At 41.7% G+C, this 288,358-nt stretch overlaps 3 protein-coding genes across 4 annotated transcripts in view; 1 reads left to right on the top strand and 2 right to left on the bottom strand.

The window, feature by feature from the left end:
* Window positions 1-1,148, bottom strand: part of LOC124595402 — a 1,452-nt gene extending 304 nt beyond the window's left edge. The window contains exons 1-2 of the mRNA XM_047134131.1: window positions 892-1,148; window positions 1-773 (exon numbers count right to left, since the gene is read on the bottom strand). The exon at window positions 1-773 is cut by the window's left edge and continues 304 nt beyond it. Coding sequence (XP_046990087.1) covers window positions 309-773 — 465 coding nt within the window. The 5' untranslated portion in view covers window positions 892-1,148 and the 3' untranslated portion in view covers window positions 1-308. The remainder of the gene's footprint in view (window positions 774-891) is intronic.
* An 86,227-nt stretch (window positions 1,149-87,375) lies between these two features.
* LOC124594251 (GATA zinc finger domain-containing protein 15-like) lies at window positions 87,376-93,868 on the top strand. The gene is made up of 7 exons (XM_047132615.1): window positions 87,376-87,379; window positions 87,516-87,625; window positions 88,106-88,266; window positions 88,344-88,501; window positions 88,573-88,772; window positions 88,887-89,118; window positions 93,801-93,868. The coding sequence occupies exons 1-7, from the start codon at window positions 87,376-87,378 to the stop codon at window positions 93,866-93,868; spliced, it is 933 nt and encodes a 310-aa protein (XP_046988571.1).
* A 7,935-nt stretch (window positions 93,869-101,803) lies between these two features.
* Window positions 101,804-283,436, bottom strand: LOC124595027 (von Willebrand factor C and EGF domain-containing protein-like). 2 transcript variants are annotated; one of them, XM_047133585.1, is made up of 9 exons: window positions 283,326-283,436; window positions 216,131-216,250; window positions 198,631-198,757; window positions 181,982-182,100; window positions 163,718-163,837; window positions 156,447-156,569; window positions 156,154-156,219; window positions 145,461-145,637; window positions 101,812-102,401 (listed from the first exon to the last, which is right to left on the bottom strand). In XM_047133585.1, coding segments are annotated over exons 1-9 (891 nt in total). In that variant the 5' UTR covers window positions 283,363-283,436; the 3' UTR covers window positions 101,812-102,399. The 2 variants fall into 2 exon arrangements, with proteins under 2 accessions (XP_046989542.1, XP_046989541.1); XM_047133586.1 differs by lacking the exon at window positions 145,461-145,637 and having other exon boundaries at window positions 101,804-102,401.
* Between the last annotated feature and the right edge of the window lie 4,922 nt (window positions 283,437-288,358).

Raw genomic sequence — 288,358 nt, 5'->3', positions numbered from 1 at the left:
TACATATAAACGTTTATACTTTTTCTTGCCACATAAAATACGTGATATATAGCTGCAATATAAGGCATATTAGTTTACAATAATTTAGACACATTAATAAATACTCAGTTCATATGTGCACTTATGGGCTAATGCTATCACAATATGGTGAAACAAACTGTTCAGACAATACCGTAGAGCTTAGTACAGACACTGAACAGCCAAACATTTCACACACCATGACTTAATTATTAACGTTGTCTGACAACGTGCACAATACAAACTGCTATTACCTGATTTTCATCAGGCTAGAACACAAAACTAAGCACTTATTCAGTTACTTGCAAGTACTGAATTTTATTTGACACTGATTCTAAATCTCGTACAGAAGTAGCAAGATCTTCTTCAGACCCTGCAACTTTCAAACTTTCCAAGGAGCGAGATTTAAATAAATTACTGCTAATCGTCGCAGTACTACTAATAATTGGTGTTGTACTACGCAGAAGATCGAGGTCACTATCAGAATTTTCACTTCGTGTGCGAACTCTTTCCTCACGTCCAAAACTTGGTACTGGGTACGGTTTGTACCGAAAACTAGGTCCTTTGCGTGAACCAATTATCACACCTGTCACGTATCGGGTGTTCATATGCAGAACGTTCAGTGCTTGTCGATTCGTCGAATCACGACGCTGAGCCTTTTCCTTAGCATATTCTTTGCTACTATCTGTAACAGTGCTTAGCATTCCCAGCTCATGCAGAGCTTTATCCAAATCCGATAACATGGGCTCATCCATCTGAAATAATGAATTAACATGAAAGCGCAAAAACTGGAACTGGACATATTCTCATAGATACTAAATATGTTCTGTAGATGTGTTATTCAACACGGCAACTTTTCGTGTCATACCATACCTTTGCGAAAAACCTACAGATGTTACCAAATCGGTTATAGGAATTCAGAAACTTTTATTTTCACACGCACCACCGTATGTGAACATACTTTAAAAATGACTCATGTGATTCTGTCCGCGGAAAGCGCTAGAATATGTATTACATTTGTTGGGAGTACTATATTGTTATGCGTGACCCAAGTTGTTTGTTTTTATCTCCGTCAACCTTAAGTCAACAACACGCGACGAACGGTTCAAAAGCTATCTGTGGCCCAGTAACCAAAGATCTTCGAGTTTTCTGTCTAAAATGTTTTCCACTATGGAACCCAATGAACTTGCTACCACTGTGATGTATGATGTTACCATGGAGGTCTACCTCCATGGATGTTACCAGTTATCTATTGGCACAGAGATTCCTGTTTACATTAGCTGTTAATATTCAGAAATTAGTATTTCATTTATTTATGGCTCTGCTACCGTAAGCGCAAATTGTTTCACTTGTGACTCGGACAAAGTACCGTGATTATTTTTTGATTTCTTGAAAGATAAGCGTAATACTTTTTAAGAATAAGACCACAAAATAATCTTAATACAATTACCTTAATGATTGCTCCTCCCCTATGATTCCAACTCTTTACACACATCTTCATATTTCTATACGACAGCAAAGTGGAAACTGCTCTATCATCATAGGCTGTCGCCAGTGAGCTCACAGGCCACGCTAATGAGCGTGGGGTCTTCTCTGGGCCATCAGGAGCAATTATGTAGACTGAAACCCTTCCGTAAAGTAAATTTGTTGACTAGTTTCTGGAACCTAATATGTTTCTATACTGATCAAGCATTCCTGCACATTATAATTCAGGGCATCTTTATAACTTCACCCTGTCCTACCTGCGCTTGTTGTATATCCTTACTACACAATCTTCTTGGGGAGACAACAGTGTCCTTACTGAAGTTGTGTTTGGTTATTGTCGCCTCGATGCTAGTAATGCGTTACAAACATTTCACTGCCTCTCTATAGTCAATTCATCTTTTCTGGCAGGCACATTTCCAGATTGTTGAAAAATTGCTAAAGTGGTCGCTATTCATAACAAAGGAAATAAATCAAAAAAAGAAATCTATACACCAATTGCCTTACTATCAGGCTCTTGTAAAATCATAGAAAAAGTAGCGTATAATAGGTAAATGAAATTTCTAGAAAAAAAATAAAATTCTCTCTGATAATCAGAATGGATTTAGGAAAAATAAATCAACAGTTAGTGCCATCTTCGATTTTGTGCACAATGCTCTGCAAACAGTGGACAAAAAACAAAGTGCCACTGGCATTTTTAGACTTAAGTAAAGCGTTTGACATACTGGACCACAACATGTTGTTGAACAAGCTCCAAGTGTATGGCATTAGAAGCACTGCACTAAAATGGTTCGAATCCTGCATGACAAACAGGAAAGAAAATACGAATAAAACAAGAACAAAATGAAAATACCAGGATATGTTTCGCAGATGCAGAAATTCTAAGAAAAGAAGTACACCAGGGATCATTCTTGGGCCAATCTTGCTTCTACTGTATATAAAAGATTTAGACCTAAACATTGAGTCACAAGCAAAAACTTTTTTTGCAAATGACACAAGCATTCTTGTTTCAGGAAACACCTCAAGTAAGCTACAAGAGCTAAATAAATCTACAGCACGGTTAAGGTGAATAAACTAAGGGGAATAAACTAAACACAAGAAAACAACATTCCTAAATTTTCCTTTACAAGATGATGCATGCTACACCAGTGTGAGTATAAACTCCAACAAAATTTCATCTCCTCTTGAAACAAATTTTTTAGTCATAAAGCACCAAAATAACTTAAAAGGGCACACACATATAAACAAACCGAATTAAATACTAGATAAGATATGTTATAGTCTACGATTACTCTCTGTTAAAGCAGCTTTTAGGATTGTCTGAATTGCCTACTTTGCTCAGTTCCATAGCGTCCTACTGCACAGAATTATATTCTGGAGAAATGCGCAACCTAGTTCACTTATTTTTCTACCACAGAGAAGAGCTGTAAGAGCAATGCAACATGCTTGACAATCAAATTCTAACAAATTCTGTTTCAAAAGTCGTCAATCCTCCCACTTCCCTGTATGTACATAGTAGAAATTTGTAACTATGTTAGAAAGAATTTAAATGACATAAACTAAAATTTTAATATCCATGAGCATGATACAACACAAAAGGAAAAGCTTCATATCGAGGCATTATGGACATATCCTACAAAACGTCCACAATGGACAGTAGCATACAAATTTACAACAGTCTTCCACATAAGGTAAAAATCATGTCATTATTCACACTCTTTCGTAAAACCCTAAGGACATTCTTATTAGATAATTGTTTCTACTCAGTAGCAGAATTTTTAGAACATTTGAAATACAAGAGACTCGAAACAAGACAGCACAGCTACTGCAAGTAGAGGAAGATCTTTTGTGGATAGTGTTAAAATTCATATATCTACTGAAATAATACTGTATTTGCACTGTTTTGTTTACAGCTCTGTTTGTTGTTGTTCAGTGACCCACAATTTGGAAAGATAAATAAATAAAAAAAGCGTCGTTGGTATCGTTGAAGAAGGTAGTGTTGTTACATTGATATTGTTATTTTATTATAAGAATTCTCCTCAAACAGCGCTGACCGTATTTCTTCATGAAAAATAGTGCCTTCTGCCGCTGTTTGCCCATTAAAGTAGCAACACAAGGAAGTACAATAGATAACGAAATTTTATTTAATGTGCATATGCAGTAAAGCAGGAAGAATAAGTGATTAAATTTGTGGGTGATTTTGGTGTATTCTGGGTGTGAAATTTATCATAGAGAATTGCCACCTCTAGCAGCAAAAATGGCTCTAAACTGGCTGGACAAATAGTCGAACTGAGCGAATCAGCCTCAGTCGTTAGATCTCGGAAAGCTTGAGGCAGCAATCAATGACCTTTAGTAGCGTCCTATGTCAAGTAGCTCCTAGACGGTCAGTAACACTGACAATATCTTCTGGATGCGCAGTAATATTAACCATATAGAAGTGAGATTGAGGGGATACCCAGTAATATTGAGAACATCAAAGAATTGGAAATATATTGCACTGCCTGGAAAATTGTGCCATTTGTGTACAGTATTGACGATATCCTTGACAGGTCTCTCGTTTGATATGCGTAGCCTACACACTACATTTGCATACAACACATCTTCCAAATGACGAAAACCCAATTTCGGAAACAGTTTTTGGCTGTTGTGTTCAAATGTCCTGAATCAGATTTGCTAACTCAGTTAAATATGAAAAACAGCTTTTCCAGTTCCTGATTTAGTCAGCCCAATCGCTATTTCTCAAGTATTAGAAGTAGACAGTTTCATGCTTTGTCTAATATTCCTGCTTCTCCTTCACTCTACAGTAAGTCACCCCCCCCCCCCCAATAGTAGTCGAATATAGACCATTTCACACTGGTTGTCACATCACATCACATCCCATCCCATAAAAACATTCTACAATTCATTTCAAATGGCAGTATCCATATTGGACATCCAGTTTCATTACGGGAGCATTGTATATCCTATGCGGCTAATTATCGAATTTTGTGACCGGCCATCTTGGAAACTTTTTAAGACACCAACTTACAATTATCCACAATTACAGAACGCCCCTTTCAAGATACACTGAACTAGAATTATAACTAAAATTGTACTGTGGGACTTATCTTTTTTTCAAACACTTATTTTTTGACAGAATTTTGTAAATAAATGAACATAAAACAAAACAAATCAGGATATTTTAGTTATTCTAGTTCTATATGTCTTGAATCTCACACTTGGCACGCTGTGAATATTTCGTGTCTCTACCATCAGTACTTTTTTAGAAAATGGATCATTTATTGTAAAAAAAATGTAGTTCAGATATATTGAGGTTTAAAATTTTTTATTACGAATTCTTATACAGACTTACATTTCAGCACCTTTTTTGCACTAGAATTGCCCTGGCCTGTAGTCTGTGTCTTCTTCAGTGTCACAACAGCCCAGTGGTGAGCAGTTAACTCTGCTTCACGTACATGAAGCTCATTGAGTTCTCGCAGACCTTTAGTTGTGTCCTGTCCAAATCTTACTCATAACTTCTCCAGAACCTTAAGTCTTTCATAGTTCCCACCATTAAAATTTATTACAGCACCAGACACTCCTAACTTTAGAGTTATAAGGCCAACAAACACATTTTAGGCAGACAGCACCACACAACAGTATTTAAGGACTGATTCACATTCTGGGTCTTTGCATGTAAACACTGCTTCAGTACCTCAGGATTTTCCAAATCTCTGTAAATAGGTTTGATTGCATCCATTACTGCCAAAGGAAGAGAATGATTATGTGTAAATTCACGCAGGGTGCCAGAAAATTCAGCTTGCCTATATTTACACCAAATGTTTGGTCGAGGTGGATACAAAGCATGACATGGCTTTTCATCAGTTGATATGCAATGATGGAAAGTGCTCCACACACCTCCTTTCATCTTCTCTAAATTGTCACAGTTGTCTATAATGGCCTTCCCATAATATTCCTGTGATTCATCAATTCCTTTTTCTGTTAGTCTTCCAGCACATTTTATTGTCTTGCCATCAGACAGTTTTGTGTTAACCAGCTTGGTTTTTAGGTTATGCAGACGTGTTCCCATCCCTTTCGTGACACGTCATACACACTCAAGATTTGGAAAGGAACATCATATGGCTTACTGTTTTGTATTGCACTAGGGGACATGGTCACATCAGAAACATTATCGTTGTTTCCTTCACTACTAGCACTCATGTTTTCAAGTACTTCAAAAGGAAATGCAGGTCTCATATATCTATTACCCGCAAATTTGCGTTTCTTGAAGTTACTTTTACGCTTAGTCATTTTATTTACGTATAAAAAAGCAATAGATGTTAGTTTACTACTAAAGTAGCCGATAATCACACTACTTTCAACGGAAACTAGTATCAGAAACAAAGGATTGATTTGTTTATTCGTAATGCCAACGTCTGAGACGTAGCAGTAGGCACAAAACAAAGCAATTCACAGCCTTCCAGACTGTGTAGTTCCTAAGATATGACTGCTCAACGGTGTCAGTATATGCATAGCTGCGAAATTTGAGTTACACGTCAACATTCAAAATATATTATTTGAAGGTCCCACAATTGTCTGATTTTAATTTGTTGTATATCAAAATGTTCAGGAAAGTCGAAAGTACATAATTACATAATGAACCAAAAAATTTAGAATGTGGAATAGTAAATTTAGATACTTCTGATCGTATGAGAACTCATTCGATATTTGATTAAAAAATAAAGTTATAAAGTTTGTTTTTGATTCATATGGGGGCAATATCCCAAAATAATTAGTTAACTATTTGGGAAAGACTAATTTATACTACAATATCGAGAGAATTCAAAACCTTGATGATGTAGTTTGTGGAATTTCGTAAATGAACATTTTTGGGAATCAACACATTGACGATTTGGAAAAAGTAAAATGTTTTCAATCATTAGCACCTATAGATTTTCTATCAAAATTCAAAAATTTTCGATCTTCATTATACACACAGATAAATGGTTTTTTAGACAAGTTCAGAAAAGAATTAATTTTTGAACCAACTAAAAATTATACTGTTTTTAAGGCAGAAGAGTTTCGAATGCAAATGTTCCAGTTGATGCAAAAAATCAAATTACCTAAATTATTTACTGGTTGAATTACGAAACTTGTTACAAAAACTAAATATACAAATACTTTAACACACTTGAATATTTATGGTAGCAAAGCGAATTCAACTAATTAGTTTTCAACAAAAGGAAATGGGTAAAGTTTCTAAGATTACTTCTTAAAAACTGATATTACTCCACACTTAAACGATTTGAGTAATCTTAAAGAAAAAGAATATGATAAACAGATAATTGCATTTTCTTTCTGACTGGAGGTGAACAAAAGTTGCACAATTCCAACGAATATGATTTTATTCTTAAAAAATGATCTTGTTGTTGATCAGAACATAAACAGTGATTTAACATTTAATGATTTTGATATTTCAGTGAGTGTTGAAGACAGACTTTATAAAATAACTCCTAATATTTGATCAATCAAATTAGTTAGCAAATCAAATGTTCTAAATGTTACATTTATGGATTCAGTAAAAACTGCTCCGGTTGATGTAAAGATAATTGTGTTTTGTGAAATAATTTAACTGTATTTTGCTGTGGATAAATGAGGCACAATAACCAGATTTACTGTTTAAAGTGCAAAGACTTTATTGGATTACTTCTTCCTCATAGATTAACAATTAAAAATCGGAAAGAATGAATTGTGGTAATTTGTTTAATTTGAAAAACTAAAAAAAATTAAATTTATTAAAATAATTTTGTAGGTGAAAGCTTAAATATTCGTGAACAAATTATTAATGCTCTACATAAACCAGTTAGAAAGAATTAGAATAGACAAAATGCAATTTCCTCTGGAAAGTCGAAAGAAATTGCTAAGATAAAGAAGGATATAAATTCTTATTATCTGTTATAGATATTTTTTTCAAAATTTGCATGGGCGATCGCAGTAAAAGATAAAACAGGTGATAATATTGTGGTTCTTTTGCAAAATATTTGAGTCAAGAAAACCAAGAAATTTACAAAGAAATAATGGTAAGGAATTTTATATAGAGGATTTTGAAAAATTACTGAAAAAATTAACATTAGTTACTATTCAACTTTTAGTGAATTAAAAACAACTATTGTTGAAAGATTCAGTAGAACATTGAAAGTAAAAAAGTGGATGTTTCAAAATTAGTTAACGATTGTCATAGTAGATAAAATTCAACTATAAAAATGGTCCCAAAAGACGTAAATAAAGAAACTTAAAAAATCTTTTTGATAACTGTTTACATTACACACACACACACATACACACACACACACACACACACACACACACACACACACACACACATTTTCAGTGTGAACTGTCGTCAATAATTTACAACTTATTCATGAAACATACAAATATGAATAAATAATATTCAAACACGGTGACCATTTGGTAAAACAAAATACCACTCAGAATAGAAAGCACAGAAAAGACTGACACGCTTTCAAAGAATTAAAAGGTAACTTAGTCTCAGCCAACTATTACGTGTAAAAAAAAATTACGAGCTAGTTCTTTTAGGACACTTCTTTGCCATACAAAAATGTCATTAATTAAGATACAACTTTAACCACCAATATGACATTTTTCGTAATTTTGTTACAACATATTTTACGAGTACTGACAGTTTTCGAAAGATCCTCAATGTTTTGGAGTTGTGAGTAGTTTATATTCATTGGACATAAGATAAATGAGCTACTGCTTTAATTCATTTGTGAGAATGGCTACCCATCCTTAGATATCACAGACAAAACTACTGAAACTAGTTTTCAGAATTGCTAAAAATAAGCTTCTTTGTTGATACAACTTACTGAAATCTGTTGAATATATATATATGTGTGTGTGTGTGTGTGTGTGTGTGTGTGTGTGTTATTGGATTCAATGCTGGCTGGCATCACCTTACTTTTGCTTATAAATCAGTGAGCCATCTCACTTCAGGGTTGATAAATGAGTATTAGGATAAATAGCACAAACTTTACAGTGAGTTTCAGAGTTAATTCTTGCCATAACTTTAATTTCTCCCTTATCCAGAGCACAGTAGGTTACGTGTAACACTCATCTCACAAAACTTCCTGCAAATGTGAGGACTTTTTGACAGTATATGTAATATCGGCAATCGATGTGGCAGGTGCAATATTCATTATGGCAATTGTAGCTACTTTGTATCATAACTTGCAATTTGCCATTAGAAGGCAATGCCTCAGACACAGCACCCTTCTTATCAAATGTCAGGTAAAGTGTATCAAAGATATAAGCCTTCGAAAGATACGATTGTCGGGACGTAATTTTGTTTAGTCGCCGGGAACAAAATCGCTACCCTTAGATAGCTCAAACCCCTGTGAACCTGCAGTTAGTTCATTCTGATCGTTGTTTGTGACAACATGCTTTGTACCTTGTACAACAATAAAATATATTTGTATGGAAACGCACGACCTGTTAGTTGTTATGTAACTACTATTCCGAGTACCAAACATTCTACACTATGCCAATCCAGACATGAGACAAATGCAATAGTGTGATGGTAAAGTCGTGTTTTATGGAGTCGAGGATGCAGACTTCCATCCTCCTACATGCCTTTTTTTCCTATCAACATAGTGATGTTAACACATTCTGATAATTTCATATGAATGTGATACAAGTATGTTCTGCAATATTTGATATTATTTACGATTTCTGTGTGATAGGAGAACGAAGTATGAAATACATATATTGTTGTTTATTTCCAAAAATGTGATTATGCAGGAACCTAAGAGAACAGCTTTAATTACTGCGGCTGAAACGTTCGTATTCTTCTCCGTCGCAAATATTTCGCTGTTATTTCGTGGGTAAGACTCATCTCACAAGACTTGCAGCGAAGTAATGGCACTTGCAGTTGATATATTTCTGCCGCTAAAAAGGCTTTACATGGGCGTATTTACGTGCTTCAATTGAGTTCAATGTGCGACAATGACCATTCACACGAGCGAGAAAATTTACAGTCCAAGTAAGTCAAGTTTTCTTTTTCAGTATGGTGCCAACTGAATTAATAAATGTGGGCATTCGAGTGGTGTTTTAATAGCAATATTCGAAAGTTACGGAACGCCTGAACAGGGAAAAGAGCAGACTCAGATGTTGGGTTCAGAAGTGCATTACAAGGAGAAATGAGTTTGGAGCGTGTAAAACGCTAATTAGGGATTTAGAAAATGAGGATGAAGCTTCCTTCAAAAACAATTGTCAAGTGAACAAATGTAGGCACATCTCTTCACAGAAAAGGTTCTCTAATGCAGTGTGTATTCCAACTCATCTGAAGTTGCCATATTCTTCAAAAACCGATAAGTAATAGAAAACCACGGTAATGTCTACCCACAAATTGCGCTTGCTGAAGAACCACTCCTCACCGAGATCTAAATCATGTTCTCTCTCTCATTTATAGATTTTGTAAACTTTGGATTTTGATGTATACTCCATTTTCATCAGTATATGGTACATTTTCCCTTATTTCATACACAGTGTCTTTCATTGCATCTTCTTTGATTTTCCGGTCTTTGTAAGTACCATGATTAATGTTCTAAAAACATGGATGTACTTCATAGAGTTCCAGAAATCGCACAGTATAATGTCACAGCCACTTTTTTGGTCACTCTCGTTATATTTCAGACCTCAGAAACACCATCTTTCAAAGACGATGAATATGTATTGGGGGCAAGCCAATATGCACAAGTAAAGGTCAATTGACATTGGCCATAATGTCATGCCACATCCCATCCTGTCCCATCAAAACATTCTGCAATGTATTTCAAATGGTGGCATCCACACTGGCTGTCCCCTCACTGTGAATGTTTCTCAGTTGACCGCGTGACTCCCCAAGCCCATTTCCTCCTGATACACAGCCATGCTCAAATCTCCACATTCCGGTTTGTGATCGTTTTAGTGTTTGATTTCAGTTGCTTATTGTTCGTTATTTGTTATAAATTGTTTTGTTTCGTTATTTCTTTTCTTAATATTTGTAATAACTGATGATAAATTAGTTGAAGCACTGAGGCAGTAATCTTAATTGTATGACATTACTGTAATGAATTATTTGCCCTCTACTACACTTATAAAGTGGGTTCTCATACATATTGGTACTGTATTTGTATTTTACAATGAAATGAATTGCAGTGTGGCTGCAACTTGAATTGAAACAAGTACTATGGGTACAATCAGAGTGATTAGTATGTGGAATTTATTTGTATTTTATCAGGGATTTTTGGTGCTCCATTAAGAAGTGGACGGAAACCTTCAGATACTAAAGCAGTGGACTATGCTTTTTTGTGAAGTATAAATCAAGTAACATATTGGTGTTGTCTGTTTAAATATGTGTTTGTGGCAGACTTATTTATCGTTAAGCAGTTCCCTGAATTGTGCATGAAACAGTTTTGCAAGCATAAGTGATCAATATTTATGTGATTTCATTAGCTAACACCAGCACAAACGAGGTACTTGAACTATTAGAAACCAAATATAACTTGTGAAGAAAACCTATAAATATTGAAAGGAAAGGTATTGAGGGAGATACAACTACTGTACAAAAATTTGCATTGGACTAGCAACTAAACTTGAACAAACCAGTTTTTCATAGGATGTGATGGCAGGTGGTAACACTGTGCTTCTTTTAGTAGATCTGGGTGCAGTTTGACACAACAAATGAAGAAAACTGGTGCTTCAACCTTCTAAAATATAAAATGCAGATTCCTCTTTCTCAAGCTCCTTGTAGAGTGTGTGAAATTCCCCTTCGGTACCATGTAATGACATTTTTGCACATCTGCCTTTCTTCTCCAACATACAAGTTATCCCAGCAAACCATTTGAGTCGAATAAATGTCATTTTCTTACAAATGTGGGCTCGAGCATCCATGTACATGGTAACCGATCCCATTGTGTTGAGTATCATTTTGCGAAGATCACAATTCCCGCAAAAAAAAAAAAAAAAAAAAAAAAAAAAAAACATTTGAGGACAGCCATGCAAGTTGATATCACGCATCTTTAATTGACCTGATGTGCTGTGATGTCACGGACAGTGTGATTACATGTGTTGGTGCCATGACATGATGGTACCATGAGGCCAGTGTGAACTGGCCTTAAGTAGATCCAGCTGCAACTTGCATTTCTATGTGCGCCAGTTTTGGGTGTTTACACAGGCATCTTTCTGTGCATAACTCAATATGCGCCAACGATACATGCCTCTGTAAACCCCATTTAACATCTTATCCATGGGAGAGAGAACTGCATTGAATGCCGTCAATAGTTGATAGAACTTCCTACGATTGTCGATACTGTATAAAACACCAAAATGACGTCACATTTGCAGGAAGTATCGTGAAATATGTTTCCCTGAGTGCTACACAGGCCAAGGTGTTGAGGCTTGTTGCGTGGAAAATAACTTCAAAACAAAACGAAAGATCATTATTTTTAGAGTGCATCAAAATCTATAAATAATTGCCAGTATGGTGGGATGTTACAACAGATTAGTATAAAAACAGAAGTATGAATGACAATGAATTGTGTGATTGGTTGTTCAGATAGTGTAAGGAACAACTGTTAAGGAAGATGTTTTTAAAAAAATCAGTTAAGGCAAAGTTGTGAATTACAGTATTTGTAAACATTTATCTCCATGTACACATTGCTATCTGAATATAATACGTTAGTACAAGCATTACTGGATGAAACATTTCCATAACTAAGTCTCAAAATTTCACGTCTGCGAAAGAAATGCCAGGAGCAAGGCATGGTAGCATAATAGATAAGCGCTGCCTTAGCATTACTGCAACTCTCATAGTATTATTTTGTTTTTCGATGACAAGGACATGGGTGTCTGCAGAAATTTATGTTTGAGTGGGTGGGGCCACCAGGTCCCTATGTATGGGGAGAACCATTTCCAGCAATGTATTAAATGTTGGATCATCAGCACACAAGACACTGTCATAATATTTGTTATTTATTTGTTCAACCTCAAATCTCTCAACAAGTTTTTGTGAGTCATCTTTGAATCCATCTTTCTTTCTGATTGCTGCAAAGAGCAACTGTCACAGTGTCTTTGTAGTCCAGCACTGCAAACCACTCTACTATTACTCAATAGTATTGAGCTGCTGTGGATAATATCATCAATATTTCAGAATATTGTTGTGGGATATTTTTGAGCATCTAGGGGTCACTTTAAAAACACGACAATACTCCTGGGGTACTACTATATGAGGTAGTCATTATTGTTTGCTGTGTTACTGAGTTGCACTTCACTCTGTTTTGTATAGTTCCCTTTCCTTTTTACCTCATAATAAGAGTACATAATTGTTACAGTAGAGGATCTTGATTAAACATGTGAATACACAAGACGATTTTAGTTTCATATACTACTATGGACAATATTTAAGTTATCTTTTCCTCCGTACATGACTTCTGCTTTCATGAAAACATGGAGTGCATGTTAAGCCATTCCACATGACGCTGACTAAAAGGACCTGCACACTTATGTGCTAATGTGCTAATAGTAAACTGCAGGAGCGTCTATAGAAAGGTCCCAGAACTGCTCTCATTAATAAACGGTCACAACGCCCATATAGTACTAGGGACAGAAAGTTGGCTGAAACCATACGTAAACAGTAATGAAATCCTAAACTCAGATTGGAGTGTATACCGCAGAGACAGACTGGACAGTGAAGGGGGAGGCGTGTTTATAGCGATAAGAAGTGCAATAGTATCGAAGGAAATTGACGGAGATCCGAAATGTGAAATAATTTGGATGAAGGTCACTGTTAAAGCAGGCTCAGACATGGTAACTGGATGTCTCTATAGGCCCCCTGGCTCAGCAGCTGTTGTGGCTGAACACCTGCAGGATAATTTGGAAAATATTTCGAGTAGATTTCCCCACCATGTTATAGTTTTGGGTGGAGATTTGAATTTGCCGGATATAGACTGGGAGACTCAAACGTTCATAATGGGTGGCAGGGACAAAGAACCCAGTGAAATTTTTTTAAGTGCTTTATCTGAGAACTACCTTGAGCAGTTAAACAGAGAACCGACTCGTGGCGATAACATATTAGACCTTCTGGTGACAAACAGACCCGAACTATTTGAAACAGTTAACGCAGAACAGGGAATCAGCGATCATAAAGCGGTTACTGCATCGATGATTTCAGCCGTAAATAGAAATATTAAAAAAGGTAGGATGATTTTTCCGTTTAGCAAAAGTGACAAAAAGCAGATTTCAGAGTACTTGACGGCTCAACACAAAAGTTTTGTCTCAAGTATAGATAGTGTTGAGGATCAGTGGACAAAGTTCAAATCCATTGTACAATATGCTTTAGATGAGTATGTGCCAAGCAAGATCGTAAAAGAGCCACCGTGGTACAACAACCGAGTTAGAAAACTGCTACGGAAGCAAAGGGAACTTCACAGCAAACATAAACATAGCCAAAGCCTTGCAGACAAACAAAAATTACACGAAGCGAAATGTAGTGTGAGGAGGGCTATACGAGAGGCGTTCTATGTACTGACTTGGCAAAAAATCCTAAGCAATTTTGGTCTTATGTCAAAGCGGTAGGTGGATCAAAACAAAATGTCCAGACACTCTGTGACCAAAATGGTACTGAAACAGAGGATGACAGATTAAAGGCCGAAATACTAAATGTCTTCTTCCCAAGCTGTTTCACAGAGGAAGACTGCACTGTAGTTCCTTCTCTAGATTGTCGCACAGATGACAAAATGGTAAATATGGAAATAGACGACAGAGGGATAGAGAAACAATTAAAATCGCTCAAAAGAGGAAAGGCCGCTGGACCTGATGGGATACCAGTTCGATTTTACACAGAGTACGCGAAGGAGCTTGCCCGCCTTCTTGCAGCGGTGTACAGTAGGTCTCTAGAAGAGAAGGATTGGAAAAAGGCACAGATCATCCCCGTTTACAAAAAAGAAGGGACGTCGAACAGATGTGCAGAACTATAGACCTATATCTCTAACGTCGATCAGTTGTAGAATTTTGGAACACGTGTTATGTTCGAGTATAATGACTTTTCTGGAGACTAGAAATCTACTCTGTAGGGATCAGCATGGGTTTCGAAAAAGACGGTCGTGTGAAACCCAGCTCGCACTATTCGTCCACGAGAGTCAGAGGGCCATAGACGCGGGTTCACAGGTAGATGCCATGTTTCTTGACTTCCGCAAGGCGTTTGATACAGTTCCCCACAGTCGTTTAATGAACAAAGCAAGAGCATATGGACTATCAGACCAATTGTGTGACTGGATTGAAGAGTTCCTAGATAACAGAACACAGCATGTCGTTCTCAATGGAGAGAAGTCTTCCAAAGTAAGAGTGATTTCAGGTGTGCCGCAGGGGTGTGTCATAGGACTGTTACTATTCACAATATACATAAATGACCTTGTGGATGACATTGGAAGTTCACTGAGGCTTTTTGCAGATAATGCTGTGGTGTATCGAGAGGTTGTAACAATGGAAAATTGTACTGAAATGCAGGAGGATCTGCAGCGAATAGATGCATGGTGCAGGGAATGGCGATTGAATCTCAATGTAGACAAGTGTAATGTGCTGCGAATACATAGATAGATAGATCCCTTATCAATTAGCTACAAAATAGCAGGTCAGCAACTGGAAGCAGTTAATTCCATAAATTATCTGGGAGTACGCATTAGGAGTGATTTAAAATCGAATGATCATATAAAGTTGATCGTCGGTAAAGCAGATGCCAGACTGAGATTCATTGGAAGAATCCTAAGGAAATGCAATCCGAAAACAAAGGAAGTAGGTTACAGTACGCTTGTTCGCCCACTGCTTGAATACTGCTCCGCAGTGTGGGATCCCTACCAGATAGGGTTGATAGAAGAGATAGAGAAGATCCAACGGAGAGCAGCACGCTTCGTTACAGGATCATTTAGTAATCGCGAAAGCGTTACGGAGATGATAGATAAACTCCAGTGGAAGACTCTGCAGGAGAGACGCTCAGTAGCTCGGTATGGGCTTTTGTTAAAGTTTCGAGAACATACCTTCACCGAGGAGTCAAGCAGTATATTGCTCCCTCCTACGTATATCTCGTGAAGAGACCGTGAGGATAAAATCAGAGAGATTAGAGTCCACACAGAAGCATACCGACAATCCTTCTTTCCACAAACAATACGAGACTGGAATGGAAGGGAGAACCCATAGAGGTACTCAGGGTACCCTCCGCCACACACCGTCAGGTGGCTTGCGGAGGATGGATGTAGATGTAGATTCAAATGCTATTGACAATAATAGTCTCTCAAACCTTCAATTTATTATTGTCATTGGCAACGTGATTTTAAAAGGTTAAGTCGTCGAACACTTTAAGGAGTGCATGTATTTTCAATTATATCAACTGTAACAACAGAAAACAACGAAAAAGAAAAAGAATCGTTAGAAAATGGCTGAAAAAGAGGAGCGATATCCCACATGTTAATTTAGTAAGTGAAATCAGAATCAAGTACCCAGAAGATTTCATAAAATATTTATAGAGCAGGCCAGGATAATACAACAAATTACTCGTATTAATATCGATAGGTCAAGCATCTTGCCCTTGGGTGTGAAAAACTGCCCCTAAAGGCAGAAGAAACAGCAATGATCAATGGCAAGATGATGCAGAAGGCATTGGAAACCACTGCATTAAAGACACAATGTGTCTCCACAGGACATGAGGACTGTAATTTTTTTAAAAAAAGTGTCATGATGATCTCTTCATTGGGGAAAGATTCTGGTTGTCCCCATTCAGAACTCTGAGAAGTGCTGAAGCTCAATCTAGATACGATGGAGGTCTGTGAAGTGAAACAGAAGGAAGACAAGGATTTCTGGTCAGATGAGTATAGGGTAACTTCAGTAGTAGCAGAAAATGGTATAATGGGAGTGGGATTCGTTATGAGTGGGAAGGTATGGCAGAGAGTGAGTTACTGTGAATAGTTCAGTGATAGGGTTGTTCTCATCAGAATCGAAAGCAAACCAACACTGACAACAATAGTTCAGGTATACATACCGATGTTGCAAGCTGAAGATGAAGGGAGTGAGAAAATATGTGAGGGTACTGAATGGGTAATTTAGTACATAAAGGGAGATGAAAATCTAATACTGATGGAGTATTGGAATTCAGTTTTAGGAGAGGGAGTAGAACACAGAGTATTACAAGAGAATATGGGCTTGGTAGTAGAAATGAGAGAGGAGAAAGACTAATTGAGTACTGCAATAAATATCAATTACTAATAGTGAATACTCTTTTCAAGAATCACAAGAGGATGAGGTACTCCTGGAAATGGCTGGAGATACAGAAAATTTAAATTAAATTTTGTCACGGTCAGGCAGAGAATCTGAAATCAGATACTGGATTGTAATTCATACCCAGAAGCAGATATAGACTCTGACCACAATTTAGTCATGATGAAGAATAGGCTGTAGTTTGAAAGATTAGTCAGGAAGAATCAGTACAAGAAGAATATGGATGCAGAAGCACTAAGAAATTAAGAGATAGTTTGTAGCACTGTAAGGCAATAGACAGTGTGATAATGAGTAGATCAGTAGGCAGTACGGTTGAAGAGGAATGAGTGCTACTAAAAATGGCAATCATAGAAGTTGGAGAGAAAACCATAGGTACAAGGAAGACAACTGTGAATAAACCTTGGATAACAGATGAAATACTTCAGCAGACCGATGAAGGAAAGGACGACACAAATGTCCAGGGAAATACAGGAGTATAGAAATACAAATAACTTAGGAACGAAATAAATAGGAAGTGCGGGAAACCCAAGACAAAATGGCTACCTGAAAAATGAGAAATAGTTGTTGGAAGGACGGAATCAGCATATAGGAAAGTAAAAACAACCTTCAGTGAAAGTAAAAGCAAGAGCAGTAACATTAAGAGTTCAATGGGAACTCCACCATTAAATGCAGTGGAGAGAGTGGACAGCTGAATAGAATACACTGAATGCCTCTGTGAGGGGGACGACTTGTTTGATGATGTGATAGAAGAAGAAACAGGAGTCGGCAGGGAAGAGGTAGGGGATCAGTATTAGAATCATAATCTAATAGAGCTTTGGAAGGCTTAAGATGAAATAAGACAGAAGGAATAAATAACACTCCATTGGAATTTCTAAAATTAATGGAGGAAGTGGCAACAAAGTGACTATTCACGTTGGTCTGTAAAGTGTATGAGACAGGCGATATACCATCAGACTTTTGGAAGAACATCCTCAACACAATTCTGAAGATAGCAAGAGCCGCTAAGAGCGAGAATTATAGCTCAATAGCTCATGCTTCCAAATTGCTGACAAGTATATTATACAGAAAAATGGAAAAGAAAATTGAGAATGTGGTAGAGGGCGATCAGTTTGCCTTTAGGAAAGATAAAGGCACTAGGGAGGCAGTTTTGACATTGCAGTTAATAATGGTAGCAAGACCCAAGGAAAATCGAATCATATTCATGGGATTTGTAGAGTTACAAAAAGTGTTTGACAATGTAAAGTGGTGCAAGGTGCTTCAAAATCTGACAAAAATAGGGGTAATCTGAAGGGAAAGGCAGGTAATATACGATATGTATAAGAAGCAAGAGGGCACAATGAGAGTGGAAGACGAAGTTCGAAGTGCTCAGATTAAAAAGAATGTAAGACAGGGATGTAGTCTCTCACCCTACTGAACAATCGGTATATGGAAGAAGCAATGAGGGAAATAAAAGAAAATGTCAACAGTAGATTTAAAGTTCAGGGTGTGAGGATACCAATGATAAGATCTGCTGATGACATTGCTATCCTCAGTGAAACTAAAGAAGAACTGCAGGATGTGTTTTTGGTGCCTCTGGCGTAAAGCGCGATATCTTTGGACTCAATCATCTTTGATTTCTCTTTGTCTGTGTTCTCTCAGAGCGCTACTTTTGCACTGCCATCTTGTATTCGCTTGCTTCTGTGTGCTAAATAAATGTATATTCGACGTCTAAGGTGTGTTATTACCGCCCTACGACACATAATAGCCACATGTTAAATGGAATGAATATGGACTGAGAGTAAATCGAAGAAAGACCAAGTGGTGAGAAGTAGTGAGAAGTAGCAGAAATGAGAACAGAGAGAAACTTAAAATTACATTTGCGAATCATGAAGTAGATTCAGCTAAGGAATTCTGCTACCTAGGCAGGAAAATGACCCATGACAGACAGAGCAAAGAGGACATAAAAAGCGGACTAGCCCGAACGAAAAAGGCTTTCCTGGCCAAGAGAAGTAGCAGAAATGAGAACAGAGAGAAACTTAAAATTACATTTGGGAATCATGAAGTAGATTAAGTTAAGGAATTCTGCTACCTAGGCAGGAAAATGACCCATGACAGACAGAGCAAAGAGGACATAAAAAGCAGACTAGCCCTTATGAAAAAGGCTTTCCTGGCCAAGAGAAGTATGCTGTTATCAAATATAGGTCTTAAGTTGAGGAAGAGACTTATGCAAATGTTCGTCTGGGGCACAATATTGTATGGCAATGAATCATGAACTGTGGGAAAACCAGAACAGAAGAGAATCAAAGCACTGGAGATGTGGTGCAATGAAAGAAAGTTGAAAATTAGGTGGGTGATAAGGTAAGGAATGAGGAGGTTCTCTGTAAAATCGGTGAGGAAAGGAACATATGGAAAAGTCTGACAAAAAGGGACAGGCTGACAGGACATCTGTTAAGGCATCAGGGGATAACTTCCGTTGTATTAGAGGGAGTTGTAGAGTATAAAAACTGCACAGAAAGATAGAGACTGGAATACATCCAGCAAATTATCAAGGACGTAGGATGCTGCTTTGAGATGGATAGGTTGGGACAGGGTAGGAATTCGTTGCAGGATGCAACAATCCAGTCAGAAGACTGATGACTCAAAAAAAAGTAATAAGACAGATAATAAAGTAAGTTAATGAAGGATGAATCTTTGTCAATGACAGATTAGGAGTAACTTCACTCCTGGTGACAGGCATGTCATTCGTATGCTTGATGTTTGGTTTTGTAATATCAACAGACAAAACTGAAACCTGCCAGGCAAATATATCTGCCTGCCAAGGACACACTCAGGTAATTAACATAAAACATTTTTTTACGTATTGTCATAATCTGGTGAACTTGCTGCGTATTTTGCAGACCTCTTACTAAGGTTCGTTCTGTGTATCTGACGTCACAAAACACAGTCAGCCAAGGAACAGAGAACGACGTTGTCAGCGCTCGACTGCAGTGCAGAGCACGGACGAGTGTCTTCAGTTTTAGAAACGTTCAGTCATAAATAAAGTAATTGAACAAAATCATTGTCTTGATAGAAAGTTTGGAAAAAGCATTCTTTATACCAATTGCTTCATATTCTATTAATTGATTAAACCAAACAAGCAATTAGCCTCCTAATTCAGGTGATAGCAAGGAAAGGTGTTTGTATCATTTTCACTAACCGCTTTTTCGCAATAAAGAAGAGCGGTAATTGTTTATTTCTTTCGACGAAACGAGAGTAATGCATAGTCATACCAACAGTGTTTGTCGGTATTTTGCTGGAATTTTATTGAATGACGAGCTGCCTTAGTGTAATGGTTTAAGCGACTGGCTGCTAAGCGAAAGGATCTGAGTTTAAACCTTGTTCCGTGCATAATATTTTCTTTATTTAAAAACAATATCGAAGTGTCTTACTTCATGAATTGTATTCGTTTGAATGTAATTTTTTGAAATTTCTAGTGGCAACTAAAATCGACCATACGGAAAGTATACGCTATGGAATTTTACCTCTGCAAACTCTTCAAAATTTCGTGCAATGGTTTAATACATCTAATGCTGCACAATAACTGCGTTGAACCTCGAAACAAAATTAAGTCATTTATGGGGGGAAGGTATCAGTCAAGAAGATGTGTAAAAATCAAATTTTTAGGCCAAATAGTTTTTGTGAAATCGAATGATAAAGTGTGTCAAAGCAGTCGAAACACCATGTGTCTGTACAAGCGAGCAGTGCAGTGATGACAAAATCGCGCACAGCGCGGAATGCGGGGAGCACGTCTCTGTAGCAGCGAAAGGGTTAATGCGGCCGTGGTGGCTTTACTTCATAAACTGCGCGCTCCCCCCCAAACGTAAGTTTGCGAACTACATTATGGCACTGCTTCTCTTGGTGCGTACAACTGGCAACACAGCAATCTCCCGAGTCTGGGCGGGCATGCGCGAACCGCCAAGATAAAGGAATTGAACTATAGCCATTGCGCATAGAAGATCTATTTTTCGAAGTGGAAGCGTTTTTCCAAACTGCACTGTAAGCCACCAACCTATACTATATATTCAAGTTAATAAAGTAAGCAGTGTCACAGACAATAATCTGTTGACCATTTTAAACTGGAACATACAATGACTACCCTTTCATAGGTGTATTAAAATTGTTTTGTGTTATTATTACTTGAAAAACTGAATATAAGGAATGGCATATACGAAGCCAATTTGAAAACATGAACACTAATGCTGTGTGACTGGTTCATGAAGCTTTGTCAACATCTGGATGGTGAACATTGTCAAACTGGCAACACTTGACATCACATGTTCAGTACCTACGTCTATGTAAAAACTCTGCAAGAGGAGGAGGGTACTTCTGGTAACACTACGTTCCTGTGGTAAGAATTATTGTTGGTAAGCCTCTGTATTAGCTCCATTCTCTCGAATTTTCTCGTTGTAGTCATTTTTCGAGACATATGCGGACTAATATGTTGTCAGACTCTAACCAGAAAGAATCCTCTCAAAGTTTCAGTAGTAAACCTCTGTGTCATGCACAGTGCTCTCCTGTAGCGTCTGCCACTGGAGATTGTTGGACGTCCCTACAATGGTCTCGCGCCGAGAAACCGATCCTTTGACGAAAAGTGCTGCTCTTTCTTGGCTCTTCTCTAGCACTTCTATTAGTCCTACCTGGTACGGGTCCCAGACTGACGAACAGTATGCAAGAATCGATCGAACAAACGACTTGTAAGCCACTTCTTTAGTTGATGAATTACATTTTCTTAAGATCCTTCCTAAGAATCTCATTCTGACATCTGCTTTCCCTACAATTTGTTTTATGTCATCATTTCCTTTAAGGTAGCTCTGGATTATACTCTTAGATATTTTATGGCAGTTACTGTTGCCAGCAATTTGTCATCACTAATGTAGTTGTACATTACTTTTTGTTTCCTATGTATGCACATGTATTGACAATACTGAGAATATTTTGAGGGCCATCGATATTGCTCATCAGTATTCCTAGTATTGACAATGCGTCAATATACGGCCTCATACAGCCAATATATTGACGATTTGATAGTATTATTGAACATATGAGGACCCCTTATGGGGAAGTAGCTAAGCCAAGTGGCGTCCTATGAACTAATTTGTTTGACGTCGTGACATCACCAGTTACAGTTATATTGTTGGTGGAGTTATGGTGTCACATCTTTCGTCCAAGCAGTGCACTCACTTTGCTAACATTCCTCTTCTCCGAGTTTCAGTAAATGGCGCTAACTTATGCTACTTGATCAGAACAAAATTGTAAGAAAATGATCAATAGTAAATGAATGTTTAAAATACTTTCAGGGCTGGCCAATCACACTGTAAGTGCATGAAGAAATTGGCATTCGTTGCACACAGGAGATACTGGACATCTGAATACAGTGATAGATGTGGAATATTTACATAAATAAAAATAAATTTTTTAACATATCACGTTTTTAGTTCAGACTAGAAGGTGTAAAATAATTTTTCCTCGCACTATAGATATTCCTAAATGCATACGCGTAGTCTTCAAAACTTGGGACTATAAATGTTTAATAGCTATGAAAATAGTTGTAAGATTCACAATGAAAAACGAGGGGCACATGCAATGCATAACTACTCAGTGAACTACTCTTACATCAGTTATGTGCTGGGTGCACAATGAGCTTTTTATTTGATGTAAGTATAATCACAATCACAAATTTTCAGGACTACCTGTATGGGGATAGTAGAAATAATTTTATACTTTTTGCTCCAGTTTAAAAATGTGGTATGTTAAAAATATATTTTTAATTTAATAATTATTTTCTGCTTTTTAGTCTTCTGTATGTGAAATTTTTCAGTGGATTTTGGATATTTTGATGAGACTGTAAGATAAACACTTTAAATTTCTGGTTTATTTCAGTGTTATTCACCTAAGAGTACCCGAAATAGAATAGCGTTCAACCTGGCTACTAATGGTAAATCAGAAACTTTAATTGTTATTTTCTTGAAAAAATTAAATAAAGATGAAAGAAAAATTAATTTTGTATTAATTTTTATAATATTTTTATTTTAATACCCCCTTTATACCTGCAGATTCGCTGTTGTAGGTATGTATCACTTATATTGTACACATAAGCTCCCACTCTCTCTGTCTATTTCCTCCTCCCAGACTCTTTGTCCATCCCTTTCTCTTGGTCCACCACGTTCTCCATCCTATTGATGTGCATCTCCCACTTCTCTCTGCTACATCTCCTCCTTCCACCTCTATCTAGCTCTTCATCCCCCTTCTCTCTGTTCATTTCTTCCCCTCTCTCTTTGCCCATCTCATCTTCTCCTTCCACTTCTGTCAGCTGTCCATCTACGCCTCGCCCTTTTTCTGTCCATGCCATCTTCCTCTCTCTCATTATCCTTCTACTCCTCCCCCTTCTCCCTGTTTAGCCATACATATCTACATGTATTCCCCCTGAAACTTTCTGATACTACCTGCACAACATGCTGGTTGTGCAGGGCAGCCTAGATTCATGTATTACTAAATTTTATAATTCCCACCCCTACAGAAAAGAGTGACAAGAAAGCGAATTGATAGTGCATGATCATTCAGTTCTGAGCCATTTCGAGTCTCTAACTCATTGGGAAGTTAGCTTAAAATCAGCTTCAGAATTGGTAGTCAACAGACAGACAGACAAGAAAGTGACTAAATAAGAATGTGGAAAAATTCCACCTGCCTCAGAGTTCAGTCTGCAACATTCTTCATTTACACAATGTCATTTTGAAGACCCCTAGACAGTCAATGTTATTGTGCAGTATTTCCGGATGTGGAATGATACTGAAACTGTAGGGGTAATATCGACTACATCAAAAACTTTTGAAATATTGTGCCATCTGTTGACAGTATTGACAATATCTTTGTCAGCCTCTCACGTACAACAGACTATGGATATCTCTGTATTCACTGTTCGACATCTACATCTCACATCTACATCTATACTCTACAGACCACTGTGAAGTGCATGGCAGAAGGTATGTGATATTGTTCCAGTTATTAGTGTTGATTGCCTTGAACCAAAGCTTTCAGTATGTCATGTGAGAAAAGTGCGGGTTGGGTTTCACATGATTGATGTTTACGAAATCCCTGCTGTTTGGGTTTAAGGAAGTCATTGTGTTCTAGATACTACATTATGTTTGAGCTCAGAATATGTTCTAAGATTCTACTTTAGAATCTTGGACAGTAGTTTTGTTAACCACTGCTACTACCCTTCTTGTAGACAGATGTGACCTGTGCCCTTTTCCAACAACTGAGCATGGTTTTTTCTTCAAAGGATCTGCCATAGTTAGAAGCGGGGCTAACTCTGCGAGCAGTTCAGTATAAAATCTGACAGGGATTCCATTGAACCCTGGAGCTTTGTTCAATTTTAACAGTTCAGCTTCTCTCAACACCACTGACACAAACACTTATTTCATTCGTCTTTTCAGTGGTATAATGATTAAATTAGGGAAATTCTCATTTTTTTGTAAAGGAACATTTGAAAACGAAATTAAGCATTTCGGTTGTTGCTTTGCTACTCTCAATTTCAGTTCCTGCCTCATTCACTAGGGACTTGTGACTTACTTTGATGCCACTAACAGCCTGTACATATGACCAGAATTTCTTCGGACTCTGTGGAAGGTAACTTGGCAATATTCTGCTATGGTGTGACTGAAGTGACTGTGCTAATGAGCCACACAAAAACACTTTGTGGGCTGCATGTGGCCTACGGCCTGCCTTTTGGCCGTCCCAGATCTGTGGGTGCTTTCGGCTTAATTTTTTCCTGGGAGTGACTAATAAGAACCACTGCATAAGTAAAAGTGTGACTTGTGGTGTAAAGTCATGATAAAGGAACATCCAAAGCAACAAAGACTATGGTACAAAAATTGATGGCCAAACACTCACAGACGACACAGCGACTGAAATGAAAGACAGTAAAGCAAAATCTGAAACATTGAACTCGGTTTTCACATGTTCATTTATAAATGAAAATTCAGGGGTGTTGCCCCAGTTTAGTTCACACACCACTGCAAAGGGGGTGATACAGATATTAGTGAGAGTGGTATTAAGAAACAGCTGAAATTGTTAAACCAAACAAGGCTCCAAAGACCGATGTAGTCCCAGTCATATTTTATATTGAATTTGCGCCTGAGGTAGCCCATTGTTTAACTGTAATGCGCCGCTGATTCCTGAAACAAAAAACTATGGCAGGGGTTGGAATAAATCACGGGTCACTTCCACCTACAAGAAGGGTAACAGAAGTGATCTTCAAAATTACCATCCAATATCCTTAGCATAGATTTGTTTTAAAATCTTAGAACATAATCTTAGCCCAAACGTAAGGAATATGTCGAACAGAATGACCTCCTCCATGCCAACCAGCACGCATTCCGAAATCATTGTTCATTTGAGAAACAGCGCACATGACATCCTGAAAGCCATGTATCAAGATAGTTAAGGAGATGCAGTATTTCTTGATTTACGAGAAACATTTGACTCACCACCACATCTACACTTACTATCAATAAAATAGTCGTGTGGTACCAACCAATATTTGTGATTGAGTTGATGATTTTTTAGTAGGGAGGACAACTTGCAGGGAGAGTCATTTACAGAAGTAGATGCAATTTAGAGACTGCCCCAGGGAAGTGTGTTGAGACTGTTGCTGTTCATGCTGCATACTAATGACCTTGCAGGCAATGTTAATAGTAATGTCAAGCTTTTTGCAAATGATGCACTTATCTATAGTGAAGTAATGTCTGAGAAATGCTACACAAATATTCTGCCAGAACTTGATAAGATTTCAAAGTGGTGCAGGCATTGACAGTTTGCTGCAAATGTTCAAAAACGTAAAATTGTGCATTTCAAAAAATAGAAAAACTTAGTACCCTATTAAAATGTAACCAGCTGTAGTGACTACACTTCTGTTAGTTAATTTTCTGATTGTAGAAGAGATGTTGAGGTGTCTAACACAGTTTTATTATAATTCCTCCACTTAAAATATCTTCAAAATTCAATTTACACAATGACAGGCACTTTGAGTTTTGTTCACCAATGAATAATGTAGCTGAAACACAGAAAACAATTTTTATATATGTTTGTTGCAACAGAACAATGATAAAACTAATATTGGTTTAGTGCTCACAAAACCATTTTAAGACTGAGTGCTGCAGCTACAGCCAACGGTTCTTTTATAACAGACAACAATTACATGAGCGCTTTATGCATTGTTTAAACTGAACATAATTGAATCTACAATTGAATTTATATGTTTTCATAAAAGTTGTGGATTTAGCTTTAAAAATCATGGCTACATCTTCCATATAAATATTATGTTGAAATATTTCGGTTTTCATAATCAAATTTCATGAAGTATATACCAATAACTTGGCTTTAATTATTACTTTTGATTGCTTTATAATTGTAGCATAACGTTTGGTCCTAATATGAATGTGGTGGCTTTAGAATGGTCTCTATAGTTGTTACTATTACTGTCTTATGTATTAATTCTACAGAGGATGCTGCCGGTCACTGTTTACATTTGGTTTAACATATATTTTATTTAGAGTACAATCTTCCATAAATTGATTGGAAATAAATACTATTGAGTTAATTTAAACGTAAGTCAACTAGTTTTCATAGATATAGTAAAACAGCAATGTTAAATTTAAACTTCTGCAAGTATATAACTTCATGTAAACTTCTCATGATAGTGTCACAATCTCCAACATGTGTGGAAATGTACTCTGCATTTTATACTGTCCTATTCTGCTATATTACTTAACCCCCATCCAAATATCAAAAGAAGAGTTATGTCATGGCATACATGCAACAGGATAAGAAGTTTGTTATACAAAGTGACTTAGTGTCTGTATTTGCTTGCAAAGTAGTGAGATATTCTGATGTATTGTTTACATTACAGAGACATTTTATACAGAGTACTACTTTAACATACATAAATTACTGCACAGGTTATGAACATATATTTTTCTGTTATAAGTATCTTTTGAACGTCCATCCTCCATTCCATGAACTCAAAAGCACAACCAGAACTCTTATTTGAAGTATCACCATTCAGTGTTGCACTTCGCCTAAACTTCATTTGGATGTTTTGTTTTCAGATGTGTTGTTTCCATTCAGTTGTTTCGTTTCTAACAGTTCAGTCAGAGCACTGCTATGGAGAAACATACTGGTACACAATTCTAAATGATCTAAATGCACAGTTTAGCTATACAGATCATAATAGTACACAATTAAAAAATAATGGCACAGGTAATTATACTATAGAATAGTGCTAATGTATGATTAAATCATTCACTTTTCAAACAGTAAGGCGTATTCATATACATAGGTTCTTAGTAACTAGAGTGTGTTTTTCTAACACTGGGAATGCATGAAGTGTACAATGGAGCCAAGGTTTACTTGATAAAATGCCTATTAAACTTATTATTAATTAGAATGGTTTTAATTGTTTTGTTAATTCATCAAGCACCATTCACAATATTGCAGTATATGCATCAGATGGAATATAATTTAGTTAATTTTTTTCAAATCATGTTACATACATACTTTGTAATGGTCAGTGTCTTTGCTGCCTACCAACTCATATGCAATGCAAAAGCCTGATGTGGGAGTCCAGTGGCTGAGCAACAATAATCGCCCAGTTGGTAGAAAAATTCACTTTTATTTGACACTGGAGGGTGACTGATCGCTTGCCTACTTCCTCCTTCCCTTACACCACCCTCCCCTATGAAAATGAGATACTAGTTGGTTTATCAGTACAATTCTCTGCCCAATAACTTCTAATATTGTTTTAATTCATTCGCTTTAGATGCTAAGTCATGTATTCTGTAACTGGTGGTACTGTGTTGGAGCTTGGGAGGTGTGGCGGACCATGGGCACTTTAGTACAAAGAAACTAAAGGTGATCAAACACATCAAAATGATTGCCAAAGTTGTAGTTAGTCTAACTGAAACTTTTAAAGTAACAGTATGCTGATTAGCTTGTTGATGCTTCTCAATACTATTGAAAGCATACATTAAATTCCAGTCATTACCACTAGTACCTATAGCTTGAACTATTTGGTTATATAGTTTGTCTGTTCCACTTAAATTAAAGTTGAATGAATTTATTGCCTGGAATAAGTAAGTATAATTGTGGAATACCATATAAAAAGGAGTTAGGGATAACTTCCCTTCAGCATTCAAGATGCCTTGGCATATTTGGGGCACGTGGAAAAGTCGCTTGACAGTTCACAGTTTTCTGTATCTACCAGAAGACCAATAAATTGTATCTTCTGGATAAAAGGGGAGTGAGACTTGTTACACCTGAAGGTCAGATCAATTGTTGAGTTGAAGGAGTAGATGATACCATCTGCAAAACGTTGTAGGATGGGTTGATTGAGTGTTTTCAGGTTCCTGGGACAGTAGTTCTAGGGTTGAACATTCATGAACAGATCTCTCTCACCTGTACACATGGCGGTCGCAAAATACGATATTCAAAGGACAAACAAGTTTCTTTGTTTGCTCACATTCGAATAAAATGGCTTGTGATAAAGTTAAGAAATGTCATTGGTCCTGACTGACTAAAAAGTACTTCTGCAGGTGGTAATGAATATTGGTATGGAGGGGTGCTCACAATACTGGGTAGGTGTAGACATGGTAAAGTTCAAAATGATGTTTTGAGTCAGCTAAGGGAACAATTACAATTTGGGCTAACTCATTGTCCATCATGACGGCATATCAGTCAATTTTTTAGGAGGAATACAAATTTCGCGTATTGACAGGGAGGATCATGCTTGTAGCATTAGTTAGATGCCTGTCCATAGCTATTAACAATGCCAAGAAATCTTTAGGATGCAGCTAATGATTAGCTGCGATAGTCTCAGTGGTGTGCCTCAGATTAAAAGCATCCAGTCGTGTATTTGAAGAGCTATCAGTAATTCTTAAGACCGAAGTATTTAGTTCTACATGGCAGCTCTAGATATTGATTTCTTTTTGGAGCTCCTTTTGGATTCCTGTAGTCTCACTGTAAAAACCTCTGAAATGAGCTGTGAACTGCTTAGCAACTTTACCAGTAAAGAAGTTATTATTAATAAATAACTGTTGCACATTGTATAATGCAAACTTTCAACGAGCTCCACAGTATTAGAATGTACTTCTTCCCCTATCTGCTCTAGCTTTTTACTCTCAAATCAAGTCCTTGTTAGTTAATGATCAAAAGAACGTTGTATGTATAGTGCTCCCACATTTGAACAAGATTATTGTGGGGTAAAAGATCTAAACAGTAATCAATTTCTCTTCTTTATACTGTAAAGGCTACCTTAAGTTTTAGCCATAACCCAATTACAGTGCAATGCCATTTCTGGATCCCATTTCATATGGTTGACTGGAATGCCTCAGTAAGACTCATAAGTTCATGTATGTTCTGAAATTGCTCTTCTACCCTACTTAGGTTATACCTCAAAATAAGCTTAACATTATCACTATCTACTACTATATTTATTTGTGGCTCAAAAAGAACACCATGATTATGTGGGAGGATTCTAACAGATGAAAACATTAAAAACAAGTGATTAAATCGAAAACAAAAATCGGTATCCTTAAACATAACATATTGACGTCCAATAGCTAGTTTTCTGCAATAAGGACAATGTTAACGACTCAGTTGTTTGTCACAACAAATAACACACATTCATTTCTGTACATCTCCTCTTAGACAATCACACACTACTGTAAGCAATGAATACCCAGTTAGCACACACTTAGCATTGCCTCGGACATAGTACATATCGTGATGAGGAGGAACTTGGCATTGCATGTGGGCTCATTCGGAAACAACTTTACTTGTCAACGTCGACCTGTGCATCTCGGCTCCTATGGCACACCTGTTGGTTACTATTGAGGGTGTCCTTCTGGTGTCTCAGCTGCTTCTGGTGTTTGCCTTGGTGTCGTTCTTCCAGTTCATCAGCTGGTTTCGGGGCTGCGCTGCTCAGGCACAGCCTTAGATGGCTTACATGCCCTATGATAGAATGAAATGGCAATTGGGTTTTTAATGTGACCAGGGAAATGCTTTCAAAGACTTTTTATGGTCCTTTCCAAAGCAGTTTGAACTTCTTAATGTGGCCCTTCTTCAGCACAGGATTACTAAAATACACTAAGTCTCTAACACAATACTTTGGTACGACAGCTCCATGATAATATTGAGTTGCCTGCTGGAGAAAGCACTGAAAACTATTACTTGGTTTACTGCTATTTAGTTCATTTACTGATTTCCCTAAGACATTAATAAGTTCACTTGTCATTGTCTCTATTTTACCAAGCAAGATTTTATTCTGATTACTGTAATCATTACTTAGTTTGTAATTTTTTTCGTCAAAAACTTCATGGCATGATCAAATAAATTTTTGTAATCATTGCATGAAAATTGATTAGCTCCTTCATTTTCATTTTGCATGTTGAATAGTTTCAACTAATGCACCAATAACAGTATGACCTAACCATATTTTTTGCTATTGCACAGGAAAAATGTAATTATTACACTACTTATCTTTTTCTGTTGCCCATGATCCCCACATAACCAATTTCCATACATTTAGTTCATCACATTCCTTGTCTATTTGTGCGTTCATTTTTGGTCAATAATGCTGTTGACACTGTCCATATCCATGATTCCGAATTTCGTTTGAAATTTTGTGTTTATTATTAATAGAAACCCGAAGCTCAGAAATTAGTTGGCATGTCTGTCCTCCCTTTTCAGCATATCCCATCTCCAAACCCCAAATTAAAATATAAACAGCTTTAGGGGGCACATTTCAGTTACTTAACTTGCTGACTGTCAAAGAGATGTTGTTGTGTGAAATTCAGTTTTAATATAGTTCTTACATTTGAAATATCGTCTGGGTTTAGTTTCACACATTTACAGGCACATTGCGGTCTATTCACTGACAAACAATGCAACTGAAACACAGAAAATACTTTTATGATATGATTATTGCACCACAATAGCGACAAAATTGACATAGGTTTGGTTCTCACAAAACTAATGCAAGACTACAAACCATGACTACAACTGCCAGTCCTTTTAGAACAGATAGCAATTACATGACCTCTTTACATATTATTTAAACTGAACATTGCATTTACAATTGCAATTTTGTATTTTTCATAAAACTGATTATTGATTTTATTTTACAAATCATGAATACAACTTTCATAAAATTAGTATGCTGAAATATTTTGGTTTTCATAACGAAACTTCATGAAGTATACATCGATAATATTATTATTTCTGTTAATTATTTTACAATTACAGTACAATTTTGGTCCTAATACGAGTGCAGCATCTTTACAATGGGCTCTATCGTTATTACTATTACTCTTTTGTATATTAATTCCACAGAGCATGACTTCAGCCTGTATTTAGTTTTAGTTTATACTACATTCGTTCAAAAAGCTGTTCAGAACTGGATACTATTTGATTAATTTCATCATAAGACAACTAGTGTTCAAAGGTACAGTAAGCTAGTAGTTTAAACTTCTGACATAAATAATTTTGGATAAACATCAGTTGATAGTATCACAGTCTGTGGTGTGTATGGAATTGTACACTACATTGTATACTGTTCTCATATTCTGCCACACTACACTATGGCTACAGTATCTATGAGTCACTGATTTAATTGGTCAATCATAGAAACAAATGGATGTAACACTTTGGAGAAATATGAAGTGGAATGGTCATGTAGGCTTGGTCATAGGTAAAGCAGGCTAGAATTCTAAGGAAAAGTAATCAGTTTAAAAAGAGATTGCTTACAAATCACTTGTGTGACCCATGCTAGAATACTGCTCAAGTGTGTGGGACCCATTCCAAATGTGACTGACAGGGGATATGATATGTTTAGAGAGAAAGACAACAAAAATGGTCACAGATTTGTCTGACCTGTTGGAGAGTGTCACAGAGATGCTGAAGAAACTGGACTGGGAGTCACTTGAAGTTAGACACAAACTATATTAAGAAATACTTCTTAAAAAGTCTTAAGAATCAAATTAAATAGATGACTTTAAGTTTATATTGCAACCTCCTACATATTGCTCCTGTAGGGGTTGTCAGAAAAAGGTTAGATTAATTGAAGCATGCACAGAGGCTTCTAAAAACTTAGTCTTTCTGCAATCTGCATACGTGGATGGCATGGGGCAATGTCCTAATAACTATTACAATCGAAAGTACACTCTGCCATGCATTTCACAGTGATTTTCAGACTGTCGGTGAACAAGAAGATGTAGAATGTGTGCCAGATATGTCATTCATAAAGTGGATTGTCGCAAAAAGTGTTTCCACAGGATTATGGCGCTCAAGCAGAATGAACTCACAATAAAATGGAAGAAATGTCAGAACTATCAGAACGACAGATGAAAGCTGTGTAGCTGGCTACCTTGAAAATACATCTCAGGAATAGTTCAAAAGCGTTTCTTCATATTTTTAATCAACAAGTACAAAGGTATGTGCAGCATAGAAACAACTTGCTTCTACTTTCCATTCTTAATACAAAATGAAACATCTGTTTCTGTGGTTGTGTCTTTCATGTGACCTTTGTGATATAAAACAAAATAAATAGTTTTGATTTACAATATTGTCACTTAGAGAGGCAAGTGTCAAAATCAAACTTGTAGAATGGAAATATGAATACTGATAATTACTGAAGTAAATAATCACTTCAAAAACACAATGAATTCAACTTTAGAGCATCAGGCCATGGTCTAAGGCATAATTCTCTGACTAATGTTTCATCTTCCAATGTTGGAGACTTCATCAGAGGGTTAAAAGACTCAGAAATCAGTTCCAGACTCGAACAAGTTACGCAACCTGAATTGCTTATATCTATCCATGGAATGGTTGGTTCATGATGTCACCTCACCACTGCTTAAGATCACAGAGTCACACTTTGACAAAACAACATGCTGTTTTACATTACATTATGTTATATTGGTGGCATCACACTGACTTACGTTATGGAGCTTGTAGTGGGGAATAGTTGGCACTGTTTGTTTCATATAGCGCCAAGTCCAACTTGTCTAATTTCAATCTTTTTCTTTTCTGCTGAAATTGTTTTAGTGCTTTTAAATTTCTATGGCCTGCACATTCTATTACAGTAATTATTAGATCTTACTAGAATCACAGTGTCAGAAAAATGAGTAGAATAGATGAGAAGTTTTTGTCTCTTAATACACAATTTCATGTCATTGTCTTGTTGTACAGGAAATTTATCAAAATACAACAATTTGTTTACTGTTTTCTTTAAAATATCTTAATATAATATTCTGAACTGAATATATACAGACAACACATTTTTTAAAATAACGAACTACAACATTTTAAGCACATGTTCTCTCATACACAAATTTTCAGGTTGTCCTCCATTAATTCTTCAATGTAACAGTAACATTTCTGAACTAGGTTTTCATATAAGATTTTCTCAGTGTTTCTAAATTAACACTGAGCAATTCTTTTCCTTTCACTTTGTTGTAAATTTTCATTCCCATATACTTGCACTGCAGAGTTTGAAAATAAAAATTTAACTGGTGGTTGGGCAGCAGAAAATTATTTTGATTTTTGGTGTTGCAATCATGTTGAAATTGGTTTGCTGTAAGTAAACCATGTTTACTATGCACAAAGGTAGTCCATTAATCGATGTACTGTGAGAGAATACTTGATATGTTTAGATTTTCTAGGAGCGGGCGACATGATTTTCATCGCTTTTTATTGTGCATATTTCTAGTGATGTCTTTTTTTAAAGTTCTAATACTCAATACACATAGTTCAAGCTACCTCAAAATATAATTACGTACTTTACTACTGATTTGAAGTAGCTATGATATACCAATTTTCTTATGTTCAAGTTGGTAGCATTGTATTGTATCATCATTGCTAAGATGCTAGATTGTTTAATTTATTTGCAAGGTACTGTATATGTGAGCCTAATGATAACTTTTTATTCCAATGAATTTCACACAGCTAGGTCCTTGCAAATCGTGACTTTTATTATGTATTTGAATGTCATTTAACTTCACTTGTTTTGTTATAAACTGGAGTAACTGAAAATTTTCAGTGTTTAATTTTAACCTAGTTAAATTAAACCAGATATCCATTTTTGTCTACAGCATTAATGACAGTTTGAGGAATTTGGTCGATACTTTTAGTGTGAATGATTACAGATGTGTCATCTGCAAATGAAACTGACAATATTAAGCGATAGGCCATTTACTTAAAACAGAAATAGGCTGGAGCCTACGACTGAACCTTCAGAGTACTCCATGTAAAATGGTTTTCCATTGCGAAGCATAATTTCCTCTTTCTTAAGTAATAACCAGTCGTGGTCTTTAGTTGGGTAGGCATAACCTAAAACCATTCTCATGCAGTTGCCCTAATTCCGCATTTTTGCAGTCTAGAGAGCTGCAATCAGTGGATCACCGTATCAAAGGCCTTCAGTAGCCCACAAAAAAAATTCCTGCAGGATGCGGCGAGGTGTCTAGAAAGGAGCTAATTTTACCTGTAGACTGGTTGATAGTGGACAATGTGCATTTGCCTTTCAGAAATTCATACTTATTTTTTTATTATATTAAACTTTTGTATGAATTTTGAATTTGTGTTGTGACAACCTCTTTGTGGCAGTGTAAAATCTTTAACTGTAAATGAGGATCACTGCCCCACGAGGCAAGAAGAGTTAGTATTAAGAGTTAAGAAGTATTAACCTGGTTTCAAGTGAACTCGCTCACAATAAACCTGAGCAAAACAAATTGTATCCATTTCAGCCTTGACTACAAACTCCCCCAGGAGATTACTATTTTAAATAACAATAATCAGATAGAAAGGGTACACTGCACCAAATTCTTAGGCCTCCATATAGACAGTAGGCTCAACTGGGAGCACCATGTAATCGAGACTGTAAAAAGGCTGTCCTCAGCAATTTTTGCCATTAGGACAATCTCGCAATTTGGAGACATAAATGTCACGAAGTCCACATACTTTGCATACTTCCACTCCATTATGTGCTATGGCATCATCTTCTGGGGCAATTCACCCTCATATAAAAAATCTTCCTCATGCAGAAAAAAGTAGTCCGTATAATATGCAGAGTACCCCCGAGAACCTCTTGCCGTACACTCTTTAAAAAACTTGGAATACTGTCCATAACCTGCCAGTATATTTTTTCCCTAATGAGTTTCTTGGTTGACAATCCTGCCCACTATGAAACCAACGAAAGCTTCCATTATCACAATACAAGAAAGAAGGCTGACCTCCACTTTGAACTAAAAAGTTTAACTCGAGTACAGAAAGGAGTGCATTACTCCAGTGTCAAAATATTTAACTTATTACCGTGCTATATAAAAAGTCTACGTAGTAACAGTGCATCATTCAAAAACAATCTAAAGACATATTTAATCGAGAAAACGTTTTACTCACTTGATGAATACTTCAACAGAGAAAAGTAATCTTTGTATGTACACTCCTGGAAATCGAAATAAGAACACCGTGAATTCATTGTCCCAGGAAGGGGAAACTTTATTGACACATTCCTGGGGTCAGATACATCACATGATCACACTGACAGAACCACAGGCACATAGACACAGGCAACAGAGCATGCACAATGTCGGCACTAGTACAGTGTATATCTACCTTTCGCAGCAATGCAGGCTGCTATTCTCCCATGGAGACGATCCTAGGGATGCTGGATGTAGTCCTGTGGAACGGCTTGCCATGCCATTTCCACCTGGCGCCTCAGTTGGACCAGCGTTCGTGCTGGACGTGCAGACCGCGTGAGACGACGCTTCATCCAGTCCCAAACATGCTCAATGGGGGACAGATCCGGAGATCTTGCTGGCTAGGGTAGTTGACTTACACCTTCTAGAGCACGTTGGGTGGCACGGGATACATGCGGACGTGCATTGTCCTGTTGGAACAGCAAGTTCCCTTGCCGGTCTAGGAATGGTAGAACGATGGGTTCGATGACGGTTTGGATGTACCTTGCACTATTCAGTGTCCCCTCGACGATCACCAGTAGTGTACGGCCAGTCTAGGAGATCGCTCCCCACACCATGATGCCGGGTGTTGGCCCTGTGTGCCTCGGTCGTATGCAGTCCTGATTGTGGCGCTCACCTGCATGGCGCCAAACACGCATACGACCATCACTGGCACCAAGGCAGAAGCGCCTCTCATCGCTGAAGACGACACGTCCCCATTCGTCCCTCCATTCACGCCTGTCGCGACACCACTGGAGGCGGGCTGCACGATGTTGGGGCGTGAGCGGAAGACGGCCTAACGGTGTGCGGGACCGTTGCCCATCTTCATGGAGACGGTTGCGAATGGTCCTCGCCGATACCCCAGGAGCAACAGTGTCCCCAATTTGCTGGGAAGTGGCGGTGCGGTCCCCTACGGCACTGCGTAGGATCCTACGGTCTTGGCATGCATCCGTGCGTCGCTGCGGTCCGGTCCCAGGTCGACGGGCACGTGCACCTTCCGCCGACCACTGGCGACAACATCGATGTACTGTGGAGACCTCACGCCCCACGTGTTGAGCAATTCGGCGGTACGTCCACCCGGCCTCCCGCATGCCCACTATACGCCCTCGCTCAAAGTCCGTCAACTGCACATACGGTTCACGTCCACGCTGTCGCGGCATGCTACCAGTGTTAAAGACTGCGATGGAGCTCCGTATGCCACGGCAAACTGGCTGACACTGACGGCGGCGGTGCACAAATGCTGCGCAGCTAGCGCCATTCGACGGCCAACACCGCGGTTCCTGGTGTGTCCGCTGTGCCGTGCGTGTGATCATCGCTTGTACAGCCCTCTCGCAGTGTCCGGAGGAAGTATGGTGGGTCTGACACACCGGTGTCAATGTGTTCTTTTTTCCATTTCCAGGAGTGTATTTATATTTACTGTTGTTTGTTTATGTTCTTTTTGTCCCTATTTGTAACCATATACTTACTGTGAGAAATGGGCTTTTGCAATGTGATAAACTTTGCATAATGTATTATTCCTACTTTATTTTAGTTCATTATTACTTTTCCAAGTCTTATGTAATTTATGTCTACTTCCGCTCTTGTAAATTAATTGATACCATGGTCTGTGAACATATATTACTCAAGTCGTTCTACATCCTAGCGTCATACGCATAACAGGATCTATGGAATTTGTAGATAGATAAATAAATAAATATGCTAGTAATGCTTACATGTATTCTGCATATGTGCTGACTAATAAATAATGTGAAAATCGTATCTCTATGCTGTGCCGCTATTCTGGTTTCACACCCCCATTTTCCGCAGTGATGAAACCGAATTTTCGCGCTGCACCCCGATTTTTCTGTTACGCCGTGAAATCTGCTGTCCCAGTTACGCCATCAAGAATGCTGCCATTACAAACCTCACCATTTCTTTAGCAATGCTGACAACATTTCTCAACAAGTGCTCATGAATTCCAAGAACATCCAGTGTGTAAAATCACTAAAAATCTGCCGAGGCTTGGATGGTACTACAGTGCCAGACAACATAGCGACAATGCCTTCATTGTTCACCACATCTTTGCACAAACCTCGCAAGCACGGAATTGTGCCACAATGAATGTTGGGTTTACCAAGTGATTTCTTGATAAACATTCCAGATTTGACACTGGGTGACTCTATCCTGGTACTTCAGATAAAAGACATAATAAACAATGATCAGCAATAGTAGGGTAATGTTCGTTCTAGCACACTTGGTTTGCATTGGTTGCCTACATTCAGGGGCAAGCATGCTTTCAGAGGTAATCTATTGTTATGCTAATTGATTTAGAAGCCACTGAGGGTTGCTTTTTGACCTCCGGGGGACAATCAGTCCTTCTGAGAAACTCTCCACCCATCCCCCTCCTCCTCCCCACCCCTTTAGGACATCCCTAATCATCCCCCCTCCTCTTCACCAATACAAGGAGACTTTTGATATCAAATTGAGTAACTAATTAAACTGATCAATTAACTATCCTTCCTATGGAATCCCTCAGCCCTCCCCTCCCATCTGCCACTTCCTCATCTCCTGCCCGATCCGGAAATTTGTGGGAAACAGACTCAATCTGTGCAGAGCTGTTGCAGAGTGAGGACATGGGATAGTTTATTTTCTTTATTTTGGATGCCACCCTGTCGGTAATTGGTGGGATAAGCTCAGCCCATCCCCTCCCCTCCCCTCGAAAAATGGTGGGAAGCGCGTCATCTGTACTAAGCTATTGGACTGGAAGGTGCAAGTGTTATCTTGTCCAGCAACTACATGTCCTAATTACGTAATTACACTTCTGCAGATTGGAAGTATTGTCTTGTTGGAAAATTTTCATGTTTTTGCTCACCTTGACATGCAGGGATCGATTGAGCCAGCGCACAATGCCACTACCCATGAATGTCTCACACACAACCCCACATCCGATGCCTTCCTACTCTTGCCAGAAAAAACTGGTGGGAAAAATTTCTGAGCTGGTGGGCTGGAAGGATCCCATGACAGGAAATTCAACTCCAATGCAGAGGGCTTAATAACACACCCTTAACTTACGAAATTCAATACCGAGTTTTGGGGATTGGATCTCTCTATTTGGTGGGAAAACTTCATCATTCTCTGTTGTTTATTTAATTTTTGAGGATGCAGGTCTTATAAAATACATCGAAAAGAAGTAATTAAATACATTAACAGATCGCTTTTTTCTCGATCGCGCAAGGAATACTGTCATGAAATCGACGTCAACGTAACTCATTGCGCGTAATTACACTGCTAAAAACCTCCTGATCACGTGTTCACACACGCTCACACGCTGTCCGCTGGGCAGTGCCACACGCTGGTGTCCACTGCAGTACACCAAACTGACCAATGGGCATGCTCACGTAATGCGATGGAAGCTGCAGCACGCCCGGGCATGGAAGACCGCATCACAACACCGTGAGGGACTGCCAGCTGTCTACCGTTAAGCTGTCAGCACATGGACCGTGCTTTTCAACGTTAATTTTGAGTGTGTTGAGTTCAACATGCCGCTGAATGCTCAGAAACGATGCAATTTCTGCATAAAGTGCATGTGTCACAACATATTATACACAGTCATGACACACTCCAGTGGCAGTTGGCAGCTGTTTCTGGTATGTATTTCTGATTACGAAATGTGCATGTGTAAAATCCCTACCATGTCCGGTTAATTAGAACGTCATTTTATAAAAGTTCCATCAGAAATAGTGCGATGGAAATTTACAATAGTTCTCAAAATAAGGTAAAAATTATTTCATCATTCTCATTTTTCAGTAAAACCCTCAGGTCACACTTACTTGATCACTACTCCTATTCAGCATCAGAATCTTTACAACGTGTGAATTACAAAACTTAAAATAAAAAAGGGCAAGTAAAAAATGGCTCTGAACACTATGGGACTTAGCTTCTGAGGTCATCAGTCCCCTAGAACTTAGAACTACTCAAACCTAACTAACCTAAGGACATCGCACACATCCATGCCCATATCAGTCATGCGGCTCCTGACTGTAGCGCCTAGAACCGCTCGGCCACTCCAGCTGACTAAAAATGGTGGGCAAGTAACTTACTATAAGTAGTACAAGCTGCCCTATGGATTAAGCCAACTGAAAAATCTCACTTCTTTAAAAGAGTGTACTTATATACACATAACATAGAAGTTATAGTATATTCTTATTTTAAATCGGTAAGAAAATATCAAACACTATTAAAAACGTGAAGGTTAGAATAAGAAAAATCTTTGGATGTAGAGGGATGTGAATCATCAACACATCAAACCCTTCCTTATGGACCTGTGACACTACTCATTGCGCTAAACCTAGCACAAAGTACCTATGATCGTACCTAACATCGTACTCCTAAAAGCTATAATCGTAGCTATGATACTAACTGAAATATAATTCTAACAAATTGTACCAAGAACAATACATTTTGATGGATCCCTAATGAGCTATTGCCTTCAAATGGCACACTCTCATAATATGTAATTGACAGTAATTCTTTTACCATGAATATGACGTTTGTCGTCATTTTATTACAACGAATTGTGCAATTAACGACAGGTATTCGAGAGATACTCAATTTACTGGTCCTCAGAAACGGCATATGCAGGGTGTCCCACTCAAACTTCCCTGAATACAAAGACCAAGGAAAAAAACCACAGTAGATACGACAATTAAAAATGCACCACGTTGTAGAGCATCTCAAAGAATATATATATTTATCATCAATACACCTCTACATGTGAACCATTTATAGCACAAAGAATATCGAGAATATATACAGTTTCTTGAAAACTTCTTTGTAACATTTCTACTCTTATTGTTGCAATCGCATTTGTGATACAATGTCGCAATGTAGGAATATCGTCCACTTTGGTCGAATACACTTGGTCCTTCACGAATCCCCACACGAAGAAATCAAGCGGCATAATGTCAGGTGAATGTGGTGGCCAGGCAACGGGTCTTCCGCGTTCGATCTAACGATCGGGAAATTTCCTATCCAGGAACTTGCGAACAGCCATTGACTAATCTGGCCGAGCTCCATCTTGTTGAAAAATGAGGTTTGGTTGCAAGTATTCTACCTGAAGGTACACAAACTGCTCCAACATGTCCAGATACACTGACCAATGAACTGTTTGTTCCGCAAAGAAGAACTGTCCAACAATCCTGTCGTGCATATATCCCGCACCAGATGTTTAGATTAGGGCTATCACGAACACATTCAATGACAATGTGCGGATTTTGCGAACCCCAAATCCGAACATTATGCCTATTAACCCTTCCCGATATATGAAAGGTTGTCTCATCTGAGAATAAACATTTTTCCAGGCAGTTGGCATCCATATCAATATGCTGCAGCATATCCACAGCAAATTGTTGTCGGCATGGTTTGTCGTTCGGCGTCAGATGTTGCAGAATTTGCACTTTGTAAGCACACATACGAAGACACTGGTAAACTACACAATGCAATGTTGATCAAGGCACATTAAGTTGCCTAGATGCTTGACGAATTCACTTACGTGGTCTTCTGAGAAACGTTTGTCTGATGTCCTCCTCTGTTTCTTCTGAAACTCCGTAACATGCACCGCCAGAATGTTTCAGAACACTTCCTATTGCCAGAAACTTCCTATATCATTACTTAATTGGTTTCACATCAGATGGAACACATTCATACACATGATGATAACTTATTTGTACAGTAATCGGCGAGTTTGTTTCTGCAAACCACACTACTGCATGCACGCAGTGCTGTGAAGTCGCCATTTTCACTTCATGCAACCATACTGCACTCTGGCGACGATACTTGGCGCTTCTGATGCGGGAATATAAATTCTTTGAAATTCTGTACAATGTGGTACATTTTTCGCTATCGTATCTACTGTGGTTTTTCACTCCTGGGTCCTCGAAATCAGGGAGGTTTGAGTGGGATACCCTGTACACATATGAGCTTCAACTATATGCCAATATGGCGCCTCACAACAGTGTACTTAAGGGAGATTGCGTACATGTGACGTAGGTTGCGATCTGCCATCTCACTAGACAATGTTCAAATGCACACTATTTATTGCAGTGATTGAACGTGTGGTGTATATTTATTTATTGCAAATCATTGACATACATTTGTGGAACAATTGGATGAAGCGATTGTCATAGTTTTGTATGTGAGTATACATGCCTGACTGCACACTGTATGTGTGTTTATTTATCTACTGTGTTCCATGTATGTGACTGGGCATTACATGCACATGTAAATTTTGCATGTGTATATTTATGATTATGTGTATGTGCACAGTTTTTTGTTCAGCTGATACATCTAGTCCCTGAAACCCATGTACACTGAAGAGCCAAAGAAACTGTATTTATTCCAAATATCATATAGGCCCCTGCAAGCACGCAGAAGTGCTGCAACGCGATGTGGCACAGTTTCGATTAATGTCTGGTAGCGCTGGAGGGGATTGACACCATGAATCTTGCAGGGCTGTCCTTACATCCATAAGAGTACGAGGGGGTGGAGACCTTTTCTGAACAGCATGTTGCAAGGCATCCCAGATATACTCAATAGTGTTGATGTCTGGGGAGTTTGGTGGCCAGCGGAAGTGTTTAAACTCAGAAGAGTTTTCCTGGAGTCACTCTGTAGCAATTATGGACGTGTTGGGTGTCGCATAGTCCTGCTGGCACTGTCTAAGTCGGTCGGACTGCACTATGGACATGGATGGATGCAGGTGATCAGACAAAATGCTTACGTATGTGCCAGCAGTCCGAGTTGTATCTAGATGTATCAGGAGTCCCATATCACTCCAACTGCACATGCCCAATCCTTTACAGAGCCTCTCCACCAGCTTGAACAGTCCCCTGCTGAAATGTAGGGTCCATGGATCCATGAAGTTCTCTCCATCCCCTTACACGTCCATTCGTTTGATACAATTTGAAACGAGACTCGTCCGACCAGTCAACATGTTTGCAGCTGTCAACAGCCCAGTGTCGGTGTTGGACCCAGGCAAGGTGTAGAGCTTTGTGTTGTGCAGTCATCAAGGACACATGAGTGGTCCTTTGGCTCTGAAAGCCCACGTCGATGATGTTTCGTTGAATGGTTCACAAGCTGACACTTGTTGATGGCCCAGCATTGAAATCTGAGGCAATTTGTGAAAGGTTTACGCTTTGTCCCGTTGTAAACTCTCTTCAGTCGTCGTTGGTCCCATTCCTACAGGATCTTCTTCCAATGCAGGGATATCAGAGATATGATGTTTCATCAGATTCCTGATATTCATGGTACACTCGTGAAATGGTCATACGGGAAAATCCCCACTTCATCCCTACCTCGGCGATGCTGTGTCCCATCACTCATCACTATAACACCACGCTCAAACTCACTTAAAAACTTGATAACCTGTCATTGTAGCAGCAATAACTAATCTAACAACTGTGCCAGACACTTGTTGTCTTATAGAGGGTGGTCCATTGATCGTTGCCGGGTCAAATATCTCATGAAATAAGCGTCAAACGAAAAAACTACAAAGAACGATACTTGTCTAGCTTGAAGGGGAAACCCAGATGTCGCTATGGTTGCCCCGCTAGATGGCGCTGCCTTAGGTCAAACGGATATCAACTGCGTTTTTTTAAATATGAACCCCCATTTTTTTTATTACATATTCGTGTAGTACGTAAAGAAATATGAACGTTTTAGTTGGACCACTTTTTTCGCTTTGTGATAGATGGCACTGAAATAGCCACAAACGTATAAGTGCGTGGTATCACGTAACATTCTGCCAGTGCAGACGGTATTTGCTTCGTGATACATTACCCGTGTTAAAATGGACCGTTTACCAGTTGCGGAAAAGGTCGATATCGTGTTGATGTATGGCTATTGTGATCAAAATGTACAACGGGCGTGTGCTATGTATGCCGCTCGGTATCCTGGACAGCATCATCCAAGTGTCTGGACCGTTCGCCGGATAGTTACGTTATTTAAGGAAACAGGAAGTGTTCAGCCACACGTGAAACGTCAACCACGACCTGCAACAAATGATGATGCCAAAGTAGGTGTTTTAGCTGCTGTCGCGGTTAATTGGCACATCAGTAGAAGACAAACAGCGTGAGAATCAGGTATCTCAAAAACGCCAGTGTTGAGAATGCTACATCAACGTCAATTGCACCCGTACCATATTTCTATGCACCAGGAATTGCATGGCAACAACTTTGAACATCATGTACAGTTCTGCCACTGGGCACTAGAGAAATTACGGGACGATTACAGATTTTTTTGTACGTGTTCTATTTAGCAAAAAAAGTGGTCCAACTAAAATATTCATATTTCTTTATGTACTACACGAATATGTAATTAAATGTGGGTTCCTATTTAAAAAAAAACGCAGTTGATATCTGTTTGACCTATGGCAGCGCCATCTAGTGGGCCAACCATAGCGGCGTATGGTTTACTGCTTCAAGCTAGACAAGTTTCGTTCTTTGTAGTTTTTTCGTTTGAAGCTTATTTATTGAGATATTTGGCTTGGTCACTATCAATGGACCACCCTGTATAGGTGTTGTCGATCACAGTGCCCATTTACATATCTCTGAATTTAATACCCTTTGTGTATACTAGTTTCTTTGGCGCTTCAGTGTATATACTGTATACAAAGAAAAGAATATTGATTAAATATGAATGCTGTGTCTATAACATGATTGAAATGTAAACAATGTATATAAAGATGATGAAACCAATCAGAAAGAATATGTAAATAGACAGATAATGAGGAACATAGTATTTAAATTCTTCGTCTAGCTGATAGTGAAAAGTCTTAAGAAAGCAACTGCTTTGTAAATAGGCATTATATTGAAAATTGTTGTACATAAGGGGAATACTCCTGCATAAATGGGAGACTTGTAAATAAACAATAGTTAGAACAAATACATTTTATGTGTAGGAAATGGCATCATGAAAAGAAAAATTAATTGTTAGTTAGATACTGCAAAAAAGGAATTGTTCATAATAAACTATTAATTAACATGCTGTATCATTGTTATTATTTCCAAAGCCTGACACTATAGAATTATTAATAATAATAATTTATTTATAACAAACCTGGACCTCTCCCCCATGACGCACATCCCTTGTATGAAGAGACCTACACAGCTGACCTAGTTACAAAGGATGAAGATAATAAAGAGGAGGTGGAGCTCGAGTCTTATTGGCCATGCATTTCCCGCCATTTTAATATGCTCCCATTTCGTCTAGGTGTTTCCCACCAATTTTTTTATATCATGTGACCAGTAACGAGTTACATCATCATTGTGAATATAATTAGTCCACTTGGCTAAAGTGCATGTGTAGGATGGGTATTCCACTGGATGACTTTGAATATAGCTCCCAAAACTGTCTAAGGTATGTATGGGGTCCCCCTGGTTGTCATCAATTGAACCACAGACATGTGACAGTGGTTTCCCAGGGGGAGGGGACTGGGGGTGATCATGAAGAAAAGTCGCTCAAGTGTGTAACCTGACACTGGAAGCCCTTATCAATGACATTCATATAAGATCATTATCATGGATAGAACATACAGGAATAATCTACTTATAAAATCCCTTGCACTTGCAGCCATATGTACATAGGAACTACATAAAGAAGTATTAACACCTGGCTTAAGGAACAGAAGATCAGTTTTGACCTGGGCAAGACAGATAAACCATCAGAAGTAGATCCTACACTAGTACTGGGAAACTATCAAATTTGTTTATACTGTGGTTTTAGTAAGATCTAGTAATTACTGCCTAGAATGTAAAAAGCGACAATAGAAAATCAAAAGGACAAAAAAATTTTAAGAGAAGAGAAGGATTGAAACTAGACAACTTTTGGGACTTAGTGCTAAATAAAACAAACAACCAAACTCTTCCCCATACAAGTTCCACAGCATACACTGGTGCGACTCCATGACTGGATGTGGTGTCTTACCTTAATCAATGTGACTTTGCCGCTTATACCACTGTGGCTGCTAGGAGATAATCATGGGAGATAAACAAACACGTGGGGTTCAAGCAGTGTTTTATGTTACTGCTGATGGCGACTAACAGGAACAGCCCGGTCATGCTGACTACCTGCAAAGGGTCTGACCCAACCAAACGTGTTTATTTCGGCATCAGTAGTCGGATCGGCAGAAAGTGGTGTGGTAGTGTTACAGGAGAATTTACATGTGAAAATGGATAATAGAGATGGTTCAAAATGAACAAACAGTTTGGAATCGGTTTGACCAGCAATATTTTACCTTTGATCTCAAACCATCTCTCTGCGAAAAAGTAGGAAAGCAGCTGAACATATCATGTATGTATTTATCCTTTGTTAAATACGACAGTACATTTAAAATTAGCCATGTTACAATTTGAAGCTCTTTGTTAAGGGAATCTTTTTAGATCATTTGAAAATTAATAATAATAACAAAAATTAGGTCTGAAAGTTTAAGCATTGGTTTTGCCATGGAATTGGATCTTGCGGGCCATTGGAATAACACTTGAAAATTTCTCTCATATGTTTTGAGGCACTAGTAGATCGACTGAACATTCCATGACCTTTTGAGACATGGTTTTCCTTACTGCGTTCGTTGAAAGCTGCTGCATTACTAGGGTTGATAAATTCCCTTCTCAGTCAGTGTACATGTTGTGTAGTAAACAGATGCATTTCACAATCTTTTCAATTTTTCCAGCAGTGGTTTCCGTGGATTTTGTTGACATTTTCCATTTAGAAGTCATAACACAAAATGTACATTCTATGGTCCTCCTTGCTCTTGAAACACGATAATTGTGTATTTTCCCTTTATTTCAGAGCTTAGAACAGTTTCATAGGATGAACTTTCAGCTGGTGGGTCTCATCACCAAGTAATATAAAAGGCGTGTCAACTGTACTCCCTGGAAAGGTAGCAGGTAATGGCAACGATTTTTCACATTTTTGAAGAAACTCTTACAGACTGGAAGCCAAAAAAGTGCAGTCATCGCTTTGTTTCCCACATCCACCAATGTTGATGAAAGTAAATCTAAGCTCGATCTATGACAGCTTGCAAGGTAATAGAAAGAGGTTTTCTTAGTTAAATTACATACTTCCGTTTTTAGCATATGCTTCCCACCTACGCTGACTACTGCGTTTGGAAAATTGCATTTTTCTTTGTAGCCATTTGCAATTTCTGTCCATTTTTTTATCTTCTAGCACTGCTAGATGCTCAGTAGATAGCTTCCCCTAATAATAATAATAATAATAATAATAATGAGCGTATGGCATTGGTGGCCAGGAGAAAATGACATCGATAACCTGGCTCACTATTTTTCCTCCACTTGTGTCATTCTTTCTGAACTGTTGTCCAGTTGAGCAAACGGGTAAGCCAGCTGCCAAATATCTGAAAAGGAGGAAACTGTAGAAACAAGTCCCATTGAAATTAGTATTGAAAGATATAAATTTTGTTTTATGTTCCTGAAAGTGTGAAAATTAATTTACATATGTGTATTTGGTTTATAGGGAAGGAAGCTCAAAGTGTTGGGGTTCTCTGAAGAATGTGTACACAAGGAAAGAATTAAAATCTGGAATACAGACAACGGCTTGGAGTAAGTGGATATTCTTTGAAGATGTGGAGCTTTTGAGAGACATTGTGATCCATAGACAGCAAACGCAGATTCCCATAACTCGTCTGCTTTCCTCTCTTCAAAAGATGATTCATGCAGTGCTGAAATACCTCTCAAGATCAATATTTGTCAGAAGACATGATAAAAGGCGAAAAAGAAGATACAAACGACCATGATAGTATTTGTACCTAAGAATAAAGTTCCAATGACAAAAAGTATGTATAAACTGCAGACGAAATAATAAAAAGTAAAAAACGTTTATGGAAATGAAAGGGTTAGAATTGAACAGCGAAAAGTTGAGCTTCTACAAAGGCGTTTTGAAAACAAGTGACATGACGAAAGTAATGATGGAGATCGTCATTCTTATGGAGTCTTTTACGTCCTAAACAAAACTAAATGACATACAAAAAAACGACTTAAAGGTGGAGATTTTTGGTGTATTTGCAAACAAAAAAAAAGTGAAAGAGACATGTTGCTCCGTCAACAAGAAGTTAAATGTCCAAAACGACGTTTCACCAGCCTACAACTACTGAGCTAGTGACATAATGACTCCATTGGTCTGCAAGATGGCGGCGCGTATAGACGTACGATCCGCGGAAAATTACGAGTTTTTAAATCCTGTATGTGTAAAATGTAGTGAGAAGGTGAAATATGGTGTTAAATTTTGTTCGTGGTCACAGAAATGGATCCATCGTCAATGTTTAAATGCCTTAGAAGAAAAAAACATCACCTGTGACTGTGGAAATGTGCACTGTAACTATCGTTATATCGTGTGTTTACAAACGGAATACGAAGAAGAATGCACGACTTCTTCATTAAAATACGATCTTATGTTAGCTAAACTATATGTAGAGAAGCTTGAATCAGTGATAGATAGTGTACAGAAGCTGGAAGAAGTGATAGACCATTCAAAGTGTAGTGAAACGGTTGTAAACGAACGTAACGGTGACTTCATTAGACCTAAAAAGTTTTGTCGTGTTAATCGTAAAGCAAACAACTTTCGTCTCCCAGAAGCAAATAAGTTTGAATTCTTAACTTGTGATGAATATGAAATATGTGAAAAGAGCCAAAGAAAGGAAGTACTTTCATCAAATGCAGCGACCACAAATCATTTCAGTAGGCCTACTAAGTCCTGTAATAACAAGAAAAGAAATACCAGAAAATACATGGAACATACTTATCACGCAAACAAGATAACTACCGATGCAGGCAAGAAAAACAAAGAAGATATTTTCATACTTTCAGATAGTCATGGAAAGGGCTTAGCCGACATTTTGTATAACATGCAAACTATGTTCAAGGTTAGTGGAATAAGGAAACCGAGTGCCCCTTTCTGCGAAGTTTTAAAAAACTGTGAACACTCTTTGAAACTGGGAAGCAACTGTTTACTAATAGGATGTGCTAATGATGTTTATAGGAACGAGGGCAAACTCGGCACAAGAGATCTAAGAAGTACATTACAGAAAATTACAGATGTTAACTTCTTCATTGCCAGTATCCCACAAAGAAATGATCTTATAGAACAATTCTGTGTCAACAAAGAAATCACAGTTACAAATAGGAGATCTGCCGAAGCCTGCCAAATGCCACATATGTGGACGTACCATCTACAGAGAGAAGTCATTTTACCAGGCATGGGCTTCACAGAAATAAAATCGGAAAATCATTCATTAGTCGAGAAATCCTTAATGAAGTGAATGCCGTTCAGGACAAGAATAGCATGACCATACCATTTCCACCACCAAACACAGCAACTGAAAATTTCCAACAAGAAAATGAAACTGTATCACTGACAACAGGTCCAGCACTAGAATCTCTACTTTCCTCAAAAGCAGCTGAGATAAATTATTCAACTAGGACAGAAGTTTCCAAAGCAGCGTCAGCAGAAGCAGCTACATACTACACAACTGCATCATTAACAAGAAAAAAAAAAAAAACGCCTGATGTGCCAGCAGCCAACGACCTTTCATCAGTATTGGCCCCTCCTCAGTCTTCAACAATAAAAGACTTTTCACCAGCTTCACCATCATCAGCAGTAACAGAAGCAAACAAAAGAAGCATAAGGACCAGGAAACGTACAACTTTGCAGGATTTTTGGTACCCGGCCTCAGTTACAAGACTAACATAAGGAGATACCTTCAGATACGCCAACTTCCAATCTAACTGGCAACAGACTCACCTCCACTGTCATCAACAGGAGAATAACAGTGTCACCAGCTCATCTAAAGGATTTTTTAGCATCAGGCCTAAAGGGAGGGACGCCACCAAGATAAGTGAAAACAAATGCCTAACAGTGTTTCACCAAAACATTCAAGCCATAAAGAACAAAGCACAACAGCTAGAAGTAGAATTGGAAACTTTTGATAGCCAAATTTTGTGTATCACTGAACACTGGTGCAAAGGGAAGGAAATTAAACACATTGTATTAGCCTCATATGACCTTGAATGTTACTATAGCAGAATCTCAATGAATGGTGGAGGTTCATGTATCTATGTAAAAAAGGTCAGTCATTTAAAGTTAGATATGATCTTTTAGATCTAGGTGAGGACAAAAATTTTGAACTTTCTGCTGTTGAAATAATAGGACCTGGCATAGCAAAAAAAATAGTCATATTTTGTGTGTACCGCTCTCCCAGTGGAGACACTGATATATTCTTCTCAAAACTGAATCAAACCTTAGACAAGGTTTCTGGACCAAAAGCAAATGTAATTATCTGTGGTGACTTAAACATTAATATGATGAAGCCTGATAAGGCTAGCAACATATATGTGAATATTCTAAGCTGTTATGGAATATCCTCCCTTGTTAATTGTCCAACTAGAATAACAAAAGAATCTTCCTCATTTATAGATCATGTAGCTACAGATATTGCTAGTAAAAAATGTCATATTGTTGTCCAAAACCTGGGCCTGTCAGACCACCTCTGCCAGATCTTAAAAACTAACATTCATGTAGAAACTCCTCCTAAACTGTGTACACACAAAAGAATGTTTTCCAAATCAATGACTACAGGTATCAAAAAATCCTAAAAAACTCTTACATATCTCAACTCCATAAAAAATAATCAATCTAACCCAGAAGTTCTGCAATTCTACAAAAAGTACACGAAAATATACAGAAAGGTGCTGCTAGCCACAAAAAAACTTTCAAACAACAAAATATTACTTGAAGCTGAAAACAAGAGCAAAGCAGCCTGGAACATCGTCAAACAGGAAACATCTAAGTCTGCTAAAAAGGACCTCAATTCACATATTAAAAACAAAGATGTACCAATAGGTAACCCTAAAAAATTTGCTGATTTTGTAAACTCATATTTCAGTGGTATTGCAAAAAAATCAAACAGAAATTTCCAGACACGTATGATTTACCTACTCAGAACCAGCCAACAAACTCAATGGTGCTCTTGCCAACTACAGAAAGGGAAGTGGCACTAGTAGTACACAAACTAAAAAATAAAACTTCAGTAGTCTGCGTAATTCAAGAATGTATAGACTCCATAAAGGGCCCATTAACAGACATAATTAATGAATCTTTCTAATCTGGATACTTTCCGGAGTACCTAAAACAAGCAAAAGTTATACCTATCCTTAAAAACGGAGATGTGGAAAATGTAGAGAACTACAGGCCGATTTCTATATTGTCTATCATTTCTAAAATAATAGAAATACTAGTCAAAAAGAGACTGCTAAAATAACTGATTAAATATAACCTTCTTTCCAATGACCAATTTGGTTTTAGGCCCGGGAAAGGCACACAATCTGCTATAGCACAGTTCACTAAAGTAATTTTAGAAGCACTGGACAAAGGTGAAAATGTAAATGGTATCTTTTTAGACTTTTCAAAGGCCTTTGATACAGTTGACCACAAAATCTTACTTCATAAATTAGGGCAAATAGGAATAAGAGGTGTGACAAAAAAGTGGTTCAAATCATACTTGGAAAACAGAGTTCAACGAGTTGAGATATCACAAGTTTCAAACAATTCCCTGTTCTGTCTGACCCAGAACATGTGAATATAGGCATCCCACAGGGAAGTGTATTAGGACCAATATTGTTTCTTAAATACATTAACGACTTTCCACAAAATATCAGACATGGAGAAAAAATACTTTTTGCTGATGACAGCAACTTACTAACAACTGGTCATTAAGAAATAAAGTAACCCTAAATGTAAAGAAAACTAACTATATTAACTTCCAATTGAACAAAAAACACAATGCCACTAGAGTAAAAGTTAATAATAATGAATTAGAATGTGTAACAAGTACCAAATTCTTACGGATGAATGTAGACAGGCAATTGAAATGGACAAACCATGTCAATATTTTGGCAAAGAAATTATCCACAGCATGCTATGCTCTTAGAATCCTTGCACCAGTATGCAATAATACCTGTCTTAAAATAACATATTACGGATATCTACACTCAGTCCTCAGCTATGTGATCATGTTTTGCGGAACAAGTGCCAGTAACATACAAACTGTGTTCAAAGTACAAAAAAGAGCTATAAGGATAATAACAAACAGCAACAACAGGGCTCGCTGTCTAGAATTATTTAGAAAGCTAGGAATTCTAACTGTTTCTTGTGAGTATATCTTTCAGAACATAATGTTCATTATGAAAAATCTCAACATGTACAACACAAACAGCCTAATACATGACCATGAAACAAGAGCTTGTCACCACCTCCACCTAGATAGAAAGAACAAGGCAAAGACGCAAATAGTATATTTTATAGTGGGATAAAACTGTATAACAAATTACCACAGGAAATTAAAGAAATAAATGAACTCCTCACTTTCAGACAAAAGCTTAAAATCTTCTTAGTAAGTAAAAGTTGTTATACTGTAAAAGAATATTTAACATAGTTGTCGATTATTAGCAACATATGATATTATCACCAAAATATGATGTAATTACAAATGTGTGTATGACTAGTTATGAAAACTACACAAAATATGAGAAACCTGTTTCATTGTAAATGTAAATGTGTGCTCATGTATTATAAACTGATGACATCCATACAATGTTCCACAGATGAAAAAAATAAATAAATGACCAGATGTAATTCTGGCAAGTGAATCGCCAAAGAAAGAGAAAGATGCAGAGTTGCTACACTAGCTGTAGTAAATTCAGTTGAACTGTTGGTGCTATGGAATAAATAATTTTTACTGCATGATTTATTTTATTTGTTTATTATTGGTCCTGTAGATCATAAAATTTGCACAGCAAATCACATCATGATATAGGACAAGTCAATTTGAAAATTATGTTAAGACAGTGTTTGATGAGAGATGACGGTAATGTTACATAACTCACATAGCAGAATACATATAGGATATATAGACAAAATATAAAAAGGTCGTGTGCGATGAGAGATGACAGTGGTGGTCATACTACACATAGAAGACTACATATAAGAGATACATTCAGAATATGAATTACATACGATAATTAAATTATTTTACTAAGTAGAAATACCTACAGGTGAATAAACGACTTGTTACAAGCAATTAAAATATTGTGGTACATACTTCACATAGCAGAATACCATATATCAGATACAGACAGAATATGAGTAACATACAATAATTAAATTGTCTTACTAAGAAATATCTACAAGTGAATAACAGCTATGTCAGTATCGAAGTTATCATTAAGAGCAGATAAATTTAGTTTTAAAATTTTTTACAGATATGTCAACAACCTGGGTTAAAGATATGAAGAGAAATGGTATTGTCCTTTTTCCTGGCAGTGTCATAGCTTAGATTCCCCTTTATTTACGTTTATTAGGTATCGACATATGAAGTAACAGCCACTAGTACTTTTTTTCGTTTTCTATTGCACTTTTTCATATTTTCGAATCTCTGACATAGGCTACCCCAAAGTGTCACGCAAAAACAACAAGTTTGGAACTTTGAAATTGTTACAGTAAATACAGCCGACAAGTGATTTGCACCACATGCTCGTCCAGAGGCGCCGACTTGAACATTTTTTTGGGGGGGGGGGGGTGTTTCCATCTACATGTTCGACACTCCAAACCAGTCCTATTTGCAGATGACACCAATGTATTGATTGAAGGTGGAAATAGAAAGGCTCTTAGGCTGTATGCTGAAGTCACAAATGAAAAGATTTCAGAGTGGTTTGTGAGGAATAAACTACTGATTAACCCTTAAAAAAAAAGTCACTATACAATTCCACACACAGCAAAATTAAAAATCCATTAAAACCAAATATTTCTTTCGAAAACCAAAAAATTAAGTGTCACTGAAACAAAATTGCTTTGTTTACTTACAAGACAATCTGAAATGGAATTACCACATCACATTCCTAAATTCTAAGCTATCTAAAATGACCTATGCAATGAGAATTATATGGAGCAACACAAGTGCTGAAGGAGAGAGGTGTATTATGCACGCATACTTTCCCTTTTGAGTTATGACATCATATTCTTGGGAAATTCCCCTCACAGCATAATAACTTTCAAGAAACAAAAAAAAAAAAAAAAAAAAAAAAAAGATTGTGAGGATAATGAAAAATGCAAACAGCTGAAAATCATGCAAACTACGATTGGCTGGCGACTAGACCCTACCCCTCAACTAGCTGAAACATCAATCACAATGTCATTTCAGTCTGAGTATAGGTCAGTAGTGGTACAAAACAAATACATAAATAAAGTTGAAGAAACATACCTTAATTTTTGATAGCAAATGTACTCCTCCTCAGATCATTCCTGCATATGAACTCGACACATATGACATCAAGGTCGAGTTTCATCGATTCATCTCTATGGGCATTGAGAAGGGCGATGGCATTAAGACAATCCTGCTTCATTATAGAACGAAGAAACGTTTTCACCCTCTGCAGACAAGAAAACGATCGCTCAGAGGTGCAGGACGTTTCCGGAATCGTCAGCACTACACGTATGAATTTCACTAGTTCAGGCAGTAGGTCAAACTGATGGTTTTCCTGTTTTAGGTGTTTCACTATGTCATCCAACGAACTAATATTCGCAGAATCACTACTTTGGATAATCTCACGAAACGTGCTTCAGTGGAGAAGCAAGCGTTCTTTGTCTATATCTGATTTGTAGAAAGATAAAGTATCGAATGAATGTTTGTTATCACCAAGAAGAAATTGTTAAATTTGATTTACAAACATGAATGATTGAGTTTTGAACTGTGGTTCCAAGAAGCTGATGGATGTATCCATTGTTTCATAATACAATCTTCTATGTTTGTCAACACTTCAGTGAATGTTTCAACAGATGAATTGATGGAGTCATCGTATTTCTTAGGGACTTTTCTCCTATGGGGTAATTTTGGGGAATCAACAGCCATATCTTGACATTTTGAAGCTACTTCACCCCAGAACGGTTCAAAATTGTTTCTCATAAATTTAATAGAAGTTACAAGAGTAGAAATCGTCTTATTGGCCTCCTCTAAGTGTAGGGATTTTCTCTGTAGTGCTATGTTTACAGTATTAATGTGGCCAAACAGTTTTACCAAAAGTGATAACATGAAAAAGAAATCATATGTCTGCATGTTAATCAAAAAGCCGTTCGTTTTGGTCCCAGTGTCTAAATCGTCATTTCTTGAAACATTTAGAAAAAATTCCTGAAGTTGTGTATAGTTGGACAAAACTGAAGACATTGCCAAGTATCTTACGGCCCACCTTGTAGGACAGAGTGGTTTCATATTTGTAGAGGCATCCGCCTTCAGGTGAGCAAAAATATCTAATCTTTTAGGTGGATCCCTCACAAAATGTATTAAGTCCTTCATAACATTCAATACATTTCGACATTCTGGAACTGCTTTCACAGTGTCTTGCAGTGTTAGATTTAAACAGTGTGCAACGCAGTGGACAAACATAGCTCTCTTCTCCATTTCCATAAACTTTGCCTGGACACCATTATATAATCCGGCCATGTTAGCTGAACCGTCAAAGCATTGGCCCCTACAATTACATGTAGGCAAATCAAATCGTCTTAAAATGTCGATAATAATATCAGACAGAGCCTTAGCTGTGGTTCAAATGGCTCTGAGCACTATGCGACTTAACTTCTGAGGTCATCAGTCGCCTAGAACTTAGAACTAATTAAACCTAACTAACCTAAGGACATCACACACATCCATGCCAGAGGCAGGATTCGAACCTGCGACCGTAGCGGTCGCTCGGCTCCAGACTGTAGCACCTAGACCCGCACGGCCACTCCGGCCGGCTCCTTAGCTGTGGTACTTTGTATTGAGTATAGCCCTAAAAAAGATTCTTCTATCTGTAGCGAAGCATCAACAAATCTTATACAGATGCTAAATTGCTCTTTTGGTGGCTATGTCTGTCGTTTTGTCTGCTATTATTGCAAAATACTCTGCACTCTTGATATCCTCTAATAATATTCTAAGAAGTGTTTGACTTAAAATGGCCAAAATTTCGTTTTGCACATCATGGGATGTCCATTTGTAAGTTTCGCGCTGTAGCCATGAAGGGGTAATAAATTGTCAAAGTTACTTGTTTCATCAGTATGCCCACGTATTGCAAGCCCTTGCATTGCTAAATAACAGAGAGAAGATATGATTTTTAGTAAACAAGCCCAATTTTCTTTCATTTGTGTCAGTTTTTCTTTGGAAATCTGGCTAAATACATTGACATTCGCTTTTAAGGATTTGAATTTCAGTACAGCTTCTCAGTGGCAGCCCGATGCTTCATGCGCTTTCAACTTTTCTAGCTCTTTCTTCCAGTTCGAAAAACTAGTTTCCATGAAAGTTTTCTCCATTTTGTGAGAAAACTGAAAAAAATAACATCTTTTACCTTATTGTAATCGATCCATGCAAACTGCTGTTTCCAAGATTTAGTAAGTCTATGTTTCCAAGAGGGCTGATTAACAGCGTTGTTTTTTTTCCGGGAACAGTGTTTTTTGTCACCGCCACAGTTCCGTCACTATCTGTGTCTTTGTTGTCACACACAACACCACTAACACTGGGTCTAGCTTCCCCATCGCTAAAACTTGCCACATTGTCACATTTTTTCCTAATTACAAACTTGTCCATTTTAAACTGGACAGTAAGGGACGAAAGATTAACAACTGAACTGAGTCACAGTAAGACTAACTGACCACTGGCGATGCCCAGAACCGGAATATTTACGTTCGCTGCCAACATTAGCTGCGGCCTGCGTAACAGTACTGTGCGCCTAACAAGAAGTAGCCCTGTAACAATAGTGTTGATTATTGTCAGGGCCGGCTCTAGGGAGGGGCGAACCGTGCCATCGCCCAGGGCGGCAGATTTTTAGGGGCGGCAAATCCATCTTGCGTAAATGAAGGAATGTGAGAATAAATTGGAAATACAAATTATTCATAAAATCTAGGGTCTTATTGAAAATTATCTATGGCACAGAAACAGTGTGCTCCGATTAAGGAAAGAAACGTTTCCTCCAACAAAAATGGCTTAAAATGTATTGCACTGTAAACGTATCACTGACTGCTGCTTTGATCTTAAAGACATATTCACAACAAAGATACGAATGATTGTGATATGTGAAAATAAGGCGTCATGTATGAAATATATTGTGGGAAAAGTTGACTATGTCGAAAAGGGGGGAGAGGGGGGGGGGGGGGGGGCAAAATTCTTGGAGCCGGTGCTGATTTGTGTGGTGTTGTACCTAGTGATTGTCAACAGAATTTACAAAAATGAATGAAGAGTCTTTAACGTTACCTAGTCCTTCTACCGATCGTCATCAAATTCGGAGTCGCTATTGCTCATTAGTTTTTTTTTTTTTACAAGCTGCCAGCAGGCTGCTGTGGGAGGAAGTGGAGCTCGTCCTAGCAGCCAAAGCGCTGCGAGCTCATGGTGAACTTTCGTTCCCCGCATACCTCCGTACAGTAAAAGTGTGCGAATAGTACAGATGCAGGGGACAAACCATGTCACGACAGTTCGTCATATGCAGAGGTTGGAGGAGTAGCAGAAAGGAATACGCAAAAGCTCGTACAATCGGTATTTCTTTCCTACATAATCATTACATACTATTATGCAAAAATGTGTGTGCAAGCTTTAACAAATTTCCCAGTAAAGGATGAGGAAGGGGGAGAGAGCGGTGAGAAATGCATGTTTGAATAATGGGGAGGGTGGGGGGAGGGGGGGGGGGCGAGGCCCCTACTTCTAACTATTGGGGGGGGGGGGCACAAAGTACCTTGTCCCCCCCCCCCCCAAGTCGGCGCCGCAGTGCTCGTCCATCACTGTTATGAATTTTTCTTTATTCACCCCTGTGCTTTTCATAAACAAGTAAAATATCTGTAACACTTTTTCGCAGTCTCAGCAGAAAAGTGAAAGCATGCACTCTACAGAAAAAAATAAAAAATCAAGATCAATGCTCGAAATTACAGTAATAAGAGCAGAGACAGCCAAAAATATGTTTTTTAGGTTTTCTATTGCACTGATTCATACTGTCGAATCTGTTCTAATTAATTACGTCACAATGGCACTGTGTGGGAAACTGTCTCACGCAGAAATATATAGATATGCACAAAGCTTTTAGAAACTGCATAAATTGGAGGAAATTAATCAGACTGTCATGTATGAATTTCATCTGCACGTGAACATAGCACCAATATACACTGACTGGCAGTTTATTCAAACACACTTGTGAATTTATCTAGCACCTGTCTCGCAAACATGTGGCCATAAAATCGCAGAAATTAGGTCTAGAATACGACTTTATAAATCATGCTCCATAGTTTTCAACAAATAAAATGTCTCATATCAATATGACATTCACAATTATTCACACCTATGAAAAGTACACTACTGGCCATTAAAATTGCTACACCACAAAGATAACGTGCTACAGACGCGAAATTTAACCGATAGGAAGAAGATGTTGTGATATGCAAATGATTCGCTTTCCAGAGCACTCACACAAGGTTGGCGCTGGTGGCGACACCTACAACGTGCTGACATGAGGAAAGTTTCCAACCGATTTCTCATACACAAACAGCAGTTGACCGGCGTTGCCTGGTGCAACGTTGTTGTGATGCCTCGTGTAAGGAGGAGAAATGGGTACCATCACGTTTCCAACTTTGATAAAGGTCGGATTGTAGTCTATCGCGATTGCGGTTTATCGTATCGCAACATTGCTGCTCGCATTGGTCGAGATTCAATGACTGTTGGCAAAATATGGAATCGGTGGGTTCAGGAGGGTAATACGGATCGCCGTGCTGGATCCCAACGGTCTCGTATCACTAGCAGTCGAGATTACAGGCATCCTATCCGCATGGCTGTAACGGATCGTGCAGCCACGTCTCGATCCCTGAGTCAACAGATGGGGACATTTTCAAGACAACAACCATCAGCACGAACGGTTCGACGATGTCTGCAGCAGCATGGACTATCAGCTCGGAGACCATGGATGTGGTTACCCTTGACACTGCATAACAGAGAGGAGTGCCTGCGATGGTGTACTCAATGACAAACCTGGATGCACGATTGACAAAACGTCATTTTTTCGGATGAACCCAGGTTCTGTTTACACCATCATGATGGTTGCATCTGTGTTTGGCGACATCACGGTGAACGCACATTGGAAGTGTGTATTCGTCATCGCCATACTGGTGTATCAACCGGCGTGATGGCATGGGGTGCCCATTGGTTACATGTCTCGGTCACCTCTTGTTCGCATTGACAGCACTTTGAACAGTGGACGTTACATTTCAGATGTGTTACGATCTGTGGCTCTACCCTTCATTCGATCCCTGTGAAACCCTACATTTCAGCACGATAATGCACGACCGCATGTTGCAGGTCGTGTACGGGCCTTTCTGGACACAGAAAATGTTCAGCTGCTGCCCTGGCCAGCACATTCTCCAGATGTCTCACCAACTGAAAACGTCTGGTCAATGGTGGCCGAGCATCTGGCTCGTCACAATACGCCAGTCACTACTCTTGATAAACTGTGGTATCGTGTTGAAGCTGCATGGGCAGCTGTACCTGTACATGCCATCCAAGCTCTGTTTGACTCAATGTCCAGGCGTGTCAAGGCCGTTATTACGGCCAGAGGTGGTTGTTCTGGGTACTGATTTCTCAGGATCTATGCACCCAAATTGCAAAAATGTAATCACATGTCAGTTCTAGTATAATATATTTGTCCAATGAATACCCGTTTATCATCTGCATTTCTTCTTGGTATAGCAATTTTAATGGCCAGTAGTGTAACTGGTCCTCATTTCACATATGTCTCTACATCCCTACCATCAACAATACTGCACCAAAGCTGTTACTGAAACTTAAACGAGCAGAAACGTATGTAGAATAAGGGGAATACGAGTAATATTCAAGTTTCACTATTATCACACATTATAGACAAGCAGCATTGTCCCAAAATCACGTGATGTTGAGAACATACGTTCTCTCCACCTCATATAATTTAGAAGCCACACTAACTGCTGATATCACCAGGTATAGAGATGGGTGTGACACAACAATTGATCAGGTGTTTATTAACAAAGATACCAATAATTATGAAGTTGAAGTAACAGATACTGGTTTCTCTGATCACATGGCAATCAAGCTCTTATTACAAAATGTGGTTAGGAAAAAACATGGCAGTGGAAACTGCATAGAAACAAGATACGTTAATGAAAGTAGCCTTTGGAACTTTCATAGCATGTTGCATAGTGTTGAACGGGACAGAGACCCAAATAAACCTGTAGACTCTAAATATGAGTCATTTTTCTGTAATTATAAATACTACTTTGATGTCGCTTTCCCCCTTGGAAAAGTAAAAATCTCTCTAAAATCTAATTCATGGTTAACTGTGGGAATTAAGAAATCTGCAGGTACTCTTAGAAATCTGGGTTGGCATTCAAAGTGTAATGCAGTATTAAAGCCATATATTAGATGCTACAGAAAAGTTATTCATGCAGGAAAAAAACTGAACAATGATTTAATTATCAGAAAAGGTAACAATAAAACCAAATCAGTTTGGAAGCTCGTGAACCATAACATTGGTAAATCCAAAGTGGCAAACATAATCTCATCATAAGAGAGGAAAAGTTACTGAGACCCTCGATGTGCTGCCAATATGTTCAATGACTCCTACATTAACAGTGCTCAAAATCTTATCAAGAACTCAAAAGGTAGTACGTCAAAAGTTCCAGCAAATGAAAAGACAACGTTTTTGTACCCGGTTATGCATTCAGAAGTAAGAAATGCAATTAACAAGCTGAAAAAATAAAATGTCCTGTGGATGTGATGATATTGTTGATAAGGTCATAAAACATAGTGCAAACAAAATAATAACTGAACTAGCTGATATTATTAATACATTATTTAAAAATGGTGAATTCGCTTCTGCACTTAAAAAATCAATAATAAAGCCACTTCATAAAAAATACTGTCCATATACCATACAGAATTGTAGACCATTGTCACAACTGTCAGGTTTTGCTAAAGTAATTGAAAGGATTATGTATGAGAGACTGTTAAGTTTCCTAAACAAATGCAAAATTCTAACCAATGCACAGAATGGGTTCAGGAAAACAGGTCTACAGAAACAGCTGTATATCACTTCTTGGAACAGGTTTTAACTGCAGTGGATAATGAGGACACTGAAATATTTTTAGATCTATCCAAGGCATTTGACCTCATCAGCCATGATACTTTGCTAGAGAAACTGTATTGCTTTGGAGTATGTGCAAAAGCATACAGCTGGTTTCAATCGTATCTGTGCAACAGATATCAAAGTGTTTAAATAATACATAATGGCACAAAATATTACTCAACATATCTGAAAGTCAACTTTGGTGTACCCCAGGATTCTGTTTTAGGCCCTCTGCTCTTCTTAGTTTTTATTAATGATTTTCCTAACCATCTAACAAGAGCAGAATCAGTACTTTTTGCAGACGATACAAGCCTTTTTATGAAGGGAGTTAGTGAAGCTGACCTACAAGAAAAAATAACTTCAACAATGAATGAGGCAGCTGAATGGTTCAAGGACAAGTACTCAACTATAAATGACAAAAAAACCACTTGGATGAATTTTAGGCACATAAGAAACAAAGGAAAAAATAACATAAGAGTAGAGATTGGGAAATGTATGATAGAACAAACTTCTCTTACACATTTTTTAGGTGTATGGCTGGACAATACCTTAAGATGGGAAAAAAATGTTGAACTATTGAATAAGAAACTTAGTAAATACTGTTATATATTAAGAAAGCTTGAGGAAAACTGCAATTTTGAAACAGTACTATGTGCCTACTACTCTTACACACACAGTAATCTAAGATATAGTATTATATTTCGGCGAAAACAGGTTTCACAAAAAGTTGTTTTAATCTCCAAAAGAGAGCAATCCGTATTCTGAAGAGTGTTGCCTGCAGAGATCCCTGTAGAAGACCCTTTAAGGAGTTGAAAATTTTGACCCTCCCTAGTTTATTCATCTATGAATCAGTATGTTTCCTGAAGTCAAATCAAAAATTCTCTTCTCTAAACAGTCAAGTACATGACTATCAATCCAGAAACAGGCATGATTTCCACAGAAACACACACTCAAAATCCATGTACCAAATTAGTGTGATGTATCTACCTAAAATAATGTTCAATGCCTTATCAAAAGAAATAAAAAGCATACAAGACTTACATAAATTTAAAAAAGAATTAAAGAGGCTATGATTAGATCAAAGTTTGGATAATTTTGATGAATTTCTTTGCAATCTAAATAGATAGTTCTCACCTTTTGATTTTCCTGCATAAACCTTAATTTTTTTCAACTTGCATGTAAAAAGAAGACAAAATATGTAAAGAGTAACTAAGAAGATATTAAAGTGTAACTAACAAAATGTTATTTCCCTTAATTGATTTTTTTGTATAAATCTTGTAATTTTTTTGCATCTTGCATGTAAAAAGAAGACAAAATATGTAAAGTGTAATTAAGAAAATGTTAAATAGTAATTAAGAAAATGTTAAAGTGTAATTAAGAAAATGTTATTTCCCTTCATTATTAAAAATATAAATCATGCTCTCTCTCTCTCTCTCCCCCCCCTCTCCCCCCTCGCTCTCTCCCCCTCTCTCCCCCCTCTCCCTCCCCCTCTCTCTCCCCTCCCTCTCTCTCCCCCCCCCCCCACTCTCTCTCTCTTTCTATATGACAATTCGCATATCATGTATATGATAAAATGGATGATAATAAATTGAACTGAACTGAATTGTAGTAGACTACACTAACTCCATTGATATACATTCTCTATGGAAGAGTTACTGAATTGTATTCTAGAGAAGAGAAATTTATAATTTTTCAAGCAGGTTTAAGTAAAATGAATCACAGTAAAATATACGGTCCCTGGAGATTTGATACAAGAAGTATAGTGGAGAAAAATGCTTATCACAGTGATTACCAAAGAACTGTGAAACTTTCAGTGCTTCGGCATGTTTCAATCTAAGAAAGGCTTATCCTAGAGTTATATTTTATTTGTGCAACAGTTCATATTGGCTGAAGATTACTGGCAGCAAACTACTGGCTGGAGGTGCCACTAAATTATCCATCTCTCTGATTGTTTTTACTGTTTCCTCCACTGCAGCATGTCACTCCTGTCTTCTGTTGGCAGGTATCAGCAAAAATCAGAGGCCTTCTGTCACACAGATGACCTTTGAGAGCCTGCAAGACCACGGCAAGATAGCAGAAAGACCTGCATTGTTGCATATGAGCTATCTGTATAGGTGGCAGCTTGTAAACCAAGAACATCATTGCCACACATATCACGTTAATGATGTCTGTTCAGTAGTATTCGTTCCTCTATGGTGCTACCTGGATGAAATTATACTGCAGAAATGACAATGTGACAACAGTGCGTGCTTACATTTGCTAGATAAGGGAAAGGCTTCTGCTCATACGCAGATGATAGGCATACCAGATGTAGTAGAACAAAAAAAAATGTTCAAATGGCTCTGAGCATTATGGGACTCAACTGCTGTGGTCATAAGTCCCCTAGAACTTAGAACTACTTAAACCTAACTAACCTAAGGACAGCACACAACACCCAGCCATCACGAGGCAGAGAAAATCCCTGACCCCGCCGGGAATCGAACCCGGGAACCCGGGCGTGGGAAGCGAGAACGCTACCGCATGACCACGAGATGCGGGCTGTAGTAGAAAACACATACCTCTTAAGTTTAATTCTTAAACCTTCTTTCTTTTATTTCTGTCAGTTTTTGTGCACCCTCTCTGCCCATACCTTCAGCAGGAGCCTTTCTTGACATCCTCTTCGTACAGATCTATTTAAAGTTCTGTTACATCCATATTGACAACCTAATTGTTACTGTGTCCAATGACCAGAGCATCTAATAGACCCAAAGCAACTGTCTGCTAGGCCATGAGCTGTGGCTCACTGGTTAACCTGTCAAAATGTGTCTTTAGAGCGATACAACCAAAATTCTCAGGTTACCTCATCAGTGCGCAAGTTATCTTCCCGATTCAAGGCAGAGTGGAAGCTATTTCTCAACTTCCCTAGCCCATTACAATATGTGAATTACGCTGTTTTATGGGTTTGATAAATTTTAGCAACATTTTGTAAACAAATACAAGGGCTATTCAGAAAGTAGGGAAAAGTTCTGACTTAAAAAAAAACTAAGTACAAGAAATATATTTTATTATATACATCTGAAAGGGTGACTCACATACCACTTTTCGACATACTCACCAAACACATTGAGGCACTTATCATAGTGGTGGACAAGCTTTGAAAGACCTTTGTCATACAATTCTGCTACCTGAGACTTCAGACAGTGAGTCACGCCCGCCTCATGTCAATGAATTAAGGAGTTCTTTAGTGTGGTATACATGTGAGGTCGGGCATTGTCGTGCAAAAACAAAATTTTGGACGTCAGCTTTCCTCGGGGTTTGTTTTGAACTGCTCTTCTAAGGCTGGGCAAGGTTTGACAGTACCGGGCAGAATTTATGGTTGTTCCACGTTCAAGAAAATCAATAAGAAGCACACCTTGCCTATCCAAAAACACTGTCACCATCAACTTCCTTGCTGACAAGGTTTGCAAACATTTTCTTGGTTTTTTGGGGGACCTTGTGTGCCCCCACTTCATGGACTGTAATTTTGTCTCACAATTAATGTTTCATCCAATTCTTAGCAACGGTTATGACTCAATCCAGTCATGAATCACCATGTTTGTGGTAGGCCTCCAGAAATGTCAACGTTGCCTCCATTCACTGTTCTTTATGGTGCTCTGTAAGCATTTTGGGCACCCATTGTGCACAAAATTTGTGGTAGCCTAGCTTTTGAGTGACAATTTGAAACAACAACTTGAAACTTGTGGAAAAGAAAGTGAATGCTCCGTTATTGTGAAATGACTGTTTTCACGAATTGCTTCAACAACTTAAGCGACAAGATCATCAGTCACAATGCGCAGGCGTCAACTCTTCTCTTCATCATGAACATTGGTTCGGCCATTTTTAAACCAAATGCACCATTTCCGGACAGAAAATTCACTCATTATATTGTTTCTATACACTTTCCACAGTTCACAATAAATTTCTAAAGGTTTTACGTTTTTTGCCAACAAAAACCATATCACAGACCGCACCTCACAATTGGTGGGATTTTCGAATATTGAAAAAACAAGATGCACAGAGACGCTTCCGCTGTCACGGATGGATGCCGACTGATCTACCAAGCATGCATATACCAAAACATATGTGATCAGCACCCGCCTAGCGGCGTCAGATGGAAATGTTCCCTACTTTCTTAATAGCCCTTGTGTTTATAGTTGGGAGCACCTCTTAACGAAATACTAATAGGAACACTTAAATATGAAGACACACTATGGTGGATTGATGAAAAGAAAGCATTCTTCACTGTAGTGAAAGTTGCTATTGTGCAGGCTGCAATACTAAGCCATCCTCTTCCTGAATCACCTCTCAAAGTTATGGAGGATACATCATCAACTGCCATTGGAGCTGTATTACAAAAACACGTACAATGTGACTGGCATCCTCAAGCTCTGTTCAGTAAATGATTAGCACCTTCACAAGCAAATTGGTCAACTTACAACTGTAAGCTCTATGTGGCATATGCTTCAGTCAAGAAGTCTAAGCACACATCTGAAGGCAGATGTTTCACTCTTATCACAAACCAGAAGATACTAATGTTCAACCTCCATCAAAAGCTAGATAAGGCATCACATCAGCAGTTGCAGTATTTGAACTTCATTGCACAATGTACTACCGATATTTGACATATTGATGGTGAGCAGAATGGCCCAGTAGATGCACTATCTCATGCTGATGTATGAACTAGACTTTATAACACTTCCCATCTCCCAGGAAGAATACAACAATATAAATATGAGTATTGCAAGGAAGTAAGGAGAAGGAAAGTAGAACATATTAGCAAACAGATCAGAAATTCTGATTGGGTCTCAAAGTCATGATATGAGGAACACTGACTCAAAAACTAAAATTAATAATATAGTGTTAAGTATACATAATGATAATTTTTCTGATCCTTATATAGTTAGCAATATATTTAATGATTACTTTGTAGATGCTATTGAAAATGATACTTGCATAAAACAGGAGAGGCAGTTTAAATATGATAAGGAAAAGGAACGGGACTCTTGCAAGCTACCTACAGTAACCGTCAAGGATGTAACACAGCTAATTGACAGCCTAAAAAATAAAAGATCAGCTGGATGGGATGAATTTTCTCCTTTTCTACTGAAAAAATGCAAGGGTGAGTTAGCCAGACCATTAGTTCATCTAATAAATTGTGTACTTGAAGAAGGTGTGTTTCCGAAGAAACTGAAACTTGCTATAGTTAAACATTTATATAAAAAAGGGGAAAGAAAGCAACCACAGAACTACAGACCAGTTGCCTTAACTTCAGTGTTTGGTAAATTAATTGAAAAAATAATGCTAGAAATCTTAATCGAGCACTATAATACGAATAACTCAATAGGAGATTTCCAACATGGCTTTAGAAGTGGTCAGAGCACCATATCTGCAGCAGTACAGTTTGTACACTGTCTGATGGAGAAAATAAATGAGGGTTACAAAATTGCAGGAGTGTACTTGGATCTTTCTAAAGCGTTTGACAGAGTCCATCATGGAGCTCTTTTAAGTAAACTTGCTTGTAATGGTGTCAGTCGGAAACTGTTGCTTTTAATAGAATCTTACCTTAGAGATCGACATCAATGCACAGAAGTTGTGTATGATAATGGAGAGGTAACCGAAAAAAGAAGATCAAAGATAAGAAATATAAATTTTGGTGTGTCACAAGGCTCTATCTTGGGCCCCTTCTTGTTTACTTGCTACGTGAATGATTTCCCAAAGGTATTAGACACCAGTCATCGTATTACTATGTATGCTGATGACACCTCTGGGGTTTTCTGGGCACGTAGTAATGATGGCCTAAATTCAGTGGTACAGAATTTTGTTGAAAAAGCCCAAACACATTTTGAAAAAGAAAACCTGAGGGCCAATATTAACAAAACTAATTTAAGACAAGTGGCTCAAATAAAAATATTGTTGTAAATAAGGACATTCATGAAAATACCTGTTCAGAATGCAAATTTCTGGGGATATATATATATATATATATATATATGATATGAAAGATGATGAAACTTACCAAACAAAAGCGCTGGCAGGTCGATAGACACACAAACAAACACAAACATACACACAAAATTCTAGCTTTCGCAACCAATGGTTGCCTCGTCAGGAAAGAGGGAAGGAGAAGGAAAGACAAAAGGATATGGGTTTTAAGGGAGAGGGTAAGGAGTCATTCCAATCCCGGGAGCGGAAAGACTTACCTTAGGGGGAAAAAAGGACAGGTATACACTCGCACACACACACATATCCATCCACACATACACAGACACAAGCAGACATTTTGCCTTTACAAATGTCTGCTTGTGTCTGTGTATGTGTGGATGGATATGTGTGTGTGTGCGAGTGTATACCTGTCCTTTTTTCCCCCTAAGGTAAGTCTTTCCGCTCCCGGGATTGGAATGACTCCTTACCCTCTCCCTTAAAACCCATATCCTTTTGTCTTTCCTTCTCCTTCCCTCTTTCCTGACGAGGCAACCATTGGTTGCGAAAGCTAGAATTTTGTGTGTATGTTTGTGTTTGTTTGTGTGTCTATCGACCTGCCAGCGCTTTTGTTTGGTAAGTTTCATCATCTTTCTTTTTAGATATATATATATATATATATATATATATATATATATATATATATATATATATGACAGATTTTTGTGGAATCCGCAAATAAATCATGTGTGTGGTAAAATAACATCTAGTCTATATTTACTAAGGAGATTAGTTCAATATCTAGATATTGAAGCAATAAAACTAGCGTATTTTGGGTTGGTGTATCTGTATCCCCATCTATCTTATGGAATTGTATTGTGGGGTGGGTGTAGCCAATACAATATAAGAAGGGTATTTGTATTGCAGAAAAGAGTAATAAGAACTATGGCAAAAGTAAGACCCAGAACTTCATGCAAAAACCTGTTCATTAATTTTAATATTATGACTATGTATGCAGTATATATGTTTCAATCAATATTATTAGTGAAAAAAGACAAAAAAGTGACAAACAGGAAAAACTCCAGAAAGAAAGTAAGAAAAAAGTTGTTATAGCAGCAGACTTCAACTTAAATGTCTTAGTTGAAAGCAATGATTCCACAAAACTTCGTGGCTTAATTCAGAAATCTGGTTTCAAGCTAAATTTTTCTGAAGGCACTATGGAAAACAGCAGATCAGTGACCTGCATTGATAATATTATTACTAACTACATATTTGACAGTGGAAATAAGCACAAATACTGCTTAGACTTGGGTATTTCAGATCACTCAGCTCTGTTTATTGAGCTCTCAAAAGCAAATAACCTAAAGTCTCCAGAAGTGTGTATAAAAAGGGATCTCAGTAAAAGTAAAATGGATTTATTCCGCAGTAAATTAAGTATAATAAGCTGGCCTGTAGACTACAATAGTTCAAGCTCGATTAACTATGACAAATTCTTAAATTGTTTCTTAGAGGTATTTAATGAATCATTTCCTCGTAGATATAAGCAAAAGAAGGTTAATGGTAAACTCAAATGGATTACAACAGGAATAAAGATCTCTAGTGCCAGAAAGAGAGAGCTCCACAATGAGTTAAAATCAAACAGAAATCCAGATTTTGTCATTTATGTCAAACAGTATAAAGCTGTATTTAGGAAAGTTGTAGCGGCAGCTAAAAAAATGGCAAATAATAAATTCATACGAGAACACAGAAATAAGACAAAAGCAGTGTGGTCAGTTGTTCAGTCTGAACTAGGAGCCAAAGTAAAAATTCATGAGATTTTGAAAATTAGACATGAAAATGAAATTATAGTAAACCCTGTTCAGATGTCAAGTTGTTTCAATGAATTCTTCCTAAACGTAGTAAGATCGGATGTGGATATGACATTCTATCAGGGCATCACAAATTTGGAAAACAGCCAGAACGCATCTTTTAAACAATTTGAAAAAATGATCCAAAGGGATGTGGAAAAGGAAATATTGTCTCTAAAAAACAAAACCTCACATGGGTGGGATGAAATAACAACATCTGTAATCAAGTATGTGTATGATATTATTTCCCAACCACTGTCAACTATTATAAATCAATCTTATGAACAGGGATGCTTTCCAGAGGTATTGAAATATGGTGAGATCAAACCTCTATTCAAGAAAGGATCGACAGAAGATATGGGGAATTACCGCCCTATCTCTCTCTTGCCGGTCTTCTCTAAAGTGTTTGAAAAGACTGCAGCAAAACAAATTAATAACTTTCTTACTGTAAATGATATAATTTTTAAAAACCAGTTCGGATTCCAACAGGGTAAAAGCACTGCGAATGCTATAAATGAGTTTATCCAAAAAATACGCTCCACGTTAGATAAAGGTAGAAAGGTCACAGGTATTTTCTGTGATCTGACTAAAGCTTTTGATTCAGTGAACCATGCATTACTCCTCCACAAATTACAGATGTATGGAATCAGAGACACTGCTTTAAAATGGTTTAGCTCTTACCTGTGAGGTAGGAAACAAAGAGTAATTTTAACTTCAAATGGAACCAATTATTCATCAGACTGGAAAACAGTTCCCCCAAGGAGTCCCACAAGGTTCGATATTGGGTCCCTATCTGTTTCTTTTTTATGTAAATGACCTACCACTTGCTATTGATGTTCATTCAGTCTTATTTGCTGATGATACATCAATTCTAATTGAAAATGAGGTATCTGAAAATATTCCAGAAAAAGCCAAAAACACTTTAGAAAAACTTGAATCTTGGTTCTATCAAAATGGACTAAAACTAAATGTAACTAAAACCAAAATGATGCAATTTGAAGCTAAATCAGTAGAAAGGAGTGAAATAAAGATAACTTGCAATGATCAGGATATCACAGAAGCAAACCACGTGAAGTTCTTAGGCCTAAATCTTGACAAAAATTTAAATTGGAAGGTACACACAGATTACTTAGCAAATCAACTGAACAACTTAGCATTTGCAATGTGTATTTTGTCAGGTGCCACAAACATAGATACCAGAAAGATAGTTTATCACTGCTACTTTGAGTCAGTTATTCGTTATGGCATAATCTTCTGGGGAAAATCAGCAAATGTCACTAGGCTCCTAGTATTACAAAAGAAAGTAATTAGAAACATGTGTGTTGCAAAAAAACGGGAATCCTGTCGATCACTGTTAAAAAATTTAAAAGTACTATCTATCTCCTCACTTTACATATATGAGATGGTGGTGTTCCTATATAGAAATCAACATACACTAGACAATTTCCGTTTTGACCACAACTACAGCACTCGCCACAGAGATAACTTCAAACTTCCAACACATCGTTTAAAACTTTATGCCCAAACGCCAGAGTATATGGGGCTAAAAATTTTCAATAAAATAAAAGGCAGTAATATATTTAAAATGGAGATTGGTTCACTGAAAAGATTGCTCTTTACTCTCCTGGTGGAAAAGTGTTATTATTCTGTCGATGAATTCATTGAGGACAGCTTCACAATCTGAACACAGGGATTGTAATACATTTATTATTTTATGTACATGTGTAGCTGTAACTTAGAAATGTAAAATATAATGTAAACTTTTGTAGTTCTCTTAAAAAAGTGAAAAAAGTTTCTTTTGTAAACCTTGACATGTCTCCTGTACATCAAATCAAATGATTTGAAAATTGTATGTAATGAGATGAATAAACCACATCACATAACACATAACATAACATATGGAAATCCATGATTATGATACAAGACACAAATCAGACTTTCATATGGTGAGCAGAAGATTGAATCTAACAACAAATACCCCATTCATTAAGGGAGCAATATTTTATAATTCTCTGCCAAACAACCTGAAACAGCTTTCTGGTAGAATTTTTAAAAATGAGTTAAAAAAATCGCTTATATTGAAGTGCCCATATAGTATGGTGCTGACATGATTTGACCTCAGGAATGCTATGTTAAATATACTTAAATGATCTTTTTCTTAATAGCATGTAATCTATATATATTGTGTAACAATAATTTAAATGTAATTACTGTATCATTGCCCATGCATGTTAGATACATGTTTCAAGCTGTAAGATAAATAAATAAATAAACAAGCACGTAATTTACTCCCTTTGTAGCCTATCTCATCCAGGAGAAAGGGCTATTGCACAAATAGTAAAAAAGGGATTTGTTTGGCCATATATCAAGGACTGCACTTCATTTGTCCTTCAGTGCAGTTCTTGTGATCCCAACCAAATAACGCGTCATTTTACAGCTCTGCTCAGTACTTTCACCCCACCGAGTCAACGATTTGAGCATGTCCACATGCCTTCACCACCTTCAGAAGGATATCAGTACTGTCTGACAGTGGCTGGCCATCATTCTTGTTAGCTTGATGTCTATTCAGTTAAAGATGGAACAGCAGCAACTGTAACCATGACCTTTTTTCATGACTGGACTGTTCGCTATGACATTCCCCTCCACATCACTACCACTCAATGCAAACAGTTCGACTCTTACGTCTTTAAAGTATTTTCCAAATTCCTTGGCATAAACCAAATTCAAACTTGTGCCTTTCACCCTGCTGCTAATAGTCTCATAGGGCAGCTTCCTACAATTAAAGGCCTGTCATGATGATGACTGCAGTAGTGCAAGGACAAACACTTTGACCGACAGGAGAATTCATCACTGATATGTCAAATAATGTTATTGAAGCCTCAGATTTTGCATACCATCGTCACTTGCAATTTCTTAAGGTCTGTCCAGCTTTTTCAAAGGAACATTCTCTTCAGTGACTTACGAGTCCTGCAAACTAGTTTTTAGCTGACATGACACCACTCAACAACCCCCCTACCAACCATATGGTGGTCCATACACCATATTGGCATACCATGACAGAATATTCAATCATAGAACGCAGGCTTTCACAGCTGGTCCAAGGCTTAATCCTGTGTCCAACGTTTCATCTTCCAATACTAGAGACATCATCAGAAGTTTAAACAACTCTGAAAGTAGCTGCAGACTCGAACAAGCTCAGCAAGGCAAAATGTTTATATGTATCCATGCAATGATCGACTTGTGACATCATCAGACCACTGTCTTAAAGGCTTTGCTTATACTGGACGTGAAGCCCGACCTGACAGAACCCACCCAGATCAAACAGGAAGTCGGTGAAGACCAGCGTCCTGCCATTACTGACGTTGCCTCCCAGCCAAATGAGGCCTGACATTTTCAAGCGAGACCCTGTGCCATACACATGTGTTATCACTGCTACAAAGAATCTTTCAAGATGAGTTATTTGGATGAGCTGACTGATTTCTTATTGTGTGACAGAAATGTTGCTTAGTGTTTGACTTGGACAAAATAAGCCTTGGTACACGAATGTAACAAAGACAGAAGTGATGCAGGGTTTCCCGCAAAATTTTGGGAGAAGAACAGGCTTAAAACTGAGACATTTGACTATGTCTTGGATAAGGTGAAGCAATAACTGACTTCAAGCAGAAACTTCAGTGGGTACATACCAGCAGAAGAGAAGCTGATTATGAAATTAGGGTAGGAATATTTCTGTTTACTAAACACAGAAGATAGATGTTACATATATGCTTTTAATGGGGTATGCACCACACGATGCTGATGTTTTGTAATAAAATTTTTGTGTTATTCTCACAACAGTGTCATTATTGTACATACAGTCGTGTATACTCCCATAGCGTCCATGTCTCATATGAACAATTTAAACATGATATACAAACAGTTAATTTCCTACTTCTGCATTGCCACTTTCTCTGCCAGGTTGCTTTTAAAAGACGTTGTCAGAATTTCCACATATCGTATGTGGGTCCACAAGGTCTTCAGGTCTCATTTTCTTTCCTACAATAGTTAACAATGAGATGACATGAAACAGGTATCTGCGATAGTTCTACGAGTGGAAATATAGCGTAGGCATGCTAGTCATCCCGTGCAAGCCTTTTCATCTTTGCATAACTATTTCAGTCTGACATCCATTCAAATCTGCTTTCGGCCCCACTTACAGTTTTTGCAGACTACATCCTCCTTGATTACTATATTTATTATTCATTCATTTTTAGGGACGTATCCTACTAACCTGTCCCTTCTTTTACTCAAGTTATGATATCAATTTCTTTTCTCTAGAATACGATTCAGTAACTCTTCCATAGAGAATGTATATCAATGGAGTTAGTGTAGTCTAGTACAATTCAGTTCAGTTCGATTTATTATCATCCATTTTATCATATACATGATCTAGGAAATGTCATATAGAAAAAGAGAGAGAGAGAGAGAGAGAGAGAGAGAGAGAGAGAGAGAGAGAGAGAGAGAGAGAGAGAGAGAGAGAGAGCATGATTTATATTTTTAACAATGAAGGGAAATAACATTTTCTTAATTACACTTTAACATTTTCTTAGTTACACCTTACATATTTTGTCTTCTTTTTACATGCAAGATGCAAAAAAATTACAAGGTTTATAAAAAAAATCCATTAAGGGAAATAACATTTTGTTAGTTACACTTTAATATCTTCTTAGTTACTCTTTACATATTTTGTCTTCTTTTTACATGCAAGTTGAAAAAAATTAAGGTTTATGCAGGAAAATCAAAAGGTGAGAACTATCTATTTAGATTGCAAAGAAATTCATCAACATTATCAAAACTTTGATCTAATCATAGCCTCTTTAATTCTTTTTTAAATTTATGTAAGTCTTGTATGCTTTTTATTTCTTTTGATAAGGCATTGAACATTATTTTAGGTAGATACATCACACTAATTTGGTACATGGATTTTGAGTGTGTGTTTCTGTGGAAATCATGCCTGTTTCTGGATTGATGGTCATGTACTTGACTGTTTAGAGAAGAGAATTTTTGATTTGACTTCAGGAAACATACTGATTCATAGATGAATAAACTAGGGAGGGTCAAAATTTTCAACTCCTTAAAGGGTCTTCTACAGGGATCTCTGCAGGCAACACTCTTCAGAATACGGATTGCTCTCTTTTGGAGATTAAAACAACTTTTTGTGAAACCTGTTTTCGCCGAAATATAATACTATATCTTAGATTACTGTGTGTGTAAGAGTAGTAGGCACATAGTACTGTTTCAAAATTGCAGTTTTCCTCAAGCTTTCTTAATATATAACAGTATTTACTAAGTTTCTTATTCAATAGTTCAACATTTTTTTCCCATCTTAAGGTATTGTCCAGCCATACACCTAAAAAATGTGTAAGAGAAGTTTGTTCTATCATACATTTCCCAATCTCTACTCTTATGTTATTTTTTCCTTTGTTTCTTATGTGCCTAAAATTCATCCAAGTGGTTTTTTTGTCATTTATAGTTGAGTACTTGTCCTTGAACCATTCAGCTGCCTCATTCATTGTTGAAGTTATTTTTTCTTGTAGGTCAGCTTCACTAACTCCCTTCATAAAAAGGCTTGTATCGTCTGCAAAAAGTACTGATTCTGCTCTTGTTAGATGGTTAGGAAAATCATTAATAAAAACTAAGAAGAGCAGAGGGCCTAAAACAGAATCCTGGGGTACACCAAAGTTGACTTTCAGATATGTTGAGTAATATTTTGTGCCATTATGTATTATTTAAACACTTTGATATCTGTTGCACAGATACGATTGAAACCAGCTGTATGCTTTTGCACATACTCCAAAGCAATACAGTTTCTCTAGCAAAGTATCATGGCTGATGAGGTCAAATGCCTTGGATAGATCTAAAAATATTTCAGTGTCCTCATTATCCACTGCAGTTAAAACCTGTTCCAAGAAGTGATATACAGCTGCTTCTGTAGACCTGTTTTCCTGAACCCATTCTGTGCATTGGTTAGAATTTTGCATTTGTTTAGGAAACTTAACAGTCTCTCATACATAATCCTTTCAATTACTTTAGCAAAACCTGACAGTTGTGACAATGGTCTACAATTCTGTATGGTATATGGACAGTATTTTTTATGAAGTGGCTTTATTATTGATTTTTTAAGTGCAGAAGCGAATTCACCATTTTTAAATAATGTATTAATAATATCAGCTAGTTCAGTTATTATTTTGTTTGCACTATGTTTTATGACCTTATCAACAATATCATCACATCCACAGGACATTTTATTTTTTCAGCTTGTTAATTGCATTTCTTACTTCTGAATGCATAACCGGGTACAAAAACGTTGTCTTTTCATTTGCTGGAACTTTTGACGTACTACCTTTTGAGTTCTTGATAAGATTTTGAGCACTGTTAATGTAGGAGTCATTGAACATATTGGCAGCACATCGAGGGTCTCAGTAACTTTTCCTCTCTTATGATGAGATTATGTTTGCCACTTTGGATTTACCAATGTTATGGTTCACGAGCTTCCAAACTGATTTGGTTTTATTGTTACCTTTTCTGATAATTAAATCATTGTTCAGTTTTTTTTCCTGCATGAATAACTTTTCTGTAGCATCTAATATATGGCTTTAATACTGCATTACACTTTGAATGCCAACCCAGATTTCTAAGAGTACCTGCAGATTTCTTAATTCCCACAGTTAACCATGAATTAGATTTTAGAGAGATTTTTACTTTTCCAAGGGGGAAAGCGACATCAAAGTAGTATTTATAATTACAGAAAAATGACTCATATTTAGAGTCTACAGGTTTATTTGGGTCTCTGTCCCGTTCAACACTATGCAACATGCTATGAAAGTTCCAAAGGCTACTTTCATTAACGTATCTTGTTTCTATGCAGTTTCCACTGCCATGTTTTTTCCTAACCACATTTTGTAATAAGAGCTTGATTGCCATGTGATCAGAGAAACCAGTATCTGTTACTTCAACTTCATAATTATTGGTATCTTTGTTAATAAACACCTGATCAATTGTTGTGTCACACCCATCTCTATACCTGGTGATATCAGCAGTTAGTGTGGCTTCTAAATTATATGAGGTGGAGAGAACGTATGTTCCAACATCATGTGATTCTGGGACGATGCTGCTTGTCTATAATTTGTGATAATAGCAAAATTTGAATATTACTCGTATTCCCCTTATTCTACATACGTTTCTGCTCATTTAAGTTTCAGTTACAGTTTTGGTGCAGTATTGTTGATGGTAGGGATGTAGAGACATATGAGAAATGAGAACCAGTTACACTACTGGCCATTAAAATTGCTTTACCAAGAAGAAATGCAGATGATAAACGGGTATTCATTGGACAATTATAATATACTAGAACTAGCATGTGATTACATTTTCACGCAATTTGGATGCATGGATTTGTTGGTCCATATTGTCTCTAAGTCTTTACCTAGCTCAAAATTTCTCTAATCATCTACATCTGACTGAAAATCATCTAACTCGACTGCTCCTGCCGCACAATGAAATACATCAACCTCATCATCAATATTAGATAATACATCATCCTCGGTTTCTGAACAGTTTTCTGCATCGACATTGTCATCATCCTCTGACTCGGCCTCCTGCCGGAGAAACTTGTTGTATATCTCCTCAGGAGTTGTTGCGCCATTTTAGTAAGATACTAGAAGAGAAAACAAAACTTAAATGTAATGTAAACATCAATATGGGGTTGAGTCCTCCCCACAAAAGAAACTAGTAAGTATGCCATAAACAGTAAGGTGAGGTTGGATCCAACCCGAGCGCAGGTAATGTAGGTTTAGGATAGAGAGGGTAGCTGCAGGTCACTCACCAGTCCGACGTGGCCTCCACGGCATTCTCAGAACGACTGGCTGGTAGGGTAGCTGGAACCACAGCACTCTCAGAAAAGGGAGTGGGAAGTTATAAACAAAACAGACTCGCTGGGGTCGGATCCAACACCAACCTTACTGTTAGAGGGTTAATCTTTTCATCATTGATGGAGCACATATGTCCCACTATAGTAATATGCACTTTTTATCACTGGGACTTCTGTATCTCATATCTGTCTAGTGATTGTATGCAGCAAGATGCTCTCAGGACTTGAATAAAAATATTATGGACCATGAGTTGGATATATAAAGAGCGATTCAGTTGCCTCTACTGATGGGTTTTACACAATCTGCAGTGCTTTCAAACATGACATGCAAGATTTTTGTATTCTCTCACTTGCTACATGCACACTATTAATCATACAGAAAAAATGAAAAGGACCTTATCATAAGAATTTAATGCAGTTAAATTTTGAACTTGAATAAGTTTTTCTCAAGAGGATATAGTTTTCAAAATATTCAATAAAAACATGCAAAAGTGACCTCCAAATGCATTTTTCTTGAATAACTTTAAAACAGTGGCCTCCAGCGAAAACGTACACCAGTACAAAATAGAACTACATTAAATTTCCAACAGATGTGTCCTGTTCATTTTTTCTGTAGCCTAACAGGTTGCATGTAGTGAGTGAAAGAATATGAAAACCTTGCATGTGATTTTTGCAGGTGTTACTGGATGCATAAAACCTTTTGGTACGTGTAATTGAGCTATTCTGTAGAAGGCTGTGAGTGACCAGATGGGACGTCATGGATTTACACTGAGTCTGTTTCATGAAAATCAGATCAAATCACCATCTTCTCCATTTCAAGAATGTCTGCTGTAACAAATTGTGTTTTGTCACGCAACACTGACATTGTTTTGAAACATTTTACACACCCCACCAATTCTGCTAGTTTGTACACAATTTGCACATAGTAGCATGTATATGCTCCAGAAAATTTCACAGAATGTAGAAGACACCAGTGTGTAGTAAGGCAAAGCCAACTTCAAATATTACTTTGAAAAACTGAGTGTTTTATTTAATATTTTTTCATTGGCAAGAGAATAAACGTGTTTTGTTACTAATTTGTTATACATTTTTAATAATTGACAACCTGATAAAATCATTCCAAAATTAAAAATTTAGCTCTGTGAATTCTAGAGTCACATGAAAACATAGCTATAGTTAGTTTCCTGACTCTTGTGTCCCACTTCACTGATTTTTAAAATTGAGCAGTTAAAAATTTTTTTGTAGTGAAAGTGTATTATTTCTCACAAAGGAAGGCAGTTTCTTGACATAACAAAATAAATTTTAACCATAAAAGGGTTAACTTTTCCCCTCCTTTAACTATATGAATAAATTCTATTATCTCATCACACATTTGTTCAATCTCTTCATCATCTGCAGAGCTTGTTGACATACAAACTTTTACTATTGTGGTGGGTGTTGGTTTTGTGTGTACCATGGCTATGACAATATGTTTGTTCATTATGATGTACGCGGAAGCTTACCCACATTCCTAATTTCTTATTCATTGTTAAAAATAAATAAATAAATAAATAAATAAAAACTATTCCTGCATTATCCCTATTTGATTTTGTGTTATACAGGTGTGTACTCGCCCGACCGAAAATCCTGTTCTTCCTGCCATCAAACTTCACTCATTCCCATCATATCTACTTTCAACATAGCTTTTTTGCTTTTCAAGTTTCTAACCAACCTGCCCGATTAAGTAATCTAACTTACCATGCTCTGACCTATACATGCCAGTTTTGTTAATCCTGGTTTCGACATCCTCCTGATTAGTCCCCACTCAGAGATCCAAATGGGGGACTACTTTACCTCTGGAACACTTTACCCAAGGGCATGCCATCATTTAACTATACAGTAGATATGCATGGCCTTGAGAAAAATAACCACTGAAGTTTCCCATTGCTTTCAACTGTTCGCAGTAACAACACAGAAAGGCCATGGTGGTTGATATTATAAGGCCATATCTGTCAATCATCTGGACTGTTTTCCTTGCAACTACTGAATGGCTGCTGCCCGTCTTCAGGGACCATATGTTTGTCTGGCATCTCAAAACATACCCCTCCATTGTGGTTGCGCCTATTGGACAGCTCTGTATCACTGACTGAGGAGCACAAGCCACCCCACTATGGCAAGGTCAATGGTTTATCACATGGCCTGTCTTGTTATTTAGATGGTACTCCCATTTTCTGTTGCTGTTGATCAGCAATCCTGGGTTCATAACTAGTGAACCTGTTTTATAAAAATAGCAGGGAGTAGACACAAATGCACAGCACATCACAAATGAAAGCACACATTTTTTTAAAATATATATGCAGACTTCCTTTTACAGTACATCATAACACAATACAGCAAAGGATCCTTCAGTGTTCACAACAATGATAGTTTACGTCACTGACATGATCATGGCTACAAATGGCAATCTATATTAAAATGATCATTGTGATACATTATGTGGTTCTGGCAACTCATGGTTAAACTGTCACCTCTAAACTTAACCTAAACTCTAGCTATGCTCCAGTCCAGTCTACCACAGAAAAAAAAAAGTAGAGACTGCCTTAGGCTATAATGACTGTAGTTTTGTTTTACATGCTAGAGGCAACTGTGTTTGTAGAGAGATGGCACTGTTATTGAAATAAAGCTTACAAAATATTTTAGTTATGGATATTTTAGCCATGCCCCTGACGGAGTTCTTCTGGCAGATAAAAATATTTTGGGCCATAAAGAAATATTCCACAAAAGAATGCAATATCTAATATAATAGTGAAGGAAAGCACAACAGCAACTAAGCAAGAGTTAATCACAAATGTGCATGTATTGTTTACTCAACAGCTAAATAACATGTGATGCCATTTTACAAAGTATGTACATTTTCCATGGGACTGTTTGAAGTTAATTTTGAATTCAGATGCATAATAAGGAGTTTAGCAGATATGTACTCAGTGGATAAACTGAAAGTAATGTTCAGCCTTTTCAGTATAACATAATTCAAGAGCTTTAAACCAGGTATTTGATAATTTGGGGTGCACACTGTTTTGCAGTGTCAGTTTGTTCATATCTTTTCCAGAAATTATGAATGCTGTGTGATCTCCATTAAGTACATATTTTTCATCTATGTAGTTACCAATCTGCTTTCTGTTAATGTGGTAGGATTTGAAGAGAGAGAGAGAGAGAGAGAGAGAGAGAGAGAGAGAGAGAGAGAGATGTCTCCCACAGATGGAGATGAAATGTTAGGTGGAAATTTTATACATCGACCATGGCCTCTCAGCCCGGAAGTTTCAACTGAAGACAACACCGGCCGTGAAAGCCTACATTTTATCATTAAATACTTAATCATTGCTGCTTATTACTTTGTAAAATGTTAAGGACATCCACAGTAATTTGTAATGTAAAGTTGACGCTTGAAACCTCAGACGTTCAGTCGCGTGTTGTAACAAACAAGATCTGTAAGGGTAATGTTTACGAAGATTACGATGTACACAAGTAAGAACAGAAGTATGCACAGTAGGAACATGAGAAGATTGCAAGTACAACAGTGTGTAAAGTGTCGCAAGAACTGTGAAAATGGTTTATTCTAACTCCTGAAAAGGCAGAGATGATACTCATCTATGGTGAGTGTAGACAAAATGCTGCTGCAGCCTGCAGGTTGTATGCAGAAAGGTACCTGGACAGAGATCATCCATCCTGCCACACATTTTAAAACATCTACAAACAATTGTATGCAACAGGTAAGGTCCTAATACGCAAACATGTCTGTAACAAACCCATCACAAGAGAAGCAGGTGCAGTTTTTGTGTTAGCTGCTGTTACCGTGAATCCACAAGCGTTTCATGTGACATAGCTAGAGGCAGCGCAATGAGTCAAAGTAGTGTAATGCGCATACTTCATTGTCACATATTTCATCCGTATCATGTGACACTGCATCAGCAATTACATAGAGAGGGCTTTAATAATCGAGTGAATTTTTGTCAATGAGCATTAACACAGAATGTATTGCAGTTGTACCTGTTTACCGATGAAGCAGCTTTCACAAACCATGGTGCAGTGAATTTACAAAACATGCATTACTGATCCATGGACAATCCTCGATGGCTTCAACAGGTAGAGTAACAGTGATGTGGAACGTAAATGTATGGTGTGGAGTAATTGGCAACCATCTCACTGGTCCTCACTTCATTGAAGGCACCCAAACAGCTGCAGAATTCATCGAGTTTCTACAAAATGATCTGCCAACATTGCTAGAAAATATCCTGCTGGAAACATGTAGACGTATGTGGTATCAACATGATGGTGCTCCTGCACATTCTGCAATGAATACTAGGCTAACCCCTGACAGAATATGCGACAGGCATTTCATAGGACGTGATGGACACATAAATTGGCCAGCTCGTTCTACTGATCTTACACCTGTAGAACTCTTTCTGTGGGGTGTGTTAAAGGAGAACATGTACCGTGATGTGCCTACAACACCAGAGGATATGAAGCATCATATTGAGGCAGCTTGTGGCAACATTGCACCAGATGTACTGCATCCTGTAAGACTTCATTACATGGTAGATTACAAATGTGTGTAGCAAATGATGGGCACCACTTTGAACATTTATTGGCCTGAAATGTCATGACACACTCTTCACATTCTGTAATTGAAAACAAAAAACAAATTTGTGAGTTTAACTACGATCTCAGGTTAATGTACATTTTCTTCTAACAAATCAGTGCCATACAGTATTCCTCAGAGAAAAAGACTAATAAAAATGTTAGCATGTGGACATAACATCCTGTTCATCTCTCTTCTGTACCTCTATGTTACATTACTGTTCTTTTTGTATCCACAATTAACTTGGTTCTCTCCGATACACATGACTGAACTGCTGAGGAGTTACTCAATCATCAACTTTATGTTACAAATTACTCTGCACATGATTAACATTTTACAATGTAAGAAATGTTATGGATTAATTTTTTTTCCCTATTTTCAGTTGTGCTAAAAATAACGTTTCCATAAAAAAAAAAAAAATAAAAAAAAAAAACCATAAGTATGTGTTGAAAATCATACTTCCGTGCATTTCTCAATGGTTCGTATTAACCAATTATACCAGCCCCTCTCCTCACTTTCAGTCTGCAGAAGTGGTTATTCAGTGTTTGTTGTGGTTTGGGAGGTGTTTCCAATGGTAATGTTAAGTGACTCACTCTGTAGTAAGTGACAATGTGCAGGCCACAAGAGCAATGTACAATTACTCATTGGATGTGCTCTCAACATCATATGTTGCAGGATGATATTTGTCATATACACAGGGGAAACAAACTCAAGCAGCATCTACTACACTGAATGAATGCAGTTTTCCTGCATTTACAGGGAATGTTCAGAACTTCTAAAGGAAAACACACCTTGCTGACATTTTGAAAAATTTCTCTTCTTTCCAATAGTACAGATTAAAAATAAAATTTCAGGAGGAGTTGAACCATTGCCTCATACACGCTCATCTTATGAAGCTCTAACACTAACCACCATAAACTCTCATTTCCGGCACCTACTCACACCTACATTAACCACATAATAGACATCCTGGAAAATCCGACTGTAAGACCCAGTTTATTAATGTGCACCTTAATACCTTTAATTATGAAGTTTGAAAGAGCAACAGCTTTTGTAGGGAAAGTGCTACCTGTTGCTTATTACTCTGTGATATTTCCAACAAGATTCATGCTTTTACAGTAGTGCATCCATAATCCGAAACAGGAAAGGATGACTGAGTTTTTTGGATAGCCCATCGTTTACCAACACATACTCCATGAGTGTTTATAGGAATATCAAACAAACACAGAGTTAAATACAAAACTATACATGTATACTGTGTATGACGTCTTACAAAAAACAGAGCGTTATTCTACTGAGAATTCCATTTACATAATCTCTCACCAAATTTTAAAAGCATTAATTAATAAAATAGTGCCAGTTGTACGTCCTGTGACCTATCTAAGGTATTTGACAGTGTGAATCACAGTATTCTCCAAGATAGATTGAAGTTTTATGGGATTTATGGTGTTGCTAACAAATGGATAATTTCATATCTAACCAAAAGAATGCAGAAAATTGTACTTTGTAACTCAATCATTACAGTCTGGTGATGTAATTCTGACTGAGGAGAAATCACAGACAGGTTTCCAAAAGGCTCAATCTTAGGTCCTCTACTGATCCTCATATATATATATGATCTCCCACGTAATATGCAACAAGAAGAATTAGTTATTTTTGGAGATAACACTAGTATTGTAATCAATCCAAGCATAAATACAGAAATAGAAGAAATGGTTAACAATGTTCTTAAAAGCATCATTGACTTGTTTTCTGCGAAAGGCCTCACCCTCAATTTCAAAAGACATAAAATATTCAGTTCCTCACATCTAGGGGTAGTGTACCAACACTAAATGTAACACACAGCAAGGAAACAATAAATAGGGTGTAAACTCCAAAATTCTTAGGTGTCCACATTGATGAGAATTTCAGCTGGAAAAAGCACAATTTGGAACTCCTAAAACAACCTAGTCCAGCCACATTTGGACTTAGAGTAATTGCAAATCTTTGGGAGAGAGAAATCATTAAATTGACATTGCATTCAATAATGTTACATGGTGTAATGTTCTGGGGTACCTCATTTTTAAGAAAAAATCTTCATTGCTCAAAAATGTGCTGTAAGAATTATATGTGGTCCTCATCCATGATCATCTTTTAGACATCTGTTTACGGAGTTGGGTACTGTAACTACTGCTTCACAGTACATTTATTCCCTTATGAAGTTTATCATAAATAACCAACTACAGTTCAAAAGTAACAATGATGTACATAATTACAATATCAAAAGTACCATTGGGCCTTCATGGCCTGATCAGGAGGAGTTATGTTAAAAGGAAAAATTATGTTCATTACTCCACATTAAGGTTTCCTTCATAAAAAGGGGTGCACAATGCTGAAAAAAAAAATTTTGATCAGTTGCTAATTGATATAAAATGTCTGCCAGAAAGCAAAGTACAAACTGAAAACAAACTGAAAACAAACTGAAAAAGTTTCGCCTTGACAACTCTTCCAAACCAATAGAAGAATTTCTATTATTGTAATGTGTAAAAGGTGGTGAGTAGATCCATGGAACATGATGAAACTAGCTAACTAACTAATGTGGAGAACAGACAACATGGTCTATTTGTGGAAAGTTAAATGTTGTCACTAAAGCAGACTTTCAGTTTAGGAAGAGGAGTCCAAAAATTTTTTTTCTTCAGAGATGACACTCACTGACTAGTGTTTGAATCTAGCAAACATTTTGAAGTGTACACAATGTCCCAGGCTCATATGCAAAACTTTTTAATCTCAGTTTAACATGAAAAGTCTTTTTCATACATCACTTACTGCTGATCCACATTTATATCTGTACTCATTGTATGACAATGACTGACCAGTTCACTCTAAAATAGGCTGAAACATCATCAGTAAAGCCACCTAGCCAATCAGATCATGTTGGAGGTCACTTGACCTGAGTGACAGGTGGTTCTCTGAGAAGCACCAGCTGAACAAAGTTCATCATCTGTTCCAAGTTGCCAACCAGACACATACTTAATGATTTAGTCCTCAAACTTCACACTACTTCTCCTTTGAGAAGTTACATTCTCTTGCCTCCCTTTCATTCCTCACTATATAATCACACCAGAAAATAAACTTTTATGTTTCTTTTTCATAAACAAGTGTATTTTATTTATGAGCCCACACTACTTTAAAATCTGAACTACATCCCTACCTCTCATTGGCAGGGGTTATACAGAAGACACTATCATCACTTTCTTCTTGTTGTGCTAAACACTTCATAGTCACCGCAAAGCAGTGAACAGTTTTGTTCCTGGCTAGCACTTTTTCAGCGCTGTCTTCATCACTAGGCTGCTCCTCATTATCCTCAAGGGTCTTGATGATCTATGACACTGCCAGTTATCTCACTGTCTATCAATACTTGATAGTCATGATAATCAACATCACATTCAAGTCAGTATTTAATATTTTCCTTCTTGCATGCTTCAAATCTTGAGGCTGTGTTAATGGGCCCAAACAGTTCACACACAAAATGGCTGTTTGGTGACTCCTCAGGTGCAGTGACAGACTCTGCTAAAGGAAGGAGAATAACTGCTTTTGCTAGTGCAATGTCCTTAGTAGTAGTGAAAGCTTTTGCTGCCACATACAAGGTACTACCCAAAATATCAGAGAATTGCAAAAATGAGAATACTGTACTTACATCCTTAAGTCCTCCACCACCTTCGAAGTAGTCTGCTCAGGCATACTTGCAATGATCCCAGCATTGTTCCCATTTTTGGAAGTACTCCTGAAAGTCTGCAGGCTGAAGGGTGTTTAGGACCTGCTGCAGTCCCACTTGGATGTCTTCAGACAAGTCAAAACATCACCCTTCAATGTGATTTTCACCTCCAGCAACAGGTAGAAGTTGAATTGGACTAGCTCTAGTGAGGTGAGAGAGTCCATTGTCATGGTGCATCAACTAGTCTTTCCTTTTTCACAAGTCTGGCTGTTTGTGCTGAATGTTTTCTCTCAGTCATCTCAAAACCTAAGAAGTAGAACTGCCTGTTGACCATGTGAAGAAAACTCCTCGCACACTTTTCCCCGAGTGTTTAAAAAAATTATCAGCATTAACTTCCTGTTGCTGGAGACTTGTTGAGACTTTTTTCAGCCTCGGAGAAAGTGGTGTTTTCCATTGTGATGATTGTCACTTTGTTTCAGAGTCATAACCATAGATCCAAGATTCATTACTTGTTATGACTCTGGATAAGCATTTTGGACACACTAACTTTTTGTTGCAGCTCAGTGCAGTTCTGAATCCTGAGGTTTCATTTGTTGGTGCTGAAAAGTCTAGGGACAAACTCTGCTGCACTTCCTCTTATGTTCAGTTCATTGACTAGAATTCATTGACATGTACCATATGAAGCCCCAGCCTGTTACAAACATGGTGAACTGTCTGCCTTCGATCTTCATGAATCATATCATGCACTTTCATGGTCATTTCTGGTGTCGTGCACATTGACAGCTGAGCAGAATGTTTGTCATCTTCCACAGATTCTTGGCCTTCCTTTAATTGCTTGAACCACTCAAATTTTCTTGCTTGGCTGTAATACCACAACCCCTTGGGATGCTATATCCTATTCCAGTGTCATCTCCACTCTCCTGAAGAGGGCAAATGTATAATATTAGTAAGTTACACAATTTAAATTATTGTTTCAACATTGTTTACATTGTGTCTCACCTGTAAATGGAATGCAGGAAACATGTTGGATTAAAAACTAATGTACCATTATAATTTACAAACAATACAACTTTCAAGCCCATGGTAGGAATGTTTTCCCTATTGTAATTATGAGGTAATTAATGATTAAAGTTCCATTTTTTCCAATTCATAGAGAGACAGCTGTTTTTATGTTTTGAAGCCAGAAATTGTTTGAATCCCTAACAAAAATATGACATGATTTTTCAGTCGGAATCAATAATACTTATGTTTTAATTTGTGTTAGTTAATAGAACTGTAATTATGACCATATAGAAATATAAATTTTACTCATATGGAAATTAATTTGTTGCATCTAGGCCTTTCATTTGATAAAACTAATCACTGTTCACCCGAAAATGTTAGCATGCTTTTTCTTTAGATCAGTTAATCACTACATGCAAATTAACAAAATATATTTCTGTAATGATATAATATGTCATTTATAGTCTTAATAGAAACAGATTCCTTCCTGTCTTTGCATGGAATTATTCACTTTTATTCTATGGAAATTTATATATAATTTGGGAATATGTATGTAGAAACTTTAAATGTTTATAAGGAAAATTCAATATGTAACAATGACATTAATTGTTTAAAACCATATAAATAGAGGCAATTTGTACACTGCCATACTTTACTGTTAGGATGAATTTTGTATTAACAGCATGTAATCAGAGTTTGTTTTATAACTGGAAGACGTAAGTTCTATGATGTAAGTTCACAACTGAACGTCTAGCATGCAAAATAAAAACCTTTGTAAACAAGAATCAAGACCATTATATAATATCCATGTGACCATGCAGTAACATCAAAATGAACCTATGGCAGCATCAAGAAGCAGCACCCCGGATTACACAAGTTACATATAAAACTGGCAGAGGATTTTTTAAATGCTGATAATGTTGTATGAAATACTTATATAGAGAGTGACCATTGTTTTTCTTGGGTTAAACTATGATACACATCCCAAACTGCACATAAACATTTTCGCCACATTTTATTATAACATGCTTAAAGGAGCTGGGATGTGTATAAAACTGCATTGTATGCTAATGGTCATTAAGTTTCAGGTGAAATAATTGCTTAAATAACACTGTGCCATATACCATTACTGGAACGTGAATAGAAACAAGGACCTGTACGAAAAAAGTGGATGTATGAATTTAATGGACCAACACCAACAGTCAGCAGCATGTATTTTCAGATGAGGACCAAATATATTATTTATTTAACAGGGTAGTGAAACAGTAAACTGATAGGAAGTGAAATTTGATTGCTAATGTCAGTCAGGCAAAAATAATTGCATGTGATACTTTGCAAATAATATAGGAAAGATAGGTTTTGGAAGTTGTTTAAAAATCATCTCATCAAGTTGTGCAAAATTAATTAAAATGAGTAGAAACAACATAAATAGTGACCAAGCCAGAATAACAACAAGATCTGGTTGGCAGCTGCATGCATCGATGCTGAATCTAAACATTCACAGTCACAAGAAGTCAGCAAGTAATATAATTTCACCTTTCCATGGATTTCAACAACCAGAAAATTTATTGGAACAATTATACAAGTCACTAGATGGTAAACTTTGTGCAAAATAAAAAAAAATAGAGATGACATTGAAAATAATTTCAGAAAAATAGACAATGCTCTCAAAAAAATGGACCAGAAACTAGAAGCAATCAGGGAAGATGTTGATAAGGCAGACAGACAAATAAACAGTGTACATGAAAGAGTAGACAATGTAGAATCTGAAGTGGATTGTCTGAAGAACTTTGCTGTTGCTGAATTACAGCTAGTTAACAAATGTGTCGCCATAGTTGACAAATGAGTAAAATTAACAGGAAACATTGTCATTGATGAACCCGACAGATGAAAAACGGAGTTGCATAACATACAGACTTATACTGAAACAGAAAATAACTTCATTGATGAAAAGCTAAAAGTAAATTCTGTACTTGTTTCAGAACAAATATCTTCTGTAAACAGCAAAGTGAATGAAGTAACAAATAATCTTCAAACAGTCAACTCTAAAGTTGTAAATCTGGAGACTAATATTTTAGTAGTATATATAGTGGTAATAACATGCTTCAAAACAATTGCAATAATGTTATTATGAAAATTTTTCTTGGTGATTTTTTGTGAGGACAGCTTAGCACGGGCATGCCTGAACAAATGAAAGTGAAATTTGCTACACTATTTTTAGATGCAGAAGCTTTATCCTGGGCTAACCAGCATGTTAAACCAGAAATGACATTTGTGGAGTTTGAAAAATTATTTTTAAACAGATTTTGGTCACAAAATAAGCAGGCGCAAATAAAATCAGAATTTTTGAATGGAAGTAGGAGATATGAGAATGCAAGAATTTTGTGAGAAGCAGTTTAGGACTTCAGCACATTTAGATAAAGCACTTGATGAATTAATCCAAATTGATGCGCTGAAGCAGCGTTTACCCAACTGTGTTCAGTGGAGTCTTGTTTACGGACCAGATGACACTATTGAGGAGTTTCTGAAATATGTAGATAAATTAGATCATGCTTGAGAGAACAATTTTCAGAATGGAGGGTCGTCACAACGCCACCAGAACAACAACAACAACAACAACAACAACTATGGTAGTAGAAGTAATAATAATTTTGGTAACAACCAGAATAACAATAGAAATGAGCAGAGCAGAAATGGTAACATATCCCATGAAAATAACAATCAGGAAAACAGGTAAGCAGCTCATTGCAAGCCTGTCAGTTTGAAGTGAACAGTTACAGAAATCTGGCTAGAAGCAATTCAGGTTACAGACACCACAATAGACAGAATAACTACCAGATAAACAGAGCTGATTATGATAAAACATTTTCAGACTTCATGATGATGGAAATAAGTGAAGATACTAGTAAAGCAGAAAATAATTTTAATCTTAGTACAGATGATTTGACTAACTTATTCGATGAGAATTGTGTGTTTAATAATAGTAGGATGCTGATGAGTACAATTTAGTTAGCTTATTTTGTGACGATGAATTTTCAGTATTGTCTGAAAAAGATGTGACAGAAAGTAAGGATCATATACCTAAGTTAAATTATGTTTATGTGCTCACTGGTAAAAGTTCTAGTACTTCTGATAGTGATTGTGATGTGAGGACGTGTGTAGTTGAAGTCAAGGTTCATGTAGGTGCAGATAATGTTGCTAATGAGTATTTTTATGCTGTTGATGCTGATGCTGATGTTGTATTTTATGACGAATTAGATGATATGGTTTATGTGAAAGTACCAGACAATGATATGAATAATAGAATGATAGGATATGATTATTTGGAATTGGAGAAACGGGTGCATGAATAGCAGTTGATACCCATCGAGGTCAGTAAGATATTACATAGTTGTTACCGTAAGGAGGATGAAGATAAGCTAATTAGTGATAAGATACTGAAACTATTGGAAGAGAATGAGAAATCTGTAGCAAAAGGTGATTATTGTGATAGTATTAAATTCAAAAACAATAGTTGTAAGCTACCTTTAAGTACTTTACAACCTAAGTTAGGAAATGAGGATCAAATAAATGCATATTTAAATTGTAGGGATATTGAAGATGATTTATTGGCTGAAGAGGATGGAAGTAATAACTATAAATACTCAGTAGTATATATATTGAAATATCTATAGGCAACTGGAATGGAGTTTGTCTACTGGACACTGGTAGACCGGTAAGTGGTGTCTCTCGTAAATTAAGAGATAGACTAAAGAATACTGCACAGTAAACTGAATTTCCAATTACTGGTGTTAAAATTAAAGGAGCCTCTGGGAAACTTAGTAAATTAATCAGCAGGCAAGCATTAATTTCATTTAATGTCAGTGAAGCTGTATTTGAGCAAGTATGTTTGGTAACAACTGACCTGAATGAGCACATGGTGTTAGGGATGAATTGGATACTGAAATTTAACGCTAGGTTTGATTGGTCAAATATGAAGTGAAATTTTATTGAGCCAAAATCTGGGGTTCATGGTGAAACTAAATTATACATGATGTTTGATGAGGATTGTAGCAAATAATTTAAGAGGAGTCAAAGTATCTGATGACAGAAATTATTTAGACAAAGATAATGAGTATTTTGATAACTAGGTGTTTAGTGACGATTTTTCTCAATTAGTACTGGATAAAGTTGACTCAGCAGACAATTTAAGTATCAATGAAAAGATGTCCTGGAGGGATTCATGTGGGAATATAGTAGCATTTTCAATGAGAAGCCAGGTAGAGTAAAAGATTACATTTGTACTTTAAAATTGAGACTACATGAACCATTTTTCATTAAGCCTTATGGTATACCTATTTGTAAGAGGAAGGTTGTTGAGAAGGAGTTGGGGGATAATAAAAAGGTTCAAATGGCTCTGAGCACTATGGGACTTAACATCAGAGGTCATCAGTCCCTTAGACTTAGAACTACTTAAACTTAACTAACCTAAGGACCTCACACATATCCATGCCCAAGGCAGGATTCGAACCTGCAACCGCAGCAGCATTGCGGTTCCAGACTGAAGCGTCTGGAATCACTTGGCCATAGCATCCGGCGATAATAGAAAGGAGTAGCAGTCAGTACAACAATTCTATAGTTGTAGTAGCTAAGAAAGATGGTGGGGTTAGAACAGTGCTTGACTCTCGACATTTAAATAAATTCCTGGAAAAGGAAACTGATCATCCAGACTCAATGGAGGAATTGTTGCATAAATTTCATGAAGCAAACTATTTTAAGAGTTTGGATTTGACATCAGAGATTCATCAGATTACCTTAAAACCCAATTGTAGGCAATACACTGCATTTTTATATAATTGGAAAAAGTTTTCAATTTGTGTAGTATCTTCTGGATTAAATTTATCAGTTGTTGAATTTATTAGGGTTCTGGATTTTGTTTTGGGAAGTGAGTTACTTTCCAAATTATTCATTTATATGGATGACATTCGGGTAGTCAGTAAAATTTGGGATGAACATATGGAAATTCTGAAAGCAATTGAAATAAAATTTAGTAATGGACGTATGACATTAAAATTGGAAAAATGTAAATTTGGAGTTAAAGTGGTGAAATTTATTGGGCACACTATTAATAAGGAAGAAATTCTACCTCATAAAGACATACTGTTGGCCATTGCTGATTTCCCCAAACCAAGATCAAATAATGAACTTTGGCCATTTTATGGTTTATGCAATATCTATAGGAAATATATATGAACACAAGCTTTAAATGCTCCAAGTCTACTTGTGCTTTTGAAAAAGAACAGTATCTGGGAATGGACTGATGGATGTCAAGCAGCTTTTGGTGAGATTAAAAGACAGCTTGTCAATAGTGAAATCTTACCTAGACCAGACTTGTCTTTACCATTTTGTATGATGACAGACAGGTGTGATTATGGCTTCAGAGATTGTTCATTTCAACAGAAGGAAGTTGAGGGAGAGACTGTGCACTATGCTATTAGTTTTGCCAGTAGAAGTTTACAAAGGCATGAAAAAATTATAGAGTCGCCAAGAAGGAACTTTTATCTTTGTTTGAGGGGTTAAAAAATTTCAAAATTATTTAGTTGGTCACAAAGTCATTATATACAGAGACCATAAAGCTTTGTGCTACATTCAAGAGAGCAAGCTATATCAGAGTGAGATTACCAGGTGGGCAATTTTCTTACAGCAATTTGATTATTCAATCCAGTACATTAGAGGTGATCAAAATGTAGTTGCTGATGCTCTGTCTAGATTACCAGTAGAAGATAACCTGGATAGTGAGAATATTCCAAGAGAATAGGAATTTTAGGATCATGTATATTCAAGGTATTAAAGAAGAGAAAGAAATTACAAGAAGCTGTAAACAACTGAGACGTGATCAAAATCAGGATGAGACATGGAAACTAGCCCAGAGCAACTTAGGTAAGAAAGGATGTGATGAGGTAAAACAGTATTATCAAGTGTTTAAAGAAATTTTATTTAGAAGAAGTAGTCCCAATTTGGATAAGTGGAAAGTTTGTTGGCCTAGACAATATATTAACACCTTGATTAACTATATACATAAGAGTTTCAGCCATTGTGGATCCATAAAGTGTATACAGAAGATACAGACAAATGTGTACTCCAATAATATCTCCAGGAGGGTAAGGAAGTGTTTGAGTTCTTGTGATCAATCTCAGAGAGAAAAGGTTACCAACCAGAAGCATAAAGGTTTCATGTAGAGTATAATTCCACAAGGTAAGTGAGATCTGATGGGAATTGACTTATTTGGTCAACTTCCCTGCACTAATGAAGGTTGGTTGGTTGGTTTTGGGGAAGGAGACCAGACAGCGAGGTCATCGGTCTCATTGGTTTAGGGAAGGACGGGGAAGGAAGTTGGCTATGCACTTTGAAAGGAACCATCCCGGCATTTGCCTGGAGCGATTTAGGGAAATCACGGAAAACCTAAATCAGGGTTGCCGGACGCGGGATTGAACCGTCATCCTCCCGAATGCGAGTCCAGTGTCTATCCATTGCGCCACCTCATTCGGTGCACTAATGAAGGCTACACATATTTGTCACTGTCAATTTGTTTTCAAAGCTGGTAATGCTGTACCCTTGGAAAAAAAAGCTACAAGTAAGAAAACTATTCAGTGTTTTACTAATGATTATTTTAGGAATGTTGGCAAGCCACACTTTACTGTCAGGTAAAGTAGGTCAGTTCACATTTCATACGTGGAATGAATTTACTGAAAATGATAACATTTTTATATATGTTGATTCTCCATCATGCATCCTACAGAGAGGTGAGTGAGGGGAAATTGGTAAGTTGTGCAGAATGCACTGTTCCAAGGATTGCACAAGTTGGTACACTCATATAAGTGAAGACATTCTAAATAGTTCGCAGTGTACTACAACTGGATCCACAACATATGAAGTTCATTACAATCAGAAACCTACTAACTTACTAGGTGAATTGATTGAGTTTCCAACTTGTACAGAGGTAACTGTTGATGAGAGGAAAGAGACGGTGAAGAAAAATATGGAAGCATATCAGATAAGAGGAAGAAGAAGCATGACAAAAATCAAAGTTACAGAGTTTTAAGAAGGAGACCTCATGTTAACTAAAAGTTGTGAAAAGTCAAAAGCAATTAACAAAGAAATATAGAAGTTTTTGATACATACATTGGACCTTTCGAGATCTTAGAGATAATAGTATCCAAATGCATTTAGGTTAATTTATTCAAAGTTGTGTAAGTTATTTGGTTTAAGAAACATCAAACAGCTGAAGCCATATGTTCATATTTGATCAACCCTCCGGGAGGTACACTTTCTGTATGTACCATGTGTCTGGCAAGCCCAAGGTCCCCAGCTAATGTTGTATCCGCTCCAACACCATTATACATCGGTACTACATTCACACTCGCATTTATACACATTTCTATTCTTTGGATTGATGTTGGTTTTGATTATCTATTTTTATTCATGATACTGGTGTTTGACGATATGAGGTACACTAATTTACTTGATAGACTCTGCTTTGATGATATTTTTTGAGGTTAAATTTGATCAATTGTGTTTCTCAACTGCCTGTTCAGGATATTATTTAATACTTACATTGCTTTTCCTACTGTATCACATAAGTACCAAAATACATAACTTATCTTCAAACAACCATTCCTACAAATCTGAAAAATATTGTCTATCTGGAAGATTTTCCCATGTTTGACATGCGTTGTATTCATCACTGATGCTTTACTGTATCACCAAGCCTTTGTGCTCCTAATACTAACTTCTGTTTGTCTTATGGTAGTACATGATGTTTCTCATTCCACATTGTATTAATTCACATATATTTCCATACTAATTCCTTACAGATTTTGATACTGAACTAACTAATTACAAACTCACTCTCTCTCTCTCTCTCTCTCTCTCTCTCTCTCTCTCTCTCTCTCTCTCTCTCTCTCTCTCTCTATGGACACAAATAACTTTACCATGCTTCTGAACTGGAAGTTACATGGTGATTAGATTAATTAAAAATTATGCTTACTTTTCGTATTATTAGTTATGGGATATATGCATATAAGAGTAAACTAATGATGATTTGGTGCTGATACAAGTTTGAAATGAACTGAGGAAGAAGTTTGAATAAAATGATTTGAAATGGAGTAGGAAAAAAACAACACTTTAGACTGAAATCCTGTTTACTGTATTAAAAACTCAAAGGTAAGAGGCAAAGTAGCTACAACAACAGAGAAGTTACTCTGAGAAACAAATAATTTTGTTTACAGATGTACACTCACACTTATTTGAGAACACTGATCTAGGTGTGATGATTCTGGCCATTAAATTTGGATGATACATTTCTTTGGTCCATTGAAATTTTGAAATCGGATTGATACAGCATCAAATGTCTGGCATTCCTGTGGGGTAAGTTCTTGATGGAAAAATGAAAGTATGACCACAATTTACTTGTGGCTGTATATTTAATAAATAATTTATGTGATGCTATACTCATATCTTGACACCCAACTAAATAGATTTGTGAGGAACCAACTCACATTAACATTTTTCTTTTAGAGGTAAGACACAATTTCTTGCGTAGTAATATATGATCACTGAATGTAGTGATAAGAAATCTCATACAACATTCAATGTAGCATATCAAAAGGGCACTAAAATGATAAAACTGAAATTTTATAGACTTAGTTTTTTCCTGTTTATGTATAACATTTGCACAACAACACATACCAAGTATTAAAAATCATATGTGCCTTGTAAAATTTCATTATGCTGTTTAATATATTTCACACACAGTAATTGACAAATTAACTGTTTGTTTCACTAGTCATGATTATGTTCCCTTAATTTCATCCAGAAATTTAGAAGAGCTTTTTCTCTCTTCGATAATCAAAACTGTTTGGGAGGTATGGTAATACAACAATCTCCTGGAACTCTATATCCTATTCCAATCTCATCTCCACTCTCCTGAAGATGGCAAATGTATAATATTAGTAAGTTACACAATTTAAATTGTTGTTTTGACATTGTTTACATTGGGTCTCACCAGTAAATGGAATGAAGGAAACATGTTGGATTAAAAACTAATGTACCATCATAATTTACACACAACACAACTTTCAGGCACATAGTAGGAATGACGTATCTATTGTAATTATGGAGTAATTAATGATTAAAGAGCTGGTATTTCCAATTCATAGAGAGACAGCTACTGCCATGCTTTGAAGCCAGATATTGTTTGAATCCCTAATAAATATGACATGAGTTTTCAGTCGGAATCAATCATACTCATGTTTAACTTGTGTTGATTAATAGAATTGTAATTATGACCATATAGAAATGTAAATTTTACTCATACAAAAATTAATTACTTGCATCTAGGCCTTCCATTTGATAAAACTGATCACTCTGTTCACCTGAAAATGTTACCATGCTTTTTCTTTAAGTCATTTAATCACTATATGCAAATTAGTGAAATATATTGTTGCTGCACTGATAAAACATGAAATTTATCATCTTAATAGAAACAGATTCCTTCCTGTCTCTGTATGGAATAATCCACTGTTCTTCTATGTAAACTTCTATTTAATTTGGGAAGATATACATTAAAACTTTAATTGTTTATATGCAAAATTCAATATGTAACAATGACAGTAATTGTTTAAAACCATATAAATAGTAGCAATTTGTATGCCTCCATATTTCAGTCTTGGGCCAAATTTTGTATCAACAGCTTGTAGTCAGAATGTTGTTTTATAACTGGAAAATTTAAGTTCTATGATACAGGTTCGCTGCTGAACATCTAGCGTGTGAAATAACTTTTGTAAACAAGAATTAATAAAACTTATTTTGACCATTACATAATATCCATGTGATGATGCAGTAACATCAAAATGGACCTACAACAGCACCACGGATTACACAAGATACGTATAAGACTTGTGGAGGATTTTTTAAATGCTGGTAATGTGTTGCAAAACATGGTATGAAATAATTAGATAGTGACTGAACATTTTTTTCTTGTGTGAAACTATGACACACATCCCAAACTGCACATAATCATTTTCACCACATTTTATTACATGACTCGGTGCACTCTCACCAAAAGCTTCCGTCACAAGGTGGTGGGTCTCAGCTGCAGTTTTCTTCAACATGAAACAGATTTTGATGCAAATCTGCTGCTCCTTTATGTTATCCATTTCACAATATGCAGAAGCACTGTAAAACAGTTGATGCAACCTTCTGCTGCAACAGCTAAGACATGTACCTTGGGACATCTAGTGCAGAACATGTTACTGCTACTGGTTTGACTGGTACAATGAAATTCTCAGATATTTTGGGTAGCATTGCATACATCACATCCTTCAGATATTTTTTTGTACAGTTACTGAATTGTTCTTCCATATTATTCTTCAATTAGAAGAATGTGTCTAATGTCTGAAGCTTTCAGTGATATTCTTTTCCATAAGATGGAGAAGTGAAGTAACACTGGTAAAGATAGCCCACATATTACAGTAAACTTTCCACATATCATAGCAGTATTATGTGATTTGCTTACTTTAAAACCAGGTGCAAATATTCCATCCTTAGAAATGAGTGATTTTATTCCAGTATAAACTATTTTTATATGCACTGCAGATATCCAGTTTCTTTTAGCCCTCCTTATCAATAATGTTTTAAAAGGTGTCACAAAACATTTAGCCACTTCATTATCAGCAGACACTTTTTCAAACTTACCTCTATGCCTAAATCTGGAACATGTACATCAGACACTAGTGTCACTTTCAAATCCATGTTAGCCAGTTATTCCTTGTTCATTTCAAAAGCATTTTCACAAATCAATGGGTCATTAATCTTTTGTCCTTGCCTACACCTGCATGAAACATGTGCAAACTGCTGTGTCTAAATCCTGTTTTCCTGCCATTTTCATTTTTTCTGTGCAACTTTCCTTCTTCATCACCACTAACACTCTCAGGCTTCGTAATGGTGTCATTGTTCTTTTTAATATTGTGAAGTGTTGCATTTTTCATTGTATATTTCCAAGCTAAGCTTCAACCACTGGTACCTTACTTGAACAGTTACTTTAACAGTATCAGAAACATTAAGAACAATGCATTTACATTTAGTCATCATTGCAAATGGCTCAACAATATGGAAGGAAGATTAGAGTTTAAAGTCCTGTCATTAGAGGTGGAGCTCAAGTTTGGATTACGAAAGGCTCCAGAAGGAAATTGGTCACACCTTTTTCAAAGGAACCATACAAGCATTTGCCTGGAAAAATTTAGGGAAATTATGAAAAATCTAAATTCTGGTTGCAGCATAGGGGTTTGAACTGTCGTCTTCATAAGTGCAAGTCCAGTGTGCCACCTTTGTTAGTAGTCCAAAAACACGAAAGGTTCAGATGATAACACACAATGTCGACAATGATCGTTAGCAGGGAGAGGAAAAGCACTGGCCCCAGCAGCCCAGAACCAGCAGAGCTTCTACCTGACAAGTGCACAAATTTGAATTTGCCAACCAATATTTTTAGTTAACCAATATTTTGATTGATTGTTATTCAGATAATCAATGCCCTCTGTAGCATACTCATTATGGCATTCAAGAGTATTCAGTATGCCACTGGAAAGAGATGCAGATTGGAAAAGTTATAGATGCAAATGAAACAAAGAATATGTAGAAGAAACTATTGAGGATGTTTAACATCTTTGGTACAATGATGTACATGCAAACTGTAATACCAGTAAAAATAATCCATGTGAGTGGAAATTTGAAGGATCTGTAGAACAGCAACAAATGAAAAGGATTGCAAAGAGATAGCATACAGTGCCCTTTCTTGTAAGACCAGACAAGTAAGTGTAGCACCAAGTTGAGTTAACAAAATAGTCATCAAATGAAATGGAACAGAGAAAGCAAGTGCCACTATATATTTTCTAAGTCAAAGAAAATAAATGTATGAGTAAGTACATTTGGAGCCAAATTAACAATTTTTTGAAAGTGGAGTTGTCATTCAATGACTCTTCACACTGTTATAACAAGAATTTATTTATAGAATCAGTGGAAAAAGATGGTTATACACTGCAATGAGCAGATACTGAACAGTGTAATTTGACCATTGCATTGGCTGATAATCTTTTCCACATTTATTTATTTATTCATTTATTTATTTATTCATTTATTCATTTATCCGTGGAACAATAAATATTGTATGGATGTCGTCAGTTTATAACACATGAGCACACATTTACATTTACAATGAAACAGGTTTCTCATATTCTGTGTAGTTTTTATAACTAGTCATACACACATTTATAATTACATAATATTTTGGTGATAATGTCATATGTTGCTAATAATCTACATCTATGTTAAATATTCTTTTACAGTATAACAACTTTTACATACTAAGAAGGTTTTAAGCCTTTGTCTGAAAGTGAGGGGCTCATTTATTTCTTTAATTTCCTGTGGTAATTTGTTATACAGTTTTATCCCATTATAAAATATACTTTTTTGCATCTTTGCCTTGTTCTTTCTATCTAGGTGGAGGTGGTGACAAGCTTTTGTTTCATGGTCATGCATTAGGCTGTTTGTGTTGTACATGTTGAGATTTTTCTTAATGAACATTATGTTCTGAATGATATACTCACAAGAAACAGTTAGAATGCCTAGCTTTCTAAATAATTCTAGACAGTGGGCCCTGTTGTTTCTGTTTGTTATTATCCTTAAGGCTCTTTTTTGTACTCTGAACACAGTTTGTATGTTACTGGCACTTGTTCCCCAAAACATGATCCCATAGCTGAGGACTGAGCGTAGATATCCGTAATATGTTATTTTAAGTCAGGTATTATTGCATACCGGTGCAAGGATTCTAAGAGCATAGCATGCTGTGGATAATTTCTTCGCCAAAATGTTGACATGGTTTGTCCATTTCAATTGCCTGTCTACATTCATCCGTAAGAATTTGGTACTTGTTACACATTCTAATTCATTATTATTAACTTTTATTCTAGTGGCATTGTGTTTTTTGTTCAATTGGAAGTTAATATAGTTAGTTTTCTTTACATTTAGGGTTACTTTATTTTTTAATGACCAGTTGTGGACATCATTGAGAGCCTCGTTTGCTCTTTCTGACAGTTGTGTTGGATTTTCACCGGTTATTACTATGTTGCTGTCATCAGCAAAAAGTATTTTTTCTCCATGTCTGATATTTTGTGGAAAGTCGTTAATGTATTTAAGAGACAATATTGGGCCTAATACACTTCCCTGTGGGATGCCTATATTCACATGTTCTGGGTCAGACAGAACAGGGAATTGTTTGAAACTTGTGATATCTCAACTTGTTGAACTCTGTTTTCCAAGTATGATTTGAACCACTTTTTTGTCACACCTCTTATTCCTATTTGTCCTAATTTATGAAGTAAGATTTTGTGGTCAACTGTATCAAAGGCCTTTGAAAAGTCTAAAAAGATACCATTTACATTTTCACCTTTGTCCAGTGCTTCTAAAATTACTTTAGTGAACTGTGCTATAGCAGATTGTGTGCCTTTCCCGGGCCTAAAACCAAATTGGTCATTGGAAAGAAGGTTATATTTAATCAGGTAATTTAGCAGTCTCTTTTAGACTAGTATTTCTATTATTTTAGAAATGATTGACAGTATAGAAATTGGCCTGTAGTTCTCTACATTTTCCACATCTCCATTTTTAAGGATAGGTATAACTTTTGCTTGTTTTAGGTACTCCGGAAAGTATCCAGATTAGAAAGATTCATTAATTATGTCTGTTAATGGGCCCTTTATGGAGTCTATACATTCTTTAATTATGCAGACTGGGACTTCATCAAGTCCTACTGAAGTTTTATTTTTTAGTTGGTGTACTACTAGTGCCACTTCCCTTTCTGTAGTTAGCAAGAGCACCATTGAGTTTGTTGGCTGGTTCCGAGTAGGTAAATCATACATATCTCGAAACTTCTGCTGTAATTTTTTTGCAATAATACTGAAATATGAGTTTACAAAATTAGCTAATTTTTTAGGGTTACCTACTGGTACATCTTTGTTTTTAATATGTGAATTGAGGTCCTTTTTAGCAGAGTTAGATGTTTCCTGTTTGACAATGTTCCAGGCTGCTCTGCTCGTTTTCAGCTTCAAGTAATATTTTGTTGTTTGAAAGTTTTTGCGGCTAGCAACATCTTTCTGTATATTTTTCTGTACTTTTTGTAGAATTGCAGAACTTCTGGGTTAGATTGATTATTTTTTATGGAGTTGAGATATCGAAGAGTTTCTGAAGACTTTTTGATACCTGTAGTCACCCACTGATTTCTCTTTGTAGTTTTAATTTGATAAAGAGTTTTGGGAAACATCTCTTCAAATCTGAGTTTACAAATTGACATGAACTGGACCAAACTATATTGTCTAATAGCTCTTTCTATGTTGACTGCAGCAGGCTGCAGCTGCACTGCTGGTATGTATGCCATTGCATTGACCTCCACTGTGCAGAAACCACAAACTACTAAAGATGTCAATGGCCATTGCTGGTGTACTGAATCACAAAAGGAATTACTCTCCGATGAATCTTCCTACAATCCATCCTGTAGTCTGACAGTTTTCTTTAGTGGACATGTGTCAATTATGATGATCTAGGGTTTCATTGTATACAATGGGGGGATTTTTAGAGTAAGGTAGAGCTCTTCTTTTAGGTAACTATACACTTTAGTTAGAGAAAACCTGGCCACTAATGATGAATGTGCTCAACTTTTTCCGAGACAGGTAACTATCATTCTCTGGCTTTCATGTTTGTCTGACACACACAGCCCATTAAACATGTCTGACATATGGTTACTGAGTAACATAATTAACACAGTACTCCTGTAACCAATTTTTGGTGTTTTATAGACTTACATAGAAAATACTTGAAAGGAAATGCACCAGGGACATTTGCAGGATTTCTGATTTCATGCAACATGTTTACAGGTTAGCATCTTCTTTAAGTAGAATCCACGTGAGAAAGAGTATGCTTCTGTATATAGAAGTATGGACCAAATTAATTCTGAAAGATGTGCTACCCAACAGCAACTATGATTCACAAACCATAGTAGTAGCATTATCATGTTTATCTTCCAAAATTAGACTGCTGCTAACTAAGCACACTCCATCATTGTTCAATTGGAGCACTGTTAGATGCAACTTGAATTATTTTATGTACTGACGAAGCCTATTTCATCTTGCATGATCAATGGCTAATAATAAAGAATCTTGAAAGAATCTTGAATCTTGAATAGAAGGTCACTGGTTAGACAGTTAGCTTTATTAAAAATATGAACAACATACTTTTCTCTGTGCCACTCACATTTGAGTACTTGTCAGAACAGAAGTATTAGAGTATATTTCTTTGTGCTCCAAGGCAAGAGGTGCACAATTTCAACTGTCCTGCTAACGTTATGAAATGGTCTTCAGCTTGCTGAGGGCACATGTCAACTTGAGCTGTTATGACTAAGATAGTCAAATATGTACAAGGTATTTTTAATTTCACTAGTATCAAGTTTATCACAGTGATTAAATTGTGCAATGAGAAAACTATGAATGTGCTACTTACAACACAGATATGGATATCACAAACACAAGTAAGCTATCAGAAATAAATTATGTTCCATTAAACTTGTGTGAGTAGTTAATCAGCTGCATTTCCCAAAAGTGCTTACTCTGGATATGAACAGAGCACAGCCTCTTCTAAGGAAGAATGAAGTGCTGTTTTATGTTGTACAAAACCAACATCAAAATGTGATTTATATTTTCATTATGACGATCATCATGATGATGATACAATAGCAGCAGATAACAGAGGACTGCTAAGCATATCAAGATATCTTTCAAAAGGCCAGCACATAGATAAGGGTAGATCACTGTTGCTTGACTATTGCCTTTATAGTCATCATGAGCTCTCTTAATCCTTTTTTTATTTTATTTTTTTCCCTTTTATGTGATGGTAAAAAACAGCATTTGTTGTTGGAAGAAACTTTTATCACACAAATTTAGATGATTTTTAGAATGATAACTGATCTTATATTCCCTCTGCATCTTAATTTGTAGAAAGCTTTTATAGTACGAGTTAGATATCATTCACATAAAGGTGAGAGGGGACAGAAAGTAATGAAACAAGGGAGTACACCAAAGCAATATTCCTATTTCATATCACTGCTGATATGACTTAAATGCTCATAAAAACTTCACTTTTCACTTGTAGAATTTATTCGTGTCTTTTCATACTGAAATATAATACAGCTATTTTTTTAGTAAATCAGGTAAACAGCATGTACCACAACTACTCATTAATATTTATGGTAATAAATATGGCTGTTTGCTGTAACTGTATGTACACAACAATACAAAAATCTCTAACAATGCAGTCATGGAATAACTTTTGCATGTAAATTAAAATTCATATTGTAATTTCTTATTTTCTCGCTTCAAGGTGAATACAAACTATTAAATGTTGAAATCACTAAACAATATGAAAACTATGCTCTATAAACAAGAAATTTTGTCAAATCAGGACTTTTTCCTGAATAAAAGTGTCTAGATTGGACATAATAATGATAAAGTATGTGGCTAAACAAATTACTTTTAATGCTTTTACAAATACTGTGATATTTGCCAGTCAAAATAATTAGAAGTCTCCTTGAATACACAACTTATTAACTGAATGAAAATCACCTTTCACTTATTAATAGTTTAGACTGTACTGAAGTTACCAAAACCCACAGCAGTCTGAAATATTCAGCTGTCTAGCAGCATATTCAGCAGTCTAGATAGCAGTTTTGGAGCACAGTAAGGCTGATTGTCCTTCCCCACACTGCACCAGTGAACACACCACACACTCTCCTAGACACAAATAGAAACAATAAAAATCAGTGTACACTGCACAAGAATATGGAAAATGTTTCACAGTTACAGCAAAACTTTGAGTCTTTTGGTTGAATGCCACACTACAAATGATAGTTTCTTTCCTGACATTTACACAACTTTCAGATTTGGCAAGGCTTTGTGTATATGGGACAAATGACAGTAACAGCTTAAACTAAGCCACCTTTAACTGGCTGAATAAGATGTTTCACAGTTTGGAAACAGTGATACCACTTGTAGTGTGACTGTCTAAAATTTTGGAACTGAAATTCTCTTGAATATTTCATTATTGTTGTTATGGTCTCATTTATTTACAGCGCACAGCTCATGCGATAAGAAATAGTAATTTATGAGAAACATCAGCTGTTAATTGATGGTGTTCCATATCCTGGATGAGTAACCTAACCACAAGGAAACAAAGAAGCTGATTAAAGAATGACACCACACAATGACCAATGGAGGAGAAAGCCGTTATGGTATCAATAAAATGAAGGTTACTCATCTGGACAACAAAATAATCTGTGTGTTTGAATTTCTGGCCGAAAATAAGGGGTTTTTCTGTCTGGAGTAACAGTTTGACTCATATGGAATTCTAGTTAAAATGTATGCAGTAATTTATAAGAGTTACAGTTGAAGCAAGTGACAAATTTTGTGTAACATGTAAACAAACACAATTTTTTTTTTTCCACATAATTTAATTGCTCCAAGTAACAAAATACTTCCAGTCAGTAAAAGGACCTTTAAGTTTGTATCAAGTCTACATATATATCAACTGACCTGAGTCAGTCTCATGGATGGATAATGGTAGCACCTATTCAATGCGGCAAAAAGCCAAAAATGAGCACATAACATCCAGTAAAAGACTGCGGTTTAAATCAACCTTAAAGTCATTTACCATGTTATTTACAATAGAAGTACTGAGAAACTTTTGAGCCAAGTTGTTCTCCAGAACCAACATCACGTGCCTCCGTAATGACTTATCCTCCTCTACATACTTCAGTCCATCCTAGATTATTCATGGTAAGGCAGAGGCAGAGGGAAAAGGGGGGGGGGGAGAGAGAGAGAGAGAGAGAGAGAGAGAGAGAGAGAGAGAGAGAGAGAGAGAGAGAGAGAGAGAGAGAGAGAGAGAGACAGAGTAAAAATTAAACTTACTTTGAAAATTATGCACTATGTACCCTGAGTATTCGTGTGTCAATCAGGTCATGATAAACCAAATAAGCCAAAAATCTGCAGATAAATATAAATGGAAGTTGGCGACACATAATAAACGAAAAAACCGCAGCTATCCAAGGAAATGAAAACAAATTTTTAATAATTGGTGACTCACTATTGAGAAATATCATTGTCACCAAACGCAAAATCAATGTGTGACCTGGAATTAGAATGCAACAACTAGGCAAGCATTTTAAAATGATGGTAACTCAAAACAAGTGTGTACAGGACTTGATCCTGAACCGTCAGAATTACAAGGCATTTTTGTACATGCTGGAGAAAATTTGTTAATCAGTAGTGAAGAAGAATTTGCAAATGAAACAAAGAACATAGTTCATGTGGCAAGAAGTGTCCGAGGGATCCATGCTCATACTCAGCGGAATTTTAAAAAGATCAGTTGATTTATTGATCCATTTCATCTACAGCTGCACAATGTGCAAGAGATATTTGGATTTTTTTGTTAATATTAACAGTTTTGCATATAATATACCTTTGTACATAACAACACACATTAATATATCAATTAATGATGAATACTTAAATAAATGTTGTTACCCTATACGCAGAGAGTTACTGCGTAAAAGCAGTGATCAACCAAGTACGTCTTCGGTTTAGATTTGAAGTGACCAATGTTTTGTATGTGTTTAATGGTATCTGGTAAGGCACTGTATAGTTTGATACTAGGATGGATAAGGTTGTTTTGAAATAACTTTGTGCTGGCGCTTTGAACATGTACATCTAATTTTTGTCACGTATCATAGCTGTGTATTGTGTGATTTTGAGTGATGAGTGGTCTTTTTGTATGTAAGTTTTGCTTTAAATACATTATATTTTCAAGTATATATATGCAAGGAAGTGGCAGGATCATCCCTTTTTTGAAACAATGGTCTACACGATTTGCGATTATCTACCCCTTCCATTATTCTTATAATTTATTTTATTTAATGTCAGTGAGTGACAAATGTATCCCAAAAATAAACTGTGCTTTCAAAGAGAAGGATATCATCTGGGGGATATCTTCATAGATCCAAACAAATTTCTGTGTGAAAACTGCCTAAAGAAGGATAGCATAAATTTAAACAGACTGGGATCTATAATTCTCAGAGGAATGTTTACAAATGTATGTAAAATAATTAGAAATAAGAGAAACTAAACTTACATGAGGGAGAGGGAAAGACTAGGAGACCTGACAATTAACAGAAACAATGAAACAGAACATGGAAAAAACCACAAAATAGAACCAGGGCACTCAAATATAAAATAATCCACCAGAACATTCATGAAAAAAAAAAGGTAACCCAATTAGAAATAATACTAAACGAAGAAGCCCAGATATTCCAGCTCTAACAAAACATGGACTAAACCAACATGAAATTTTAGATCTTATCATCAGAGATTATAACGTAATGGCTCGCTCATGCAGAAAGAATAGTACTAGTGGGCAAGCTGAAATACTAACCCATAATAAGGTAAACAGAAACGGTATAAACAGTCTTCACTTGTTAAAAAATGTGATACTGGAATACTGTAGTAGTAACAGGCCAAAAATATATTCAACTAGTTCCTCACTGTGCAGCATACACATCTGCAGATTGCCAAATGAGTGGATAAACATTTTCATTGAAAACACTGGAGAATCCTGAACAGCATGTACAGAAATTTATCACAAATCTATCTGACTTTCAATACAAAACTTAAGTAATTGAAACAGCTCTCTCAGACCATGTTGTTGTTGTTGTTGTTGTTGTTGTTGTTGTTGTTGTTGTCTTCAGTCCTGAGACTGATTTGATGCAGCTCTCCATGCTACTCTATCCTGTGCAAGCTTCTTCATCTCCCAGTACCTACTGCAATCTACATCCTTCTGAATCTGCTTAGTGTATTCACCTCTTGGTCTCCCCCTACGATTTTTACCCTCCACGCTGCCCTCCAATACTAAACTGGTGATCCCTTGATGCCTCAGAACATGTCCTACCAACCGATCCCTTCTTCTAGTCAAGTTGTGCCACAAACTTCTCTTCTCCCCAATCCTATTCAATACCTCCTCATTAGTTACGTGATCTACCCACCTTATCTTCAGCATTCTTCTGTAGCACCACATTTCGAAAGCTTCTATTCTCTTCTTGTCCAAACTGGTTATCGTCCATGTTTCATTTCCATACATGGCTAGACTCCATACAAATACTTTCAGAAACGACTTCCTGACACTTAAATCTATACTCGATGTTAACAAATTTCTCTTCTTCAGAAACGCTTTCCTTGCCATTGCCAGTCTACATTTTATATCCTCTCTACTTCGACCATCATCAGTTATTTTGCTTCCCAAATAGCAAAACTCCTTTACTACTTTAAGTGTCTCATTTCCTAATCTAATTCCCTCAGCATCACCCGATTTAATTTGACTACATTCCATTATCCTCGTATTGCTTTTGTTGATGTTCATCTTATATCCTCCTTTCACAACACTGTCCATTCCGTTCAACTGCTCTTCCAAGTCCTTTGCTGACTGACAGAATTACAATGTCATCGGCAAACCTCAAAGTTTTTATTTCTTCTCCATGGACTTCAATAGCCACTCCGAATTTTTCTTTTGTTTCCTTCACTGCTTGCTCAATATACAGATTGAATAACATCGGGGAGAGGCTACAACCCTGTCTCACTCCCTTCCCAACCACTGCTTCCCTTTCATGTCCCTCGACTCTTATAGCTGCCATCTGCTTTCTGTACAAATTGTAAATAGCCTTTCACTCCCTTATTTATTCCTGACACCTTCAGAATTTGAAAGAGAGTATTCCAGTCAACATTGTCAAAAGCTTTCTCTATGTCTACAAATGCTAGAAATGTAGGTTTGCCTTTCCTTAATCTATTTTCTAAGATAAGTCGTAGGGTCAGTATTGCCTCACATGTTCCAACATTTCTGCGGAATCCAAACTGATCTTCGCCGAGGTCTGCTTCTACCAGTTTTCCATTCGTCTGTAAAGAAATCACGTTAGTATTTTGCAGCTGTGACTTATTAAACTGATAGTTCAGTAATTTTCACATCTGTCAACACCTGCTTTCTTTGGGATTGGAATTATTATATTCTTCTTGAAGTCTGAAGGTATTTCGCCTGTCTCATACATCGTGCTCACCAGATGGTTGAGTTTAGTCAGGACTGGCTCTCCCAAGGCCATCAGTTGTTCCAATGGAATGTTGTCTACTCCCGGAGCCTTGTTTTGACTCAGGTCTTTCAGTGCTCTGTCAAACTCTTCACACAGTATTGTATCTCCCATTTCATCTTCATCTACCTCCTCTTCCATTTCGATAATATTGTCCTCAAGTACATCGCCCTTGTAGAGACCCTCTATATACTCCTTCCACCTTTCTGCTTTCCCTTCTTTGCTTAGAATTGGGCTTCCATCTGAGCTCTTGATATTCATACAAGTGGCTCTCTTTTCTCCAAAGGTCTCTTTAATTTTCCTGTAGGCAGTATCTATCTTACCCCTAGTGAGATAAGCCTCTACATTTTTACATTTGTCCTCTAGCCATTCCTGCTTAGCCAATTTGCACTTCCTGTCGGTCTTATTTTTGAGACTATTGTATTCCCTTTTGCCTACTTTATTTATTGCATTTTATATTTTCTCCTTTCATCAATTAAATTCAATATTTCTTCTGTTACCCAAGGATTTCTGCTAGCCCTCGCCTATATACCTACTTGATCCTCTGCTGCATTCACTACTTCATCCCTCAAAGCTACCCATTCTTCTTCTACTATATTTCTTTCCCACATTCCTGTCAATTGTTCCCTTATGCTCTCCCTGAAACTCTGTACAACCTCTGGTTTAGTCAGTTTATCCAGGTCCCATCTCCTTAAATTCCCACCTTTTTGTAGTTTCTTCAGTTTTAGTCTTCAGTTTCTCAACCAATAGATTGTGGCTGGAGTGCACATCTGCCCCTGGAAATGTCTTACAATTTAAAACCTGGCGAAGAGTTCTCGGGCTTCCAGCAGGGTGGCGGTGTCTTCAAACAGCGACGTTTCGACGAGTGACATACTCATCATCTTCTGACTTCGCCAGAAGATGATGAGTATGTCACTCGTCGAAACGTCGCTGTTTGAAGACACCGCCACCCGGCTGGAAGCCCGAGAACTCTTCGCCAGCTGTATACGCCGGGAAAGCATACATTCAAATTTAAAACCTGGTTTCTAAATCTCTGTCTTACCATTATATAATCTATCTGATACCTTCTAGTATCTCCAGGATTCTTCCACGTTTACAATCTTCTTTCATGATTCTTGAACCAAGTGTTAGCTATGATTAAGTTATGCTCTGCGCAAAACTCTACCAGGCGGCTTCCTCTTTCATTTCTGTCCCCCAATCCATATTCACCTACTATGTTTCCTTCTCTCCCTTTTCCTACTCTCGAATTCCAGTCACCCATGACTATTAAATTTTCATCTCCCATCACTACCTGAATAATTCCTTTTATCTCATCATACATTTCATCAACTACTTCATCATCTGCAGAGCTAGTTGGCATATAAACTTTTACTACTGTAGTAAGCATGGGCTTCGTGTCTATCTTGGCCACAATAACGCATTCACTATGCTGTTGGTAGTAGCTTACCTGCACTCCTATTTTTTTTATTTATTATTAAACCTACTCCTGCATTACCCCTATTTGATTTTGTATTTGTAACCCTGTATTCGCCTGACCAAAAGTCAGGTTCCTCCTGCCACCGAACTTCACTTATTTCCACTATACCTAACTTCAACCTATCCATTTCCCTTTTTAAATTTTCTAACCTACCTGTCCGATTAAGGGATCGGACATTCGACGCTCCGATCCATAGAACGCCAGTTTTCTTTCTCCTGATAACTACGTCCTCTTGAGTAGTCCCCGCCCAGAGATCCGAATGGGGGACTGTTTTACCTCCGGAATATTTTACCCAAGAGGACTCCATCATTTAACCATACAGTTAAGCTGCATGCCCTCGGAAAAAATTTTCTCAGACCATGATGCAATCAAAATATGCTTAATTCATGTAACTACAAAAGAACAGAGACAAAAAATGGGGAAAATTAACCTTTAATGAACAAAACAGCCCTTAGGCTTACATTTCATGAAAATTGATGGGAAATACTGCAACAAGATTCTTCACTAGATCATAAAATGACTCAATTTATAAACTCCTTTTCCTGCTACCATAATATAACATGCCCACGAGAAATACAAATAACAAAACTACCAATAAAAACAAAAAATGGATAACAAAAGGTATTTGTGTCTTCAGGAACTAGATGAAGTCGTTGCATATGCCAAAGTACTACAAGCAGCCAGACAGACAGATGAAAAAGCTTATTTAAGAAGTGCTGATAATAGGAGCAAGGCTTGTTGGTTTATTAGAATTTTAATTGTATACAAACTCACAGGAACATAACAAAACCTTGTTTATGATCAGCATAGAAAGTAAAGCAGAACTGATCATTTTGTCACAAACCTAGGGCAATGTTTTCAGTGACAGAATAAGAACCAATACAGGTAATGAAAATAACTAAACAACAAATAGAGTCATGTGAATTGATGGACTATTATCTACAGATATTAAATAGAGTATGCAGGAACTCAAGAACCCTATTACACAACTAACGAAGATTTTATTCCTGGGAGGCCTTTTTTTCCTAATTGCTCTAAGACAGCATTGATAAAATTGGTGCATGAAAAAGGGCAATGAATATTAACCTGAAAATTATAGACTTTTGGCTCTTCTGTCCATTATATAAAAAGTATTTGAATGAGCTTATGCAGAGAGAACTCATTGCATTTCTGGCGAAATATGAATTAATCAACAAGAACTAGTGTGGCTTCCAGAAAGACAACTGCACCACAGAAGCAGTCTTAAGTGTCATATTCAACTTGGACTCAAAGTAAATGTCTAGGAGTATTTATAGCTCTAACAAAGGCATTTGATTGTGTAGGCCACAAAATTAGAAGATATATTAGGAGTCTATGGTGTACGAAGGAATGCAGGAGGCTGTATCTCATCATACCTGACAGACAGAAGACAATATACAGAAACCACAAAAACAACAGGAGAACAAAATATGATTTGAAGTTAGAACTTTACACTTCTCTGTGCCATAGGTATCAATTCTTGGCTCATTATTGTTCATTTGATATGCAAATCACATCCAAAACATAATTAATTATGGCAAAATAGTTACTTAAGCAGGTGACAACTACTGTTAAATAAAGACACAGAAAACCTAGAAATAAAAGCGAACTTAGAAGTAAGTAATGCCTTGCAAAGGTTTACTGAATTAAATTTGTGTAAGAGCATTACTAGAACACTGTCTGAAGGTTAAATTTAAAAAAATCTTCACAGTGAAGACAACATTTTCATAAATGAGTACTTAGTAAAACATTCCAAATACACTACATTCCTTGGAGTAACAACAAATGAAAGAAAATAAGACTAGAGCCTACTCTTGAAAGAACTAACCAGGCAAGAAATATACCTCTCATAGAACTGAAAAATTCTTTAACTCTCCTATATCATAATGTTCAGGGCTTAACCACTAAGCTGCAAATATGAGCTAGAGGTCCTTTTGGATGGTTCATTGAAAGAGATTTGTATCTTTTGTGTAACTGAACACTGGCTCCAAGAAATACAAAAATGTGCAGTTGGGATTTCAGACTTCCAGCTGATCAACAGCTTTTGCAGTGAAACATACAGAGGGGGTGGAATATGTATATATGTAAGAACAGGTATTAAATCAGAGAAAATTAGGTTTCCAAATGTCTGCAGTATTGAAAAAGAATTTTAATATTGTTTATGTGAACTACCAGACAGTTTAATTATATGTATATGTTTTGTTGTGGTCTTCAGTCCTGAGACTGGTTTGATGCAGCTCTCCATGCTACTCTATCCCGTGCAAGCTTCTTCATCTCCCAGTACCTACTGCAACCTACATCCTTCTGAATCTGCTAAGTGTATTCATCTCTTGGTCTCCCTCTACGATTTTTACTCTCCACGCTGCCCTCCAATGCTAAATTTGTGATCCCTTGATGCCTCAAAACATGTTCTACCAACCAATCCCGTCTTCTGGTCAAGTTGTGCCACAAACTTCTCTTCTCCCCAATCCTATTCAATACCTCCTCATTAGCTACGTGATCTACCCACCTTATCTTCAGCATTCTTCTGTAGCACCACATTTCGAAAGCTTCTATTCTCTTCTTGTCCAAACTGGTTATCGTCCATGTTTCACTTCCATACATGGCTACACTCCATACAAATACTTTCAGAAACGACTTCCTGACACTTAAATCTATACTCGATGTTAACAAATTTCTCTTCTTCAGAAACCCTTTCCTTGCCATTGCCAGTCTACATTTTATATCCTCTCTACTTTGACCATCATCAGTTATTTTGCTTCCCAAATAGCAAAACTCCTTTACTACTTTAAGTGTCTCATTTCCTAATCTAATTCCCTCAGCATCACCCGATTTAATTTGACTACATTCCATTATCCTCGTTTTGCTTCTGTTGATGTTCATCTTATATCCTCCTTTCACGACACTGTCCATTCCGTTCAACTGCTCTTCCAAGTCCTTTGCTGTCTCTGACAGAATTACAATGTCATCAGCGAACCTCAAAGTTTTTACTTCTTCTCCATGAATTTTAATACCTACTCCGAATTTTTCTTTTGTTTCCTTTACTGCTTGCTCAATATACAGATTGAATAACATCGGGGAGAGGCTACAACCCTGTCTCACTCCCTTACCAACCACTGCTTCCCTTTCATGTCCCTCGACTCATATAACTGCCATCTGGTTTCTGTACAAATTGTAAATAGCCTTTCGCTCCCTGTATTTTTCCCCTGCCACCTTCAGAATTTGAAAGAGAGTATTCCAGTTAACGTTGTCAAAAGCTTTCTCTAAGTCTACAAATGCTAGAAATGTAGGTTTGCCTTTTCTTAATCTTTCTTCTAAGATAAGTCTTAAGGTTAGTATTGCCTCACGTGTTCCAACATTTCTACGGAATCCAAACTGAACTTCCCCGAGGTTGGCTTCTACTAGTTTTTCCATTCGTCTGTAAAGAATTCGCGTTAGTATTTTGCAGCTGTGACTTATTAAACTGATAGTTCAGTAATTTTCACATCTGTCAACACGTGCTTTCTTTGGGATTGGAATTATTATATTCTTCTTGAAGTCCAAGGGTATTTCGCCTGTCTCATACATCTTGCTCATCAGATGGTAGAGTTTTGTCATGACTGGTTCTCCCAAGGCCATCAGTAGTTCTAATGGAATGTTGTCTACTCCCGGGGCCTTGTTTTGACTCAGGTCTTTCAGTGCTCTGTCAAACTCTTCACGCAGTATCGTATCTCCCATTTCATCTTTATCTACATCCTCTTCCATTTTCATAATATTGTCCTCAAGTACATCGCCCTTGTATAAACCCTCTATATACTCGTTCCACCTTTCTGCCTTCCCTTGGTTGCTTAGAACTGGGTTGCCATCTGAGCTCTTGATATTCATACAAGTGGTTCTCTTCTCTCCGAAGGTCCCTTCAATTTTCCTGTAGGCAGTATCTATCTTACCCCCTAGTGAGACAAGCCTCTACATCCTTACATTTGTCCTCTAGCCATCCCTGCTTAGCCATTTTGCACTTCCTGTCGATCTCATTTTTGAAACGTTTGTATTCCTTTTTGCCTGCTTCATTTCCTGCATTTTTATATTTTCTCCTTTCATCAATTAAATTCAATATTTCTTCTGTTACCCAAGGATTTCTACTAGCCCTCGTCTTTTTACCTACTTGATCCTCTGCTGCCTTCACTACTTCATCCCTATATATATAAAATAGAGGGAAACATTCCACGTAGGAAATATATATCTAAAAACAAAGATGATGTGACTTACCAAATGAAAGTGCTGGCAGGTCGACAGACACACAAACATACACACAAAATTCAAGCTTTCGCATCAAACTGTTGCCTCATCAGGAAAGAGGGAAGGAGAGGGAAAGACGAAAGGATGTGGGTTTTAAGGGAGAGGGTAAGCAGTCATTCCAATCCCGGGAGCGGAATGACTTACCTTAGGGGGTAAAAAGGACGGGTATACACTTGCGCGCGCGCGCGCACACACACACACACACACACACACACACACACACACACACACACACACACACACACACACACACACATATATATATATATATACAAACACAAGCTGACATATTTAAAGACTTTTTTAAATATGTCTGCTTTTGTGTGTGTGTGTGTGTGTGTGTGTGTGTGTGTGTGTGTGTGTGTGTGTGTGTGCGCGTGCGTGCGTGCGTGCGTGCGCGCGTATACCCGTCCTTTTTACCCCCTAAGGTATGTCTTTCCGCTCCCGGGATTGGAATGACTCCTTACCCTCTCCCTTAAAACCCACATCCTTTCGTCTTTCCCTCTCCTTCCCTCTTTCCTAATGAGGCAACAGTTTGTTGCGAAAGCTTTAATTTTGTGTGTATGTTTGTGTTTGTTTGTGTGTCTGTCGACCTGCCAGCACATTCATTTGGTAAGTCACATCATCTTTGTTTTTAGATATGTATATGTATATATATGTATATGTATATATGTATATATAGGTCCCCATCTGGTAGTTTTTAATTTTGCTCTGGAAATTTGGAAAATCTTCTGAACTCTCTAAATAGTCAGTCAAAATACATAATTGTGTTTTGGGATTTCAATGCTAATTTCAAGGACAACTGTAAAAAAAGTACAGGAACTGGTTAATCTACTAAAAGTATAGTATGTGGACATGTGTGTAGAAGATGCCACCAGATACAGCAGCAAAAGTGAAAGTACGGGTCTTTAATGTTAAAAAATGTAAACTGGGACATGGAAAGCAATAGTTTCATAGATAAATTCAAAAAGTTCTTGTCAAATCATTAATACTGCTATGATATTACATTCCCTCTGAAGAGAATGAAAATAAACAAAATGTCAAATTCATGGATAACAAGTTAAATCAACAAGTCATCAAAGTCTTTGAATGCTATGTAAGTGTGCAAAGCAAAATACTATCTCGAAACCATATGTAAAGTGTTACAGGAAAAAGCACAGGGAAGCTATAGTTGCTGCAAAAAAAAGAACCACAAGGATTCATATATCACAAAGGGTAATGAAATCTATATGGGAAGTTATTAATAATCATACAGGCAAACATGAAAATGTAAGTAATAAAATCACCATAAAACACGAATGAAATTGTTGATGATCCATTTACAATAGCTAATATATTTAATGATCATTATATTAATATAGCCCAAAACATGATCACCACTAAATATAATCCAAAGACGAAGGTGCTAACTCCAATAAATGAAGGGACAATGTACCTACATCCTGTAACACCAGAGAAGTACAAACGACTATCAGCAAATGAAAGAGTAAAATGACCTGCAGATTTGATGGTATCCCTGACAAAATTATTAAATATAGTACCAATAATGTCTCTAACTTAAGCAGTTAACAGTAATACCAGTTTATAAAAGTGGTGACTGGTTTGACATTAGAAATATCAGGCCACTATCATTATTATCTGTAATTTTGAAAATAATCGAAAGAATAATGTATGGCAGATTGCTACACTTCCTAAACGAAAACAAAATTCTTGTAAATGCACAGAATGGTTTCAGAAAAGGCAAATCTACACAAACGGCTCTCTTCAGTTTCCTAGAACTTGTTTACAAAGCTATTGAGGACAAAGAACTGATCTGTGGGTTGTTTCTGGACCTTTCCAAAGTGTTTGATCTTATAAATCATGATCTACTACTGTTCAAACTGTATAATTATGGTGTCTGTGGTATTTCCTACGAGTGGTTCAAGTCATATTTAACTTATAGGAAACAATGAGTTCAAATTTCTCAGGATGGAAATGTGTACCATTCTGCATATAAGATAGTTAATTATGGGGTGCCCCAGGGCTCAGTATTGGGACCACTGTTGCTACCATATTATTTGCTGATGATACCACCTTCATTATAAAAGAGAAGAATGATTATGAGATGCAGCAAAAAAAACTGAAAGCAGCAGCAGTGGCAGAAAATGTTTTAAAGGTAACTGTCTAGTTGACAATGACGAGAGAACTGTATGGATGAACTTCAACCATATAAGGAACAAAAATAGGACCAATGTAAAATTTGCATTATTGAATAGCCAAACACAGCAAAATAATCACATAAAATTTTTAGGACTATGGGGTAGCTGAGCATCTTTTAAGATGGGAAAAATATGTAGAAATGCTTAACAAAAAATTAAGCAAGTACTGTTAGATATTAAGAATGCTTAAAGATTACTGCAATACTGGAACAGTATTAAGTGCTTATTACACATACATGCATAGTCTACTGAAGTATGGGATAGTGTTCTGGGGTAGTGCTTGTTTTTCAAAGCAGTTTAAGCTCCAAAAGAAAGCAGTAAGATTAATAAGTGATGCTGCTTAGAGAGCACCATGTGGAGGTATCTTTAAGGAATTAAAAATCATGACTTTACCATCTATATTTATATTTGAAAGCATCTGCTTCATTAATAACCATCAAGTTTCAGCTTTGAACAGTGAGATCAACAATTATCAGACAAGGAACAGGGATGACTATCATAGAGATGTGCACAGAAAAAACAGTGTATCAGGACAGTGCTGTTTACAGACCAAAAATTCTGTACAGTGCACTGCCAGATAGCACAAAAAATACCAAACATGAATGCATTCAAAAAAGAACTAAATAATCTACTAATAAACAACAGCTTCTACAGCATTAATAAATACCTGGAATTTTGCTCAAATTTGTAGGTCTACTTCATAATTCTCTAAACAAAAATTCATAAATAACAACCATTCGTAGATAAAACAAAACTTCTTTCATCAATGTATACATCTAATTATGCACCTAGCTTTTGTGCCATATGTTACTATGCCTAGTTAACTAAAGTACTGATATTTAATAGTTTTAGTAAAACAACAAAGGGGTTCCACTAGCTTTTATTCTATCTGTATGCAGGTATAAATACAATAGAGGGAAACATTCCACGAGGGAAAAATATATCTAAAAACACAGATTATGTGACTTATCGAACGAAAGTGCTGGCAGGTCGATAGACACACAAACAAACACAAACATACACATGAAATTCAAGCTTTCGCAACAAACTGTTGCCTCATCAGGAAAGAGGGAAAGAGAGGGAAAGACAAAACCATTGATGCCACTTCCTTATACACAAATATTCCGCATGTCCAGGGCCTCGCTGCGATGGAGCTCTTCCATTCACGCCGATCACCTGCCACCCTACCAAAAACCTCTTTCCTCATTACCTTAGCCAGCTTCATCCTGACCCACAACTTCTTCACTTTCGAAGGCCAGATATACAAACAATTAAAGGGAACAGCCATGGGCACCAGGATGGCCCCCCCTCGTACGCCAACCTATTTATGGGTCGCTTAGAGGAAGCCTTCTTGGTTACCCAGGCCTGCCAACCCAAAGTTTGGTACAGATTTATTGATGACATCTTCATGATCTGGACTCACAGTGAAGGACAACTCCAGAATTTCCTCTCCAACCTCAACTCAACCAAAATCAGATTCACCTGGTCCTACTCCAAATCCCATGCCACTTTCCTTGACATTGACCTCCACCTGTCCAATGGCCAGCTTCACACGTACGTCCACATCAAAATCCCCAACAAGCAACAGTACCTCCATTATGACAGCTGCCACCCATTCCACATCAAACGGTCCCTTCCCTACAGCCTAGGTTTCGTGGCAAATGAATCTGCTCCAGTCCAGAATCCCTGAACCATTACACCAACAACCTGATAACAGCTTTCGCATCCCGCAACTACCCTCCCAACCTGGTACAGAAGCAAATAACCAGAGCCACTTCCTCATCCCCTCAAACCCAGAATCCCCCACAGAAGAACCACAAAAGTGCCCCACTTGTGACATGATACTTTCCAGGACTGGACCAGACTCTGAATGTGGCTCGCGAGCAGGGATACAACTTCCTCAAATCCTGCCCTGAAATGAGATCCATCCTTCATGAAATCCTCCCCACTCCACCAAGAGTGTCTTTCCGCCGTCCACCTAACCTTCGTAACCTCTTAGTTCATCCCCATGAAATCCCCAAACCACCTTCCCTACCCTCTGGCTCCTACCCTTGTAACTGCCCCCGGTGTAAAACCTGTCTCATGCACCCTCCCACCACCACCGACTCCAGTCCTGTAACCCGGAAGGTGTACACGATCAAAGGCAGAGCCACGTGTGAAAGCACCCATGTGATTTACCAACTGACCTGCCTACACTGTGAAGCTTTCTATGTGGGAATGACCAGCAACAAACTGTCCATTCGCATGAATGGACACAGGCAGACAGTGTTTGTTGGTAATGAGGATCACCCTGTGGCTAAACATGCCTTGGTGCACAGCCAGCACATCTTGGCACAGTGTTACACCGTCCGGGTTATCTGGATACTTCCCACTAACACCAACCTGTCAGAACTCCGGAGATGGGAACTTGCCCCTCCGGGTATTCGAATGACTCCAAAACCCACATCCTTTCGTCTTTCCCTCACCTTCCCTCTTTCCTAATGAGGCAACAGTTTGTTGCGAAAGCTTGACTTTCATGTGTATGTTTGTGTGTCTATCAACCTGCCAGCACTTTCGTTCCGTAAGTCACATCATCTTTGTTTTTAGATGTATGCAGGTATATAATTTTATAATCTTATTAAGCAGAATATTTTTTTTATTATAAAGATGTGTGGATAAAAATGATAAAAGTTTGTACATGATGTAAATATGTAATATTTTATACTGTTCTGTACTTTGTCAAGTCCAATATCATGAATCTGATAATACAGGTACTAAATAAATAAACACATTGAATAAATAAGTGGAAAATCGGCTCAAACCTATATGTATCTCTCAAACTCAGCTAGTAGACAGACACAAATGATATGAAAATGATAGACTATGCACTAATCCAGTTGACATTAAGCTACGATATAGTTTTATAGGGAGGCGCCTCCAAACCAAACATTAATAGAATATTCAAATCACATATACCTATACAAACTTCTGTGTTAGACAAAACTCAGGTATGCTCCTGATACTCAACATAACAACACAACCATCACACAAGAAAGTGGAACCTCTCCCATGAGCCGATTCGCAACACAATGAAATACACAACAATGCCATCATATGCAGGAACAAATGCCCTAGAAAAACTCTTTGAACTTTAAAAACTTTACATAAAATCTCTCAAAATTTACTTGACAGAAAACTGTTCCTATAGAATTAATGATTTTCTGTGCACTACAGTTAAATTGTAGGGCAAGTTTCAATACAATCACTGTATAAAAAAAAGGCAAGTCACTTATGTGTACAGGTACAAATAGTATAAATTACGTAAATGATAATTTTAATTCACCATGAAATAGGCCTAAAATATTCTTGCAAAAATCATAATTTGCTAAATGGTTAGTAAACAACGTACACTTATCAATGTATGTATTATAATTTTTCCTGATCCATACAATGTATTTTGTCTGTGGATCTAATAAATAAATGTATATTATATAATGTCAAGATCAACTGTGGGAGTATAATATGATTTGCATTCTATTATCTTAACATCTATACCAGAATGCTAGCCCATTTTATCAGCACAATGCGCATGTTTTTCAGTTCAGTTTGAAACTGTTCAAGCCACAAAGCTTCCTGAACAGCAGATATCATCAAATTGCTTGTTTATGCACTAGAAGATATCTTAAATGTATTTCAAATAAGTAAATATTGGTTTCCAAAACAACTGCAGTGTTAATGTTGCAGATCAGGTCTTTTCAAGTAGCAGGAGAGTGGGACATGTGAGTGGAATTGGATGAGAGACTACCCAAGAAAATCTGAACTAAAACATGAAAGGAAGGAGACACAGGGGTCATCTAAGTAAATGAGAGAAATTTTGTGGATATGGAACAGGCATATGCCCAATCTCTGTGTCTAAGACTATGCAGACAACACTATCTTATTTGCAGAAGGTTTGTCTTTTCTTTTAGCAGTTTTTTAGCAAACTTTACATTCACTTCAAGTCAACAATCTATGTTCCATTGATGCACTTCTTTCAGTCAAAATTAGGCACACCTGATATATTACTATAGGTTACATTCATGCAAATACACTGCCTTGTTTTGTCAATATCTTTCATTCAAAATTTTTGTCCTTTTATAGTTCTAGTTTATTTGAAGATGCTGATGGCTATCAAAAGTTAATATATTATCTATTGACATATGAGACATATGAGAAATCCCCCCTATGAACCATGGACCTTGCCGTTGGTAGGGAGGCTTGCGTGCCTCAACGATACAGGTAGCCGTACCGTAGGTGCAATCACAATGGAGGAGTATCTGTTGAGAGGCCAGACAAACGTGTGGTTCCCGAACAGGGGCAGCAGTCTTTTCAGTAGTTGCAGGTGCAACAGTCTGAATGATTGACTGATCTGGCCCTGTAACACTAACCACAATGGCCTTGCTGTTTTGGTACTGCGAACAGCTGAAAACAAGGTGAAACTACAGCCGTAATTTTTCCCGAGTGCATGCAGCTTTTCTGTATGTTTAAATGATGATGGCGTACTCTTGGGTAAAATATTCCGGAGGTAAAATAGTCCCCCATTTGGATCTCCGGGCAGGGACTACTCAAGAGGACATCGTTATCAGGAGAAAGAAAACTGGTGTTCTACGGATCGGAGTGTGGAATGTCAGGCCAACTAGCTCTGCAGATGATGAAGAAGATGATGATGAAATGTATGATGAGATAAAAGGAATTATTCAGGTAGTGAAGGGAGATCAAAGTTTCAAGAGTCATGGGTGACTGGAATTCGACAGTAGGAATAGGAAGAGAAGGAAACGTAATAGGTGAATATGGATTGGGGGTAAGAAATGACAGATGAAGCCGCCTGGTACAATTTTGCACAGAGCATAACTTAATCATAGCTAACACTTGGTTCAAGAATCATGAAAGAAGGTTGTGTACATGGAAGAACCCTGGAGATACTTAAAGGTTTCAGATAGATTATATAATGGTACGACAGAGATTTAGGAACCAGATTTTAAATTTTAAGACATTTCCAGGGGCAGATGTGGACTCTGACCACAATCTATTGGTTATGAACTGTAGATTAAAAATGAAGAAACTGCAAAAAGGTGGGAATTTAAGGAGATGGGACCTGGAAAGACTGGAAGAACCAGAGGTTGTACAGGGTTTCAGGGAGAGCGCAAGGGAACAACTGACAGGAATGGGGGGAGGAAATACAGTAGAAGAAGAATGGGTAGCTTTGAGGAATCAAATAGTGAAGGCAGCAGAGGATCGAGTAGGTAACAAGATTAGGGCTAGTAGAAATCTTTGGGTAACAGAAGAGATACTAAATGTAATTGATGAAAGAAGAAAATACAAAAATGCAGCAAGTGAAGCAGGCAAAAAGGAATACAAACGTTTCAAAAATGAGATCGACAGGAAGTGCAAAATGGCTAAGCAGGGATGGCTAGAGGACAAATGTAAGGATGTAGAGGCTGATCTCATGAGGGGTAAGATAGATACTGCCTACAGGAAAATTAAAGAGACCTTTGGAGAAAAGAGAATCACTTGCATGAATATCAAGAGCTCAGACAGAAACCCAGTTATAAGCAAAGAAGGGAAAGCAGAAAGGTGGAAGTAGTATATAGAGGATCTATACAGGGGCGATGCTCTTGAGGACAATATTATGGAAATGGAAGGAGGAGGTGGATGAAGATGGAATGGGAGATATGATACTGCGTGAAGAGTTTGACAGAGCACTGAAAGGCCTAAGTCGAAACAAGGCCCCGGGAGTAGACAACATTCCGTTAGAACTACTGACACCCTTGGGAGAGCCAGTCCTGACAAACCTCTACCATCTGGTGAGCAAGATGTATGAAACAGGCGAAATGCCCTCAGACTTCAAGAAGAATATAATAATTCCAATCCCAAAGAAAGCAGGTGTTGGCAGATGTGAAAATTACAGAACTATCAGTTTAATAAGTCACAGCTGCAAAATACTAACGCGAATTCTTTACAGACGAATGGAAAAACTGGTAGAAGCGGACCTCGGCGAAGATCAGTTTGGATCCTATAGAAATGTTGGAACATGTGAGGCAAAACTGACTATGACTTATCTTAGAAGCTAGATTAAGGAAAGGCAAACCTACATTTCTAGCATTTATAGACTTAGAGAAAGCTTTTGACAATGTTGACTGGAATATTATCTTTCAAATTCTGAAGGTAGCAGGGGTAAAACACAGGGAGCGAAAGGCTATTTACAATTTGTACAGAAACCAGATGGCAGTTGTAAGGGTGGAGGGGCATGAAAGGGAAGCAGTGATTGAGAAGGGAGTGAGACAGGGTTGTAGCCTCTCCCCGATGTTATTCAATCTGTATATTGAGCAAGCAGTAAAGGAAACAAAAGAAAAATTCGGAGTGGCTATTGAAGTCCATGGAGAAGAAATAAAAACTTTGAGGTTTGCCGATGACATTGTAATTCTGTCAGAGACAGCAAAGGACTTGGAAGAGCAGTTGAACGGAATGGACAGTGTCTTGAAAGGAGGATATAAGATGAACATCAGCAAAAGCAAAACGAGGATAATGGAATGTAGTTGAATTAAGTCAGGTGATGCTGAGGGAATTAGATTAGGAAATGAGACACTTAAAGTAGTAAAGGAGTTTTGCTATTTGGGGAGCAAAATAACTGATGACTGTCCAAGTAGAGAGGATATAAAATGTAGACTGGCAATGGCAAGGAAAGCATTTCTGAAGAAGAGAAATTTGTTAACATCGAGTATAGATTTAAGTGTCAGGAAGTCATTTCTGAAAGTATTTGTATGGAGTGTAGCCATGTATGGAAGTGAAACATTGACGATAAATAGTTTGGACAAGAAGAGAAAAGAAGCTTTTGAAACGTGGTACTACAGAAGAATGCTGAAGATTAGATAGGTAGACCACATAACTAATGAGGAGGTATTGAATAGAATTGGGGAGGAGTTTGTGGCACAACTTGACTAGAAGAAGGGATCGGTTGGTACGACATATTCTGAGGCATGAAGGGATCACCAATTTAGTACTGGAGGGCAGTGTGGAGGGTAAAAATCATAGAGGGAGACCAAGAGATGAATAAACTAAGCAGATTCAGAAGGATGTCGGCTGCAGTAGGTACTGGGAGATTATGAGGCTTGCACAGGATAGAGTAGCATGGAGAGCTGCATCAAACCAGTCTCAGAACTGAAGACCACCACCACCACCACCACCACCACCACCACCACCACCACCACCACCACCACCACAACATCATATGAGAAATAACATTACTGATTTGTTGCCATAACAACAGATTCAAGGAAGGATTCTTGACCTTTTGAGTCCTGTCTCAAAAAAGTGTAATATTCAACTTCAGATTCCACTGTTGGTGAACTTTCTTCAGGTCATACAGGACCTAGCATAACAGACTACTTCGCTGTCTTGAGTGCATCTCTGACTGTGGTATACGGATTGAGCCAAGAGGAAAGGTACAGTATGTGCTCTGAAGGATGGCAGTATTAGTGATTCTGAACAAAACATGTCATATGAATATATGCCTTGTTCTTACAGTTTCTGAGGAAACTGACGAAAACAATGGGGAACAGGACAAATGCAGGAGATGATAAATGAAACATTGTGATCTAATGTTTTATTTACTTGTGTACATTTCCTCACAAACATTGTTTGTTCAAAAAGACCATGAACTGCAATACTGGCAGAATTAAAGCTGTGAGGATGGGGTGTGAGTCTTGCTTGGGTAGCTCAGTTGGTAGAGCACTTGCCCGCGAAAGGCAAAGGTCCCGAGTTCAAGTCTTGGTCCAGCACACAGTTTTAATCTGCCGGGGAGTTTCATATGAGCACACACTCTGCTGTAGAGTGAAAACTTCATTCTTTAACTGCAATACATTTTGCACCTTTTGTAGACAGCTACTGTGTTGCTGGTCTGCCAGTTTGTATGGTCCTCTACTTGAGCACATGCATGTGAAACGTGAGCAAGTAGTCCCATGTAGTAGGAAATGTCCTGGCTGTTGTTTCCATTGAGTGTCAGTAAGTGGAGCAACATGTTCCATTAATGAATAAATACTATGTTCTAAATAAAAACTGTCCAAAACCACAGAAAGAAAATTTCAGTGCTGCAGGAAATTGCTCAGAAGCAACTATTGACTAAAACAGTGCCAGAGAAAACTCATTACTGCCATGTACCTTTAAACATAAAAATCATGTTAATGCAACATTTGAAAATATGGAACACAAAACAGAAAAACAAACAGTGAAGAAAAAAGAAATCTACATATTATTGATGAGTCATGGTAGGGAATTAGCTAAATCACGTCTGATATCCAGTCAGATTATGAAGTCATTGGAATTTTGAAGCCTGGACCTCTTTTGTGGGAAGTGTTAAAAACTGTGAAACCACAGAAAAAAAGGTGTGAACTGTGCAGTAATCAATGGAGGAAATGATGTGTACAAAAGCCAGAGTAGCCATGCAGTAAAAGCACTGCTGGAATAGCTAGGAAAAATTTCACAAGACAAGGTATTTGTTGTAAGTATTCCACACAGACATGACTTAACTGAAAACTCTTGTGTAAATAAAGAAATCTTCACAACAAACAGAAAATTCAGGAATATTTGTAGCAATTTTGCGCACATAACTTTCATTGCAGCAACCAGTTGTGTCAGGAGCATTTTACCAGACATGCACTGCACAGAAACCAGTTAGGCAAAGAAGTGCTTGCCAAAAAAACCTCTAGGTCACAAAAACTGTAGGAGTGGACACCCACAAAAGAATTGCACCACCTGCAATAGGTTCACTGCCAATGGCAAATGAAAAGAAGAATCGACTAACAGCACATGAGGGAGAAACTCACTGGCAACACCTTATGAAGAAATGACATCAGCACCAGCAAGTGAAGCTTCACTGTCACTAGTGGCATTATCGGTAGCAGCATTAGAAAATGAAGCAGCTGTAGCAGAACCATCACAACCCATAAAAAAAAAAAAAAACTTTCACCAGCAACAGTAGCTGCAGTGCCAACAGGAGGAGGGAGGGGAATTGCACTTAAAGAAGCCGTGTCAAGTGTTATGGTAAGTGGAAAACAGTGTCGTCTCTTCTTCCAAATGCAGCACGATGAAGCCCATAATGTAAGTAGTAAAAAAGATACTATAGCTTCTCACCAGAAGGTTCAGTTTGAAGGGAATACCAGTTTCGAGATTACAATTTGCTACCTGAACATTCAAGGAATGAAAAAGAATTTTTTGTTAAAACTTTTGACCCAGATAATAAATTTGATATTTTTTGTTTGAGTGAACATTGGGCTACTGAGGGTGAACTTACAGTTGTTAAATTTGGTAACTATAATATAGTAAATAGTTACGGTACAAAATTGCATATAAGAGGTGGTGTAGCAATTTGTATTAACCAGTCACTCAGTTGCTCAGTTGCTCCATTAATAGGTTGGATCTAGAGTACTTTTGTGACAAACAGAATTTTTGAAGCTACTGGTAGCATCACTGATAGTTTTAAGTTAGGAATAACATCTTTGTACAATCCACCTAAGGGTACCACCAGAGTATTTCTGGAGAAATAGACATGCTGTGGCATTTGCATTTAGAGAGCCATAATGGTAGCATCATGACATTGTAATAGGTGGAGACTTGAATTCAGATTTTGATGTAATGACACACAAACATAGTGTCATTGAGCTGAAAAAACCTAAGAAAGTGCAATTTACACTTTATCAATAATAGACCCACGAGGGATGAAGCACGTCTTGACAACATTTTTGTCCATTTTTAAACTACAGAAGTATCATGTGATGTGATGTGATGGTATTTTGATTCTTGGACCATGATTCTGTACCCCTAAATTGCAAAACTAGATTGTTTGCTGGTAAGAGTAATATTGCAAGGCCTATCTCAAAAATTGTAATTACCAGACCTGTCACAAATGATAAAATTGTCAGCTTTCTTAAGTCCCTTGCAGATAGACTGGTTTGGCCAATATAGCTTATGTAATGATTTGTCAGCAAAACTAACATGGCAAGAACTTTAAAGCATTCCCATAAGGAAATGCAAATAATTGTCGAAGGCCACAAATAAACAAAATCCGTATTATACTGAAGACCTAACGAATCTGAAAAAACAAGTTAAGCTGTTGGACAATGTATATAAAAGTCTGAAGACTGACCATGGCAAATCAGTCTATCTCAAATAAAGAAATGAGTACAAAAAAGCCATTGTGAATGCCAAAAAGGCACACTATTTCAGCAGTACTGAGTATTCCACAAACAAGTGCAAATCTGCATGAAAACTAATAAATAGTATTGCTAAAAATAAAAGAAACAAAATTACTTTAAGCACCCAGTTATTAAACCAGCTGAGGAAGTAGGAAATTTTATTCTTTAACCTGATATCAGTTCATTAGAGATTCTTGCAAAAACTGTTTGTAAACCACTGGCTAACACACACTTCTGCTTTCTCTGAGGTCTCTCCTAGTCTCATCCTAAGAATAGTAAACAGGTGAAACCATCAGACAGTGTAGATTTATATAAAATCTTGTAACTTACTAAAGAAAGTACTGTATTTTGTATCCCTTAACATATTGTACAAACAAGCGCATAGCTGAGTGATATTTTCCTGGTGAGCTAGAAGTGTCTTGGGTAGTTCAAATACATAAAAAAGGAGATACTGAGTTACCGTCAATTACAGGCCAATTTCTATACTCCAGCTTTTTCCAAAGTACTCAAACATGTAATTTACCAACAATTATATGTTTACTTTGAAAATCTAGGAATAATTAGTGGATCACAGAATAGTTTTCAGAAAAAAATTGATGCTATAGACTCTGTAGTCAAATTCATACATCAAGTGTTTGAGTATAACAGCTTTCCGCAAGCCACTTTGACTGTGTAGGACACACACTGCTTCTGGAAAAAATTGAATTCTACAGCATTGAAAGTAAGAGCCTTAAATTACTAAAATCTTATCTACAGTACCACAGGCAACTTTTCTGTGTTGGCAAGGGAATTTTGAGAATGGAACATGTTCAGGTAGGTGTTCCCAAGTATCCAGTTGGACCCTTTTTTGTTCCTAATAATGATCAATGATGTGCCATCATTTATAAAGTCTAGTACAGTTCTATATGCAGATAAAACTTTTCTTCATTGTAGGAATGATCTCAGCAACCTTAAAAGTTGTTGCAAAGACAACGGACCAAGCTTCCAACTGGTTCAAAGCAAATGGCTTATTTAATGACAACAAAACACAGCACGTGGTTTTTAGTCTGAAAGACAAGCTTTTGTCAGATGATCCTAGTTACATTAAATTCTTAGGAGTATATTTAGATGATAAATTATCTTGGGGTTGACACATACAATAAATTCCCTGTAAGCTATCAAGAGCAACTTATCTGTTAAGGCGACTTATGGATTGTGTAGCTGAAAAATATGTTAGAATATCCTTTTTTTCTTCCAAAGCATACTAACATATGATGATATTTTATGGAGGAACTCTAGTTGTGTGCAGGACTTCTAATACTGCCTGCAGAAAAGAGCTATTAGGGTAATTACTGGTTGTTCTTATTAGGCACACTGTAAACCACACACTATGTTTTAACTTACACACAAAAGAAGTTACCAGAAGCAAAACACAGGAAACAGATTAATTTGTACCCTATACCAGAGGCTGCAAAATCACTTAACAGTTATCGACTCATGGGGGCACAATTTATATAATAAGATTCCATAATCTGTACGAGATTTAGCTGTACAAGCCTTCAAACAAATACTGTATGACTGGCTAGTTATCCACTCATTCTACAACATAAATGACTATTAAAACTGTAATATAATATTGTATCACTAATAACAATCCTGTTGTTTCTTTTAAATTATCAATTTTATTGCATAGTATGTGTGATGTTGTCTATTGCTATAATGGCTGAATGACAAAAAAATAAAATAATTACATCTCCATATACCACATCTCCATATCATATATATCATATCTTATAATATCATCATCCACACCATCCACATCATCATCATCATCATCATCATCCACATCATCATCATCCACATCATCATCATCCACATCATCATCATCATCATCATCATCCACATCATCCACATCATCATCATCATCCACATCATCCACATCATCCACATCATCCACATCATCCACATCATCCACATCATCCACATCATCCACATCATCCACATCATCCACATCATCCACATCATCCACATCATCCACATCATCCACATCATCCACATCATCCACATCATCCACATCATCCACATCATCATCCACATCATCCACATCATCATCCACATCATCCACATCATCATCCACATCATCCACATCATCCACATCATCATCCACATCATCCACATCATCATCCACATCATCCACATCATCCACATCATCCACATCATCATCCACATCATCCACATCATCATCCACATCATCCACATCATCATCCACATCATCCACATCATCATCCACATCATCCACATCATCATCCACATCATCCACATCATCATCCACATCATCCACATCATCATCCACATCATCCACATCATCCACATCATCCACATCATCCACATCATCCACATCATCCACATCATCCACATCATCCACATCATCCACATCATCCACATCATCCACATCATCCACATCATCCACATCATCCACATCATCCACATCATCCACATCATCCACATCATCCACATCATCATCATCATCCACATCATCATCATCATCCACATCATCATCATCATCCACATCATCATCATCATCCACATCATCATCATCCACATCATCATCATCCACATCATCATCATCCACATCATCATCATCCACATCATCATCATCATCCACATCATCATCATCCACATCATCATCATCCACATCATCATCATCCACATCATCATCATCCACATCATCATCATCCACATCATCATCATCCACATCATCCACGTATTTCCACAATAAGACTGATACCATGAAAGACCTATCAGAACCCTACTTCTGGAAGCAGTGGGCCCAATATGTCACTTCGTATGTGGCCAAAAATGTATAGTTTCACAAAAATGACTTATGGCCAGTAATGACAACACAATGTAGTTAAATGTAGGTTTGGTCAAATTTGCATGTGACTTGTGGTGTGGAAGTACATGCTACCAACGCCCGTGATTCTGAAAGAGTTGCATGTAGGATATGATTAAGAAAAGTCATATGTTCTTTTGAAGATTATTGTTCAAAATCTCCGATACTAACATCATTCAAGTCACATACCATTCCTCCCGACACCATATAATTTTCAGTGTCAGTCATCTCATGCATCTTTCAGATCCTTCTGTAGGTTGTATTAAGCAGCCAAGGCACAGAGGTAATAATGTGAAGCGTACCTTACTATTAGCGAGTGGACATAATGCTTGCCAGCACCTTTTCACAGAAAAGGTCCTTTAACCACATAGCTTGCCTTGTGCCATGCTCTTTCTCCCTTTACATTGGTCTTCTCTATTTATTTTTCTCCAAGGAGTCACATTCTTCAATCGTGCTTCTCCCACAGATCATCATCAGATGATAAAACTTCAACAGTTTAAAGCTCATTCAGACATGAAAGTAGACAAAGTAAATCAATCATACTCTTCTTTCTCCCCATACTTAATAGCCTATTTTCATGGGTATCAGTTGTATCTCATGCCAGAGTACGTGTTTCTGTTCTCTCCTCAGGTACGTATGACTCATCACCACCCTACTGACACATCATTACTCACTCAGGCTCATGGCAGAAGTGTCATTGTAATTCGTAGGGTTATGGAATGTCTCTATGTCTTATTTAATTTTTTCAGGTGAATCAGTGTTACTTGTGGATGTACAACTAAGTGTATTTTATCACAGTTTTGTACATTTTCTAAAAGTACCATGTTTCTATTCTTAATGGTGTTGTCCAAGTCAAGATCAGGTAGGCAGTATGCTTTGGCATGTTTACAACAGCCTATAAAAACGAGTTCATTGGACTGAGTCCCACCTCTAGTATTTTTCCCCCGAGAATAAAGCCTTAACATTCAAGTCAAAAAGTTCCCATTTTTGATCAATCTAGTTTAATGACTGACAGCACCTACAAAGAGGCCCTTGTTCCTTTGGCAGGTAAATTATTATTTATTTTTGTTACAGCCATCTATGGGCTACATTTACACAACTTCCCTCACTTGCTAAATTTCTCTTTCTTCCTCTTTTGCCAGTACTACTCTATCCATTGGCTCACTCATGCATGTTGTTCTGCCGAGAATACTCTCTTCTTCCTCAAAGAAATCCTTCACCTCTGCAAACTTTTTCCTAATCTGCCTGTTCACAATTTCTCTCTGTCGTAATTCCACATTTTTTCTAGATCCAAGTGCATTTCTTTCACCCATGGAACTTGGGTCTTCCTGTTCTCTTGGAATACAAGAATCTTGTTGGCAAGCCTCTGATTCCATTCTTTTAATATGTCCATAGAAAGACAGTCTTCTTTTCTTCATTGTGGTGGTGATATTTTCAAATCATTGATAAAGTTCTTGGGTAAATCATTGATAATATAGGCTATAACTTCCAACCAGAACCGTTAGGTAAACTAGCACCAAACAACACACACTTAATGTGCAATATTTAGTTTTTTTTCCAGTGCAATAAGATAAACTGACTATTACTACAATATGTATTCTGTAATTTTAAACCACAGAAAAAACAAGTAGCAGAGACAATGATCAGTGCCAAAGAGCACTAATAAAATGAATCTATGGCTATATGGATCATGCAACCCAAACTCCACTAAATCCAGAGCCAAAACCAATGACAGAACAGTGTTGTTAAACTTGACACAAAAATCCTCAGCTCCACGGAAGTTTCATCCTAAAAAAAGCCCTCACCCCTCATTTTCAACTCTACACCCAAAGTTAACCTCATTGCACTAATGAAAGACCTACTCTCCTCCCAATCCCTGCAATAAAAGAATTTCTTTGCCACAAATTCTTTGAACCAAAGCCAGCCTAATCCAAAAATTAACTGTAACCCTCCCTGTTCATGCCACCATCAAACTGTGGTCCACCATGCCCTGGTCAACTTCCAGGAATTCCTTACCTCCAGTTGGGCCTCACCCCACTTACTATACTAAATAATTTCCACCCCCTCCATCCTATCACTGCTTCTCAGTTCAAATCCAGATCCCTCACCCTCATTGTGCTCTTCTCTCTGTCAGTGCACACACTGGTTTTTCCCCCACCTCTGCTTCTTTATTGCTCCCCCCCCCCCCACCACCACCACATACCTTTTCCCCCCACCCATACCCTGGTATCCCTCTCCCTTCCCCCACCCCACTCCACTCCACTCCAGATTGCTGCTTGCACCTGACATGACATTACTGCATTGTGGCCAAAGTGGCTGGAGATAGCAGTTGTGTGTGCATGAAATATGCTCAGGCTCAAGATTGATGTGTCACTGTCATTTGTGAAACTACACAATGTCTGTATGTCCCTCACATCATCTCCTGGCTTTTTCCGTTTAATTTCTTCAGGTGAGTAGTGTGTGGATATGTAACTAAGTATATTTTATCACAGTTTTCTGCAAGTCCTAAAAGTACCATGTTTGTACTCTTAATGATGATGTCCAGATCAGGAGTGTGAGTGTGTGTGTGTGTGTGTGTGTGTGTGTGTGTGTGTGTGTGTGTGTGTGTGTGTGTCACATCAATATCCCACCATGGATTGAGTCGATTGCCACAGATTCAGTTTATGCACACTCTTTGCCACTGATCAAGGGCTCTGGCAATTTTGTTTTCTGTAGCGTACTGTAGCTTCAGTTGGCTCACTCTGAAGATGACGAAGAGATATGGCTGGAATATGAGGGAGAACAAAGTTTATGCAGCTGCATTCCCAAAATTTAATGACTGAACTCTGCAGAGGAGAGTACAAAGTATTTGTCTGGAATGCTATACTGTTTTTGTTCAATAAGGCACTCAAATGTTCATTCCAATGTTTTTTATTATTATCACAGTGAATGATATTTATCTTCTTTATCATTTCATTCTTCACTACACATTTCACATTTGTAATTTGTGTTACATCACTCCTTAACATTGACTGCAGGAGGTTTTTTTTTGGGGGGGGGGGGGGGGGGGTAAGGGCGCTCAACTACTGAGGTCATTAGCACCCAGTCACAATTGGTGGAGCACACAGAATCTAGTAAAACTCAAGAGGGAGGGGGGGGGGTGGGATACCAGAAAGTTCTTACAAAGACGCAGATAAAATAAGTGAAAGAGTTAGATGTTTTTGGATAAGCCAGTCAAAGTAATAAAACGAAGAACACTAGCAGCTGCTCGAGTGTCATCAGCTAAAATATCCTGTAAAGTAGATGGCAGAGACAAGACAACACGAGATTGACTAAAACAGGGACACGACAATAAAACATGGCGCACTGTTAGTACATGACCACAAGGGCACTGCGGGGCTGGGTCACCGGAGAGCATGTAGCGGTGGCGAAACTGGCAGTGCCCAATCCGCAACCTGGTCAGAAGGACCTCTTCTCGCCGAGATGGTCGGGAGGAGGTTGTCCAAGCAGTTGGGAATGGTTTTACTTCCCGGAGCTTGTTTCCTTGAAGTGAGGACCAAGCATCCCACCACGACGACACAAGCCTCTTACAAACAACCCCACTAACATCAGATGACGGGACACAATGGGAGGCGAGCCGAGGCAGGAGGACTGCAGCCTTGGCTGCTGCATCAGCAGTCTCATTCCCAGGCACTCCTACATGGCCGGGAACCCACAGAAAGCTGACAGGAGAGCCACCATCAGCAAAAGAATGGAGGGACTGCTGGATCCGTTGCACCAAGGGATGGACCGGATAAGGAGCTCCAAGGCTCTGAAGAGCACTGAGTGAATCAGAGCAGAGTACATACGATGAATGGCGGTGGCGGCGGGCATACTGAACGGCCTGATGGAGAGCAAAAGGCTTGGCCGTAAAGCTGGAACATTGGTCGAGGAGCCAGAATTTAAAGGTGACGGCCCCAACGACAAAGGCACAGCCGACACCATCGTCAGTTTTGGAGCCATCAGTGTAAAGAAAAGTGTGACTGGCATGTCGCGCACGAAGTTCGACAAACCGTGAGCAATACACTGCAGCCGGAGTACCCTCCTTCGGGAGCGAGCTGAGGTCGAGATAAATATGAACCGGAGCCTGGAGCCAAGGTGGAGTCGGGCTCTCACCCTCTCTGAAGGTGGTAGGGAGGGCAAAATCCAATTGTCCAAGCAGGCGACGAAAGCTGACTCCAGGGGGCAGCAGGGCAGACACATACAACCCATACTGATGGTCGAGAGAATCTGCGAAGAAGGACTGATACGAGGGGTGGTCGGGCATTGACAACAGCCGGCAGGCATACCGACAAAGCAGTACGTCGCGCCGGTAGGTCAATGGTAATTCGACAGCTTCAGCATAAAGACTCTCGACGGCACTAGTGTAGAAGGCTCCGGTCGCAAGACGTAACCCCCTATGGTGGATGGAGTTGAGACTGCGTAAGAGGGATGGCCGAGCAGACGAATAGACGAGGCTCCCATAATCCAGCTTCGATCGGACTATGGACCGATACAAGCAAAGCAGGACAGTGCAATCCGCTCCCCAAGATGAACTACTAAAAACTCTGAGGACATTAAGGGAACGTGTACAACGGGCAGCCAAATAAGAGACGTGCGGAGACCAACAAGTTTCCTGTCCAGTGTGAGCCCTAGAAACTTAGTTGTTTCCACGAATGGGAGAACAACGGGACCAAGATGTAAGGATGGCAGAAGGAATGCTTTATATCGCCAAAAGTTGATGCAAACCGTCTTCTCTTCAGAGAACCGGAAGCCATTTGCCACACTCCATGAATATAGGCTGTCTAGACAACGCTAAAGGCAGCGCTCCAGGAGGCATGTTCTCTGGGCACTGCAGTAGATCGCGAAGTCATCGACAAAAAGAGAGCCTGAGACATTAGGTGGAATACAATCCATAATAGGATTGATCGCTATGGCAAAAAGGGCTACGCTCAAGATGGAGCCCTGAGGCACTCCATTCTCCTGGAGGAAGACGTCGGACAAGGCGGAACCCACACGTACCCTAAACTTTCGGTCTGTTAAAAAGGAATCAATAAAAAGGGGCAGGCGACCATGTAGACCCCACCTGTGCATAGTGCGGAGGATACCTCCTCTCCAACAGGTATCATAAGCCTTCTCCAAATCGAAGAACATGGCTACCATTTGGTGCTTTCGCAAAAAGTTGTTCATGATGAATGTCGACAGAGTCACAAGGTGGTCAACAGCGGAGCGGCGACGACGAAAGCCGCATTGAACATTGGTAAGTAGCCGTCGAGATTCAAGAATCCAAATTAACCAAGCGTTAACCATGTGCTCCACACCTTACAGACACAGCTTTTAAGAGAAATGGGGCGGTAACTAGAAGGAAGGTGTCTATCCTTCCCGGGTTTGAGTATAGGAACAGCGACGGCATCACGCCAACGCATGGGGACCTGACCTTCGGTCCAGACGCGATTGTAGGTATGAAGAAGGAAGCTTTTGCCTGCCAGAGAAAGGTGTGCCAGCATCTGAACATGAATGGCATCTGGCCCCGGAGCAGAGGACCGGGACAGAGCAAGTGCACGTTCGAGTTCCCGCATAGTAAAGGGGGCATTATAATTTTCCAGATTCAGTGAGTGGAAGGAAGGTCACCGCGCCTCTTCTGCCTCTTTCCTGGGAAGGAAGGCAGGGTGGTAATGGGCGGAGCTTGAAACCTCCGTGAAAAAGCGGCCGAAGGCGTTGGAGACATCCACAGGATCAACAAGGACCTCATTACCGGAATTCAGGCCAGGTACCGAGGAGTGGGCCTTAATGTCCGACAGCCGGCACAGGCCACCCCAGATGACAGGAGAGGGAGTAAAACTGTTAAAGGGGCTGGTGAAAGAGGCCCAACAAGCTTTTTTGCTGTCTTTGATGACTCTACGGCATTGTGCTCGGAGTCGTTTGTATCCAATACAATTCGCCAATGTAGGATGGCGGCGAAAGGTGCGTAAAGCATGTTGTCGAGCACGGATAGCGTCTCTACAAGCCTCATTCCACCAGGGGATGGTAACGCGATGTGAAGAAGAGGTAGTACGAGGAATGGAACGTTCGGCAGCATTGATGATAACAGCCGTGAGGTATTCGACCTGACTGTCACAACTGAGAAAATCACGGTCCGGAAAGGTCGCCAGGGAGAAGTAAAGTCCCCAGTCAGCTTTCGGTATGTTCCAGCTCGAAGGGCGTGGGGATGGGGTGTGGTGCAGCAGACGAATGACACAGGGGAAGTGGTCGCTCGAATAGGTGTCAGAAAGGACATACCACTCGAACCGACGGGCAAGAGTGGTATAACAGATCGAGAGGTCCAAGTGGGAGTAGGTATGAGTAGAGTCCAAGAGGAAAGTCGGGGCGCCAGTATTGAGGCAGACAAGATTGAGATGGTTGAAGACATGCGCCAAGAGGGAGCCTCTCTGACAGGATGCAGGAGAGCCCCAAAGGGGATGATGGGCATTAAAGTCGCCAAACAATGAAAATGGCAGAGGAAGCTGAACAATCAGGTGCATCAGGTCAGGCCGAGTAACTGTGGATGACGATGGAGTGTAGATGGTACAAACAGAAAAAGTAAAGGCAGAAAGAGTAATACGGACAGCTATAGCTTGGAGTGGGGTGGTCGATGGGATGGGATGGTAATAGACATCGTCCTGAACGAGCAACATGACCCCACCATTAGCTGGAATACCATCCGCAGGGGTGAGGTCAGTCCGCTCCGAGGTATAGTGGGTAAAAGCAATACGATCAGTTGGGCGGAACTTGGTTTCCTGGAGACCAAGGACGAGCGGACAGTGCAGGCGGAGGAGCAGTTGTAATTCCTCCCGATTAGATCGAATACCTCTGATGTTCCAATGTAACAAAGCCATCGCTAGTCATAAAAAAGGGTGAACGAAATGGGTGAAGAGCTGGTCACCTCGACGGCCGCGGAGGGTCAGGTTTCGAGGGAACAATGCAACAAACGGCGGGAGGCGGATCCTGTTCCATCGAGTCGTCACCAGCTGCAACCGCTTTCCCAGGTTGCGTAGGAGGAGCAGCATCATTCTCCGACGAGAGGCCAGCTGAGCGCCTGGCAGCAGAGCGTCCCAGCGAAACTGAGGACGGCCGGGAGCAGCGACTCGTGGATGGAGCGTCAGACGAAACGCGCTGGGGTGGAGAGGGGGATAAAGATTTCTTCTTGGAGGCCTTCTTGGAAGTCCGATGAGGCACGGGGATGGTGGGCTGGACCCGAAGAAGGTCCTCACGCACGGGGTCTGTTTTGGAACGCTGGACCTCGGAAGCCGGGGTCCGGAACGTTTCCCCGATGCACGCCTGAGATGAGGATCGCTTCTCAGGCGGCGGAGGGGGAGGGGGAGGAGGAGGAGGAGGAGGAGGAGGAGGAGGAGGAAGGGTGGCCCCTGGGGCAGAGGGGGCAGGGGCCGTGAGGGAGGAGGATTTGGAAGGGAGGTATTTGGGAGGCAGAGGCATAGACCCCAGATGGGGTGAGGAGGTGGAGGGGGGACAGGATAGGGGTGAGGATACTGTGGAAGGAGTGGACATGACTGAGGCAAACGAAGTTGTCAACATCATGGGATGGAGGCGGTCATACTTCTTCCTGGCCTCAGAATAAGAGACGATCCAAAGTTTTTAATTCTTGAATCTTCTTCTCCTTCCGATACGTGGGGCACTCTAAAGATCTAGGTGAGTGGATACCAGGACAATTGATGCACCGAGGTGGTGGGGTGCATGTATGTTCCTCATGAAGAGGACATCCATAATCGCCACAAAGGGGCTCAGCCTCACACCGTGACGACATGTGCCCAAAGCGCAAACACCAAAAGCAGCGCATAGGAGGCGGGACGTAAGGTCGCACGTCGCACTGGTAGCACATCACCTTTACCTTCTCCGGGAGAACGTCCACCTCGAAGGCGAGGATAAAGGCCCCGGTGTCTATGCGATGGTCTTTGGGGCCGCGCTGGACTTGCCCGACGAAATGCACGCCTCGGTGCTCCAGGTTGGCCCTGAGCTCCTCATCAGATTGCAGCAGGAGGTCCCGATGAAAAATAACCCCCTGCGTCCTATTCAGTGCCAGATGCGGGACAATGGACACTGGGATGTCCCCTAGTCAGTCGCACGCCTGGAGAGTCGCCGACTGTGTGGCGGAGGTGGTCTTTATAAGAACGGACCCCGAACGCATTTTACTGAGAGCCTCGATTTCCCCGAAGATGTCCTCGATGTGCTGGACAAAGAACATGGGCTTGGAGGTGGCGAACGTCCCCCCCATCGGTTCAAGAACAGACTAAATAGCGGGGGAAGTACTTCGCCCCAAGCCGGCGGGCCTGTCCTTCCTCCCAGGGAGTGGCCAAGGGTGCAGATGGGGACGCGCTATGGGCAGAACGTGTGCCACCCATCAGGCGTTTAGGCCCAATTGGAGGAATAGTGGGTGTGGTTACAATGCCGTTACAATGCTGAGTGCCAAGGCCTTAGTGCACTGAGGACCAGTGATACACCACGTAAGGCGTCCTTCCCCAAAAGGCTCTTACTTCTGTAGAATTTCGAAAAAAGTAGGTCAAACCCCAAGGGGGACCATCACACGGAATGCCGAAACGGTTGAAACTCCTTTTAGTCGCCTCTTATGACAGGCAGGAATACCTCAGGCCTATTCTTACCCCGGACCCGCAGGGGGGGGGGGGGGGGGGGGGGTCTGCAGGAGTGATCCCTTCCCCCCTCTGAAGCTCTTCAACCCAGAATATTGAATGTTAGTCTAGTTTGGTTTGTTTTGAGACATGTTATGCATGTTTCAAGTTCTTTGGTCCTTCCAGGAGCCAAGTTTATTCTATTGGTACAATCTGGTAGCTTATTTTATATCTTCAAAAGTCAGATGTCCCATGCACCAATGCCACAGGATAACAGCATTTAAATTATGGGCAGGCATTTGATTAGCAATCACTTCTGTGTTTCTGTGTGTGTGTGTGTGTGTGTGTGTGTGTGTGTGTGTGTGTGTGCTTTTAGTAAATAGAGCTTATTAATTTCAATGAACCCACACATTCCATGTTGTATGTCACAGCCATCATGCATAAAATTTAAATTGCAGCCTTTTTTAACCACTTAACTAAGTGACAGAATGTTAACAGCATGTTAGGTATGAGGGTAATCCTAAAGGTAAGATGTTTTTTTATTTTTTTTATTTTATTTTTAATTTTTTTTTATTTACATAGACCTCTTTATTTCTACAATGGTTTACATCAGTTTACAGCTTGAACATTTAACTGAATCACTTTCCAGCCAAATGTTCTTTTAACCTAAGGAACAGGTGATAATCACTGGGCATCGAGTCAGGACTATAGGGTGGGTGGATGGGTGGGTGATTATGTTCCACTGGAAACTGTCGCAGGAGAGCAACGGCTTGCCGAGCGATGTGTGGATGAGTGTGGTCATGGAGAATGTGTACGCTCTTGCTCAACATTCCTCTTCTCTGGTTCTGAATTGCCCATTTGAGTTTTTTCAGAGTCTCACAGTACCTGTCAGCATTAATTGTGGTCCCAGCGATTCAATTCTGATGACGAGGTGAAAGGAGAGGTTCATATCTTTCTGAACAGCATGGTGGTGAGCTGGTATGACATGGACATACAAAACTGCCACAGCGTCTACAAAAATGCATCAACAGAAATGGTGATTATGTCAAAAAATAGCTAAATGTTCAAACTGTAAACTGATGTAAACCATTGTCGAAATTAACAGGTCTATGTACTTATAAAAAAAATAGGAGGCCTTACTTTTGGGATTACCCTCATATATGAAATGTATCTTTTGCTTGACTGTTTTGTTGCCATTTATGATCATATTGACATTTTCTATACTTTCTACAGGAAGTGATGTCTTGTTGACAATAGTGACAGCTTCTGGTGAGCTTCGATCATCATTCATCCAATCACATTAATCTGTCATGTGAACTGAGGCACTCAGTCAGCGTGCTGTATGTCTGAATTCATTGAATGTTAAGTTCTTAAACCTTCAGTGAATGTTTATTTTCCTCAGATTTACTTTTTGCCTTTTCTTCACTATGTGGCAATACATGGCAGGGTTATTGTATATGTTGCTCATTGGGTTTTGCACCAATTTTCCCCTGAACAGACCTTTTCCTTATAAATAATTCTGAACTCTCCAGTCTTTGCATTTCCTTTTAAATCTTCATTTTTATTTGGTCTTCATTGATTCTTATTTCTGTATTTAAATTTCCATTATCATTATTTTGCTTTGTTTCAGGCAAATTGACCAGCATGATTCTTCCAATCCACTTTTCATTAATACAAAAATTCATATTTCCTCATTTGGGAATGATTCACACTATATTTTTCACATAGTCTTCAACACATGTAGAAATTTCCCTAGTACAGGTATTGAGATTCTTCAGTAAGACCATGTCTGTGTAAGTCACTTTCATTCCAGATTCCTCCAATTTTTCTCAGTCATCCTTAGTTTTGATGCATGTCATATATGCATTATCATTGGTCTTGCCTTGACTTCTCTCATCAAAATGTTAATACCACAAATACAGTCCTAAAGACACTCAAGTTCTAAATGACTTTGTACTGACACATGCAACTCTCACAGTTATCATATCTATCATTTTCCTCAGTACTGCACTGATTACAGTTGGCAACTGATACCTTGCATTAAATACAGGAGAAGCAAAGAGTAATACTTCACATACATAATAGCTAAAATTACATTGTCAACAGTAACTCACAAAACAACATGGAAACTTTTCACTTACTCTTAAATCACATATTTGGTATCTGCACCTGGAAACTACATCTGTATCCATGAAGGATATTCATGCAATTAATTACAATTAAACTGAATAATTAAACACACTGACGAGTTATGCAATTTTCTTTACTTTAAAGGTTATATGCGAAACAGCCAGTGGATTGTGTATGCTTTGAAGTCTCATGAACAACTGCAAGAGTGTGAAATGATTTGCATTCTAATATCTAACATGGGTATAGTATTCACAATAACCATGAACTATACTACAGTGTTACTATTAAAAGATTTTGATGCTTGTGCAGAGCCCCTAATTACAGTTTCTGCTCTAGAAACTAGGATAGATGGTGATCTGTGGCATCTCTGCACAACACTAGTGCATGCACAGTTTCAGTGCACATCATTCATTGTACATTGTTGAACACGAAACTCTGCAACAGATCACAATATGAGCATCTTATTCTGCCTATTCACCACCACGCATCAAGCTCCACTGGTGACCCATGGCAGTTGCACAATTTTTACAAACCCTGGAAACAAGAAACACTACCTTCCCACCAAAACTATGGACACTGTGACCAACAAGGATTATTGGGATCTTTCGCCAGCATTAATAGTGCTTCTAGTGGATTGCATATGGCAACAACCAATATGGAATGATCCAGGTACAAAGCTACAGGTTAAAGTTACTACAACCGACCCCCTACTCATGTACATGAATGTGTGTATTTCACCTGCCACAGTTCTGTGTACCTTCCATGGATCTTATAGACTACTTTCTGACGGGGAGCAGAAGAGCCTGCTAATGATTGGTATCCCTAGACCTACATCAGATATGTGTATTCATACCTCTCCTGATTTGACGTTTACTTCTGCTCTTGTTTTTGAGGTGGCGAATCCATTTCAGCCCCTTTGTGGAACCTGGTAACCAGTTCATGCACAAAGATATCCAGGCTATCTACCATGCCATGACCAATCAAGGGAGTTATGTTTGACAATACCACCACACTTACTCAGTCAGTGCTACATGAACACATTTCCATCAATGTACACATTGTGCACTGTGTTACCTAAACTGCCAGATTTCCAGCTGGAGCAACCACAAACTTGGTTCAGCAGTGTAGAATTTGTGTTTTCAACACACATCATCATTGACAATATAGCAAAATATGCCACATTATTGTGTAAAATTGGAGAGCACACTTTTATCATCTGTTACTTAGTGCTGTCACCAGCTGCCTTCTGTAAATTTGAGATGGCTGAGGCAGGCTTATTACAAATATTCTGCAAATCTGCACAAAAAAAATCTAAAAATCTGCCAGGAGATTTTCTCAGAGCAGCTACATGGACACACTACTACACAATTTTAGTGGCACCTATGAACCTCAGTGGATACAAGATCAATACCAGACAACACATTGTGGTCCATATGGGTGATTAAATTGCCTCATGTTATTCAAGTGTCCTTAATAACACATTAAGGTCTCAGGAAAGAAGCTTATCTACAGATTGCTGACCATGTTTTTGCATCACAAGATAGACATTCAAGATAGACATTATCACTACTCAGCAGCCACTGGCAAACCACACACACAAGGCAGCCATTTAACATTACAAAGTGGTGTGCATTAACCAAGCAGAGCTGAACCCATCCACAGATTTAAAATGCTCCCACCACAGATGAAGCCCTCCCTGCTAATGTACTGCAATGTGATGTGATCAGCCAGCACCACACACTACTCAGGGAGATCCTGAAAAGAGCAACTGGCAATTGCATTCAAGGTAAAGTCAACTGATCTCTGTAGGCAGTTACTCCACAGCATGCCAAGACCTTAATGCTTACATTACATGAACTTCAGCAGTTACATCTCTCACTAATTGTACATCTGATTGCAATGAATCAGTAGTATATGTACAACAAAATAGAACATCTGTCATTACAGGAGGAGAATTCTCTATTACGCAAGACTTTGTATAACTGGTACAATGAACTTGAGGCAAAACATCAGCTATCAACACTGAAGATCTTCTCAGTTACCAAAATTAACTGTCAGCCATCACTTTATTATGACGTTACGGGCATACTACAAACTGTGGAGAACCTGCAGAAGAGGATACAAAACTTCAAAGTCAGTTCCAGGACAATAAGGATTACTAATACTTGGACGAGCTGCTACCCAAACTTTATTGGACTTGGATGCACTGGATACTGAAGGCATCAAGGACCTATGCCACTTATGCAGAGGAGCCGTACACACCATCCACAACTGCATCTAAAAACTGGGATCACCACCAACTTCTCTTCGAAACAACATTATCCCAGGATTAACTTAACACTCACAGGTAAGTGACACTGCACTGTGATGGGAACTCCCATGCATGTGAGATTAGTGTTTATGAACTCTATACCCATCATCGCATTAAGGGGAGTATGGCTCACAGAATAGAGACTACCAAAGGACCATTCATCTTTTACAAAACAAAGCAGCTAACCCCTGCTAAATTACAGGTATGGACAAGTTTTTTTTAAAAAATCTTATGTCCTTCAAACAGTGCTTTCTGATATACTTAGTCCCCAAGATGGAGTATTTCAAATGTGTTGAGATTACAGAGCTCTCAGTTCATGGATATACTGATGGCTAATAAGGGCATTCCAAAGATGGTTATAATTACAGCCTTTGCAATGTGAGTTTTTGTACATGCCAGTTAACTCGCATGCAGACTTGGCAGCACTTTATTGATTACACTCTAAGCAAGTTTCGCTCCTGGATGATGTGTTAATTTTCTTCACTTCAACAAATTATCAATTATGCCAGAAGTCACTGCCATTTTTTGAGACATCCCTTGACACAGGCTGTGATCAGACAAATGAAACTGATGCCTAAGCTTATCAAAGTCCAGAAATTCTGAAAGCTTTTGGGGATGGTAAATTTTTACAGGTGACATATCATGCAAGCTGTTCCACAGTTCATTTCACATAAGCTGACATACACAACAGTTACGTTTGTTTTACAGACACAAATTTCTGGAATTATATGAGGCATTCATGTAAGAAGAGGTGGGGGGCGGGGCGGGGGGGGGGGGGGGGGGGGGGGGGGGGAGTCGACAATGTGGCCTCTCACATCACCTGTCTCACGTTCATGCACTAATTTCGTGGCATTAGCAACCAAGCAGGAATAAGACTGACAATGGTGTTCTTGGAAAACACCAACACCAATTTGAAGTTGGAACACTAATTCATGCCAGTGGCATGATAACCCGCAGAACAGGTTGTGCTCTTCAGTTCCAGTAAAATTCCAGACCCGTCTGACAGTTTGCATAATCTGTCACACCCTGCTGTTTGTCCCAGCACAAAACTAGTAACTGAGTCCATTGTTTGGTCGTCGAGAAAAGGTAGTTGCAGAAACTGGACTTGTTCCTGCAAGTGTAACAAGGTAGGGTACCACACCTTTCTGCCACTGGGTACATTTGACATGCCACAAGGCCATTTACAATTCTTTCACTTGGACTAGGTCAGATCATTACGTGAATAAAACAGATTCAAATGTATTTTTCTACATTTGATAAGATGGCACGATGGATGGAAGCTATACCCTTAAAGATCATGACAACTAAATTTATGGAATTGTCTTTCTTTAATATGCGGATTGCTCATTTCAGTTACCAGTTATCAGCCAAAAATGACCAGTGGCACCAGTTTGAATCTCATTTTGAATCTCATCTCTTCCCTGAACTGTGTACATTGTACGGTGTGCAATATTACCAAACTACAGCTTATCACTCACAAAGCAAAAGTTCGGTTCAATGATGGCACCATACCCTGACAACTGCACTGATGTGTCATGATTCAGAATGGACTGAAGCGTTACTGTAGGTTCTATAGGGAATCTAGACTGCTTATGAGGAAGATCTGAAGTCTTCCCTTGGTGAAACAATGTATAGCAAATGTTTGATACTCCCCATGGATGTATTCCCACCAGTGGTGACCTTGGCTGGTCGACAAGGTCAGACAACATGCTGGGTATTTAAAAAAAAAAAGAAAGAAAGAAAGAAAGAACAGATTTCATTCATTAATTGCAGACAAACTATGAAAGATAGAAACACATTGAGCATGTTACTGGATAAAGGAAGTTTCAAAGTTTTGCACACGTGCACACAATTTGCCATACACTCAACATGAGCACTGTGCATTGCTCAATAAACATTAAAACGGTAATCCATTTCATTCCACACATGAATCAACAGATCCCTGTTTAATGAACTGACATCAACAACTTGATTTCACAGCTTCATTATGGTTGGAGGAGGAGGAGATTAGTGTTTAACGTCCCATCTACAACGAGGTCATTGGAGACTGAGCACAAGCTTGTATTAGGGAAGGATTGGGAAGGAAATCGGCCGTGCCCTTTCAAAGGGACCATCCCAGCATTTGCCTGAAACAATTTAGGGAAATCACGGAAAACCTAAATCAGGATGGCCGGAGACGGGTTTGAACCGTCATCCCCCTGAATGCGAGTCCAGTGCTTTATGGTTGCTGGGACAATTGCTGTAGTGACTGCAGCTTGTAAAGCTTCATCTGGAGGTGTCATTTCTGCACACACCACACTGTTGATTGAGGAAGCTGAAGTTTGTGGCCTGCCTGTCTTGTGGATTTCTGAGGGCTCTATGTGAATTCATCTTGGATATGCTCAAAATTTTCACCAGACTTTCACGGCTGACCACTACACTTCCCTTCGCATATGCAACCAACTTCCAAGAATTTTGTATGCCAGTCATAAATCTGCTTGTTCAGAAGTGTCTTCTTGCTGAATCGATGCAGGAGTGATGCAGCACTTTCACAATGAACTGACTTCGAGCAAATTCCAATACACAAAATGATCTCTCTTGTGGTGTAGTCACCAAGTTGCTACAAAGTACAAACAAACAACAGTGCTGTTGTCTCAAAACTTTGAACCTTTTTCTATCCAATGACATGCACAGTGTGTTTCTATCTTTCATAGATTGTCTGTTATAAACAACTTAAATCTGTTCTTTCCTTTTTCATCACCCAGTACAGTTCATATCTGTCAGGTACTTCCTCAAGCTCACAGTGTATGGCAGGTTTTCATGCATAAGCCATTGTGGGACTGTACACATGTGATGCTCCATGAAGACACCAATGAAGTAGTCTTCCAAAAACACCATTCAGTTCCCCACAATCTGCATCCACTTCAACTGAGGTGGATCTTTGTTCCAAACATTGTTTCTCAGAAGAACTCAACAACCTGCCACCATCACCAGGTAATGACAATGGCGAACCTTCTTGTTCTTACTACGGCCAACCACTCTGCCATCCGCCCCCTTTCTGAAAGACTGTTCAGGATTAGTGACCCCTCCAACTACCATATCTTCTGTGATCTGCACTGGAGGAGGGGCTCTGCGCCAACATTTACTGCTTAGATCGATAAGCACACACAAAATCAAATGCTAAGAAAACAATGTGTGTGCAATGTCTGTATCTTTCTTCTCATCTTTGTTAATGTTGTTAATGCTATGTACTTATGGGTTAACATATGCATCTTGTATTATCATTTAGTCCAACAAAGTTTTATATTCCGTGGTCCCAGTATGAGCATCTTGTTCTACCTACTCCCTGCCATGGATCAAAAAATTGTCTTGCTCAAATAATATTTTTACTTTATTTTGTAGATATGTCCTATTTTCATGAAAATGCACCTAAACAACCTAACATTGTACAAATTGCTGTATATTATTCCCCAATCACGTAAAATCTTTCCATTGTGGCAAAAATTAACACAGCATTTTTAACATGGTAGTTTCTTCAGTATAACATGTTTGATTAAATGTACTAAGTTACTTCTATTTTTATAGCTTAATGATAAATACATAACTGCTAAAATGGTGGTACCAAGTATCTGCATATCACCAAAAATTTTTTAATAAATGAAGCAGAATTTTTATATCATGTGAATATACTGTAACATGTGAAACTATAAAATGCAAAAATACTATAAAAACACATTTCAACCCCAAAGGAACCAATAGGATTCTTTTGTGAAAATCCTGTAATGTAGAAATATGGAATTATGTTCACCAACATGGCCTCACTTCTATACAAATTTTACATAGTTCTTAATGTAACTATAGTATCATATTCAGGAATTTTTGTGAAAAGGAAAACACATTTGTAACATAAATGAAAGTGGTGAACAGGGACCTCAAACTGCAATATTTGGTTGATCTGATTTTTTGTGGCTAATTTCTGTATCAAGAACAGCGAGTCTGCAATACAGGCCTATGCATCATGTGAAAGTAATTACTTTGTCAACTGAAGCAATGTGACAAGCTTTGATCTAAAGGCAAAGCTAAAATATTGACTAATGAAGTGGAATTATTGCACAAATGAAACCAGGAATTATGAAGACTATTACTGCAACAGTGTACCAGGGATTATAAAGGAGGATGTAAACTAAACACTCAACAGAAGGTTACAGTACTATCTAAATATGAAAATGCAATATGAAAGTGTAGGCAATATCTAGCAATACAGCAATAAAACAATGTATAATGGACTGAAAAATAATTACAAGAAACACAACAACTTGGAGAAAGCATTTGCGGTAATTCCAGATATATTGCAGGGAAAGGGAAAAAACTCTAGAATGACAGTTTAGTCAGACTGCTGAAGAAGATCCGACTCTTGTCAAACTGCAATTATTCAGAGCTTAATGAATTATCACTCATTTATTTTCATTCTCTTTTTAAAATAAAGCTAACTGAAAGTGAATTAATACATCTAATTCCACTCTATGAATGTTTAGTCATCACCTTATCACTTACATACTGTCAAAGACATTGATGTCAAACTTACAATCATCAAGAGTCTTTGTGGAACTCCATGGACTGCTTTTGCAGTTGCTCTTTTGAATGCATGTGACATGTGGTGGTAGCTGGCAGCTACACTGTTGACACGAGCCACGTTTTTCACCACGACCCACCAAAATTTCACCTATTTGAAGCTGAATACCACCAAAGTGACACACTGTTCCTGAAAATGATTTATTTGTTAATGTTCACATTTAGCACACAACTGCTGCATAATAATAAACAGATAAAGAAAAGCACAAAATGTTTGCAAAATAAAGGAGAAAGGAAAGATGTTTTACTAGCTTCAAATAAAGCCCAAAAATTAGACACTTTTGCAAGATGGTCCACAGCTGCACTGGTGGTACTTAATGTCCAACAGTAACAATATTTTGGCAGTAGCAATGTTCACAGAAACATTGCACCCATTAGACACCAGATATTGGCAGTACTCCCACAAAATGTCAACAAGGAGAGAAGCTAAAGAATCAAGACACAGACACTATGTTAGGATTAGTAACATTTTTAATGAAAATTCCTTTGGTGCAAAACTATCCCAAAGTACTGAAGGGGGGCGGAACAGAGCATCAGGCCACTCACAATATGTTCCCAATAGTGACGAATATAGCAGTATATTTCGTAGTACATTCCAGATCACTCTGAATGGAAAAAGTAGCACTATCAGCAAAAGGCATAGAATAAACATAAGAAACAGATAAAAGAAACTAGAATATATAAATAAGGGGTGAAATAAGCAAAAAATTGCAATAAAATGAGAGTAACAAAAAACAGCAGCTGTCAAGATATGTAAGTGAACTTGACACCTCTTTAGTGGGTGTTGCCAAACAGCTAAGTGTCAATAGCTGAAATGCAAGCAGAAGGTGATATCTAAACAGACTGGAAAGAAATAGAGCAAACAAGATATACGCATGAAGGAAGGAAAGTTAAATTTTAATGTCTTGCAACAGTGAGGTCATTGGAAACAAAGCCCAAGCTTGGAGTATGAAAAGGATAGGGGAAGGAAACTGGCTTTGTGCCATTTCAAGGGAACCATCTCAGCATTTGCCTGGAGTGATTCAGGAAAAACATGGACATGGAATTCAGCCATCATCTTTCTGAATCCAAGTTCAGTGTGCATGAAAGAGCCAGTAATAGAAAACCTGCACAAGATGATGAGACTGAAAGTAATCACAAGGTTAAGTAACTACAACAACATAAAATCCTGGGTGATACGCAAATAATAGTGTAAGAAAATAAAAACAACCCTTGAAGGTATTGAAGGAAGTCATGTGCACGCTGAGCATTACCACATACTTTGTATTGTATTGCACATTCATTGTTATCTTTCATCATTATTTGTATAAAATACTACCAGATGTGGGACAAGCCAGTCAAGAAAAGACATGGAGGATTCATGTTTTTAGATGATATTATAGGTAAATACATGACTCTGCCAAACTCAAGGATGAGCTAGATAAATTAACAAAGCATATTAACAACTTGGTGGAAATGAATAAAAGTGCAGAAGGATGTCACCAGAGGTCTTTCAGTTGTGCACAAAATCTGGAAGTAACACGGTATGAGGTGAGTGTGACCATAGCACCAAAAGAGGCTGGCTCTGAAAAGGTGAAGCAACTGAAGCAACAGGAAAAGACGGTGGATGTCAATCAGTGAGCAGTTACAGTGTGCTGTAATGATGATCATCTTCATTACAAGAGGGTCTAGAGATGACATCTGGATTAATTCGCAGGGGGAAGAATCATCAGAAAACTGGAAGAAGAGTGAAGTGTGGTGATTATGGCCCAGGAGTTTGGTACTGTTAACAACATTGTTTCATGTGCAAGGGAAGCATTCCAAAACACAGGCACAAAGTAGAGGAGATGGTTCTGACTCACTCACTCACTCATTCACTCACTCACTCACAATGAACCCTGAGGTGGGAACAGGTATTACTAGAGAAATTATGTTGTATAGTTGCTGTTTCATACAATGTCTTAATATTGTTACCATTTGTAGGTACAGACATTACATCTCTTATTATAAATAGTGACAAAGAAGAATAAGATGCACACTCAGAAACATTGTTGAATGTGATCATTTTGGTGATCCAAGTGTTAAGGTGTAGGGCAGCATAATGTTGCATGGGCATACTGATGTCCCTATCTTTCAATACAGTACACTCATCTGTTAGCATTATTGTGACACTGTACTCTTCCTCCATTTACATCTTTTCAGGGGTGTATATAAACCTTACTACATTTTTATCGATAACAATGTGTGACCATATTAAACAGCACAGCTGAGCCATATCTCAGAATGAGGTGATAATATTTGGCAAATAGACTCACCTGCCTGTTCCCCCGACTTAAAAAAATGTGGGATGAACTGGGGAGATATGCATGAGGTGAGAAAAGCTGTGGATACTTCCTAACATTGTTTCAGACCACCTTTTCCCCCACACAGTGCAGTAACTCAACATGGTATGGACTCAATAAGTCGAAGTCCCCTGCAGAAATACTCAGCTTTACTGCTTCTATAGATGTCCACAATTGTGGAATTCACTGGTGCAGGATTTTGTGCAAGAACTGACCTCTTGGTTATGTCTCAAATGTTTGATGGGATTCAAATTGGGAAATCTTGGTGGCCGAAACATTCACTTGAATTGTTCAAAATGTTATTCAAACCAATCACAAACATAAAAATTTCATCCCTGAATGGCTGCAAATGGTCTCCAAGTAGCCAAACATAACCATTTCCAGTCAATGATCAATTCAGTTGGACCAGAGGACCCAGTCCATTCCATGCAAACAGCCCACGTTATTATGGAGCCTCCTCAAGCTTGCACAATGCCTTGCTGATAACATGGGTCCATGACTTTGTGGTGTCTGTGCCACACACTAACCCTACCATCAGCTCTTACTAATTTAAACTGGGACTCGTCCAACCAGGCCACTGTTTTCCAGTCATCTAGGATCCAACAAATATGGCAATGAGTGCAGGAGAGGCAATGCAGGCAATGTCGTGCTGTTAGCACAGACACACACATCTTTCACCTGCTGCCACAACTCATAAACGTCAAATTTTCTCACGCTATACTAATAGATACATTCATCATATGTCCCACATTGATTTCTGTGATTATTACATGCAGTGTCACTTGTCTTAGCACTGACAACTCCATATAAACACTACTGCTCTCAGTCATTAAGTGAAGGCTGTTGACCACTGTGTTGTCTGTGGTAAGAGGTAATATTTGAAATTTGGTATTCTTGGCATGCTCTTGACACTGAATCGCAAAATATTGAATTTCCAAAAGATTTCTGAAATTTAATTTCCCATGTGTCTAGTTCCAACTACAATTCAGCTTTCAGAGTCTTAATTCCTGTTGTGCACCTACAATCATGTCGGAAAACTTTTCACAATAACCACCTGAGTAGAAGTTATAGCTCCACCAATGCACTGCCCTTTTTGTACCTCCTGTACATGTTACTACTGCCATCTATATATGCAAATATTGTTATCCCAAACTGTCACCTCAGAGTATTGCAGCATATCCACATACATCAACAGCCGGCCAGCAGCTATCAGCTGTACACTTATGGAGAAACGGAATGCCCTACCACAAGCACTTCTCACCTATATTGCGGCCAGCAAATGAGAACATTGCAAAGCATGCACTGCCCTATTAAGACCCATGTCCCACTGTGTGATATCCAGATGGTCATCAGGGATCACAGTGCCTTCAGTGTAATTGTTGTCTTCAAATCAGTCACTGCAATTTGGGATTCATTGCCTCTGAATAAAAGCATACTGCATCTTGTCACAATCAAATCCAGTAGAGCATGCTTCAACATTTGCAGGGAGCATAAAAGGAAATCTTCCTCAAATGCTTTAATCTGATACAGCAGACAGGCCACTATCCAAAAACATGGAGGCAACTTTGATACCTGTCCTTAAACCAGGAAAGGGCTGAATGTGTCCCAGTAGTTACTGGAGTGTCACCTTAATGAACTGTTTAGGAAACGCCTTGCAGTGAATGGTTAACCATCATATGGTCTGGATGTTAGAGACCAAGCAACTTCTTAGCCACCCTCATTATGTGTTCAGGAGATTTTGACTACTAGAGGCAGCTGTCCAGCAGTCTATCCTATGTAAACTCACTGTTTTGGTACATTCTTTGACATCAGTAAAGCCTACAACACAAGTTGGAGACACCATGTTCTAGGGCAGCTCCAATAGGGCTTTTATGACCACCTCCCCATCTTTATAAAGCCCTCCCTATACAAGCACTTTTTAATGTCCCTTGTAGCTGATGTGCTGTCGGATCATTTTGACCAGGAGAATGGTATTCTTCAGGGCACTGTTTTAAGTGCTATCCTCTTTGCCATAGCCATAAATAGTACCACATCTATGATAGAGAGTCCTGTCAAATGCTCTTTATTTGTGGATGAATTTGCAGTTTTCTTTTCCTCCTACAGTACTGCAACAGTGACATGTCAGTTATATCGTACAGTGCACAGGTTAGAAGACTGGGCTGCAAAGATATGTTTACAGTTTTCTGCAGGAAAGTGTGTGGGTGTTCATTTTAATCATTCTTTTCATACTTTTAATTTACCTGCCTTGCATATGTGGGACAGCATTCTACATTTCAAACACTCAGTGAGATCTCTGGGCCTCATTTCATACTCCAGACTATGATGATAACCACATTTGAGAGATCTAAAAGCCAGGACCAAGAAACCATTGAATCACCTTGAAGTGCCTTAGCCACAGGTCTTGGGGAGTGAACAGGGTGCATCTGCTCCTGTTTTATATGGCTTTCATGCGATTTTGGTTGGGCTATGGGTGCACAATGTATGGATCATTGCGGTCTTCTTATCTGAAGATCATTTCCGCTATGCACCACTGAGGGGATAGGTGTTTACAGGACCAGGCCCATGCCCTGTCTGTGCTGAGGCTGGGGAAACACCACTCACCATCTGACAGCCACTCCTCATGCTGCATCAGGCACATAAGTTCCTCATTTTTTCAATTTAGCACCATACCATACTGTTACTCATACATCTTTGGAACACTTTCTTTAATCATCCACATGCAACAAGTGCCATAGCACTTGGTGTGGACACACCCCAAGTCCAGGATTCAACCACCCACCACTCTGGTTACTGCAGAGGCCGAGGGTAATTTTAGATTAAGTGCAGTACAGGAGAGATTTCACTTCTGCAAATGTTTTTAATATGCTATTTTACGACGATGTAACTGAGGACCACAAGCCTGTAGCTGTGTTTGTGGATGGGACTAAACAGGGAAGTCCATTGATTGCTCCGTTTTCCTTGTCTGTATCCTTAGGGTCTGACTGCCTCAAGATTTTACTGTGTTTGACGTAGGATTATACATGATCTTGCAGTCGCTGGAGGAGATGAGTCATTTCAAGTGCTAAATTCCTTGCCTGTTCTGATTCTTTAAGTACCCTTCACTTTCTACAATGTTTGTACTCAGGAGTTAAAGTAGTTCAGAACATCCAGGATGCCCCCTCCACCTACATAGACTGGGGAAGGAGGTGGCTTTTTGCTGGATGCCAGGGCACATGGGTATTCCAGGGAAAGAAAGATCACATATCAGACAAAAACGCATGTCATGACCCTAGGATATTTCAGTGTGCCATCATCCTAAATGCTCTCGCCTCATTGTTGAGGTACAGAGTCATGTGTTGATGGGATGAAGAGTGGCTGGAAATGACAGACAATAAGTTGCATGTAGTTAAGACCATAACGTGGTCATGGTGTGCCCCCTTCCAGCCTTACAGGCAGGCTGCACCCTCCTTACTCATCTCTGCACAGGCCACAGCCCTATAATTCATGGCTCCTTGCTCCAGTGAGAGGACCCTTCAAAGTGTGGGACTTGTGAACAGATCACAATGTGTCACATTTTACCAGATTCTGTTTATTTTTGGGCCAAAGTGCCACCACAAACTCCAATAATGGTTTTAGTTTTGTAGCAACAAAAACTAAATTTTGCATGGCACATCTGTGAAAAAATTGATCCATTACACAATATAGGTCAATTAACTTATTAGAAATAGTATCTATTTTTTGTCAGTTTGTTAAAATTCCTTAACACTTTCAAGACTAGCGACGTAGCTCCTACGTCGCTCCGACAGTACCCCAAAAAGATGATCGACGTAGCTCCTACGTCGGCTGATTATCAGCGATGTTAACAACTCCCAGCACATGACTTTCATATTCTGTAGGTTTAAAAGTACTCTCTGGTTATCCTAGTACCAAGAAAAAATTATAGATGGCAGCATATGTCACTGTTGGAGGTGGTACAGGAGTATATTTTGAGTCATTTGCTTTGCCGCACTCATGCTCGCAGCAGTTCTAAACTTTAGATTGTTGTCGGCTGATAGCTTTGCACTTTATTTTCGTCATGGCCTTGCGAGATGAAGAAATAGAGTTTTTATTGAACAATAGTGGTTCAGAATTAGATGAAGAAATTGCAGATTTTGACATTAGTGATGGTAAGCTATTTTTTGTCCGAATTTTCCGTAATTCTGTGGTTTGATTCCTGATCAGAAAAAAAGACAATTTTTACGAATTTTCTTATAGATGAAAACGATCTCTCAGAGAGTGAACCATCAGGAAGACCTGAAGATGAGGCTGTTGACATCACTGTCAACATGGACCGATTTTACACCAGCCCTGATTTACTGGATTATTTGTGGGGGAAAAGAACTAAGGCAGTTGGTACTATGCAGAAGAATAAAAAAGGACTACCAAGGGATCTTGTTGGCCACAAAGCATAAAATGACTGCAACGAATGTCAGTGTAAAAACTAAAATTGGAACCGTGGATAAAATGAAGCTGGACTGTGTTTTGGACTACAATAGTAAAAAAGCTCGTGTGGATCATAGTGACCAGCTAATGGCGTACTATCCTTTTGAACGAAAACAAATAAAGTGGTGGATAAAAGTTTTCTTTCACATTTTCATGCTCATGACTGTAAATTCATACATTTTGTACAAAATGTTGCGAAATACAAGCAAACATCTGGTTGAATACATTACAGAGTTAGCAGAGAACTTTGTTCACAGAGGTGGCCTCTTAGACTCATGCACTTCTCGAATATTTCACCCATCAACAGACTAAGCGGGAGACATTTTCCAAAATTAATTCCACCCACAAAATTGTCTAAGTGGCCTCAGAGAAGGTGAAAAGTATGCGCAGAAACACGCAAGACCAGATATGGTAAAGTTTCAAGGAAAGACGTGCGATATTGTTGTGAAACCTGTGACATAGGGCTTTCTTTTCCGAAATATTTCATACAAAAGCCAATGTAACTGTGTGATTATTAATAAAATAAAAGTTCATATTTCAACAGTTATTCATTTAAAACTAACCACTTCAATTATGTGTCCCTTAGAGGTCCTAAAACCTAAAAAAAATTTTTTTTCACTGTGAAAACAGCATACTCTCAAATTAATATACAACCCTTGTCGCTAACGTAAATGTTTATTTCTTTGCAGTACTCTGAAGGGAATGGACGGAGTTTTTAAATGCAAAAGAGCAATCCATTTTCTGTGGTATAGAATCTGCTGTAGAAAATTCAGAAAAACTGTGAAATCGCTCAGTACCAGCCGGTTGAGCGTCCACATTCACCCTCAGTCCTCAAAGTGTTAAACATCCACTTGGTTTCCTTTCAGGTTTGATAAAGTATCTAGGGATTTGATGTCTTTGGGAAGGGTGCTGTAATTGACAACACTTAAAGGATACAACAAATCTACTAAAGGGACTGTCTAAACTTCACTTGTCCATTTTATTGAGTACTGCTGCAAGATATTTGATTCTTAACATATAGAACTGATGGAGGATATCAAAAAAACTTCAAAGAAAGTGGGCTCATTGTGTATTATCACAAAGTAGGGTAGACATTTGCGATGGTACTAAACTCATCCAATCCTCTCTTCTGGGTAGCATCACCAGTTCGTTGTTTTGAAACTGAAAATCTCATTTGGGTATTCAATGATGTTAAACAAAAATGAACACAACTTTAATTATTGGGATGATTACCTATTTCTTACCTCTACTGAATACATGGCACAAGAACTAGGCCAATACAAACATTCAGTGGCAGTTTCAGTGACATAACTCATCACAAAACACCTCATCTCAAAAATTACATTTCATATAGTGCAGTCAGTGGAGGACAGTTCATTATTAATATCACTATACACATAGGTTGTTAAAGTGTCAAGCATTTGAGGTGTGATAGTACTCACCAAAACAAGAAAAGAAAACCCAGTAAGAGTTTGAGCACTTATTTTTGATACTGTGAAAAAATGCCTCTTCCACTGCACTCTTTGCTTTCAGTGTTTTGGGAGGAGGTAGTATGGATCAAAACAAGGAAATTTAATGTCCAGTAAATAGACTCCAAAATATGTACCTTATGAGCTATGAGTACTTGTTCAATAGAAGACATGTGTTTTATGTTAACAAAGATGAACAAGTGCTCATTGTTCTGAAGGTCTACATTTTAGTGCCCATATTTACTGGACTTAATTTTCTTGTTTTGGTTGGCACTATCACGCCTCACAACATTCAATATTTTTTTAACCCAGTATGTCCATTGTGGCACAAGTTGAAAATGCATTCACAAAGTGCAGTCTCATAAACACAATGTAATGTTATGATCACACCAAGCAAAGTAGTTTACACAGATATTCCAGTAGACATGTCATTAATAAAAGAAATGAAGTAGACAAGTGAATTGTTTCAGTTATGATGGTAAGCAGACTTTTAAACATTTCATTGCAGCACTTAATCTGGATAAGCAAAGACTTTTCATTGTCATCCTAACAAAGTATTTTTTTCGTAACAGACTTCTCTAAATAACTGCAAATACTGACATGGGTGAGATGTAAGTGAACTTCACTACATGGTATGAATTGAGTGGTTACTGGGAGCTGATCAAAGACTTTTGGGTAAAAGGGTATTTATACCTGGGTGTAATGATACTTAAATGTTTATAAAACTGTATGGTAGAAATTTACTCAATTAGATAAGTTATGTATTCAAAAGAGACTTGTTTCACATAATGAGTACTTAGTAAAGTACAAAAGGTACAGAACTATTTTGTGTGTGTACCCTGAGATTACCTACTTATGAGTACAGCCAACATATTTTAAATTATGATTAACTATGCAAATCTTCAATTAATTACTTCATTGATTAATGAAGGCAGTCATTTGTCCCAGAAAAATAGTGGCAACAAAAGTAGAGTCAAACTTGGGAATTAAATGATGCCTACAATATTAACTCTCTCTCTCTCTCTCTCTCTCTATCTATCTATCTCTATTCCCTTAGTCGGTTCCGATGCTTCGTGACCCCATGAACCAAATCACGCCACTTTTTTCTGTCTTGCACTTTGTCCCGCAGACCTTCCTGGTTGGAACACATTGCTTCTGTGATGCCATCAATCCATCTCATCCTCTGACGTCCTCTTCTTCTAGTTCCTTCAATCTTCCCCAGCATTAATGTTTTTTCCAGCGAGGCGTGCCTTCGCATTGTGTGTCCAAAGTAGGTCAGCTTTTGTTTTAACATTAGACCTTCCAGGGAAATTAATGAACTATTTGTGCATAAATGTTTTGTTTTTATTTTCATCTGTGTCCATAACTGTGACAAGTTTCACTAAAATCAGTCATATCAGTGTAAGTGAAAGAGCAATTTATTACAAATGTATTCTTGGACTTTGCTGGAAAATGTTATGTTTTTGTTCACTTACTATGTATATTCATTTAGTGGTGGACTACTTCAAAGTAGAACTGACTCGAGTCCATACATTTCTGCATTCTTTCCATTCACAGCTCAGCCACATCTCACTTTCCATGATGCAGAGCTCCTGGACTGTCATTTTTTGCCTTCCATCACAGCATAACGACATGGTTAATACTCTACTCCACCTCAGCTGTGGAGCTAATAAATTTATGGAACTTGTCCCAGTGTAAGGACACAGTTCAGAAGCTGTTTCATATTTATTTCAACAAAGTACATTTTCAGTATTATTAAATACATTTCTCTCTAGAAACCTTCTAGAACTACAACAACAAGCACAAATGCATAGCTTGTCAACAAAAGCATCACATTCTGCCATATCCAGAGAAATTATTATAGTCAGTTTTATTCTTTATATTCTATTATGAGTCTAAACTAGACCAAGTTAGAAAAGCAAACTGAATTTCCAACAAAAGGAAGAAAGACTGGTTTCATCTCCCATTAACATGACAGTCACTGTGGTGACTTGACAATAACAGGGATATGGGAGCAGAGTTTTGGAGGTGGCATCAGACTCTAGCTGAGCCCAATATGGGGTAGAGCTTTTAACCTAGCATATTCTGCTTCCCATGTGTATAATTTTGGCCCACATCACTTACATTTTGGACTATGATGATATGCTCATTGAATCTCTAGGATTTTATTTAGTATAATTGCATTTATTTAATTTAAGGATCATCTGTTTTATTGGCTATAGTGAGATACATCTGAATAGTAAGACATTTAATAAACATTCAACTGTAACTTAAAACTGAAGGATGGAGTAAATTAAGAACTTGTCTTAATGTGACTAAGATACTAAAGATTTTCTCATCAGACAAGAACTAGTACAATTACATCAGAAAATAGGTATTTGAGTGGAAACACTACCTGTAGAATTGACAGATGCTGAGGGCTTCTTTGTTTTCCTGTGAATTACTCTGTCTCCATAACGAGCTGAAATAAATTTGTTGTACTGTAAGACTGGTGCACTCTACATTTATTATCTCATTAGCAGAACATTATATTCAAGTAAAATTGCACGGGGAGAGGAACACACACACACACACACACACACACACACACACACACACACACACACACAGACAGACAGAGAGAGAGAGAGAGAGAATAGACAAATTGTTCTGCTTATTAACCTCACAATGACAATAAGGTGTACTCACGACAACGCCATTCTATAGGACAGCATGTTTGACTTCCATAGAATATTGGTGCACATCCCTTCTGTAACTCAATTGCCCAATGAAGCTCAAGGCCACAACTGACTTCACGACATCGTGGTTTAGCTGCAATGATGATAACAGTAACTCCAACTATCACATGAATGATCAACAAAATATATTGTACCTAGTTTAAATCATTTCATAAAATATAGCTAAAATCCTCCATGTTAAAATAATTTTTTTTAACTTATTAAAAGGTCCAGAAACTACAAAATCTGAACTGTGTCAATAAAAAGTATATACTGTAATTCTAATATGTCCCTATTAGTAGTTGAACCAGAAGAGGGAAAAATACATAAACAAGTAACATAAAATCCTGTAAAAGACGCAAACAAAAATGTAAGTTGCTCACTAGACAAAAGAAATGAGTAAAACACCATTATGAGGAACTATAGGAAATACGTTTCAAATCTAGAGAAGTAATACTTCTTCATGGCACACAATCTGAACTGAGAAAACAGTAGAATAATCTGAACGTAATGTTTAGCACAAAATGATACAACAGTTGCAAACAATTTACGTATAAATCAGGGAAATTAAATTTGTATAAAACAACAAAGCAGTAAAATACAATCCACTTCATCTGAGTTATTGGTAAAGTTCAGCAATAGCATTACATGATTAGCTAAATATGATTAGTTTGACAGAATACGATTGACTTTGATCCTGTTGCAGTAGTTTTAAATTTTTATCCATCAATGCTGTTTGTGTAGTACTTAATGTCATAAGTAACCTGTTTCTCATTTAATCACACCAGACTGCCTCCTTAGCTGAATGTTTAGCAGCACTGCCTTCAGTGCAGAAGGCAACAAGTTCTATTCCTGGTCTCCCCTCAGAGTTTTTTTCTGTAGTAAGAAGGTCTAGTATGGGATCCAATGAGTCCATGTGAATCCAAATTAGGAACTGCTTGAATAAAGAAGCAATGGCATCCTCAGAATTTATCTACTGGCAATTACAGCTAGAGGGATTGGCAACATGCCGATCCTATATTCCACAAGTATAGATCACTCCTCTTACTGCCTTGTAGGCATGAGCAGCAGTTGGCCCATTGCAAAAAGCCTAATATGTGAGTGGTGTCATTTTTATGTTTTTATTATACCATGTTCTGCAGAAGTAAGTATGAAAAATAACTTGTTTTCTCATTTCATAAACTAACCATGAAATTGTGTATTTTATATGGACAAGTATATGTGAAAATTAACCAAATTTCAAATATTAAATCTAGGTTTGTAGTGTAGAGTTCATCGCATCAGTTCAATGTCCTTCTCTAATTCTTTAATGACATTAAATTGCCACATTTTGTTAACAACTCCTTTGATGCAACTGTGCGAAAAACACTGTTCCATCTTCTACTGCTACATGTCTTTCCAACTATTTTACAGGTGTAATTTATCTGAGGGTGTTGAAACCTGTTAAGTTCTAAAGGACACAATTACTTATCAAGGTGGATTTATAGCAGTAAATCAGACAGTTCTAAAAATAATGTTGCCAGGCACAATTAACAACAAATGTGCTGGGTGTTACCAGTGTACAAAATCTGTTAGTGTCCATCCTCATTCCAGTAAAGTAATTTGATGACCATGACAATTTACAAAGATGAACATGGTGGACAAATGAACTAATTCATGTACAGGCAAGAATTATCACATATAGTTTAATCAGTTTCTCTCTTGGTTAAGGAAATTTTCAGCACTTCTACTCAAACATACTGATTTGCCTTGTCAAGTTGTGACCCACTTGTGAAGCCACTGATCCCACTCAGATTTTTGGAATAGTATATGTAATCTGAAGCTTTTTGCAAGAGTAAACAATATCATGGAAGAAATAGTGACTTGTCACAGAAGTCATCAAACATTGATTCCACCCTGCAACACACTTCTGCTAGGTGCCAGGTGGGCTGCAGCAGGCACTGCCCCTGTGACAACAGTTGTCCACTATAATGAGACAAGAAATTTGCACTTCGACCCACAGAGGGCCTTCATTTACACCAGAGGTAAAATCAGGTGGTGTGCACATCAGCAATAGGGGTTGCTCCTGCCACAGACCTTCTCGCTGCATCCACCATGTCATATGCAGCCAATCAAATGCAAGTATACCTCTGCCATGCAAATATTCAGGACAATGCTGGCCCCAATCCAGGCAGTTCCATTGCTGTCAGTCAATGGATGCCTTTTGCTATGGATCCAGCTTTTCTTCCAACCACACACTGCCTTCACACCCAATGGACAGCATTAAGTTTGGTGACATGCTTGTGGGAACTGTTGGTATCACTTGTTATTGAAGGGACTTCAAAATTATTCCAGTCTTGTTGGGACATGAAGTTTCATTCCATTCAGACTTATGCCTCCCAGTGAAGGCATGAACTTTGAGATTTCTGAGTGTTCAGTCTAGTGGTAGGACTGTATTGTATCATGGAAGATATTTTTTGGTGCTCCAGTAATAGAAGTGCTGTGTTAAACATTCAGTGAACCCTCTGTTTAATCTAAGAGTTACTTCCAGATTATTAACACTTTTGTATTTTGTGGTAAGCTCCCTTACTGGTCCAAGGAGACCATTTGCATTAAGTTGACCAAAATCATTTTGTTAATAAATGGAGGCAGAACTTTATTCTTACGTTTTCTTGAGGAAGTGACCCTAGCGATGGACGCTTCGAGCATATCTTTGTTAAATTCAGTTTCTGTTACATAGTGGGCTCTGCAAACTACACCACACACAAATAGCTAAAAATAAAATACAGTCAATGAAAACAATAGGACACAGTATGAAATATTTAAAATTGAATATTGTGTTCAAAACAAACTGAAAGATGACAAACTAAAGAAGAAATAAAGATTAAGCAATAAGTCACCACTTTGACAGCTATCACCCATCCACATCAAAAAGTCTCTTCCATACAGCCTCAACTCCTGTGGAAGCTGCATCTGTAGTGGACAGCAGGAGTTATCAAAACATACTAGCAACCCTAACAGAGCCTTTTACTCACAGTTTCCTATCCAGCTCATCCACAAAGAGCCTTTTACTCAAAGTTTCCTATCCAGCTCATCCACAAACAGATTTCCCATATCACTGCCACTTTGAACACCAGTAGACCTGTTAAACAGCTGTTGACTAGTATTCTTCTGATCACTCCATATCTTCCTGGGCTTTAAAAGCTCTGCCACATCCTTCACCAGGGCTTCAAATATCTCTCATTGTGCCCTGAGGTGAAGGTTAGCCAATCTAAAATCCTACTCAGATCACCCAAAGTAGAGCCACCAACCATCCAATCTGCAGAATATGCTTGGCCATTCGTACTCCAATCCTGCTCCCCCACAAGTCATTCTCTTGTGGATGCCCCGGGTGCAAGGCCTACCCCATCCATCATATCCTACCGCAGTCCAGTCACAGGCATTTCCTACCCAATAAGAGGCAGAGCCATGTTGGTATAGAGCATTCTCTGTGAGCATGGCAAGAAACCAACTGCTGACTCGTATGAATAGCCATCACCAAACTGAGGCAAACCACAGACTTTATCATACATTTACAGAACATGCTACACACTGCAACACAAGTGACTTCAACAGCTGCTTCAGTATATGGGTCACTTTAATACACCCCACACAAGTTGGTAATTATCTCTCCAGCATATCCTGTGCTCTCACAATCCCCATTGCTTACACTTCTGCTTTTGCCACTGCCTCGCATTAACATTCTACACACACACACACACACACACACACACACACACACACACACACACACACACACACACACACCCCCTTTCCCTTTCTCCCTCTCCATACCCACCTCCCTCTCCTCCCCCCTCTCCATTTATACCTGCTGTACTCCTTTTATTGTGCAGCCATGCAGCCACTGAGTCATGTAATGAAAGATCTCACTCTTTCCCCTCCTGGCTTCATGCTTCTCCCCCTCCCCACCTCTATCAGCCCAGGCAGCTGCTTTTAATAACTAATTATCAGTCTCACGTGGAGGGAGAGAGAGAGAGAGAGAGAGAGAGAGAGAGAGAGAGAGAGAGAGAGAGAGAGAGAGAGAGAGAGACAGAGACAGAGACAGGGGTGTATATGCGAACAAGGAAAAAAAAATTCCCAGGTTTTTCCCAGATTTCCCCATTAAAAACACACTTTCTCCCGGGTGAAAGTACACTTTTTTCCGTGTGAAGTGACAGTATACTTTTCCTTGGAACAGTAAAACTTATCAATCCTTTGAATGGTTATGGTTATGGTTTTATACACCAGTGTAGAATTTCTCACCTGTTTAGAAAACGAAACTCGGAAAAAAGGCCATGTACACTGCATATTTTCATATTACAAAAGTATAAATTCAAATTCCACCAAACACCGCAAGCTACTTTCCGAAGCATTGAAACCGAGATTGCAATGCACTTTTGTAAGCCAGTCATAGCTCATGTCACGTGATCTCGCCAGCCGATACAGCAGATATTCACAGCTTAGGACACATTATGTAGTCAGCCAACAGCATTATCACTGTTAAGTAGCGCATACACACAAATAGGAGAACTTAATGATGTAAATTTATATACATGGTGTTACTACAAGAAAAGCAGAGCTTTCACATATAATGCTGGTCTCGACAACTAATAAGCTGCAAGAGTTCGCTGAAATTTCACGTATAATGTTAATCTTTTTAGGGCATGTTGCCCTTTAAGATACATCACACAAATGTGCCAGTAAAATTTTTAATACCGACATAAATGTCTGATCATCTGGGCTCAAATTTTTTTCTAAATGGTCGTCCTCAAATAGTTGATTTTTCAATGAAAGTCAAATGCTCTGTGATTTAAGAGATTCATCACACATTCTCAAACTTAGTTCATCTTGTGTAAAAGAAAATTTACTTTGAAAGTAATGCTTTTCAATCAATCATTCGCAATATTTTCCTGCGACCTGTTAGAAAGAGGTTCATTTCAGCAGTTGCCAGGCGTCACCACGCTTGCGCAGCTATGATGAGAAGCTGTGTGTTCATACATGTAAAAAAATTAAAAGATCTTACATTATGTCATAAAAGAAACAAGACATCAGAGGAATTTCGTGAATCATACTAAAATGCATAATTCGGCTTAAAGTGCACATTTGTATGTCCAGATATGGTTGTAAATTTTCTTGGAGTACCAGTACTGTATTATCTCATTTTTGGTTCTTTATTATGGCATAATGCCATACATGCTAGAAATGAAAGCATGCTCTTTTGAAATGCAGCGAACAGTTAAAACTAGCCAATACCGTGGAATTAAACACTTTGTTTCAAATAAATTGACTGCCTCAGTGGAAAAAATTAATAAAGCCATATTTCTTTAGAAAACTGGCAAAAATAACTTCATTGTTCTGCAAGGTGATTAATGCTTGACAAACTGCTGCCTGAGGCAGATACCCCAGTTTGCTCCCAGCAAATATGGCAGCTTGTGCGCGCCAGTAAATTTTTTCCAGGTAGCATCTTGCTGCTTGCTTATACAGCTAACAGCCACACTTTTGTAACCAGAAGCAGGCGAAGGCAGATGCGTGACTCAACTGCACATGTGCAAGGGCCCACTTGCAACTGCTCACATGAATCTAATGTAAACAGTTGTGACATCATGCTCAGTGGAGGCAATTTTTTGTTATGAAGCATAACAATCTTCCTAAAGTCTTTGACACATTTTGCTACTGGCAGACACTTGTATGAGCACAATGTTTTGATGTGTACTTGGCGCATGTCCTTCATAAATTTGGTTTTATTTTAGTTTTTCTCTCTCATTCATGTCTTATTGCTGTAGTATTATACTGCAGTAGTGGGATGCAGAAATATCCTTTATTAGAGTATTATTTCTTACCAGTCAAAATTACAAAAAATTTAACTGAAAACTAAAACAAAAAAGTATCCCGGAATCCTTGTATTTGGAATGATGGAAGCCCCAGTCTCCTTCAGGTTATCATGATTTAGATTTTCAGTGGTTCCCTATTTCAGCTAAATTCTGGAATGGCTCTTGCTATAAGGCCACAGCCAACTACCTGTCTCATACATCTCAAATTAGACCTGCATGTATGTAAATGGCTTTACATATGAACAAGCTTAGTGCCCACAGCTTTGCTTACATAGACTATAGTCAGCACAGATTTTTTTTCTTCTACTGAATTTTTATGTTCTTCACATCACCTAAATGTTTCATGCTATTTAAGGCCATAGAAGCACAGTCTTTTCCGAATGTTGTTCTGACCAAAAAGTTATTCTGGTAGCTGGAGTCAAGGTTTCCGTTAACCATGCTTTTTCCATTCTTATGGACATATTTCCATAGACTCATCCCCTAACACGTATTTCTTGATATACAACCAAAAATGAATTCCCAATTTTCATAATTTGTTTAAAACATACAAAAAATTATTTTCTTAAAATATTTCATACCAAGTTATAGGGGCTGAATTTTCAAAAATGTTGGTAACCATTTCTGACTGAGAAAGCAAATACCAATTTTCAAAGTTCCATCTTCAAAATTGCCTTCAGCAACGTATTTTAAAAAGCCTTTCCTCCCCTATTTCATCCCCTTAGGAGTGGAATCTAACAAATCCTTGTTAAATGATGCCTGCATTATAAGATTCACATCCTCTGCAAACTTCAAGCTTCTATCCTTAGTTTGGGCTTGGTGATGTGTCAGTCTGTCAGGATATTGCCTTTTATATAGAGAGAATTATTGATGATGATGATTCTTCATTTGTTATTCTTAAATTGTAATAACCTCATAACAGCGATCTACAGATCAACAAACCTACTACCTTCACAAAATGTAGTTGTTCTGATTGTTTTGATTTTTTAATTTATATTCACTCATTCTATACAAAAAAATAATTGTTATTTCATGATTAATATCCAGTTTTCCATGTGAAAATTTGGGTTTCACCTACAGTGTTTTGAATATTAGCAAATTAAGCAATAAAAGTAAAATGTTTGGAAACTAACATCAGATAGGTGACAATCTAAATAATTAAAGTAAAATGTTATGTGTAGCTAATAACAAATGAATTAACTTTAAGAAAATTTTCTGTCATGGACATAACTATTCACAATATTATATCTTTCTGTTTCAGAGCAAAACAAAAGTCATGCCACGTCACATTACAAAAATTCTACAAGTAAACTAAAAATGCTTTATACACAGAGTATGTCCTGTATTTAATCACTACTAGTATTTTTTACTCTCCATACACTGGTAGTATACTTACTATTAAATTCACTGTCACAGATGCATGTTTTGCAAGGCTCACTAGAATTGTACAGAAGTTGACCTTCGTAGTAATCCTTCCCCTCATAGTGACACCGTATCAGCTCAGTGCCATTGTTTGCTGCGAACATGAACATGATAGTATAAACTCACAGCAATTTGTTATCTTTAAGGCAAGTTCTAAATACAAATTGCTATGTTTGATATCAAAGTCATATTTAAAAATATCTGTCTTGATTTGATGCTGCTAAAACTGTCATAATTATTCATGCAAATTTATTAGTGAAAACTGCCATAGGTATAACATCGACAAATACCAAAGTGAGTATGACAAACACCTGAACAAGTCAACAGAAGTACATTTTCTATGAGTAACTTCGACAGAATATATCCAAGTAACTCACATGTGCTGGTTACGAAAGGCATGATGCATTCATTTCACTGCTGTAAATGTGGAGTGCTTAAGTATAGATAAAATATAGTGTACTGGAATATGATTTGCCCATTTATGATTAATTTAGTATAGGAGTTGTATGTCTATACAACTATTTATGATACATGAAATTATTTTGCTCTTGGATCAATATACATACTGTATTGTAATGTACACAAAGTTCTGGTTGAGAATGATGAATTATTTAGGAGTAAAGAATATGACTCAGCGAAAGGCAAACATGTTGCATTATCGATAGGAACACAAACAATAGGTACAGAAATACTGGCTAGCTTCTTTAAAGCACTTCCTTTTTCAAGTTTGTGGAAAAATACGCACACACGCGCCTCTCTCTCTCTCTCTCTCTCTCTCTCTCTCTCTCTCTCTCTCTCTCTCTCTCTACCTTGTGCTCAGTCAACTGCCAGCTCTTTTCTGACCCATGGTGAGTGTACTGGGGTGAGGTGGGGATGGGTGCAGTGAAGGATGGAGAAAAGTGGCAGGCAGGGAGGGAGTTGGGGGAAGTGTCTAGTGGCTTATGGTAGAGTGGGAAGCCATCTGTGGGCCTGCCTCAGTAACCCACCCAATTTGTGCTGCCACATCAGTTAGATGTGTGCTGTTATTTCATTGCCATGGTCTATGAAACTGCATGCCCAGCCATCTGCCACCTGCCCCTTCCACCTGCATCCCTAGCTAGCCCACAGCCAGCTCCCCACTCTCCCATGAGCTGCTGCACAGCCCCCCCCCCCCCTCCTGCCTCCCTCCAAACCTCACCCCACAATGACCCTTCCCACTCCACATCACACCTCCACCTCACCCCAGTATACTACTCACCATGTGCCAGAAAAGAACTGGCAGTTGACTGAGAACAATATAGGGATGCGCGCAGGTGTGTGTGTGTGTGTGTGTGTGTGTGTGTGTGTGTGTGTGTGTGTGTGTGTGTGTGTGTGTGTGTACACACACCAATCGATGATGCAGCACTTCTGCCAAGTCATCTTTTCTTTACCCCTAAATAATATGTACTGTTTTGAACATTCATAAAACTTAAAACCATGTGGCAAAACAGACTAAGCTGAATGAATGAATCTGAAGAGCCATTAAGTATTGATTAAACTACTGCAGCATGGCATTTGACTGATTTTGTGGTTGAACCTAGAGGAAAGTTGGTGGTAAGAGGAAAGTTTTAAACAGTCCATGAGATGCATTCATAACAAACTGGAGCTTTGAAGCAATCAATAAGGCATATTCAGGTAGTTTAACTGTCAGGACAAATCAGTCAATGTCAAAGTAATGCTGTCCAAGTGTTTTGGGTAATTTCTTATATCAGATTTATTCTATTGGAAAATAGTGTCCTTATCTTCAGAAATCTATACAAACAACAATCATTCTAATGGTACATCTTGCTCAGTTGAAGTGTGGTTTATGTCACAATCACCATGTTTTCAGTTATGTCAGCAGGTTCTTCTTTGCATGTCCATTTCTGGCAGTCCACAGCTTCCTTCTTAATGCTACTGTATGTGTTGCTGTCCAGCATTCATTAAGGCTCTGAAACCTCTTCCTCCCACCCCTTCTCTTCCCTTTCACATATACTTCTAAAGTAGTTTTTATAAGCCCCCTCCTTCCCAAATATATGAGGTCTGTTAGGAAAGTATCCTACCCGACTTATTTTGCAAATACCTCACAAATTTGAATTTAGTGTACTTGCATGAGCCGACCTTGAACCTTTCCGTGCATCCATCCTTTTTTCCTGCCTGTCAATAGCATCAGTTGCTGGCAAGCAGCAATTGAGAGGGGGTAGCATGTAGTGCTCATGTCCCTTTTTCATTGCAAGGGAAATGACAGAATGACTGGAGCAGCATAAACTGCATCAAATTTTGTCAGAAACTGGGTAGCAGCCAGGTGGAAACCATTTGGAAGAGTCAGACAGCTTTCAGCAATGATTCTATGGGCATCACACAGATTAAGGAGTAATACAACTAGTTTAAAGATGGCTGCACATCAGTGGAGAGCGAGCCACTCTCCAATTGTCCATTAATATGCTGAAATGATCAGGTCATTGCTGAAGTGAATGCTGTATTGATGGAGAACTGTCTTGCCACTATCACACAAATTGTGGAAGAGGTTGCCATCAGCACTTTTATGGCATATTCCTTTGTGATCGAAGATTTGGCAATGAAGAGAGTGTTGGCAAAACTTGCACTGAAGCTGAAGCAAAAGCACTTTATGTTGAAGTGTCACAGGACATGCTGGGACGACTCCAACTTTATGAGCACCATAACCACAGGTGATGAGTCCTGGGTGTATGGATATGACTTGGAAACCAAATCTCATTTGTCACAGTGGAAGCATTCCTCATCGCCAAGATGAAAGAAGGCCCACCCAGTGTGCAGCAACATCAAAGTGATGCTGACTGCTTTCTTTGATTCCTGTGGTGTTGTAAATCATGAGTACACCACAGGGTCAATCAATCAACAAGGAGTATAACACAGATATCCTTCATTGCCTACATGATGCTGTGTAGCACAAGAGACCAGACTTGTGGTCAGCAGGAAATTGGCACCTCCATCACAATGCTCTAGCACATTCCTTACACTTGATTCAGACTTTTTTGGAGAATAACCAGATTCCTGTGCTACAACAGGCTCTATACTCTGATGTGCCGTATCAGGAGAGTAAGGAGCCTGTGACTTCTGACTGTTCCTCAAACTCTAGAGGCCATTGAAGAAATCCAATTACAGACAAGCGAGGATATTATGGCAACAATGACAGCTGAGCTGAACTCCATTCTGAAAGATTCTTTTTTGGTATGCTTCCAACAATGGCAGCACCATTGGGACATGTGTGTGGAATTCCAAGAGAACTATTCTGAGGGTGATTAGGTGTCCAATGCTCCATGTAAACCAATTTTTTTTTCCCAGCCAATGGTCCGATACTTTTCTAACAGGCTTTGTATGTTCCATCCACTTTATATCCATTTTTCATTACATTCAGTAATTGTTTCTGCTTTTCCAGTGTCCTCAGTATCTCTTCATTTTCACCATATCGATCCAACTTACTTTTTTTCATCCTCCACCATAACCATATCCTCTATGTTTCTTCTTAAGTCAGCACATTGCAGCAGTGTACAGGACACTCCACACAAAACAATGTCATTTCCACTAATGTTTCTCTACATTTCTGCAGAAACACCCCTTTTTCAATAAAATGCTGCTTTCATCATAGTAACCATGGTTTTAAATTCTGTTTTTTTTTTTTTTTTTTTTTTTTTTTTTTTAAGTATTTCTTATTCTTCATGTAAGTATGATATGTGTCCAATGTGTAAAAGGGAATTTGTAACACAAATTTCTTTAGCTGAAATTTAAGCTTCATTGGGGAAGTCTTAAATTTACTGTGCAGTGCATTGGCTAACTTCAAACCTGCATACTGTGGAGCCTTTTCATAGTGTGCTGTTCTGTAGCTGCTGATGTAAAATTTTTCTTTATTTCTAGTATTGTACTGATGCAACTCTGAACAAATTTTGAGGTACAGTAGTTTAACAAATTATATTGCTTTTAGCATGCTCATGTTTATTATCGTTAGCACAAAAGTTTTTGGAAACAAGTCTTGCCAGGATTCCTTATATTTTTCTCCACAGTTGATACTTATTGCCCTTTTTTGAAGTAACAATAGCTTATTTAGATTTGCTTTGATTGTTTCTCCCTACTTTCTATCTCATAATTCAGTTGAGAGGAAAATAGAACATGTTATGCAGTCTTTAGAACAACAGTGTCTTTACAAACTCACTAATCCTATTAATTGCAAATATACTCTGATTTTCATCCCATAACTATTCCTTTGAGCTTCAATGACACTCATTAATTCCTCCAACTTTTCTTCATCATTTTCGAGAAGGTCCCTGTCATCTACAAACTCAGACATTTTTCTTCCTCCGTTGTTTAACCTTTATTCATCTTGGTGAGCAGTGCTCCAAGTACTGACTGAAAGAGGATAAGACAGAAGCCTCATGTTACTCCTTTTCCCCATGTCAATCCAGTTCGCACATACTCCTCTTTCTGTAAATAACATTTTTTCCATTGAAATATAATGAGTCTACTGCTTTTCCAATCCACTTTCTTTACCATCATTATGGTTTATTCCAAGCCACAGTGTCAAATTCCTTGGGCAGATCTATAAAAAAATCTAAGCACACACACACACACACACACACACACACACACACACACACACACACACAAAGTCTTCAGTTTTCAGTTTAAGCTTTTGCTTTGTAAGGAGTATGCAGATGTGAAGGCATAAAGGCACTGAATGCAAAAGAATTATTGCCACCCTTTAATCAGCAATATGAAACGGACTAAAACAGCTAACATTCAAATATCAGAATTGAAAAAACAGGGTAGAGTTTAATGCCCTGCCAATATCATTAAAAATAAAGTAACTAGAAAAAAGTGTAGTAACTGAACAAAAGGAGAATTAGTTACAGCCTTAATAGAGGAACCATCCTTGCATTTGCATCAAGCCTCTCTCTAGCACACATAAAACCTAAATCGCCGTAGTTGGGCAAGCATTTATATGTCGTCTCTCAAACACGCATTTAGTGTCTTAACCACTGAACCATCTTGTCCAGTAAGAGTCAAAGCAGATGGTGAAAAAATAGAAGTGGGAATACCGTAGGAGAAAAAAGTTTTAGATGGTCTCTGAATGAACAATGAAGATAAAAAGGCAGAAAATGGGATCAAGAGAAAGCTTTGCAACAAAACCTGCCAGGAGGAGAGGTACAAGAGACTACATATGAAGATACTTTTTTAGGTACCTGCTTGGGAATTTGAAAACACTTGTGTTAGCATAGGAGAATTCTGAAGAACCTAATTGCATTGCATGTGAGGAAACAGAATACTTGAAGCTGTTGATAAAGATAATAGGGTGTGGAACATTCTGGTTTGAGAGTTTAATGACGGATTATTGTTCATGTTAAAGAATATGGATTAAACCTGTAAGTCACGTAATCAGACAGTCTACATACAAACTTAGTTTATCTTCCCATAGCTGTTTGCACTTCCCTCATGGTTTTGGTCCATGATGCTTGCATTCTTACAGGATGAAGACCCTTGTAGAAATTATATAAAAAATAAAAATCATATTGCTAACAAAACATTAGAACTGGAGGGAAGAATAACTTTACAAGTTCAAATGTTACCAATCAACTGTTTTGCATGCTTTGTCCAAACTCTATATTATCAGCATCATCAATGATTTCTCAGTCAGCTTTAACAGCTAAAAGGATTTATTGTTGTAAGTACTTAAACATATTTCAGTGACCAGTATTTTCTTCAACTGTACCTCTTCCTCCTGAAAATATGCTTAGAAAAATAACAATGTATTCCTGTAAGCAGCAGCTTTTTTCAAAGTAACAGCTCCCCTGCTAATTTACTAGTTCACGTCTGGCAAATCATTTCAAACAGTAAATAATACTATATTGTTAATACAGTATACAGATTAAGTTTGTGGTAGATTTTCCCATTAAGTGTGGGGATCATACCAATAACAAATGACACATAGGGCAACAATACTGCTTTATTACCATAACACAACATACAGCACATCTGAACAATATGAGGTACTAAACTGAACTGACTTCTCTAGATTCCACTCAGATATTCCACTTGGCCATGTGAGTTCTCTGGTCAGAGCTGTTACTCAAGCTGGCATCCCCACCATAGTGCAGAGCACTGGTCAGTGTGAGTCGTCGAGCAGGTGGGTCATTCACAGATCTGCTTGACCAGCCGTGTTGTGGCCAGCTGCCAAGCAGGGCACGGCTGGACTGTTTCTCTTAGTGTTGATGTAATGTGATGTAAGTGACCAACTGTGATAGGGTCAGTTGCAAAGCATAACATGTTGGGGCCATTTCTCATTGTGGAATGGCTTGCAGCACACTTGCTATATTAGGTCTGCTCAAAAATCTCCATAACTTTGTTTACAAAATTTTTCTGCACTTACCTTTTTACTTGTTGTGCATGGTCTCCTAAAAAATACTCTCTCCTACAACTGATACATCACTCTCAATGCCGTTTCCCATTTCCGGAAGGAATCTTGGTATGCCTCTTGCTGGATTGTGCGTAGTGCCATCTGCAGATTTTCTTTCATCTCGTCTATGACTGCAAATCTTCATCCTTTCAGTGGGGTTATCAACTTTGGAAATAAAAGAAAAGTCCACACTGGTTAGGTCTGGAGAGTACAGAGGATGAGGGAGCACAGCAATTTCGTTTTTTGTGCAATAGTCACACACCAACAGGGATGAATGTGCGGGTGTGTTATTTTGATGCAAGAGCCATGAATTGTCTCACCATGTTTCAGGTTATTTCCTTCTCACATATTCTCGCAGGCATTGCGACACATTCTGCTAGTACCATGGATTGACAGTTGCCCCCATGGCACAAATTCACGATTCAGTAATCCTTCAAAGTCAAAGAAAACAATCAGCATGGCTCTGACATTTGACCTGACAAGCTTTTTCTGGTGTTGGAGGACCTTTCCCCGACTCATTGTGAAGATTGAACCTTGGTATCGACATCATAATTTTAGACCCATGTTTCATTAACATTTATTTTTCTCTTAAGGAACATCTAATTCTCAGTTGCGCGATATAAAAGCTTTCTAGTTTTGTCTCATGGGCTGAACTCTGTGGCAACAAGACGCATTTCCAGATGCTGTGTCAGGATTTCGTGACATGATCCAACAGAAATGTTACATTTTTCTACAATATCTCAGACACTCAGTCTCCAATTGGCACACACACTTTCATTGGCATTCCTGACAGGAGCTTTGTCAGTAGACGTCAAAGGGCATCCTTAACTTCCGTCTGGCTATTTTTAAACCACGTGAACCATTTGTAACACTGAGTATGACTTCAGTGCTCATCACCATAGGCTTCCTGCATCATTTGGTATGTCTCTGTATGGGTTTTCTTGAATTTCATGCAAAATTTAATATTTATGTGTTACTCTTCTAACTCTGCCATCTCACAATTTGCAAACTGTGCAATCCAACGTTCTACTCGATACAGCACTGAACAATGACTAACAGACATACAACAATGAAACTTCCAACAGTTACGCACTAATCACAAGCATGTACAGGGATACCAACTGAATTGCACTGCAACACAAAATGGGTGCAAAATTATTAATATTTTGGAATTTCTGGAACAGACCTTGTATAGATGATATGGTACCAAATGTTAAGGAGGTTGGTGAGGGCAGCCAAACGAAGATTCATTTGTCGAGGAGAAGACAGGGGCTGGAAGGGCTGGGATGGCACATTGGCAGGAGGATCTGAAGCTGCCTGGGATGTGATATGTGGTAGCTATCATTGGGGTTCCCTCATGCTTCAACTGTGAGGACACTGCCTGTTGACAGATGTGAAGATATCTTAGTATAGTCAACATCTTAGGTAACTGGTATGTTGTAAACTAGCCAGTTAGTACTGAAGCTAGCTTACTGCCCATCAAATATAATTTTATCTTTCCACATTTACTCCACACACTAGCTTGATGTTGCATTATCAAGCCCAGACTCATTATTTAAATTCAAGATATTTATTGATGCACCACCACCACCACCACCACCACCACCACCACCACTACCACCAATAATAATAATAATAATAATAATAATAATAATAATAATAATAAACCAGACCCAAGGTCTGAGAAAGGAAAGATAATAATAATAATAATAATAATAATAATAGTAATACACACTATGCAGAGATCAGAACCAACCAACCAACACACAGAAGAAACCCACAAAACCAGCATGGCAACACAGGCTACAGATCAGAATAGAAAAACTGAGAAGAGACATCGGACAGCTAACACAATTTATAAGAAATGAAATATCAGACAAAAAACGAAAAAGTTAGGTAAAATCTTACAACAAGAAGCGATAGAGCAATTAGACAAAAAGAAGCAGAAATTACAAGCATTGGCCAAACGACTTAGGAGATACAAAAAAAAGTGAAAATAGAAGGAAACAAAACCAAGCATTCAACACAAACCAAAAGAAATTTTACCAGACAATAGATAACACACACATTAAAATAGACAATCCACCAAACATAACAGACATGGAACACTTCTGGAGCAAGATACGGTCAAACCCGGTACAGCATAACAGGCATGCACGGTGGATACAAGCAGAAACAGATGCATACAGGATGATACCACAAATGCCTGAAGTGATAATTTTGCAACATGAAGTCACCTGAGCAATTAATTCTATGCACAATTGGAAATCCCCTGGAAATTATAAAATAGCAAATTTCTGGCTAAAGAAGTTCATCTCAACACATTCACATCTAACTAAATTATTTAACAATTATATTGCAGACCCATACACAGTCCCTGATACACTTACACAAGGAATAACTTATCTGAAACCTAAAGATCAAGCAGACACAACAAACCCAGCTAAATATTGCCCCAGAACATGCCTACCAACAATATACAAAATATTAACTTCAGTCATTACACAGAAATTAATGACACATACAACACAGAACAAAATTATAAATGAAGAACAAAAAGGCCGCTGCAAAGGAGCACGAGGATGTAAAGAGCAACTGATAATAGATACAGAGGTGACATATCAAGCTAAAACTAAACAAAGGTCACTTACTCTGTAAGGTCAATTTTCCTTTCAATTTCAATTTGTTGAACAGATCTACCCCAAAAAGTAATCCTGCTCCTAACCCAGTAATTGCTAAGAACTGAAGTTTCATTGCGTGTCCCAATATGGAAATATCCAATAAAACTTCCCACTTAACTGCTTTTGTCAGTTTGGCAGTCACCTCAATAATTTTTACCCATGGTTAAGAACTCCACCTGCTTAGCCGTTGACCCATACTATGTCTAAGATATCCCACACAACTCATTTCCACTATCTAGCACTTTTCATGGGAATACCCTTTGTTTCAGTTTGAATGACCATGTGGTTCTCTTATTTTATCCACCAAGAACTTATCCTCATCTAATAACTTAGTACTAATTTGCAGTGTCTTGTCACACTCTCCTACCACCTCCCTATCTTCACCACCCAGTTTTACATCTTGTCCACAGATTTCCCAATTGGTCTAACAGATTCAGGTTACAATATTGTTCTCATTCAGCCATTATTATTTTTCCATGACTGATTCATCACCAACATTTTCAGATTTGCTGACTAACATATTGTCCCTATCAAAAACAAATTTCTGTAGAACATTTTCACCTTTCCCTTCACCCTCACTTTCCATCCCCTCCTCCCCTTCACATAACATCTCCTTTTCTATTCCAAACTCTCATCTCAAATCTACTTCTACTCTACATCCTCACTGGACAAGGATTTCTACCAATGTCATTCCATTTGGCATTTCATTTTACATGCCTAATGCCATCCTGGAACCCTGCTCGTACATCCTCTCCTTGCCACTTTCAGCAGTCTGTTCTATTTCATGTACCTGTCTCTCCAAGGACTGAGGTTCCAACCCTTCTCCAGGATTGCTTCCTTTTATCTAAAACTACACCTTCAACTATTTGAATATTCCTGTTCCCTGATGACAGACTCCTCTTCCCCTTTAGCAACAAAAGGGACCCTCCATTTCCTTTCCAAGCCCCTTCCAACTAATGTCCTAACCATTATAAGTTCCTTTCCCATTTCCATTTTCTTGCGGTATCTTTCTCCAAACTCGCTCCTGCCCAGGCCCACTTTGTTTACTGCATATCGTCCCCATTACCTAGTCCATTGAATCTATCTTAGTTCCTTGGTCCATTGTTTGGGTAAACCTGAATTCCTTCCAGGAAATTAATAAATTCCTGAACATTATCCCTAGGCACAACAATTACCATTTGCCTCACCTGGGCAGGCAATTTATTCTCAAGACCTAGCATAATTGTCTCAGCATCCAGTTTGTTAAGTTATTTAATTTTATTGACCCACTATTGGCAAAAGGCCTTTAAGCCACTCCTCTAAGGATCATACATCTCCCCTTTCTAGAAATCACTCAGTATAGATTGCAGCTTATCCTTTGACCAAACCTCAATCAGGAACTTTCACTCAAATTTTGACACAATCACAAAACACTGCCACCCACATGTATGCATCACTATCCAAATGACTTTATAAATGACACTTTCTCTCCGTCTTACCAACACCTCGTTAACAAATTACGAAAATATTTCAGAAACGTGACAGGATTGTCATAGGATCAAATCTACAAAACATTTTACAATTCAGAAGCAAGCTCTCTGCATGTACACTTTCATTACTCTTCATTTTCCTTATTACATAACTAACATGCTTTTCAATATTTATGCACTTATTCTCAACCTCCTGAGACAACTTTTTTACTTCTAGTTTAACCAATCTGCAGTTCTCATTACAGTGCGGCTGTGTGCTTTTAACTATTTATTCTGCATACATTACATCAACTTTTCATCACTTTGATAACTCTTCTGTCTTATTACGACAATCTTTAACCATCTCCTCTATCTCCATGGCTACTCATGCCTCCAACTCACTGTTTCTGTTGTCACATTGTTTCCTGATAACCTCAATCTCTTTCCTGAACTCCTCTGTCAAGGAATTCAGCTTCAACTTTACAGACTGCATCTCCGATTTTACTGACTCGAGAATGGTTTTCATATCATATTTGACTGAACTTACTTCATATGTAAGTGAGCTTACATCAGTTATAGCTGAGCCTATCTGATTTCCAATATTTTCAAGCATCTGTAATAACATCTCATTTGGAACCAATTCCATCTCCCCAGCATTAAGAATTGTGATCTTGCTGCATTATGCTCCTGTTTTCTATTGGATACCTGTACACGCTCTTTGACACTACCCTCTACACGATATACAAAACTCATCATTACAAATATCCTCTGCAAATTGTTCTTGTTTAATAACCTTCTGTCCTTTGTCCATCTCACCCAAACAAACATTTCTGTCTTTCACAGCCATATTGACCAATCTTCACATTCCAGGAGCAACTACACACCACTATGCTGCACTGTGCTTCATCTGCTTATTTTCCACCAACACCCTGTCCCATGCATCAAAACAGCTGTGATCATGCTATAAGCAACCAAGGAAAAAACACTCACTGTGCAGGCATGACTGCCACATGCCACAGTGGGATGTGCCCCAAGATGCCTTGCCTCCTGCAGCTGTCCCCATCTCCGTGACTAAGTGCACATTTGCCCACTCATTTGGAAGAATCAAAATATAGCAGAACTGTGCTGATGGCTATTATATCATTCCATTCTGCATGGATACACAGTAGGCACTCTTCGACTGTTTGCTGTTAGCACAGTGAGTGACACTAGACATCACACAATTGCATAATTGTTCATTCATCACTGTTCACATAGCTGGGCCACATTTCTCACACTTAAATTCTCCTAGTTTATTAAACTAAACTGTTTTGATCCTGCTTCTGGCACCAACTGTAAACTATTAAAGCTAGCTTGCTCCTCTTCAGATATAATTTCACTGGTCCACATTTACTCCACACTTGATGTTGAATTATCAAGCCCAGATTTGTAATTTAAACTCAAGATTTTTATTGATCACAACCTCCTATACATCACAGTTCCATTTTCTGTTAGAACCTCCTGGCTAATACTACAGCAGCAATGTCGAAGTTCAGAAAGTGCAAGAAGTCAAGGATCATCTCTAAACTTATTGAGTACTGACAGATATATTTAAAAACCACACGTGGCATAGTTGTTAGATGTACAGATTGATACTGGGGGGCAAGTGCTTCCAATGTTTCAGTGTGTGTGTGTGTAAGTTGTTTAGCTACTGATCTGTTATCAGTCACACAAATGCCATGGCAGGCCTCTACTATCAATTATAGTCTACAAGCTTCACATGGATGTTCTCTGGATCAAAGTCTCATGTCAAGTCTCTTGACTCCTTTGAGTCCAAATTAGCTGTTTGCATGTTGGAGTAATCATCAGTGTGGGGCATTGTCCATTTATACTTTGTCCATAGCAGCGCGATTGTCTTTGAATAGAATCCACAATGGTTTTAGGCAACTTAATGTCACAGTCACTGCTTTTCTTTTGAGCAAAATGTTGCACATGTGAGAGACCCTTTTTAAAACTTGACACGGACCTGGGTAGGGTGGCCATAAAGCTGGCCAGATCGTAGTGTCCAATAGCATCACAAATTCATAGTTTCTCAGTACATGAGAACTTTCAGATTGGTGTATGAAGAGTGTGATGGTACCCTTTTATGATTCATATAGCTCTTTGCTCACAGAACCTTTGCTGGTAGGTCTGCTGGGTCAAGGGGTTGGGATGGCAGAACCAACTCTGCTGACTGTGTGAGCAATCCTCCATACATAGTTCTGCTAGTGATCTGTGTAAGTCTTACTTGAATGCTGTACGAACACCTAGCAGCATCCATGGCAAGGTGTCCATCCACAGTCCTCCATGGTGCACGAGTGCAGCTTTTAGGGTTCTGTGTCACCACTCTATGGGTCTGTCACCCAGAGTGGTACACAGTCTAACAATTACACATAATGCCGCAGAGGTTGCAGATAGCTTCAGACAGTGCGGACTCAAATTGTCTTCCGTGGTCTGTCATTGTTTCAGAGCAGCCGAATCCAGCTATCCAAGCATCAATGAACATGCAAACTGCACTGTACACACTGTAATTGTAACTGCTTCCTACCAATAATGACTTCTGTCAGCAATTGATAGTAAGTATCTGTAACCTCCCAATTCCAACACGGGGCCAATGATGTCTGGATGCACATAGTTATATCTAAGTGTCCTAGTTGAGACTGTGTATGATCCTAGTTGAGACAATATATGATGACCAATTTTGCTTTGCTGGCACACCAGGCAAGCTTGTGCACAGGCTTAACAGTCTTGTTTTAATGTCTGGCCAAACAAAACATTCAGTAATAAGCTACACTGTTGACCTAACCCCAAGGTGCACCATATCTAATTGCTCAAAAATAATATGGTACATGGATATGAATACTAGTGGCCAAATTTTGTTTCAAGATACATCACGTAGTATTTAGAAATTAGTCCCAGGTGCTGTCTGCTGTTCTTTGCAGAGGTCAGTGAAATCACTGTTAAGTCCACAATGGCAACATTGCAGTTCTTCTCTTTTGACAGTTGTTATAATGTAGTTGTAGAGAAATAACACTGATCTGTGACAGTCTGTGATTATATTGTCAGCACCATGAAGGTAACAGGTGTGTCATGTATTGTAAAAAATTGTTAAGATGATGGAAGTGATCTTTTGAGAGGTGCCATATGGCATCTGCAAGTGATTTGCATAGATAATGGCATGCCTCCCTTTGATATCATCTCTAAAATATTTGACACAAATGGTGAGTAATTCACAGTTGAACATGGAAAATTTCAACTGTGAGGCCACTCCAATGGCCGCATTACCAGTGTCAATTGTGACAGTAAACTGGGCATCTGGTAATGGGTGGTCCAAAGTTTTCACTTCTGTGAGGCAGTCTGTGGCTAGTATGAAGAACTCCTGCACTTTATCAGTCCATTCCAATTTCCTCTCTCCTCATGTATTTTCTCCAGTGAAAGCATCAGTGAGGTGGTGGGGGGTCAGTATTGCTGCCATCTGTGGCAGCAGACATCAGCAAAATTTTACAATGCCTAGTGTCATAGGCCATATTAATTCTGTGGGGAGGGTAACTGCTTAAAGAGTTCCATTCATTTGGAGATGGGTTTGATCCCTGCAGCATTTTGTAAGTGTCAGAGAAAGTTCACTTCAGCTTTCCACAATTGTGATTGTCATTTATGACCCTGACCTTATCTTAGAGCAGCCAGAACTAGTTCAAGATGCCTTTCGTGGTTGTGTGGGGTGGCAGAAAAAGTTAGGATATCATCAAGGTAAGTACAACAAAAACAAAATTTGAAAAGAACTCCATCAGTGAACTGCTGCCAAGTTTGAGCTTCATTCTTTAATCTGTAGGGCAGGAAGAGGAAATTAGAAAGTCCCAATATGTGGTTACTGTTGTGTTAGCGACATTGTCTGGGCTCATAGGTATTTGGAAGTAAGCTTTTCTGCGATCAGTGACACTGAAAATAGTTGCACCCACTACAGAGTAAGTAAAGTCTTGGTTATTTTGAATTTGGCAACTGTTTTACATTTTTTGAGTGCTAAGGCTCCATAATCACTGCAGAGTGTTGCAGATTCATCCTACTTCAGTAAAAGTTTTATTGAAGTCCATGGGCCGTATGAAGGGCAGACCATCCCTAACTGTGAAAGTTCATCAAGAACCACATTTGCAGTTGAAGTGTCACGTGCCAGCCACCATCCTTTATGGTGGATAGCTGTGGACTGGGTATTGAGAGAATTCAGTGTGTTGTACCATTATTGATGGTGCATTGTTGAACATTCATTTGTGACTGGTTAGATGAGTGTATGGTAAACTCATCTGATGCACTGAGAGATGAGGCAGAATGTGCCTTACTGACCTTTGTTCAGTGTGGTGTGCTCAATGTCATTGACTCTGCAGCTGTGGGTTATAGTGATGGTGGGACGTCATCTGTCAAGAGTGAGCGTGGCACAGGTAGTGCTGACAACTGTGTGATGTGCGAGTGAAAGACTCTTGCATTGTTTGCGCCTGTGCACAAGTACAGTGGACACGTCTGTACGTGTTGAAGCGCTGTATTATCAGCAAGAAGTGCATCCTATGCTTTTTGAGTCTCCAGATAAAGTTGGTGTTTCATAATTAGGTTCTACATTGTCATAACACACCCCTTTAATTCGTTAGACTAAGTGACGTCATGCTGATGCCCATCAGAGCTTGAGGTAGTTTCTGGTGCACAAAGAAACATTTGAATGAATAATCCTGGAATGAGTCACCTGATGTCGTGCTGCAGTAGCACTGCATTTTTTAAAAATATGGTGAAAGTGCTGTAGGAACTCTATCCCTATGACTGGTTCACTCACATCTGTAATGAAGTTCCATGGGAACTGTTGATCTGAAACTAGTTCCAAGGTATAGCTAGTGATTCCGTGCACAGAGATAGGCAAGTCATTTGCAGAGCAGAGCTTTAGGGATGTTGTGCTAGATAGCTGCATTTGTGCATCTTGGTACTATACTGATGTCTGACCCCATACCAGTGAGGAAGTATTGACACACACTTTGACCAAATATACAGAGCCTTCCTCCCAGTGCTGAAACTGGTGCCAAGGATGTTTGTCCCAAGCACTGTAGGCATTGGTGGCTTGACATGTCAGCAAAGATCAGTGTTTCTACTGCAACCCCTGTTTACAGTTTGGGAGGGGGGGGGGGGGGGGGGTTAGTAGTTTGCCATAGCTGCAAGTAGGCTTGGAGTTACATGTGGTATCACCAAACTGTGCACAATACCAGCAATTTGGTGACCTTCGGGCAGTGACAGCACTTGGTGGGGAACAATGGTGTGTGAGTGAGTTTGGTGTCCTGGCTGGGGGTGGTGACATCACCATCATCACTTTCAATGTGTGTCAGAGTGGTTTGGCTCAGATCTAGCATTGTGTGGGATGTTATTTTCCACAGAACTGTTGTGTTGTCTGCTGTAGTACAGCAAATATTCTGTTCACCAGCCAAAGCTGCTGCTTTAGCACCATCTCATGAGCAATCATGGTAAGTGTTAGCCATAGCAGAAGCTTGTCAACCCATAAATTCCATAATGCCATATCTGGTGTGTGGGTCATGGCAAGTAGTGTCCATAGTTGGCACTACAGATGGGGCAGTATCTTATGGGCCACTTGTTCATCACAGATTGCCTGTTTTCGTTGTTTGTGGGTGTGCGACAATCACTGGAGTTAGGTGGATTTTGATGCTTCATATTTCTTTTGTTCATGTGGCAAGTACTATATCACATACTGTCAGCATGCTCTGCTAAGTGGCAAATTGAAGTCATGAAATGAGAGTGATCATCCAAAATTCCTAATGAGGTACAGACAAATTCCACTGTCTCAAACCAAAGTGCCAATTCTTCTGGCCACAATAAAGGCAGCTTGGGTTGTGCGCTAAGTCTCCAAACAGAAGTATGAGTTGTGGTTGCACTAGTGCAGTCATGAAAAACATTATAACCCATTAAGGATTGTGGAGTACTCAGGGTGCAGTTGCCGATCTGGTTATGTCCAGGCAGTGTGTGTCCTGTTGTACTCTGCCATGCATGGCAGTCCTATTCACTGATAGTGTTCACAAAGCAGCTGAGGCACTTGGTGCAAGAGTCTTGTTATTGTTCATATTCATATTTTCTTATCATATACCTTGTCCGACTTGTCGTGCTGAATCATGATTCTGATTCTTATACAAAGTTCAATAGTGGCCACTGTAGTGATGAGCTGGAACACTCATTTCTTGATAAGAAACATCCATAGTTGTATTTAGCTCATATTTGAGCACTGGCTGACTTATTACACCGACTTGGCACATCACTCATTAATCCTTGAGAGACAATCTAGAGGAACTGGTGGGGGTGATGTAACTGATGCAAGATGGCTACACTGTTACTGTGTATTATCATTATACTGAATGAAATGTCTCCCCATCTTCTTACACAGTTGTCGTGAATCACTGATATGGTAGATTTCCCTACTAGGTGCAGGGATCTTAGGAATAACATAGATGACATATTGGTGTGATATCGCTTTATTCTCATAACACAGCATACAGCCACTCAATATGATGCAAGGTTCTAAACTGAACTGACTTCTCTGGAGTCCACCCAGATGTTCCAGTTTTTTTGTGTGTTCTCTAGACAGACATATTATTCAACACTGTGTCCCCACAAGTTTATAGTCACTGCTCACCTTTGTTCAAGTGTATATTGATTCATTCTACATCACTGAAGGTTCTCCTCCTTGATGGGGTATACAGAACACAATGAGTGTATGAGACAAAATTTCAAAAATGTGTTAACAAGAGATTTTTTAATTGTTAGTGTGGATGAGTCAGTCCTGCCTGGATTATTCCTATTTTTGGGGCTGATAAATAGATGTTAGTCTTCCATCCAACATATTACTTGTCTCATTTTTGTATTTTAAATGTTAATGTTCATATTCATAAATGGAACTGATCTCATTAATTCTCTTGAAAACTAAACGGCAAACAGCTGTTGTGAAACTGGTGGTACTACTAAAGGATTATACAACATCAGAGTTGTATCTTCAGGTATGTCAAAATTAAGACTAGCACATGAGAGAATTAAAAATTATAAAAAAAATTGCAGAAATGGCAAGAATCTAGAGAGAATAAAAGTAATGTAGTATACAATTTGTAACTGGCAAAAACAAATTTAAATATAGGAGTCAACTTACTTAATTGCAGATGATTTACAGGAAAAAGTTGAGTGCACTGGATGTCCCCCACAATAAATTCTTGAAATAGTGATGAAAATCAAAACTTATAACAGGTGGAATGAAGGAGATGGTCATAAAAGAAGGTGACTAAAAAGAACAGTTAAGTTTTAAAACCAGAAAAAGGTACTTACAAATGAACAGAGATATTAAATATAAATTCCTTCACATGCTATTCTTCTTTATTTAGATGTACCTGAAGATGCAACTAATGATGTTAAACTGGCAGTACTCTTAAAGGATCATACAACATCTGTTTCCAGTTTGTCAATAATGAATACCTTCAGTGGCAGATGCCCATAATATACAATTTGCTGTTATCTTTTTTAACTGTTTAATTAGGTAAAATAATTTATGCTGTATATGAAAAATAATGCAGAAACACTATTACAGTTATGTTAACAACGAAAACCGGCATTACACAAGAAGAGGAAGAGTCTTTATGTCAACTCACCACAAAGTTCACCCGATGCACAGCAGGTGTCCAACTCATGTGTATGATAGCAACCTTTTGGCAATTCCACATCAAACAAGTGCTCTGGACATTCACTGGAAATACAGCTCAGAGCTGCCCTAAATGTGAGTCATGATAGTTAAAGATGTTTAAACATATATTTCAAATATCAAGTGAAAATAACTGTAAAGAAAGATATTTAGGTACTTGGATAAATGTTTCATGGAGTTCGCGTATTGTCATATTTGTATTCAGCCATAAAGGTTTTACAGCTTCTGCCACTCATAACCAGGAGATTTCCGTAGGCCACTGGGTATTTTATATAACTGGCCATATTAAAGTACCAAATGGTCTATAGAAATCTCCTGAAAATGACAAGAGAGAGTCACTGAAAGTTTGAGACTGAATACAAATTTCACACAACAATAACTTTAAAATAATTTATTCAAGATTGTAGCTGTGAGAAGAATGGGTATTTTACAGGCACTGTCGAAACTGATGTGACAATGTATTTATGTGATTTCTAGAGATACTATGAGTTTAGAAATGATAGTTGAGAATAATTTTCTAGACTTAAGCTTTGATAAACAGGACAGGAGTGAGACACTGAAGTTCATCCCAGGCCTAGCTGTGTAGCAGACAAACAAGAATTGGGTACTGAAAGCCCTGCTACTGATGAAACAGCAGAACTTACTGAAGGTTTAGTGACTAATTACACCCCAACAAAGGCAAAGTTCACTTAAGTCCGAATGAATACTGTTGCGAGAGAAGAACAATCAACATATAGCACACACAGAAGTTCGCCACCGAGAGAGAGAGAGAGGGGGGGGGGGGAGAGAGAGAGAGAGAGGCGGCGGGAGAGAGAGAGAGAGAGAGAGAGAGAGAGAGAGAGAGAGAGAGGGGGGGGGCGAGAGAGAGAGAGAGAGAGAGAGAGAGGGGGGGGGCGAGAGAGAGAGAGAGAGGGGGGGGGGGGCGAGAGAGAGAGAGAGAGGGGGGGGGGGGCGAGAGAGAGAGAGAGAGGGGGGAGCGAGAGAGAGAGAGGGGGGGAGCGAGAGAGAGAGAGGGGGGGGGCGAGAGAGAGAGAGAGAGGGGGGGGGGGCGAGAGAGAGAGAGAGGGGGGGGCGAGAGAGAGAGAGAGGGGGGGGCGAGAGAGAGAGAGAGGGGGGGGGCGAGAGAGAGAGAGAGGGGGGGGCGAGAGAGAGAGAGAGGGGGGGGCGAGAGAGAGAGAGAGAGAGAGAGAGAGAGAGAGGGGGGGGCGAGAGAGAGAGAGAGAGAGAGAGAGAGGGGGAGGGGCGAGAGAGAGAGAGAGAGAGAGAGAGAGAGAGAGAGAGAGGGGGGAGGGGCGAGAGAGAGAGAGAGAGAGAGAGAGAGGGGGCGAGTGACCTTGAGCGGGACTTAGCCGCTGGACGAGGCTGCCGGGCAACACGGGCCCTAGTATTACTAGGCCCGTGTTGCTGGAACATCAAAATTGCGCAACACTGATAAGGCGCGCTGGTGCTGTGCACGTGTGTGGGGGCAGGAAGTTCTGACGTCATGATGCTTGATAAGAGGCAGCGGCATATTCATTCGACTCGAGGCAGCCGCACGCTACACATCGCCATGCCGTACCGCGGTAGAAGATACACAAGGAGGAGCAGACTACCAGTGTACAAGACAGTGGATACATTTTCAATTACACCAAATGAGACTGGTCAATGTACTGCCTCCCCATTTCATTGCCCAATGCAGTCCAGAGTAAGGAGGCTGCAGTGGTGGTCTGATTCTATAATTTTGAAACATAATGTACTCAGTCAAATAGAGCCTTATATACAAAAATTTTTGCTGAGCCACTGATGTTGGTTGGTAGCATTCCTATTCATATAATATGTTGTTCAACCCACCCGACTAGGAGCCAGTTGAACAATCTCAGGTTAACAACCAGTTAAGCTCTATTCTTGGAATAGCATGAGAAATTCATTGTATGAACCCAGAATAATGCCAAACTGGAGAATAAATGAAGGATAACTTAACCAGCAATTTCTGGCCCATTAGTGAGCTTAACAGGGGAATAAGTTTTCAAGATGGCAGGAATAGTGACAGATGCAGAAAGCAGTGACAAGATTTTGCTGAACTGTTTATGAGAATGAGGAACGAGAAGGTGAGAATGCTGATTCCATCCAGATTTCACTTATCAAAGGAAGCCATACTTCATCTTTTTGGTCTAGTATGTGAGAAACTGGAGCATATAATTGACAAGTGATACTATTTCTCTGTTTTCTTAAATAATACTGTTTATTTGTAGTAACACATTTTAATTCAGTTCTGTGTGAATTCAGTCATTATTTACACAAATCAGGTGTATTAAAATAACAATTCATGCAAAAACAGTTTTGTTTTCTGGTGTATGTTACAGTTGCTGCTATATCTGGAGAGGACAGTTTCATGCTATTTATCAGGCAGTGAAAATAGAAGACTCAACCAATCATAAGACCACACCAGTTATGTGTACTGTCTGTATTAACAACTTTTTCTGTTTTAAATAAATATTTTTTGTGCTATGAATCATTTTGATAACACTAGTGTCCCAGTTTCGATCAGCCACATTATGTCAATAACAGAAATATTGTTCCATTTTGTTTTCTATTGGGAATGCCCCTTTCTGTAAAAGCCACAGCAGCGTCAGAACAGATTTCCGGCTTTTAGTGAAAATATTGAGATCACAGGCCCATTAACGTTTCAGAGGAACAATATTGTCTCCCACTTGTCATTCACTGAAGCCTGTGAACTATTTGTGCTTACTCAAGCTAAGCTTAACACAATAAGATTAAGAGGAAAGTAAGCATTTTGTTAATGCAACCACAAGTTTGTATACAAATGTCCTGAGTTCACTCAGCCACATCCATAGTGGAAAATATTGTTCACTTATCTCCCATTAGGACAACAGCTTTTCCTCTTTTAGTGAATGCTTCGGACCAAAATTTTTCACAACCTAGCATTATTCCCATAAACATGTAAATTATCTGCTCTTACTCAATCTAAGTTTGATGCAGTAAAATTAATGGGAAAGTCAGTTTTTTAAAAGAAAGCTATATGAGATAGCAGGTTTACTTCTCAGTTATTAGTATTATACACATAACCACATTCATATGCATCAAAGCAATTGTTATCTTTATGTTGTAAGAAGCTAACAGGAATCTTTAGCTAGTGAATCTGCATAATCATGACTGTGGAAGGAGTGGCTGTCAAGCTATGTTTTTAAATTTCTCTTTAATTGTCTCATGTCATTCTTTCCTTTCTTTCAGAAATGACTGTCCCACCAATGGAGCAGCCACTACTGACACACAGATATTTTGCCTCTGGTTGTTTCCTTCTGTCCATTGGAGACTTAACTGGAACTGACAAGAAGACAGCCAGCAGGATTATAAAAGGGGTGTGTATGACAATGGTCAACACACACAAGAGACAGTTTTTTAATTATTTCAGTTCTCTGATGTAATTAAATGAAAATAAAGTAAATAAATGTAAATTAATATACTTTTATTCTGAAATGATATGTTTTAATTTCTATTTTCTGATCCTAATTTTGAGCTTCGTGCTCTTTTCAACCAATACAGTCCTCTTTCCCTTCTCTGGTTCTTGTGAAGCTACATTTGAAGCAGCACCATCTAGAGTTCTGCTAATTTCTTTGCATTTGAAAGTAAGTATTGTTACTCTGAAAACAAAGCTTACTGTTTTAAGCCGAGATGAGTAGAAAAAAGGAAGATTACCATAAAGGTGTCATGCCTCCCAGATTACATATAGCTGCTGGAGCTGACTGCACAAGCCAAAGTCATGTATGAAATTCTTACAGTTCTTCTAACATTTAATAATAAGAATAAGAATCTTTATTAGCCGTTCAGTATTTTCTCATATAATGGGCTTTGTCAATAAGTTCAATTACAGTCTAAAGATGGTTATATTCTCAGAACAACGTATATATGAATCATACGAAAGTGTAGTTCAATAGCACACATTTGGAATTTTATATATTGTTAATTTTACAATAAAAAAGAAAACATTATACAAATTTATATTAAGCAGGGAGTATTCATGTTGATGAGACTGTGTCATCATCATATACATGTTGATAACACTATGTCATTATCCTAAGCTATTGATACAAATATAGAGCACTCAATATAGGTCTATTATGCCTATATGTTATATAGTGTTCTTCCAAATTTAGGTCCTACTACAGGCATTCCATGTATAGGGTGCCACCAATATATAGCCTCTGCTACCTTTTCTGGGCATAATATTTACATATTTCCTCTTGTCAACATAAGTGAAGTTGTTTGTGAATGGAAACTGATGCATATCTTTTCCCATACTTTATTCAGAAATCTAGAAATTACTTACTGATCAAGCAACAAATACCTGATCCTTTAACTAATTTCAATATGAATCATTATATTGTTATGCATATAAGTACCCTAACAATTTAGTTAAATGTTTTCCACTTACTTTCCTTGAATGTGACTGCAGCAGTTTTTGTATTTTCTACTACACTACCTCATTTACAGTATCTACCAGCCTCTAGGTATCCTCAAGCAAATATATTTGTGACCTAGAACACTTATGACTCATGCAACATGCTATTTCCTACAGGCAACAACTAAGCAAATACAAAATAATGTAGAAGTAAATAGCCAGGGTGCTATTCACTTGTTACCAACTTAACTGTCAGGTATGCTGTTCCAGGAATAACTAACCAGGGAATAAAATGACATCATAAAATGTGCACCCCAAGTTAACGTGTGGTTAGTCTCTTCCTCAGTTATTTATCCCTAGACTGTACAACTGGCCCTAGGGCTGGCAACTCTGTAGTGGCCAGTGGCTGTACTGGAGTGATGGAATCTGCCTGTAGGTTTAATCACTCCCCATACAAAATCTCTGCTACTGAAGCTTAAAGATCTTCTGTCAAAGCACAGTTAACACTAAATTGGACCCTGGGTATGGACTCATGTTTGACTCCTCTCTGTTTACACATCACACACACTGTGTAGGGAACACAGGGGCCACACACAGTGGGTGCATGCACACTATTAGTGAAGTTCACCACTTTGACCTGTATTTTTTGTGAGTGACGAGGTGTGGTCTGTACCAACAGTTGACATGTGCAGTCCATTGATATCTCAGCCAGGTGCTGTCTTGTTTGCGGCAGGAGTTTGCATACAGTGGTGGTATTCCCCTTTGATTGCCTTAGGTAAGATTGTGTAACATCCAGTTCCCAACCTAACGAATGTGCCAGTTTCCACTTATAATTCTAATTGTTTAGCCCAAACCACCTCTTCATTTTTTGTTCACAGCTCTTCTTCACTGCTCGTAGTTCAGATTACAAAGTCCAATAGTCATTAATAGTTGTAGGCAGATGTCATATGTAAAGTTTGAAGGGGCCTGTACTGGTGAAGTCCCCCTGGTGGACTGCCAGTGATTCTGGGTACTGAGTCTCCAATGCTGGTTTAGCTAAGGATCCCACGGTCAGTCAGAGGAGAGGTGAAACAGACAGAAAATCTGTGCCCAAGATCAGTTTGTGAACATATGCAGCCACAAACTGCCATGTAAATTTCTCATATGAACTGAGGTACACAGTGCACCTGACATCATAAATAGTGTGGCAGAAGTGTCATTTGCAACAGGCGGGCGGATGGCAGATGTAGTATGTTCCATTTGTGGTAGTTTCCTAGGAATCACACTCACTTCAGAGCCAGTTTCTATATGGGTGTCTTGATTTCATGCAGTGCCTAACACACAGACTGCCACCATCATTTGTGGATGGGGTAGGACTAGTTATTGTTGTACATCATGAGTATAGTCATTGCTGTGGGATTGCAAGAAATCTATCAGCTAGAAATAATTTGTTTTTCTCACCTTTTATTTGTGTAAGATTAAGGCTGACTGTATCTGAGGGGGTAATTTAATTAACCAGGGCATCCAGAGCATGGTGTCTGGCATGACAGCTGAGTTGATCAATTCACGGAGGTTATGTCCTGCTTCCCAATCTTTCCTCACAATTTACTTCTTGTAGCTGTTTTCTGGTGTCTTGGCAAGTCAGCAGAGCAACACAGCCTTTCCTGTGTTGAATTTGATTTCAGCCAGTGGTGCTTTTGTGATGTCATTAATAACGTGGGCATGGCCCCCTAATGTGGCTTAGGAAGGCCAGTAACTTAGTGGCATTATCAATGATTCCATAGATGTGTAATAAAAATTTGATGATTGTGAATCATGTTGCTGAGTGTTCTGGTTTGGAGACTGATAGTTTAGGTTAAGAACCTGATTGTATATGTGCCCCAAGAAGTCCTGTTGGGGATGTGCTAGAACATTTGGTACAAGATCAACCACAGACGAGATTCCAAGGACTGAGGGTGGCCCACTCGGTTGGGCACTGAATCTGATTATAAATGTAGATGGAAAGTAACATAAGGTGCTGTGATGCAGATGTGAATTAGCTGCCTGAATACTGTTTTGTTAAGTGAGGCAAGACTTGCCTCATTACCGCAAGCATCAAGGAGGCTGAAATACATTGAACACTGTTGGTGGACACATTCACCATTGCTACTATTGATGGTAAGATCTGGTAGCATGTTACTTCCATCTTTCACACCAATCATAGTCTTATCAAAGTGGAAGAGGAGACTTTTTTTTTTTTTTTTTTTTTTGTTTGTGGTTTTAGGGCGCAAAACTTCTATGGTCATTAGCGCCCAGCCCGTGACGTAGAAAACAGGAAAAAAACGAAATTTAAAATCAGCAGCAATGGAAACATAGTCAGAAAATTGGAGAAACTAAAGGCAGAAGGAATGCTTAAAAGTCCACTATAGAAAGGGGTTGGTTGTCCACAAAAAAAAAAGCTTCAAATGACTGACGTCATTTCACTGTCACTAATAAACTGTAGAACGCGGTCAGCTGAGCGCGTGTCATCTGCTAAAATCGACGATAGATCAGGCGATAGCTGTAGACGGGAGCGTAACGGATTAAAATAGGGGCATTCAATTAAAAGGTGTCTGACCGTCCACAGCTGAGAGCAGTGGGGACAGAGTGGGGGAGGATCACCGCTTAAAAGATGTCGATGACTAAAAAGACAGTGCCCTATCCGGAGTCGAGCTAAAATTACCTCCTCCCGACGACGCGTTCGGGAGGAAGAGGTCCAAGCGCAAGGAACGGCTTTCACTTCCCGCAATTTATTGTGGGGAAGTGTTGACCAATGCGCATGCCATAAATGAGTAACTTGGCGACATAAACCGCTCCGTAGATCGGTAAACGGAAGAGACTGAAGAGCTGGCCGAGGAAGAGAGACTGCAGCCTTGGCCGCTATATCGGCCGCCTCATTTCCACAGATACCAGCGTGTCCCGGGAGCCAGAGGAACGCCACTGAGACGCCCCCCAGGTGGAGCAAGCGCAGACAGTCCTGAATCCGGTGGACCAGAGGGTGCACAGGGTAAAGAGCTTGGAGACTTAGGAGAGAGCTGAGAGAATCTGAGCAGATTACGTACTGTATCCGCTGATGGCGGCGGATGTAGTGGACAGCCTGGAGAACAGCGTAAAGCTCTGCAGTATAAACCGAACACTGGTCGGGAAGCCGAAAGTGATTTGGGGTGTCGCCAACAATATAGGCACTCCCTACACCTAACGATGTTTTCGAGCCATCGGTGTAAATAAATGTGGCTTCTGTCATTTGTGCACATAGAGCAGCAAATGCCCGACGGTAAACAAGTGTAGGGGTACCATCTTTGGGAAATTGACATAGGTCTCTGAGCAAGTCGATCCGGGGACGGTGCCAAGGCGGTGCTGTACCCCAAGTTGTCAAGAAGGTTTTAGGAAAGCGGAAGGAAAGAGAATGGAGCAGTTGACGGAAGCGGACTCCCGGGGGTAGTAGGGAGGAGGAGCGGCCTGCATACCCGACATCAAAGGAGGCGTCGAAAAAAAGGTTATGGGCTGGATTAGCAGGCATGGAAGACAGATGGCTAGCATAACGACTCAGAAGGACTGCCCGCCGATTGGACAGCGGAGGTTCAGCAGTCTCAGCATAAAGGCTTTCCACAGGGCTGGTGTAAAAAGCTCCAGACACTAAACGTAATCCACGGTGGTGGATAGAGTCGAGACGCCGAAGAATAGACGGCCGAGCAGAGGAGTAGACTATGCTTCCATAATCCAATTTCGAGCGCACTAAGGCGCGATAGAGGCGGAGAAGGACCACCCGGTCCGCTCCCCAAGAGGTACCATTCAGGACACGGAGGGTGTTAAGGGAACGCAGACAGCGAGCCGAAAGATAGGAAACGTGGGAGGACCAGCACAGTTTTCTGTCAAACATAAGACCCAAGAATTTAGCGACGTCGGAAAACGGAAGGTTGACAGGACCTAGATGTAAGGAGGGCGGAAGAAACTCCTTACGTCGCCAAAAATTAACACAAACGGTCTTACTGGGTGAGAAACGGAAGCCGGTTTCGATGCTCCACGAGTAGAGGCGATCGAGACATCCTTGAAGACGTCTTTCAAGAAGGCTGGTCCTTTGAGAACTGTAGTAGATCGCAAAATCGTCCACAAAGAGGGAGCCCGAGACATCAGGAAGGAGACAATCCATAATTGGATTAATGGCGATGGCAAACAGTACAACACTCAGCACGGAGCCCTGGGGTACCCCGTTTTCTTGGGAGAAAGTACGGGAGAGAGTAGTGTTCACCCGCACCCTAAATGTGCGCTCTGCCATGAATTCGCGAAGAAAAAGGGGCAGCCGGCCTCGAAAGCCCCAAGAGAACAGTGTGCGGAGGATGCCTGTCCTCCAACAGGTATCGTACGCTCTCTCCAGATCAAAAAATATTGCTACCGTTTGGCGTTTCCGGAGAAAATTGTTCATGATATAAGTGGAGAGAGCAACAAGATGGTCAACAGCAGAACGATGCTTTCGGAATCCGCATTGGGCTGGTGTTAAAAGACTGCGGGACTCCAGCCACCAAGCTAAACGGTAATTCACCATACGCTCCAAAACCTTACAGACACTACTCGTGAGAGAAATGGGGCGATAGCTAGAGGGGAGATGTTTGTCCTTTCCAGGTTTCGGAACGGGAACGACAATAGCTTCCCGCCATCGCCTGGGAAAGGTACTGTCGGTCCAAATTCGATTATAAAGGCGAAGGAGGTGACGCAGGCTATGGGTTGATAAATGCAGCAACATTTGGACATGGATACCATCCGGTCCTGGGGCGGAGGAGCGAGAAGTAGAGAGTGCATGTTGGAGTTCGCGCATGGAGAAAACAGTATTGTAGCTTTCGCGATTTTGAGAGGAGAAAGCAAGATGCCGCACTTCTGCTGCACGTTTCTTCGGGAGAAACGCTGGCGGGTAATTTGAAGAGCTCGAAATCTCAGCAAAGTGCTGACCCAATGAGTTAGAAATTGCGACGGGGTCCACTAAGGTATGATGCGCGACAGTGAGCCCAGAGACCGGGGAGAAACTAGGCGCGCCTGAGAACCGTCGAAGCCGACTCCAAACTTCCGAGGAGGGAGTGAAGGTGTTAAATGAGCTAATAAAGAATTTCCAGCTTGCCTTCTTGCTATCGCGGATGACGCGACGGCATCGCGCACGGAGCTGCTTATATCGGATACAGTTGGCCAAAGTTGGATGGTGACGGAAAATGCGAAGAGCACGTCGCCGCTCACGTATTGCGTCACGGCAGGCCTCGTTCCACCAAGGAACTGGAGGGCGCCGGGGCAATTCGGAGGTGCGTGGTATTGAACGTTCCGCAGCTGTGAGAATAACGTCGGTAAAATGTGTGACCTCATCGTCGACGCTGGGAAAGCGACGGTCATCGAATGTCGCTAGAGACGAAAAAAGTGTCCAATCGGCTTGGGCAAACTTCCAGCGTCGCGAGCGCATATATGGCAGTTGAGGCTGCAGTCGAAGAACACATGGAAAGTGGTCACTCGAGTGTGTATCATCAAGGGCGAACCATTCGAAGCGCCGAGCTAGCGGAACAGTACCGACCGCAAGGTCCAAATGGGATAAATTTGCCGTGGAGGCAGACAAAAATGTAGGGACCCCAGTGTTGAGGCAGACTAGATCCGCTTGGTGGAAGACGTCTAGCAATAGTGAGCCACGTGGACAAGGATGTGGAGATCCCCAAAGCGGGTGGTGGGCATTGAAGTCCCCAACCAGCAAATAGGGGGGTGGAAGCTGATCAAGAAGATGAAGGAGATCAGCTCGTGCCAGTGGTGTAGACGATGGAATGTATACCGTACAAAGAGAGAACGTGTATCCAGAAAGGGAAAGACGGACGGCGACAGCTTGGAAGGAAGTGTTTAAGGGGATTTGGTGATAATGGAGAGTATCATGGAGCAGAATCATGAGTCCTCCATGGGCTGGAGTGCCTTCAACTGAGGGGAGGTCATATCGGACGGACTGAAAATGAGGGAGAACAAAGCGGTCATGGGGACGCAGCTTTGTTTCCTGAAGACAGAAGATGACCGGCGAGTAGGATCGTAAGAGGATCGACAATTCCTCCCGATTGGCGCGAATGCCGCGGATATTCCAGTGGATAATGGACATAGGGTGAACAGAAAATGGAGGAACGGCACCAAGGGTGCTGTCAACTCAACGACTGCTCAGAGCTTGCGACCGACAGCATGGAATGGCATTCAGTCGAAGGCAGAAGATCCTGATCCATAGGTGGGTCAGGAGCAGCTCCTGCCACCAACGATCGGCCAGTTGACCGGCCACCAACAGTGCGCCTCGGCGACACAGAAGATGGCCGAGGGCGATTTCCGCCAGGTGGTGCTGTAGATGGGACACGCCTTGGCGGAGAAGGAGAGGAACTGTGTTTCTTCGTAGCCTTCTTGGAGGTATGTTTAGATGAAGGAGGAACCGATGGTTGTGAAGTTGCAGTACGTAAAAACTCTTCACGAGAATGCTCTTTTTTTGTAGACTTGGCGTCTGACTTTTGGGCTCGAGATTTAGCAGAACCCGACGAAGGGTGAGCCATAGAGTGGGCAGGCGAAAGAGGTGAGGTTGAACGGGCGATCTTTGCGCTGGCCGATCTGACGACCGTGGTACTAAATGTGAGGTCGCAAGTCTGCGTGGCCGCCTCCTTTGTTGGCCGAGAAGAAGCAAGGACAGCGCTGTATTTTCCTTTCTGAGGCACGGTGGGCTGTCGACTGGCGAGTAACTTTCGAGCAGCAAAGGTCGACACCTTTTCCTTCACTCTTATTTCCTGGATCAGCTTTTCGTCCTTAAAAACAGGGCAATCTCGAGAGGAAGCAGCGTGGTCACCCATACAGTTGATGCAGCGAGGGGATGGAGGTGGACAAGCACCCTCATGGGCATCCCTGCCACACGTAACACATTTGGCCGGATTGGAACAGGACTGGCTGGTGTGATTAAAACGCTGACATCGATAGCAACGCGTAGGGTTTGGGACATAAGGGCGAACGGAAATTATCTCATAGCCTGCTTTGATTTTTGATGGGAGTTGAACTTTGTCAAAAGTCAAGAAGACAGTGCGGGTTGGAATGATGTTCGAGTCAACCCTTTTCATAACCCGATGAACAGCGGTGACGCCCTGGTCAGACAGGTAGTGCTGAATTTCTTCGTCAGACAATCCATCGAGGGAGCGTGTATAAACGACTCCACGCGAGGAATTTAAGGTACGGTGCGGTTCCACCCGGACAGGGAAGGTGTGGAGCAGAGAAGTACGCAGCAATTTTTGAGCCTGGAGGGCACTGTGTGTTTCTAACAACAGGGTACCATTCCGTAATCTGGAACAAGACTTTACAGGACCCGCAATTGCGTCGACACCTTTCTGAATAATGAAAGGGTTGACCGTGGAAAAGTCGTGACCTTCGTCAGACCGAGAAACAACAAGGAACTGTGGCAACGATGGAAGAACCGTCTGTGGCTGAGACTCAGTGAACTTACGTTTGTGAGCAGACATAGTGGAAGGTGAGGAAACCATTGCGGAAGAATCCCCCATGATTACCGGCGTCTCCGATGGCGCGCTCCTCCCTTGTGGGGGCCCTCACCGAGGGCACACCCGCCTTAGGTGATTGTTCACACCTCAGGTCACACCTCCCGACATACGGACGGAGGGACCAATCGGCACTTTCGGAAGGTATCAGCTCGGGTAATCACCCCTCCCTGAGCCTGGCCTTTACCAGGGGGTACGTACGTGTCCTACCTGTCTACCCGGGGCGGGGAATTACGCGTTACCCCGTCACCGGCTACGCATGGAAGTGCGTGGGTCGGCCTTCAGACACGCACAGGGAGGAAGAAAGAGAAAGGGAAAGGAAAGAAGAGGGGGTCTCAAACGCCGCAGCGGAGAAAAGGGTAAAGAGAAGAGGTAAGGAAAGGAGATGGACAAAGGAAGGAAGAAGACATACAAGCAAGGAAGAAGAAGAATGCGGTACATTTACAAGCGTCCGTCTCCGGACGTAGGCGCAAACCATACTCCCAGAGGGGGAGAAAGTGAAGGAAAGAGCAAGAGGTGAGGGGGGGGGGGTGAAGACAGGGGATGGGGAAGGATGCGGAAAGGGAAGGTATGCAGCCCGGAAAGGAAGGAAGGCCACATTAGCTCGGGGCCCCGTGCTCGCTACGCACGTATCCACAAAAAAAAAAAAAAAAAGAGAAGAGGAGACTGTGTGGGTGATTCTTAAGTCACAATTCCATACAAATTGTTGAAAAGATGGCAATCATGAAATGACATCATTGTTGAAGCGAACAATAATCACAAAATACATTTCTCACATCAAAATAGATGCTGCTGCTCATAGTGGGGTCACCACTGTAGGAATTTCAGTGCAGAAGGCTTGCTGCTTAGTTTTTAATCAATAAGAAAAGCCAAGCGACTACTCATCGTATGAGCTGCATCATTGGCAGGATGGATGAATGTGGAACTGGGCTGAGGGATGTAAGGCTTTCCCTACAGTGAGACTAGTGACAACAGAGAAGCAAAATATTGTTGTGTAGTTTTTGTGTGGACAAACTATGTTCATGGAGAAGATATGAACAGCACTGGGCTGTTCTTTTGTTTGTTTGCTATTTTTCATTATTAGAATTTGAAACTATGGTGGTGATAAATGGTTTTTTGTTAAAGTCCGAAACATTTTTTTCCTATAGTTATGATTGTTCACCAGCTTTCTGAAGGTAGTAGGAAACTCCAAAATACAATGTGTCTTATTTAGCTTTGCTGAAACTTAAGGGTGTTCTTTGCAGGGAAAAGGCTTTACAGGAGCCAAACAAACACTTAGCAAGGTATTGCCTGAAAATAAATTTGTATTATACTGCAGGGTTTTCTTCTACAAACTTTTTTGAAAGCCTGAAACACACTTAAACAAACCTATATTTAGAAGTCACTTTGATTTCCTTTTCCTATTCTTCTTTAATGCCACAGTGAAAGTACTGACTGTAATGCCTAGCGAGACATCTTTTAATTAAATTGGTAAATAAACAGATGATAAATCAAAATGACCAAGATGACACTATGATTAGATTTCAGTGAGTGGAATTTGTTATTAGAAGAACACTGATGATGATGGGCTTGCTGTTCCCAAGATTAAGTATTTCTAAAAAAATAGTTCATCAATGTACATAGGAATCACAGAATCAAAACCAACTATGCAAGTGATAAACTATCCTGGTGATTTAACTACATATGACTATGTTACTGACTATGAATTTCTATTACTGAATGACTATTGATCAATATGTTGGATGCCGAACATAAAATGATTTTGATGGTTACTGAACTCATCCTGCCTGAACTCCGATACAACTTTCTGCTGACTTCAGAACATTTTTCAATGAATGCTAAATGATGACAGTACTTTACAGTAGTTTGGTGCTAACTGAATATCTGTTACTAAAATGATTATTAATGACAAGAAGTGACTGCATGAGTAAGCCTGTGTCTCAAATGAAGGTTAAATCAAACAAGGGAAAATTCAGGATTGAATAATGACAATATTATGAAAAGGATAGTTGCTACTCACTACATAGTGGAGATGCTGAGTTGCACATGAAGGTTAAATGTAGACTGACTAAATTGTGGTTTATATTGTGTTTATACTGCTTATTTAGACTCACATTATAAAGTTTTTATAAAATATTTTCAAGTAATAATAGGAAAGACAAAGTGAAGCTATTTTGATTAGTTATTGGCTGCATATTCTTCACATGGCATTTTCTAATTTTTGAATTTTAGTTTCCTCAGCTGCAAAACTGGGAAAAAATAGAAAGTGTTCTTTACATAATAGGCTCTTCAAATGGGAATCCTAAAACAAACCCTTATAACTAGGGTTGAACTTTGTTTTCTCCATATTTTGATTCTTAAATTCTAAAGATTCTCTTCACTGCAATGTTTCTATATGAAATATTTGTTATTGTCACCAACCAAGTCTAAGTCGCTTTCTGAACAAAAAGAATTACAAAATTACAGCTTCTAAAGGATACTGCATACAGATGAGGTACAAAAAAGAAAGAAGAAAAGTAGTTAATACAAAGTTTCTAACTATTGGCCACATCAAGTGATTAAATATTCACTAGTTTTTGGATGAGTGCTGCTTGATCATTGTTAAGTGTCTACCATCATGCAGATGATGCTTACATCTTTATATAGCCAGGCTATTGTCTGTGATGCCACTTGGGCCTTGTCCAGTGCTATCTAAGACAATGTTTTCTTTGTGCCTGCCATACCTGCTTCAGCCCTCCAACAGATGTTTTTAGACTTAGGCCACCATCTTTATTGAGGGTATTATTAGAAATTATCATCTCTCTCACTTTTTTCACTACACTAACTCAGATGCCATTTGCCCCTTTAATGATATATGTATGTTGTTGAATACAATAGGTGGAAGAGAGTCATTACAAACGTTCTTAAGAAGACATTTATTGGTCCATCATGAGCAATACTATGTTGCCAGCTTATAGAATTGTGAAACATCTGGCCAGCATTCTTACTCCACATTTTGTCTACTGTATGCAACAGAAAGAATATGACCAGCTTCATAGGCCAAATTAAACCCTTGTACCTTCAAGGAGGAGATATGATGGCCATCTATGATGTAGTGTAATTATTTGTGTGTATGTCCACCAAAGAGTATAGGCCTGCTCTACTAGTTCTTTGCTGACACTGTTTTAGATATTTTTAGTCAGACTCTGATATTATATTTTTTGTCTGGTTGAGAATATTTTAACTAGACAGACGGTGTCACAGTGAGAAGCCTGCTACTTCCAATTATAGACAATATGCTTACTGAGAACTCTGATATCATCTTGAACATGGTTACTGCAAAGCCCAGATGCCTTTATCAGATCATCACTGGCACACTTGTCACACTGTTGTCCGGCCTCAAATCTGAACAGTTGGGAGGGTTCTTCGAGCACATTAACATGCATAATCACAGTTAAGCATCATAGAGGTAAAGATGAACTGTTTCATGATGTCCATGTCCACAGTGTTTACCATAAATCCAACCCAACAGTTGATTCTAAGCATCTAGGTGGCTGATGTGGAACTTATTTGAGATGATGAAAATCTGCTGCAAGAAATAAGTCACTTAGAGAAAGCATCCAAGGAAAATGGCTAAAACAACCAACAAATTTTTCAATCCATTTCACTAAAGTCACGTAAGCAGAAGGCTCTCAAAGACCACATGAAGGAGTCTTGTGTTATTGCCATTTTATGGCTCTAAGACAGGAAAAATTAGCCACTTTCTGAAGAGGCATAAAATCAATTCAGTCATCAGGCTTCCAGCAAAAATTCAACTCTCAGGATCTGTAAAAATGATATAGGTCTCAGAATGCCTGGAATACACAAAATATCATGTGGAAGTCAAACAGACTGCACACTATTGAGCACCTTATGGAATACAAGAGATGTTTTGTCTATTTTAGTTCAAGGAATCAGTGGTAGCAGAATATGCCCAATGAAAGTGACAACAACTTGCATTTGTCAATAAGTCTGCCATTAAATGGACCTATTTGTCCTGGGAGAGCACAATAAAAGTGAGAGGGATGAAAAAGTTTGGATAACACTCAATACAGACAGCAGTTTACAGGTGAAGCACAGCTTGGTATCTGCTGTCGGGAACTTCAAGAGTATAAAACAAAACAAAACATTATCTTATAAGGCACTGGACGGGGATACAGCGTTTCACAGGTGATAGCAACCCTACAACAGTCAACACTTGACAGCATTCACCTGAAAGCCCATCAGTACATAACCACTTGGAAACTCAAATTTCATTAATTTCTTTCACTATGAGACCATGCATTTCGTACGAGTAAAAGGGACGTTAGGAGTGTTATTTCACCTTGCTACACTTTACTACTAATTTAGATTTTTCACTGATCAATGTAATAATTTTATTCATAGCTTGTTCCAGTACTTATTCACAATATTAAATAACTGTATAACTTCAGAAGTTATGTTTTGTGTAAGACAACTGAGCTGGAGAAATTCTTATTTACATAAAACTAAAACCTTTATCATGTGCAACAGCTCTTTAGATATATTAGTATTTCTACAGCAAAAATCTTAACAAAACATGTGGTACTGTAAACAAGGTCAATACAAGAGTAAATCACTACATAGATCCATGAAGTAAATAGCTCGTTTAATATGAATAAGCTACTCTCTATTCACACTGACCTTTTTCCATCAACTCTACAAGAACATTCATGAACACATGGTTCATCCAGTGGTCTAACATCCTCTCCAATGTTGTACTGTTTACCTTTCAGCCAACATTTTTCAATGTCTTGTTTATCCCATTCACCTAAACACAGTAGGGATCCATTAGAGGACAGTTTTGAAAACAGTATCAAAAATGAAAAGTCTTGCCACAGCATAAAAGAAGGCTTTCTTTGCCTAATCAGACTGACACACACACACACACACACACACACACACACACACACACACACACACACACACACACAAGACAATTTTCAATGTTCGATGAGTCTACTTTCTCAAATGTATGCAATTTATTATAAAAGTCAGGAAGCAAATTTTTCTACCTGCACCAGGACAATAATAATGAAAACCTGTAAGATAAATGCTCAACATATACAAGAGACACTGAGCACTAAATATATACATAAACATGGTACTGTTTGGCTATCAAGCTGGAATTCTTTATCAGATACTAGCCTTTCCCCCCATAGCTCTGTTTGTGTGCATGATTGACATAGATATTGCACCCCTCCCCTCCCCTCCCCTCCCCTCCCCGCCCCTCCCCTCCCCGCCCCTCCCCTCCCCGCCCCAGACTGTGTTCCTGTGTTCATCCACATATGTAGTACCCTGCAAAACAAAGTCAGCTGATACTATTCCGAAATTTTCTTCTTGTGTAGAGCAGCCCATATGGCTGGACCTGAAAAACACATATACAGTTCAATTACAGTATACGCTGTTGAATAACCCATCTACATTATGTGATATTGTATTACAACCTACTTTTATTTGAATATTGTTAAATGCAATGACAGCTAAGCACAGGATGGGCAAAAAACACAATATGGGAGCACCTAAATGGGGATAGTTTGAGAGAGCCCAATACAAAGAACACTCCATTTCAGAGGTTACACAGGTAGTGGGCATTTCATGTACCACTGTGTCAAAGGTACACCGCAAGTAACTTGATTGGGAATCAATTGCCATAGGCAACAAAGTTTTGACAGGGATCACTACTGACTGTTGTAGAATGTAACAGTGGATAGACAACCCAATGTGCAGCAAATTGCTCACTAACGCAATGGTGGATAATGAAGGCTGGTGAGCAACTAACTATACCATGAAAAACCACGTCATAAGTATGAATACAGAATGCATCACCCCACATATGTACCTCTGTTCACTGCATGTTACAGGGCACAGAAATTAACAAGGGCACACAGGCATCAAAGAAGATGTTCTTGAAGGTAGGAAAGGATAATTTAAACAAAGTAAAAATATCTAGAATTTTGAGACGAGCAAAACAGGGAGAGCAGTTTGTTATGAACATACCAAAATAAAAAATGAGGATCATATCTTGTAAGGGATCCAAAAAATGTTGTGTACCTAGATATAAGTGGTGCAGCAGAGAAGTGGCTTTATTTATACCTTCCTAACAGAAGGCAGTGTTGTACTGTCGAGAGGGTCTCTCAGGGTTATCAGAATTTGGGCACCATCACATGTGATGTGCCTCATGGCTCAGTTCTGGCCCCCCTACTTTATAATTTTTATTAATGATCTACCTCTTTGTACAGAAGATTGAAAATCTATATTTTGTTGATTTCAAAAACTTGAGCTGCCTGCAAAGACATTTTGGGATATTGTGAAATTTTCCTATGTCAGTCCTCTTTCTGTTAATTCTAGGACTTCCTCAAACTACATAGCACCCTAAGTAACTCACAGACATTGCCTGTTTCATCCTCATATCCTGCAGGTTGCTTTACACAAATTTCTGAGAAAACTTTACTATATAAAAATACAGTCTGTTCAGCCATTACATCTACAATTAAGCCCTTTTGACAACATGACAACGAAAGTTTCAATGTTTACATCATAGAAACTGATGAATAAATACTATATACAGTTTCTTTTTGTTGAAAGTATCTTACAATTAATCTTGTTTTACAATTGTTATCCAATTTTCTTGTAAAAAACCTATACAACATTAAAAAAAATTAACACTCATTGGTTTCATTGCTAGATCCCAAGTTTTATTTTTATTTAAGTATTCCATTCCCTTATCCATTGCTTACCTGTAAACTTTTGACACTTTACTATTCATCACCACTACAAAATTTTCTGTTTACCAGCACTACAGAAGTTTATAAAATGACATTACTCATGGCAATCATCAAATCTACAAGCACTGTTTTCTAGTTGACATTCTTAACTCCCATTCTTGTTCTTGTTTCTGATTGCTCGATTCCCATTGATACCATTTTCTTCCATTTGCTTATTTACAACTTCACTGTCTATACTTTTGCACTCAAAATCATTAAAACATTCACCCCCTAAATCAGAGTCCTTTAGATTAAAGTACCTGACATACACTTCCACAATATCAACATGTCTCACAATGATTAAGTTATCATTAACCAATACTCTGTATCCAACTTCACTGTAATCCATTAAAATTCCCAAGACTGCTTTAAGATCCACCTTTCACTTCCTCAGTTGTTCTGATACTCATACAAAAATTCTACTACTATACAACTTTGAATGTTTAATGTTAGATTTCTTTCCATATCTCATAAGAAGTTTTCCTTTCAACAGCATTAGCTATTATTCTGTTTTTAAGATATACAGCTGCATAAAGTACTTCAGCTCAAAATCTATCTACTCTTGCTTCAGCTAACTAACAGGCATCTTAACATATCCATTGTTGGAACGTGGAAGTAACCAGTGATGTGTGCTACGTTTACTCATACAAGTGCAGTGAATATTATCAAGTTTTTATTTTTTGACTCATTTTCTAGAGAGGATTCTGTCCCAAGTAACTTTATATATGGATTTAATTTGTTGCCCATGTAATTGTTGATCCCAGAACAAGGACAGCTCTCACAGCAATAATATTGTGTAGCAGATATGCTAAATATGAAATAAGCTAACAAACTTCTACAAACCACAGACAGAGAGATACAACTGCTAAAGCAGGAGATGGAGGTTTTGGAGCTTGCAACACTGAGGAATGACAGCAGAATGGATTCTACAAATTTAGAAGTTCTAGTACTAGCAGCCACACCATGAACACATACACATCTAATATTTTTCACATATGAACTCGTCACTATGAACCACACCATCACTGCTGTTAATAGCACCTCCATTCACAGCTACTGAACCAGACATATGGTTTGTGATACTAGATAATACCTTCAATCAACAATGCATAACTGAAAACTGTGACAAATTCACACTTGCAATTAGTAACCTGGATCAAGGGGGGAACAGTGATAGTCTCCGATGTGATCCTACATCTGGCACTGAGACAAGCACACGTCACGCTTGAAATGTCATTAGTCATTTTCTGCATGAAATTACTTTCCCTGGTGATGTATCAGAAGAAACATGGGGACATTGGTAAATTTGAATTCTGGAGACATTTAAGCACTGTGGTAGACGCAAGCATAATATCTGATGAATTATTACTACACGTCTGGTGACAACAGCTTTCTCATCAAGTTCAGCTGATATTGATTGTGTACAAAGGACAGTTTCTTGACAAGCTTCTGCAAACAGGTGACAAGTTAGAAGAATCAAAGATAAGCTGTGCAGCCACAATCTACAGACGAAAACCAGGTATCGCTGAGGGGATCAGGTAGCTGCAAGACATGATGGCTACGTGGCTTTGTAACTCGGAATGGTTAACTACCACCAGTAACAAGATGCAGTCACATTCCAAACAGGATCAAGCCCACACCACAACTGGTATCACTGGTAGTTCAGCCCACGAGCTATGCGCAAAAGCTTGTGGATTCTCAAATGGCAATGGCGGCCTGCTGTAGGTGCCATGGTCTCCAGCAGTCATGAACCATGTGACAGTTGTAGGCAGAATACACTATTCCTTTATGCCATTCTGACATGCTGGAAGAATAATCTAACATTGCACAGACTGCAAATGATTAAGCCTTTGAAACCATTACCAGTTAACAATTCAAGCATAAACATGTATGGTTATAAAGAGCTCATGATTGATATCAGTTTGTCTACCCGTTACATGAGCAATTTTTTGTGGCAGATATTTTCCCATCTATCTTAGGCACAGGGACCTGGAAAATAACTGTGTTACTACCAGATCACATAGAGGAATGGTAAATGCAATATTAGGTGCCATCTACATCTACATCCATACTCCGCAAGCCACCTGACGGTGTGCGGCGGAGGGCACCTTGAGTACCTCTATCTGTTCTCCCTCCTATTCCAGTCTCGTATTTTTCATGGAAAGAAAGATTGTTGGTATGCCTCTGTGTGGGCTCTAGTCTCTCTGATTTTATCCTCATGGTCTCTTCACGAGATATACATAGGAGGGAGCAATATACTGCTTGACTCCTCGGTGAAGGTATGTTCTCGAAACTTCAACAAAAGCCCATACCGAGCTACTAAGCGTCTCTCCTGCAGAGTCTTCCACTGGAGTTTATCTATCATCTCTGTAATGCTTTCGCGATTACGAAATGATCCTGTAACAAATCGCGCTGCTTTCCATTGGATCTTCTCTATCTCTTCTATCAACACTATCTGGTACGGATCTCACACTGCTGAGCAATATTCAAGCAGTGGGCGAACAAGTGTACTGTAACCTACTTCCTTTGTTTTCGGATTGCATTTCCTTAGGATTCTTCCAATGAATCTCAGTCTGGCATCTGCTTTACCGACGATCAACTTTACATGATCATTCCATTTTAAATCAGTACTAATGCTTCTCCCAGATAATTTATGGAATTAACTGCTTCCAGTTGCTGACCTCCTATCTTGTCAGGTGAAAGAGGCCCAACAAGCTTTCTTGCTGTCTTTGATGACTCTACGGCATGGCGCTTGGAGTCGTTTGTATCCAATACAATTCGCCAATGTAGGATGGCGGCGAAAGGTGCATAAAGCACATCGTCGAGCACGGATAGCGTCTCTACAAGCCTCATTCCACCAGGGGGCGGAAACGTGACGTGAAGAAGAGGTAGTACGAGGAATGGAACGTTCGGCAGCATTGATGATAACAGCCGTGAGGTATTCGACCTGACTGTCACAACTGAGAAAATCATGGTCCAGAAAGGTCGCCAGGGAGGAGTAAAGTCCCCAGTCAGCTTTCGGTATGTTCCAGCTTGAAGGGCGTGGGGATGGGGGTGTGGTGCAGGAGACAAACGACACAGGGGAAGTGGTCGCTCGAATAGGTGTCAGAAAGGACATACCACTTGAACCGACGGGCAAGAGTGGTAGAACAGATCGAGAGGTCCAAGTGGGAGTAGGTATGAGTAGAGTCCGAGAGGAAAGTCGGGGCGCCAGTATTGAGGCAGACAAGATTGAGATGGTTGAAGACATCCGCCAAGAGGGAGCCCCTCTGACAGGATGCAGGTGAGCCCCAAAGGGGATGATGGGCATTGAAGTCGCCAAACAATAAAAACGGCAGAGGAAGCTGAACAATCAGGTGCATCAGGTCAGCCCGACTAACTGCGGATGACGGAGTGTATATGGTACAAACAGAAAAAGTAAAGGCAGAAAGAGTAATACGGACAGCTATTGCTTGGAGTGGGGTGGTCAATGGGATGGGATGGTAATAGACATCGTCCCGAACGAGCAACATGACCCCACCATTAGCTGGAATACCGTCCACAGGTGTGAGGTCAGACCGCTCCGAGGTATAGTGGGTAAAAGCAATACGGTCAGTTGGGCGCAACTTGGTTTCCTGGAGACCAAGGACGAGCGGACAGCGCAGGCGGAGGAGCAGTTGTAATTCCTCCCGATTAGATCGAATACCTCTGATGTTCCAATGTAACAAAGCCATCGCTAGTCAGAAAAAAGGGGGGAATGAAACGGGTGAAAAGCTGGTCACCTCGACAGCCGCGGAGGGCCAGGTTTTGAGGGAACAACGCTACAACCGGTGGGAGGCGGATCCTGTTCCATCGAGTCGGCCGCTTTCCCGGGTTGCATAGGAGGGGCAGCATCATTCGCCGACGAGAGGCCAGCTGAGTGCCTGGCAGCAGAGCATCCCGGCGAAACTGAGGATGGCCGGGAGCAGCGACTCACGGATGGAGCGTCAGACGAAACGCACCGGGGTGAAGAGGGGGATAAAGACTTCTTCTGAGAGGCCTTCTTGGAAGTCCGATGAGGCATGGGGATGGTGGGCGGGACCCGAAGAAGGTCCTCACGCGCAGAGTCCGTTTTGGAATGCCGGACCTCGGAAGCCGGGGTCTGGAACGTTTCCCTGATGGACGCCTGAGAAGAGGATCGCTTCTCAGGTGGCGGAGGGGAAGGAGGAGGAGGAGGAGGAGGAGGAGGTTTTTTTTTTTTTTTTTTTGTGGCTTTCGGGCGCACAACTTCAGTGGTCATTAGCGCCCTGACTACTCTAAGAATGCACCGCGAGGCACAAGTTGACAACAACAACTAAAAGGGAAAACACAATAAAAGACAGACTGACAGGCATAGGACTAAAAAACATCATCAAATGTCCTTAGCGAGGTTTGTCAAATTGATAAAACAAAGAACACGAGCAGCTGCTCGTGGGTCATCCGCTAAAATGGCATCTAAAGTATTAGGCAGGTTAAGATCGAGGCGCAGTGTGTTAAGATCTGGACAGGACATTAAAATGTGTAACCGTCAGCAAGTGCCCACATGGGCAGAACGGCGCCGGCGCAGCCACCAGCAGATGGCGATGGCTGAACTGGCAGTGTCCAATTCGTAACCTTGCTAAAACGACCTCCTCCCGCCGAGAAGGGCGTGAGGAGGACGTCCAAGCCACGGGAAGAGGTTTTAAGGCCCGAAGCTTGTCGTCGGTAAGTGCAGCCCAATCAGCATGCCACAGCGACACAACGCGCCGACAAATGACCCTGCTAAAATCGGACGAAGGGACACAACAAGAAGCTGTCCGAGGCTGGAGGACCGCAGCCTTGGCCGCGGCATCTGCAGCTTCGTTCCCAGGGATACCGACATGGCCAGGAACCCACATAAAGCTAACCGGTGTACCGACGTCCACCAGCTGCTGAAGAGAGCGTTGGATCCGGTGTACGAAAGGGTGAACCGGGTACGGATCACTGAGGCTCTGGATGGCGCTCAGGGAATCTGAGCAGATGACATAAGCAGAATGTCGGTGGCGGCAGATGTAAAGAACAGCCTGGTAGAGGGCAAAGAGCTCAGCTGTGAAGACCGAACAATGGCCATGGAGCCGGTATTGGAAACTTTGTGCCCCAACAATAAAGGAACACCCGGCCCCGTCATTGGTCTTAGAGCCATCTGTATAAATTAAAGTCATGTCGATGAACTTCGAACGAAGTTCCAAAAAACGGGAGTGGTAGACCGAACCGGGGGTGAGCTCTTTTGGGAGCGAGCTGAGGTCGAGGTGAACGCGGACCTGAGCCTGGAGCCAAGGTGGCGTGCGGCTCTCGCCCACTCGAAAGGTTGCAGGGAGTGAAAAATTAAGGTGTTGAAGGGGGCGACGAAAGCGAACTCCAGGGGGTAGCAAGGCAGAGACATACAACCCGTATTGAAGGTCAAGAGAGTCGTCAAAAAAGGAACGATAAGACGGATGGTCGGGCATTGACAGTAGCCGACAGGCATACCGACAAAGCAGTATATCGCGCCGGTAGGTGAGTGGCAATTCGCCAGCGTCAGCATGAAGACTCTCTACGGGACTGGTATAAAATGCTCCGATCGCAAGTCGTAAACCCCGATGTTGTATGGAGTTGAGGCGGCGTAAGATGGATGGCCGTGCAGAGGACTATACGAAGCTCCCATAATCCAGCTTGGAGCGGACGATCGACCGATATAGACGAAGTAGGACGGTTCGATCCGCTCCCCATGACATACCACTGAGAACACGGAGGACATTTAAAGAACGGGTACAACGGGCGGCCAAATATGACACATGTGGAGACCAGCTAAGTTTCCTGTCAAAGGTAAGGCCTAAAAATTTGATTGTCTCCACGATTGGGAGAGCAACGGGACCGAGTAGTAAGGACGGTGGGAGAAACTCTTTGTAGCGCCAGAAGTTAATACAGACCGTCTTCTCGGCAGAAAAACGGAAGCCATTGGCGACACTCCAGGAGTAAAGACGGTCAAGAGAACGCTGAAGACAGCGCTCCAGGACACGTGTACACTGCGCGCTGCAGTAGATGGTAAAATCGTCTACGAAAAGGGAGCCTGATACATCAGCTGGGAGGCAATCCATTATTGGATTGATCGCGATGGCGAAGAGAGCGACGCTCAAAACTGAGCCCTGTGGAACCCCATTCTCCTGGCAAAAGGTGTCGGACAGGACAGATCCCACACGTACCCGAAACTGTCGATCCAGTAAAAAGGAACGAATAAAAAGAGGGAGGCGACCGCGAAGGCCCCATGTATGCATGGTGCGGAGAATGCCCGCCCTCCAACAGGTGTCATAAGCCTTCTCCAAATCAAAGAACACAGCCGCGGTCGGGCGCTTCCGCAAGAAGTTATTCATAATGAAGGTCGACAAGGTAACCAGATGGTCAACAGCAGAGCGGCGCCTACGAAATCCACATTGTACATTGGTAAGTAGGCGTCGAGACTCGAGCAGCCAAACCAATCGAGAGTTAACCATTCGCTCCATCACTTTACAGACACAGCTGGTAAGCGAGATAGGTCGATAACTGGAAGGCAAGTGCTTGCCCTCCCCGGCTTAGGAATCGGGACAACGATAGACTCGCGCCAGCATGCGGGAACATGTCCCTCAATCCAGATGCGATTGTATGTACGAAGAAGAAAACCTTTACCCGCAGGAGGAAGGTTCTTCAGCATCTGAATATGAATAGAATCAGGCCCTGGAGCGGAGGACCGTGATCGGCCAAGTGCGTTTTCGAGTTCCCGCATGGTGAATGGGGCATTATAACTTTCACAATTCGAGGAGCGGAAGTTAGGTGGCCTAGCCTCCTCTGCCTGTTTGCGGGGGAGGAAGGCAGGGTGATAATGAGCGGAGCTCGAAACCTCGGCGAAAAAGCGGCCGAAGGCATTGGAGACAGCCTCAGGGGCCACAAGGACTTCATTCGCGACCTTCAAGCCAGAAACTGGGGAGTGGACCTTAGTGCCAGATAGCCGGCGCAGGCTACCCCAGACAACAGAAGAAGGAGTAAAACTGTTGAAGGTGCTTGTGAAAGCAGCCCAGCTGGCTTTCTTGCTTTCTTTAATAATACGACGACACTGAGCACGTAATCGTTTATAATTAATACAATTCGCCACTGTAGGGTGGCGTTTAAAGGTGTGTAAAGCACGTCGACGAGCACGTAAAGCGTCTCTACATGCTGCGGTCCACCAGGGGACCGGTACGCGACGTGGAGAAGAAGTAGAGTGAGGGATGGAATATTCAGCAGCAGCGAGAATGACTTCCGTGAGGTGTGCGACCTGACGATCGCAGCTTGTGAAGGTTTGATCCTGAAAGGTCGCCCTGGAAGAGAAGAGCCCCCAGTCTGCCTTGGAGATGGCCCAACTAGAGGAGCACGGAGAGGGAGTACGCTGCAGGAGATGGATAACACACGGGAAGTGGTCGCTCGAATATGTATCAGCAAGTGCATACCACTCAAACCGGCGTGCAAGTTGGGGAGTACATATAGAGAGGTCTAAACGGGAATAGGTGTGAGATGTGTCCGAAAGAAAAGTAGGGGCGCCAGTATTGAGGCAGACAAGATTGAGCTGGGTGAAAAGGTCTGCTAACAAGGAGCCCCTCGGGCAGGATGCTGGAGAGCCCCAAAGGGGATGGTGGGCATTGAAGTCTCCAGTTAACAAAAATGGTGCAGGTAGCTGAGCAATAAGTTGCGTCATGTCTGCCCTGGTAACGGCAGATGACGATGGAGCGTAAACGGTACAAAAGGAAAACGTAAAAATGGGGAGAGTAATGCGGATGGCAACTGCCTGCAGGCCGGTGTGCAACGTGATGGGATCGTAGTAAATATCATCCCGGACCAGCAACATAACCCCTCCATGAGCTGGGATACCTACCACAGGGGGTAGGTCAAAACGCACAGAGGTGTAGTGTGCCAAGGCAATTTGATCGCATGGGCGTAGCTTCGTTTCCTGGAGGGCTACGACGAGCGGACGATGCAAGCGGAGCAGCAACTTCAAGTCCTCTCGGTTGGAGCGAATGCTGCGAATATTCCAGTGAATAAGTGCCATCGTAAGAAAAGGAAGATGATAGAAGTGGTCACCTCGAAGGCCGCTTAGGGCCTGGCTTCAAGCGAGCACTGCCGCCGCTATCAGGAGGCGGACAGTCATCGTCCATGGGGTCTATAGGGTCATCGGCCATCTCGGGAGGATGGCCGGGAGGGGGAGCTTCCTCCGCCGGTGAACGGCCAGATGTTCGGCTACCAGCGGTGCGGCCAGGCGAAACGGATGACGGCCTGGGGCGGCAACCGCTGGGTGGCGCAGGAGAAGAAAGGCGCCGCGGCGGAGAAGGAGAACTGTGCTTCCTATGCGCCTTTTTAGAAGGACGTTTGGTGGAAGTACCGGTCGAAGGCTGGGAGGTCGAGGGACGGAGGAAGTCTGCACGGGATGGTTCCTTCTTGAAGGCCCGTGCATCTGACTTCGGGGTCTTCGACTTAGCAGAAACTGAGGAAGTGGCTGGTGTCTGTGGGGTGACGGGAGGAAGAGGAGACGTCGACCGCGCGATCTTAGCACTGGCCGAACGGACGACCGTGGTGCTGAAGGTCAGATCGCATGTCTGGGTTGCTACCTCCCGGGTAGTCCGAGGAGAGGCGAGGACAGTGCTGTATTTCCCCGCTGGGAGCAGCGAGGGCTTCCTACTAGCCAATAGCTTGCGAGCAGCCGAGGTGGACACTTTCTCTTTGACTCGAATTTCCTGGATACAGCGTTCTTCCTTATAGACAGGACAGTCGCGGGAGGATGCGGCATGGTCACCCTGACAGTTCACACAACGAGGAGACGGAGGTGGACAGTCACCCTCATGGGCATCCCTGCCACAAGTGACACATTTAGCCGCATTGGAGCAAGACTGTCGAGTGTGATTGAAACGCTGACACTGGTAGCAGCGCGTAGGTGTCGGGACATAGGGGCGAACAGAAATAACCTCGTAGCCCGCCTTGATGCGCGATGGCAGCTTAACACTATCGAAGGTCAAGAAAAGTGTCCGGGTCGGTACGAGGTCATTGTTGACCTTTTTCATGACCCGATGGACAGCCGTCACACCCTGCTCAGCGAGGAAAGATTGAAGCTCCTCGTCAGTCAATCCGTCGAGGGAGCTACTACAGACTACACCACGAGACGAATTCAAAGTGCAGTTGGCCTCCACCCGGACAGGGAACGTGTACAAGAGTGTGGCCCGAAGCAGTTTTTGCGCCTGAAAGGCACTCTCAGTTTCTAGTAATAAGGTACCGTTACGCAACCTGGTACAAGATTTGACAGATCCGGCTATGGCATCTACGCCCTTCTGAATGACGAAAGGGTTGACAGAGGAAAAATCCTTTCCGTCCTCAGATCGAGAAACTACGAGGAACTGTGGGGCAGGCGGTAGTACTTTTGTCACTGTTGGCTGGTCACGTTTCCGTTTTTGGGTCGAAGTCGAAAGCGATGGAGTAGAATCCATTGCGGAGGAATCCCCCATGATTGCCAGAGTCTCCGATGGCGCGCTCCTTCCTTGTGGGGACCCTCTCAGAGGGCACTCCCGCCTTAGGTGAATGTTTACACCTCAGGTCACACCTCCCGAGAAACAGACGGAGGGACCAATCGGCATGGTCAGAAGGTATCAGCTCAGGCAATCACCCCTCCCCGGGCCTGGCCTTTACCAGGGGGTACGCGCGTGCCTTACATGTCTACCCAGGGCGGGGAATTACGCGTTACCCCGTCACCAGCTACGCGTGCGAACGCGTGGGTCGGCCTTCAGACACGCACAGGGAGGAAGGAAGAAGAGGAAAAAGAAGAGAGAGAGGGAGAAAGAGGACAGACTGTCTCAAACGCCGAGGCGGAGACCAGAGAAGGCAAGGAGAAGAAGGCAATGAGAAGGAAAGGAGAAAAAGGCAATGAGAAGGAAAGGAGAAAAAGGCAATGAGAAGGAAAGGAGAAAAAGGCAATGAGAAGGAAAGGAGAAAAAGGCAATGAGAAGGAAAGGAGAAAAAGGCAATGAGAAGGCAAGGAGAAAAAGGCAATGAGAAGGCAAGGAGAAAAAGGCAATGAGAAGGCAAGGAGAAAAAGGCAATGAGAAGGCAAGGAGAAAAAGGCAATGAGAAGGCAAGGAGAAAAAGGCAATGAGAAGGCAAGGAGAAAAAGGCAATGAGAAGGCAAGGAGAAAAAGGCAATGAGAAGGCAAGGAGAAAAAGGCAATGAGAAGGCAAGGAGAAAAAGGCAATGAGAAGGCAAGGAGAAAAAGGCAATGAGAAGGCAAGGAGAAAAAGGCAATGAGAAGGCAAGGAGAAGTCAAGGGAAAGAGTAAGGAAGACAGTGAAGTGGAGAAGAGCAAGGAAAGGAACCAACAAAAGGAAGGAAGAAACGAGAAGTGAAAAACCAAAGAGACCACGATTATAGGTCGTGAAACCGTCCGTCTCCGGACGCAGGCGCTAACTACCCCCGTGAGGGGGATGGACTCCTTTTAGTCGCCTCTTACGACAGGCAGGAATACCTCGGACCTATTCTAATCCCCGGACCCGCAGGGGGTAGAGGAGGAGGAGGAGGAGGAGGAGGAGGAGGAGGAGGAGGAGGAGGAAGGGTGGCCCCTGGGGCAGAGGGGGCAGGGGCCGTGAGGGAGGAGGATTTGCAAGGGAGGGATTTGGGAGGTGGAGGCATAGACCCCGGATGGGGTGAGGAGGTGGAGGGGGGGACAGGATAGGGGTGAAGGTATTGTGGAATGAGTGGACACAACTGAGGCAAACGAAGTTGTCAACGTCAAGGGATGGAGGCGGTCATACTTCTTCCTGGCCTCAGAATAAGAGAGGCGATCCAAAGTTTTTAATTCTTGAATCTTCTTCTCCATCTGATACACGGGGCAGTCTAAAGATCTAGGCGAGTGGATGCCAGGACAATTGACGCACCGAGGTGGTGGGGTGCATGCATGTTCCTCACAAAGGCAAGGATAAAGGCCCCGGTGTCTATGCGATGGTCTTTGGGGCCGCGCTGGACTCGCCGGACGAAATGCACGCCTCGGTGCTCCAGGTTGGCCCTGAGCTCCTCATCAGATTGCAGCAGGAGGTCCCGATGAAAAATAACCCCCTGCGTCCTATTCAGTGCCAGATGCGGGACAATGGAAACTGGGATGTCCCCTAGTCGGTCGCACGCCTGGAGCGCCGCCGACTGAGTGACGGAGGTGGTCTTTATAAGAACGGACCCTGAACGCATTTTACCGAGAGCCTCGATTTCCCCGAAGATGTCCTCGATGTGCTGGACAAAGAACATGGGCTTGGAGGTGGCGAACGTCCTTCCATCGGTCCAAGAACAGACTAAATAACGGGGGAAGTACTTCGCCCCAAGCCGGCGGGCCTGTCCTTCCTCCCAGGGAGTGGCCAAGGGGGAAAGGACAGGAGAACCAGAACCAGAGACAGTACCTTTCCTTTTAAAACACTCTGCTGCAGAGCGACCTGATACATGTTGACGTTTCATCTGCGAAACGTCCGCCCCGATACCACCCACTCCGACCAGGGGCTCTCCCCATGGGCGCCAACCAGCCTCAGCAAGGGCCACCTGGCAGGATGACCATTGCCGGGAGTCCTGATGCCCCAAGGAGATGGGCATCTACTCCTTGGCTGACGTGGGAAGGGTGCAGCTCAGGTATCGGCAGTACAATCCCTGTGTTGTCAGGGGGCTACAACCTAGAGGATACATGACGACCCCACCACAACGGGCTGGCTACCGTGCTGGATTTCGGGTGCCATGGAAAGTCCATCATGATCGTAGGTGCAGATGGGGACGCACTATGGGCGTAACTTGTGCAACCCATCAGGCATTTAGGCCCAATTGGAGGAATAGTGGGTGTGGTTACAACGACGTTACAATGCTGAGTGCCAAGGTCTTAGTGCACTGAGGACCAGTGAGACACCACGTAAGGCGTCCTTCCCCAAAAGGCTCATACTTCTGTAGAATTTTGAAAAATGGAGGTCAAACCCCAAGGGGGACAATCACATTAAAGGCCGAAACGGTTGAAACTCCTTTTGGTCACCTCTTACGACAGGCAGGAATACCTCAGGCCTATTCTTACCTCGGACCCGCAGGGAGGGGGGGGGGGGGCAAAGAGGGAGAAAACACGACCTGTGCAGTGTATAGAGGTCAATCGGCACATTGGAAAGACCAATGAGATAACCTGTCCATCAGGGAGCTGGAAGGGAGCGAGATAATCAACGGAAAATGGTCACTATCACAAAGGTCATCGTGTGGCGACCAGTGTAATGAAGGAAGGAGAGAGGGAGAAGAAAGAGAAAGATCAATGGCTGAAAAGGTACCATGACTGGCACTGAAATGAGTAGGGGAGCCATCATTAAGAAGGCACAAGTCGTGGTCTGCAATAAATTGGTCTATAAGAAGGCCTCGTCTAGATGGAAAGGCACTGCCCCACAAGGGATGATGATGATTAAAATCCCCAAGGAGGAGGAAGGGAGGAGGAAGTCGCTGAAGAAGGGCAGTTAAGGCAGTAGGTGTAAGAGTCCTGTCAGGAGGGAGATAAAGATTGCAAACTGTGACCACAGAGTGTAAGTGGACCCTAGCAGCAACCGCTTCCAATGTAGTTTGAAGAGGAATCCACGTGCTAGCAATGTCTGTACAGACCAACGTACAAACGCCACCAGAAGCCCGCAGGGGTCCGACCCGATTTCGACAGAAAACACAGAACCCACGGAGGGTCGGTGAGTGAGCATCAGTAAAATGAGATTCCTGGAGAACCACACAAGCTGCAGAGTAGGACAAAAGAAGGGATTTCAATTCCGTAAGGTGACAATAGTATCCATTACAATTCCATTGGAGAACCACAGAACGATGGTTTAAATGGGGGCTGAACACGCTAAAGCCAGTCATACCGCCGGGTCCCCACCTGTCACCAACAAGGAGGGGGTAACATCCATGAACGACAGGTCATAATCCGGTTGTGAAGTCGGGAAGGGACCTCCGGTGACACCAGAAGCTCTTTGTCCTGGGACTTACGTTTCTTCTTCTTTTCAGGCTGAGATCGAGGAGGGCTGTGTGGCATAAAGGAGCCAGCTGCAGCAAGATCAGGAAGAGAAAGAGACCGGGCAACCTGGGGGCCGACAGACCGCAGCTCTCGCGGTCGCCGCGCAACAGCAGACCTTTGGCCTGGAAGGTGCTGGGATGGGGCATCCCGGGAGACGCGCCCTTGACCGGCAGACGCTGAAGGAGTGGGGCACTTCTCCGGCTGGGAAGGGGGAGCAGCGCCCAGAGAAGGTGGTGTGGGAGCCACAGGGGAGGGGGGGAGGAGAGGGGTCCGGGATTGGGGTAAGGAAGGGGGAGGAAGGGGTGAAGATGTAACCAAGGCGTAACTAGATGTCATGGACACAAGGTGAAGACGTGTATATTTCTTACGTGCCTCTGTGTAGGTTAAACGATTGAGGGAGTTATACTCCTGTATCTTCTTTTCCTTCTTATATACTGGGCAATCTGGTGAACGTGGAGAATGACTACCATGACAATTTACACACATAGGAGGGGGAACACAGGGACTCCCCTCATGGAGTGGACGTCCACAGCCACCGCAGAGAGAGGCCTGTGAACAGCGGGAAGACATGTGTCCGAAACGCAAACACTTAAAACACCTCATAGGAGGTGGGATGTACGGCTTCACATCACATCGATAAACCATAATCTTAACTTTCTCAGGGAGGGTATCACCTTGAAAGGCCAGGATAGAGGCACCAGTATCAATGCGATTGTCTTTAGGACCCTTCTGAACACGCTGAACAAAATGAACGCCCCGCCGTCCGAGATTGTCCTGAAGTTCCTCATCAGTTTGAAGGATGAGGTCCCTGTGAAAAATCACACCTTGTACCATATTTAGAGACTGGTGGGGGGTAATGGACACAGGAATTGTGCCAAGATGGGTACAGGCACGAAGGGCCGCAGATTGGGCAGCTGAAGCAGTTTTGATCAGCAACGAACCTGACCGCATCTTGCTCAGGGAGTCCACTTCACCAAACTTTTCTTCAATGTGTTCCACAAAGAATAAAGGTTTGGTATTGGTGGAAGTATCTCCATCAGTCCTGGTGCAAACTAGATAACGGGGGAAAGGTTTCACCCCTAGCCGATGGGCCTGACCCTCTTCCCAGGGGGTAGCCATGGAAGCGAAGGCCGAAGGGGCAAGAGAAGCAGCACTTGAAGAATCAGTTCCACGTAGAGAGACGGCTGCAGAAGAACAGCCAGAGTTCTGGCCGTCTGGCACGGCGGCCATTGCCGGGAGTTCCGATGCTCCAGGATGACGAGCAACCACTCCAAGACATGCATGAGGAGGTCACAGCTCAGGTATCAGAAGTGTGATCCCTGTGTGTTCAGGGAGCTCAACCAAAAGGGTACATAGCGACCCCACCACACGGGCTGGCTACCGTGCTGGCTATGCACCCTAGTATCAGACAACGACGTGAAAGAAAAGGTGGAATTTACTAGGAGGGCGCACGTCGGAGACACTAGGTAAAGTGCTCTTCCCCAAATGGCTCCCACTATGGAGTAGAAATTTTGTAATGGAGGTCAAACCCCAGAGGGGGACCAAGGAATGTCAAAAGGAGGAGATGATTATGCAACAAAGCCGCATTGTAAAACCAACAGAACTAGGAGGATAGCGGGGGCCAACATAAGCAAGGACACCAAGAGAGGGAGAGGAGAGGGCAACAGGAAAGGAGGGGAAGGGGAAGGAAACGCAGCCCTGGAGAGAGAGAGAGAGAGAGAGAGAGAGAGAGAGAGAGAAAGAGAGAAGGCTGCAATAGCTCGGGGCCCCGTGCTCGCCATGCACGTATCCACCCAAGAGTTGTGGACCCCTTGGGGGATAGGGTGGGAAAGGGGGATGGGGTGGGAAAGGGGGATGGGGTGGGAAAGGGGGATGGGGGAAATGAGTTAATGTGTTAAATATTTAACATCAAGCATGTAAGTGAAGAAAGTTTAGAAAAGATCTCAAACTACATTTAAAGTTTATTGGAAGACACTAAGTGATCATGAAATGCTGGATGAATGTAGTCTGGGTAATTTTTGCTCCATTCCAGTGCTCTCATTCTCAAATACTGGATGAATACAGTCAGTAAGTCACACCTCAAGAGCAATGCTGCCTCAAGAAACGCAGTTTCTAAATAATACTTGAGTTAAATTGCTGTGTTAAAAAACTGCAAGATAAGATTATGTTGCTTAACAAGTAAATTATTACAAAATTTTACATTTTTAAATTCAACCAGCAATGATGTGATGTACTGAATTCAATTTTTTGTTACATCTGGAATCCATTACATAAGCAAGTGCAGCTAGAACCATATGTAATGAACCAGATTAGTAATATAGATAGAGGAAGGGCACTTACCACAATCAAAGCTGGTAGGACAATGGCTATTAACTGGTACGGGTGAACAGCCAAGCTCTTTATAATAACGGATTATCCTGTTATCAGGACATCCATTCACTACTAGAATGTAAAGCAATGCTGCAACAAACAAATGAAATTCATTAGAGTGACTTGTCACTAGCTACAAATGTAACACATACATTTTAACATAGGCATATTTCAAATTAACGTTGAAAGCAATGCAAGATGGCCTACGTCAAAAGCTATACGAGATGGACAATTCTATTAAGGTTCTAGAAGGATCACGAGAAGGAAAAAAAGAAAGATCATAATCACTGCAGATGTTTTTAATTATAGGGAATTAAAAGGGGTTAATAAGTCTATTTATTGGTCAGCATGTAAAAGTTGTTTACGAGTCTTTACACATTTTCACCCATGCCCAAATAAATTTAATTTTGCTTCCAGTGCCCATTTGTGATGAGTTTATAGATTGTAGTAACATGTCACTTGTGTCCTCTGAGCACTGGTTTTACAATTTATCTCAAATGAGATTTTGTGGAGCATTTCTGTGGCACTCTTGTTCACACTATAGATCTGACACAAATTATGCAGTTATTCTTAGAATCTTCTCCCTCTTCCACTTCAGACAAGTTCCTTTGATAAATATCAATACATATCAATGTCGAAAAGGATTTGGATGTTAAGTCTGTAATCAGTTCCCTTTATACACTGTTGGCAATTAAAACTGCAACATAAAGAAGGATAGTAAATAACAAAATTTTGTTTGTTGCTGTTATACCATATATCAGGAAGAACACATTATTAAATTTGTAGTTGATTTGGGATGACGGACAAGGCTATTTCATTCCATACTGCTTGAACTGTCACAGTTCATCAGTTGTAGTGATAGGCAAGTGCTAGCATGCCAATCTCTCAGTGACCCACTACCAGATGTTTCTATATGTGGGAGAAGTGGTTAATGTGCACAGCAGGTCAACAGTCTGACACACACTGTATTGAGATGTGTCATAACATTAACTTTTTGAAACCTAATGTCACAAAGACATCAAAGACAGGTCACAGCCACAGGGAGCAACACATTAAAAATGAAATGGCTGTTGTCCAGAACCATTGGTTCAAAATGTTCAAATGTGTGTGAAATCTTATGGGACTTAACTGCTAAGGTCATCAGTCCCTAAGCTTACACACTACTTAACCTAAATTATCTGAGGACAAACGCACACACCCATGCCCGAGGGAGGACTCAAACCTCCGCCGGGACCAGCCGCACAGTCAATGACTGCAGCGCCTTAGACCGCTCGGCTAATCCGGAACCATTGGTGGTTGTGATGTGTACCCTATAGCACAACGTACTATCATACCAGATGCTTGGCCTATGAGACGACAAATGCATCAGCAACATTCATATTTTTCAGGAACTCTACACATTGGTATGCAGTCTTGAGGACTGACTCCTCTGGAAAGACAAATGGGAGCAACTCTTGTGTCCAGTGTTATCACTGGGCACCTTTCTCTGTTGTTGCCTTTAGGAAAGCATAACAATTTTTGTCAAGCTGATGGACCATGGCACTTCAGAAGTCACTGCACTGTCTGTGTATAGTTTTATTGCTGCAAACCCATTTCCTGACTGACAGTATGTGATATGATTGGAGTTCTGCATGGTCAGATGAATGATATGTCTGTCCTCTGGGGTGCTAGTTCTGAGGAGTCACTGAGATCCTCCATATTGTGGAATGTGGCCCCACTGAACCCATCAATTTCTTATTCACATGACAGTCTATGACTCCTGGCCCATGCAAACATCAATACTGCCCAAAGATAAACTGCAGTCTTGATAAGCCATGATCCCTTCACTACCGAATTCAATATGTGCTGCTAGACACTTCTCCTTCCTACATAATGCATAACACAACCTTATTACAATCAATCAACATTCACATTTGAATGAAAAACCTACTTCATAATATTTCCTTATAAACAGAATGTAGATAGAGTTACTCCTGTCTACTTAGTGTGGTTGTGCTAACATTATAATCACTTGCATTTTCAAGAAGGTGATTCTCTTTCAATCCATGACTTGCAGACTGGTGACAGTGTGTTGTTTCTGCATCTATATGTCTATTCTGTGAACGGGTTTTGTCTGTCAGTCCTAAACAGGTAACTATTCTAACTAGTGGTTTATTGCTAAACAAGGTTTGGGTCCGATAATGCAGCCCCACCTTCCTCTCCAGCTTCCCCCATTGAAATTTGTTTATGGTAACCGACTAATGTGCATCTCAGTTCAATGTTTAGAACTACTTGGACAGCAATCATATGGTTGTTAGTCATCAAGATCACCAAGTGTGAATGTGAAATCTTAGTTTAGTGAGAAATAGAACAGAAGCTTGATGTTTATGTTTATTGTTGCCAATGTTTGTTCCATATTTAAAAGAGGCATACACCATTATAAAAGAACCCTGCTTTGCAGTTGGTTCAGTCATTTCTAATATTGGACAGAATCTATCACTGCCAACATGATTGATATTTTATACATATTTCTTCATAAGTAACTAAAATTGCAAGGGAATATAGTGCTAGCTAATAGAAGACTATGTATATACCAAACATCAACTTCATAAATATCTGATTTTTTCCTCTATTAGCTGCTGAATATCTTACAACACTGTTCTAGCAGGACTGCATTTCAGTACTTGTCACTATCCCAAAGAGTGAAATCTTTCAGGTATCAAGAATTCTGATCATCACTCATGCTGCACTTAGGTTTGTTTCATTCACTTTTGAATGCACACACCTAGGCGAGATACAATGGAAGAATGACAAATTCTCAAACGTAGACCAATACTTGTTTGCAAAGAAAACAAGAAAACCTTTATTTCTCACTAAAGTCTCCACTGAGATCTATGCATTTGCTAAAGCAATAGTGTTGTTCTCTTTGGTCAGAAAAGAAATACATTTTTAGATTTGTACAATACTCATTTACAACATGGATAAGCTATTCATTTGGAAAATCTTCCCCCTCCTCCTCCCCTCCCCTCAAAAAACAAGACATTATTTGGTTAACAAAACCAGATAGAAATTTCACGTGAGGTAAATCAGGGGAACCGAATCAGTGGGAAACTAAAGACAGGCCCATGCTCTTGAAATTTCAACTGACAGTACTGTTCTGGATTTGCCCTTCCATGTTTGTCCTACCTCATCCTGTAGGGATTTCAACAGAGGGATATGACTGTCAGTTGGCTCTTCAAAACCCTCAATGTGATAGCCAGCCTGTCTGGTGGCAGCAAGTAAGTGACAAGATTGATTGATGGGGTTTATGGGACCAAAAGTCAAGGTCATCAGTCTTGCAATTCAAAGGTAGTTGCAAAAGATAGAGGGTCCACTGAAAGTGGGAGGATCCAGTGAAAGGAGTCAAACTATAAAAAAAAGAAGGTAAAACTCACACAGTAGAAGGCATAAAAGGGGAAGCCAAATCTAAAAACTGGAAAACTGATTGACAATAGAATGGTCTTTGCATGGAGGAGAAGTCTTAGTCCCAGACCTAGAAAACACAAAGAGAGGCCCTGTCCACAACCATCCTGTCCCTGTTCCAGGAGCTAAGAAAAACATTATAATTGAAAATAAACACCACTTTCATGTAGGAAACTGAGGACCAGTTCAGCCATCTGTGAATCATCTGCTAATACTAAGGACAAGGAATCTGGAAGGCTATACTTACTATGAAGGGCCAAAAGAAGGGGACATTACACCTATAAATGGGATATTTTCAGGTGGGCTCCACAGCCACATCGCAGAGGTGGCTCATTACATAAGAGAAAACAATGATTGAGCCTAATATGACCAACGTGCAGGTGCCATAAGACAGTGGACTCTTTGCGAGAGGAGTGGAAGGAAGAGTGCCAAGTTGCAGCAGTCTCCTCAATGACATTTGGTTTGTGGGGCATGAATTGCATGGTTATCAGCATCGGTACAAATTCCCAATCTTTACACAGCCTGATCTCACCACTTTCACAAATGATGATGAAATGAAGAGGACAACACAAACACCCAGTCCCCAGCTGGAGGAAATCCCCAGTTTGGCTAGGAACTGAACCCAGGACCCCATGATCCAGAGGCAGCAATGCTAGCTCCTAGACCACGAGCTGTGGACAATCTCCTTGGTTGTGCAGGTTTTATTAGTGAGAGCAGTATTGCACCAGATATTCCACTGTTGGGCAAAGAGAGATCTGACGTGTATCCACAATCTGCACCTAGGATCATGAAAGGTAATGGGGCTAAGTATCTACCTATCTTGCTGAACTGTCAGCCACTTTATTCGCTGGGATGCCCACATGACTTGGGAAGGCAATGGAGCAGGTGGCATGGCCAATGACAGAGAGAAGGTTATGGATAGCAAATACTAAAGGCTGATTAGAGGAGCATCAGCCCATAGCCTGCAAGCTAGTCAGTGAATCAATACATATTAAAACACTGTGGAGGGAGTCCTGAGAAACAAACTGGAGGGCCCTGTTAATGGCTAGCAGCTCTGCTGTGAACACACTACATGATCCTGGTAGTAAATGGTGTTCCACACCAGTAGAAGACTAAAGTATGTCTCACTTTATCCATAGTTTTAGAACCATCAGTGCAGATGACCTTAGTACCCTGGAACTCTTCAATGTCAGAATGTACAAGATGCTGAAATGTCATAGGGGTGACACAGACCTTAAGACTCTGGAATAGGGGTGGGAGGGAATACACAGGGCACATTCCAGTGAGTGGAGATGGAGATCCTGGTAGAGGGAAGTGACACACATTCCAACCAGCAATCCCAACTGGGGGCAGGTATCAGGAGGGAGACTTCTCCCAGTAGCAAAGAGGATGGGGTACATGGGATGGTCAGGGAATTGTCGAATGGTGACTGTACGAAATCAGGAGGTGGCTTCATTGATTTGTAGAGAGGGAATCCCGACTTCTGCAAGTAGACTGTTGACAGGACTTGTGCAACTGGCACTGATAGCCAGACGCATCCTTATGGTGAACATGGTCAAGTAGTTGCAGAGTGGAAGGAGCCACTGAGCCATAAATCTGACTGCCATAATCTAGTCTTGACAAAACCAAAGCGAGATGAAGATGGAGAAGAGTGGCATGGTCTGCACCCTATGATATGTGGGCCAGGAGGTGGAGAGCATTACGATTCTGCATGCTGGTAGTCTTCAGGTGGTGAATATGGGGCAGCTTTTTTAGCAAATATAAGGCCCAAGAAACCGGACTGTGCTACAACATCTAGGTCCTTGTTGCCTAAATAAAGTTCTGGATCAGAGTGTACTGTGGGTCGACATCAAAAATGCGTAACCCACGTACGGAGCAAGGAAACGAAGCCATGAAAAGGAGCCCACACAGATGCCTGGCGGATGATGGCTTGGAGTTGGCATTCAACGGATGCTACCAAGTGGGAACTGCACCAGATGCAAAAATAGTCGACATAAAATACTGGGGTAACCAGAGGACCAACAGAGATACAAGACTATTGATAGCAACAAGAAAGAGTGACAATACAGAACCCTGTGGGATACCATTCTCCTGGGCCCGAAGGATGCTGAGTAAAGTGCCAATGCAAACCCGGAAGGGCCAGTGGGATAAAAACTCGTGGATTAAAATCTGAAGGGGGCTACGAAAGCCCCAGCCATGGAGGGTAGCAAAAATGTGATGGCGCCAAGCCAAGTTGTATGCCTTACGTAGGTCAAAGAAGACCATGACAAGGTGCTTGCAGAGCCTGTCAGGTTGCTGTTTCCAATATGAGTAAATGGTCAGTCGTAGAACGTCCTTCCCAAATGCCACACTGATATGAGGGCAAAAGACCCTGAGATTCAAGTACCCAGCATAATGAGAAGCTAACCATCCTCTCAACCAGTTTATGAAGTACATTCGTCAGGCTAATCAGGTGATACTATCAAGAGATGTTGGGTTCTTCCCAGGCTTAGGGACAGGGATAAGTACGCTGTCTTGCAATTGTAAAGGGAAGTCACTTGTAATCCAAATGCAGTTGACGACCCTTAGGAGATGTTGCTTCTAGGTAACATCTAATCGTTGGATCATCTGGTTGTGGATGGAATCTGGGCCTGGGGCTGTGTCATGTGAAAAGGTTAAGAGCATGCAAGAATTCCCATTCAGTGAAGGGTTCATTACAGGATTTAGCTGGTGGGGGTTGAAACAGAGGGGAGCTTGTTCAGATCAGCATTTCTGCCAAGAAAGGTAGCAGGATAGGAAGAGGACGCTGATGCTGCGTTGCGAGATGTTCTACAAGAACCAATTGATCAGCTCACAGTACACCTTTAGGATCAGACACTGGACAGTTGATTCTCACTGACGGCCTAGAAGGCTACAGAGCTTTGACTAAACCTTCGACCAGGAGGCATATGCACCTAGGGAGAAAAAACAGCGCTCCCAGCATTCCTTTTTGCTCCACATAATTGTTGCAGCGCCCGTTGGCAGTCCTGAATAGCGACTGATATGTCCTCAGTCCACCACGACACAGGTTGACAACGGGGGGCCTGTGGATACGGGGCCAGCATCAAGAGTGACAGAGACGTTCTGCACGACCGCATCGATGCAATCTGACACAGAGGTTTTAAGGAGCACAGAAGACGTATATAAAGGCCAACTAGCTCTGCAGACTGTCTGCGGATAGGAATGATAGCACCACCAGAAAGATCGTCACGAGGTGACCAATTTAGGGAAGCCACGAGAGCAGGGGAGGAGACGGTGAGATCGACAGCAGAAAAGGTGCCGTGAGCAGCACTGAAGTGGGTAGTGGAACAGTCATTGAGGAGAGACAAATCAGTCTGTAATAAGATGGTCAATTTATAGCCCGCTTCATGTAGGACGGGGCTTCTGCGCATAGAGGCGGATCGATAGGGTAGCGTGGAGGGGATGAGATCTGCGCATGTGTGGCGGCAGAGAGCAGGCAAACAAAAGCCCGCGTTGCCGAACTGACTGAGTTGCTGTGGACAATCAGGTTCATTAGCCTTCGGTACGTGGTATTATACGTTCAAATCTGTTCGGGAATAATACATTTTAAAACAATTTCGAAGAGTTGTCTACATGAGAGAAATCTTACTTTACAGCTTGATATTGTATCCACTGCTCCACAGCAATTGTCTGTGAAACGTCAGAAGGCGACGACAACATCTGACGCAGTTTTATGATGAGGTCAAGGAAAATTTTTCTCGAAACGACGAATGTCTAAAGACAAGATCATCGAAAATGGTTGCAATAATTGTCATTTAGTGCGATTTGGACTACAAGTAAAAATGTAATACAGAAGGAAATAAACTTCAAACTCAAACCGAAATCGTTATATTTGACAACTGCCTCTACTCCACGTAATTTTTTAAGTGTGTATAATGCGCGTATGTGGGTGTGATTTACTGCAGTTCAATGTAAATCACTAAGCGTAAAAAAAGAGTTCTTGGCAGCAAAAACTAGTGCAAAAGACATCGTAAAAATGGTCAGATTATTGTGTGGCTGGAGTCCAGGATAGACATATAGTAGTCAAGAGGAGATTACGTCGTGGCATCACTGGTCGTCACTGACGACAATGAAGCCACATCCATAAAAACTGAGTCTGTTTCACGATGAGGGGGAGGGGGGCGAAGCATCCCAGGAAGCCAAGGAAACCTCATCCTTTGACATGCACTTCTGCTGCTTCTTCCCCTTGGAGAGGGGAGAAGGTTTTATCAGTAAGGGGATAGGTGGCAGCAATGTCTGGGCTGGACGGAGGGCGAGTGCCTTTAGGGCCCGCTGAACATGGGTCCCTTGTCTGACCTGAGGTTATGGGCTCTCTGGGGAGCAGTGATCTAAGATGGAGCCCCAGCCCCACCGGAAGCAAGAGAAGGGTGTCTTCTCGGGCCGAGGAAGGGGAACAGTTCCTTGAGGGTATGGGACAGGAGCTACTGGGTGGGTGGGTGGGTGGGTGGGTGGTTGGTTGGTTTAAAAGAGGTGGAAAGGGACCAAACTACAAGGTCACTGGTCCCTTGTTCCTAATAAAACAATGTCAAGTGCGAGGATAAAACAGCTGACACCTAACACAAAACAGAAAGAAAGACCACAAGAACGATGAAAAGGCAACGAAAACTAAAAAGAACAGAAGAACACAAGAAAACAGAGAGATGCAAGAAACAGAAGAGTAAAACAAGGAAGCAGATTACAGTGGCTGGCTGACCACGAAAATAAAAAGGTAAAGCCAGCCACCCTGCAACACATTAAAACCTCCACCCTTAAAGTACTAGGGTGGAGGACACAGGGACAAAGGACAGGCGCTAAAACTCAGGTCGAATGATAAAACCCACCCTCACGGATGAAACTTACAACAAAATCGTCTGGTGAGGCGTTGTCTACTAAAATCAATGATAACTAGTCCGACAACCGGAGATGAAGTCGCAGAGCAGCCAAAGGAGAACATAGCAGAAGAACATGGGTGACTGTCAACCAGGCACCACACCGACACTGAGGTGGGAACTCATGGCGCAGGAGGTAGCCGTGGGTCGCCGAGGCATGGCCAATGTGGAGCCGGAAGAGAACTATGGAGTCCCAGGACTTCCACACATTCGTGGTCCCCTTAATGGCTCACAGTTTGTTGTGCGTATTGAGATTTTGCCAATCCGTCTCACAACACTGAAAAACCTTGCAGCGTAATAAAGAACACATGTCAGTAGCGGGGATGCCGATCTCTATAAGTGGTTTCCGTGTAGCCTGTTTGGCCAGCCTGTCAGCAAGTTCATTTCTTGGGATTCCGACGTGACCAGAGGTCCAGATGAACACCACTAAACGACTGGACCGTTTCAGGGCATTGATGGACTACTGGGTGGACACTACTAAAGGATGACGAGGGTAGCACTCGTCGACAGTTTTCAGGCTGCTCAAGGAGTCAGTACAAAAAAGACTCCCCACGACATGAAACGAGGTACTGAAGTGCACGAGAAATGGCCACCAGCTCTACAGTGTATACACTGCAGCCATTGGGTAAGGAACGCTGTTCAATATGGCCGCCGTGAATGTAGGCAAAGCTAACGCAACCATCAGCCATCGAGTTGTCTGTGTAAACCACTTCAGAGCTCCGGAACACGTCAAGAATCGAGAGGAAGTGACAACGGAGAGCCGCAAGGTTAACGTAGTCCTTAGGCCCACGTGAAAGGTCCAGACGAAGTTGCGGCCGAGGTGTACACCATAGAGGCGTACGTGAACGGACCTCAAGTAGATGTGGTAAAGGGAAGGACTAGAGTTCGGAGAGAAGCGACCGCACGCGAACCGCAATCGTTAGCCCCGACCTGGGCCGCCGATGCGGGAGATGGACTGCCGCGGTCGGGAAAAAGAGACAGTAGTTGGATGCTCAGGTGAACTACATGTGTGTGCAACGTAACTGGCGAGAAGTTATGCACATATGTTCTGCAATGGAGGGACCCCAGCCTCCAGCAGTATGCTGGTCACCGGACTCGTCCTAAAAGCTCCTGTCGCTAGTCGAACCCTGCAGTGGTGCACAGGGTCGAGTAAACGCAATGCTGAGAGCGTTGCCCAACCATAAACCACACTCCCATAGTCTTTTCGTGATTGGACAAGGGATCTGTAGAGTCGCAGCAGTGAAGAGCTATCTGCACCCCAATTGGTGTTGCTCAGGTAGCGGAGGGCATTGAGGTGCTGCCAACACTTCCATTTAAGCTGACGAAGATAAGGAAGCCAAGTCAAACAAGTGTCGAAAACCAGACCTAAGAATAGATATGTCTATTACAGTGAGTGGGTCGTCATTAAAGTAAAGTTCTGGTTTCAGATGAACGGTACGACACCGACAGAAATGCAACACACACATCTTCATGGCGGAAAACTGGAAACCATTGGCTAGAGCCCACGACTGCAACTCGTGGATGGCTCCCTGCAGGCGACGCTCAGCAACACCAGTAGTGGAGTAGCAGTACAAAATGCAGAAGTCGTCTGCATACAGAGAAGGCGAGACAGAGGGTTGGTTGGTTGGTTGGTTGTTTGAGGTTAAAGGGACCAAACAGCAAGGTCATCAGTCCCTTATTTCAAATAGACTCCATTCTGCTAACGGGACATCTCAGTATAGTCAGAAAAATAAAACGGATAAAGGGGAAACGTAAAAGGGCAGTCACGTTGTCATTAGTAAAAACAAATGAGGGAAGTTGGCAAGAGAACGAACCCAACACTATGCTGAAACAGCATAGGCAAGACCACCTGTGACTTAAAAGGTACAACTGCTATAATGCAGAAAGTACGTATGGGAATAGAAAAACTAACCAAGCCTTAAAAAGAAGGGGTAAAAACAGAGTAAAAGGGAAAGAGAAGAGGATTCCGGTCAGGGAGGTGAATCGGGAATCTCTGAACACTGCCTACAGTGGGAGACACCCAAACACTCACCGCCCTGCCCCAACACCAGAGGGAGATTAAAAACTTTAAAACTGAGAATAAAAACCACTCTCCCGGAGGAAACCTAGAACCAGAGAGACCATCCGGGAATCGTCAGCCAACATCAAAGGTAAAGTGTGGGGGAGTCTGTACTTAGCACGCAGAGCCAAAAGAAGGGGGCATTCAACCAAAATGTGGGCCACTGACTGGAAGGCTCCACAACCACATAGCGGGGGTGGCTTATCACGCAAAAGGAAACCATGGGTCAGCCTGGTATGGCCAATGCGGAGACGACACAGTGTGGTCGAGTCCTTGCGGGAGAGGCTAAAGGAAGAACGCCATGGGCCTGGATTCACCTTAATGGCACGAAGTTTATTAGACAGTGGAGTAGCCTCCCAAGAATTGGCCCATGACTGTGCAAAGTGGGATTTGATGTGAAGCCGTAAATCCGCTGCAGGAGGGGTTACAGAAAACGGGGGGTAAGTAACTGCTCCCCCAGCCAAACGATCAGCGAGCTCATTACCCGGGATACCCACATGGCCCGGGACCCATAGGAAGTCAATGGAACAAGCAGCACGGTGAAGATCAGCGAGATGGTCATGGATGGCAGAGACCAAGGGATGGCGCGAAAAACACCGGTCAATAGCAAGAAGGCCACTCATCGAGTCCGTACATAACAAAACGCGGTTGTGTTGGGATTGTTTAATAAAGGTAAGGGCCCGGGAAATTGCCATCAATTCCGCAGTAAACACCCCACATGAGGGTGGCAGTAGATGATTTTCCGTTCCAACAAAGGACGTGAAGGCATACCCAACATGATCAGCAGATTTAGAGCCATCAGTGTAAAAAACAACAGCATCCCGAAACTCCCATAAAATTTGGCGGAAAAAGGAACAGAACACCACCGGGGGGATGGAATCTTTCGGACCGCGGCGGAGATCCATCCGAATTCGAGGCCGAGGAACTAACCAAGGAGGGGTGGAGGGGAGGGAGCGAGGAAGACAGGACAAAGAAGGAAGCCGAAAATCACGGTTAAGAGACGCAAGGCGCAGCCCAACCGGTAAACCCGCCCGAGGGCGGGAGTCAGGCGGGCGACGTCCATGGTCTGGGAATAGGATAGAATAGGAAGGATGAGCGGGAGAAGAACGGATAGTAAGGGCATAAGACACCAGAAGCTGGGACCGCCGAACAGAAACGGGGGGGATCCCAGCTTCAACCAGGAGACTATCAACAGGGCTAGTAGGGAAGGCACCGGTGGCCAAACGGATACCACGATGGTGGACTGGATCCAGCACGTGCAGCGTGGAAGGAGCAGCTGAACCATAAACTTGACAACCATAGTCCAAACGTGACAGAACTAGAGCACGATAAAGACGGAGGAGGAGGGAACGGTCCGCACCCCAGGAGGAGTGGGCAAGGAAGCGAAGGACATTGAGTTTACGGAAACATCCTACCTTCAGGAGTCTGATATGGGGCAGCCAAGTGAGCTTGTTGTCGAAAAGAAGACCTAGGAAACGAAACTGTGGAACCACAGGCAATCTTTGTGCAGCGAGATAGAGCTCTGGATCAGGGTGGACCGTAGTACGGCGACAGAAGTGGACCACCCGCGATTTTAAAGGAGAGAATTGAAACCCGTGGGAGAGGGTCCATGCAGAGGCACGCCGTATAGCCACCTGGAGCTGCCGTTCTGCAGATGGCATCGAGGAGGAACTAACCCAAATGCAGAAATCATCCACATACAGGGCAGGGGCGACCAAGGGACCGACAGAGGCCACAAGTCCATCGATAGCAATGAGGAAAAGAAGGACACTCAAGACAGAACCCTGTGGGATGCCCGTCTCCTGGGTCCGTGGAGAACTAAAAGCAGTACCAACTCGAACTCTGAATGACCGATGGATCAGGAACTGGCGGATAAAAATCGGGAGTGGGCCCCGAAGACCCCACTGATGAAGGGTTAGTAAGATGTGATGGCGCCAGGCCGTGTCATAGGCCTTGCGAAGGTCAAAAAACACTGCAACCAAATGGCGGCGCTGGGAAAAAGCCTGCCGAACTGCGGATTCCAAGCGAAGCAAATGATCGATTGGAGATCGTCCCTCTCGAAAGCCACACTGGTAAGGGGACAATAGATCCCGAGATTCGAGGACCCAAGTGAGCCGACGGGCTACCAGCCGTTCAAGTAACTTACAACCAACATTGGTCAAACTAATTGGCCGATAGCTGTCAACAGATAGGGGGTTCTGACCAGGCTTAAGGACAGGAACCACAATGCTATCCCTCCACTGAGAAGGGAAGTCACCCTGGAGCCAGATACGGTTAAACACCCGAAGAAGATGGTGCCGTTGTGGAGCACTGAGATGTTGAAGCAGCTGGTTATGAATGGAATCTGGGCCAGGAGCCGTATCATGAGAAGCAGATAGAGCAGAAAGAAATTCCCATTCAGTGAAAGGTTCGTTGTAAGATTCTGACTCACAAGTGGTGAAATATAAGGTGACAGCTTCAGCCTGCTGTTTTTGATGAAGGAAAGCAGCTGGATAGGAGGCCGACGCTGATGCCACTGCAAAATGGGTCGCAAGATGTTCTGCGAGAACTAATGGGTCCGTACAAATGCCATCTGGGAGGTGAAGGCCTGGGAGGGTGGACTGCCGATGGCAACCTTGGAGAGAGCGAAGTGTAGCCCATACCCGTGACAGAGGGACAGTGGAACCAAGGGAAGAAACGAATCGTTCCCAACATATCCGCTTGCTCTGTTTGATTAAATAACGGGCTTTAGCGCGAAGGCGCTTAAAGGTAGAAAGGCTGGCTACAGATGGGTGCCTCTTAAAGTGTTGCAAAGCTCGACGGCGATCACGGATGGCAATGGCAATGGCCGTACTCCACCACGGGACTTGCCGACGACGAAATTGTCCAGATGAGCGCGGGACAGCAAGGTTAGCAGCGCGAACAATCGCGTCAGACACGTCACGTAGGACGTCATCAATACAACCCGACAAAGAGGGAGAAAACTCGACCTGTGCAGTATATAGAGGCCAATCGGCGCGGTGGAAAGACCAACGAGGTAACCTCTCCATCGGGGAGCGGGAAGGGAGCGTGATAATCAACGGGAAATGGTCACTATCACAAAGGTCGTCGTGTGGCGACCAGTGTAATGAAGGGAGGAGAGAGGGAGAAGAAAGAGAAAGATCAATGGCAGAAAAGGTACCATGACCAGCACTGAAATGAGTAGGGGAGCCATCATTAAGAAGGCACAGGTCGTGGTCCGTGGTCTGCAATAAATTGGTCGATAAGAAGACCTCGTCTAGAGGGAAAGGCACTGCCCCACAAAGGATGATGAGCATTAAAATCCCCAAGGAGGAGGAAGGGAGGAGGAAGTTGCTGAAGAAGGGTGGTTAAGGCAGCAGGTGTAAGAGTCCTGTCAGGAGGGAGATAAAGATTGCATACTGTGACTGCAGAGTCTAAGTGGACCCTAACAGCAACTGCTTCCAATGTAGTTTGGAGAGGAATCCACGTGCTAGCAATGTCTGTACGGACCAACGTACAAACGCCACCAGAAGCCCGCAAGGGTTCGACCCGATTTCGACAGAAAACACGGAACCCACGGAGGGTCGGTGAGTGAGCATCAGTAAAATGAGATTCCTGGAGAACCACACAAGCTGCTGAGTAGGACGAAAGAAGGGATTTCAATTCCGGAAGGTGACGATAGTAGCCATTACAATTCCATTGGAGAACCACAGAACGATGGTTTAAATGAGGGCTGAACACGCTAAATCCAGTCATACCGCCGGGTCCCCACCTGTCACCGACAAGGAGGGGGCGACATCCATAAACGACAGGTCAGAATCCGGTTGTGAAGCCGGGGAAGGGACCTCCGGTGACACCAGAGGCTCTTTGTCCCGGGACTTATGTTTCTTCTTCTTTTCAGGCTGAGATCGAGGAGGGCTGTGTGGCATAATGGAGCCAGCTGCAGCAAGATCAGGAACAGAAAGAGACCGGGCGACCTGGGGGCCGATAGACCGCGGCTCTCGCGGTCGCCGCGCTGCAGCAGACCTTTGACCTGGAAGGTGCCGGGAAGGGGCATCCCGGGAGAGGCGCCCTTGACCGGCAGACGCCGAAGGAGTGGGACACTTCTCCGGCTGGGGAGGGGGAGCGGCGCTCAGAGGAGAAGGTGTGGGAGCCGCAGGGGAGGGGGGAAGGAGAGGGGTCCGGGACGGGGGTAAGGAAGGGGGAGGAAGGGATGAAGATGTAACCAAGGCGTAACTAGATGTCATGGACACAGGGTGCAATCGTGCATATTTCTTACGGGCCTCTGTGTAGCTTAAACGATCAAGAGACTTATACTCCTGTATCTTTTTTTTCTTTCTTATAGACTGGGCAATCTGCTGAACGTGGAGAATGACTACCATGACAATTTACACATACAGGAGGGGGAACACAGGGACTCCCCTCATGGAGTGGACGTCCACAGTCACCACAGAGAGGGTCCTGGGTACAGCGAGAAGACATGTGGCCAAAACGCAAGCACTTAAAACACCGCATAGGAGGTGGGATGTACGGCTTCACATCACAGCGATAGACCATAATCTTAACTTTCTCAGGAAGGGAATCCCCTTCAAAGGCCAGGATAAAGGCACCAGTATCAATACGATTATCTTTAGGACCCTTCTGAACACGCCGAACAAAGTGAACACCCCGCCGTCCGAGATTGTCCCGAAGTTCCTCATCAGTTTGAAGGATGAGGTCTCTGTGAAAAATTACACCTTGTACCATATTTAGAGACTGGTGAGGGGTAATGGACACGGGAATTGTGCCAAGATGGGTACAGCCACGAAGGGCCGCAGATTGGGCAGCCGAAGCAGTTTTTATCAGTAATGAACCCGACCGCATCTTGCTCAGGGAGTCCACTTCGCCGAACTTGTCTTCAATGTGCTCCACAAAGAATAAAGGTTTGACACCGGTGAAAGTATCTCCATCAGTCCTGGTGCAAACTAGATAACGGGGGAAAGGTTTTGCCCCTAGACGACGGGCCTGACCCTCCTCCCAGGGGGTAGCCACGGAAGGGAAGGCCGAAGGGGCAAGAGAAGCAGCACTTGAGGAATCAGTACCACGCAGAGAGACGGCCGCAGAAGAGCGGCCAGAGGTTTGGACCCTTATGCGTTTCATCTGCATAGCGTCCGCCCTGATACCACCCACTCCGATCAGGGGCTCTCCTCACGGGCGCCACCCAGCCACAGCAAGGGCCGTCTGGCACGGCGGCCATTGCCGGGAGTTCCGATGCTCCAGGATGACGAGCAACCACTCCAAGGCATGCATGAGGAGGTCACAGCTCAGGTATCAGAAGTGTGATCCCTGTGTGTTCAGGGGGCTCAACCAAAAGGGTACATAGCGACCCCACCACACGGGCTGGCTACCGTGCTGGCTATGCACCCTAGCATCAGACAACGACGTAGAAGAAAAGGTGGAATATACTAGGAGGGCACACGTCGGAGACACTAGGTAAGGTGCTCTTCCCCAAATGGCTCACACTACGGAAAGAGAAATTTTGGAATGGAGGTCAAACCCCAGAGGGGGACCAAGGAATGCCAAAAGGAGGAGATGATTACGCAACAAAGCCAGAGTGTAAAACCAACAGAACCAGGAGGATAGCGGGGGCCAACATAAGCAATGACACCAATAGAGGGAGAGGAGAGGGCGAGGGGAAAGGGGTATGGAGGGGAAAGGAGGGGAAGGGAAAGGAAATGCAGCCCGGGAGAGAAAGAAGGCTGCAATGGCTCGGGGCCCCGTGCTCGCCACGCACGTATCCACGAAAGAGTTGTGGACCCCCTGGGGGGGCGAGACAGAGGGCCCGACAGCTGCTGCTAGACAGTTAATGGCCACTAAAAATAGAGAGACACTCAACACAGAGCCCTGCGGGACTCCATTCTCCTGGATATGGATGGAACTATGGGAGACACCGAGCTGGACACGGAACGAACGGAGCAACAAGAAGTTTTGGATAAAAATCGGAAGCGGGCTCCGGAGACCCCACTCATACAATGTGGCAAGGATATGATGTCGCCAGATAATGTTGTATGCTTTATGCAAGTCAAAAAAAGACAGCAACCAGGTGTTGGCGTCGGGAAAAGGCTGATAGACTCCACGGACACAAGATTATCATTGGTAGAGCGATCCTGGCGGAAGCCGCCCTGACATGGAGCCAGTAGGCCAAGACCCAACCCAACTGCCGAAATACCGTACATTCTAGCAGCCTACAAAGAACGTAGGTGAGGGTGATGGACCGATAGCTATCTACATCAAGCGGGTTTTTACTGGGTTTCAGCACCGGAATGATTGTGCTCTCCCGCCATTGCAATGGAAAGACGCCATCACACCAAATCCGGTGGAAGACAATGAGGAGATGTTGCTTGTAGTCAGATGGGAGATGTTTAACCATGTGTCTGTGAATTCGATCAGGTCCAGGAGCTCTGTCGGGGCAATGTGCAACGGCACTGAGGAGCTCCCACTCTATAAATGGGGTGTTCTAGGATTCACAGTGGTGTGTAGTGAATGAGATGGCGTTCCCTTCCAGCTGCGAAAGGCTGGTGAGTAATTCTTCAATGCAGAGGCTCGAGTGAAGTGCTCAGCAAAGTGCTCGGCAATCGCAATTGCGTCGGTAGATAACATGCCATTTCTGGTAACACCGGGAACACCTGTTAGAGTCTGGTACCCGAAAATATGTTTGATCTTTGCCCAGACTTGGGGAGGTGTCGTATGGCACCCAATGGTCGAGATGTATCTCTCCCTATATTCCTGCTTCCGTCATTTGATAAGTAGGTGAATGCAGGCACAGAGGCTATGAGGTGCTCCACGGAAGGGTGCCACGTATGCCGTTGTAGAGCTCGCTGATGCTCCTTAATTGCTTCAGCGACTTCTGGCGACCACCAAGGGACTGCCTGACGACTCTGGCACACTAAAGAGCGAGGGATCGCGTTTTCTGCCGCAGAAACAATTGTTGTAGTCACATGCTCAACCATGACAACGATGTTACCGTGTAGGGGAGATTCAACAGTGACAGCAGAGGTGAAAGTTTCTCGCCTTGTTTAAAGCCCTTCTGGGTGGGGGACCTTACGCTGGAGCAGTGACAGGAAGATGGTGACATAGGTCATCATGTGTTCTCCAGTGGATAGATGGGATAAGTCCTGAGCTGCAAATTGATAAATTGATGGCCGAGTATCTACCATGAGCCACACTGAGATGTGAGGTGGCCCCAGTATTTAAGAGGCAGAGGTCGAACTGAGGCAGTAAAGTTTCGACATCTCTGCCTCTGGCAGTAAGCAAGGTGCATTATGGGCATTAAAATCTCCCAAAAGTAGGAAAGGTTTAGGGAGTTGATCGATCAGTTCAGCTAATACATTCTGGGATACTGCTCCATCTGGAGGAATATACATTGTAGACAGTTATTTCCTATGTCGTCATTCTGACAGCCACAGCTTCAAGAGGGGTTTGAAGAGGCACAGGTTCAATATATACTGAGTTTAGGACATAGACACAAACTCCACTTGACACTATTATGGTCTCTACAGTTCTTGTGATATCCCCTATAGCCACGAAGGCAATGGTCAGCATTGCTGGGAACCAAGTTCCCACGAGGGCAATACAGAAAGCAGGTGTAAAGCTTAACAGTTGCCGTAGCTCAGCCAGGTGGTGGAAAAAACCGCAGCAATTCCACAGGAGGATGATGTTATTGTGAGGCTGGGAAGGCATGGAACACTCAATGAGGCAGTTTGCGCCTCATTCAGCTGCTGCCACCAACTTACTGCCTGAGCAGTCTATATCCATTGTGTCCGAGGGTCTGGCAAGATCTAGATCCTCAGCAGACGCCAAAATCTCCACCCCATCCTAGACGCAGAGCTTGTAGGTAGCGGTGGTGTGGGTGCCACCGCAAAATCCTCGGTCTCAGGGGTCTTCTTTCTGGGTTTCCCTCACTGCTCCTTGGGTTTCCCCAGCTAGGAGAACTTCACTGTCTCAGTCTCCGGGACTGAGTGTTAGTGTGAGGTTCTACAACCACCTGCTTTTGGGTTCTTCAGCCACTGGCAGGTGTCATCCTTCCCACTAGCAGAAACCTGGGAAGAGAGATACCCAAGGGACCCCCTCCTAGTGAGAGAAGTCGAAGAAGACTTACCCTTCTCCAGCTTAGAAGGGGGGCCAGATGTCCCCAATGGTTGGGAGGGGAGGGGGGGTGTTGCTCTCAAAGTAGGTGATAAAGGCTCAACAGGGAGGGAAATGCCCCCACCATCAAGGTGGCAGGAGTCTTACAGCTCAGAGAGGTGATGGGGGTCTGGCGGAGCTGATGGTGCTGCAACTGTTGTAGTGGCAGCATAAGACGATGTCATATGTGCAGGACGCAGACATTCAGATTCTCTATTAGCCTCAGTGTAAGTCAGTCGGTCCAGGGTCTTGTACTCCATGATTCTCCTTTCTTTCTGGAGAATCCTTCAGTCTGGTGAGCAAGGCGAATGGTGCTCTCTGCACCTGACACAGATGGGAGGTGGGGAACATGGAGTATTGGGATGTGATGGGCGTCCACAATCTCGACATGTAAAGCTGGAAGTCATATGGCCAAACTTCCAGCACTTAAAGCATCACATCAGGGGAGGGATATAGGGCTTTACATCACAGCGGTAGACCATCACCTTAACCTTCTCGGGTAATGTATCACCCTCGAAGGGCAAGATAGAGGCACCGGTAGCAAACTGATTATCCCCCGGACCCCGGTGGATACGCCGGACGAAATGTACACCTCGCCGGTCTAAATTGGAGAGGTCAGCTCATCATCAGACTGCAAAAGAAGGTCCCTGTGAAATATGATACCCTGGACCATATTTAAGCTCTTATGGGGCATAATGGTTACAGAAACATCCCCAGCTTGTCACAAGCGAGTAACTCCTGTGACTGGGCAGAAGATGCAGTTTTGATCAAAACTGACCCCCGATCTTATTTTGGACAAGCCCTCCACCTCCCCACTCGTCTTCTAAATGCTCAACAAGAAACTGAGGCTTCATCATCATGGAAGATTCCCCATCAGCTCTCGAGCATACAAGATACCAGGGCGAGTAAGATCCGCTGCCATCTTTAGCCTGACGTTCGTCCCATGGTGTGGCCAGGGAAGAAAACAATTTGGGGTCATACTTCTGTGTGTTGAATTGAGCACGTGAACGCTTAGAGACAGCTGGTGTTTCACCACCAGTAAGAGATGGACTGCTTCATCGCATAGCATCCACCCTGATGCCACCCACTCCAACCAGGGGCCCTCCCCACATGCACCACCCAGCCACAGCAAAGGCCACCTGGCAGGATGGCCATTGGCAGGAGTCCTGACGCCCCAGGGGATGTGCATCTACCAGTTGGCATATGTGGGGAGTTAACGGTGCAGGCATCAGCAGAGCGATCCCTGTGTGGTCAGGGAGCTACAACCAACAGGGTACATAGCGGCCCCACCAGAATGGACTGACTACCCTGCTGGATACCAGGTGCAAAGAAGTCCATGGTCATCATCGACGCAGAAAGTGACAGTATAGTGCATAGTGGAAAACGCATCCAGGAAGGTGTTCTCCCCCAAGAGGTGGAGAATGAGCGGGACTGAAATGCGACAACGAGAAAGTGGGCTGAAGATCTCAATGCACAATGAACACAATGCACCATGTAAGGCGCCCTTCCCCAATTGGCTCGCTCTTCGGGAAAATTTTGAAGAATGGATGTCAAACCTGATAGGGGTCCATCACATAAAGGCCAAAAGGTGAGAGACTTCTTTTAGTCGCTTCTTATGACAGGTAGGAATACCCTAGGCCTATTCTAACCCCCAGACCCACAGGGGGAAGCTGCTGGGTGTGGTGGGGGAGAGAAAAGGGACGGAGGTGGGGAAGACGTAACTGAGCCATAGGTAGAGGAGAGATTTACAGGGTGAAGTCTTTCGAAGTTCTTGCAGGCCTCAAAGTAGCTGAGACAGTCAAGGGTCTTTATTTCCTTAATTCTTTTTTCCTTCATCTACACTGGACATTCGAGTGAGAATGGAGAATCAAGACCAGAGCATTATGCACAGTTAGGCGGTGGTGTGCAAGGGCTCCCCAGATGAAGAGGTCAGTCAGTCAGATGGGAGAGGCATCACATGACAAGGACATGTGGCCAAACTTGAGGCAATGGAAGCAACACACAGGAGGTGGGATGTATGGTTTGGGGTCGCATCTATAAGCCATTACCTTTGCTTCTCTGGCAGAGTATCCCCTTCAAATGCCAGGAAGAAAGTGTCAGTGTCTACACAATGGTCCTTAGGGATTCTCTGGAAAAACAGCACAAAATGAACTCCGCGTCATTCCAGATTAGCCCTATGTTCATCATCGGACTAGAGGAGGCAGTCCCTATGGAAAATTACATGATGTGTCATACTGAGTGAGTGGTGATGAGCGATATACACTGGGATGTCTCCTAAATGGTTGTAAGCACAGAGGGAGGCCGACTGACTGGCAGAAGTCCTTGTAAGGAGGGAGTGAGATCTGATCTTGCTTAACGAATCAACTTCATCGAACTTGTCCTCAATGTACTCCACAAAGGAAAGAGGTTTGGTGGCTGCAAAAGGCTCCCTGCTAGTCCTGGTACAAACCAGGAACTGTGGAGAGGGTTTCGTCTGAAGCAAGCTGGCCCAACCCTCTTCCCAAGGGGTAGCCAAGGAGAGCAGTGTCGTGAAGGGAGAAACAGGAGCTGAGTGAGAACTATTTCTAGGAAGACAAGTGACCACAGAAGAGTGGCCAGAAAGTTTAACAGGTTTCACGCACCAAACGTCCTCTAGTACCACCCACTCCAAGCAGGCCTTGCCTCATGGTCACTACACAGCCACAACAGCTGCCTGGCAGGATGGTCGTTGCTTGGAGTTCCTAAGCCCCAAAAAGGAATTAGTGAGGTGTTCATGTGGCTGGTCCCAGCGGATGTTCGAGTCCTCCCTCGGGCATGGGTGTGTGTGTTTGTCCTTAGGATAATTTAGATTAAGTAGTGTGTAAGCTTTGGGACTGATGACCTTAGCAGTCAAGTCTCCTAAGATTTCACACACATTTGAACTTTTTTGGTTTGTTGAGGTGTTCACAGCACAGGTACCAGCAGTGTGATCCCAGTGGTGACAAGGGCTCAGCTAGATGGATATGTAACAGGCCCACTACATGAACTGGCTATCAAGCTTGTGACATACCAAGGAGGTCCTGATGGGGAGGGGGGGAGGGGGGAAGGAGGAAAATTGAGAGGGAGAGGATGAGGAGGGGAAGAGGAACATATGCCAAAGATGCTAGGTGGGAAGTTCTTTGCCAACTGGCTCTCACTAGATTTCAAATTTAGATATGGAGGTCAAAGCCCAGAGGGGGACCAAAAAAGAGAAGCCAAAAAAAGGAGAGGAAATGCAAACAAACTAAATCGCAAGATGAAGGAAAGTCAGCAGGATAGCTGGGCCGATATAAATAAGAACACCTCGAGAGGGAAAGGAAGGGGCAAAGGGAAAGTAATAAGGATGGGGAAGGAGAAGGAAGGGAAGGTAAAGCTGCTAGGAAAAGAAGAAAGGCTACAATAGCTCAGGGACCCCTGTGCACCACACACATACCCACAAAAGAGGTGTGGACCCCCTGGAGGAAAGAGACAATCACTGGAAAGTGGTCACTTTCACAAAGATCGGATGTAGTGACCAATGCAGCAAAGCCACAAGATTGAAGTAAGAGATCGCTATGTCTATTTTTTGTTTTTGTTTTGTTTTAGGACGCAAAAACAACAGTAATATGTACAAGATGTTGAAAGCGACTACACGTTCAGCCCAATCAACAGAGCGAAAGAGCTAAAAGCAGGGACTCCCCCTTGGAGACAGATTGGCAAAATATGCCATAGATACAGCAGAGGTCCTGAACCAAAGATTAAATGTCTTTCATCATATTGCTACGACAGATAAAAAATAAAACGCGGTCGACAAACCGCGCATCGCTCGCTAAAACGATTGATAACTGAGGTGGCAAACATGTACTGGAACGAAAGCGGTTGAAAAACGGACATTCGGCTAGGAACTAGCAAACCATCGAAGGTTGATGACAATGAGCACAAAGTGATGGGGGACCACCACTTAAATGGCGACAGCTAAAAAGACAGTGCCCAATACGCAACCTAGCTAAAATGATCTCCTCGTGGCGAAAGGGCTGTGAAGTGGTAGGCCACGCCACTGGGAACAGTTTAATTTCCCAGAGCTTGTTCCCATGAAGAGTAGACCAATGGTGATGCCAAAGCTAAACCACCTGCCGACGGACAGCAACATGGAGATCATCCGAAGTAATGAAAGAGCTAGCAGGCGGGGGTAAGACTGCAGCCTTGGCAGCAGCGTCAGCAGCCTCATTTCCCACCAGAGAAGTGTGACCAGAGACCTTCATGATCATCAAAGTGGCTCCCTCAATAGCAAGCAAGTGGAAGCTTTCTTGGACCCATTGCACTAAGGGATTGACTGTGTACAGCACACAGAGGCTCTGGAGGGTACTGAATCAGGGCAATGTATTGGGTGGTCTAATATAGTGCGAAGAATTCTGCTGTAAAAATTGAGCAATATCCTGGAAGCTGCTACCAAAATTTATTGCTTCCAATGATGAAGGCATACCCAACACCATCTGTCTTGCAGCTATCGGTGTACACAAAGGTGCTACCGCTAAGTTGTGAAGGTCGAGAAGCTTACAGCAACAGATCGAAGCTGGAGTAGTGTCCTTGGGAAGCGGACGAAGTTTAAGATGAATATGGGCTGCCACACAAAGCCAAGGCACTGGGGGTCCACACCCACTGGGAACATGAGAGATGGCGTTAAGTTAAGCTGCCAGAGTAGTAGCTGAAAGCGAACTCTGGGAGGTAACAGAAGAAGGGCGCGCCTCATACTGGTGGTCACGGGAGGCATCCGGAAAGAGGACAGAAGAGTGGTGGTCGGGCATGGTGGCAAGCGGCATGTGTATCCATTGAGGAGGGCATCACACTGGTATGACAGTAACAATTTGGAGTCTTCTGTAAAGACTCACAACCAGGCTAGTGCAAAATGCGCCAATGGCCAAGTGTATTCCACGATGGTGGATTGTGTTAAGACGACGTAAGATGGACGGACATGCAGATGAACACCCATAATCTAGTTCCGAACTAATAAGGGATCGTTATAAATAGAGGAGGCTAGTCCAATCTGCTCCCCAGGAAGTACTGCTTTTGACATGTGTGACACTGGTATAGCCCGGTACCAGGTAAAACACGTGAGAGGACCAAGAAAGTTTCCTATCGAGTATGAGGCCCAAGAACTTCGTAGTTTCAGCGAACGAAAGAGCAGCAGGCCCAAGATGTGAGGATGATGAAAGAAACCCGTTGCGCACGCAAAAATTCGTACAAACGGTTATGTCAGTGGAAAAATAAAAGCTCATGTCAATGCTCCAGGAGTAGAGACGATCGAGATACCTCTGAAGGCCCCGCTCAAGGAGGCAAGTCCGTGGAGAACTGCAGTAGATCGCAAAGTTGTCGATGGAAAGGAGACAGACGCGTGCTGGGAGACATTCCATAATAGGGTTAATGGCCATAGCAAAGAGAACAATGCTCAGGATGGAGCCTTGAGGCACCCTTCTCCTGGATAAAGGCATCTGAAAAGGCCGAACCCAAGTGTACCTTGACAACTCTGTCTTTTAAAAATTCCTGAAGAAAGCTGGGCATGAGGCCTCCGAGACCCCACATGTATAAGTGTGGAGGATACCAGTCCTCCAGCAGGTATCTCACACTTTCTCTAAATCAAAAAACACGGGCGCAGTCTTATTTCCGCAGAAAACCGTTCATGATATGGGATGACAAAGAATATATACAATATTGCAGTGTGTGTTACTTTGAATTACGATGCGAAGTTCCTTCGAATATATGTATTCTTGTCCAAAGGAACAGGCACTGTGGTGGCTACAGCCGTTATGATATACATTAATGTATTCGCAATTGCGAATATGGGTCTGGTCTTGGGTACTGCTCTGATAGCCAAATGGTAAGGCAACAGCTCGCGATAAGCAGGAAATCCGGGCTCGAGTCCCGGTCTGACACAAATTATCATTGTCATTACATTATACAGCTGATGGTAGTCTATATTCACCATTGCGAATACATTTCATATAAGGGACAAGACAGTCAACGGCAGAACAGCGCGCTCGAAATCCACATTGTACAGAGGTTATTAGGTTGCGAGACTCGAGCCATCTTACCAGGCGGTCATGAATCATACATTCAGTTACCTTGCGAACACAGCTTGTTAGATAAATGGGGTGCTAGTTAGAAGTAAGGTTTTTGTCCTGACCAGGCTTAGGTATGGGTATGACAGTAGCTTCAAACCAGCGAATGGAAAACGTGCCGTCTGACCAAGTACGATTGTACCTTGGAAGGAGAAAGTGCTTCCTCGCAAGAGAAATGTGCTGCAACATCTGAATGTGAGCATTGCCTAGCCCTGGAGCAGAAGATTGGGATGAAGTGAGAGCATGATTAGCTTCATCATAGTAAAGGCGGCATTGTAGCATTCACGATTCTGAGAGGAGAAGGGTATCATCCGAGCTGCAACCACTTGTTTCCAAGCGAGGAAGGCGGGGTGATAGTGGGCAGAGATCGAAATCTCCGCAAAATAGCTGCCTAAGTGTTGGAGACAGCAATGGGGTCCACAATGACATCGTCTGCTACGGTCAGGCCGTAAATTGGGAAATGGGCCTTGGTCCCAGAGCGCCGACGGTGGTTGCCCCACACGACAAAAGGAGTGAAAATGTTAAAAGAACTAGTAAATGAAATCCAGCTATCTTTTTTCCTATCCAGAAGAATGGGACGAAGCTGTGCACACAACTGTTTATAACACAGTTAACCATCGTAGGATGATGGTTAAAAATGCGGACAGCATGTCTCCGCGTGCTAATTGCGTCACGGCACACCTCAGTCCACCTAGGGACCGGAACATGGTGCAGTAAAGACAAAGCGCGATGAATGGAACAGTCTGCAGCAGTAAGGATAATATTTGTATTCTACCTCGTCACTACAATTGGTGAAATGCTGTTTGGCGAAGGCCCCCCAGGGAAGAGTAAAGCCTCTAGTCAACCTTAGAAAGCTGCCAATTGGGTTTCCACGCAGTTGGGGTAGGAGTCATCAAATGTGTAGTCCACAGGAAATAGTCGCTCGAGTACATGTCAGAGAGAATGGACCACTCTAGACGATGGCTAGCTGGGCAGTGCAAAACAAGAGGTCCAAATGGGAATAAGGTGTATGGAGTCTGAGAGGAACATAGGTGCTCCAGTGTCAAGACAGGTGAGTGAGTTGATTGAGGTCAGCCAAGAGGACACCTCTGACATGTTCTTTAAGGCCTCAAAGGGAATGTTGGCCATCAAAGTCGCCAAGCAGCAAAAAAAAAAGGGGGGGGGGTGTTTGAGGGACTTGACCAATAAGCTGGAATAAGTTTGCCCTGGTGACAGCGAATGACAGAGGTATGTAGACTTTACAAAGAGAAAAGGGGAAACGAAGGAGGAAATATGGACTGCAACAGCTTGCAGCCGGGTATTCAGTAATGGTTTGGTTATGGACGTCATCTTGGATGAGCACCACGAGTCCCCCACGAAACAGAATGCCATACTCGGGGGAGGGGGAGTCAAAGCGGACTGGAAGGAAATGCAAGAGGTCAGTCGAAGCGAATGAGGACAATTTTGTTTCTTGGAGGGAGAAAGCAATCAGACGCTGCAATTCCAAGAGAGCAGTAATTCCTCCTTGTTGGACCTAATGCCATGAACGTTGCATTGGAGAATGGAGGGAGGGAATCTGCAAGGAAGTCATGTATCCTGTCACAAATCTGGTGTGCTGCTCGATAAGCTCGTATTTTTTCCACTTTACGACAGCTCGGAACTGTTTCGAACGCAACTGAAAAACAAGGAAAACAGCATCAACTTGGGCGTCTTTCCATACACTGCACTAGATCTCAAACGAACAGAACGAGCTGAGTTTTACGACAGCTCTATCTGTGGAATCCATGTTGATTTTTAGAGAGAAGATTTTCCTTCTCTGAAACCTAACAACACGTGAGCATAAAACGTGTTCCGTTAGTCTACATCAGATTGGCTCAGATTACGAGCATCTCTGTCGACCCTTCTTCAAAATGTGAATGACCTGCGCTTTTTCCCAATCGCTAGAGATCCCACTTCGCCCCAGTGACCTACGACAAATACCGCTAAAAGAAAACCAAGTCCTTTCGCATAATCTCTGCTGAACCCCACAGGTGCCTCATCCGGCGACATTTCGACATTCGTGCGCCGATTGAGAGGAGGAACAGCGTTATCATTTTCCGCTGTCAAACAATTTTAAACTACCAATACCGAATTCAGTACTTTGGCCTTATCCCTGTCATCTGTTCTGGTGTCAGTATGAACAGAATTTCTATCTGCTTATTCTCTTTACATAACACCAGAACTTATCAGGATATTTCCTCATATAATTTGGCAAAATTTTACTCAAATTCATTGAACGCTTCTCGCATCTCCTTCCTCACGTTCATTTTGGCTTCATTCACCTTTTGTTTGTCTTTTGATCTAGGGTTAAAAATCTCTCCAGACAAGCACTTATATGTGCTATTTACTTCTGTCGTATGTTTCAATGATTTATTTATCTAACACGTTTTTAGCAATACAATTCCATATTTAGTTAATATACTTCGTTGAAAATATCGACTGGGTGATATTTTATTCACACTAGTGTTTGAAGTCTTCGGCAGAAGAATGAAACGTTTCTATAAAATAAATATCTAGTAAATTAATTAAAAAAGAATTCAGTAGGAGATCAACACATGCATAATAAAAATTACAATAACTGAATTTTAACATCAACATAAAATCAAATGACTGACTTATGGGAGTGTAATAAGCTTCTTACAGCATGTCATGTGATAGCAGGCAGCAGGCAGGCAGTCTTGCGTCCCTGATGATTCTGTATTTTACGTTTAACAATATCAGAATGCTCCAATGCACAAGACTATACTTAGTCTGTACAGACACTCAACGCTATCTGAAGGTAATACTGCACAAAATGGTGTGTCAGTGTACAGTGGTATAGGCGTGGGGGTTGGATACCAATTGAGTATGCTCGAAGTTAGGTTTATATCCTGATCAGACCAGGAACGTTTTTGTTCTCATGGACTACTTACAGCAAATAACTTCGGGAAATGTCAGGGTAGTTTATTTAACAACACTATGGTCATAGGACACAGAGCAAGGCAGCTAAGATATGCTATCCCAAATACAACCAGAATGAGTAAATGTTGGGCATTTCTAAAGTCTATGAAAAATTTAAAATAACGGTATAGAAAAATGGATAAACATAACACAGGGAACATTACATAAAGACAAATTAGTAAAGTTTGTTTCTGAATATGGTACCAGCAGGTTAGTTAGGAAAACTGCCGCCAGTGGCGCCACCGAGCATAGTTTCTGAAAATGGGCAGCTCAATGCGTAAAGAAAGCATTTGTGCGCTAGAATTTCCCCATTGCCAATCAGCTTTTCATAGCAAGTTTCACAAGACACCACCTGTTTACAACAGCATAGCGTAATGTTACAAGAAATTCGAGGAAGATGGTTGTTTGTGGGATGCAAGAAGTTTGGAGTAACCGGGCATGTCAGAACAGACAGTCGACCATGCGAGGAGTATGATGCGTTTTTTTTTTTTTTGTTTGGGTTTAAGTGCGCTCAACTGCTGAGGTCATTAGCGCCCAGTCACTGTTGTTAAAACACATGGAATCTGGTAAAACTCAAGGGGATGGGGGGGACACCAGAAGGACCTGACAAAGATGCATATAAAGTAACTAAAAAGGTTAAATGTCTTTGGACAAGCCAGTTAAAGTTATAAAACGCAGAATACGAGCAGCTGCTCAAGCGTCATCAGCTAAAATATCCGGTAAAGTAGATGGCAGGGACAGGACAACACGAAATTGACTAAAACAGGGACACGACAATAAAACATGGTGCACTGTTAATGCCTGACCACAAGGGCACTGCGGGGCTGGGTCACCGGAGAGCAGGTAGCGGTGGCTAAACCGGCAATGCCCAATCCGCGACCTGGTCAGAAGGACCTCCTCGCGCCGAGATGGTCGGGAGGATGTTGTCCAAGCAGTTTGGAGAGGTTTTACTGCCCGGAGCTTGTTTCCTTGGAGGGATGACCAAGCATCCCACCACAACGACACAAGCCTCTTACATACATCTCCACGAACGTCAGATGACGGGACACAATGGGAGGCTGGCCGAGGCAGGAGGACTGCAGCCTTGGCTGCAGCATCCGCAGCCTCATTCCCAGGCACTCCTACATGTCCAGGAACCCACAGAAAGCTGACAGAACCACCATTATCAGCGAAAGAATGGAGGGACTGCTGTATCCGTTGAATCAAGGGATGGACCAGATACGGAGCTCCAAGGCTCTGAAGGGCACTGAGTGAGTCAGAGCAGAGTACATACGATGAATGGCGGTGGCGGCAGGCATACTGAATGGCCTGATGGAGAGCAAAAAGCTCGGCCATAAAGCTGTAACATCGGTCGAGGAGCCGGTATTTAAAGGTGGTGGCCCCGACGACAAAGGCACAGCCGACACCATCGTCAGTTTTGGAGCCATCGGTGTAAATGAAGGTGTGACCAGCAAGTCGAGCACGAAGTTCGACAAACCGTGAGCAATACACTGCAGCCGGAGTACCCTCCTTCGGGAGTGAGCTGAGGTCGAGATAAATATGAACCGGAGCCTGGAGCCAAGGTGGTGTCGGGCTCTCACTCTCTCTGAAGGTGGTAGGGAGGGCAAAATCCAATTGTCGAAGCAGGCGACGGAAGCGGACTCCGGGGGGCAGCAGGGCAGACACATACAACCCATACTGACGGTCGAGAGAATCGGCGAAGAAGGACTGGTAAGAGGGGTGGTTGGGCATAGACAACAGCCGGCAGGCATACCGACACAGCAGTATGTCGCGCCGGTAGGTCAATGGTAATTCGGCAGCTTCAGCATAAAGACTCTCGACAGGACTAGTGTAGAAGGCTCCGGTCGCAAGACGTATCCCCCGATGGTGGATGGAGTTGAGCCGGCGTAAGAGGGATGGTCGAGCGGACGAGTAGACGAAGCTCCCACAATCCAGCTTCGATCGGACAATGGACCGATACAAGCGAAGCAGGACAATGCGATCCGGTCCCCAAGATGAACCGCTAAGAACTCTGAGGACATTAAGGGAACGTGTACAACGGGCCGGCAAATAAGAGACATGTGGAGACCAACACAGTTTCCTGTCCAACGTGAGCCCTAGAAACTTAGTTGTTTCCACGAATGGGAGAACAATGGGACCGAGATGTAAGGATGGCGGAAGGAACGCTTTATATATCGCCAAAAATTGATACAAACCGTCTTCTCTTCAGAGAAGCAGAAGCCATTTGCCACGCTCCATGAGTAGAGGCTGTCTAGACAACGCTGAAGGCAGCGCTCCAGGAGGCATGTTCTCTGGGCACTGCAGTAGATCACGAAGTCATCGACAAAGAGAGAGCCTGAGACATTAGGTGGAATAGAATCCATAATTGGATTGATCGCGATGGCAAAAAGGGCTACGCTCAAGACAGAGCCTTGAGGCACTCCGTTCTCCTGGAGGAAGACGTCGGACAATACGGAACCCACACGTACCCTAAACTTTCGATCCGTTAAAAAGGAATCAATAAAAAGGGACAGATGACCACGTAGGCCCCACCTGTGCATAGTGCGGAGGATACCTCCTCTCCAACAGGTATCATAAGCCTTCTCCAAGTCGAAGAACACGGCTACCGTTTGGCGCCTTCGCAAAAAGTTGTTCATGATGAATGTCGACAAGGTGGTCAACAGCGGAGCGGCGGCGACGAAAGCGGCATTGGACATTAGTAAGTAGTCGTCGAGATTCAAGAATCCAGACAAACCGAGCATTAACCATGTGCCCCATCACCTTACAGACACAGCTTGTAAGAGAAATGGGGCGGTAACTAGAAGGAAGGTGTCTATCCTTCCTGGGTTTGGGTATAGGAACAACGATGGCGTCACACCAACGCATGGGGACCTGACCTTCGGTCCAGATGCGATTGTAGGTATGAAGAAGGAAGCTTTTGCACGCCGGAGAAAGGTGTGCCAGCATCAGAACGTGAATGGCATCTGGCCCCGGTGCAGAGGACCGGGACAGTGCAAGCGCACGTTCGAGTTCCCGCATAGTAAAGGGGGCATTATAATTTTCCAGATTCAGCGAGTGGAAGGAAGGTCGCCGAGCCTCTTCTGCCTCTTTCCTGGGAAGGAAGGCAGGGTGGTAATGGGCGGAGCTTGAAACCTCCGCGAAAAAGCGGCCAAAGGCGTTGGAGACAGCCACAGGATCAACAAGGACCTCATTACCTGAGGTCAGGCCAGGTACCGAGGAGTGGGCCTTAATGCCCGACAGCCGGCGCAGGCCACCCCAAACGACGGAAGAGGGAGTAAAACTGTTAAAGGAGCTGGTGAAAGAGGCCCAACAAGCTTTTTTGCTGTCTTTGATGACTCTACGGCATTGCGATCTGAGTAGTTTGTATTCAATACAATTCGCCAACGTAGGATAGCGGCGAAAGGTGCGTAAAGCACGTCGTCGAGCACAGATAGCGTCCCTACAAGCCTCGTTCCACCAGGGGACGGAAACGCGATGTGAAGAAGAGGTAGTACGAGGAATGGAACGTTCGGCAGCATTGATGATAACAGCCGTGAGGTATTCGACCTGACTGTCACAACTGAGAAAATCGTGGTCCGAAAAGGTCGCCAGGGAGGAGTAAAGTCCCCAGTCAGCTTTCGGTACGTTCCAGTGCGAAGGACGTGGGGATGGGGTGTGGTGCAGGAGATGAACGACACAGGGGAAGTGGTCGCTCGAATAGGTGTCAAAAAGGACATACCACTCGAACCGACGGGCAAGAGTGGTAGAACAGATCGAGAGGTCCAAGTGGGAGTAGGTATGAGTAGAGTCCGAGAGGAAAGTCGGGGCGCCGGTATTGAGGCAGACAAGATTGAGATGGTTGAAGACATCCGCCAAGAGTGAGCCTCTTTGACAGGATGCAGGAGAGCCCCAAAGGGGATGATGGGCATTGAAGTCGCCAAACAATAAAAACGGCGGGGAAAGCTGAACAATCAGGTGCATCATGTCAGCCCGACTAACAGCAGATGACGGTGGAGTGTAGATGGTACAAACAGAAAAAGTAAAGGCAGAAAGAGTAATACGGACAGCTATTGCTTGGAGTGGGGTGGTCAATGGGATGGGATGGTAATAGACATCGTCCCGAACGAGCAACATGACCCCACCATTAGCTGGAATACCGTCCACAGGTGTGAGGTCATACCGCTCCGAGGTATAGTGGGTAAAAGCAATACGGTCAGTTGGGCGCAACTTGGTTTCCTGGAGACCAAGGACGAGCAGACAGTGCAGTCGGAGGAGCAGTTGTAATTCCTCCCTATTAGATCGAATACCTCTGATGTTCCAATGTAACAAAGCCATCGCTAGTCAGAAAAAGGGGGGAATGAAACGGGTGAAAAGCTGGTCACCTCGACAGCCGCGGAGAGCCAGGTTGCGAGGGAACAACGCTACAACCGGTGGGAGGCGGATCCGGTTCCATCGAGTCGTCGCCAGCTGCGGCCACTGTCCCTGGTTGTGTAGGAGGGGCAGCATCATTTGCCGACGAGAGGCCAGCTGAGCGCCTGGCAGCAGAGCGTCCCGGCGAAACTGAGGACGGCCGGGAGCAGCGACTCACGGATGGAGCGTCAGACGAAACGCGCCGGGGTGGAGAGGGGGATAAAGACTTCTTCTTGGAGGCCTTCTTGGAACGCCGAGGAGGCACAGGGATGGTGGGCTGGACCCGAAGAAGGTCCTCACGCGAAGGGTCTGTTTTGGAATGCCGAACCTCGGAAGCTGGGGTCCGGAACGTTTCCCCGGTGGACGCCTGAGATGAGGATCACTTCTCAGGTGGCGGGGGGAGAGGAGGAGGAGGAAGGGTGGCCCCTGGGGCAGAGGGGACAGGGGCCACGGGGGAGGAGGATTTGGAAGGGAGGGATTTGGGAGGTGGAGGCAGAGCCCCCTGATGGGCGGAGGAGGCGGAGGGGGGACAGGAGAGGGGTGAGGATACCGCAGAAGGAGTGGACACAACTGAGGCAAACGAAGTGGTCAACGGCACGGGATGGAGGCGGTCATACTTCTTCCTGGCCTCTGAATAAGAGAGCCGATCCAAAGTTTTGAGTTATTGTATCTTCTTCTCCTTCTGATATGAGGGGCAGTCTGAGGATCTAGGCGAGTGGATGCCAGGACAATTAGTGCACCGAGGTGGTGCGGTGCATGTATGTTCCTCATGAAGAGGACGTCCACAATCGCCACAAAGGGGCTCAGCCTCACACCGTGACGACATGTGCCCAAAGCGCAAACACCGAAAACAGCGCATAGGAAGCGGGACGTAAGGTCACACGTCGCACCGGTAACACATCACCTTTACCTTCTCCGGGAGAACGTCCCCATCGAAGGCGAGGATTAAGGCCCCGGTATCGATGCGACGGTCTTTGGGGCCGCACTGGACTCGCCGGACGAAATGCATGCCACGGCACTCTAGGTTGGCCCTGAGCTCCTCATCAGATTGGAGCAGGAGGTCACGATGAAAAATAACCCCCTGCGTCCTATTTAGTGCCAGATGCGGGACAATGGACACTGGGATGTCCCCTAGGCGGTTGCACGCCTGGAGCGCCGCCGACTGTGTGGCGGAAGTGGTCTTGATAAGAATGGACCCTGAACGCATCTTGCTGAGAGCCTTAATTTCCCCAAAGATGTCCTCAATGTGCGGAACAAATAACATGGGCTTGGAGGTGGCGAGCGTCCCCCCATCGGTTCGAGAACAGACCAAATAGCGGGGGAAGTACTTCGCCCCAAGCCGGCGGGCCTGTCCCTCCTCCCAGGGAGTGGCCAAGGGGGAAAGGGCAGGAGAACCAGAACTAGAAACAGTACCTTTTCTTTTGAAAGACTCGGCCGCAGAGCGACCTGATACATGTTGACGTTTCATCTGCAAAACGTCCGCCCCGATACCACCCACTCCGACCAGGGGCTCTCCCCACGGGCGCCACTCAGCCTCAGCAAGGGCCACCTGGGAGGATGACCATTGCCGGGAGTCCTGATGCCCCAAGGAGATGGGCATCTACTCCTTGGCCGACATGGGGAGGGTGCAGCTCAGGTATCGGCAGTACGATCCCTGTGTTGTCAGGGGGCTACAACCTAGAGGGTACATGACGACCCCAGTACAACGGGCTGGCTACCGTGCTGGATTTCTGGTGCCATGGAAAGTCCATCATGATCGCTGGTGCAGATGGGGACGCACTATGGGCGTAAATTGTACAACCCATCAGGCGTTTAGGCCCAATTTGAGGAATAGTGGGTATGGTTACAACGCCGTGACGGACTCCTGAATGATCGCTACCAAAGGATGGCAAAGATGGTGTGTAAGCTGCTCATGGAGTCAGAACAGAGAAGAAACGTCTCACCGGAACAGAAACCGATGTACTGAAGAGCAAAAGATAAGACCACATGCCCTGCAGTGAATACACTGCAGCCATCCGGCAAGGAATGCTGTTTAATATCGCCTCTGTGGACAAAGGCGAAGCCAACATTACCATCAGCCATTGAGCCATTGGTGAAAACCACTTCAGAGCCCCAGAACACTTCAAGAATCGAGAGGAAGTGACAGTGGAGAGCCATAGGGTTAACGGAGTCCTTAGGGCCACGTAAAATGTCCAGGGGAAGCTTCGGCTTACAGCAACAGCACAGAGGTGTACATGAACGGACTTCGAGGATAGGTGAGAAGGAAAGGATTCCAGTTCAGTTCAAACGTGAATCGCAATCGTTAGCCCTGCCCTGGGACGCCTATGTGGGAGGTGAACTGCCGTGGTTGGGAAAAGAAGACTGTAATTAGCATGTTCAGGAGAGCTATGAATGTGTGCAATGTAACTATCGAGTCATCGTACACATCTGATCTTCAATGGAGGGATCCACCAGTACGCTTGTCGCCGGACTCGTCTTAAAGCTTCTGTCGCTAGTCATACTCCGCAATGGTGCAATGGGTCGAGCAAACACAATGCTAAGGTCGCCGCTGAACCATAAATCACACATCCATAGTCAATTCGGGATTGGACAAGGGCTCTGTAGAGCCGCAGCAGTGTGGAGCAATCTGCACCCCAATTGGTGTTGCTCAGGCAACGGAGGGCATTGAGGTGCTGCTTTTTTTTTTTTTTTTTTTTTTTTTTTTGTGGTTTTCGGGCGCACAACTTCAATGGTCATTAGCGCCCTGACTACTCTAAGAATGCACCGCGAGGCACAAGTTGACAACAACAACTAAAAGGGAAAACACAATAAAAGACAGACTGACAGGCATAGGATTAAAAAACATCATCAAATGTCCTTAGCGAGGTGTGTCAAATTGATAAAACAAAGAACACGAGCAGCTGCTCGTGGGTCATCCGCTAAAATGGCATCGATAGTAGTAGGCAGGTTAAGATCGAGGCGCAGTGTGTTAAGATCAGGACAGGACATTAAAATGTGTCTAACCGTCAGCAAGTGCCCACATGGGCAGAACGGCGCCGGCGCAGCCGTCAGCAGATGGCGATGGCTGAACCGGCAGTGTCCAATTCTTAACCTTGCTAAAACGACCTCCTCCCGCCGAGAAGGGCGTGAGGAGGACGTCCAAGCCACGGGAAGAGGTTTTAAGGCCCGAAGCTTGTTGTCGGTAAGTGCAGCCCAATCGGCATGCCACAGCGACACAACGCGCCGACAAATGACCCTGCTAAAATCGGACGAAGGGACACAACAAGAAGCTGTCCGAGGCTGGAGGACCGCAGCCTTGGCCGCGGCATCTGCAGCTTCGTTCCCAGGGATACCGACATGGCCAGGAACCCACATAAAGCTAACCGGCGTACCGACGTCCACCAGCTGCTGAAGAGAGCGTTGGATCCGGTGTACGAAAGGGTGAACCGGGTACGGATCACTGAGGCTCTGGATGGCGCTCAGGGAATCTGAGCAGATGACATAAGCAGAATGTCGGTGGCGGCAGATGTAAAGAACAGCCTGGTAGAGGGCAAAGAGCTCAGCTGTGAAGACCGAACAATGGCCATGGAGCCGGTATTGGAAACTTTGTGCCCCGACAATAAAGGAACACCCGACCCCGTCATTGGTCTTAGAGCCATCTGTATAAATGAAAGTCATGTTGTTGAACTTCGAACGAAGTTCCAAAAAACGGGAGTGGTAGACCGAACCGGGGGTGACCTCTTTTGGGAGCGAGCTGAGGTCGAGGTGAACGCGGACCTGAGCCTGGAGCCAAGGTGGCGTGCGGCTCTCGCCCACTCGAAAGGTTGCAGGGAGTGAAAAATCAAGGTGTTGAAGGAGGCGACGAAAGCGAACTCCAGGGGGTAGCAAGGCAGAGACATACAACCCGTATTGAAGGTCAAGAGAGTCGTCAAAAAAGGAACGATAAGACGGATGGTCGGGCATTGACAGTAGCCGACAGGCATACCGACAAAGCAGTATATCGCGCCGGTAGGTGAGTGGCAATTCGCCAGCGTCAGCATGAAGACTCTCTACGGGACTGGTATAAAATGCTCCGATCGCAAGTCGTAAACCCCGATGTTGTATGGAGTTGAGGCGGCGTAAGATGGATGGCCGTGCAGAGGAGTATACGAAGCTCCCATAATCCAGCTTGGAGCGGACGATCGACCGATATAGACGAAGTAGGACGGTTCGATCCGCTCCCCACGACATACCACTGAGAACACGGAGGACATTTAAAGAACGGGTACAACGGGCGGCCAAATATGACACATGTGGAGACCAGCTAAGTTTCCTGTCAAAGGTAAGGCCTAAAAATTTGATTGTCTCCACGAGTGGGAGAGCAACGGGACCGAGTCGTAAGGACGGTGGGAGAAACTCTTTGTAGCGCCAGAAGTTAATACAGACCGTCTTCTCGGCAGAAAAACGGAAGCCATTGGCGACACTCCAGGAGTAAAGACGGTCAAGAGAACGCTGAAGACAGCGCTCCAGGACACGTGCACACTGCGCGCTGCAATAGATGGTAAAATCGTCCACGAAAAGGGAGCCTGATACATCAGCTGGGAGGCAATCCATTATTGGATTGATCGCGATGGCGAAGAGAGCGACGCTCAAAACTGAGCCCTGTGGCACCCCATTCTCCTGGCGAAAGGTGTCGGACAGGACAGAACCCACACGTACCCGAAACTGTCGATCCATTAAAAAGGAATGAATAAAAAGAGGGAGGCGACCGCGAAAGCCCCATGTATGCATGGTGCGGAGAATGCCCGCCCTCCAACAGGTGTCGTAAGCCTTCTCCAAATCAAAGAACACAGCCGCGGTCGGGCGCTTCCGCAAGAAGTTATTCATAATGAAGGTCGACAAGGTAACCAGATGGTCAACAGCAGAGCGGCGCCTTCGAAATCCACATTGTACATTGGTAAGTAGGCGTCGAGACTCGAGCAGCCAAACCAATCGAGAGTTAACCATTCGCTCCATCACTTTACAGACACAGCTGGTAAGCGAGATAGGTCGATAACTGGAAGGCAAGTGCTTGTCCTTCCCCGGCTTAGGAATCGGGACAACAATAGACTCGCGCCAGCATGCGGGAACATGTCCCTCAATCCAGATGCGATTGTATGTACGAAGAAGAAAACCTTTACCCGCAGGAGAAAGGTTCTTCAGCATCTGAATATGAATAGAATCAGGCCCTGGAGCGGAGGACCGTGATCGGCCAAGTGCGGTTTCGAGTTCCCGCATGGTGAATGGGGCATTATAACTTTCACAATTCGAGGAGCGGAAGTCAGGTGGCCTAGCCTCCTCTGCCTGTTTGCGGGGGAGGAAGGCAGGGTGGTAATGAGCGGAGCTCGAAACCTCGGCGAAAAAGCGGCCGAAGGCATTGGAGACAGCCTCAGGGGCCACAAGGACTTCATTCGCGACCTTCAAGCCAGAAACTGGGGAGTGGACCTTAGTGCCAGATAACCGGCACAGGCTACCCCAGACAACAGAAGAAGGGGTAGAACTGTTGAAGGTGCTTGTGAAAGCAGCCCAGCTGGCTTTCTTGCTTTCTTTAATAATACGACGACACTGAGCACGTAATCGTTTATAATTAATACAATTCGCCACTGTAGGGTGGCGCTTAAAGGTGCGTAAAGCACGTCGACGAGCACGTAAAGCGTCTCTACATGCTGCGGTCCACCAGGGGACCGGTACGCGACGTGGAGAAGAAGTAGGGTGAGGGATGGAATATTCAGCAGCAGCGAGAATGACTTCCGTGAGGTGTGCGACCTGACGATCGCAGCTTGTGAAGGTTTGATCCTGAAAGGTAGCCCTGGAAGAGAAGAGCTCCCAGTCTGCCTTGGAGATGGTCCAACGAGAGGAGCACGGAGAGGGAGTATGCTGCAGGAAATGGATAACACACGGGAAATGGTCGCTCGAATATGTATCAGAAAGTGCATACCACTCAAACCGGCGTGCAAGTTGGGGAGTACATATAGAGAGGTCTAAATGGGAATAGGTGTGAGATGTGTCCGAAAGAAAAGTAGGGGCGCCAGTATTGAGGCAGACAAGATCGAGCTGGTTGAAAAGGTCTGCTAACAAGGAGCCCCTCGGGCAGGATGCTGGAGAGCCCCAAAGGGGATGGTGGGCATTGAAGTCTCCAGTTAACAAAAATGGTGCAGGTAGCTGAGCAATAAGTTGCATCACGTCTGCCCTGGTAACGGCAGATGACGATGGAGTGTAAACGGTACAAAAGGAAAACGTAAAAGTGGGGAGAGTAATGCGGATGGCAACTGCCTGCAGGCCGGTGTGCAACGTGATGGGATCGTAGTAAATATCATCCCGGACCAGCAACATAACCCCTCCATGAGCTGGGATACCTACCACAGGGGGTAGGTCAAAACGCACAGAGGTGTAGTGTGCCAAGGCAATTTGATCGCATGGGCGTAGCTTCGTTTCCTGGAGGGCTACGACAAGCGGACGGTGCAAGCGGAGCAGCAACTTCAAGTCCTCTCGGTTGGAGCGAATGCTGCGAATATTCCAGTGAATAAGTGCCATCGTAAGAAAAGAAAGATGAGAGAAGTGGTCACCTCGAAGGCCGCTTAGGGCCTGGCTTCGAGCGAGCACTGCCGCCGCTATCAGTAGGCGGACAGTCATCGTCCATTGGGTCTATAGGGTCATCGGCCATCTCGGGAGGATGGCCGGGAGGGGGAGCTTCCTCCGCCAGTGAACGGCCAGATGTACGGCGACCAGCGGTGCGGCCAGGCGAAACGGATGACGGCCTGGGGCGGCAGCCGCTGGGTGGCGCAAGACAAGAAATGCGCCGTGGCGGGGAAGGAGAACTGTGCTTCCTATGCGCCTTTTTGGAAGGACGTGTAGTGGAAGTACCGGTCGAAGGCTGTGAGGTCGAGGTACGGAGGAAGTCTGCACGGGATGGTTCCTTCTTGAAGGCCCGTGCATCTGACTTCGGTGTCTTCGTTTTAGCAGAAGCTGAAGAAGGTGCTCGTGTCTGTGGGGTGATGGGAGGAAGAGGAGACGTCGACCGCGCGATCTTAGCACTGGCCGAACGGACGACCGTGGTGCTGAAGGTCAGATCGCATGTCTGGGTTGCTACCTCCCGGGTAGTCCGAGGAGAGGCGAGGACAGTACTGTATTTCCCCGCTGGGAGCAGCGTGGGCTTCCTACTAGCCAATAGCTTGCGAGCAGCCGAGGTGGACACTTTCTCTTTGACCCGAATTTCCTGGATACAGCGTTCTTCCTTATAGACAGGACAGTCGCGGGAGGATGCTGCATGGTCACCCTGACAGTTCACACAACGAGGAGACGGAGGTGGACAGTCACCCTCATGGGCATCCCTGCCACAGGTGACACATTTAGCCGCATTGGAACAAGACTGTCGAGTGTGATTGAAACGCTGACACTGGTAGCAGCGCGTAGGTGTCGGGATATAGGGGCGAACAGAAATAACCTCGTAGCCCGCCTTGATGCGCGATGGCAGCTTAACATTATCGAAGGTCAAGAAAATTGTCCGGGTCGGTACAAGGTCATTGTTGACCTTTTTCATGACCCTATGGACAGCCGTCACGCCCTGCTCAGCGAGGAATGATTGAAGCTCCTCGTCAGTCAATCCGTCGAGGGAGTCAGTATAGACCACACCACGAGACGAATTCAAAGTTCGGTGGGCCTCCACCCGGACAGGGAACGTGTACAGGAGGGTGGCCCGAAGCAGTTTTTGTGCCTGAAAGGCATTCTCAGTTTCCAGTAATAAGGTGCCGTTACGCAACCTGGTACAGGATTTGACAGATCCGGCTATGGCATCTACGCCCTTCTGAATAACGAAAGGGTTGACAGAGGAAAAATCCTTTCCGTCCTCAGTTCGAGAAACTACGAGGAACTGTGGGGCAGGCGGTAGTACTTTTGTCACTGTTGGCTGGTCACGTTTCCGTTTTTGGGTCGAAGTCGAAAGAGATGGAGTAGAATCCATTGCGGAGGAATCCCCCATGATTGCCAGCGTCTCCGATGGCGCGCTCCTTCCTTGTGGGGACCCTCTCAGAGGGCACTCCCGCCTTAGGTGAATGTTTACACCTCAGGTCACACCTCCCGAGAAACAGACGGAGGGACCAATCGGCATGGTCAGAAGGTATCAGCTCAGGCAATCACCCCTCCCCGGGCCTGGCCTTTACCAGGGGGTACGCGCGTGCCTTACATGTCTACCCAGGGCGGGGACTTACGCGTTACCCCGTCACCGGCTACGCGTGCGAACGCGTGGGTCGGCCTTCAGACACGCACAGGGAGGAAGGAAGAAGAGGAAAAAGAAGAGAGAGAGGGAGAAAGAGGACAGACTGTCTCAAACGCCGAGGCGGAGACCAGAGAAGGCAAGGAGAAGAAGGCAATGAGAAAGCAAGGGGAAGAAGGCAATAAGAAGGCAAGGAGAAGAAGGCAATGAGAGGGCAAGGAGAAAAAGGCAATGAGAAGGCAAGGAGAAAAAGGCAAGGAGAAGGCAAGGGAAAGAGTAAGGAAGACAGTGAGGTGGAGGAGAGCAAAGAAAGGAACCAACAAAAGGAAGGAAGAAACGAGAAGTGAAAAACCAAAGAGACCACGATTATAGGTCGTGGAACCGTCCGTCTCCGGACGCAGGCGCGAACTACCCCCGTGAGGGGGATGGACTCCTTTTAGTCGCCTCTTACGACAGGCAGGAATACCGCGGGCCTATTCTAATCCCCGGACCCGCAGGGGGGGAGGTGCTGCCAGCACCTCTGCTTAAGCTGACGAAGATGAAGAAGCCAAGTCAATTGAGCATCAAAAACCAGTCCTAAGAGTCGATAGGTCTCTGCTCCACATCTTCATGGCGGAAAACTGGAAACCATTGGCTAGAGCCCACGACTGCAACTCGTGAATGGCTCCCTGCAGGCGACGCTCAGCAACACCAGTACTGGAGCAGCAGTACGAAATGCAGAAGTCGTCTGCATACAGAGAAAGTGAGACGGAGGGCCCAACAGCTGCTGCTAGACCGTTAATGGCCACTAAAAATAGATAGAGACGCAATACAGAGCCCTGCAGGACTCCCATTCTCCTGGATGTGGATGGAACTATGGGAGGCACCAACTTGGACACAGAAAGTACGGAGCAACAGGAGGTTTTGGATAAAAATCGGGAGTGGGCCTTTGAGACCCCACTCATACAATGTGGCAAGAATATGATGTTGCTGAGTTGTAAATCAAAAAAGACAGCAACCAGGTGTTGGCGTCTGGAAAAGACTGTTCGGATGGCAGACTCGAGAGACACAAGATTAACAGTGGTGAGGAAACTCTGGTGGAAGCCGCCTTGACATGGAGCTAGTAGGCCACGTGACTCAAGGACCCCTGTCCCACTGCTGACACACCATACACTCCAGCGGCTTACGAAGAATGTTGGTATCCACATCAAGCGGGTTTTCACCAGGTTTCAGCACCGGAATGATAGTGCTCACCTGCCATGGTGACGGAAAGATGCCATCGCACCAGATCCAGTTGAAGATGACACGAATATGTCACTTGTAGTCAGACGAGAGATTTATATCATCTGGCTGTGGATCTGATCAGGCACAGAGGCTGTGTCGGAGCAATGTGCAAGGGCACTGAGGAGCTCCCACTCTGTAAATTGGGCGTTACATGATTTAGCGTGGCATGTAGTGAATGACAGGACTTTCCCTTACAGCCACAGGCTGAGAAAGCGAAGGGCTAGGGGGCAAAGCGCCCGGCAAAGCGTGTTTGCATCGGTAGATAACACACCATTTAACACCAGGAACACTTGTTGGGGTCTGGTACCTGACAACATGTTTGATCTTTGCCCAGACTTTGGAAGTTGACATACGGCACCCAATGGTCGACATGTATCTCTGCAAACACTCCTGCTGCCATCGTTAAACTGGCGAACACAGGCACAGAGCCATTTAAAAACTACGAGGCTCTCCAGCAAAGGGTGCTGCTTATGCCGCTGTAGAGCTCGCCAGTGCTCCTTAATTGCTTCAGCGACTTCTGGCGACCACCAAAGGACTATATTACACTGGGGGCACCCCAAGGAGTGAAGGATAGCGTTTTCTGCCACAGAAACAATTGTTGTAGTCACCTGCTCAACCATGACAACAATGTTATTGTGTGGGAGAGATTCAACAGTGACAGCAGAGGGCAAAGTTTCCCACCTTGTCTAAGGCCCATCTTTTTAGGCGTCCATGGGCCTGATGGAAGGGCAGTGACAGGAAGATGGGGAAGTGGTCACTGCCACATAGGTCATCATGAGTTCTCCAGTGAATAGATGGGAGAATTCCTGAACTTCAAATTGATAAAGCAATGGCCAAGTAACTACCATGAGCCACACGGAAATGTGTGGTGGCCCCAGTATTTAAGAGGCAGAGGTCGAACTGAGGTAGTGAAGTTTCGAAAACTCTGCCTCGGCCAGTAAGCACATTACAACCCCACAAGGGGTTATGGGCATTGAAATGTCCCAAAAGTAGGAAAGGTTTATGGAGTTGATCAATCAGTGCAGTTAATACATTCACCATCTGGGGGAAAATATACATAGCAGACAGTTATTTCCTGCATCGTCCTTATTCTGACAGCCACAGCTTCAGGAGAGGTTTGAAGGGGCACAGGTTCACTACAGACTAAGGACATAAATGCAAACTCCACCTGATAGTCGATTATAGTCATTACGGTTCCTGTAATATCACTTATAGCCATGGAGGGCAGGGGTCCACACTGCCAGGAACCATGTTTCCTGGAGATGTAAAGCTTAACAGTCGCCATAACTCAGTCATGTGGTGGAAAAATCCGCCGCAATTCCACTGGAGGATGACTTCTTCATGAGACTGAGAAAGCATGGAACATTCAATGAGGCAGTTGACGCCTCAGAGTCACCTGCTGCCACCGACTTATTGCCTGAACAGTCTATTTCCACTGTGTGAGGGTCTGGCGAGATCTAGGTCCTCAATGGACGCCAGAATCTCCACCCCATCCTCAGATGCAGAGCTTAAGGTAGCGGTGGTGTGGGTGCCACCACAATTTCCTTGGTCTTAGGGGTCTTCTTTTTGGGTTTCCCTCGCTGCTCCTTGGGTTTCCCTGGCTGGGAGATCTTCACTGGCTCAGTCTCCAGGACTGAGGATGAGCATGAAGCCCTACGACCACCTTTGAGCTCTTCAGCCATTGGCAGGTGTCATCTTTCCCACTAGCAGAAACCTGGGAATGGAGTGACCAAAGGGACCCCTTGCCAGAACTGATGTAGCGGCAGTGTAAGACTGTCATTTGCACAGGATGCAGGCATTCAAATTCTCTTAGCTTCAGTGTAAGTCAGTCGGTCCAGGGACTTTTACTCCATGATTTTCCTTTCTTTCTGGAGAATCCTGCAGTCTGGCGGGCAAAGTGAATGGTGCTCTCCGCACTTGACAGATGGGAGGCAGGGTACACCGAGTATTGGGATTTGATGGGTGTCCGCAATCTCGACATGTGACGCTGGAAGTACAGCAGGAAGACATATGGCCGAACTTCCAGCATTTAAAGCACAGCATTGGTTTTAGGGCGCAAAACTTCTATGGTCATTAGCGCCCGGTCCGTGACTTAGGAAACAGTAAAAAGCCGAAATTGAAAACCAGCAGCAATGGGAACGAAAGTCATAAAATTGGAGAAACTAAAAGCAGAAGGAAGGCTTAAAAATTCACTACAGAAAGGGGTTGGTTGTCCCCAAAAAAAGCTTCAAATGACTGACGTCATTTCACTGGCACTAATAAACTTGAGAACGCGGTCGGCTGAGCGCGTGTCATCTGCTAAAATCGACGATATATCAGGCGATAGCTGTAGACGGGAGCGTAACGGATTAAAATAGGGGCACTCAAAAGGTGTCTTACCGTCCACAGCTGAGAGCAGTGGGGACAGAGTGGGGGAGGATCGCCGCTTAAAAGATGTCGATGGCTAAATACACAGTGCCCTATCCGGAGTCTAGTTAAAATACCTCCTCCTGACGACGCGTTCGGGAGGAAGAGGTCCAAGCACAAGGAAGAGCTTTCATGTCCCGCAATTTATTATGGGTAAGTGTCGACCAATGCGTGTGCCATAAATGAACAACACGTCGACATAGAACGCTCCGTAGATCGCCGAAGGGAATCAATTGAATAGCTGGCCGAGGAAGAGAGACTGCAGCCTTGGCTGCAGTATCGGCCACCTCATTTCCACAGATACCAACGTGTCCCGGGAGCCAGAGGAACGCCACCGAGACGCCCCCCAGGTGGAGCAAGCGCAGACAGTCCTGAATCCGGTGGACCAGAGGGTGCACAGGATAAAGAGCTTGGAGACTGAGGAGAGAGCTGAGAGAATCTGAGCAGATAACATACTGTATCCGCTGATGGCGGCGGATGTAGTGGACAGCCTGAGAACAGCGTAAAGCTCCGCAGTATAAACAGAACACTGGTTGGGTTTTTTTTTGTGGTTTTAGGGCGCACAACTTCAATGGTCATTAGCGCCCTGACTACGTTAAGAATGCACCGCGAGGTACAAGTTTAAAACAACAACTAAAAGGGAAAACACGATAAAAGACAGACTGACAGGCATAGGATTAAAAAACAGCATCATCAAAAGTCCTTAGAGAGGTTTGTCGAATTGATAAAACGAAGAACACGAGCAGCTGCTCGTGGGTCATCCGCTAAAATGGCATCTAAAGTATTAGGCAGGTGAAGATCTAGACGCAGTGTGTTAAAATCCGGACAGGACATTAAAATGTGGCGGACCGTCAGCAATTGTCCACATGGGCAGAACGGCGCCGGCGCAGCCGTCAGCAGATGGCGATGGCTGAACCGGCAGTGTCCAATGCGTAATCGGGCCAAAACGACCTCCTCCCGCCGAGAAGAGCGGGAGGAGGACGTCCAAGCCACGGGAAGAGGTTTCAAGGCCCGAAGCTTGTTGTCTGTAAGTGCAGCCCAATCGGCATGCCACAGCGATAAAATGCGCCGACAAATAACCCTGCTACAATCTGATGAAGGGACAAAACAAGAAGCTGTCCGAGGCTGGAGGACCGCAGCCTTGGCCGCGGCATCTGCAGCTTCGTTCCCAGGGATACCGACATGGCCAGGGACCCACATAAAGCTAACCGGAGAACCGACGTCCACCAGCTGCTGAAGAGAGCGTTGGATCCGGTGCACGAAAGGGTGAACCGGATACGGATCACCGAGGCTCTGGATGGCGCTCAGGGAATCGGAGCAGATGACATAAGCAGAATGTCGGTGGCGGCAGATGTAAAGAACAGCCTGGTAGAGGGCAAAGAGCTCAGCTGTGAAGACTGAACAATGGCCATGGAGCCGGTATTTGAAACTTTGTGGCCCGACAATAAAAGAACACCCGACCCCGTCATTGGTCTTGGAGCCATCTGTATAAATGAAGGTCATATTGATGAACTTCGAACAAAACGGGAGTGGTAGACTGAACCGGGGGTAACCTCTTTTGGGAGCGAGCTGAGGTCAAGGTGAACACGGACCTGAGCCTGGAGCCAAGGTGGCGTGCGGCTCTCACCCACTCGAAAGGTTGCAGGGAGTGAAAAATTAAGGTGTTGAAGGAGGCGACGAAAGCTAACTCCAGGGGGTAGCAGGGCAGAGACATACAACCCGTATTGACGGTCAAGAGAGTTGTCAAAAAAGGAACGATAAAACAGGTGGTCGGGCATTGACAGTAGCCGACAGGCATACCGACAAAGCAGTATATCGCGCCGGTAGGTGAGTGGCAATTCGCCAGCATCAGCATGAAAACACTCTACGGGACTAGTAGAAAACGCTCCGATCGCAAGTTGTAAACCCCGATGTTGTATGGAGTTGAGGCGGCGTAAGATGGATGGCCGTACAGAGGAGTATACGAAGCTCCCATAATCCAGCTTGGAGCGGACGATCGACCGATATAGACGAAGCAGAATGGTTCGATCCGCTCCCCACGACATACCACTGAGAACACGGAGGACATTTAAAGAACGGGTACAACGGGCAGCCAAATATGACTCATGTGGAGACCAGCTAAGTTTCCTGTCAAATGTAAGACCTAAAAATTTTGTTGTCTCCACGATTGGGAGAGCAACGGGAACGAGTCGTAAGGACGGTTGGAGAAACTCTTTGTAGCGCCAGAAGTTAATACAGACTGTCTTCTCGGCAGAAAAACGGAAGCCATTGGCGACACTCCAGGAGTAAAGACGGTCAATAGAACGCTGAAGACAGCGCTCCAGGACACGTGTACACTGCGCACTGCAATAGATGGTAAAATCGTCCACGAAAAGGGAGCCTGATACATCAGCTGGGAGGCAATCCATTATTGGATTGATCGCGATGGCGAAAAGAGCGACGCTCAAATCTGAGCCCTGTGGCACCCCATTCTCCTGGCGAAAGGTGTCTGACAGGACAGAACCCACACGTACCCTGAACTGTCGATCCATTAAAAAGGAACAAATAAAAAGAGGGAGGCGACCGCGAAGGCCCCATGTATGCATGGTGCGGAGAATGCCCGCCCTCCAACAGGTGTCGTAAGCCTTCTCCAAATCAAAGCACACAGCCGCGGTCGGGCGCTTCCGCAAGAAGTTATTCATAATGAAGGTCGACAAGGTAACCAGATGGTCAACAGCTGAGCGTCGCCTACTAAATCCACATTGTACATTGGTAAGTAGGCGTCGAGACTCGAGCAGCCAAACCAATCGAGAGTTAACCATTCGCTCCATCACTTTACAGACACAGCTGGTAAGCGAGATGGGGCGATAACTGGAAGGCAAGTGCTTGTCCTTCCCCGGCTTAGGAATCGGGACAACGATAGACTCGCGCCAGCATGCGGGAACATGTCCCTCAATCCAGATGCGATTGTATGTACGAAGAAGAAAACCTTTACCCGCAGGAGGAAGGTTCTTCAGCATCTGAATATGAATAGAATCAGGCCCTGGAGCGGAGGACCGTGATCGGCCAAGTGCGTTTTCGAGTTCCCGCATGGTGAATGGGGCATTATAACTTTCACGATTCGAGGAGTGGAAGTTAGGTGGCCTAGCCTCCTCTGCCTGTTTGCGGGGGAGGAAGGCAGGGTGGTAATGAGCGGAGCTCGAAACCTCGGCGAAAAAGCGGCCGAAGGCATTGGAGACATCCTCAAGGGCCACAAGGACGTCATTCGCGACCGTCAAGCCAGAAACTGGTGAGTGGACCTTAGTGCCAGATAGCCGGCGCAGGCTACCCCAGACAACAGAAGAAGGGGTAGAACTGTTGAAGGTGCTTGTGAAAGCAGCCCAGCTGGCTTTCTTGCTTTCTTTAATAATACGACGACACTGAGCACGTAATCGTTTATAATTGATACAATTCGCCACTGTAGGGTGGTGTTTAAAGTTGCGTAAAGCACGTCGACGAGCATGTAAAGCATCTCTACATGCTGCGGTCCACCAGGGGACCAGTACGCGACGTGGAGAAGAAGTAGGGTGAGGGATGGAATATTCAGCAGCAGCGAGAATGACTTCCGTGAGGTGTGCGACCTGACGATCGCAGCTTGTGAAGGTTTGATCCTGAAAGGTCGCCCTGGAAGAGAAGAGCCCTCAGTCTGCCTTGGAGATTGTCCAACTAGAGGAGCACAGAGAGGGGGTATGCTGCAGGAGATGGTAACACACGAAAAGTGGTCGCTCGAACATGTATCAGAAAGTGCATACCACTCAAACCGGCGTGCAAGTTGGGGAGTACATATAGAGAGGTCTAAACGGGAATAGGTGTGAGATGTGTCCGAAAGAAAAGTAGGAGCGCCAGTATTGAGGCAGACAAGATTGAGCTGGTTGAAAAGGTCTGCTAACAGGGAGCCCCTTGGGCAGGATGCTGGAGAGCCCCAAAGGGGATGGTGGGCATTGAAGTCTCCAGTTAACAAAAATGGTGCAGGTAGCTGAGCAAAAGTTGCATCATGTCTGCCCTGGTAACGGCAGATGACGATGGAGTGTAAACGGTACAAATGGAAAATGTAAAAGTGGGGAGAGTAATGCGGATGGCAACTGCCTGCAGGCCAGTGTGCAACGTGATGGGATCGTAGTAAATATCATCCCGGACCAGCAACATAACCCCTCCATGAGCCAGGATACCTACCACAGGGGGTAGGTCAAAACGCACAGAGGTGTAGTGTGCCAAGGCAATTTGATCGCACGGGCGTAGCTTTGTTTCCTGGAGGGCTATGACGAGCGGACAGTGCAAGCGGAGCAGCAACTTCAAGTCCTCTCGGTTGGAGCGAATGCTGCGAATACTCCAGTGAATAAGTGCCACCATCGTAAGAAGAAAAGGAAGATGAAAGAAGGGGTCACCTCGAAGGCCGCTGAGGGCCTGGCTTCGAGCGAGCACTGCCGCCGCTATCAGTAGGCGGACAGTCATCGTCCATTGGGTCTATAGGTTCATCGGCCATCTTGGGAAGATGGCCGGGAGGGGGAGCTTCCTCCGCCGGTGAACGGCCAGATGTTCGGCTACCAGCGATGCGGCCAGGCGAAACGGATGACGGCCTGGGGCGGCAATCGCTGGGTGGCGCAGGAGAAGAAATGCGCCGTGGCGGAGAAGGAGAACTGTGCTTCCTATGAGCCTTCTTGGAAGGACGTTTGGTGGAAGTACCGGTCGAAGGCTGGGAGGTCAAGGTACATAGGAAGTCTGCACGGGACAGTTCCTTCTTGAAGGCCCATGCATCTGACTTCTGGGTCTTCGTCTTAGCAGAAGCTGATGAAGGGGCTGGTGTCTGTGGGGTGATGGGAGGAAGAGGAGACGTCGACCGCACGATCTTAGCACTGGCCGAATGGACGACCGTGGTGCTGAAGGTCAGATCGCATGTCTGGGTTGCCACCTCCCTGGTAGTCCGAGGAGAGGCGAGGACAGTACTGTATTTCCCCGCTGGGAGCAGCGTGGGCTTCCTACTAGCCAATAGCTTGCGAGCAGCCGAGGTGGACATTTTCTCTTTGACCCGAATTTCTTGGATACAGCGTTCTTCCTTATAGACAGGACAGTCGCGGGAGGATGTGGCATGGTCACCCTGGCAGTTCACACAACGAGGAGATGGAGGTGGACAGTCACCCTCATGGGCATCCCTGCCACAAGTGACATTTAGCCGCATTGGAACAAGACTGTCGAGTGTGATTGAAACGCTGACACTGGTAGCAGCGCGTAGGTGTCGGGACATAGGGGCGAACAGAAATAACCTCGTAGCCCGCCTTGATACGCGATGGCAGCTTAACACTATCGAAGGTCAAGAAAAGTGTCCGGGTCGGTACAAGGTCATTGTTGACCCTTTCCATGACCCTATGGGCAGGCGTCACGCCCTTCTCAGCGAGGAAAGATTGAATCTCCTCGTCAGTCAATCCGTCGAGGGAGCTAGTATAGACTACACCACGAGACGAATTCAAAGTTCAGTGAGCCTCCACTCGGACAGGGAACGTGTACAGGAGTGTGGCCCGAAGCAGTTTCTGTGCCTGAAAGGCGCTCTCAGTTTCTAGTAATAAGGTACCGTTACGCAACTTGGTACAAGATTTGACAGATCCGGCTATGGCATCTACGCCCTTCTGGATAACGAAAGGGTTGACACAGGAAAAATCCTTTCCGTCCTCAGATCGAGAAACGACGAGGAACTGTGGGGCAGGCGGTAGTCCTTTTGTCACTGGTGGCTGGTCATGTTTCCGTTTTTGGGTAGAAGTCGAGAGAAATGGAGTGAAATCCATTGCGGAGGAATCCCCCATGATTGCCAGCGTCTCCGATGGCGCGCTCCTTCCTTGTGGGGACCCTCTCAGAGGGCACTACCGCCTTAGGTGAATGTTTACACCTCAGGTCACACCTCCCGAGAAACAGACGGAGGGACCAATCAGCATGGTCAGAAGGTATCAGCTCAGGCAATCACCCCTCCCCGGGCCTGGCCTTTACCAGGGGGTACGCGCGTGCCTTACATGTCTACCCAGGGCGGGGAATTACGCGTTACCCCGTCACCGGCTACCCGTGCGAACGCATGGGTCGGCCTTCAGGCGCGCACTGGGAGGAAGGAAGAAGAGGAAAAAGGAGAGAGAGAGGGAGAGAGAGAGGACAGACTGTCTCAAACGCCGAGGCAGAGACCAGAGAAGGCAAGGAGAAGAAGGCAATGAGAAGGCAAGGAGAAGAATGCAATGAGAAGGCAAGGAGAAGAAGGCAATGAGAAAGCAAGGAGAAGAAGGCAATGAGAAGGCAAGGAGATTTTGCAGTGGAAAGAGTAAGGAAGACAGTGAGGTGGAGAAGAGCAAAGAAAGGAACCAACCAAAGATAGGAAGAAACGAGAAGTGAAAAAGCAAAATGATCGCAAATAGAGGTCGTGGAACCGTCCGTCTCCGGACGCAGGCGCTAACTACCCCCGTGAGGGGGAGGGACTCCTTTTAGTCGCCTCTTACGACAGGCAGGAATACCGCGGGCCTATTCTAATCCCCGGACCCGCAGGGGGGACACTGGTTGGGAAGCCGAAAGTGATTTGGGGTGTCGCCAACAATATAGGCACTCCCTACACCGAACGATGTTTTCGAGCCGTCGGTGTAAATAAATGTGGCACCCGTCATTTGTGCACATAGAGCAGCAAATGCCTGACGATAAACAAGTGAAGGGGTACCATCTTTGGGAAATCGACAATGGTCACAGAGCAGGCAGATCCGGGGACGGAGCCAAGGCGGTGCTGTACCCCAAGTTGTCAAGAAGGTTTTAGGAAAGCGGAAGGAAAGAGAATGGAGCAGTTGACGGAAGCGGACTCCCGGTGGTAGTGGGGAGGAGGGGCGGCCTGCATACCCTACATCAAAGGAGGTGTCGAAAAAAATGTCATGGGCTGGATTAGCAGGCATGGAAGACAGGTGGCTAGCATAACGACTCAGAAGGACTGCTCGCCGATTGGACAGCGGAGGTTCAGCAGTCTCAGCATAAAGGCTTTCCACAGGGCTGGTGTAAAAAGCTCCAGACACTAAACTTAATCCACAGTGGTGGATAGAGTCGAGACGCCGAAGAATAGACGGCCGGGCAGAGAAGTAGACTATGCTTCCATAGTCCAATTTCGAGCGCACTAAGGCGCGATAGAGGCGGAGAAGGACCACTCGGTCCGCTCCCCAGGAGGTACCATTCAAGACACAGAGGGTGTTGAGGGTCGCAGACAGCGAGCCGAAAGATAGGAAACGTGGGAGGACCAGCACAGTTTTCTGTCAAACATAAGACCCAAGAATTTAGCGACGTCTGAAAACGGAAGGTTGACAGGACTTAGATGTAAGGAGGGCGGAAGAAACTCCTTACGTCGCCAAAAATTAACACAAACGGTCTTACTGGGAGAAAAACGGAAGCCGGTTTCGATGCTCCAAGAGTGGAGGCGATCGAGACATCCTTGAAGACGTCGTTCAAGAAGGCTGGTCCGTTGAGAGCTGTAGTAGATCGCAAAATCGTCCACAAAGAGGGAGCCCGAGACATCAGGAAGGAGACAATCCATAATTGGATTGATGGCAATGGCAAACAGTACAACACTCAGCACGGAGCCCTGGGGTACCCCATTTTTTTGGGAGAAAGTAAGGGAGAGAGTAGTGTTCACCCGCACCCTAAATGTGCGCTCTGCCATAAATTCGCGAAGGAAAAGGGGCAGCCGACCTCGAAAGCCACAAGAGAACAGTGTGCGGAGGATGCCTGTCCTCCAACAGGTATCGTATGCTCTCTCCAGATCAAAAAATAGTGCGTCTGTTTGGCGTTTCCGGAGAAAATTGTTCATGATATAAGTGGAAAGAGCAACAAGATGGTCAACTGCAGAACGATGCTTTCGGAATCCGCATTGGGCAGTTGTTAAAAGACTGCGGGATTCCAGCCACCACGCTAAACGGTAATTTACCATACGCTCCAAAACCTTACAGACACTACTCGTGAGAGAAATGGGGCGATAGCTAGAGGGGAGATGTTTGTCCTTTCCATGTTCCGGAACAGGAACGACGATAGCTTCCCGCCATCGTCTGGGAAAGGTACTGTCGGTCCAAATTCGATTATAAAGGCGAAGGAGGTAATGCAGACTATGGGTTGATAAATGCAGCAACATTTGGACGTGGATACCATCCGGTCCTGGGGCGGAGGAGCGAGAAGAAGAGAGTGCATGTTGGAGTTCCCGCAAGGCGAAAACAGTATTGTAGCTTTCGCGATTTTGAGAGGAGAAAGCAAGAGGTCGCACTTCCGCTGCACGTTTCTTCGGGAGAAACGCTGGCGGGTAATTTGAAGAGCTCGAAATCTCAGCGAAGTGCTGACCCAACGAGTTAGAAATTGCGACGGGGTCCACTAATGTGTCATGCGCGACAGTGAGCCCAGAGACCGGGGAGAAACTAGGTGCGCCTGAGAACCGTCGAAGCCGACTCCAAACTTCCGAGGAGGGAATGAAGGTGTTAAATGAGCTAATAAAGAATTTCCAGCTTGCCTTCTTGCTATCGCGGATGACACGACGGCATCGCGCTCGGAACTGCTTATAGCGGATACAGTTGGCCAAAGTAGGATGGTGGCGGAAAACGCGGAGAGCACGTCGCCGCTCACGTATTGCATCACGGCATGCCTCGTTCCACCAAGGAACTGGGGGACGCCGGGGCAATTCGGAGGTGATGTATTGAATGTTCCGCAGCTGTAAGAATAACTTCGGTAATATGTGTGACCTCATCGTCGACGCTGGGAAAGTGACGGTCATCGAATGTCGCTAAAGACGAAAAAAGTGTCCAATCGGCTTGGGCAAACTTCCAGCGTCGCGGGCGCATGTAGGGCAGTTGAGACTGCAGTCTAAGGACACATGGAAAGTGGTCACTCGAGTGTGTATCATCAAGGGCGAACCATTCGAAGCGCCGAGCTAGCGGAACAGTACCGACCGCAAGGTCCAAATGAGGTAAATTTTTCGTGGAGGCAGACAAAAATGTAGGGACCCCAGTGTTGAGGCAAACTAGATCTGCTTGGTGGAAGACGTCTAGCAATAGTGAGCCACGTGGACAAGGATGTGGAGATCCCCAAAGCGGGTGGTGGACATTGAAGTCCCTAACCAGCAAATATGGGGGTGGAAGCTGACCAAGAAGATGAAGGAGATCAGCTCGTGCCATTGGTGTGGACGATGGAATGTATACAGTACAAAGAGAAAATGTGTATCCAGAAAGGGACAGACGGACGGCGACAGCTTGGAAGGAAGTGCTTAAATGGATTGGGTGATAATGGAGTGTTTCATGGAGAAGAATCATGAGTCCTCCATGCGCTGGAGTGCCTTCAACAGAGGGGAGGTCATATCGGACGGACTGAAAATGAGGGAGAACAAAGCGGTCATGGGGACGCAGCTATGTTTCCTGAAGACAGAAGATGACCAGCGAGTAGGATCGTAAGAGGATCGACAATTCATCCCGATTGGCTCGTATACCGCGGATATTCCAGTGGATAATGGACATAGGGTGAACAGAAAATGGAGGAATGTGACCAAGGTCGCTGTCAACTCAACGACTGCTCTGAGCTTGCGACCGACAGAATGGAATGGCATTCAGCCGAAGGCAGAAGATCCTGATCCATAGGTTGGTCAGGAGCAGCTCCTGCCACCAGCGATCGGCTGGTTGATCGGCCGCCAGCAGTGCGCCTCGGCGACACAGAAGATGGCCAAGGGCGATTTCCGCCAGGTGGTGCTGTAGATGGGACACGCCTTGGCGGAGAAGGAGAGGAACTGGGTTTCTTTGTAGCCTTCTTGGAAGTATGATGTTTAGAGGAAGGAGGAACCGATGGTTGGGAAGTTGCCATACGTAAAAACTCTTCACGAGTATGCTCTTTTTTCGAAGTCTTGGTGTCTGACTTTTGGGCTCGAGATTTAGCACAACTCGACGAAGGGTGAGCCAGAGAGTGGGCAGGCGAAAGTGGTGAGGTTGAACGGGCGATCTTTGCGCTGGCCGATCTGACGACCGTGGCACTAAAGGTGAGGTCTCAAGTCTGCGTGGCCGCCTCCTTTGTTGGCCGAGGAGAAGCAAGGACAGTGCTGTATTTTCCTTTCTGAGGCACGGTGGGCTGTCGACTGGCGAATAATTTTCGAGCAGCAAAGGTCGACACCTTTTCCTTTACTCTAATATCCTGGATGAGCTTTTCGTCCTTAAAAACGGGACAATCTCGAGAGGAAGCAGCGTGGTCACCCATACAATTGATGCAGCGAGGGGATGGAGGTAGACAAGCACCCTCATGGGCATCCTTGACACACGTAACACATTTGGCCGGATTGGAACAGGACTGGCTGGTGTGATTGAACTGCTGACACTGATAGCAACGCGTGGGGTTTGGGACGTAAGGGCGAACGGAAATTATCTCATAGCCTGCTTTGATTTTCGATGGGAGTTGAACTTTGTCAAATGTCAAGAAGACAGTGCGGGTTGGAATGATGTTCATGTCAACCCTTTTCATAACCCTATGAACAGCCGTTACGCCCTGGTCAGACAGGTAGTGCTGAATTTCTTCGTCAGACAATCCATCGAGGGAGCGTGTATAAACGACTCCATGCGAGGAATTTAAAGTACGGTGTAGTTCCACCCGGACAGGGAAGGTGTGTAGTAGTGAGGTACGCAGCAATTTTTGTGCCTGGAGGGCACTGTGTGTTTCTAACAACAGGGTGCCATTCCGTAATCTGGAACAAGACTTTACAGGACCTGCAATTGCGTCGACACCTTTCTGAATAATGTAAGGGTTGACCGTGGAGAAGTCGTGACCGTCGTCAGACCGAGAAACAACAAGGAACTGTGGCAACGATGGAAGAACTGACCGTGGCTGAGATTCAGCGAACTTACGTTTGTGAGCAGACATAGTGGAAGGTGAGGAAACCATTGCGGAAGAATCCCCCATGATTACCGGCGTCTCCGATGGCGCGCTCCTCCCTTGTGGGGGCCCTCTCTGAGGGCACTCCCGCCTTAGGTGATTGTTCACACCTCAGGTCACACCTCCCGACAAACGGACGGACGGACCAATCGGCACTTTCGGAAGGTATCAGCTCGGGTAATCACCCCTCCCTGGGCCTGGCCCTTACCAGGGTGTACGTACGTGTCCTACCTGTCTACCCGGGGCGGGGAATTACGCGTTACCCCGTCACCGGCTACACATGGAAGTGCGTGGGTCGGCCTTCAGACACGCACAGGGAGGAAGAAAGAGAAAAGGAAAGGAAAGAAGAGAGGTCTCAAACGCCGCAGCGGAGAAAAGGGTAAAGAGAAGAGGTAAGAAAAAGAGAAGGACAAAGGAAGGATGAAGACATACAAGCAAGGAAGGCGAAGAATGCGGTACATTTACAAGCGTCAGTCTCCAGACGTAGGCACAAACCATACTCCCAGAGGAGGAGAAAGGGAGAAAGGGAAGGAAAGAGCCAGAGGTGAGGGGGGGGGGAGAAGATGGGGGACAGGGAAGGATGCGGAAAAGGAGGGTATGCAGCCCGAGAAGGAAGGAAGGCCACATTAGCTCGGGGTCCCGTGCTCGCTACGCACGTAGCCACAAAAGAGTTGTGGATCCTCTGGGGGGCATCACAGTGGTAGATCACCACCTTAACCTTCTCGGGTAATGTATCAACCTCTAAGGCCAAGATGAAGGCACCAGTGGTAACCTGATTATCCATTGGACCCCACTGGACACGCCGGACAAAATGTATACCTCGCTGCTCTAAATTGGCGCTCAGCTCATCGTCCGACCGTGAAAGAAGGTCTCTGTGAAATATGATACCTTGGATCATATTTAAGCTCTTATGGTGCATGATGGTTACAGAAAAATCCCACAGCTCTTCACAAGCAAGTAACACCTGTGACTGGGCAGAGGATTCTGTTTTGATGAAGACTGACCCAGATCTCATTTTGGATAAATCCTTCACCTCCCTTAACTTGTCCTCTAAATGCTCAACAAAAAACTGAGGCTTCATTGTCATGAAAAATTTCCCATCAGCTCTCTAACATACAAGGTACCAGAGCGAATAAGAACTGCTGCCATCCTTAGCCTGACGTTCCTCCCATGGTGTGACCAGGGAGGGGAACAATTTGGGGTCGTACTTCTGTGCATTTAATTGAGCTTGTGATCACTTAGAGACTGCTGTAGTTTCACCACCAGCTAGAGATGCTGGACTACACTTCATCTCTTGTCATCCGCCCTGATGCCACCCACTCAGACCAGGGGCCCTCCCATGGGCACCATCCAGCTGCAGCCACCTGGCAGGATGGCCATTGCCAGGAGTCCTGATGCCCTAGGGAGATGGGCATTTACCCCTTGGCATAGGTGGGGAGTTAACGGAGCAGGCATCAGCACAGTGATCCCTGTGTGGTCAGGAGGCTACAACCAACGGGGTTCAATGTGGCTGCACCACAATGGACTGGCTACTGTGCTGGATATCAGGTGCAAAGAAGTCCATGGTCATTGTCGACACAGAAAGCGACACTGCGTAGTGCATGATGGAAAACGCACCCAGGAAGATGTCCTTGCCCAAGAGATGGAGAATGAGTGGGACTGATATGTGACGATGAGAAAGAGGGCTAAAGATATCAATGCACCATGGACACAATGCACCATGTAAGGCGCCCTTCACAAATTGGCTCGTTCTTCAGGAAAATTTTAAAGAATGGAGGTCAAACCCTAGAGGGGATCATCACATAAAGGTCAAAACGTGTGACACTCCTTTTAGTCACCTCTTATGACAGGCAGGAATATCTTGGACCTATTCTTACTCCCAGACTCGCAGCGAAGGGAAGATGTCGTATGGCATCCAATAGGCGAGGCGTATCTCTCCCAACACTCCTGCTTCTGTCGTCTGATAAGTTGGCGAACGCAGGCACAGAGGTGTTAAAGGCTATGAGGTGCTCCACGGAAGGCTGCCACTTATGCCACAGTAGATCTCGCCGACGCTCCTTAATTGCTTCAGCGACTTCTGGTGACCACCATGGGACTGCCCAACTACTGTGGCACACTACCGTGTGCGAGAGATTCAGTGGTGACAGCAGAGGTGAAAGTTTCCCAGTCCACCTTGGTAAAAGCCCATCTAGGCAGGCGTCTGTGGGCCTCATGCCAGGGCAGTGACAGGAAGATGGGGAAGTCACCATTACCACACAGGTCGTCATGCGCTCTCCAGTGGGTAGATTGAAGTAGTCCTGGGCTGCAAATTGATAAATCAGTGGCTGAGCAACTACCACAAGCCACACTTAAATGTGTGGTGGCCCCAGTATTTAAGAGGCAGAGGTCAAACTGAGATAGCAAAGTTTCGACATCTCTGCCTTGGCCAGTAAGCACAGTGCCACCCCACAAGGGATTACAGATGTTAAAATCTCCCAAAAGTAGGAAAGGTTTACGGAGTTGATCAATTAGTGCAGCTTATACATTCAGGGGTACTGCACCATCTGGAGGAAGGTATACATTGCAGACAGTTATTTCCTGTGTCACCATTCTGAGAGCCACAGCTTCAAGACCGGTTTTAAGGGGCACAGGTTCACTACAGACAGAGTTTAGGACAGGTACGCAAACTCCACCTGACACTTTTATAGTCGCTATGGTTCCTGTAATATCCCTTATAGCCGCACAGTCTGGGGGTCTGCATTGCCAGGAACCAGGTCCCCTGGAGGGCAACGCAAAAAGCAGGTGTAAATTTAACAGTTGGCGTAGCTCGGCAACATAGCGGAAAAAACTGCCACAATTCCACTGGATGACTGTGAGACTGGGAAAGTATGGAACACTCAATGCGGCAGTTTACGCCTCAGGGTCACGTACTACCACCAACTTATTGCCTGAGCACTTAATATCCATTGTGTCTGAGGGTCCAGTGAGATCTAGGTCCTCTGAACGCCAGAATCTTCACCTCATCCTCAGACGCAGAGCTTGTAGGTAGTGGTGGTGTGGGTGCCATCGCAGTGCCTTAGCTCTTGGGGGTTTTTTGCTTTTTTGGTTTCTCTCACTGTCCCTTACGATTGTCCTGCTAAGAGAGCTTCACTGATTCAGCCTCATTGACTGAGGAGGACTGTGAAGCCCTACGACCAGCTACCTGTGGTTGCTGCAGCCACTGGCTGGTGTCAGCTGTGCCACTGGTAAGAACCTGGGAAGTTTTACACTTCTCCAGCTTAGAAGTAGGTATGGACGTCCCCGATGGTTGGGGGGGGGGGGGGGGATGTTGTTCCCAAAGAAGGTGTCGCAGGAGCAGCAGGGAGGGTAGCGCCCCACCATGGTCAAGGGGGCAGGTGTAGTCCTAGGGCTCACAGCTGACTGGAATTCGCTGAACTGATGGGGCTATCATTGTTGTCGTAGCAGCGGCATAAGAGGAAGTAATTCGCAGAGGATGGAGTCGTTCTAATTTCCTCTTGGCCTCAGTGTAGGTCAATTGGTCCAGGGTCTTGTACTCCACGATTTTTCTTTTTTTCTGTAAGATCCTACAGTCTGATGAGCAAGGGGAATGATGCTCTCCACAGATAGGAGGTGGGGTACATGGAGTATTTGGATGTGAAGTACGTCCACAATCTCGACATGTGATGATGAAACTACACCAGGAAGACATATGGCCAAACATCCAGCATCTAAAATACCACATCAGGGGAGGGATATATGGTTTGACATGACAGCAGTAGACCATCACCTTGACCTTTTCGGGTAATGTGTCACCCTCGAAGGCCAAGATGAAGGCAGCAGTGGCAACCTGATTATCCTTTGGACCTCGATGGACATGCCAGACAAAGTGAACACCTCATTCTAAATTGGCACGCAGCTCATCGTCAGACTGCAAAAGAAGTTCCCTGTGGAATATGAGACCCTGAATCATATTCAAGCTGTTAAGAGACATGATGGAAACAGAAATATCTCCAGATTGTCACAGGTGAGTAGTGCCTGTGACTGGGAAGAGCATGCTGTTTTGATGAAGACTGACCCAGAGCGCATTTTGGACAAGCCCTCCACCTCCCCAAACTTGTCCTTTAAATGCACAACAAAAAACTGAGGCTTCATCGACATGAAGGATTCCCATCAGCACTGGATCAGACAAGGTACCAGGATGAATAAGTTCCACTGCCATCCTTAGCCTTTCGTTTCTCCCATGGTGTGGCCAGGGAGGGGAACTATTTTGGATCGTATTTCTGAGCGTTGAATTAAGCTCTAGGAAGATTAGAGATTGCTGGCGGCTGGCCACCAGCAAGAAATGATTTACCATGCTTCACTGCGTGTCACCTGCCCCGATGCCACCCTCTCCAACCAAGGGCCCTCCTCACAGGCGCCACCCAGCCTCAGCAAGGGCCACCTGGCAGGATGACCATTGCTGGGAGTCCTGATGCCCGAGATGGATGGGCATCTACCCCTTGGCATACATGTGGAGTTAACGGCGCAGGCATCAGCAGAGCAACCCGTGTGTTGTCAGGGGGCTGCAACCAACAGGGTACATAGCGGCCCCACCAGAATGGACTGGCTACCGTGCTGGATATCAGGTGCAAAGAAGTCTGTGGTGTCACCGCCAGACACCACACTTGCTAGGTGGTAGCCTTTAAATAGGCCGCGGTCCATTAGCATACGTCGGACCCGCGTGTCGCCACTGTCAGTGATAGCAGACCGAGCGCCACCACACGGCAGGTCTAGAGAGACGCATTAGCACTCGCCCCAGTTGTACAGCCGACTTTGCCAGAAGGGGATCACTGACAAATACACTCTCATTTGCCGAGACGATAGTTAGCATAGCCTTCAGCTACATTTGCTACGACCTAGCAAGGCGCCGTATTCAATTGATAATTAATATATTGAAGCATGTACCGTAACGAGAGATGTTCTACAATTGTGGATTAAAGTTAAGTATTATATCATCTACGTACTTTATTTGCAATCTCAAGATATTGTCCTGTTCCAGACCTCACGGCAGTCAGCGTGTAATTAAACGCGTGCATTTCGGCCTCCTCTAGAAACACAGTGTTGGCTCTTCTGCCAACAACACAAAGTCCATGGTCATCGTCAGCACAGAAAGCGACACTGCGTACTGCATGGTGGAAAACGCACCCAGGAATGTATCCCCGCCCAAGAAATGGAGAATGAGTGGGACTGAAATGCGACGATAAGAAAGTGGGCTAAAGACCTCAATGCATGATAGACACAATGCACCATGTAAGGCGCCCTTCCCCAACTGGCTCACTCTCCACAAAAATTTTGAAATATGGAGGTCAAACCATACAGGGGACCATCACAAAGGCTGAAACGTGTGAGAGTCCTTGTAGTCGCCCCGTACGACAGGCAGGAATACCTCTGGCCTATTCTTACCCCTGGACCCACAAGAAGGGCACATTAGCATAACGGGACACTGTAATTACTCTTATAACGAGTTGGTATTCCATAATTCTTTTCTGTGGCACTGGAAAGGGCCTCCAAGGAGGACTCCAATGCAGTAAGATGTGTGGAACTTCATCAAATAATAACAAGATAATAATGTTTCATATCACTGCCCTGTTATAAAGCAAAGAGGTCCAATACACTTGTGACATTAAGTACTAACGTTATTTCAGCTGCACATGCTTTCCCAACAATTTACTTTGTATTGATTCTAGCCCATTACTCTGACGTCTACGGAACTTAAAAACGAGAATCATCTCTACAGCAGTGGGTTGGTATCTCAGCGGTACAGTTGTACATAATTTATTAATGCATTTTTGCTATACTAACTGAATAGCGAAATTTTCATTTCCATTGCTGCGATGGGAAACTGAAAATTTTCAGAAATCATTTGCTAATTATTTAGTCGAGTAACCGAATGGATCACAAAGCTATAGTTTTCCCTAATCTACAGGCATACTCTGCAAAACGCTCTCAACTTCATGAGAATTAGCACACTTCCGACTATACCACATATTAGAGTTCCTTTATACTCTATTCGCGTTCGGCGTGCGGAAAGACCGACTGCTTAAATGCTTGTGTGCACGCTGTAGTTAGTCTGTTTTTGTCTTCGTGGTCCCTATGGATATAGAGGCTGTAGCATATGCCTATATCAATCACTTAATACTACGTAAGTCGGTTCCTCTATGGAAGACACCAGAGAGTGTACTGAGCAGGCGTTCGGTGGCGCAACGGATAACGCATACGGCGTATACAATGAGGTCATATACTTTTAAAAGTTGTACACGAAATATGAATATATCGTTAGCAATAACTGGTTGCAGGAGTTGTTTCGATGGTGGGATGTATTGTATATAGCTTCACATTAATCTTAGTCTGAGAAATGGGCAAATGAGGACAAATGCATCTACTTTGTTTACAAACAATTACCTTTTTTTTTGGAAAGAATTGCTAGTATTGAAGATATCACGATACTCCCGCAGTAAAATAAGGTGTAGGACTGAGGTTTTCTATGCGCAGCGATATAAAGCATGTGCAACATGCAGGTAAGAAACGTAAGAGCTGTGCTGTTTTTGAGTGTAAACTAACGTCAGTATCTGAAATTGACTTCATCTTGTGTAAGATTAAACTTCAAAAGCTTAAGCAATAAGGATCCTAGCTGGACAGTATGAAGATAAAGGCATTGTTTCTAATAAAGTAAAAAGTGTGTTCACAAACTAGAAAATATCTTTTTGAAAATGATGTGAGTGAACAGCTACTGCAAATGTAAGCGCATGTAAACGCCAAGGAAAACAATAATACTGTTTTTAATCGGTGCTGTGAAGTTCTGCAATTGTGATTTGGTTTTCATATGGAAGTACTGTCGATTTGTTTTATAAATAAGCTAAAATATTGTTGCAGGCTAGATTCGAATCAGGGACCTATGGACATCTTTTAATATCCGACAGTTCACCGCTCTTTCAGTCTAGCTGCCAATAATGTGCAAAGAAGTGCGTATAACGATAATTTTTACTAAGAGTAAGTTCGTCGACTGACGCTATCCTCCTTTGTAACAGTGAGAAATCGTGTCTCGGAGGTGATTTGATGTTACCTTCAGAAAGCAAAACATTTTAAATTAAGTAAGAGAACTTTGGCATCGACGTTGTGGGATTTTGCCGGCACAGTGTATAGTGCTACAACGATGAAAAATATTACGACGAAGTCAAACCTTATTTTCATGATATAAAGAAGAATTGACGATATTAAAAATGTAATTTTATTATTTTAATTTTTATGCTCAGTGAATCAAAGTTTTCTAGTGCACGGAATAAACTAGCATTGTTTGTACTACGAAACTACATATGATTTTGTTCTCGTACTGGTCGGTAGAGAAAGAAAAGTTTCTTAATCGATGTATGTAATGTAAATGGCTAAAGGCTATAAAAAGGAGAGAGATAATCCTTGTGACAATCACCATATTGTATAAGAAAAGGTAAATACAAGTTATTCAAAACAAATATCTCTAAAGTGTATCGTCTTATGATTTCTAAAGACTGAAAATTGCGGTGTTTAATCTAAACCTGTCCTGAATAACAGCGGAGAACATTTATGTCATCATATATTTTCTTCGATTGACCACGGTTGTGATTCGCATGTTACTTTTTGTTATGCGACGTGTTAGGAATATTTTCATTATATGCGCAAAAGTGCACACAGCTTTAATCTAACCTGCATCTTTCAGAAACGATAACTCTTATTCAGTACTATTACGCGAATACCGTCTAAATCTCAATCGTGATCACAAAAGTGATTCCTGGACCTGATTTTTATAAATGTGTAGACTTGAAAGCGAACAGCATTGCACCAACTGAAAGAAAACAAAATAGGGACTGAACAACTTTAAATTTTAATGCCGTCAGCGTTACGAAATCTGAACGACGTAAGTTAATTAATTAATTAAATATTAACAGGAAGAGAATTATTAAATTTTAAAGATTAAATCATAGCAAGAATTTAAAGCATTTTAGGATCATTACGTTTCTTCGCATTTGTACTTGAGTGTCAGATACCATCATATCTATTTAAAAGAGTGCGTAAATAAAATTGCCACCTTTTATAATTACTATTAGAGCAATTCAATTGCAACCAATTTTTACGCTCTTTCTCGTTCTCTGAAAGACTCAAAAACTATTTTTCAAGCGTTTTATGCTGGTATTTTTGCAGCGTGGTACTACCTACCATTTGTATGTCATTTTCCGAAATAAAAATTCCAAAACAAGACATCACTGTACATTAGATTTATGACAGTAGAAGAGGCGAGTTAGCGAGTGACATCACAGGCATCTCTTGACTCGAATGGAGCTTTTTAGCGGGCTTTCAAATTATTTGAATTTCATTTCCGTTTTATAAAACTAGTGTTTTGAAGCACCCCCTTTGTAAACTGACCGCATTTTCCCAGCATCCTATTAATGAACTATTATCTGCTAACTGCTTACTAGTCTACTGGGCCTATGTGATAATCCAATTTCATCTCCATACTGATTGTTATACCCAAGTATTTGTTATGAGTTGACTAATTCCAATTGGGATTTTGTTATAGCAGTCATAGGATATTACGAGGGTGGTCTGACAAGTCTGGGTAAATTTCCATGGAAGACCATTTCTGTTGCGTCTTCATGGTTGGTAAGCACAAACAGAGGCGACACAATGGTTAACACACTTGGACTCGCGTTCGGGAGGATGACGGTTCAAACCCACGTGCGGCCATCTTGATTTAGATTTTCCGTGCTTTTCCTAAATCACTTCAGGAAAATGACGGGGTGGTTCCTTCGAAAGGGCTCGCCCGATTTCCTTCCCCATTCTTCCCGAATCCGAGCTTGTGCTCCATCTGTAATGATCTCGTTGATGGGACGTCTAACAATCTCCCCCTTCGGTTGGTAAGCCTGAATATTCTAAGAATCGTATAAAGACTTTCAACAGTGTACAGCGCACCGTTCATTGACAGCCACCTAAATTAGTCAGCGTGTCTTTTGCAATTGAAAACAAGGAAAAACCGCGTTTCGTGCTGTTACTAAACATTTTCATTTTAAGGAAAAGACTACCACACAAATCAAAAGAACTGGATAAGTTCTCGCGGGCTCTCCGCCATCATTGAAGACCATTTACTTTTCGACTAATGAATTTGAACGAGATCGGACAAGCACCGAAAACGCAGCGCGTCCCCGCCGTCCAACTGAGGTACCACAAGGAAACCACTGACAAAAATCCATGATGGTGTAATGCAAGATCGCCGAATGAAGATTCGTTAGATTGCTGAGACTGTAGACATCTCGAGCGGGCTAGTGCGTAATATCGTGCACGGAGAATTGGCTATGAAGAAGTCGTACGCAAAGTGGGTGCAGCGACTGATCACAGTCGAACAAAAGCGCACCTGGCACGACATGTCAACGCAATGGTTTGGCGACGTTTAAATGCAATCCACAAAATTTTCTGCGCCGATTTGTGACTATTGATAAAACTTGGATCCATCATTACACACCAGAGTCAAAACGGCAGTCAAACCAATGGACCAAAGTTGCTGAAATTGCATCAAAGATGGCAAAGAATTTTGTCGGCTGGTAAAGTAATGACGGTTTTTTTGGAATTCCCAAGGAATATTCCTTATATATTACTTGGAAAAAGGCAGAACCACAACTGGACCTTATTATGCTTCATTGTTAAATCTTGAGAAATCTGCGTTGGCTGAAAAAAAAAAAACCGCAAGTTTGCATGCAAAAAATGTTCTCTCACTTGCATAATGCTAGTGACTTCTTCCTGTGCCCTAACTTCAAACTCTGGCTTGCTGGAAAGAAATTCTGCCTTGTTTTATATTTCTGAATGTTTAAAGTAAGATACCAATCTGTGTTATTTTGAACTCTTGCCAAGGTCTTACCGGATATTTATGTAGTTTTTTATAGTCACCTGCAAAAAGCCTGTTACTATTTGTATTATTATACGATTACAACGAAAGATGAATTACATCGAAAGATTTTCACTGCTCTCGATGAAAAAAATATTCTATATATTTTCTGTCAGCGAATTCCTGAGCGCCTCGGTGTTTGGAGGCAAGTGGACAGTGGTCAATGTCGACAGTTCAGCTAGTAGCCTCTGCCCTAGACCGTCATGGCCAGCTGAGCTGCCTACAAGCTGTTCGTGCGCTTGGGATATACAAGGTGCTAGGGAACATGACGGAAGGAAATGACTACAGAATTTATGAAGTATGGTACTGAAACCGCGATGACCAGCAACGAAAATTATCACAGTTAATATGTTATTTACAATACATGGGTTGTTGCTCACTGATTTCCCAATGACAGCAAGACAACCTTATAAATAAGTACCGAATATCACAGAGTTAGTAAGCTGGCCTGACGGTGAAACTGGAATAATTATATGGCGATTCGGTTTATTACCCCTACATTTAATGTTTCTCTGATAGAAAGAAACTTCCAGAATATACACGTCTTATCTTTGTAAAAGTATCATACAAAGAATCCATTCTGACAACTGGCTAAAAAATGTTTTTCCATCAAAAAAAGTATGTTCCAGACAACTGTCGAAGTTACAGTGTGCAGCTGGAAAAATTGATGGAAAAGACTAACAAATTACAGTTTATTTTGCAATATTTTAGATCATTGGTAATGCTGATGCTTTTACAATTTTCAGTTTTTCGAATTAAATGCGTGTTACAAAACTCTGCCTTCAGTAAAACATTTCTGTTTCTACCTACTGAAACACGTTTCGACGCCTATGTGTCATCTTCTGTGGATATCCATTTATTTCTCTGAAACTACTGTGCAATTTTCATGACTGCTTTTCCACTTTAAGCCTAAAAACGATAACACGTGCATTTTTTATTGTTCGCCTGAAAATTACATTAGTTGCGAAAGTGAATTTGCACATCTAGTTTCTATGTCTTTTTGTAGTTTGACAATCATTTGCAAAGTAGTCAGAAGAAATTGTTTACAAATTTGCTGTGCAAATCTACTTCCACAATTAACAGTTTTCAAGAGAATAATTAAAAATTTAAAAATGCAGTTGTGATTTTTAGGTCTGAAACAGGAAAACAACCACGAAATTTGTATAATATTTTTACAAAAATAAATAGACTCACAGAAAATGACAGGTGTTGAAGTATGGCCGGGTGAGCAGAAAAATAAACACATTGTATTTTGCAGAAGGAGAAGTTTAAAAACCCAAATTTATGTTATTACGACAATAGAAGGTACATGAAAACATGTTAAGGTATCTATTTACGCTCACAAAGTACGCAAGTACGGAAAAAAAGCATAGAAGTGCAAGGATTAAATGAGGAGCATGGATAGAGGATCTGGCTAAATCTGACACCAGCACTATTTTTGGCGTCCTAGCTCTTACAAAGCAGCAGAATCGCAGGTGACGGCAATGCTCAACTGTTTAAAGTACGTACTATTCGGTATGTCAACAGTGAATAAGGCCTAACTGGTTCTGCATGTGAGGGGGACTGGAATAGTTTCAGGATTCAGAGATCATTACGCGAAAATCCACATACAAGACGTTGTTGACGTGTTATTGCCTCTGTCCTCTGCGCTTCATGAAAGTACTCTCTTTCAGTTTTTGATAGATAACATTCATGACAGATGCAGAAAAATAAATTTAGATCGGAAACTGAAGAAGCAACACGCAGATAAGGACGTTCCCAGCGACGGGCTGGGAATTAACCTCACCATTAAAAATTCTTGGGTCCGCTATTGCAAGCAGATCATCTTTTCAAAATTTATGCTGTGATTGTTTTTAATAATAAATTATTTTTCTACCCATTTTACAACTCTCTTGCGTCATTCTATAAAGTGTTATTGCCATTTGTTTGACGCTAACTATAAAACTTATTTGCATACACCGCTGGAGTAGCTTAATGTTTACAGATCGCAGTCCCAAAGGAATTGTTTCTTTTACTGCTGTTTCACATCCCTGCACGGGCTAGGCTGCTCCTGGCTAGTAGTACTGCATTTGTCGTTATTCGGTACAATACTGCGAAGACGTGGACAAACAATTGTACTGGGAATGAATTAAAAAGACATTCGATGGTTACGACACGCTTGCATTATACGGACGCTCAGTTCATTTAAATGCGCCTGTCCCGAGAAATTAGTTTAGATTTCTTCATGGAACTGCTCAAGGTGCAACTTTCATATAAACTTCGTTTATACTCGACGTGAGGGAACTCGGAATCGCGTACCGTGTTATCAGAAAAGGATAGGTTAACAAATTTCAACAATTGTCAAGCACTACGAGCTACTTCGGTACCAAAGTTGATATATCTAACTTGAGGCGTACAGGTAAACGACACGACGTCATGCCTCGCATGACGAGTGGAGCATGAGTTCGCAGCGTCTGTACTCACCGACATATGCGCACACTGCACCGCTACGTGCGCACATGGTGAGAGCCGAACGATAACTGCGCCGAGCTGTCTCCTTCGGCCTCGTGATGTCATGTCTGCCCCTCCACTGCCACGCCGATACCTGTCCCAATCCGGAGCTTGAGCGCACAGGGAAGGATGGCAGCTGCTAATTTTCCCCATGTCTGCCACACCGGTGAAGTACCGCCATTTTCACTGCGTAACTGTGCATTGTTTGTATTTTAGGTGGCTGATTTTTTTAAACTCTGTATTCCTTCGTCCGTAATCGGCAGAAGTCGGAAGGCCCCGGGAAAGCAGCGTAACTGCTTCAGCAATTGCCAACCTTTGCATTTAAGTCTACCTCTGAACAGTAATAACCACTGCGCGATTGTTGAACGCTGTATTTTCGACTCATTCATCCTTACGCTTGCCAATATGCGTAACTTTCAAAGGTAATTTCGGCTTAGACGATATGAAACATTAAAGCGCATGTCAGCACTTAATTTAAGTCTCCAAAGGTGCAACACGCGGCATCGTTAATCACGTTAGCAAGAAAAGGCTTAGAAAACTTTTGAAATTATGTTTAAAGTTTTTTGGAAGTCACTAAGTGCTCTGATTATCAAACACTGGATGAGTATTTTCTGGATAATTAGCGCCCCGTTTTAAGCGAAAGCTAGTTTTTCATGCATCTCAATGTTCACGACGTCTCGTAAAAGATACCATTTTGCAGCTACATCCAGTGCTATATGTGGGTACCGTCTGCAAAATATGTTGCGAATACAGATAATAGTAACGAAGTAATAAATTAAAACGTCGTCCCTAATACCGTAGTTTTACTGCACGAACAGCAAAAATACACACTGGTTAATTTTAATTTTAATAATCAACAGCCGCAGTTGCAACGTTTACCTAGAATTTACCTAGGTTTCATTCGGGATAACTCAACCTTCTTCAGAATAACAGTAACTACCGTTTGTGCTGTACAGCACTCGTGGCTGCCGCATCGCGGTCGCGAAGTGGGGCCGAGGCAGTCTGAGATAAGTTTTTGCAGTCTGACGATAATTTATGGATTTGTAGTTTTAGATTGACGATGTCCACTATGGACAAACGGCAGTTACTGTTATTCTGAAGAAGGTTGGGTTATCCCGACTGAAACCTAGGTAAATTCTAGGTAAACGGTGCAATTGAGGCTGTTGATTATTAAAATTAAAATTAATATTTATACAGTTGCTGACAGGGCCGAGAAATGTTGAAGATACTTAAATATACACTGGTGTCCAAAATTAAAGCAACAAACGGAACTTTTGCAAGGTCGCCTTTATTTTGCCACTAAACAGTAGTGGAAATAGGTGATAGTAAAGCAGAAATAATGTAAAGAATACAGAACGTTGACAACTGCAACATGCATAACGGTAGACAAAAATGTTCTCCGTTTTTTCCTACTTAACGGATTTGCACACATTCCCATAACTGGTTCATATTCTCAGTATGGGGTGTGGCCGCTGGCATCAATACAGGCCTGACAACGGTGGGGCATTGCTGTGAATGATGTCATCAAAATGTTGAGGCAATAACGGCCATTCTCCCCGCAAAGCTGCTCGCAGTCTTGATTGGTGGATGCTGACGTGATGCAAGTCGTCTCCCTTGTGCATCCCAGACATGCTCAATGGGATTCAAATCGGGAGAGCGAGCAGGCCATGCTATGCGTGCAATATCTTCCGTTTCCAAGAAAACGTCTACCACCCTTGCTCTATGAGATCGAGCATTATCATCCATCAATACGAAATCTGGATTCACAGCACCTCGCAACGACCACAGATGAGGTCTCAAGATCTCGTCACGATACCTGACAGCAGTTCAACCTCGCCGATTCACCCGTACACTTTCATGAAGCGGGGTTCGAGTGATAAAAACAATCCCTGGCCACACCATTAGGGACCGATATCGGTCCTTTTCCACAATGGCTGGGTCTCGAAATCGTGTTCCGCGTTCCCTCCAGATGTGAATCCCTCAGGAATCACTCTCCAGACTAAATCGGCACTCATCTGTGGACATAGGCCCACTTTTCGACCGTCCAGAAGGCATATTGATGTCCCTACTCTAGGCGTTCCCTTCTGTGAAGAGGCGTCAAAGCTACACGTACGCCAAGTCTCTGACAATAAAGGCCACTCTGCCGAAGCCTTCTGCACACCGTTTGCCTCAATACAACACGACCAGTGGATGCTGCGAGCTCACATGCCAGTTGCCGTGCAGTACTAAGGCGGTGCTGTTGTGCCCTTGCAACCAAATAATGATCCTCTCTTGTGAAGTCGCACGTGGTCGGCCCTGCCCTGGTCTTCGGGATACAGTTTCGGTCTCTACAAACTGTCGCCACATCCCAGAAACAACAGAACGATTCAAATTAAGCCATCGGGATACTTCAGTTTGCGACTGTCCTACTTCCTTTCTTTCCATGCCCGTCCACCGCAGAGTGCCTGGTAGGCATCTTCTCTGTGCCATACTACACCGTCTGTGACTGTGTACACGGCGATTGTGGATGTGGGGCTACCCTGCAAACACTACCTTGTTTCATAGGTGCCCTGATGTCATCGTTGGCATGGTTGTCCATTGACCAGAATGACATCGTCCGTGCAGATCACGATCGTACGGACATCTAGTTGACAGTTCGTATGAGCATATCGTGAATTAGACACAGGACAGGGAAATAGCGGTTTGTTGTTTTAATTTTGGACACCAGTGTAGTAACCGAATAACTTTTTTCCTTTCTTCACATTGTGGGGATGTAGTGAGAAGAGTTTCGCAAAGGTTTGAAATTACGTATAGGGTTTTCTGCAAGTCACTAAGTGCTCTGATTCTCAAATACTGGATGAATATAATCTGGTTATTTGCGCAGTAAGCCAAGAACACCAGAGTTCTGCTTTGCAAAAATAGCGGAATCCTGGAAACTGTTTTAGTTCCTCATGTAGGTGTCTGAGATGAATTAGCTGAGTTTGCCCCGATTTCTGAGTGGAGCTTCAGCAGTGATGAAAAGAAAACCACCAGAGTTATGGACCTTTTCTGATATTTTTCAAATTCCTCCGAAATTGAGCGTTTAATAGAAAACGCCAAGTTTACCAAAAGTGTAGAGAGTTAAATTCTGCGTCGATTGAGTACCAAAACTTAGTTGTTTGATTTTTCTATAGAAAAGGTACGTCAGAACACGGCAATTTTTCACGCTGATCGAAATACAGTCGGTTCGTCCCATAAAAGGTGGCCATTTTGACGCAAAATTTTGTAGGAGAAATGTTATAGAGCAACGGATTGTTTTTCCTGTAAATTAAAGAAAGTGACAAAAAACTTAACTGGTACATAAACATCCCCATTATTCTATTATAAGTAAATCACACAGTTGATGACCAGTGTCAGCTTTCTACTTTCCATCCAATTACTTTTTCTAATATTCATAATTTCAAGGGTATTGCTGAAAAAATACATTAGGATTATTATTGTTTTTCGAGGGGTAAAGAAAATAAATTCAGATGACAATAAATTGAATTATACAATGAGGTGACAAAAATTATGAGATATCTCCTAGTATCGTGTCAACATCATTTCGTCCAGCCCAGTGCATCAACTTGATGAGGCATGAACTCAACAAGTCTTCTGCAGAAATATTGAGCCATGCTACATCTATAGCCGTCCATAATTGTGTAAGTGTTGCCGGTGCAGGATTTTGTGCACGAACTGTCCTCCTGATTATGTCCCAAAAATGTTCGGTAGGATTCATGTCAGGTGATCTGGGTCGCCAAACCATTCGCTCGAACTGTCCAGGATGTCGTTCAAAACCAATCATGAGCAATTGTGGCCTGGTGGCATGGTACACTGTTATGGGAATAAGAAGTCCATGAATGGCTGGAAATGGTCTCCAAGTAGCCGAACATAACAATTTCCAGTCAATGGTCGGTTCAGTTGGACCAGAGGACCAAGTCCATTCCACGTAAACACAGCCCACACCATTATGGAGCTGCCACCAGCTTACACAATGCCCTGTTGACAACTTAGGTTCATGACTTCATCGGATCTGGACAACAATCGAACCTTACCAATCGCTCTTGGGACTCATCTGACCAGTCGTCTATAGTCCAGTCAATAAGGTCACGAGCCCAGAAGAGGCGCTGCAGGCGATGTAATGCTGTTAGCAAAGGCATTCGCGTCGGTCATCTACGGCCATAGCCCACCAACGCCTAATTTCGCCGTACTGTTGTAACGGATATGTTCGTTGTATGACCCACATTGATTTCTGTGGTTATTTCACACAGTGTTGTTTGTCTGTTAGCACTGACAACTTATTGCATGTCTGACATTTGTATCTGCACAGTAAGTGTACTAATGTGTGCAAACTTAGCTTACCACTTAGCGCACAAATGGACAAAACATTTGAACTGTCTTCTCAAGCCCAGGGTGTCAAACAGACATTCTAAATAAGTATGAATCTGGCCCTGTAAGGTAGCTAATATCAGTTGTGGGTCATAACAAAAATCATTAGAAATGCTGCTGCCACGTAACTAGAATGCATGAATTAATAAAAGTGAAATTTTGGGGTCTATTCTAGAAAGACAACACAGCTATTCCCTTTTTTATTCTACATATAATTCATCAACTGTTGCTTTCAGGGGTCAAGTGATAAACAACAATCACGTTCAATTACTTTTGACACTCAATAAAAAAATATTTACTTCTTGGACATACTGAAATGACGATTATTAAAATCGTTATTTCTACACATGAAATTTTTTTATCACAGGAAAGAAGGATTATTAAAAATCCTCATCAGCTCATTTAAATCTACGTTGTCGTTGCTGGACAATGCACTGAGTTGGTGGAGAATAAATTTACTTTTTGAACCAGTGAAAAAACTCTCATGCACACAGTGTGAGGGTAGGTTAGTATCCTACCTTTTGATATTCAATGGTCAAAGAGTGCACAAGTTGGAGTGAGCAAAATCTAGACTGAACATTTAGTGCGGCCTAATGCGCGATGGTACTTTACCAGGCGGC

Source organism: Schistocerca americana, chromosome 2 (assembly GCF_021461395.2).
Source record: "Schistocerca americana isolate TAMUIC-IGC-003095 chromosome 2, iqSchAmer2.1, whole genome shotgun sequence".
NCBI classification, from domain to species: domain Eukaryota; kingdom Metazoa; phylum Arthropoda; class Insecta; order Orthoptera; family Acrididae; genus Schistocerca; species Schistocerca americana.
The sequence above is the reverse complement of the archived record's forward strand: the minus strand, read 5'-3'. Positions and strand labels throughout refer to the sequence as shown.

Excerpts from the sequence above, each read along its gene's own strand:
- LOC124594251 (XM_047132615.1), top strand. Across the intron at positions 88,773-88,886 it reads TTGATGCTGATGCTGATGTT|CAGTTGATACCCATCGAGGT; the intron begins GTATTTTATGAC and ends GTGCATGAATAG. Across the intron at positions 89,119-93,800 it reads AATAAATGCATATTTAAATT|ATGTACACTCACACTTATTT; the intron begins GTAGGGATATTG and ends TTTTGTTTACAG.
- LOC124595027 (XM_047133585.1), bottom strand. The coding sequence starts at position 283,362 with ATGTGCGCACGTAGCGGTGCAGTGTGCGCATATGTCG. Across the intron at positions 198,758-216,130 it reads TCCTACCAGCTTTGATTGTG|GTGAATGGGATAAACAAGAC; the intron begins GTAAGTGCCCTT and ends TACTGTGTTTAG. Across the intron at positions 156,220-156,446 it reads TCCTATAGAATGGCGTTGTC|CTCGTTATGGAGACAGAGTA; the intron begins GTGAGTACACCT and ends AATTTATTTCAG.